This window comes from Rhinolophus ferrumequinum, chromosome 22 (assembly GCF_004115265.2).
Source record: "Rhinolophus ferrumequinum isolate MPI-CBG mRhiFer1 chromosome 22, mRhiFer1_v1.p, whole genome shotgun sequence".
NCBI lineage: Eukaryota > Metazoa > Chordata > Mammalia > Chiroptera > Rhinolophidae > Rhinolophus > Rhinolophus ferrumequinum.
Window position 1 is genome coordinate 41,205,846 of NC_046305.1, and position 288,358 is coordinate 41,494,203.

Here is a 288,358-nt window from a genome sequence, read left to right on the forward strand (position 1 = left end):
CTAAGCCTTTATGAGTTTGATTCTGTTAATCTCTTTTTTCCCTGCTAATTCTTATACAATATGCCTTATTTCCTTGTATGAGTTCTGATTTGATTAAGAGTTCACATTTCTTGGAACTATTTCTGGGGGAATTTTGGGGTCTCGGTTAAGTTGGTGTCTTAGTCAACTTGGGCTGACAAAGTACCATATTGCTCAAACAAAAATTTATTGCTTAAACAAAAATTTATTCCACACAGTTCTGGAAGATGGGAAGTCCAAGATCAAGTTGCCGGCAGATTCAGTGTCTGGTGAGGACGCTTGCTTGTTCATAGAGGGCTGTCATCTTGCTGTGTCCTCACATGACAGAGGGGGTGAGGTTGTTCTCTGGGGTCTTTTTTTTTTAAAGTTTTTTTTTAAATACATTTTTATTGGGGAAGGGGAACAGGACTTTATTGGGGAACAGTGTGTACTTCCAGGACTTCTTCCAAGTCAAGTTGTTGTCTTTTCAATCATAGTTGTGCAGGGCGCAGCTCAGCTCCAGGTCCAGTTGCCATTGTTAGTTGCAGGGCACGCAGCCCACCATCTCTCGCGGGAGTCCAACCGGCAACCTTGTGGTTGAGAGGACACACTCCAACCAACTGAGCCATCTGGAAGCTCAGCGGCAGCTCAGCCCAAAGTGCTGTGTTCAATCTTGGTTGCAGGGGGCGCAACCCACCATCCCTTGGGGTAGTCGAGGAATCGAACCTGCAACCTTGTGGTTGAGAGCCCACTGGCCCACGTGGGAATCCTACCGACAGCCTTCAGTGTTAGGAGCATGGAGCTCCAACCGCCTGAGCCACCAGGCCGGACCTCTGGGGTCTCTTTTATAAGGGCACTAATCTCATTTATGAGGACTCCACCTTTATTAATCACCCCCAAAGGCCCTAACTCCAAATACCATCACATTGGGGTTAGATTTAAACATGAATTTGGAGGGGAGAGGACACAAACATAGTTTATACCATAGTGGTTGGGTTTCTCTAGAGGTGATTTGATTTACCTTTGCCAGTTGCTGGGGGACACCACTTTGAATTAAATGATGTGCTTGAGTTTTTCAGAAAACCCAGGTAGAACAGATTATTGCCCTTGGTTAAAAAAAATCTCAGAGAAGATATTTCCCCTTCCATTATATATGTTAAGACTGATAACAGGCAGTTTTCTCTTGTAATCTTCTGGGAAACAGTTGGAGAAGTCTTTGGGGAATCCTGTCTTTATAAGATTGCTCATCTTGGAAGAAACTGGCCTTTGTCTCTTTTTCCATGCCCCATTAGACCATGACAAAACTCAGATTCATCTAGTTTAGTCAAGATGAATCTTGGCTTCAGTGATCTACTTATCTCTTTTCCTAGTTCTTAGCTTAAGTAATCCTTATTTTATGCTAATTCGTTGATAAATTTTCTATTTTTAAAAAAAATGTTTAAAAGCATTTTAAGTTGTTCTCAGTGGGAGAGTTGGACAGAGTATCTAATTCATGACTGTCAGAAATGGAAATCCACAGAGTGATTTTCTTCACTACTTTTTGTTCTGAAAAAAAAAATCCAAATTTCCATAAAAGGTAAAGGAATAACACATGAATAGTATAGTACAAGAATAGTGCATGTGTGCGCAGGCGTGTGTGTGTGTGTGTGTGTGGGTGGGTCCGCATATATCTTCAACTAGACTCAATTGTTAATATTTGGTTTGTATTTCTCTCTCTGTCTCTTCTGCTGAACCATTTGAATATAAGTTACAGAAATCATGGTGCTTTAAATGAAATATTTCAGCTTGCATCTCCTAAAAATTAAAAAATTCTCCTATATAACCACAATTCCATGTCACATGTAAGAAAATTAACCATAGTTCCATAATATCATCTATTAATAATATATAGTGTATATTCAAATTGCCTCAATTGTTTCTTAAATGTCTTTTGATAGTCTCTTTCTCTCTCTCTCATTCAGGACTCCATCAAGATTCATGTATATTTTTGGTTTCTTTTTCATGACAAAGATGTTTATGAAAAGTCTGGGCTAGTTGTCTTGTGGAGAATCTCAAATTCTGGATTTGTTTCAGAGTGCTCTTTTAAAAATATATACAAATGAATTTATTCCCAAGCTTAAAATCTTTCATGGTCTACTATAACATTTAGAAAATAAAGCCCAAACTCATTACCCTGGCTTAAAAGGCCTGCATGATCTGGTGTGACTTCATCTTGTATGTTCTCCTCCCCCTCACTTCACTAAGCCACAGTGGCCTTCTTCCAATTTCTCAACCCACAAAGCTTGTCCTCACAGGACTTTGCATTAGCTGTTCCCTTTGCCTAATGTGCTCTTCCTTGAGCTTTGCTTGAAAGTTGGCTCCTTGTAATTCAAATCTCAGTTTGAATACCATCTTCTCAGTAACCTTTCTTACCTTGCCTCAATGTAAACTAGTCATTCAGGCACTCACTCTCACACCACCGTGCTTGGACTTCTCTGCATGGTACCTGTCACATCCGCATATTTTTCTTGTTTTTTATTTTTATTGAACTCTGTAAGAGCAGAGGCTGTGTTCTGTCTTGCTCAGGACTATATTCCCAGCACCTAGAACAGTTCCTGACACATAGCAGAAATTTATTGAATAGTTGCTGAGTACTGTAATGAATAAGCTGAAAGCTGAGGGCTGAAAAGAAGCCAGCTATTGGAAGAGCCTGTGGGGGAAATCCAGGCAGAGGGAACTACCAAGGAGAAGGCCTCGAGAGAACCCAGAAATGTTGTATTCTAGGGCTTGAGGAATGTCCTGGAGGACAGTGTGCCAGGAGGAGAAGGAAATGCAGGAGAGTAGAGAGGTGGGTAGGACAAGATGACTTAGGGCTTTGTGGGCCGTGATAGGGAATTGAGATTTTATTTTAAATCAAATGTGAAATCACTAAAAGTTTTCAAAGTAGAAGAGTGACATAATCTGATTTACACCTTTTAAAAGAGAATCGAAAAGATAATTGAACTTGGGTAAGATAGAGATAACTAACGTGAGTGATAGGAAGTCACATGTGTAAGAGATTTGGGAGGGGGAAATAATGATTCATTTGGACACGTTGAACTTGATATATTGTACTTCCTTTGTGGCTTTCGTATCAACACCCCAAAGAAGAATTTATGAGTAAGAAGGAATTATAACACTTACCTCTGAGATAATACAGCTAACTAATTCAGTTGTTATTTATAAGTACCTGATGTTAAAGGTAGTTGTTGATAATGATAATAGGTACCATTTATTGAGCAGTTAGGCATTATGTTAACCACTTAACAAAACTTACCTCACTGAAGCATCACAACCTCCCTTGTGAAAAGGGGATTTATTATCTGTGTCTTACAGTTGAGGAAAATAAGGCTGAAGAGGATAAGTAACTCACTCGTTCAAGATAATTTAACCAGTGAGTGGCAGAGGTGGAGCTCAAATGTAAGTCTAGTTTGATGCCAAATGATGCAATTATTTTAACCAATTTCCCATAATACTTTTCCGTAAGAGAAATGGTGTTTGGATCACTGGTTATGACCATCATTCAGAGGTACTGAAACTGGGGTTTTCTTTAACATATCTTTAAGCCTGTAGAAACATTTAAGTTTCATTTCAGCGGAGCAATGTCTGAGAAATAATCTAATTAAACCAATTAGATTCTTTAGCCCAGAGAGACTAGAGTCTCGTTATTTTTGTGGAGAACAAATTGAGACCTATTTTTTTAGTTAACTTGATAAGGAGAGGAAGTGAATGGAAATAAAGTTTATTCTTCCCAGTGTATTTGGAATGTAGCTGTCTGAAACTAAGTGAAACTGCCACCCAGTTTTCCTGGGAACCAGCGATTCTGCAGTCAACTCAAGTTTGCTTTTTTAACAGCTGGAAACGCCAGAGTTGTGACAGAGCCTCCAGAACTGAGGCTGCCTTGTTCACTTTCACACGGTCCCTCTGTTCCTTTCATAGAGCCCTCTTTTTCTTAGACAACCCGCAAATGCCGCTGGGGATATTCATTCTCTAGGCCTGGACGAGCCTTAAGCGCAGGAGGCACGCGTTTGGGGCTCCCGTCTTTTAAAAGGGTCTAGGCTAGTCCCTCTCTGAAGAACTGTTTCTGGACGATATTTATCGCTCCGCCCTTTAGTGTCTGAGGAAGAAATAAGAGGGCAGGAAAGCAACTTCAATTCGGTGGTCGAGGAGAGGTCCCGGAGGAGCGCAACCCCGAGCACCCCCAGAACCCTCTCAGACTGACACGCAGTGCCCCGCCCTCCCAGGACGGGCCGCCCCGCCCAGCCCCGCCCCCCGGGCGGGCCATTGGTGGGTCCGAAAGACGCGGGGCGTTGTCGGTTTGAATGGGAGCTACCAGCGCTGCAGCGCAGGCGCAGAGGAGGGGAGCGGGAGCGAGAGGGCGGTGCTGCGGGACCCTTGGGTGGTGGTGGGACAACCGGGCAGCGGAGGAGGGACCTGGGAGCTCTGGCTCAAGTAACCGGCCGGGAGTGGGGGCGGGGGGCGCGCGCCTGCCTCCTGCGGTGCCCCTGCCTGGCCAGGCGCCCGCGGCGCGCAGACCCGTCGGGGGGTGGGGACGCGGCCACCCTCCAGTCGCCTGAGGCGGCCGCGGCTTTGCCGCGTCTACCGCGCTCTCTGGACTCGTGGACCCGCGGGAGGTGAGTTCTGAGGGGCGTTTGAGGGCTCCCCGCGGAGGGAGGTGACAGGGAATGTGTGTGCGTGAGGGGGGCGCGTCCTGTGCTCAGGGTCTGAGGCGACCGCCTTTGTTCCGGGAGGGAGGAGGCCGCGGTGGTCGGCGGGGACCCGCGCGGCGGGTGCGCGGCGTCGAGAAACCAGAAACTCGGGGTGAGGAGCAGCTCGCTCCAGGACCACACTCAGCTGCTTTCTTGTTGGAGGTTTTTAAATGCGAGTGAAGCTTAAGCGCTTCGTTCGCTGATAGTTGAAAATTGAAAAGTGTAATAAGGACACAGTGACTTTTCACGTATTCGCAGTGTAACAAACGGTTGATTAAAAACCCGAAACTCCGTGGAATTAAATCCGAGACTGATTGCATCCACCAGTAGTCGTGAGATTACTCTCTCTACCTGGCAGTTCCTGGTTTGGTTAAGCACCTGCGTTTACCACCTTTAAGTTGAGGACCTTTTGGGCACCAACCTGTCGATCTGCCACAGAAATTGATAGTCGCTGCAGAAAAGTTTTAGTAAGATCGAATGTTAAGAAAGCCTTTTCCTAAAATCTGTAGAAAATCTTCGACTAGTAAAAAGTGGAGAATCAGTAACTAATTAGCTCCTTTTAAGTAGTATCATTGGAACTCAAAGAAAACGAGTAAGGATGGAAATTTTATTTGCCTTAATGCATTATTTAACCCTAGCGTAGAATTAAATGAAGTAGGTTCTTGGCTTTCCTTTCTGTCGGCTTGTAGTAGAGTCTCTAGTGGCGTGTGTGGGAAGTAACACATCAACTGAGCTGAATTTTCAAGCTGCCACTTTAGAAGGGTGCAAGGAAGATTTCCGGCCTGATAATAACCAATGTGATCACCTCTGATAAATACCACTCTTGCTTGGGTTGTCACTATTGGAGAAGCAGCTTTGGTTGATTATTTGGAAGTGAGTAAGCAACATGAAAAAGGGAAGATCACTGTTGGTGACACCGGTGTGTGTGAAGAGAGTGGAGCTGGGGTGAGGGACAGTCTCCTACCTACTCTTCTTTACACCTTACAAGGATACGTTCTAGCAAGCTTTCTCTGGCTGTTATTTATAGAATAAGGAGTGGAGCAGATACAAAGTAAAAAATTGTGTGAAGTTGTAGAGGCATTTCCCCTAAATCCTCTGTGGCTGGATAAGCAGTTGTTATTAAATCAGACATTCAGTGTTACAAATATTATATTTTTATATAAATCTCAGACTTGGTGCTAGGCTAATTACAACAAAGCTAGGATATAGTAGTTTTTAAAATGGCCTTGTTCTTAAGCATAAAGTATTTCTGAGATTTACCACAAAGATAGAATTTTGTAATTAGTTCTCTGGAATTAAAAATTGAAAACCTAACATAGATTTAGATTATTCTAAATCTATTCTAATTAAGATGTTCTTTTTTATAACAATAGCAGTAGCTATTATCATTATTGCTACTATAATTTGTGGAGTACTTTTGTTAAGTACCAGAGCCAAGCACTGGGTTAGGTGCTTTATAAATCATCACAATGTTGTTCATTATGCCCAAACCAACTCTGAGAGTTTAACCAGCTCAAGATCATATAACTAATACCATGTTTCCCCGAAAATAAGACCTAGCTGGACAATCAGCTCTAATGCGTCTTTTGGAGCAAAAATTAATATAACACCTGGTCTTATTTTACTATAATATAAAACCGGGTCTTTAATATAATATAATAATATAACATAATATAATATAATAATGTAATATGATATCAGCTCTTATATAATATAAGACCGGGTCTTATATTTTTGCTCCAAAAGACGCATTAGAGCTGATTGTCTGGTTAGGTCTTATTTTCAGGGAAACAGGGTAAGTCACTGTGCTGGTATTCAAACCAGAGCCTGTTCCCAGAGCACGTGCTGTATTGCTTCTACGCGTTTGTTTGAATCTCCTCCAGGTCTCTGGATTCCATTTGGAGGGACATAATCCTACTTTTAAGATGCTGTAGGTTTTGTGTTTTGTTGTTAATTACAAAGAAATATTTCAGTCTTTATTTTAGGACAACTGTCTTCCTTTCAGTACCTTATAAGGCACATAACATTTTCAATATCCTTTTTATTCATCTTTATAAAAACAGTAAAAAATTAAGAGTGAAACTTTCCTGAGTTATTTACGTGAATATGAATGTACTCTTTACTGCGGAGGAGAAATGTACTCAAGTACGGTTTTCTCAACATTATAGGATTCTTTGCTGCTTCATAGCTTTGTTCTTCCCAGGCAAGAAATCAGAAAAGTTTGTTATGTGCAAAGCAATTTGCTCGGTGTTACAAGATGGAGAGAAGGCTTCTTGTCAACTCTAGTTGCTTTTGAAGTTTTTGCAGTGTCTTCTGTCTCCCTGTCCTGTCTGTTGCTGCCAGTGTATTTTCCTGACACAGATCCAACTTTGCTATTCCTTTGTTGAAAAAATTACAAGGTTCTCCATTACGTAAATACAAGGCCAAATATGTGCTTCAGCCACATACAGATTCAGAGTCCCTCATAGTTTAGTACCTTCTTAGACTTCTCTTTCTCTACTCTTACTTAACCCAGTCCTGGCACATGTTCTGTGCGGTCCCAGCTTCTTTTGCTTGAGTGATTTCCTTCATTTGCCTAATAAGGTCTACCTATTTCAAGGTGCAATACAGATTTCCTTGCTTCCAAAAAACTTTTGTTGGCCCTTTTTTTACCTAGAATTATTCTTCTTATATCATCTAGTAACATTATTGAATTGAATAGAATTATTTTTCTACAGAATAATGATAACTTTTGGAGGAAGACATATTTTCTCATGAAGAATTCGAAATTCAAACTCTAGGGATCCTTTTTAGGCATTTATAATCCTTTTGCATTTGGAATTTATTTCTGTTTAAAAATGTATTTGAAACCAATTTTGCCTTTTAAAAGTCTTGTTAAGAGAACTGATTTATTGTCATTTACTAACTCAAGAACAATGCTCAGTAGAAAGGATCACTTCTTTTCTACTTCACTGTTGAGTTTTTCATATATGTATTAATTGATTTAAGCTGATGGCTGATCAACATTGGTAGTTATAAATGGCTGTGGGTCATATTCTCTGGTGAGTTGGTAACCAGTTTTTCTCATTGTTTCCTAATAAGTATTTCTCTATTGTTTTCTACTAAGTATTTCTCTCTTTTTTTGGCGTAATAATATCTTCATAAGACTATATTTTGAATTTACTTCTTTGAGCACCTATTAATTGCATTATGTTGGTCCAATAATTTGCATAATCTCTAAAAAGATAAAAACAAATAAATATATAAATACTTAAATTTATTAACAAACAATTACAGACCAGAAAGGGCAAAGACTAATACATATTTAGGACTATTATTATTATTGTTTTTAAAGAAATTGGGCTTAGTGTGAATGGTCAGTATTTTCTTGTGATCTCCTGGTCTTACAACCTGAGTAGCCGTTTGGAGAGCATTAAAAGTATAATTGGGGTTGGTTAAAATTTAGAATGTCTTTTGTGTGTGTGTGTGTGTGTGTCTTCTATCACCTTGATATATGTAGTATGTCTATGTATTCAGAATTTTGTGTTTATAATACTTAACTAGAAATCATTTTTCTTACGCAAATGTCTAATCGAAACCTTCAAAAGGTTATTAATTTTACTTATGGATTGAAAGGGCCATCTCTATTTAAAATTGCTTTCTAGGAGGGAAAATTAACATTTATGTATTTGTAAATTCTGGGCTTTGGTTTGATGAGGAATAAAACCAACTAACAGGGATAAAAGAGATACATATATATCTAATAAACACACATACATAAGCTTTTCCCTTTAGTTGAGCATATTTATATTCTCAAATGTAAATAAGTAATTTTGTTGGAGCAGGACTTTTGATTCAATAGCTGCTTCCCAGGGAAAAAGGTAACCAAGATTAGGGATTTTACATAAAAATAATCTTCCTTTTGTCCTTGAAATTTTTAAGCAGCTGCTTCATTCTCTGTTGAATTACGCGTATGATCACTGAAGATAGTAATTACAAAACAGCAGTTTTAATGATTGATTCAGATGGACTCAATGTATAGTTTGAAAAATAGAGCCCCTTTCTAGTTTGCCACCCCCAGAAAAGCATTCAATATTCAGCTCATCCCTGACTTATCATGGGCTGCCAAACCCTAAGACACTAAGGCTGCTCATGCAGTAATTGTATCTACAGTGTTTGTGTAGAGCTGTTGGAAAACTACTGTGAACTACAAATATTCAGCATTTCTCATACAGATACTTACACACTTGCCCTTTCTCACTGTTTAATGACAATGCTAAGATGAAGGCTTGAAACACTCTAATCTCTTTCTTCTGGGTTACATTTTGTTTTAGTATTTATCTAATTGAAATTTCCTATGTGGCTTTTATTAGTGTTTTGGTTATCCAGGGAGCATAATTCTTTGGTGTCCTTTTAGCTTTATGTGATGGATAAAAATATAAATATTCCTCACCAAAAAAGGAAGTTTTACGTATACGTTGCCCCCCCACACACACACCTTATTCGTGGCGGATATGTTCCAAGACCCCCAGTGGATGCCTGAAACCATGGATGGTACTGAACCTTGTATATAATATGTTTTTTCCTATATGAACATACCTTTTCACTTAAAAGAAGTACTTTAAAGCTTCTCTTTGGCATATCTGAATTGCTAGCATCACTAACGCTTGCACTTTGGGGCCATTCTTAAGTAAAATAAGAGTCACTTGAATGCAGATACTACTGTCAATCTGATAACAGAAGAGGTTGCTAAGTGACTCAAGAGGTAGGAAGCCTATGCTGGATTAAGGGGATGATTCACACCCCTGGCCGGATGGAGCAGGTTGGCCCAACAGTTCATTACTCTACCCAGAACTGCATGCATTTTAAAACTTATGAATTGTTTATTTCTGGAATTTTCCATTTAATATTTTCATACCATTGTGGACCCACAGGTTAACTGAAACTACAGAAAGCAAAACTGCAGATAAGGGGGACTGCTATAGTTTGACTGCTATAGTTTAGTTGTTTAGAATGGTGAGCTTTTAGGTATAAACATTTGAAAACATGAAAAGGAATTCATATATTACTGAAATTGTTTTTGTATTATACTATGAAACAGTTACATTCATTGTTTCGCATTTTAAATGTCCACAGCTCTGGACCTGATTTATTTTAATCTGCCAAGAATAAAAATGAGTTTGAAATTAATAGTGCCTTTACTTTGCATGTATTTGATATCTTTCAGAATGACCCATGAGAATTTCATATACACTTGGGAATCCTTCCGACTGGTGGTACGCCTCTAAAATACAGATTTATTCGGAATCTAACCATTCTAATCTGTACTTTGAACTTTATTTATTTAGCTGATAGTCATAAACAGCTTATTAGAAAAAGATTATAATAAAATGTGTGTTTAATTAGCAGTGACACCGTTAGTTACCCTAGGCATAACATCTAAACTAACTTGGCCTAACATCTCATGGACTAACATTGATTGCTGTAATCTTAAAGATTAGAAAAAAAAAATTAAGATTTAAACTTAATCGAAATACATACTTTAGGATTATATATTTGCTCAAAGAAAACTTTAGCAATAGTTTTTACAGCGTAAGCTAGTAAATTCTCCTATCTGCAAAATGACAGAGGATAGAATGATCTGTGAACTAAGTACTATGATTGTTTATTACTTTGAGGTTTTAATTTACATTTGATATGTAAGACAATTACCAGTTAACACTAAAATCATGTTCAGCAAGATAGACAAGTATAGACACACACATAATCCTGCGTTATCTTTAGTTCACAGTATCATGCAACTGTTTGATTATATTATTGGCTTACAGATTGAATATGTTGAATAAAGAATCAGGACTGTTATGCTTTGCTTTAATTTGTTTCTCCTATTGCAATTTCTCTTTAATTTTGCAGTATTTTTTTTAAGATTATTATTATTTGTTAATTGGGGAAAGGGAACAGGACTTCATTGGGGAACAGTGTGTACTTCCAGGATATTTTCCAAGTCAAGTTGTTGTCCTTTCAGTCTTACTTGAGGAGGGCACAGTTCAGGTCCAGGTCCAGTTGCCGTTGTTAGTTGCAGGGGGTGCAGCCCACCATCCCTTGCGGGAGTCGAACCGGCAACCTTGTGGTTGAGAGGACGCGCTCCAACTAACTGAGCCATGTGGACACCTGGGAGCTCAGCAGCAGCTCATTGGCTTCATTCTAGTTGCAGAGGGCACAGCTCTCTGGCCCATGTGGGAATCGAACCAGCAGCCCTGTTGCCCAGAGCTCACGCTCTAACCAACTGAGCCACCTTTCTGCCCCTGGTCCAGGACTTTTGTTCAGAGTTTTTTGATTACTGATTCTTTTTCATTAGTAGTTATCAGTCTTTTCAGATTTTTCTGTTTTTTTCCTGATTCAGTCTTGGAAGATTGTATGTTTCTAGGAATTTATCCATTTCTTCCAAGTTGTCCAATTTGTTGATATATAATTGCCTGTAGTATTTTATTACAATTCTTTGTATTTTTGTGGTGTTGGTTGTCATGTCTCTTATTTTTTATTTTATTTATTTGGGCTCTCCCTTTTTCTTGATGAATCTGGCTAAAGATTTGTCAATTTTGTTTATGTTTTCAAAGAACCAGCTCTTGGTTTCATTAGTCTTTTTTTTTATGGATACATTGTTTAATATATAGAAACCACATCACTTCCTTTGTCACAGTGACTAATAAATGGGAGGCAGTCATCCCTGAGGGCCCCAGAAAGCTTTTTCATTGGCCAAGCGGCAGAATAGAGTAGCACCTTCACCACCCAAGCCTTTGGTTAACTTTTTCCTTTGATCTATGTTTTCCCACCCACATCAGCCTGCAGCATCCTGGATGGAACTCTGCCTTCAGATGTTAATCTAGTTGGGAGGCTAGTCTATCAGCTTTCCTTCCTAATGGAAGGGGGGTCCTAACTTAGCTGAGGAACCTGGACAAGTCTTTGATCTCAGCCTCATTCCAAGGCCAATGAATGTTTTCTTTAAAAAGCTGCAGGCTAATGAGGTAGAAAGGGCAGAGAAAGGAGATGGATACCAGCAGAAGGGCAAAGAGGAGGGCGCCCACCAAGTCGATGGACAGCAGTCCTCCCAGGGCTGACAATGCAAAGAACAGTGTGACTCCCGTGTAGCTGCAGGGAGGGTGTGCCTTCAGTTTCTTCTGCAGCGTTTGCCAAAAATCTGGATGGCAAACGTCACCATGATGAAGGCGTGCAGGGACTGGGCAGGCATGAGGCGAGGCAGACAGACGCAAAGATGGCCATGTTCAAGGACAGCATACTGGACACAGTGGCCACATTGGCGCCGTAATCGAAGAAGACGAGGTGGCCTAACAGCATGAAGATGGACATGGCATAGATGGTGTCAGTGCTGACAGACTCTGTCAGGTGAGTCTTCAGGATTGGCGATAGTAACGAAGACCAGTGCGCTCTTCATGTCGGCTTCCTCCGTCCTTCACCTTGTCCTTCACCTCCATCGATAAGATCAAGCAAAATACAGCCAACCAGAGAAGAAGCCAGGTTGGTCCCAAAAAGCCAGTGGGACGCCAGAAGACCCTCGTCCCTATACCGCCAGATGACCACAAAAACACAGACACTGCACAGCTGCTGCACGGCCCCGCTGGACTCAAATACCGCAGCCCAGGACCGGTGCTTGGGGCCTAGATGTTTCTCCTGAGCTCTTCCAGGAACCGCCCGTCCACGGAGTTGTTGGGAGAGGGCTCTCGCTCAGACAAGACCTTCTGCCACCTGATCTCCATGTTAGTTCTAGGTTGGACACTCATTGTCCTTCCCCTGGTACTCAGGCCACTTCCATTTCCTGTGCAGAAATCACGTGGTTGTCGTTCTTTATAGAGTTCTGAAATAAGACCTCTCTGGTCATTCCATGCTGTGTTCTGATTGATAATTGTGCCAGCTTTCCTTTGTTTTCAAAGGCAGCAACCTATAGGCTAGGCTTGCAGTCTATGAGTTTCTTCTCTGAGGTAGGACAACACAGCCAAGGTCCTTGCCTGCCAGTTTGTAAGGGCACAGCTGTGACAGGGCAGTCTTCTGCCTCCTTCCCCATTCTGGGTGCTGGGGGCTCATTAGTCTTTTCTGTTGTTAGTTTAGACTCCGTTTATTTCTGCTCGTTATTATTTCCTTTTTTCTACTCACTTTGGGATTTGTTCTTCCTTTTCTAGTTCCTATAGGTATAAATTTAGATTGTTTACTTGAGATTTTTGTTGTTTCTTGAGGTAGGCTTGTACTACTATAAATTACCCTCTTAGAACTGCTTTGGTTGTGTTCTATTGATTTTGGTCATGGTGTTTTCATTTTCATTTGTCTCACAGTATCTTTTGATTTCGTCCTTGATTTTGTTTTTACCCTTCATTGTTTAGTAGCATGTTATTTAGCCCTATGTGTTTCTGCCTTTTTCAGTGTCTTGTAATTGATTTCTAGTTTCAGATCATTGTGGTCAGAGAAGATGCTTGATATGATTTCAGTCTCCTTAAGTTTATTGAGACTTGTTTTGTGGCCTGTTTTGGAATATGTTCCATGTGTACTTGAAAAGAATGTATATTCTGCTACTTTTGGGTGAAATGTCCTAAAAATATTTTTCAAAAGTTCTAAAAATTAAGGCCATCTGATCTGTGTCATTTAAGGCCACTGACTGTTTCCTTGTTGATTTTCTGTCTGGATGATCTAGCCATTGATGTCAATTGGGTGTTAAAGTCCCCTACTATTACTGTATTACTGTCGCTCTCTTCCTTTATGTCCTCCAATATTTGCTTTATATATTTAGGTGCTCCTTCATTCGTAAGTAGGTGTTTATTATGAGAATTATATCTTCTCGTTGAATTGATCCCTTTATCATTATGAAATGCCCTCTTTGTCTCTTGTTACAGTCCTTGTTTTAAAGTCTGTTTTGTCTGATATAAGTATTGCTACTCCAGCTGTCTGATACAAATATTGATATTCCGATTTGTGTTTCCATTTGCATGAAATATCTTTCCATCCCTTTACTTTTAGTCTGTGCATGTATTTCCATCTGGAGTGGGTCTCTTGCAGGCACTGTATGTACAGGTCTTGTTTTATACACTCAGCCACTCTGTCTTTTGATTGGAGCATTTAGTACATTTACACTTAAAGTAATTATTGGTAAAAATGTAGTTATTGCCATTTTATTGTTTTCTAATTGTTTTTGTAGTTCTTCTCTGTTCTTTGCTATTCTCCTGCTCTCTTCTCTTGTATGTTGACTTTCTACAGTGTTGTGTTTGGAGTCCTTTCTCTTTCTTTCTTGTATATCTTTTGTAGATTTTTGGTTTGTGGTTACCATGTGCTTCATATATACCAAGCTGTTTTTATAGCAGTCTATTTTAAGTTGATGGTTGCTTCAGATTCAATACCGTGTTTCCCCGAAAATAAGATCTAACTGGAAAATAAGCCCTAGCATAATTTTTCAGGATGCTCATAATATAAATTTTTCCCCCCAGAATACTGTATTTCCCCCAGAATAAGACCAGGTCTTATATTTTTGCTCCAAAAGACACATTAGGGATTATTTTATATTACGAGCATCCTGAAAAATCATGCTAGAGCTTATTTTCTGGTTAGGTCTTATTTTCGGGGAAATACGGTACATTCTAAAATCGCTATAATTTTTATTCACCCCCCTCCATGTTTATAGTTTGTCATTATTTTTTACCTCTTTGTGTGTGTTTACCCCTTAATTTATTATTGTATAATAATTACACATGATTTTCCTATTTTTTCCTTTTAACCTTTGTACTAGCATTATAGTTAGTTGATCCATTGCTTTTACTGTTTGCCTTTGTCAGTGAGAATTTTTTTCTCTCTTAATTTTCTTATTAATATTTTGATCATTTCTTCTTAAAGAAGCCACTTTAACATTTCTTGTAATAGTGGTTTAGTGGTGATGAACTCCTTTACCTTTTTCTGGTCTGTGATCAAATTTGGAAATCTTGCAAACATTGTTGCTGCTTGACCTTTGCCTCTCTCATCTAGTCAATGGGCATTGTTTTCATTTTTTCCTAGGTACTCGTAGCCAAATTACGGAGTGAAATACCCAGCCATTTTTGGACTTGTCTTCCTTTGCTTTAGGCACTAATTTCCTGTACATCAGACCTGTATTCTGATGTCAAAACAATTTTTCTTGATTTTAATTGGCTCTTCATCCCCTGCCACGCTAAAATCAAGTTTTAAAATTTGTCTGTTGGACTGTGTTGACTATGCCCTTTGCTTTTTCTTATATTCTTTTAAATAAACTTCCTAATTTTACCTTCATACTCTTGATTTGTATTGTTCCTTCTACTTGCCATCTTTTTTCCACTTTTTTCTTCTTTATTTTTTTTTGTTCCATTTTTTTGCTTTTTGGTTTTTATTTATTTATGTCTTTCCCACTATATCTTTCAGATAAAATGTAATTAGAAATAGAAGTTTGAATTAGGTGTAAGCCATAGTTAGTCAGTTTAAAGTAAATTAGTGTCTACTTACAGGTACATAATTTGACAGAAAATAACCAGTTTACCTAGGGTAGTTACTTGAGTTTATTTTGTGGTGGTTATTTTGGCATCATGTTTTATTACCCCCATTATTACTATGATGTGTATTTGTTACTATAACCTGTACCATGAATTCTAATATAAAAGAACTTCATGTTAAATATGTTCTTGATTCTTCCTCAATGTTTATCCCTATTCACATTGATAAAGGAATATCTGACTGAATCTGACTTGAAAAATTACAACTGAAAGGAATTTGGAGAATTTGAGTATTGTACCTTAGAGGGAATTATTAGAACGAGAAGTTTAAAGAATTTGATTATCTAACATGGAGGCAAGACAGGTAAGTTATATTTGTTGTCTGGAAGGGTGTTACCAGTTTATAGAGATATGTAAGTGAAAGAATAAGACCAAAAGTTATTGGCATTTGAGTTGTGTAGTGTGGAGTAGTTTAGATAAATTGATAGAAGATCGAAAGACATATATATATCTGTCCATCCCCTATTTTTCCCTAAAACCTAGTTTGTAAATACTTTCATTGCCAGTGGAGTAAAGTGGGGCTAGGATTTGTTTCATCTGATTGCATACCTTGGACAGTATGCATAAAGTTCACTTATGATGGGAGTCTGCCTTTTTGACTTCCTAATCAGGTAATTAAACGTGAGGCAATCAGAGTTATGTACTTAGTTCATCTTTCTGTATGCTTCTGTCAGTTTCTAGGATATGGAAATAAATTATTGCTTTCTCTTTATTTTTCTATGGTCAGATAAAAAGATTCTGTGAGCTAAGTTTTGTTAGCAGTGAGGTTTTGGAGCATTGTTTTTTAAAACCTTGGAGATGCTATTAAGGACATATGTGTCCTTTGCAAATTACTAGTTACAAGTCTTAATGGAGGTTGGAGGTTAAACTTGGTGACTTAATAGTTTTTTCAAACCTATAATTTCCATTCCATTTCCTGATCATGTCATTAAATTTTCTTACCCTAATGAACAATTTATAATATATGTGTTGCAAATTTTATTAGTGTTACACTAGCAAGATATAAACTGTGTTAAATATGAAGTGGGTTTATTAACTCCATATAGTTTGGAGCATGAAGGAACACATTGTTACTAAATTGGTGAGAGAGTTCTGTAACATGAATCATTGAATCAAGAATTGCTTATTTGGAGGTTGCCAGTTCAATTCCTCGAGTCCCTCAAGGGATGGTGGGCTCCGCCCCTTGCAATAAGATTGAACACGGCACCTTGAGTTGAGCTGCCTCCTGGATGGCTCAGTTGTTGGTTGGAGCGCGTCCTCTCAATCACAAGGTTGCTGGTTCGACTAACTCAAGGGATGGTGGGCTGCACCCCCTGCAACTAGCAATGGCAACTGGACCTGGAGCTGAGCTGCGCCCTCCACCACTAAGACTGAAAGGACAACAACTTGACTTGGAAAAAAAGTCCTGGAAGTACACAATGTTCCCCAATAAAGTCCTGTTCCCCTCCCCCAATAAAATCTTTAAAAAAATAAAAAAGAATTGCTTGTTTGGGCAGCTGGTTGGCTCAGTTGGTTAGAGCGCAGTGCTCATAACACCAAGGTCACCAGTTTGATTCCCACATGGGCCAGTGAGCTGCGCCGTCCACAACTAGATGGAAAACAACGACTTGACTTGGAGCTGATGGGTCCTAGAAAAACATACTGTTCCCCAATATTCCCCAATAAAAAAATAAAATAAAAGAGAATTGCTTGTTTGTTCAGTAAATAATGGTAAGATAAGAACTGCTGCTTGTTATGGAGATTGTAATGTAAAAGTGACTTTTTTGAGGATACTCTTCTTTAAGAATAGTAAAACCATATTATAAATTGTCCTTAGTAAAATAGTGAATAGTATTTTCTCTGTCTTCTTGCTTGTTTTAATTATTTTAAAAACGGTTCTCTATGCAGTCTTTTAAAAAATTATTTTTATTTTTTTATTCCCATCTTCCCACCCCCCCTTTCTTTGGCAATCATCAGCTTGTTCTCTATGTCTGTTTCTGTTTTGTTTTTTCATTTATTTTGTTTTTTTAGATTCCACAGATATGAGATCATGCAGTATTTGTGTTTCTCTGTCTGACTTATTTCATTTAGCATCATACCCTCTAGTTCCATCCATGTTGTTGCAAATGGCAAGACTTCATTCTTTTTTATTGCTGAATAATATTCCATTGTATGTATATACCAGGGTGCCAAAAAAATGTATACACATAACTTGTATTCATCTTTTGTTATCCGTATATATTTTTACAATTTTAATACAATATTTTCCTTTTTAAAATGTGTATACATTTTTTTGGCACCTTCTGTTATGTGTGTGGGTGTGTGTGTGTGTGTGTGTACCACATCTTTATCCATTCCTCTGTTAATGGACATCTAGGTTGCTTTCATATTTTGGCTGTTACTAGTAATGCTGCGGTGAGCATAGGGGTACATATACCTTTTCAAATTAGTGTTTTGTTTTGTGTTTTTTTTTTCTCTAAATAAATAGAAGTAGATTTGCTGAATCCTATGGCAGCTCTATTTTTAATTTTTTGAGGAATCTCTATACTGTTTTCCATAGTGGGTGCACTAATTTACAATCCCATCAAGAGTGTATGAGGGTTCCTTTTTCTCCACATCCTCGCCAACACTTGTTATTTGTTGATTTATTGATGATAGCTATTCTGACAGGTGTGAGATATCTCATTGTGGTTTTAATTTGCATTCCCTGATGATTAATAATGTTGAGCTTCTTTTCATATGTCTATTGTCCATCTGTTATGTCCTCCTAGGAGAAATGTGTATTCAGGTCCTCTGCCCATTTTGTAATTGGATTGTTTGGGGGTTTTATAATTGTTGTTTTTGGTATAGTTGTCTGGTTTCTTTATATATTTTGGATATTAACCCCTTATCAAAAATATCATTGGCAAATATGTTCTCTCATTCAGTAGGTTGTCTTTTTCTTGTATTGATGGTTTCCTTTGCTGTGTGAAAACTTTTTAGTTTGATGTAGTTTCATTTGTTTATTTTTCTTTTGTTTCCCTTACCTGAGGAGATATATCAGAAAAAAATATTACTAAGAGCAATGTAAGCAAGTTTACTGCCTATGTTTTCCTCTAGGAATTTTATGATTTCGGGTCTTCCATTTAAGTCTTTAATCCATTTTAAGTTTATTCTTGTACGAGGTGTGATCAAAAGATATGGTGAGTGTTTAAATAAAAAAAATTTATTACAGTAAAAGACACATTGCCATTAATCCCCCTCAAAATACTCCCCCACGCTTCAAATACACTTATCCCATTGTTCTTGCCACTTTCTGAAGCAGTTCTGGAAGTCCCCTTTCATTGAGTGTCTTCATCCTCCATTATGACAACGCTCTGTGTTACACATCACTTCTGGAATGGCAATTTCTGTCAAATAAAAACATTACAGTATGTTCTCATCCACCTTATTTACTGGAGCTGGCACCATGCGACTTCTGGCTCTTCATCAAAGTCAAAATGACCATGAAAGGTAAATGTTTTTAATTGATTCAGGACATCGAGTCAGCCACCACAGCAAAACTAAAGACATGAAAGAAAACTTCCGGAGGAGTATTTTGAGGGGGATTAATGGCAATGTATCTTTTACTATAATAAATACTTTTTAATTTAAACATTCACTGTAGTTTTTGATCATACCTTGTATGTGGTGTAAGAAAGCAGTCACTCTCATTCTTTTGCATGTATCTGTCCAGTTTTTTCAACACCATTTATTGAAGAGACTGTTTTTTATCTGAGATTCATCTATGGTTTTTACCCCACTGTATATTTACCTCCTTTGTCATAGATTAACTGATCATATAGGTGTGTGTTTATTTCTGGGTTCTCTGTTCTGTTTCATTGATGTATGTGTCTGCTTCTATGCCGGTACCATGCTGTTTTGATTACTATAGCCTCCAGTAAATATAGTCTGGTATTTGATATCATGATACCTCCAACTTTGTTCTTCTTAAGATTTGTTTGGCTATTTGGGGGTCTGTTGTGGATCCATAAAACTTTTAGCATTATTCTAGTTTTGTGAAAAGTGCCATTCACATTTTGATAGGGATTGTGTGGAATCTGTATATTACTTTCAGAGTACAGGTATTTCATCTCTTTGGTTAAATTTATACCTAGGTATTTTATATTTTTCGATGCAATTATAAATGGGATTGTTTTCTTAATTTCTTATGATCGTTTGTTATTGGTGTATAGAAACAACATATTTCTGTATATTGATTCTGTATCCTGCTACTTGACTGAAGTAAGGTATTTTGCAAATCCATTTATATATGTTTATTAATGTGACCACATATGTACATTTTAATAATTATGAAGTTAACCTATGTTTAAATGGTTAGTAAAATTGGGGTTTCATTGTGATCTCATGGATGAAAAAATATTTCAATTAAATTATGATTTAATTATAATTTAAATTAATTCTAATATTTCACCTTTTGCTCCATTTTATAATTAACAGCCTAAACCTCATAGTGGATAGTGGAAGACAGTTAGGTTGACAGTTTAGCTGTTGTGTAACCTAGATGCACATTGGAGCTATTACTATGAGTACCTACACTAATTCTCTGAAATAGTGTTTTATATTAAGGGAAAAAAAGGAACAATGGAATTCTGAACAAAAGGCAAAGAGATTTGTTGAATTAATAGTGCTACCTATCTTTTCATCCTTTCTAAGATACTTTCTTAAGATAATGCTTCTTTGTTGGCCATGAGAAGGGGTAAGAGAAATACTATTTTGTGTTTCTTATGTGCCAAACTGGTTATTAATGTGAAAACCCGTTTCCTCTAGGAAGCTTGTCAATATTCCCAAGGGTGATCCTTTCCACCTTCTTACGGATCCTTACTATTCTGTGTCCTACTAACCTCGCTCTAACTACTTAATTAACAAAGCAGTGGGTGTATATTATTTACAGTCTAGTTCATGTTATAGCTGCAATACTTAAAAGGATGTTATGTGAAAGAGGAATTGGGCTTTACTGGATGGCAGCAGAAGGAAGAAATGGGTATAAATGGAAAGATTGCTCAAGTATGTAACAATTTCCTAAAAGGACAATTCAAAATTAGAATTAGCTGCTTTCTGACCTTCCTGGAAATGGTGTAGTAAAATGTTGGATGTTGGACTAAGTGACCTGTAGGGTTATTTATAACACTGAAATTTCAGGACTTCATCATTGTATCTATTAATTTATATATTTATTAATAGTGTCTATTAATTTATTTACACACACATATTTTAAGCTTACTTTGCCTCTCTCAACTGTTACCTTAAAGGTTATATCTGATGCTCTGTAGTTTCTCTGTGACATATAGATATGGGTATGGATTCATTTTTATTTATCCTAATTAGATTTCGTGTGCTTCTTCAATCTGCTAATTCATGTCTGCAATTCCGAAAAATTGTCAGTCTTTTATTATTGAAGATTTTGCCTTAACTCCTCTTTCTGTTTTTCCTTCTAGTACTCAAATTAGACCTATGTTAGAGCCTCTCATTTTGTCTTCCTTTTCTCTGAACTGCTCTTTAGTATTTTTCATCTCTTTTTCTGTTTGTGTATGTCTGCATAATTTCTTCACATATTCTTATAGTTCACTTATTCTCTCTTTAGCTTATCTTCCGTTCTGTTTAACCAAGTACATTGAGTTATTAATTTTAGTGTTCATAGCAAATACTTTTGATAGTAGCCAAAAAATAAAAATTCAAAACACTGCAATCCAAATGCACATGAACAACAAAATGAGAAATACATTTGGTATTCAATGGAATATGATACAGCAATAAAAATATGCAGATTGTAGCTATGTGTTACAGTAAGTGAGGTAAATCTCAGAAACATAATGTGGAGCATAAAACCATACAAAACTAAACGATAAATTATTTAGGCCTATACAGATATTTGAGGCAAAGTTACAAAGACAAGGGAATAATGAGCAAAATTCAGTTTAGAGATCACGTTAGAGGGGAAAGAAAGGTTATGGGTTATTGAGGCACGCACCCAGCAGACTTCAAAGGCAGTGATAATGTTTTTTATCTTAAACCTGGGTGGTTTTATATAAATATGTGTTGTCATTCTACCATGCACATATTTTCTAAATGTATTTTGTATCAATTAAGTATTAAGAAAAACATTTTAAAGACCTGAAAGAATTTAAATAGAACATACTTTGAGAGCAAATGAATACAAGTACACAAATATCTTCTTGGAAGAAATGAATATACAGAGTTTAAAATCGACTTGTTCAAATAATTATTGACTTTTCACTTTACTTGTTAGCAGTTTTCAAAAGCTTAGAGTGTCATAATTTTGTTTTTAGATTCTAATATACATATTTTGCATTTGTTTATAATAGAAAATATTACATAAAATTATTTTATTTCAACCCAATTTAAAAAATTAAACTTAAGTGTAGGTCTCAAACAAATCTCATATATTCACATCCTTATTTAGAAGCTTCATGGTGACAGCTAAGCCCTTTGCTGTTTTTCTCCTGTGATTGACATGACAGCAGTCTGTGGATTTAGCTGTGTGATTATGTGCAGCTTTGGGTTACTTTAGGTTATTCTTTGAAAATAGGACTTCAAGCAAAGCATCTTGTATTCCTTTTGCAGAAATGTTGCTGAAGTGCTGCTGAAAGGGCCAGAGATGCCAGGATTTGGGACACATTTTGAACCTTTAAGCTGTCTGACATTGACCTCCTTTCATTATTAATAAAGAAGAAGCAGGAGCTTAGGATGTATTAACACCAACTCATTAATATACTAACCGGACAATGTTCTGCAACAATTCTACATTGTAAAGAACTGAACTGGCACAAAATAAAATAATTTCATATTATACTCAGCTTATAATATGACTCGATGGAGGAAAATTTGATAAGCATGAGGGAAGACCATTCTTTTCATGTTCGTTACAGGTAAGACTGATGCTTTCATCAGTGGGTGATTTTTAATCCTTATTTAAACATGTATTTAACTCTGTATTTACATGATCATTTAACTCTGATCATTTCAGATTTAAACTTGAAAATATTCAAAATACACCAGCCATAGTTAGTGTCTCCTATAAACAAGATTTTCTTTTTGTTGTGGTAGTTCTAAGTTTTTATATCTTTTCTTTAGGAAAATGGTAGTAGAGACCAATTACGTGCTATACTTTGTTTATTACTGTTCTGGGAAGAGTTTATGAATAGTTACCTTTTATTTTGTAACTTTATATAATGCAAATATAAAATTGAAATTTACTTCTAAATCTTTGGGGGTAAAGGATGGATTTTTGTAATGTGGTCAGCTGAATGACCTAATTTTTGTGTTATAATTTGTAAGTGGTAATCTTTCTGTGTGAGCTTTTTAAAAAATTGAGAGAAAAAGATGGGTATTAATATTGGAGTGGGGGGGTATTTTCTAAACATGATAAACTAATAGCCAGTTTAATAGTTACTGATAAAATATTAATGATATTTCTGATACAAAGCAAGGATATCTGCTCATTATTATTTAACATACATTCTGGAAGTTCTGGTTATTGCCCTAACTCCTAAATGAAACACAAATATAAATATTAGAATGGAAGAAATGTAATTTTTAGTAAGGTGATTAGATACTAATTCTTATCAAAATTCTTACAAGTTAATAATAAACATTAGAACTTACAGCAATGAATATTTTAAATTTCTAATGAGTGAACATATTTGTCACCAAATCTTAGATGTCTTAATATGTTTAGGAAATAGTGAGACTTATTGTCCTTTGGAGCAGGTGGTTCATCTTAGGGCATGGTGCCAAGGAAGTTTATATTGGTAAGGTGAGTGCATTTTTATTAAATATAAAAAAGTTTCAAGTGAAAAATTGGAAGACATTCAGCATAATTAAAATGAGTTTGTAATATATGAAATGCCCTCAGTCTACCTTTTTGGGCATGGTTCCAGAAACTTACGTACCTTCTAACCTTTTCACTCTGTTTCCGGTGTGAAGCCTTGCCAGTTTTGCCTCCCAAATGGTGCTTGGATTCATCTACCCACCTGGTTCTGCCCCCCCCGCACTGCCATAGTTCAGGCCCCCATCGTGTTCCCTGTAGACTCCCTCCATTCTCCATTCTTATCCTCCTGGAATTCATCTTTTTAATTTGCCACTAGAGGGCTCAGTCTAAATACACAGAGCTAACCATTCAACCTCTACTTAATCCCTATGGTGGCTGCTGGTCACCTGTAGGCGGAGCCAAGCTTAACATAGTACACGGGAGTTTCCATTATCTGGCCTCTGCCTTTCCCTCTGTCGTTGCTTCCCGTCCTCACCTTTCACTTTGAGCTCTAGTTCCCTGTACCTGTCCCGTTTTCCATGTTACAGTGCCTTTGATCCTGCTACATCCTATGACTGGAATGCCCTTCCCACTTTCTTTGTTTTGCTAATTTTGCTCAATATCTAAGATTCAGCTTGAATTACCTCCTCCTGGAAACCATTTCTAAATGCCATAGTTTGGCTATATGCCCTCCCTGTGCTCACATAACATCCTGTGCATATCTCTTTCTTAGCACCCACTATATTAAAATTCATTTATGTTTGTGCCCTCCTCCCTGGTCATTCCCTTCTGTGACGGTTAGCTCCCTTGGGGCAGCCACAAGCCTAGCATGTTGTCTGGCTCATAGTCCACATTTGATGGAATGTCCATTGACCTTCATCGGATACAACCATAAGATGAACCTAATAAGATGTTTATCTGCCTTGCTAAATGTTTTCAAGAGTGGTGTACTTCATACTGTCAGAGCAGTAGGTAAGGATGAGTGGATTGCACTTCTGCCTGTAGGAAGGTCTTAGATTTGTCCTTTTCCCATGATACAGCACAGGTCAGATGTGGTTATACCTTGGCATAGGACTTCACTGAAAGAAACTTAAACCTCTTTTTATTTTTAGTAAGAATGTACGAAATAAATCTTGGGCTTCATCAGCGCTCTACGATCAGCATTCTGTACATTGATTGGATTGTTGTGTAATTGCAGATAATAGTTTCTATCCCTTATGGTAGGAGTCATGGCCTAGTGTAAGTTGTTATTCTACTGTAATTAACACTTAGCATGTAATCTTTTATCCATCTTTCATTGTGGAGGGTCTCATCTATGCCCGGAGCTTCTGTGGCACAATGAGTTTGCAAGTTTTAAATGTAATAATTCTTTGGAATTATTAGGAATAATCCTAAGGCACCTCCTGAGAGAGAATCAGAATGCTTTATGACATATTTTGCAACATAATGGTGAAGGTAGAGAGAAATGGAGATTGACAGTAAAATGGAATTAGTTTCTAAACTTTAAAAAAGTATCTGGTTTAGTTTAAGTAATTTAATCTTTTTAGTATGATAATAGTATTATGATATATTTTTTGAAAATGACTCCTTTTAGAGATACATACTAAAATATTTAGAAATGAAATCATATGCTGTCTAGAGTGTACTTCAAAAGAATGGGGTTGGAGAGAGGATGGAAGTAGAGATGAAACATATTGATAATATATCAGGTATTGGTAATTGTTGATGTTGAAAGATGGATATATCAGGTTTGTTATACTTGTTTCTCTAGTTTTGTATTTCTTTGAGAAATTTTCTTGTTCGTACTTGTTACTATGAATAATCAACATTTTAATACTTTTTAATATTGTAAAAATTAGATTATTGCACATAAGTTGTAAAGGAATACAATTTGGGTATTGAATTCTTCATAGAGTGTTATTTTGAGAATTAAATTTGATATAGGATAAAATTTTAAAAATTAAGTTACCAATCACTATTTAAGTTTAAATCAAGATAATTTTGTTCTGCTTTCCCTTTAACAAAGGATACTAGAATAACTAGATATATGAGGGAAATCGAATGGATGAAAATTGTTTGTGGGGCTAGGACTGGTAATGGGAAAGGTCGATGCCCAATTAGAACACGCAGAAGGTGGCGCTAAGGTCTATAAAAGATATTTGACAGCCACAGGAGACAGAAAGCCAGATGCAGAAGATGCAGAGCAGTCTTGTTTTGAATCCTGAGTCCCATCATTTATTCTTAAATAGTGTGTAAGCATTTGAAGAGAGAGTCCGATTTGTACATAATCAGTATTAAGTCTTTTAAAATGATGTAGCATCAAGGTTTTAATCCCCTTTTGCTCATTGATACACTCTTGTCACGGAGGCTCACAGGGTTGTCCACGAGAGGACTCAACCCGGAGCAGCGGTGACTGGGTTCTTGTCTCTGCAGAAGAAAGAATTCAACAGTGAGACAGATGCAGGAAAGCAAAAGTGGTTTAATGAAAATGAAAGTACACGCTTGAAAGTGTAAGCAAATTCAGAGAACGAGTCTCTCCGAGGAATTCACGATGGGGGTTTTTATCCCTCCCTGGGTGGGAATTGGTGATGTCCCATTGACGTGATTCATCCATCTTCCCGCACTGGGCAGGACCCTCCGTTTCCCCACCTTTTCTTCCTTATTTGGTTCCTCTGGAACTGTCATGGCATCAGATGCATGATGGGAGTCGTAATAACCGCAATGTAAATGAGATTATAATGACATTATAATTAGCTAAAGGGCCGGTCCCAGTCATAGCGATCAGCCTAACTGGATGAAACAGGTTCTTGTTTTTGTCCAGCTGCAGGTACTGGATGCAGTCACCTGTTTACTTGTGTAACCAGTGAGGTACCTCCCATTGTACCCTGGAGGGGGTTGTCAATTTCCTAGGCCACCTAACCTGCCTCATTGTGAACACAAACCAAAATTAAGGAGGTAAAGAAAACAAATCTAGTGTGGAAAAAAAGTTAAAATTAATAAGAAAATATAAAAAGTTTAAAAAAAAAGTGTTTGCAGAAAATGAGGAATTACAGCCAAGATAGTCAGCAAAAATGAAAACATTTCGGTCAAGGGTAGTAGTAATGTAATTATTTATAGTTATTAGAAATGTACTTTTTTTGATTATACAACTAGATAGGCCATTTAGAAGAATAAAAGAAACTTTTATGTGGGATGTAATTTAATGAAGAAGAATTTCCCTGGTTTGTCTTCTGTTCTGGGTATGTTCTTTGTTTTCAAACCAGCTGGTAAACAAATGAAGTAATTCTATTCTCTCACAGAGACAGAGAGGATATGAAATTACTTTCTCTGTTACTATTTAATGATCTTCTAAAAAATTTATTAACCAACCTGCCTTGACTATTTTGCAGATATATTTGATTGAGGGGTCAGAGATTTTGCCAGAAGATTCACTTCTTTTTAATAAAATATACCCGAGTCATAATATATCTCAGAATTAATCATAAACTAGAGAATTTGGGACTTTATTTCAAGTATCAGTTACTGAAATAATTTTTCTAAGGTATTTTTTCCTGTAGGGCAGTCTCACTTCATGGACTTCAAGGGCAGCTGTATAGCGTTTGCCATCACTGTTAATGAGAATGATGTAAAATACCTTTTAAAAATTTGTAGCACATATGACACCATTCAGCCTCTAGCCAAATTTTGTTAGATGCGACGTCATTTGGATTGATAGTTCCAGTATAATGTTGTATAAGTTTAAATCCTGAAGATCAAATATTTGTGGTGAAGATATTTATTTGAAGAAGACACTTCTCTGTTCTGTATGGACATAGGCAAACATTTGTCAATTTCCATTTTTCATGTGTCTTACACATTAAGCTAGTTCTACCTTATCCATAATTTCCTGGCCCTAAAGTGATGGCGCTGCTCTGTGTGACCATTTCTCTCCCTCCCTTCAGTGAAATCATGTGCCATCACTGATATTCCCTTCTATGGTGGTATGTAATTTTTTTAACCGATATTCTATCGATGGACATTTAAGTTATTTGTGGTCCTTTTGCTGCTGCTAACATCCTTTTATATATATCTTTTTAAATTTGTATACATATAGCTATTATGTATATATTTCCTAGCAGGGAAATGGCTCAGTATATAATTTTTTTTACATAATTGGAATTGTGATTAAATTTAAAATTTTTAATAGAAAAAATGATTTTATATGTAAAAATATCTTTTCCAATTTTTTCCCTATGATAATTCTTAGATGTTCAATGGTTTCAGTATTTAGACAAAGACAACTAGTTAAGGTACCTCATCTAGCAAAAGAACCCTTTAATAAAATCACACTTTTATATATTAATCTTTTGCTGACTCATTTCTCGCCATACACAGAATACTATACCAGTAACCTCATAAAACCCTTAATCAAAAATACTCTAATTTTTTTCTTTTATGAAATCTTTCATTTTCAAAAATATAGTTCTAAAGGACAGTTTTCACTTGTGAAAAACAAAAATTGACTTTTTAAATTTGAAGTGACATAAAGAAATATAAATATAACAATTTAAGGTTTCTGATTTAACTGACTTTTCCATGTGCTTTAGATCTTCCCTCCTATATCTAATTAACTTAGTCTAATGTTGAAGCAAAATGTTAAATAGAGTTTACTTGCATTTTTTAGCCCCGATCCATAAAGTGAGGGTGAAATCACTACTCTGACAGTAGCCTTTGGCGAAATCACTTGAATTATAAAAAAGACACCTGGATATAAAACTTGAAAATTACCTATCAGAGATGACTACATAAATCTGCTATTCTGATCCAGAAGTTGGCTTTGAGCTTTTGTAATTGGCTCTGTTAATCTTAGTCCAGACTTTTCTTTTAGCTTCATCAGATTTATTCATTTTAATGTATGGCTCTAAGGAACCTTGAAGTTTTATAGGCTAAAAAACAGCACCTGAAGAAACATGTTAACCTACTAGAAATATAAAAGTATAATCATATTTAAATGAATTTAGGGTGAGTAGATGGTTGTTTAATTCACATTTCCTGTTGAAGTAGTGATTCTCAACCCTGGCTTATACATTGGAATTACCTGGGGGCTTTTAAAAAATACTGAGGGCCAGACCTCACCCCCAGAGAGTGGGACCCAGCATTGAGAGTTTTAAAAAGCACTCCATATAAACTGCTGTTGGCGCAGCCAGGATTAAGAACCACTGCTTTGTTAGAGTTTGCTCAAAGCTAATTCTAGTAAGTAATTTAATGCTGCTCTGAAAATGAAAATGTTTGATGAGCTAAACCAGAGGTTTCCAAAGGGTGATAGGCATACCACTGGTGGTACATAAGGGGATTTTATTTGCTTTTTATTTTAATGCGTGTTTGTTTTAATGTGCATTAGAAAATTAAAGTATCGCATCAAATTCACAGTTTCACATATACTGCTTTGGATGAAGCTAGACTTTTTTGATGCGTGCCAAATTATAAAAACACATTTAAGTGAATGATTAGGTGGTACGTAGACATGGCAGAAGTCACGAAAATGTCGAAGAAACGCAATGGCAACTTTGGTGAAGGACACCTATTAAAGTTTAAGGTTAGAACCCAAAGGATTGGTGCTTTTTCTCCCTAAATATATTTACAGTAACTTAGTTCTTCTGGCTTTTAGAATTCTGTGACAGACTTTGGAAATTAGATTTTCTGTAAATCTTGAAGTCATTGCTTTCTATCGTAGTTTCTTGACACTTAGTTCTCGTATGGAAGAGTGCCTTGTAGATCAAGATACTTTGTTCCTTTATTTTTCTAAGGTACAGGTGATCATGTGGTGGTAAGAAAAGGAAGGAGAGTGTGTGTGTGAGAGAGAGAGAGATAGAGAGAGTGTGTGTGTGTGTGTGTCTATGAGAAAGAGAGAGATGGATGGTAGGATGGGTTCATAGACAGGTGATAAATTACCTGGATACCTGGATAGAGTATTAAATGATAGGACTTCACCTTTCTCCCCAAACTCTCAGGAAATCCAGTGAGTCTACCACAACTCAGCAGTTTAGGAAACACTATTTTAGGTTCTCTCATTGGTAAAGTGGATTGCTCTGGGTCAGCCAATTAAAATGGGCTCCATATAGAGATATTTAGCTATTGTCTATAAAAGACCTCTGAAACTCAGGAGACATTTGATTAGGCAAATTAGCTCTTGCTATAAATAATGGTTTACTATTTTATCAGTAACGTATACTTGTATATACTTCAATTATAGAGACAGCTGTTCTGAGCCAGGGTAGCCACAGTCCATATTTAAATTACATTACTGGAAGTTAAAAACACTGTGGTGCAATTATAATGTAATGTTGTAAATGTCTGTCCTATATAATTTTATAGAATGGAAGCTTCTTGCCTAGAACTGGCCTTGGAAGGGGAACGTCTGTGTAAATCAGGAGACTGCCGTGCTGGTGTGTCATTCTTTGAAGCTGCAGTTCAAGTTGGAACTGAAGACCTAAAAACACTTAGTGCTATTTACAGCCAGCTGGGCAATGCTTATTTCTATTTGCATGATTATGCTAAAGCATTAGAATATCATCATCATGATTTAACTCTTGCAAGGTAATTAATTTAAGCTTTTTAACATTCTTTAAATTGACTGTCAGTTTTTAAATATTTGTGTTCAATTTAAAAAACTAACACATTTAGTGAGTTCTAATTTAATAGCTTTGCATTTAAAAATCTTTAGGCTGAACAGAGTTTAATTAAGTGAATGAATAATAGTGAAATGACCCTAGAGTTTAATTTAATTAATTAAAATTAATTAAATTTAAATACAGAAATGTAACTTTTAAATTTTTATTTAAAGTAGGTTTCAAGGCTAATGGGTCCTTCTTAAGCATGTCAGCTGTCCAGTAGGGAAAACTGTACTCCGGTCTCATTATATTTTTAACACCACTTGCTTTTTTTTTCTTCCAGGACTATTGGAGACCAGTTGGGGGAAGCCAAAGCTAGTGGTAATCTGGGCAACACCTTAAAAGTTCTTGGAAATTTTGATGAAGCAATAGTTTGTTGTCAGCGACACCTAGGCATTTCTAGAGAGCTTAATGACAAGGTAATAAAGAAACATCAGATAGTAGGCCAGATGTTCTCACTGAAATTGCTTTGTGTTTTAATTCTATTCAATTATTCTGTATCTAAAAGTTAATACCAAAAAAAGAAAATATTCATAGAAGAATCGAAGAAAAAGAGAAACATACAAATTTTTAAATAGAGGAAAAAAGTAAAATAACGAGAGGTCCTTTTTTCATAAGTAATCATTCGTTTGGATTTGTTTGGATGGCCAGTGTAAACCTTTCTTTCTCTTGACCATAATATCAAGGATATTACCAATACGTATATGTGATAGGCATTATAATATCTGACCTCTGATTTCAGAATGTAAACTCTGCTGATATCTTCATCTAGGTGGGAGAAGCAAGAGCACTTTACAATCTTGGAAATGTGTATCACGCCAAAGGGAAAAGTTTTGGCTGCCCTGGTCCTCAGGACACAGGAGAATTTCCAGAAGAAGTGAGAAGCGCTCTGCAGGCAGCTGTGGATTATTATGAGTGAGTAGCACTGAGGCAGTCACGTGGCCCACCTAAGTGGATCCACCATACATTCTTTATCTGGTAGTAAGTTTCTACATTTGGCAAAGATTTTTAAATTTGGGACTAGCAAGTAAAAATAAACCATCAAATTGTTGCTAAAATGTCAGTGTTGTATTAGTAATAATTCCCTCCCTTGGAAAGCTTTCATTTAAACTGCAGACCAGTGCCACTTAGTGGCAAAAACAAATGGTTAGGCTAAGTTATCTGGAGTAAATTTAGTCTTAGATCAATAGAATTTCATAGAACTTCTTATCTATAGAGGTTCCAAGAATAACTCTGTCCTTGACTCTGGGCAGAAACCTACCTGAATGGTTCAGTAAAGTGTTCCCAGCTATTTCCTATAATCACCCTCCATCTTAGACACATCTTTAAAATGTGGCACATTATGGCTGTAGGCTTATTAAGTTTTTTTTTTTTTTTAAAAGATTTGTAAATCAAATCAATAAATTTGTTTTCTCAAACTTATTTTTTCACAACTTTTTGTTATCACTTAGGGAAAACCTATCACTAGTGACTGCTTTGGGAGACCGAGCAGCCCAAGGACGTGCCTTTGGAAATCTCGGAAACACACATTACCTCCTTGGCAACTTCAGGGACGCAGTTATAGCTCATGAGCAGGTACAGCACAAGGCTTTGGAGCCAAGTCATTTTCTCCATTAGTGTTTTGCACAGTGATTATATTATCCTTTTCTTAAGGCTATATCTAATTAAAATTTTCTTTTTCAGCGTCTCCTTATAGCAAAAGAATTTGGAGATAAAGCAGCTGAAAGAAGAGCATATAGCAACCTTGGAAATGCATATATATTTCTTGGTGAATTTGAAACTGCCTCTGAATACTACAAGTTAGTCTGTTATTTCTGTAGATAAATGTAAATTGAGTAGTTATGCTGCCCTATGAAATCATAGGCTTTGGGTTTAAAATCTGCTTTTTGCTACATACTAGCTGCAGGAACTTGGGTTTCTAAGCCTCCTCGGTTTCTCATCTGTAACAGAGGCCATCAAGACCTTGCTTTGGGGATTGTTGTGAGGATTAAATGGAAGAACATGTTAAACACTCAGCATAGTACCTGGTACACAGTGCTCAATAAATATTATTGTACCTAAGACTTAATAGCAGCAGTATGACCCCTTTATATTTTTACGAGTTTTTATCTTCAAAACTGTTTTTAAATGAAATTCTTAACTTTTAAAGTTTTTAAAACCTGGTTAGCATGTGTACTTTGTATATTAATGTACTTTTTTTCACCCAATTATGGGTTTGCAGAAAGACCGCAAGAAAGCCTGGTAACAAAAATATGCCCTCGTTTCCACCAGTCATCACTGAGTTTTTTCCCTTTTTGAGCAGTTCTCCTCCCACTCTCTCTGCCCATCTTTGATTCTCACTACAAGCTGAGGCCCTGCCCCATTCACTGACCTGAGAAGTAGGCAATCCCAGCTTCTTCTGTGGCAAGTCTTTCTAATCTGTCAGTAGGCTTGAAACATAGATGATAGCAGACCTTAGACTGCCTAAGGCTGTCTGGCCTGTGCTTTCCAGATTGTTTGGAGTTTTCCCTGATTAGTGGGGATTGAAGGCTCATGCAGACAGACTTTGGCAGGAGCCAGTTTGAGTGAACCAAGGACACTTGGTTGGTTTGTATTTGTTGTTAAAGAATGTGAGAGGGTTCTGAATATTTTGTCATCTAAAGAAAAAAGGTAAAATTGCTTTAGGTCCATCTAAAAAACTAGAATGTCACCTTACCCTACTTTAAACATTGATTAATGGTATTTGTTGATTAGTTAGATATGAAATATCCTCCCAAATAAAATAGATCACTATATAAGGAGTATATATTCTAATTTAAAAATATGTTTCTTATATTTTAAAGCTAAAAGACACAGAAAAGTTTTAATTAATAAATGATATACTTGTATTAAGTTCTGAAAAGTTCTGTAATAAAGTGGATGTTGGCTATTTAACTTAAAGAAGCATGAGTCTAAAGTAATGAAACTTACCCCCATCCCCTATAAGCGGCTAGAACTCAGAGCTTTACACATATTTTTAACCAATATTTTTGGAAATCTCCTTTGGAATTATTTTCAGGGCCACATAAGAAGACTCTTTTAACATTATAGATCTATATCCTTCAGGAAGAAAGCAGTAGTTTGGTAAGCTTACTTTAGTAATTGAATTTGGTTTCAGAAAGATTTTTGATCATTTACAAACTAACTATACCCTCAAAGAATAATGGTGTGCCAGAAAGGGTCATGCCACAGCATCTGAGGGCAACTGCAGAAATCTTCCAAAAATGTTTGAGAAGATAGACACCGTTAAAGTAAGTGTGTAGCCTCCCAAGGTGACAGCTTTGAAGGTATCATCATTACATATATAATTTAGGTTTGTTTGCTTTTTTAAAAAAAAACCCATTATTATATACTTATTTTCATATAGTTATAATTGACATAAAGTATTATATACTATTTAGCAGAAATTGTAGGAAAGAGTCATATAAATTATTGGATCCAAAAGCGTCTATACGTTTAAGCACTGATGATAACAACAAAACAGAAATAATATTTATTAGCATGTATTGTGAGCAAGATGCTATTCTTAGCACTTTATACTAATTCATTTAATCCTCACAAACCCTGTGAGGTATCTCCCCATTTTACATATGAGGAAACTAGCGCATACAGAGGTTGAGTGACTTCCCCCAATTACAGAGCTAGTACCGTAACTGGCAAAGTTGGGATTTGAACCCAGACAGTCTGGCTCTAGGATCCCTGCTCTTAACTGCCTCCCTAGCTTCTCATTGATGATTTCGTATGTATTGGGTCGAATTTGGTTAATGTTTAAATGTAGTATTTAATATTTTTCATGAATTGGTGACTAAGGGCCTACACATAAGAATTTAAGTATTTTAAGTTTTGACAAAATGTAAAGGCAACAGTATGATTGGAGAGAGAGATTATGTGAACAAAAGTCTCTTTAAGTTATTGCCACTATAACAGGAAAAGGTTTTTCAAAAGTTAAAAATACTATGTTAATATTTAGAGACACTTGATCTCATGTGTCACTACTCCTTTTCTCTGGAAAATTAATAGGGCTCTTATTATAAATGTCTGGATTTGTCTTTTTGTGTTTTAAAGTCATCTTTCCATTTTGTCTAAAAATAGTGCAGAAAATATGGGATATTAGACTCTAAAACAGATTTGCTTTAAAGGCAGGTTGAAAAAAAAGTGAGAGTTTTATGATTATAGCCAAAAATAAAAATGATCATTATGTAAGAATTAATCTCTTTCTTTTAGAAAGACACTACTATTGGCTCGACAGCTTAAAGACAGAGCTGTGGAAGCACAGTCTTGTTACAGTCTTGGAAACACATATACTTTGCTACAAGACTTTGAGAAGGCCATTGATTATCATCTGAAGCACTTAGCAATCGCTCAGGAGCTAAAGGACAGGTATGTTATATCCCTTTTACTATAGTTATAGTAAAACACAAGTGTGCATTGTTCAAACCCTAGAATTTTTCCTTTAAATTTCTTTGTTTCCTTTTAAATTCCTTAAGGAATTTCCTCTATTTCAATAACATTTTCTGCATATTATTGTTTGAAGGGCTAGCTGTGTTAAGAGAATTAGACTGGTTCCTATAGCCTTGAACCAAGATCAGTAAATAGGTTGTCGACTGAAAAATAGTATCGACTAAGTGTTTAGTCACCAGAAAGGATTTATTCAGGAAAAAGAAAGGGTTGCAACCCAGTGCATACAGATATGGCAAGCCACGTGCATGCTCTGGCCTGCGTGCCAAGATGAGGGGTATTTATAGAAGGGAAAGGAAGTTGATGGAAGGGGAAGTTAGAACCATAGAGCTCTATTATAACAGAGTTCTTCCTGTAGGGTTCTCATGGATAGGGTTCTCACGATTAAGTGGAGTGTGAGAACTTCCATAAGCCCTAGCTCCTCCTGTAGATCCTTCCAACTGATTATATTTGCTTGGAGTTCCATTCATCTATCAAGGTCACAAACTCCATTGCCTACAAATGTCCTGACTAGATGAGTGCGTGAATTGTGGTGAACTTGGAGATAGTAAGGCCCAATGTAAAGGGGACAGCTGCTCCGAAGCTCCAACTAATTGTTGCCAGGCAGGAAAGAAAATGGGGTAGTTGAACTAGGAGACCTATCCCTGAGATTTTATAATACATTGCATGTTTTGAAAAGATGCTTCAATACTTTGGGTTCAGTATTATCTGGGTATTCTAGTATGTCTCGAGTATTATGATAGTATGTTCTTTATATGAATGATCAAATACATCCAAAGCATTGTTTATACCTTTAATTACTGGTAGATAGCTTTTATTCTCTGTACAGACCTCCTTTCAGATAACTGCATGTTAGCTTTGAATTATTTTGTAGAATTGGTGAAGGAAGAGCATGTTGGAGCTTAGGAAATGCATATACTGCTCTAGGAAATCACGATCAAGCAATGCATTTTGCTGAAAAGCACTTGGAAATTTCAAGAGAGGTATGAAACTAAAAAATTGCTATCTGTGCTATTGTGATTCACTTATTAGCATGTACTGTGAGCAAGATGCTATTCTTAGCATTTTATACTAATTCATTTAATCCTCACAAACCCTGTGAGGTACCTCCCCATTTTACAGATTAGGAAACTAGTGCGTGGAGAGGTTGAGTGACTTTCCCCAGTCACAGAGCTAGTAACTGGCAAAATTGGGATTTGAACCCCAACGGTCTGGGAAAGTCCTATTCTCTAGATTGTTCCTATATAGCTCAGTAATAAATTTAATTATGTATTCTGTTGGCATCAAAAGTGCAGAAAGCATTTTGATATACAGATCTGAAGTATGTCTGCCCTGTGCTTCATGTAGGAAGACAGGAAGATAAGGCTGGGCACGGGAATAGAATGGTATGGAAGGAAAACGCAGTTTTTTGCATCAGGGACTGGTTCCTGTTACAGCTCTGCCACTTGTTAGCTATTTGAGCTTGGAAACCTTCTCTCAGGCTCATGTCTCTCATCTGTAAAATGGGAATAATACCCACCTTGAAAAGCATTGTAAGGATAGAGATAATGTATATATAATGTGTCAGCTTAACAAATAAATGTTAAATATTACTACATATGGATATAAAATATTCTAAGAAAATTTTATTCATGGGATACCAAGTTAATGTGTCACAAAGTAACCACATTATTATTTAATATGATCACAGAGATTAAGAGCAATCTAATAGTTAGAGAACTAAAGAATTGATAGACTATAATTAGCTGTCCTGTTGTCATATTTTAGAAACTTTCCTTCTTTCTTTATTCTTTAAAAAAGCTATTAATGAAAAAACCCATTTCCTTCATAGCCTCATAATTGTAATACAACTATTTTCATTTCTCTCTATTTTCTTCCAGTTTTAGATTCACAACATTTTCAACTGATTTTCACCGTTCTTTGTCTTTAAGTATTACTCTAAAATGTGAATGCTTGTGGTTGTAGGTTGGGGATAGAAGTGGTGAACTAACAGCACGACTGAATCTCTCAGATCTTCAAATGGTTCTTGGTCTGAGTTACAGCACAAACAATTCAATAATGTCTGAAAATATTGAAATTGATAACAGTTTGGATGGTAAGTAATTGGTCTGCAAAACCTAACTTCTTTATCCTTAAGATTTATATTTATTATATGTTTACCATATCCACAGAGAATATAGAACGTAAGAAGCTCAACTTTTTACTAACAGAAGTTAATGAAATTGAAACAAAATTCAGGAGAGAGAATAATAAAAAAAAATTTGGCTCTTTAAAAAGACTGACAAATCTACAGCAAGGTTACCCAAGAAAAAAAAAGAGAAGGGGGACATAATATAGATGCAGCAGAGGTTAAAAAGATAAAGAGATTATCCTGAATAATTTTATAAAAAGATATTTGAAAACCTAGGAGAAATGGACTCTTTCTAGAAAAACAACTTACCAAAACTGAATCAAGAAAAACATAGAAAAATCTAATTGTAGAATGCAGTGTGAATGGCATTGCTAGTTCCTAAAACCATGAAGAAATGATCAGTAATTTTAAAGCTGCCCACTAAGAAAATACATGGCCAAGATGATTCTACAAGTGAGATCTACCAAACATTCAAGAAAATTGATTCCAACCTTCCACAAAGTTTTGTAGATAACTAGAAAAAGGGGAACACTTTAGCAGCCTTTCTGAAAACAGTATAACGTTGATATCCAAACTAGATACAAGTAAGGTAAATTATTGGTCAGTCTTTACTCGTGAACATAGATGCAAAAATTCTAAACAAAATATTAGCAAATCAAATTCAGCAATGTATTTAAAATAAACAGGAATGTAAGTGGATTGAACACTGTGAAATCGATTAATATAATTCACCAATAAACATAGTAAAGGAGAAAACAGTCCAAATATCCAAATATATCATTAATACTATTAAATGTAAATTTTCCATTTAGACGACAGAAGTATCAGATTAGAAAAAGAGTAAAATCCAAGTTAATGCAAGAGAAATACCTAAATTGTAAGGATATTATAAGCCGGAAAGTAAAAGGACAGGAAAAGATACATTATGGAAAATCAAATCAAAAGAAAGCTCATATAATGTATTAATATCAGATAAAATATGCTTGAGGGCAAAAGATCTTGTTAGAAATGAAGAGGGTCTCTTCACAGTGGTGCTTCATAATGGTTAATAGTTCAATTCACCAGGAAGATAAAAGCCTTAAATTTGTATGTTCCTAATATGCCTAATAACAAATCTTCAGAGTATGTAAAGCAAAACTGACCAAACTGAAAGGAGAAATGGGAAAATCCAGAATCATAATGGGAAATTTTAACACATTTCTTTCTGTAATGGCTCACATCAGAAAACTAAAGATATCAGTTCTCCCCAAATTGATATAAATCAATGCACTGCCAAGCAATTCACAACAAGTCTTTGTGGAACTTGGTGAGGTCATTTTGGTCTGAGAACTCTTAAAGCCAAAACATTCCTGATGAAAACCAAGAAATGAGAAGTGCTTTATCTACAGATACAAAGATTATAAAGCTACAGTAAGTAAGGCAGTGTGCTACTGACACTGAGACAGACAAACCAGTGGAATGGAATATAAAGCCTGTGTTTATATTCATTGCATATATGGAAACTAATATCTCAAAAGAATAAATTCTTGCTATATTAAAGGTTTAATTAGGGAAGACAGATTTAAAGGAATAATGATAATGCTGGCCAACACTTGCTGAATGCTTACTGCTTACCAAGCATTGTACTGACCCCTTTACAGATAATGATGAGTTTATCATCGCACAATGTTATGAGGTAGATATTGTTGTTCTTTACATATGAAGAAACCAAATCACCGAGAGGTAATTGCCCAAGGTCATACCACAAGTGAATAGTCTGCCATTAGAGTCCATCCTCTGAAAATAAAGGAGAATATCTTCATGATATCAGAGAGGGGAAGGACTTCTCAAGACACGAAAACAAAACCATTAAGGAAAAAACTGACATTGAAATTAAGAACTTCATTTCATTAAAAGAAACCATAAAGAGATAACAAAAACTGAGAGGACATTTGCCACCCATATGATTAAAAAGGGATTTGTATACTCAATGTATAACAACTCCTGTGAATTAAAAACAAGACAAATAACCCAACTAAAAAATGGACAGAAGTGAAGAACAGAAGAAACACAAATAGCCCATAAGTATATGAAAAGATATTTAATTTAATTTAATCTGGGAAATCCACAGTGAGGTAATACTGAAAGCCTATGAGGTGGACAAAAATTAAAAAGTCTGATAATAACCAGTGTTGAAATGATGTGGGGAATGGACTCTCTTATGCAGTATTGATGGGAATAGAAACTGGTATATTTTAAAGAACAGTCTGGCAACGTTCTGGTAAAGTTGAAGATGTACCAACCTTATGATCCAGCAAGTCCACTTCCAGTATAAACTAAGATTTCCAAGAATTTCTGGAGTAGTATTGCTTATAACAAAAAATTGGAAGCAACCTAAATATCTGTCACCAGTAGAATGGATAAATAATTTCCTAGTCCTAAAATGGCAATGAAAATTAAACTACATGAATGAACTTGGATGACTCACAAAGGTAAGGTTGCTCAAAGGAAACAAGATAGAAGGATATATATAGTATGAGACCATTTATATAACATTATATAATAAACTTTATTGCTTAGAGATATACACATCCAAAAAAGGAAAAATCATAGGAAGAGAGGGAAGTTATGGGGGGAGTTACACAAGGGGGAATTTAATATGTTGGTGATGGTTTATTTTTTAAGCTGGATATTAGATATGTATTCCTTATGTCTTTCAAAATATTGCTTAATCTTTACAAGATTGGATATGAAAGGTTTTTAATGATAATTTTATTGAAAAAAAAATTTTGAGGACCTTTTTATGTAACGTTTCCTGACTGGCAGTAAATCTGTCATCTAATGAGATCTTTTTTTTTTTTTTTTTTTTAAATCTAATGAGATCTTAAAATGGAAATGGGTAACTCAGAAAAAAATAGCACTGGATATTATTTTGATTCTTATCTCAAAATTGACAGCCTAAAGCCTTTTCCTTTATGTTTTTAACTCACTTAAACCACTATGGTTTGTTTGGTCGTGTTTTTTGTTTTGTTTTGTTTTTTTAAGCTAGATAGTATAAAACCAATTATTATAAAATGCCTTTTCTAAATTAAGGGGTAATGTTAGAACCAAAGTTAGTTTCCAATCAAAATTTAACTTTCTTACATCAGAGCATTTTAGATGGAGTATATGTTCTATTTTTATGCAGTTGGTATGGAAAATTATTCTTAAAAGAATACATTTGTGCATGTTTCATCCTTTCATATGGGTTTGTGTAACAAACTTTAAAATTGAATAATGAATAACATAGTGTTGCTGAATTTGTAGTCTTAAGGGCTCTCTAGTTCATTTTTTTTGTTTTTGTTTTTTTTTTACAAAGGTGCACGCCCCAAGTTTGGACGCCGACACAGTATGGAAAACATGGAACTTATGAAGTTAACACCAGAAAAGGTTGACAGTTTTTATGTTTTAAATTTATTGAACTGTTATAATAAAATATTTTAGTAATGTTTAATTTAAATGAAAGTTTATATTTTTATAAAATTACAAAATTATTTTTTTAATGTATAGTTCATTCACATTATTCATGGATTCCATATTTACGAATTTGGCTACTTGCTAAAATTTTTATTTATTTATTTATTTTATTTTATTTTATTTTATTTTATTTTATTTTATTTTATTTTATTGGGGGAATACTGGGGAGCAGTGTGTTTCTCCAGGGCTCATCAGCTCCAAGTCGTCCTTCAATGTAGTTGTGGAGGGCACAGCTCACTGGCCCATGTGGGAATCGAACCTGTTCAGAGCTCGCACTCTGTTCAGAGCTCGCACTCTAACCAACTGAGCCATCCGACTGCCCCACTAAGATTTATTTGTAATTTCCAAATAAGTATTTGTGGTGTTTCCCCCCCACCATGTAAGATCTCCTGTTTTTTTCTTTTTTAATTGAGGTATAATTGAGGTATCATTGAGGTAAATGTAATGTTATATTAGTTTCAGGTATACAACATAATGATTTGAGGTATAAATGTAATATATTAGTTTCAAGTGTACAGCATAATGATTTGATATTTGTATATATTGAAATGATCACCACAAAAAGTCTACTTAACAGCCATCACCATACATACAGAATATTTTCTTATCATGAAAACTGATTTACTCTTAGCAACTTTCAAATATGCAGTACAGTAAGTATGGTCGCCATGCTGTACATTATATCTTCATAACTTGTTTTATAACTGGAAGTTCATACCTTTTGACTTCCTTCACCCATTTCATCCACCCCCCACCTCCCATCTCTGGCAACCACCAGTCTGTTCCCTTCATCATTGAGCTTGGTTTATTTTTGCTTTGGGTTTTTGTTTTTGATTCCACATATAAATGAGATCATAGGTATTTGACTTTCTCTGACTGAATTATTTCACTTAGCATAATGCCCTGAAGCTCCATCCATGTTGTCACGAATGGCAAGATTTCATTCATTTTATGGCTGCATAATATCCCACTGTGCATATGGTCATGTGCTGCTCAGCAACACGGATGCCTTCTAAGAAATGCATCATTAGGCAATTTTGTCATTGTATGAGCTACATAGAGAGTATTTATACAAAACTAGTTGGTGTAGCCTGCTACATACGTAGGTTATATGGTATAGCCTGTTGTTCCTAACAAGCCTGTACAGCACGTTACTGTATAAACAACATAAGATTAAACCAAGCACAAGAGAAAATGATGAAATCAAGGGATGCAGTAAACAGATGTATAAGGCTGCTGCCGATGTAACACAGCGTAGTGTTTTACAGCAAACAATTTTTGTAAGTAGAAAGAGTACACTCTAAAATAATAAAAGGTATAGTATACTAAATACCTAAACCAGCAACATAGTCATTTATTATCAAGTATTATGTACTGTACATAATTGTACGTGCTGTACTTTTATATGATTGGCAACTCGGTAGTTCTGTTGACACCAGCATCACCTCAGACACGTGAGGATGCATTGCACTATGATGTCACTAAAGCTATGGGAAATTTTTAACGCCGTTATAATCTTAAGGTACCACCATCATATATGCTGTCTGTCATTGACCAAAACATTGTTATTCAGTGCATGACTATATACTGTAATTTCTTTATCCATTCATCCGTCAGTGGACACTTAGGTTGCTTCTAGGCTATTGTAAATAGTGCTACAATGAACAAAGGGGTGCTATGTCTTTGTAAATTAGTGTTTTCATTTTCTTCGGATAAATACCCACAAGTGGAATTTCTGGGTTGTATGGTAGCTCAATTTTTAATTTTTTGAGGAATTTCTATAATGTTTTCCATAGAGGCTGCACCAATTTGCAGTCCCACCAACAGTGCACGAAGGTTCCCTTTTCTCTACATCCTCACTATTACTACTTATTTGTTGATTTATTGATGATAGCCATTCTGACAGGTGTGAATTGGTATCTCATTTTGGTTTTGATTTACATTTACTTGATGATTCATGATGGTGAGCATCTTTTCATATCTGTTGGCCATCTGTATGTCCTATGGGGAGGAATGTCTGTTCAAGTCCTCTGCCTATTTTTTAATTGGACTGGTTTTTTTATTTGGTGTTAAACTGTATGAGTTCCCTGTAAATTTTGGATATTAACCCCTTATTAGATTTGTGAATATCTTCTCCTATTCAGTAGGTTGTCTTTTCGTTGTGTTGAGTTTCCTTGGTTGTATAGAAACTTTTTAGTTTGATGTAGTCCTGTTTGTTTCTTTTTGCTTTTGTGGCCCTTGCCCGAGGAGACACATCCAAAAAGATATTAAGACTGATGTCAACTCAAGAACAAAAAGACAAACAATCCAATTAAAAAATGGGCAGAGGACCTGAAGAGACATTTCTCCAAAGAGGACATACAGATGGCCAAAAGACATATGAAAAGATGCTAAACATCACTAATCATCAGAGAAATGCAAATAAAAACCACAATGAGATATCACCTCACACTAGTTAGAATGGCTATCATCAACAAGACAAATAATAACAAGTGTTGGAGAGGCTGTGGAGAAAAAGGAACTTTCATACACTGTTAGTGGGAATGCAGACTGGTGCAGCTGCTATGGAAGGCAGTGTGGAGGTTCCTCAAAAAATTAAGAATAGAATTATCATATGACCCAGCAATCCCTCTTCAGGGTATATACCCCAAAAATCTGAAAACATTGATCCGTAAAGATATATGTACTCTGATGTTCGCTGCAGCTTTATTTATGGTGGCCAAGACATGGAAACAACCAAAGTATCCTTCAGTAGATAATTGGATAAAGAAGATGTGGTATATATATACAATGGAATACTATTCTGCCATAAGAAAAGATGAAATAGTGCCATTTGGGATATCATGAATGGATCTTGATATTGTTAGGCTAAGCAAAATAAGTCAAAACATAAAAAGTCAAGAATCATCACTTCACTGATATGTGGGATATAAAACTGAAAGCAACAAAGGAACAAGACAAACAAACAGAAACTCATAGACACAACCATTTAGTGGTTAACAGAGGATAAGGGGGAAGGGAGGATAGTAGAAGAGGGTAAAGGGGGTCAAATATATGGTGATGGAAGAACTGACTCTGGGTGGTAAACACACAATATGATATATTAGATGGTGTATTACAGAATTGTATACTTGAAACCTATGCAATTTTACTAACCATTGTCACACCAATAAATTTTAATTGAAAAAAAACCAAAACTGGGCCGGCCCGGTGGCTCAGGTGGTTAGAGCTCCATGCTCCTAACTCCGAAGGCTGCCGGTTTGATTCCCACATGGGCCAGTGGGCTCTCAACCACAAGGTTGCCAGTTTGATTCCTCGAGTCCCACAAAGGATGGTGGGCCCCACCCCCTGCAACTAAGATTGAACACGGCACCTTGAGCTGAGCTGCCACTGAGCTCCCAGATGGCTCAGTTGGTTGGAGCAGTCCTCTCACCCACAAGGTTGCCGGTGGGCTGTGCCCCCTGCAACTAGAAAACAGCAACTGGACCTGGAGCTGAGCTGTATCCTCCACAACTAAGACTGAAAGGACAACTTGAAGCTGAACGGCACCCTCCACAACTAAGATTGACAGGACAACAACTTGACTTGGAAAAAGTCCTGGAAGTACACACTGTTCCCCAATAAAGTCCTGTTCCCCTTCCCCAATAAAATCTTAAAAAAAAAAAAAAAAAAAAAACCCAAAACTGATGTCAAAGAGTTCACTGCCTGTTTTCTTCTAGAATTTTTATGGTTTCAGGTCTTACATTTAAGTCTTTAACCATTTTGAGTTTATTTTTGTATATGATGTAAGAAGGGTCCAGTTTCATTTTTTTACATGTATCTGTCTAGTTTTCCCAGCACCACTTATTGAAGACTGTCTTTACTCCATTGTACTTATATCCTTACCACCTGTCATAAAATTAATTGACCATAAAAATAAGGCTTTATTTTTGGGCTTTCTATTCTATTACATTGATCTATACATAGCTGTTTTTATTCCAGTACCATACTGTTTTGATTATTGTAGCTTTGTAATTTAGTTTTGAAATCAGGGAGTCTGGTACCTTCCACTTTTGTTCTTTCTCAAGGTTTGAAAATGCCTTTTTCCTACTCTCACATTTGATTGGTAATTTTGCTGACTGTGGAATTACTGGTTAGAAATCGTTTTCTAACGATTTCTTCATAATTTTTAAAGACATTGTTCCATTCTGTATTCTTCAGTGTTTTTGTTGAGATGTCCAAATAACTATATAGAAAACATTTAAAATATTTTACATTTCCTCTTGGGATTCAGGTGCAGTTTTATGTTCTAACGTCAAGGGCCATTTATTTTTTCTCTAATCAGTAGATCCTGAAATCCACTCTAGCAAATAATAACCTGTGTGAGAAAAGGAATAAAAAAATGAAGCTCCATTGTGACTGCAGATAGCTGGTGTGGTTCACTTACTAGCTATGTGTCTCACTTAAGTCATTAGCCTTGGCAGGAGCTATTCTAATTTGTGCCCCATGGGGGAATATTCTGGGTTGATGGAAATGTTCTGTCCTGATTAGGGTAGAGGTTATATATCTTTCGACTACACACTTAAAATCTGTGCATTTAACTATATGTGTACCTATGACAAGTGCCCCATCAAATCATCAATTACTGCATAACATGGACATTTATTAGTTACTTGCAAATACTTAAGACTGAATGTTAAAGCTGTAGATGTCACATATATGTACTCTGTATTTGTCCTTTGGATTCAATATTTGTTATTTTTACTTTGTTTAAATACTATTGTGCAAAACAGAAACAAACTCAGATACAGACAACAAATTAATGGTTGTCAGATGGGAGTGGGGTTTGGGGGCTGAGGCGAAAAAGGGAAAGGGAATAAGAAGTACAAATTGGTAGCTGCAAAATAGTCACGGGTATATAAAGTACAGCACAGGGAATATAGTCAATAATGTTGTAATAACTATGTGCAGTGCCAGGTGGGTACTAGTTAGGGGGATCACTTTGTAAAGTCTATAAATATCTAATCACTGCTGTACACCTGAAACTAACATGTCAACTCCAGTTGAAAAATATTTTTTAACTAAATAGTTCAAATCTATGTTACCATTTTAAAAAGTTTGTTATGTATTAGGTTGGTGCAAAAGTAATTGCAGTTCAAAAGGTTAAAAAAAAATGCATCAACCTAATATATTTAAACCAAATCTAGACCTATATAAATTGCTATTTATGCTTTGCCTATTGAGAATTTATGACAAAAGAGAATTTAGTGACAAATAATTTTAGTACTCAAAACTACAATTCTATTGACAAAAAATTACTGCTCTGTATTAGATGTTAAATTTTACAGTTAAAATTCTACATATATCCAAAATTTTCAGTTGTTAACAGATTTTTAAGTAACTTACATCCAGAATAAAAGTTTGGCTCCTCTGACCATTGAGATTTCATTTTTATGGGATTTTGGCAAACTTTGTTTCTTATTCTTAGCTTCTTAAAAAGAATCATTTTAATGTTTTGATAGTAAGAAATCCGCAGTATGTATTTGGTATGAGCTATTGAAAACAGTGAAATATACTGACAAAAAGGAATTGATTAAAAGATCTAAGCTCCCCTTCCTCCAATACTAAATGAGTGCAGATGGTAAGTAAATATTACAGAAAAACAGAGATAGCTTTGGTGTTTTCTTCATGCTTGTTTTATTTATGTTTAAAATTTTGTAGGTACAGAACTGGAACAGTGAAATTCTTGCTAAACAAAAACCTCTTCTTGCCAAACCTTCTGCAAAGCTACTCTTTGTCAACAGATTGAAAGGGAAAAAATACAAAACTGGTTCCTCCACTAAAGTTCTCCAAGATGCCAGTAATTCCATTGATCACCGGATTCTGAATTCTCAGAGGGTATGTTTGAAATAAATTTTAAGTACAGTAGCCCCCTCCCCCCCCTTACCTACGTTTTGCTAAAGTTTCAATTCCCTGTGGTCAGCTGCAGTCCAAAAATATTAAATGGAAAATTCCAGAATAAACAATTCATATGTTTTAAATTTTGCACCATTCTGATGAAATCTTGCACTGTCCTGCCGTGGACATGAACCATCCCTTTGTCCAGCGTGTCCACACTGTGTACGTGCCCACATGTTAGTCATTTAGTAGCTCTTTCAGTTATCAGATCAACTGTCGAGGTATCGCAGTGCTTGTGTTCTGTGACCCTGATTTTACTTAATGGCCCCAAAGCACTAGAATAGTGATGCTGGCAATTCCGATATGACAAAAGAAGCTGTAAACTTTGAGCCTGGGCCTGTATCACTAATATTTGCGTAATTCATTATATGAAGTGTATTTCTTTAGCCTTAGAAATACAGGGATTAAAAACTAAAATAACTAGAAATGCTTTCTGTCAGTTTGATTGAAATAACTTTATTAACAATGTTGTCATCTTGTATTCTTTTTACAAAAAGTCAGTTTTTATTTGTAATCTTCATCTTGACCTTTTGCATTTCATGTATCAAGATACCGTTCCATTCATGATCTAAGGATAATGCTGGCATATTTAGATTTTCTCTCAATATTTCAGAAAATCAGTGCAGATTCTATTGGAGATGAAGGGTTTTTTGACCTATTAAGTCGATTTCAAAGCAATCGGATGGATGATCAGCGGTGCTGCTTACAGGAAAAGAACTGTACAGCAGCTTCAACAGCAGCTACTTCCACTCCCCCTAGAATGATGCTAAAAAGTAAGTTATGCTTCTCCCCTGGTTTTAATAGTTCCCTTTGATATTCTTGTGATTTATTTCTGAGAATTTAGTTCTCATCATAGGAGGAACAATAGATGAGGCTGAATTTAGGTATATCTGAAATGCTGGTATTTGTACAGTTCAAAAAAAGGTTATGTTTCAGTTTCCCTAAGTTTAACTATATCATACTGCGCCACCCCCCCACCACTACTTTCTTTAAGGCTGGGAAAAAAAATCTAAACTTTAACAAGTAAAAATGAGGAAAAAATTATATGTACTTCATAAATTATACGTAAAATGCAAATGCTTCATAGCCAGATTAAGAAAGAAAAGCCAAGACAGACTGAAGAGGAACCTGTGGCAAAGGCTGAGGCTGAGCCTGCCTGAGCCTTAGAAAGGTCTAAAATAGACGACTTAAGTTTTTCTGTTTCAGCTGCCAAATGACTTCATTTGGCTTTGCCAGCAGCACTTAAGTTTAGTTAGCTAAATGGTTCCTATCCAGGGCATGGAATGAAAACAGTCCCATTCTTCGTGGTCTGAGATATTGTGTAAAACAATTTACCTTCCAGAATCTAGCGCTGTATCTTATAAAGAACATGTTGGGTGGGCATTAGATAAGGGAAATGTAGTCGAGTCAGAATAACCAGCAAGTGGGTCATTTGAAGTATTGGGGGGATTCACTCTTGCCCCCATGTAGTGACAGGCCGCAGACGATCAGTGACTCAGTGACAGCTAAGCCAGGGCATGTGCTGGGACTGAACAAAGCAGAAAGGAATTGTATGTGTATAAGAAATATGCTTCAGTGTTTCTGTAATGTTTGGGTTTTTTCCTGTTCATAGCTCCATCTGTTCCCGTGGTGTCCCCCAACACGGATGAGTTTTTAGATCTTCTTGCTAGTTCACAGAGCCGCCGCCTGGACGACCAGAGGGCCAGTTTCAGTAATTTGCCAGGGCTCCGCCTGACACAAAACAACAATCAGTCTGTGCTTGGCCACCTGATGACCAATGACATCAAAGAGCCTGATGAAGACTTCTTTGACATCCTTGTAAAATGTCAGGTGTGTCTGCATGTTTTTATCATTCAGATGCTGTTGAGAGCTTTGGCAGAATTTTCATTCTAATGTGGGAGGCAAGCTATTATTCAGGGCCCATCAGATGCAGCAGATCCGTGTGACAGCTTGTTTGGTATTCCTTTTGGCTGCTGAGGTGAGATGTTGCTGACGTGGAGAGGAGGCTATAAAGGCTGTGGGACAAAACCTGAAGAGAGCCCCACTTTCCCAAATTTTAGGAGAAGCATCAGCAACAACCAGTGATTAGCGTGGGGGTGTACCACTTGGGAGAAATGTACATATTGACGCAGAATTCATACTTTAACAAAACGTAATTAAGGAATATCTCAAATGGCTTGGACAGGCTCATGAGAAAAATAAGCATTATTTTCACTAAAAAGAGATATTTCCTCTGCCTGGCCTTAGTTGAACCTGCGTTTCAAGTTTTCTCATTCATTCATTCAAAAAAATTATTGAACACCTCTTATGTTCTGAGTGCTATTCCACACATTGGAGATACACTTGCTTTTTAAAGGATCCTACATTTTAATTAGAGGGTAAGTGTGTATATATGTAGATAAATAGTATCTATTTATCAGGTACGATAAACTGCTGTAAAGGAAATTAAAGCAAGATAAAGGTTGTGGGTATCCAGGGAGGGTGGTTAGGGAAGACAGTTGAACAGAGACCAGAATGAGGAGGAACAGTCAGCCATGTGAATAGTGAAGCCACGCAGAGACAGAAGTCCCCAAAAGCTTAACAGGTTCAGGGGTGGCCAGTGTGACTGGCATGCAGTACGGCTCGGGGAGAGTGGTACGAGACGAGGATGAAGCAAGCAGGGCCTACGTCATACAGGCCTTGGGGAGGTGTGTTGCCGATGTGGCAGGAGACATTGGAGGCTTCTGTTCTACAAGATCATCCTGGCTATTCTTGAAAGACTCAAGGGGCAAAGGGTAGAGGGTGTTGTTAGTAAGAAAAGCAGCGAGGAAACTAATTTAGACAAGTTCCTGGTGAATTTGACTAGAGTGGTGGGAGTAGTCAGAATAGGGACATATTTTGAAGTTATGATTGATTGGCAAAACCTGTTAATAAATTGGATGGTGGGTATGACAGTCAAGGATGACTCCTATATTTTTTGGTGTGAATGAATGGTGCCCTTTAATGAAATGGAGAAGATTAGAGGAGAAAAAGCAAGAGTTGTACTTTAGAGATGTTGAGACAATTGGATATAAAAATCTGGAGTCCAAGGGAGAAGTAACTTGGGGAGTCACCAGCAGATAGCTGGTATTAACTAAAGCCCTGGGTACTCCATGATCTCACTGGATAGAGGAGATAAGCAAGTGTTTTAAGGAAAGTTCAACTGTGTCATATGCTAAGACACCCAGAATTGGCAACATTGAGAGTAGAGATTTTCAATGATAATAAAGTTTTAGGGAGATGATAGGGACAAAATATTGGGTTGAGTAAATGGGAAATAAACAAAATTTTCAAGGGGTTTTGCTTATAAAGGAAAGCAAATAAATGATTCATTAGTTAGAGGGGGATAGAGGTGGATTTTTTCTTTTTGGAGGAGATAACATAGCATGTCTGCTGATGGAAATGATCTGATCAAGTAGAGAGGGGAACCAGTGATATAGAAGAATATGGAACAATTGAAGAACACAGTTTTTGTATAGAGGAGAAAGGAAAGGAGAGTGTACAGATTTGGAGTCGGGAGCAAGTAGGAATTGTCTCTGATGGCAAAGAAAGAAGTAGGACCATAAGCTGAGATTGGAGGGTTGTAATTTTGAAAAGAGGAAGGGGAACACAGTTGATTTTGAGAACCTGAAAGCATACTGACCAATAAAAGTAATACTCATAGGATTGCTGATCTGTGCTGAGCACTCCCTTGAAGTTCATGGTCACTGAATGAAGGCCATTCAGTACAATTGTGTATTTTTTCCATTCATAACCAGCTACTTAAGGAGAGAGAGAGAGATTTAATCAAGGTTGGTACTTTGCCTGGAGAATAGAGGATGGAGGAGAGAAGCACATGCCAGGGATTGATTTTAGTAATGGAGTTTGGAATCTAAGAAGGGAAGTAAGGAAATGAAAGGTTTGAAAGTGGAAAGTGGCCGTGATCTCAGTGAATTCAAGAAATACTGAAGACACATACCTAGTAACAGACCATCAACATCTATGAAGCAAAAAATTGACAGAATTGAAGGGAGAAATGGACATTTCTAAAGTGCAAATGTGACATTCTCCAGGATAAACCATATGTTAGGCCACAAATTAAGTCTCAACAAACTATTTTATCCAAGCAATAACAAAGTAAACTGGAAAATTCACAAATTTGTGGAAATTATAAACAATACCTACAGAGCAATGAAAACGCTAAAACTCATGGGAGGCCATGCTTGGGGCAATTTATAGCTATAAATGCTTATGTTAAAAAGAAGAAAGACCTCAAAATAAAAACCTAGCTTTACAACTTAAGGAACTATAAAAAGAAAAAAATACAATGGAAGGAAATAAAATAGCAAACAGAAAAAGACTGACAAAACCTTTTAGCTAGACTAAGAAAAAAGACAAGGCTTAAATTAGAAACGAAAATAGGGACATTACTCCTGATTCTACAGAAATAAAAATTATAGGAGAAATCCTATGAATGATTATATGCCAACAAATTGGATAATCTAGTTGAATAATTAGAAACACAAAACCAAGAGTGAATCACAAAGAAATAGAAAATAGACCCACAATTTCTAAGCAGATCCTATCAGTAATCAAAAACCTCCTGACCAAAAAAACACACAAAAAACCTTGGACCTGAATCTTACCAAACATTTAAAGAATACAAATCCTTCTCAAACTCTTCGAAAAAACTGAAGGGACGGGAACAGTTCCTATGACTTAGGAGTCATTCAATGGGGCCAGTATATTGCCGTGATGACACTACAAGAAAACTACAGACCATTATCCTTTTTGAATATGGATGCAGAAATCATCAAAATACTAGCAAACAGAATCTAGCAACAGCATACACGATGACCAGGTAGGATTTATTCCTGGAATGCAAGGATGCGTCAACATATGGAAATCAATCAATGTAATTACATCACATTAAACAGAATGAAAGAAGCAAAACCACATCATCCAGTTGATGCATAAAAAGCACTTGACAAGATGATAAAAAAACACTCAAACGAGGAATAGTAGGAAACTACTAGAAACTACTCAAAAAAATAAAAGTAATTTATGAACTACCTGTAGTTATCATCATACTCAATGGTAAAGGCGGAAAGCTTTTCTCTAACATCAGGAACAAGATAAAGATGTAAAATTATCTTTGTTTCAAGATGACAGGATCTTAAATGTAACAAACACTAAAGAGTTCACACAGAAACCTTTTAGAACTAAAACAAATTCAGCAGAGTAACAGGATATAAAAATCAATATCCAAAAATCAGTTGTTTCTACACACTAACAATGAACAGCCCAAAATGGAAATGAAGAAAATAGTTCTACTTAAAATAGCATCAAAAAGAATAAAATACTTAGGAATTAATCCTGGAGGTAAAGACTTATACAATGTAAACTATAAACTATTTCTCAAAGAAATTAAGAACAACATGAATAAATGGAAAGCATGTTCATGGATTGGAAGACTTAATCTTGTTAAAAATGTTAATACCACCCAGAGTGTGATCTACAGATTCAATACAATCCCTATCAAAATTTCAATGACTTTTTTACAAAAATAGGAAAATCAATCCTAAAATTCATGTGGAATCTCAAGGGAACCCAGACAGGCTAAATAATCGAGTAAGAAGAACAAAAGAAAACTCAAACTTCCTAATTTCAAAATTTACTACAAAGCTCCCATAATAAAAACAGTGCAGAACCAGCATGATAGACATACAGACCAAGGGAATAAAATAAAAATTAAGCCCTCACATATATGGTCAAATGATTTTGACAAAGGTGCCAACCAAGCCCATTCAATGGGGAAAGGAGTCTTATCAACAAATGATGAAAAATTAAAAATCCACATTCAGAAGCTGGACCCTTACCTGACACCATATATAAGTTAACTCAAAATGGATCAAAGAGTTAAAGGGGGGGAAGTTTCCTGACTTTGGATTTGGCAATGATTTCTTGGTCATGACACCAAAGGCACGGGTAACAAAAGAAAAACTTGACAAATTGGACACAAAAATTTAAAACTTATGTACATCAAAGGACAGTATTAACGAAGTAAAAAAGCAACCCACAGTAAATATTTGCAATTAGTATAACTGATAAAGGATTGATCTAGAATATAGAGAGTTCCAAAAACTCAACAAAAAATTTGATTCAAAAATGGGCAAAGAGGGGCCGGCCCGGTGGCTCAGGCGGTTAGAGCTCCATGCTCCTAACTCCGAAGGCTGCCGGTTCGATTCCCACATGGGCCAGTGGGCTCTCAACCACAAGGTTGCCGGTTCAATTCCTCAAGTCCCGCAGGGGATGGTGGGCTGCGCCCCCTGCAACTAAGATTGAACACGGCACCTTGAGCTGAGCTGCCTCCCGGATGGCTCAGTTGGTTGGAGCACGGGCTCTCAACCACAAGGTTGCCGGTTCGATTCCTCGACTCCCTCAAGGGATGGTGGGCTCCGCCCCCTGCAACTAAGATTGAACACGGCACCTTGAGCTGAGCTGCCACTGAGCTCCCGGATGGCTCAGTTGGTTGGAGCATGTCCTCTCAACCACAAAGTTGCCGGTTCAACTCCCGCAAAGGATGGTGGGTTGTGCCCCCTGCAACTAGCAACGGCAACTGGACCTGGAGCTGAGCTGCGCCCGGCACAACTAAGACTGAAAGGACAACAACTTGAAGCTGAACGGCACCCTTCACAACTAAAATTGAAAGGACAACAACTTGACTTGGAAAACAGGCCTGGAAGTACACACTGTTCCCCAATAAAGTCCTGTTCCCCTTCCCCAATTAAAAAAAAAAAAAAATGGGCAAAGAACCCAAATAGACATTTCTCCAAAGATACACAAATGGCCAATAAACGTAGGAAAAGATGCTCAACATCACAAATCATTAAAAAAATACAAATCAAAACCACAACGAGATACCACCCCATACCCAGTAGGATGGCTACTACCAAAAAAAAAAAAAGTGTTGGCAAGGATGTGGAGAAATTGGAATCCTTGTGCACTGCAGGTGGGAATGGTGCAGCTACTATGGAAAACACTGGCAGTTCCTCTAGAAATTAAAAATAAAACTACCACGTGATCCAGCAGTTTCACTTCTGGGCATATCTGGTCATACACCCAAACAAAACAAGTGAAAAGTAGGGACAGAACAGTTACTGGTACCCCCATGTTCATAGCAGCATTATTCACAACAGCCAAAAGGTGAAAGCAACCCACGTTTCCACTGACAGGTGAATGGATAAACAAAATGTGGTATATATACACAATGGAATATTTTTCAGCCTTAAAAATGAAGGAAATTCTGGTATCTGCTACAAGATGGATGGAACTTGAAGACGTTATGTTGAGAAGTAAGCAGTCACACAAAGACAAATACTGTATGGTTCCGCTCATAAGGGGTACCTGGAACAGAAAAATTCAGAGAGACAGAAAGAATGGTGGTCGCAGGGGCTGGAGGGAATGCAGAATGGGAGTCACTATTTAATAGGTTTAGAGTTTCAGTTTTGCAGGATGAAAGCGTTCTGGAGACGATTATGGTGGTGATGACTGCACAATACGAATGTGCTCAATGCCACTGAACTGCACAACATAAAAATGGTTAAAGTGGTAAATTTTATGTCATGCTCATTTATCACAATTTAAAAAAAAGATTTCCTGGAGAAGTACTAGACAGCAGGATCTGGAAAAACAGGGAGGCCATGGTCAGCATGGGATGTTTGTTTTGAAGTAATTTTAAAGATGATGCAGTTATCTTTACCCTGGAGAGGCTGGCCGATGACCATGGGAGCTAATGGATAAGGCAGAAGTAAAGAATGAAAGCCCCAGAGGAGAGCAGTCTAGGAAGTGTAGTGCCCGAGTGTTGGAGGACAGTGAAATTACCAAGACAAATGACAGGTGAGCCGGGTGTATGTGGAGGGCGGGGGTGGCCCTGACTAGGCCAGTCAGCAGACCACCCTCACAGGGTTAAATGTTGAAGGCATTTCCGAGGATTTGTAAGTTGTATTTGTTGATGCCTATTATGGCAAGATTATAACCTTTGACTGTCATGCTTGGACACAGCTGACCATGTGTCTTAATCTTACCAGAAGCTCTAGCTATATTCTACACAACACTTGTTCTACTGTTTAATTTCCGAGAAGAGGCAAAAATAAAATGTTTAAAGCTACATTTTCTTGTTGTGAATGACAGACATGACATAGCTTGGTGCTCTCCTTCCCTGCAGTATTTGTGTTTTAATCTCTTTATTGTAAATTTTTAGGGGTCAAGATTAGATGATCAAAGATGTGCTCCACCACCTGCTGCCACAAAGGGACCGACAGTACCCGATGAGGACTTTTTTAGCCTTATTTTACGGTCTCAGGCGAAAAGAATGGATGAACAGAGAGTTCTTTTACAAAGAGATCAAAACAGAGACACTGAATTTGGTCTAAAGGACTGTTTGCAAAATAATGCTTTGTTGGAATTTAAAAATTCAGGAAAAAAATAAGCAAACCACTAGTTACTATGGATGTATTTTTTTAAAGTGACTATTTCCTTTCACTGCAAGGAAATGCAATCTATTTCTTTTTTCCTTAAAAGGAGAAATTATAGCACTGTAATACAGCTTGAAATGTTTTAGAATGATGTAAATATTTAACCTTTAATAGTATAGCATCAGTTAACATTCCTCTGGACACTCGTTTCAGGGTGGCGGTGTCTTACAGGTACTTCAACTTTTGTGATTTCTGCTTGGGACTCTGTTCTTTGGCATTGTTAGGTTCCTTTACCTATGTTTGTGAAGTAGAAGGTTAAATGAATCCCAGACAATTTTGTTCTTGGCTGAGATCATTTTTTAAAATCTTAATTGACAATGGCTTTTTTTATACATTTAACCATTGATGTAGTGAGAAATTATGCTGTCTAGTAAAAATAATGTACTTGACCAACATGTAAAAGAGTTATATAAAGTAGTCTTATATCTTATAAAAAATTAGTTTTTTCCCCAAGAAAATCTGTTTTCAGTATATTAGGCCAAAGCCATCATAAAAGAAACTCTTAAGAAATAAACTTCTTTTAGCAGGTTTTGGACTCTGTTTAAAAATACAGTCATGCGCTGCTTAATGGACGGGGGTAGGTTCTGAGAAATGCCTTGTTATGAAGTACAAACATCATCGAAGGTATTTAACAAATCTAGACGGTACAGCCTACTACTACAATATAATCGTAGGTGCTGTACTTCTACTATACGACTGGCAGTGCAGTAGGTTACACCAGTGTCACCACACATGAGGAATTGTGCTACAAAGGCTAAGATGTCCCTAGGTGAAGGGAATTTTTTCAGCTCCGTTAGAATCGTATGAGACCACCACTGTGTGTGTTCTGCCGGTTGACCGAAACATTGTTACGTGGTACATGACTATATATATATATGTATCTCCACATATAGATGGTTTTAAAATGTATCCTTTGTTGCAAGATACTGCTGTAAAACTTTTTAGGCCCTAATGTTGAAAAAAAAACTCATGTGGTTAGGTCAAGAATGTAGGCCATGAAAATAGAAAATAGATGAAAAGGCATAAAATTTAAGTATGAAAGACGTAGGTGAGAAGAGAACCTCAGTTATCATTAAGCCTCGGCCTCCTCTTCCCAGAAACTGAAGGTGGTTTACAGGGATACATAATAGGACATGACACAGAGTTCAGCAAAAGCAAGACACGGGAAGAGCAGGGCCGGGACTCTGAGGCTGAACTGCATAATGCAAACCCGCACCAGGAACAAGTTGCAACCTCTGGTTGCTTCTGACTGCACATCTGGGCTGGGATCTGGGGAGCTCTTTCTAAAAATTCTTCAGGTGATTTTGATCAGCAGTGAGAACCACTTCTCCAAATGACCAATGTTTAAAAAAATAAAAAAGAAGAAAGTTACACAATCTGGAGTAACATTAAGGGGTCAGGGGAAAAAAAAAATATATATATATATTCTTGGTTCTAAGATCATACAGAAATTGTCACGATTACTCAACACTTGCATTATATTATGTTTTACATATTATGTATGGGATATAATGTCCTGGAGATAGAATCCTTTAAAAACTGCACATAAGTTTTGCTTTTTCTTATAAGAATATTCAATTAACAAAGACCGCATATCAACCACAGTAATGTAAAAAATAAGTGTTTATTTTGTGTATATGGTAGTTCATGAACCCTGTAAACATTCAATATTATTCCATTTAAAACCTGTCTACCATGTTCTGATTTTCCAAAAAGCTTGTCACTATAAACTTTGATTTTAGTGATAAATATTGGATATACAATAAACAAGCCTATCTCTTCTAGTTATAAACTGGCCTTGATGTGTTCAATTTGCTTTAATTAGTTTTCCCTGAATTGCTGTCATCATTCAACAGTAGCATGTTGCTTTGCTAGCTGACAAAGTAGATTTCATCCCCAAATGGTTATCTGTAATGAAAGAATACAAAGATGAAATTTTACTTCAATTTTTTAAAAAGATTCATTTTTGGACTGACAAAAAGCAGTCAGGAGTGCAAAATGCATTAATTTACTCTTGTAGTTAGAGTCTACCACCTGAGGCATTCATTTCTGTTCAGAATCAGAATCACAGCTCAGATGACAGATGCCACATTGGGAGCAGTCACCAGTGTGACCATGTCTAGCCCCCACAGAAGACTATTTTATATGCATTAATGTTCACAAATCTATTCCAAACTGCAGGCATCCTTTCATTATTAGTTCATTTGTTATATGCCTGTTACAAATCTTTATATAAAATTAATTTTTGTATTTCTTGGAAAAAATTACTACTTCTGATGAAATACTAAAAGATGTTTGCAATATTAAACTAGAAAATAATATTAACATGTAAAATTAAATTGTTACAGGCATCTAAGTGATGCTTTTAGGAGCCCAAAAAAGGGATATTCTACATTTCATGTGAAAAACTTACCAGAAAGCAAATGCTCTGAATATGTTTTTTTTCATACAAGTACCTGAATGAAAAATTTAAGACTATTCCTACTGGTATCATTCTTAGTAAGCAGCTGAACATAATTTTTAGTATGAAGGTTAAAACAAAGAATACTAAACAAAGTATGTGAAACTGCTTTGTAGGTAGGTACCAGCAAAATTAATAAATTACTTAAAAAAAAAAAAGTTTAAAACAGTCTCAACTGCTGGGATTCTGAGTAGCCAGAGAAATAGATCTTATGAAGCCTGTGCACTTCGTCTGGTGGGGGAAGAACAAAGCCATTCTCAAAGTCTATTCACCATATAAAACTGACTTAACAAGCTATGATATGTCTAAATTACCCTGGCACTCTTCAGTTCGTCTTAGCTAAGAATAAAGTAAAAAGGGTGATGTGGAAGCAGGCAAGAATTGAGAGACGAAGGGAGGACGTGAAACTACAAAGCCACTGTGATCTGTGGGCAGCCTACACAGACACAGGTGGATGGGTGCCGACAGTGCAGACCCCCTGGCTGCATTAAGATGCTGAAGTACAGGGAGAGAGTAAATTTGACAACAGTGGACTTTCCTTAAACATAGTTCGTCAGTACGTACCACTTTCGGAATCCAGTGCACAACTAACAAATTATCCTGTTAACTAAAGTAGGTATTACAGGACTTCCAACAGGCAACACACACTTTGGTTAGTTGGTTCCTATATGTGCTTGTAAATAATAAAACTTCTTTTTCAATGTCCTTAATTTAAACCAGCCTCCTTAATTATTCAGTTAGTGATGCGTGCCATATGTTCATCTATGAGATGCTGTTTCAAAGTTAACACTTCAAAACTCTGTAGGATGTATCTTAACATCAGAGAGAAGATAAAATTAAACAGATGAAAAAAGAAATCAAATTAAATAGAAATACATGTTTGTTAATTGTAGTTGTCAGTAAAAATAGTAACGTTTAAGTTGGCACCTGTGTGATAAATATCAGAATACTTGTAGTAAATAGTTGTGAAGGGGATACTTTACAAAACCCGAGCCACGGTCTGAGTCCGTCCTCTAGCCAGAGGGGCCGCCCTCGGGATCCCTTCTGCCGGCCCCCACAGTGCACGCTGGGCTGCCTGCGCCATCAGTCCTGGGCGGGGCCTTTCCTGCCGCAGGAGGACTGTCCACACTCCCTGATGGCTCTTGGCCGGAGACAGGCATCGGAGGCTGGCTGCTTTCAGGCATCGGAGGAGGCTGGCTGCTTTCAGGGCTGCTTTCACCTGGGATTCCACCAGTCTCTCTGGGCTTTGTATCCAAAATAGGTGACTTAGGCTATAAGGCAGACAATTACATTTTGTTTGAATTAAGCAACATAATGTGAAGGTTTAGTAATCAAACATGTTTAACAAGTTTCTATGCAAATCTATTATAACAAACTGAATTCTTTCAAATCCTGGTTCCAGGCTGGACTGTAATTAGATAGTTATTAAGCCTCACAGAACTGTACATGGAGGAGTGGGACACTTGGAACATCCTAGGTGTCAAGTGACCAAGTTCAGGAAGGGTTGAGAGGACTGGTGGCTGGTATTGCCAACTCCTCTTGCCTCCTGAGAACAATTGATTTGATAAACATTTACTGAGCATATATTAAGTTCTAGATGCTGGGGATATAGCAGGAACGAAACACAAAATTCCCGCCCTCAGTGCAACTCACATTTAGTTTGGGGAGAGAATTAGGGAAAAAGCAAATAAATAAAGTATCATGCTGGAAGTGGGTGGGGGTGGCAGGACTGGACTGCTGTTTAAATTAGGGTGGTCTGAAAGGTCATCTATCAGCAAAGGCCTGAAGAGGTGAAAAAATGAACCATATGAATATGTGAGGGAACAGAATTCCAGCTCGTGAACAGCAAGCACAAAGGCACAGTCTGGAGGTCCTTGTGGCTGAAGCAGAAAGAGGGGGGTCAAAACCCTCACTCTAGGTGGGCTGTGGGCAGATCAAGGAAGCAATAGGCCACCCAGGTAACTGTGACTTCAAGTGAGATGGGAAGTCCCGGGAGACTTCTTGAGATGAGTGACAGATAAGCATTAACTAATAAAGCTGAAAGGAACATCTTCAGTTTTCCAGAGGCATGCAGATGTTTCTGCTTGTAAGGAACTCCATGGGAAGAAGGAATTCTGTCATTTCCTCACAGCTATTTTTCAAAGGTTTACAGTTGTAATTTAAACTTTGCAAATGACAATATGAATTCCTCTCTCAAACAGAAATGGAAATGTCCCTTTAAATGACCAATAAAGGTGGAAAGAAGGCCTCACCATTCGCAGGTCAAAACTATAGCGTCGTCAGCCAAAGAGGTACAAGATTTGGGAAGGGGAGGTTCTTGCTCCCCCTGGCCCACTCTCCCAGCTAAGACTCTAGGCTCTCCCGGGGGCTCCCTCAGGACTCCGGGCCTTCAAAGGTAGACACTTCAGTCCTGCTCACCTGTTGGCTTCCTATGCAATTTCACATGAATGACCACCTGTGCTAGCAAACTACTGTTAAAGAGTACTGAACGTAAAAAATCAATCTCATTTCTTCTGAGGAGGCTGGACTAACTTTTGACCGGAAAGGGGAAGAGAGAGAGAGAAAGTGAATAATTATCGACATAATTAACAGCGCAGGGTAGAAGAGTAAAACCACTTAACCAAAAGCTCTACAGGAAGCACTGAGGCCCAGTGAGAAGGGACAGCAAAAGGAACAGGTGCTGACTTACAGTGGGCACCACCTTGGGATGCTCTCGCGCTTCTTTGTCTGGTAAATCAAATGCCCGGAGCACTTCCGGGCTCTTGTTGCCAGTCTGAAGTCTCAAGTCAACATGTCTCTCTCTGAAAACATCTCTTCTACCCTCATACGTTTTGTCATAAGGGCCTTGCTCAGAGGGGCCAGTCTGGCCCCTATAATAAAAATCTGCATCACCTGCTCCAGCCTGGGGTCTATAATCAATTTCCTGCAGCCGCCGCCTGTCACCTGGCTGAAGGGCCGGGGGCTGTTCTCTTCCAGGACCACCTAATGGTCTCAGCATGTGAACAGATTTTCCAGCACCATAGCAGAAGCTCTAGAAGGAAAAGAAATACATACTGCTGAGTACCTAAGGGCTGCCTTACAATGAAATTAGGAGGTTCTTTTTATTCAGTGTGTTAACAAAATTATGTAACATAAACAACTCAACTGCACTCTTTTTTTCATTAGAGATCTCTTCTTTAATACAGGGCCAGAACAGCCAATTAAATTTGAGAAATCACTGAGTATTAAGTAGACATTTTAATCAACTGGACACATTCTAATACTAATTGTCTGATAACTGCTCATACGTTGTCTATATTCACACCCATCATATAAGGTAAATGCTGATTACTCAAAAGTTGTACATCATTATGTAAACATTCTCCTATAGGTTAATTTTTTTACCAATACAAACTTGGCTGTAGCTACAGCTACAATTCAACAGGCTTTGTTTGAGTCACACAGTGCATGGGAAAAACTAGGCAGCATTTCTCCAAGTGTGGCCCCCGGAGCCCAGGAAGGACCCCTGAGACTCGCTCAGGGAATCTGTGAGGTCCAAACTTTTCGTAATGCAAAGACATTAGCCTTTCTCACTCTCCTCTCGTGAGTGTGCAGCAGTCTTCTGGCACTGAAGTGACTGCCTCACTCGCACGGCTCGTGGGCTGTGTGCTCGTCTTTACCGGTATTTTTAAATTTTCTCAGTTTTAGTTCCTAATATGGTAAATATAAAAAAACAAAACTCCCATAAACAAGAACTCTTTGTGGTCTTCACTTCTTAGGAATGCAAAGAGTCCTGAGACCAAAAAGTTTAAAAATCACTGTACCAGAGACACTATTTGAAAACAGAAGCAGCAAAAGGTCTTTCCTTAGGTAAAGCAATGCGAGATGACGGGGTTTTGCTTACAATTTCAGTTTCAGAGATTAAACTACTACTACACAACTAATGTCACCTAACAAAACCAGACCCCTAAACCACTGAATCCTATAATCACAAGCCAAAAAACAAACACAAAACAGGAACAAAGTGATTGGAGAATAGTGAATTTTGTGTTCTTAGGGAGGACAAGCCTTTAATGCTTTCCGTGACACATCTGAGTTCTTTACATTTTCTTTTCATATGACAACTGCTTTATTGGATAGGGCTGAAAACCAACAACAAAAAACCTTACGGGATCATGGATGAATGACAAGTAATATTTCTTGTTAATAAACGTCTGCTCCTGGATTACAAGCTGTTTACACTCACCTTCTTCCACATCCCTTCCTGTTAGAAGGGTCGCTGTTAGACGCAGCAATCTTCCCTTCTCAGTGCTACAAACACTCAGACTGAAACAAGAAGGCCCCCTTTCTCAAAGAGGACGTAAACGACTGATTTCTGATTTCATGTGTATTAACTCACAATTGAGGGACAAATTTTAAAAGAAAGTATTATTGTAAATCACTGCCATGACATCTATAACTCTAGCACCACTTCCTCGCTTAGAGGAATATACATGTAAGTATAAATAAAGCAGCGTCACTTAAAAACCACCTTCATATACTACTAAGCGTGACTTAACCTGATTATTAGGCATCAAAGAAGCCTAATGGCCTTTTTTCTGTAAATCCTGTTAAGTGTTAGCGCAGTGACGCTCTACACGCACCAGGACAGCTAACGCCATAATTATCAGTACTGGGATGTGCAGTAACACGGGAATCTCCTTCAGGAGTGCTCTAATGAATTCACCCGTTCCTTTTCCAATGTACTTCAATGGCTCCGTGACGAAGTTGGTGAACGTAACTGCCAGTGCCTGAAACAAACGGTAAAGCAACTTAATTTTTTTCCTCACAGGATTTTGAGACACAAAGAATGAGCCAAAATTCACTGGGAACTGTGGCTGGAATTATGTTATATAAATTAAAATGCTGTCATGCTTTTCAAAATGTGAAAATCACTGTGTAATGGAAGTATTCTTTTCTAGAACAAAGGTTTACTATTCGTAAAATGACTTAAAAAACACTAAAAATTTTTAATAAATACAAAGAATTTTTGACTTACTTTGTATGAGTAATTTTTACAGAATATCCCGTACCTTTGTTGGTGGGACCAACCAAATAGGGTTGACTAATAAGAGCTCATAGTATTTTTGGCATGGGTCATCCTTGTAGGTCCATGAACTTCTTAACCATTCTATTTAGAGAGAGACAGAACACTGAGTCATTAAAAAAAAAAAGTTGCATTTCATTCCCAAATAAGACAATATTTTGGTTTTACCCCTGCCACCGCCACCACCAATCAATTTTAAATTGTTTTACAAATAGACTTCCTGTAATGCTGATTTAAAATTTTTTCATCTTATATCCAAAATGTTTATTTTAAAAATCCATTCAAAGTTTACAAGTGCTATGCAGATAAAATATTATATATGATCAAGATTTCTAAAAGGTAACTATTTGAAATTTGTTCTGTACACACGTAAATGAATCTAAGTAAAACTGGGGAAACCTGAATAACATTGGTGGGTATGATACCAATCTGTCCCGCTGTGACACTGTACTAGCATAGTTGTGCAAGACGTTACCACAGCGGGAAATGGGTAAAGGGTATGCAGGATCTCTCTGTATTATTTCTTATGACACCCGTGACTCTACAATCATCACAGTAAAATTTCAATTTAAAAAGTCAGTTCTTACCTTATTTTATCAAATAAATTAGAATACTAGCTCTCCCAATATTTCTAAATCAGACTTACATGACACACTAGCCTGAGCTAAAGAGGGCATTTTAGTTGCCCCTAAAGCAGGCTGGGTTGGTTTAGTCGCCATACCTTTATAAGAAGCATTAATTTGGGACACCCTAATGTGTATAATCTGCTGAGATTCTATCCTGATCAGTCATCATGGACTTGCATTTATGTATAAGGTGCTTTGAACACTAAACCATTCCCACTGCTACATAACGAAAGGCGGTCAATGTTAGCGAGAATGTATAAAATCCGTAAGAAAAAAAGTAAAATAATTTTACCTTTAATAAAAAACAAGAGTAAAGCTACAATATATGATTTCATAAATCAATATAAGGAGATTAAATCTAAGGTGGATATGAATGCATACATACATTATTTCACTTCATTAATAAACTTCGGTTGAGGACCTAGATAGAATGTGCTAGACACTGGTAAGGACTAGGTGAACAGTGAGCACAAGATTCCTCCAGTCTAATGGAGGAAGACAGGTAATATCAGAGCCAGCATACACTTGCTATTCCTTCCTGTGACATTACATTAACACGAAAGTCACTAGTCTGAAACCTAAGACTCTTCTTGCATGTTCTTTTGATATTAAAGGGTCAGTCAAGGAAAGCCTCCTTGTGGCATTTTATCATTTCTTTGTAATTATTCATATGTTTTCTCATTCTCAGAAATTCTATTCAAAAATCAGGCCAAGTGAACCAACACCTTACCCCAGAGACTTCCAGTCCAGTCCATCTTCTCAGCACACACCTTGTTAAATGGCTCCATCTTGGCAACTTCGGCCTGATGCTGTGCGAACGCTAACTGACAAACACCAAAAGGGAACCATGAACCACTGCTAACAACAAAGGCTGCACCTCACATCCAAAACACCTTTGTTCAAAGCATGTCTTCACCAGACACCAGATTGTGTACAATTTTTTAATAGAAAAAGTGTATCTATTTTTTCTAAAGAGTAGCTCTTTTGGCAAAGTACAGTCTTAACACAATCAGTAAGGATAAATTACATTCTTTGTAAGTAATTATGATGAGGAAGGAAAACCTTTTCACTACAAAGATTTTTTAAAAATTAGTTCAAAAATACAGTTTATATACCATGCCCCAAAATATACCTATAAGTGACTACTTCTCATTTCATGATGAAATAGTGTTTTGCTTTGTATGGCTTTCACCACAAATGGCCTATATAAAGATAACATATCTTTTATAAATCAAAGGGGAAATCATTGAGATAACAGTATTCACCACGTAACCTCCTTTCCTTCCATTTGTAAATAATTACTAGTTCTATAAGCTATGGAACTTACAGCAAAAGGTTAAAAAAAAAATCACAATGATTTAATCAGATGAATTAATTGAAAATATCTGGCTACTTGACTAAGCTGGCTAAAAAGATCTAAAATGTTTCTTCAATGATCATGCTATTTTGACAGGCACAATAAGTACTTCTTTCAAATATACAGCGTGATCCCAATTTTGAAAGAATTAAAATTTAGAAAAAAGACTGGAAAGAAATATCTCAAAATATTAACAGGGAATAGCTCTTCAATATCTCTAGGTGATAACATTACAGATGATTTTTAAAAATTAAATTTCTCTGTATCTTTCTTTTCTAAATTCTCTACCATGAACGTACCACTTTTATAATAAGAAAATAACCTTAAATTTTAAAAACGAATATTTTGATATCATTTCTAGCAAAGAATAAAAGGATATATTCAAAATCACTTAAATAAGAATTGGAAAAATGTGTCTACCTAGCTCTATTCTGATTTAGCTGTCCTGATGCCACCCATCAGGGACTGGGTTATGAAAATTAGAACCGAGCTTTTTTCAAGGGCCTAAGAAAACCGAGTACAGTCAAGCAGTGGCCAATTGCCTGCCATCTCCAATCACTGCCTCCAACCCTCATGTGAGGCAAGGTTATGAGTATCTACTAGTTCTAAATGGGTTATAGTCTTCCTTTATTATGAAATAACATTTAAAAATGTTTAAACTGCCCACTGACTTAATACCTTATATAAATACATCCAATTCCATCCCAAACTGAAGAGAAAACTGATGACTAAAACACGCCTCAGCTGGGTGTACCAGTGGATATACGTCCACAGCTCGGTGGCCACTAACATCACGATGCACAGCAGACACAGAAGCACCTCAAAAACAAAGAAGCAGAAAGCAGAGTCACTGCCAAGCTGTCCTCCCCACCCCAAACAACAACGGTCAACAGAAACAAAAGAACTGGACTCAAATACACAAACTTATTTGTACTATTTTGCTGTCAAGTTCATCACCACAGTCTGAGTGATTTAACAGAATTATGGTGGAATTTTAAAAGTATTTTAAAAAGAAACTGTTACTCATGTCCCCCGTATCCCAGCTTACCATAAACACATTATATGGATCCACTCCAAAGGAATCTTCAAATCGCCAAACCCACGTTTCAAAATCATGCAACTTAAAATTAATTAAAATATCACTTAATGCATCATCCAAGGCTCCTGGCTTCCAGTCTTCTCCACTGAGAAACTTCTGTATTTCTAACAAGGTTTGTCTTTTAATGATAATCTCGGCATCATAATGCATATCACCATTATTTTCATCAGGCTGAATTAAATTTGCCAAAAAACAAATAGAAAAGAGAATTTCATTATTATATTACTCAGTGAAACATTTCAAGATACATAATTAATTTACAATATTTCACATGTATAAAATAAGAACAACAATATCTACCTGTCTCTCACAGGCCAACATAACCAAAGATAATACATGTGAAAAACATTTCAAAACTTATAAAAGTCTAGGCAAGTAAGCAATGTATATTTTACTAAAATACAGTTAATTCTTGCTATTCGCAGTAGTTATGTTCTATCAGTATTTGCTAATTAGTCACTCATTAATTAGCAAATACTGAACCATGGCTCCTACAAGGAAATACAGGGTTAGGCTCCTGCAAACACATTTTCACGTGCCAGTCAATATACACCCTTTTTATGTGTGTTTCTATTTAAAGACACCTGATTTAATATATACTGTTGATTCATTAACACCGAACTCACAGCCAACAGCCCTGTAGCTCATGCCTGAAGGAAGCTCATCTAACACATGTATTTTCTCTGTTAAGGCACCTCCCAGTCTTCTTGCACTAGGAACACTAGACAGCATTACACTTGGGAACTACTTTAAACAGTGAAATAACCACATACACCAAAAACAGCGTAAAAAATGTAGCCATATATAGACCACAAAAAAGTACGTTTATAGTCGGGGCTGAAACCAGAAGGCAGGACCTCGGCGGGGAATGCGCACAGTAGGTAGCTCATGTCCAAGTGACCACAAAAGGACCCTGGGTATTGACTCTGGGGTTCCAGATAAGCTTTAGTGAGTGGGCAAATGTGCAAATATGGAATCCACAATACCGAGGATCAACGATGCACCTTTATCTGATGATTCGGGTTATGACTTTCCATTTGCTGAGTTTTCAGATAGTTTCAAATTTGCAGTGGCACAAGAAAAATAAGAGAAAAATCTTTTTTCTTTTATAAGAGTAAATACAGATAGTTAAATAATAAAAAAATAAAATGAGAAAAACCAAAGTGCCATGTCAAAGCACAACTCATCAGCAAGCATAAAAAAGCAGTTATTAATATATTTTTTTAAAACCAGGAGCTATGTAAACATTTCCAAGTATCTCCACCTTAAGTATTTTCTGGCTCCGTCTTGTTTCCTCTCCTATAAAACAGACTGTTTTACGTCGCACACAGTTGTAAGACTTGAATTAAAGGGTGCACATAGATAACACCTGCCTTTACACTTCCATTTTCCAAAGTAAAGTGGTGTTATTAAATTATTCATCTAACACTCTTTTTCCTTGATATTCTTATTGCCCAAAGTAAAAAAAAAGACTAAAAAATGAAATCTTAACATTAATTATGAACAATGTGGGCATGATATGCAAGTTTACAAAGCAGCACGTGCCACAGGACAGTTGGGAAAACTGCTTAAAACACATTTTTCTTTTTCTCAATCTATATGATCTTACATCATCTCAGTAAGAAAGCATACAAGTGGTAGAAAACAAGCAAGGGCCAGGACAGAATTTCCTTACCAAGTCAGGAGTTTATTACGTTTCCAATTGTTTAGTAAAGTTCAAATAACAAACTTAAAACAAACCCCCACCCCAAACTCAATTAAATAGTCAGCAGTGCACAGAGCTGAGTAAGTAAGTAAGTAAATCCCTGTGAACTGGAGGCAAAGGAGTGTGGTCTGCACTGCCCGCTTTCTCCCACCACACCACCGCCCAGCAGGTTGCTACCTTTCACCTGCACGAACAGGTTTGGCAAAAGGGGGAGTCAGGTATTCTCTGTTCAAGTATAATGATGCTTTATCACTACTTTATATAATTTGAAAATATCCGCTACACTGACTGGTATCACACCATCCACCACCAATACTCACAAGTCCAAGCTTCCTGGTTTCAATTAAAATTTTATTTAAGTATCTCCTAAAAACGGGATTGCTTTGACTTTCATAGTCTTTCCTCTTTTTCTTTTCACACTGATCAATCTGTAAGCACAAAAATAAAAACAACAGTTAGCATCAAATTTAATGTAAGGGTCAAGTTTCTAACCTATGGACTGATCAAAGTAAAGAGCCATTTTTATCAAGCTTGCTGTCTCTGGGTTCTCTTTGCAAGGGGCAAGGAGGCAACCTTGCCCCAGTGAGGGCCACATGTCCAGCACTGAGCCCTGACTGGCAGTTTTTCTGCTGCCTGTCAGTAATTTTAAAGCTGAAGATCATGAAGCAAGATGAGGGGAGCAGAGCATCTGGACCAATCTGTCTTTTCCTAATTCCAAAGTAATGACAGAAAGGAAGAGTGGGTGGGAAGGAAAGAGGGAGGGAGGGAAGAAGGAAGAATATATAAAGAGACAGAAAGAGACAAAGACAGGATGAAGTCAGAAGAAGAAATGAAGAACATGGCAAAGAATTTCTTGAATGTGCATATTACTTTAGGCCTTTTATGAACTTTTCCTGTCAACAACGGATCATTCCCTACTACATATATGGGACGCTGCTTCTGGAAGGCAGGAACCATGGCTTTTCCAGAGTGTCCTCCACATGGTAACTCCTCTGCCCATAATTCTTCATCAGAACAGACTTCCTCTGACGTAGCTCTACTCTGAACAGCACACGGGCTAAGTCACTGAGTGAGGGCAACACATATCTTACGCACATTAGAACGGTGAGAGCAGCTTTTATTTTTTAATTGCGTGTGGACCACAAGTTGAGTTGAGCCTGAAAATGGGCCTTAGATGATAAACGAGATCATAATGAGCATCGAACACAAATACAGGACAGGAAGACACTTGATATAAGAACACCTGGCAATTTACACAACTACAAAATTTTTTAATTTCTTTAAGAGAAATAATGTTTTTTAAAGCAAGGACTCAAGACTCCATTTTACCAATCATGTTTTTACAAAGTTCGAACCAAAGTCACACACAATGGAATGAAAAATTTCTATAAAAAGGCATTTCTGCATTTTCTACTGTGCAGCCAAAATAGCTCACGACACCACAAAATGCAGTGAAACGGAGGCGAATTTAATGCAAGCATTTCTTTGCTAGCACTCGGATGAGGCCACCTGCACGTTTGATAAGCACCAGCAGGTCTGCGTCTCAGCCTCTCAGTTAACAAGCAGGCTCTCCCAGCCTCCCAGCCGGAAACCTCCTCACTCACCAGCTCTTCCTGCAGTTTGACCTCCTCCCTCAGCTACAAAATTTGCCTCTTCTACCTTGGAAAAGTCAAACACTTTCCTCTTCTCTCTTTAACCCTTGTCACTGCCTGGACCGCTGCCACCCCATCTCCATCCCAGGTCCCCTCCATACTGCCACCAGCTCAGCCTGTCTCCACAACCAACAGAGGGTGGTTCCCAAAGCACAGCATGTGTTCAAACCCCTGAACAATCCTGACTTGTTTCTTTCCTCATAAACTCTACTTCAGCCACATAAAAGGACTGAATAAATGAAGAAGGAACAGCTACCACACATATTATAATAATCCCTTATATTTGTAAGAGTAACTCTTATCCTTATAAGCTGCCCATTTCTTCATTTGCCACATTTTTCATGAGTCTGATGCCCCAACACTGTGACAGGGAATATAGAATCAAGAAATGAATAAAACAGGGGCCGGCCCGGTGGCTCAAGCGGTTGGAGCTCCGTGCTCCTTCCTAACTGCGAAGGCTGCAGGTTTGATTCCCACATGGGCCAGTGGGCTCTCAACCACAAGGTTGCCAGTTCGATTCCTCAAGTCCCACAAGGGATGGTGGGCTCCGCCCCCTGCGACTAGCAACAGCAACTGGACCTGGAGCTGAGCTGCGCCCTCCACAACTAAGACTGAAAGGACAATAACTTGACTTGGAAAAAAGTCCTGGAAGTACACACTGTTCCCCAATAAAGTCCTGTTCCCCTTCCCCAATAAAATCAAAAAAAGAAAAAGAAAAGAATAAAACATATTTCTAGTTCCAAGAAATTTTCAGTCTGGTAAAGATTAATTAAAAATAATTACAACATAGTGAGATAAATGTTATTACAGGAAAATAAAAGTACTATTTAAAAGAAAAACAAAACCAGAATAACTAAAGAAAAAATAATATACAGTTGACCCTTGAATAACACGGGTTTGAACTGCACAGGTCCACTTATACCATTTGTTTCAATAAATACATACAGTACTGTAAATGTATTTTCTCTTCCTTATGATTTTCTTCATAACATTTTCTTTTCTCTAGCTTACTTTATTGTAAAAATATACTACATGATACACAAAATATATGTTAATTGACTGTGTATGTTATCAGTAAGGGCTCTCGTCAACAGTAGGCTATTAGTAGTTAAGTTGTTAGGGAGTCAAAAGTTATAGGTGGATTTTCAACTGTGCAGGAGGCTGGCACCCCTACCTCTCACATTGTTCAAGGGTCAATTGTATATATAAACTGTACAGTACATAGAAACACAAATAATGTTTTCAAATACAGGAAAACAAAGAGCAATTAACATACCATAAATATAAAATTCATGAATGGAAAAATCTAACCTTATGAGTTAAAGAATCAAGTTGGCTGTAACATTCCGACAATTCGTCAGCATCTGGCAAGTCAGGACTGGCCTCTTTTTTATCTGATGTCCCATATTTCCCCTAGAGTAAAGCAGAGAGGTTTTATGTCGTTATAGTTCAGCTGCAAAGATAATCTATGGCTAATTTGACTACTTCATTTTGTGACTTTGCTTGTTATATTCTTCAACTGTATTGAACCATTAAAAAAGTTAAGACTCTCACATTTATATACTAGTTAAGAACTAAAATCAAATTAGTTTGCTACTTGATGAGCTTTACATTCAATTTCGAAATAGAAACAACCAGGTGGGGATGAAATAACCTTAGACTAAAAGAGTCAGGAGAGATATTCAGCATGATTGCTAATCATTAATACATGACTTTCATAGCTCTGTGTAAACAACAACAATAATAAATAGACTATTTCCATCACAAGACTGGGAAGGTCTTACACATACATACACACACACACACACACACACACACACACACACACACGCCTTTTTCTAATACCTGCGATTTTCTCATTGTTCCTGAAGCAGCGTCGTAGTTTAGCATGTCTGTGGGGTCAATCCACTCGTCATCATGCGCGTAACCAGTTATCAGCCACAGACATTCACAGAGGAGCAGAGAACACAGCATCCTGCATGAAGGCTAAAGAACAGTTTTTAATAGATATAATAAAATAGAATTATTTTTAGAAGAAATTGATTTGTAATAAAAACTACTTCCTCCTAGTGCTAAGACATTGCTTTCTTTCTGAATAACAAATGAAACTCAGTAAAATGGCATTCATATATAAATACATATACACACGCGCACATTCTTATTGACACACAAAAAAACAGGTTATTTTCCATATGATTTAGCAACTCCATTCCTAGGTATGTACCCAGGAGAAATGAAAATATGTATATATCCACACTAAAACTTGTACATAAATGTTTATAGCCCAGTTATTCACAATAGTCACAAAGTAGAAACAACTCAAACATCCATCAATTGATGAATGGACAAATAAAATTGTGTGATATATTCACACAATGGAATATTATTAGGTCATAAAAACAAATGAAGTATTATTATATACTACAATACGGATGAAGCTGGAAAATATTATGCTATGTGAAAGAAGCCAGTCACCATAAACCATATATTATATGATACTGTTTATATGAAATGGCCAAAATAGGCAAATCTATAGAGACAAAGTAGATTAGTAGGTGCTTAGGGCTGAGGATATAATAAGGGACAGAAGGGTGGCAGTAAAACTGTACCGGATTTCTTTTTGAGATGATGAAAAAAATGATCTAAAAATTGACTGTGGTAATAATGGTTGCACATACCTGTGAACATATTAAAAACCACTGAATTTAAATGGGTGAATTGTATAGCATGTGAATCATTTCACAGTAAGACTATTTAACAAAAATACAGGTATTTTAAACAAATCGGCCCCCCCCATTTTTTTTTTTTTAACAAATGGGAAATAACAAAGGTGCAAAATTAAGATTCAGACTTCCGGTCAAGATAGCAGAGTAGGTAAACACTGTGCTCTCTTCCACCCACCACATCAAAATTACAACTAAACTGCAGAACCACCACCACTGAGAACCACCTGAAGTCTAGCTGCACAGAAGTCCTGTTAACTAAGGACGCAGAGAAGGAGCCAGGTTGAGACGGGTAGTGAGGGGGCGGAGATGTGGAATCAGCAGGTGCCACACCCACGGTGTGGTTTTTAAGTATGGGGAGGTATCTCAGCTTCGGAGGTTCCCCCCTGAGGAGCAAGAGGTCCCAGTCCCACACCAGCTCCCCAGCCCAAAGCACCAGTGCCAGGAGGAGAAGTCCCCACAACATCTGGCTGGGAAAATCAGTGGGGATTGCGTCCAAGTGAGATGCAGGGCTGCTGGAATCCCAGGCATCCTCTTGAGGGGCTCATGCATGGACTTGTTCGCCCACAGACTCACTTGCTCTGGGCTCTAGTACAGGGGTGGCAGCTCGAAGAGCAACAGGGACATATGGGGAGGAACTGAACTGACTGGCTTGGAGGAGGCAATGGAGGGGCAGGGGTCAAGGCAACTCTCTCTAGGGACTGAAACACTGGCAGCTACCATTGCTCCTTTGTTGAGTCCGCCCTCCTCCCAGCATGCATATCTGAGTCTCCATCAACCAGGCTCACACCATCCTAGGGCCCTGGTGATTTCCTGAGACCACAACCAACTCACACGCCTGCCTGAGCTGCTTCCAGTGGCTTTTCCACACAAGTGGCCTACCTTGGTTCATGCGGCAGACTTTCCTAAAATCTCTCAAAGGTCCACAAACCTCAAACAAGCAGCAGCTGGTCTCAGTGTGTCCTGTACATCTTGCTAAGTGGCCCCAACCTGGCACAAGTAGTGACAGGTCTCAATGTGCATTTTAATTCCCATCAGGTGGCCCCAAGCCTGGCATAAGCAAGTGGCTAATGTTGGCCTGGAACATAACTCCAACTAAGCAGCCACATACCTGGCACAAGTGGCAGATGGCGTCAGCTCACATTGTGGTGCCCATCAAAGGGTACCAAGCCCCGCACTAGTGGTTCACAGCACAGCCTCTCCCAAGGCCTGCAAGCCAAGCACAAGTGGCAACCAACCACAGGTCACTTTGTATTTCCCTCTAGGCAGCCCCCAAGTTGGGCACAAATAATGGCTGACCTTGGCCAGCACCAGAGACCCCTGCAAGAGCCTCAATAACCAAAACACCCAGTGGTGGGCTTCAGACCCCACCTGAGTTCTAACCAGCTCTACAAATGACACACCCGAAGGACAGACTCAGTTGACACCAGAACCCTGCAAAAGCTACTCTACTCTGTAGGGCAAGGAACCACACAACCACTTGTCCACTGTAGTCACGGCCACCCCTCACAGCCTGAGGATCAATCCCACCCACTGACATGTCAACAGCACTCCAGGCTCAACTACAATAGAAGGGCACACACAACCCACACAAGGGACATTCCTGGAGCACCTGTGAACAGGGAGACTGTGCCACTGGGCCTCACAAGACACCTACTATACATAAAGCCACTCTGCAAAGATGGAAGACATAGCAGATCTACCTAATACATAGAAACAAACATAAGGAGTCAGCCAAAATGAGGAGACAAACATGTCCCAAATGAAAGAATAGGACAAAACTCCATAAAATGAACTAAATGAAATGGAGACAAGCAATCTACCAGATACAGAGCTCAAAACACTGGTTATAAGGATGCTCAATGAACTTAGGGGAAGAATAGATGAACTCGGTGAGAACCTCAATAAAGAAATAGAAAACAAAAAAAAGAACCAGTCATAAAAAAAGAATACAATAACTGAAATGAAGACTACAGATTAGATGAAGCAGAGGATTAAATCAGCAATCTGAAAGACAACACAGCAGACAATACCCAATAAACAGCAAAAAGAAAAAAAGAATTTAAAAAGTGAACATAGTTTAAGTGACCTGTGGGAAAACATAAAGTATACCAGCATCACTGGGGTACCAAAGGAGAAGAGAGAGAACAAGAGATTGAAGAAATAATGACTGAAAATTTCCCTAACCTGGTGAAGGAAATACACATACAAGTACAGAAAGCACAGAAAGTCCCAAACAAGATGAACCCAAAGAGGCCCACACCAAGACACATCATTATTAAAATGCCAAACATTAAAGACAAAGAATCTTACGAGTAGCAAGAGAAAAGCAGATAGTTTCCTACAAAGGAGCTCCCATAAAACAGCTGATTTTTCAACAGAAACTTTGCAGGCCAGAAGGGATTGGCATGAAATATTCAAAGTGATAAAAAGCAAAGACCTACAACTAAGATTACTCTCCCCAGCAAGGATGTCATTTAGAATTGAAGGAGATAAAGACTTTCCAAGACAAGGAAAACCACTAAAAGAGTATTGTAAGAAATGTTAAAGGTATTTTTTTAAGTAGAAAATAAAAAATATGAATAAGAAAATATAGGGAAAAAAATCCTTCCTGACAAACAGTAAAAGTAATGCACCAAACTATAAAGCCAGTACAAAGGTTGAAAGGCAAAAGTAGAAAATCCTGTGTCATTACAACAATAAATTAAGGGATGCACACAAAGAAAATAAAAAATCATGACAAAATAAATGTGGAAGGAGTGAATAAAATTTGTAGTGATTTTAGAATGTGTTCAAACTTAAGGAACCATCAACTTTAAAAACTACTATAAACATAGCTTGGTAAACCACATGGTAACTACCTCTACAAAAGACATACAAGAAATAAAGAGACGGAAATTCAAACACAATACTATAGAAAGTAATCAACATACAAGAGAGCAAGAAGACAAAAAAAAACCACAGAACTACAAAAACAATGAGAAAGTAATTAATAAAATGGTAATACCTACATACTTATCAATAATTTTAAACATAAATAGACTAAATGTTCCAATCAAAAGGTATAGGAGAGGCTGAATGGATTTAAAAAATCACGACCTGTACATATGCAAGTCTTGTACAAGACCTGTACAAGAGATCTACTTCAGATCGAAAGACACACAGAGACTGAAAGTAAAGGGATGGAAAAAGGTATTTCATGCAAATGGAAATGAAAACAGAGCTGGGGTAGCAACACTTAGACAAAACAGACTTTAAAACAAGGGCTGTAACAAGGGACAAAGGGCATTTCATAATGATAAAAGGATAGATTCAACAAGAGAGAGAACCTGTAAACACCTATGTACTCACCGTAGGAGGACCTAAATGTATAAAGCAAATGTTGATCGTTATAAAGGAAGAGATCGACAGTAGTACAGAGAAAGTGGGGGACTTTAACACCCTACTGACATCAGTGGATAGATCATCCAGACAGAAAATCAACAAAGAAACAGTGGCCCTAAATGACACATTAGACCAGATGGATTTAATTCATAGGATATTTCAACCAAAAGCAGAACATACATTCTTTTCAAGTTCACATGAAATATTTTCCAAAACAGACCACATGTTAGGCCACAAAACAAATCTCAATAAATTTAAGAAGACTAAAATCGTACAAGTGTCTTCTCTGAGCACAACGGTATGAAACTAGAAATCATTTACAAGAACACGGATAAACATGCAAATCCTGGAGGCTAAATAACATGCTACTAAACAATGAATGGGTTAACAATGAGATCAAGAAGAAATCAAAAGATTCCTTGAGACAAATGAAAATGAAAACACAAAGACCCAAAACCTATGGAACACAGCCAAAGACGTTCTAAGAGGGAAATTTACAGCAATGCAGGCCTACCCCAAAAAACAACAAAAATTTCAAAATAAAAAGCTAACCTACAGAAACTAGAAAAAGAAAGAACATAGGCCAAAGTGAGAAGAAGGAAATAATAATAAAAAAAAGAGCAGAGATAAATTAAATGGAGTCTAAACAAAAATTAGAAAAGACAAATGAAACCAAGAGCTAGTTCTTTGAAAACATAAAACTGACAAACCTTTAGCCAGACTCATCAAGAGAAAAAGAGGGCCCAAATAAATAAAATCAGAAAGGAAATAGAAGTGTCAACCAACACCACAAAGGATTATAAGAAAATAAATACAAGAAATTATATGTCAACAAACTGAACAACTTGGAAGAAATGTATAAATTTCTAGAAAAATACAGTCTTCCAAGACTGAATCAGGAAGAAACAGAATAATCTGAACAGATCAATAATCTCTAATGAAAAAGAATCAGTAATCAAAAAACTCCAAACATATAAAAGTCCTGGAGCAGATCGCTTCACAGGTGAATTTTACCAAACATTCAAAGAATTAATACCTATTCTTTTCAAACTATTCCAAAAAATTGAAGAGGAGGGAACAGTCTCAAACTCATTTTATGAAGCCAGCAGCACTATGATACCAGAACCAAACAAAGACATTACAGAAAAAAAAAAATTATAGGCCAATATCCGTGATGAACATAGAGGCAAAACTCCTCAACAGGGCAGCAGGGTGGCTCAGTTGCTTAGGGTGGCTCAGTTGGTTAGAGCGCGAGCTCTTAACAACAGGGTTGCCGGTTCAATTCCCACATGGGCCAGTGAGCTGCGCCCTCCACAACTAGATTGAAGACAATGAGCTGCCACTGAGCTGCGGGAGGGGCGTCCGGATGGCTCAGCTAGTTAGAGCGCGAGCTCTTAACAACAAGGTCGCCAGTTCAATTCCCACATGGGCTGCGCCCCCTGCAACTAAGATAGAAAACTGCAACTAAACTTGGAGCTGAGCTGGCCCTCCACAACTAGATTGAAGGACAACGACTTGGAGCTGATGGGCACTGGAGAAACACACTGTTCCCCAACATTCCCCAATAAAAAAAAAAACTAAACTAAAAAAAAAAAATCCTCAACAAAATATTAGCAAACCGAATTCAGCAATACATTACAAAAATCATACACCATGATCAAGCAGGATCTATTCTCAGGATACAAGGTTGGTTTAACATCTGCAAATCAATTACCATGATACACCACATAAAAATCATATGATATCAACAGATGCAGAAAAAACATTTGACAAAATCCACCATCCATTTACGATAAAAACTCCCAGCAAGTGGAAAAGAGGAACATACCTCAGTATACTAAAGGTCATATATGACACCCGCAGCTAACATCAGACTCAACGGGGAAAAGCTGAAAGTTATTCCTTTAAGATAGGGGACAAGACAAGGACGTCCTCTTTCACCACTTTATTCAACACATTACTGGAAGTCCTAGACACAGGAATCAGACAAGCAACAGAAATAAAAGGCATCTAATTGGAAAGAACAAAGGAACACTATTATTATTTGCAGATACATGATACTATGTACAGAAAAACCTAAAGATTCCACCAAAAAACTATGAGAACTAATAAATGAATTCAGTAAAATAGCAGGATATGAAATTATTTTTCAGTAATTGGTTACCATTTCATACACCAATAACAAATTATCAGAAAGAGAAATTAAGAAAACAATTCTATTTACAGTTGCATCAAAAAGAATACCTGGGAATAAATTTTAAAAAGGAGGTACAAACCTATACTTGGAAAAGTAAAAGACATTGGAAAAAGTATAAGAAATTGAAGAAGACACGAATAAATGGAAAGGTATGCTATGCTCATGAATAGGAAGAATCGTTAAAATGTCCATACTACCCAAAGCAATCTAGATTCAATGCAATCCCTATCAAAATACGAAAGGCATTTTTCACAGAACTAGAATAATGCTAAAAGTTATATGGAACCACAACAGACCCCAAATAGCCAAACAAATCTTGAGGAAGAAGAACAAAGTTGGAGGTATCATGATACCTGATATCAAGCTATACGACAAGACTATAGTAATCAAAACAGCATGGTACCGGCATAGAAGCAGACACATAGATCAATGGAACAGAACTGAGAACCCAGAAATAAACACACGCCTATAAGATGAATTAATCAATGACAAAGGAGGTAAGAATATACAGTGGGGTAAAAAAAACAGTCTCTTCAATAAATGGTGTTGGGAAAACTGGACAGATACCTGTGAAAGAATGAGAGTAGACCACTTTCTTACCCCATACACAAGAAACTCAAAATGGATTAAAGACTTAAAGTCTTAAGGTAAGACCTGAAGGCATAAAACTCCTAGAGGAAAACACAGGCAGTAAACTCTTTGACATCATCACTATTAGCAATATCTTTTTTGATATATCTCCTTAAGCAAAGGAAACAAAAGAAAAATAAACAAATGGGACTACATCAAACTAAACATTTTTTACACAGCTAAGGAAACCATCAACAAAACAAAAAGGCAACCAATCGAATGGGAGAAGCCTTATTTGCAAACACTACCTCTGATAAGGGGTTAATATCCAAAATACATAAAGAACTCATACAATTCAACAACAAAGAAACAAACCTGATTTTAAAATGGGCAGAGGACCTGAATAGGTCTCCAAAGAGGACATAAGATAGCCAATAGACATACGAAAAAATGCTGAACATCAGGGAAATGCAAATTAAAATCACAATGAAATATCACCTTGCAGCTGTCAGAATGGCCATCAACAATAAAACAAGTGTTGACAAGGACGTGGAGAAAAGGGAATCCTTGTGCACCGTTGGTGGAATTATAAATTGGTGTAGCCACTATGGAAAACAGTATGGCAGTTCCTTGAAAAATTGTAAATAGAACTGCCATTATGACCCATCAATTCCACTTCTGGGTACTTATCTGAAGAAATCCAAACACCAATTTAAAAAGATATATGTTTATTGCAGCATTATTTACAATAGTCGAGATACAGAAGCAACCTAAGTGCCCATCAATAGACAAATGGATAAATAAGATGTGGTGTGTGCGTGTATAAATAAGTAAATAAATAAACAAAATGGACTATTACTCAGCCATAAAAAAATAAGGAAACCTTGTCATTTGTGACAACATGGATAGATCTAGAGGGTATTATGCTACCTGAAGTAAGTCAGAGAAAGACAAATACCATATGATTTCAAGTATATGTGGAATCTACAAAAGAAAACAAACGAACAAACAAAACAGAAACAAATTCCTACAGAGAACAAATTTATGGTTGCCAGATGGGAGTTGGGGGAAATGAGTGACAAAGGGGAAAGGATTAAGAAGCACAAATTGCCAGTTATAAAAACAGTCACAGGGCTATAAAGTACAGCATAGGGAATATAGTCAATAATATTGTAATAACTATGTATGGTGTTAGATGGGTACTAGATTTATCAGCGTGATCGTTTTGTAACTTATATAAATGTCGAATCCCTATGTGGTACAACTGAAACTAATATAATATTGTATGTCAACGGTAACTGAAAAATAAAAAAAATTTTTTTAAGATTCAAATGAGGTGATTAAACTCTCAAACCATTCAGAGAAGACCCGCTGCATCTAAGCCTCTGCATAAATAATGCCATTTCAACACTTAATACCTTTGTTCAACACTGTCCAATACAGTAACCAGCAGCCCCATGTGGCTATTTAAATTTAACTAAATTTAAGTAAAAAACATTCTGTTCCTCATTCACATTAGCAACCTTTCAACTGCGCAACAGCCACAGGTGGCTAGCGGCTGCCATATTGGACAGTGCAGACATAGAAGACTCCATCATTACGGCAAGGCCTGTCTTTTCCCTACTGTGGATAAGGATCAGCTACCGGAATTCGAAGGCAAGAAAGCCCTGGGCCCTGCCCATAAACGGCTTACAGTCTAATTGTAAGAATGAAAGTAATTTCAGGCTAAATAAAACACTCCTTCTCTGCACTCAGTGCATTGTTTATTCTTCTACCACAACACAATGAAATTAGCCACTTACTGGGCTGTGTCTTCCATTAATTAGCACAGTGGCTCTCATGCGTGGCTGTGCATGAATCACCTGGGGAGCTTCTAACACTCCCAACCTTCTGGCCACGCCCCAGGCCAATTACATAAGAATCTTTAGGAGCGGAAATTCAGGCACTGGGATTTTTAAAGCTCCCACATGGTTCCAATATGCAGTGAAGGTAGAAAACTGCTGCCCTGCAGTAAGAACTTTTGCAGGGGAAAGTGACAACTTACTCAAATCTGAATTCATCTTCCTGATGAACTCTCCCTCTTGTCCCCTGCATTCTCTGAGCCCAGCACCTACCCAGTGGCTGGCACATGAAAAACATTCAGTAAATGTTTGTTAAGCAGCAAATGATCAAAGCCATAGCAGGGATTCAAAGGGCTTAAGAGGCTCAAAGGATGAAGGCGGCACAACTCATTGGGAGAAACTGGAAAGATTTCATGGAGAAAGGGACAGGGTAAATGGATTTTGAAGTATGGGTAACATTCTAAGAGCGCAAGATAAGGGAGGCACAGCAATGTGTATGCTTCAGAAATTGGGTGGGTGGACACAACGGAGAAGGGCTGGGATGACACTGCTGAAGTGAAAACCTTATGACTAACTTCATCTGCGTTCAAGAGTGATGGCAGTTAGATTTGGGGAACATGAAACTAGCATTATATGTACAGAATATAAAGCTTGGAAAAAACTTGGATTCACACTGTCCAACAGGCGACTGAAGCAGAAAAAGGGTATTGGTCTGAAAGAGTGGGGGCAGTGAGAACAGAAAGAACACACCTGACACATTTTGAAGATTAATTCTACAGACCTCAGCAACCGAGTGCAGGGAGAAGAAAAGGAAATGAATGATGGCAAACATGACTCCAAGATTTCAAGGCCTCCCGACAAAAAAATGGTGGTATCATTAACTTCAAAAAGCAACTAAGAATGAGAATATGGTTTTGGGGAAAAGTTCAGCACTCATTTGCACAACATTTACTAAACGCCTACTGGATTGGGCACTGTCTTCGTGACAGGGATGCCAGGAAACTAGACCAGCCAGATCTTCTAAGCAGTTAAGATCTAAGTAGGTGACAAAGAGAATATCTGAACTGAGCAGAGGCTCCGAGAAGATAGCAGAGTATGAAATCAAGTCTGCAGGAAACAAGGCATTACACTACTTCATAAACAGAAATGAATGTGGAGGGGTGGAAATCAACCTTCTAAAGCAAAGAAGAGCAGCTGACAGAGTTATTATTATTATTGTATGTCATCAAGAGGATGGTGAAACAGTCCACTAGAAAGCCAGGAGTGTCACTATGTGTGGGTCAGGGGTTGGAGATTTGGAAACAATAGCACTAAGGGCATTATACAAGGGAGGTGACTCAAAAGCCTGTCAAGCAGCTGACTTTTGACTATGACTGCCCCCATCCAAAGTCCTGCTGTTCACAACCATGTTACTATCTCCAATAACGATCACCAGATGAAGAGCTTTATCCAGGGCTAGGGATCAGCATGAAAATGATGGAAGAACAGGAGATAAGTGGATTCAGCTGCAAATTCAAGCCCTCCTGCCAAATTCCCATGGTCACTGATTTAAGGCTGGAACTCCTTAAGAAATCTTACAATTGATTTCATACTTCCTCCAAATAATGTTGCATCCAAACCTGCTAGGGATCTTGTTAAACAAACAGGTTCTGATTAAGTCAGAAGTGGGCCTGCGAATCTGCATTCCTCACAAGCTCCGACTGATGGCAGAGATGTTGGCCCACAGAACAGTAGCAGTGTTAAGGAAAAGTAACCATCACCAGCTGGTTTAGTTTAATGGTGGCACCTGTGATTCTACTTATTAGTGAATAATAGTCTCTCCCCTCCCCAATTCCTATTCTTTATCATTTTTTCATCTGCATCAAGCTTTAACATTACTATCAAAATTATAACATACAATAGCTAGTATTTTTTTATTATTATCTTGTTCCAAACACCGCTACACTGCCAGCTACTGAGTGGAAATCAGCACAAAAGAATACTATCTGATTTCAATTAATTTACACGTTTAATGAGAAAGACAAGGCTAACTTAGAGAGAGTAGAGTCAAATTCCGTATTAACCTAGAAGCAGCATGGCATAAAAGTCAGGGGTTTGCAGGTTAGCTCCCGTGCATGTGTGTAGTAGCCTGAGGACGTGTCTGTCAAACTTGAGGACGTGCATTTCTAAGAAGCTCCGAGGTGATGATGATGAGGCGAATGTGGGGGCCACACTTTCATCACCACGGTCATACAGAAAACCTGAATCACCTCTCACCACCCACTCACATATATGCATCTCTAATTTTTTACATTCAAGTTAGATTTGGAGTTTTTAAAAATGAACTACAACCAAATCCGAGCTCTTCTGCTGACGGTATTTGTTCAAACGATGCTTGAAGTTTTCAGTTAACTGAAACCAACAAAATTCAACGTTTGTTCGCGTCCGCTTCGCACTTGCTTTGCCTCTCTTCCCTAGGCCGCTCTTGGATCCGTGCAACACAACACCCGCGCAGCAAACGGAGACTGGGCAGCCACTGGCCAAGGAGATAAGGGTCGCTCGCCCGCCCATCCGGGTAAACGCTGCGCTCCGAAGTTCCCCGCAGGCCCGGGAGAGAGCGGCCCCCACCCCCGGCAACGTCCGAGGCCTCCCCGCCGCCCAGGGCACCCGCCGGGGCGGACCCAGCAGCCCCGCCTACCGCACAAGCCCACCGACACACGTCCAGGGTGGCCCGCCGGCTTCTACAGGAAGACACACACCTGCCAGGGACCGCGGGAGAAAGTGGAGAGCCGCCACCCACGGCCGCCGCGCGCTTCAGCGGACGCCGAGCCTCTCGCGAGTCCTCATCGATGCGCTCGGCCCGCAGCTGTAAATCCCTCCCGGGCGCGCAGCTGATTGGCCGGCCGAGGGGGCGGGGCCTGCTTCTGTCAGCTGGTTTTAGACCAGGGTGTTTTTTGTGTCGGCAGAACTCTTCTGCAATGAAAACTGAACACGGAAGCCTATGAAGCGTATTTTTTAGTCTTGATTTATAAGTTTGAATGTGTAACATTTTTAATAAAACCCGGAAATCTATTTTTGAGCAAAATATTTTAAATAGGGTATAATGAATGAAAATGATAGTCCTGGGGCGGGGGCAAGAGTTGTTTAGTTTTTGTCTTAAACTGCTGGCCTTGCAATCTCAGCAAACTCTCCAAAGAAAAAATGCTGAGTTTTACACACTAGGAGGAAATGAGAGATGTGCACAAGTTATTGGCAACAAATTTTAAAGTGTTTTAAAATTTGGTAGTATATAATGTACTTGAGTGTGCATGTTGCTTATCACAATTTTAAAAATTGAAATATGCCTGACAAAATTTACCATCTTAACCATTTTTAAGTGTACAGTTCAGTGTCATTTAAGTATATTCACATTATTGTGCAAACTGAAGCTGTACCTATTGATTCATTTCCCCTCTACCTCCAGACCCTTGCAACCACTTTGTATCTATGAATTTGACTACTCTAGGAACCTCATATAAGTGGACTTATACAGTATTTGTCTTTTTGTGGGCTGGCTTATTTTACTCAGCGTAATAGCCTCATGGATCACCCATGTTCTAACATGTCAAAATTTTGTCATGGCTGAATAATACTCCATTGCATTGTATACCAAAGTTTGTCCATTTATTTATTGATGGATTCTTGGGTATCCTGCACCTTTTGTCTATTTTGAGTAATGCTGCTATGCATATGAGTGTACAAATATCTTTTCCAGACCCTGCTTTCAACTCTTTTTGTTATATACCCAGAAGTGGGGCTGCTGGATTTAATTTTTTTGAGTAACCACCATACTGTTTTCCACAGTGGCTGTACCATTTTACATTCCCCCCAACAGTGCACATGAGTTCCAATTTCTCCACATCCTTACAAGCACTTTATTTTTTGGTAATGGCCATCCTAAAGGACGTAAAGTGATATCTCATTGTAGTTTTCATTCGCATTTCCCTAATGATTAGTGCTGTAGAGCATCTTTTCATGTGCTTATTAGCCATTTGCATATTTTCTTTGGAGAAATGTCTATTCAAGTCCTCTGCCATTTTTTAATCAGGTTGTTTGGGGTGAGTTTTTTTGGGGGGATACTGTTGAGTTGTAGGAATTCTTTATATATTCTAGATATTAATCCTTTATCAGATATATGATTTGCAAATGTTTAATCCCATTTCATGGGTTGCCTTTTCAGTTGATTGTATCATTTGGCTTATTACAATTTTTGAAAAATAATTAAAACATTAAAAAAAAATTTTTGGATCAGACCTCTGAAGCTTTTGCCGAGGAGTTAAGAATTTCAGCTGCACCACACTCCCATCCCCGCACCCCTTCCCTGTACCCACAACTGAGAATGCAGGTCCTTCAGTTTACTCATTTTTTTTCTTTCACATGAACTACCCAGAATCTAGTCACCTCCATGAAAAAGGGTGGAGGCACAGGAAAAAGGACATATGTAACCAGATAACTTACTGAAGATCATTTCTAGTGCTTATTACCGTGTTTCCCCGAAAATTAGACCTAGCCGGACCATCAGCTCTAATGCGGTTTATGGAGTAAAAAATTAATATAAGACCCAGTCTTACTTTACTATAAATTAATATAAGACCCGGTCTTATTTTATATATATTTTTGTTCCAAAAGACGCATTAGAGCTGATGGTCTGGCTAGGTCTTATTTTCGGGGAAATGCAGTATCTAATGCATTGCAAAATGAATTCCACATCCCATATGATATAGGAGGGTCTTAAAGTTTACTCCCTGATAGTGATTAAGGTAGAATACAAAATTTTATGAACATTTCTTACCATGAAGTTGAGCTAGTCTGTATCAAGAAATTGTCCTTTTTCCTAGTTTTAAACTTAACACTAATAACCTCCTATCATATCTAAAATGTGTGAAATTAAGCATAAAAGTAAACTACGGAGGAAATTACAGCCTATCTTTATCAAAGTTCCCCTGTTTGCCTGAGAGGTAGGAAAACTGGGTGCCCACGGAATATCCATAACTAATTAGACTTTATTTCTTCCTAAAGCACTCAATTCAACATAGTTTTAGTCTAAGTTAGAATTAATACATTTTGCCAGGCTTTCATTAATCAACTTTCACAATATATTCAAGACAGAAAGTTCTCTAGATCTTGAATAAAAGAAATAGAAGGCACACAAAGTTAGGCAGTTGCCATGGGTTAAAAAGTAAGTCAGTAGCAGAACTTTAAAAAGAAACTTAAGAAATTGATTGCAGGGTTCATCCACTGGACCAACCTACCTCCAAGTAAACTGGAAAAAATATCACTCTAAATTGAAAGCCACAGACACTGAGCAACAAAAATAGTTTTAGATGTCAAGAGGTCTTTATTGAAATAATAGCACAGTTACACTTCTAATAACCCTTTCCACTTGTATACAATAGCTTAAAAATGCTTGCTACATACAGTGCACAGACAGTTCAATAATTAGAACCAACTCAACTGCATTTGAAATAAATAAAATAGCCTATTTAATAATTTAAAGTAAAATTACTGTACAATATGAAAATAAAGATACATGAATGTTAGGATCTACAGTGCTGTAGAAATAAAATCATTATTTTGCATTACACAAAACAGTGCAAGAAAAAAAATCCAAATAAGCTTTTGGAGTGCAAAGTTTAAATTTCTCATGTTAAAATTATCATGCAGACATAGCATTTCAAGCCATGCTATAGTCTATGGCAAAGTTTTCTTTTTTAGAGGAAAAATGCTAGCCAGTAAATTTACTGTACCATCAAGTGTATCACGTAACGCTGCTGCTCTGCTTCTACAGTACAATTTAGAAGGGAGGTATCTTGTTGCATTCAAAAAATTGAAATTAACAAGTTTCTGAAGCAAACACATTTACCTATTAAGCCCGAAACAAAATAATGTGACAAAGTAGTAATTATATCCCTGGATTTAAGAAAAAAGAAAAGGCCTATACCACATAATAAATGAAGAAGCAGTTTCCCACCCATCTTTAAACTCCATAATGATCCTTAATGAAAACAACCACGTAACTTTTGAGAGACCTAAAATTCTGACCTCTAGCTGACAAGTGATACAATATCATGGGATTGTGAGAAAAGCAAACTTTCTGAACACCTATACTTGATCTGTGTAGAACTTGGTTGCGTTACATGTAATAATATGCTTAAAGTATAGTTAAATTTCCATGTGTATATAAAACTGTTATTTAGGCAAAGACCAAGGAATGCATTTAATACTAAACCGTAAACACATCGTCCACCTTGACTTGGAGTGCACAATGACAACGTAAGAGCTCTTCTGCAGACTTTGGCAACAAGACTACATATAGCAGGTCACAGCAGCACGAGCTCACATGGAAGACGGAAAGAACTGCAGAATAACACCACCCTACAGCTCCTACCAAAGGGGTACATGGTATAAGTGGCCTCCTCGTGCTACGCCACTCCTGGTCAGTCTATGTTCTTCACACTTGGAATTTTCACAACTCAGTAGTCTTAAGTCTCCGTGCCTTCACTGCATAGATGACACCAGGTGTACTCTACCCATTGTAAGTCCAGAGGGTTACAGTTCTGTCCGCAGAGGACGACAGGAAGGAAAGATCCTGGGTGTGCCATCTGCACTGAATCACTTTATCCTTGTGCTCTCCCACCACCATGATGGGAAGCTGTTTAGTGAGGTCTCCTAAATCAACAAAGGAAAGAGATATTGATTTACAATACAAAATAAGTATATGAAAAGATTTCACAAATTTTCCCTTACTTTAAAACATGACAGTATAAAAAATCCTAAACTACATTGATACATTGAAAGATTTAAACAGGGATAAGTTTCTGAATACCTAATCATGTCAGTAGTATTTGGTAACATATACACAGCAACACTGACACAGTTGCCACCTGCTCCTTGAAACTCACTAAACGTGATTTCTCCCTGACTTTCATGCCACTACATCTCGGTCTCCTTTGCTGATTTCCTGTCTCTTCCTGACTTCATGTTTGATGAATCCCAGGAGTCAAACCAGATTTCTTGTTCCCTTTACCCTTCACTTCCTAGGAAATTTCACCTAGTATCATGACCATTTATACACTTATGAAACACACACACTTCTTCAACCTTGACTTCTCACCTGAACTCCAGACTAGTATCCAAACAGCTATTCGACATCTCACTTGATTGCCTGACAGCCATCTTAAATTTAACTTGTTTAAAACAAACTCTTGACTTTCTTGCCTAACCCTGTTCCTCCCTTACCTGTCTTCCTCATCTCAGTTAACAGCACCATGCGCTCATGCCAAAAACCTAGGAATCAGCATTGATTCCTTTTTTCCCTCACTTCCCAAATTTAATTAAACAAATTAAAATACCCAAATTCAGACACTTCTTACCACCTCCACCTCTTCCACCCTAGTCCAAGCCACCATCTTCTCTCACTTGAACTTTGCAATAGCCTCCTCACTGATACTTGTCCTTATAATCCATTCTCCCTACAAAACTCAAAATTGTCTTTTAAATGTAATTTAGATCTTATTACATTGTTTTAAATCTTCCAAGGTATTCCCATTATGTTTTTTAAAATGCCTATAAAACCCTGCCTCTGATTTATTCTCCTGCCTCTCCCTCCTTTGGTTCCCCGGCTACCCTGGCTTCTCGCAGGGCCACAAACATGCCGCCAGCACCTTTACACTTGCTGTGGTCGTCTCCTACGGTCCTCGGAGGGCTTGTTCCTTCTAATCACTCAGGTCTCTGTGCAAATGGACGTCTCTGGAGAGATCTACTCTATCCTATCAAAATTAGCCTTCTCCTATCCACCCGTCACTCTCTCCTACCTTATAAATTTTTTTTAGTAGCACTTGCCAACACCTAAAATTACATTATTTACTGATTTACTTTTTACTGACCTCTAAAATGAGAGCTCTATCAAGGTGCATGTTATCCATCTTATTAATCTTTCTGTCTGTCCCTAGTTGGTACACAATAAATATTTACTTAATGAATATTTTAAAATACTAGATACTGAAGATATAATTACACAGATTACACACCAAGATTTTTAAAGTAGAAGCAAATGGGAGCACATAAGTGCATATTTTAACATCCATTGTCACTGAACTCAAAATGATTAAGTGTAATAAATGTTGATTCTTTTAAATTTTTAGAACTATTTCACAATAAAAATAAGACTATTCACTCTACTTATTTAGTAATTTCCTATAATTCACCTCAATACAGTACTAGTAATTTGAGCAGTAAATACCATAAAACTAAAATTTTAAAATGTCATCTACTCAATCTCACCAGCTTAACAAAAAAGAAAGATCCCAGATAGAAAAGGAGAGACTAAAAAAAACAAGAAATAAGTCAATCTCCATCACCTTGTAGGTCTGTCACCTTTATTTTCATATCATAGGATCCTGTTAGCAAGTAGTGAGCTCCAGGAGAGAATCGAACAGAGCGAACGTCACTGGAATGAGGGTGGTAACTTTGTACCATTCTTCCTCCTCTAATGTCATACAACATGCAGCTAGAATCTTCTTGTCCTGTAGCTAAGAGACGGCCGCTGGGATCTACAGCTACAGATGCCACTGCACTGCCTGGAAAGCAGGAGGAACAGAAGTTTCAATGTGGAAAAATCAATATAGAAAACGGCAACAGCTCATTATGCTTACTGAACCATACACTGAAAATTTAATATAGCTTACCAATACTGCTCAGTTATGGAAAAAATCCAAATTAACAGTCAACCAATAAACACTTGTGTTCTTTTTAGGGGCAAAGCATGAAGCAAGAGTCTGTGAAAAATGAGAAAGTCCATTTTTTTGTCATCTGGGAGAACCTCCTGGACACCTACAAGTGCAATAGATGAATCGCTTTTCCTAATGCAGTGTTTTTTTCACTGACAGGTAAGTGTCCAGAAATAGTCCCATACCCAGCTCAGAGTCTAGTTGGAAGAACAGAAATTAAATTTAAAAAAATATGTTTTTGGACGCAGTGTAGAAAATGTCTCTAAGTAACACATGATTAACCACCAATGGGAACTAAACAGAAAAATAAGCTCTAAGGCCACAGGCTGGAGTCCTACCTCTAGACCATGCATCTGTCTTCAGGGGGGGCAACAGTGCTCCCAACGGGGTGCAAAATGGTGCTCAGGGTACAAAAAAATCTTCACCATTAACAATGGTTTGTAGCTCCCCAAAGCTCAACTGCACCCAACAAAATCTTACCTAGTATTTAAGTTCTCTTGTTAGGAAAAAAATTAATTTACCTTTCCCCCTTAGCCGGGCAATAATAAAAACAAGGTTGAAGAACAACTGTTCTAGACCAAAGTGGCCTGGGAGGACTTCACAGAAAAAAGGGACCTAACTCAGATCTCAAAGAATAGCCAACAGCATAAATAAGAGCATGTGTGTGTTTATATGTATTACACACGCACGTAATTAAAATAATCTTTGCGTGAAACTTTGAGAGAGAAGAGGGCTATATGATCAGGAAGAATTACATGAGAAACTGTTTCCAGGGAACGTATAACACTGGGTAAGGACAGGGAGCTTAGTGTGGCTGGAGTCACTAGGTTTAACCAGTTAACATAAAAGGTAGCCTGTAGCTGAGACATAAAAGGCAGGTGAGGCCCGACTGCCGGGCATCTTGAATCCCACACTGCAGAGTGTGCACTCATTCCTGTGCACAGTGAAACGTCACTGCAGGTTTCTGAGGAAGAGAATTACATGATCCAAGCAGTACTTTGGGAAGATTAACTCAGGTGAAAATGGGTCTCAAATTAAAATGCACAGACTATAGAGAAGGGAAGCCACTGGAACACAAGATGGCATGAAGTAGCAAGAGAATAAGGGCTTAAATGATAGACAGATTTCAGACAAAAATATAAATAAAGAATCAACAGTCTTGGCAATTAACTGCCTGGATGGTGGCAAAGAAAGGAGTGAAAAATGAGTCCCAGATTTCACATCTAGTTGCGTGAGGAAATAAGAGAACCATTATCAAAAACAGGGAAAACGGGAAGAAGAGCTGATATGCAGGGGAAACATATTTGTATTAGTTTCACAAATGCAGAGTTCGTGGTACAAACGGAAATCTGGGTTCATTTCTTCAACAGTTATTAGATCACTACTCCCTCGTGCCAGCACTATCAAGATAAGGAGGACCTAACCATTAGAAGACAAGTGGAAGAACGCTGCAGGCCAAGGAGACAGCGTGACTTCACTGCAGGTAGGAGGAGTGAGGCATGTTCCAGGAACTTAAAGGAAAGAAGCAAGTGATCTGAGATGAGACTAGAAGGGCACACCAGGCCAGATCCAGCAGGGTCTCGTAGGCTGTGCCAAGTCTGCACTTTAACCTAAGAGCAATGTGAAGTCATCGAGGTGTTGTAAGCAAGGAGTAATGTGCTCCGGCTGCTGCGTGGCCACAGAATGGAGGGGGCCAGTAGAAGCGCAGAGCAGAGGAAGGAAGCTCTCGTGGTGGCTACGTTGAGAGATGGTGGTTTATCCTATAGTGGTGGCAATGAGATGAAAAGTAGTAGGTGGGTTTAAGATAGATTTTGGAGACGAAAACACAGGATTTGCTTTTAGATTGGATTCTAGAGGAAAGAGATGGGGGAGAGTGGGTCCAGGGAGACTGCAGGATTTCTGGCATGAACAATGGGTGGGTGGGACCACGTAGGTGAGGAGGTCTGGGGCAGTGACATTTGAGGGGAGAGGTCACGATTCAATAGTTTTGTTTGGCACATGGAAAGTAAGAGATGTCCTGTGAGATATCCAAAAGGAGAGGTCAAGTAGATGGGTTACAAACACGAGCCTGGACGCAGCAGTTTGGGCTAGAGATGAAAATTTAAGTATAACTCGTATCAGCATACAAGTTATACTTAAAGCTGGGGGAATCGATGTACTCACCTAGAGAAAGCCGACAAAGATCCTGCGCCCTGGGACTTTAGTCCCTGCCAAAATTTCGAGGTTGAGCAGAGGAGGAAGAGCCAGCAAAGGAGTAGTTCTCCAGAAAGGTAAAAGAAGAGTAGAACGCCCAGAAGAAAAGGGGAAGAGGTCAGCTCTTACACACTGCTGAGTGTTGAAGTCAAATGAGGATTTAAAAATGTTTTGACAACATGAAGGTTAATGGTGATCTTGAAAAGGCAACTCTTGTTAGAGGGGTTGCGGCAGGAGACAGACTGGGGTAGGCTGAAGACTGAGGGTGAGGAAATGAAAACAGTGTATGTAGGCAAGATTTTTGTTGAGACATCTGGATAAGAAAGGGAGCAAACTATTAGGGGCAGAACTCGGAGGGGGATTAGGAGGTCAACAAAGAAACTTTGGGGCATTGTCAATTCTATAAAATGTTTGTATGTATGTCTATATGGGAGAGAAGCACAGAAGGAGAGATCTGGTAGACAAAGAGACGTTAATGTTGCAAGAGAGAGAAGATGACCAAAATATTGAAATCTCTGAAAGGAGAGAAAAGGGGCCAAAAATAATTTGGACAACTAAAGGGACAGATGAGAGATAAATTCAAGATAAGTGCACAGAAACTAAGCAAACAAAACAAAATATAATTATTAACACCAAGGTCTAAATGGCCCTGCTAACAGAATAATTAGGGCATGATATTAATCTCCCTGGGCCTCGGTTTCCTAAGCTGAATATTATTTTTACAAATAAAGTAACAGATAAAAGCATTTTTAGAAGAACTTAAAGTACTCCATGAAAATAACAAGTATTTATTTTACTATTGTTCTTTTTCTTTTTTTAACATATATGTTGCAGGGGAGAAGACGTAGGTGAGTGCAGTTTATAAAGTTTCTTCCTCAACAAAATTCATTTAAATTCAAGAAAAACCTACCAGTTCCATGGAATGTTGTGCCAACAACACGAACACAGCTTGGTACTCGAAGATCCCAGAATCTAACAGTCTTATCTTGGGAACCAGATGCAATCATCCAGCCACTCCAGGTATAAAGTGCTAAAATATGGCCTATTAAAGACAATACTCAGTTATTAATGTGGAATGGTACTTTTCTAAAACACATTCAAAGCTAAGTACTCCTTATTATTGTGCATGCCATGGTCTGGGTAATCAAATGTACTATGTGGTAGAGATTTTCCACACATATACATTGGTGATTCAGTGTTTTAGGACCTCATATTAGTACTTAAAAAACATTTTCATTTGAAATTATGGTAAATTTTCCACAGAGGAAACACAGGACTATGGGGTTAGCTCACCAGCTTTGGACGAGACAGACCTGGGGTTATGTCTCAGTTCTGCCACATTTAGCCATAAGATATTAGCCAAGTCATTTTGCTTTTTCAAGTTTTGCTTTCTTCATGGATAAGATGGAGATAAAACTTTCTGCCTTATAAAGTTGTTGTGAGGATTAAATTAAGGAATTATGTGTATAAATAAAGGACTTAACACAACGAAATGTTACCTATCATTACTGTGTTGTCAACTAAAATTCACAATTTAAATTTCTGACAGAAAATTTCCTGTCTTGAAGAAATCTGGTTTGATGAAATATATCCCATTAATGAAATGCAGAAGGGGAAAAGCACAGGTTGAATCAAAAGGAAAGACAGCCTCTGAGACTGATGGCACATACCTGTATGTCCACTCAGAGCATGCAGGCCCTGTCCTCTCTGACAATCGGTTGTATAAATATTACAGTCCCCTGCGCCAGCGCTTATCAAAATAGCTCCACCACTTTCCGGGCCTTCCATAAATGCCAAGTCTCTAATTGTCCCATCATGCATGCTAAATTCCAGATCCGGTCCTGAAACAGCAGTAAGAATTAAAACAAAAAGATGCTGCTCAACTTAATGTGATAATTTGAGACTGCTAAACTGCCTCAGAATTGACCAAGAATAAGGTAGAGTGGTATGGTGTATATTTTCATTTAGGGAATTCGTATTATAATCAATTTCACTTTACTGAGCAAAGAAAGAACTTCAAGAAATCAAAATACTGATTCAGATATCATCATCTCTAAAACAAAGCTATATGTAGTTGACTTTCTTGTCTTTTACCCGGCAGAAAGTGAAAGAGAAGACAGATACTCTCTAGAAAACATATACTAATAAAATTCTGGTAGTTGTTTAAAAGTTATTTTTCTGGTCACAGTCATTTCCCCAGGATTAGACACAACCTGGCGACCTGTAAGAACTTACTAAAAAACAATAATGCCTCATGAATGCAACTAAGCAATTAGAATGTAAAAAAATTCTTCTTAAGGCTGTATTCTTAGATGTTATTAAAAACAGTACAGACATGTATCAGAAATACAACATGAGGAACCATAAACATACACTGGTGAGCTATTGCTTGCACACTTGGGCCCTACCTGTTGCATTACAAGTCTCTGCATTGAAAGGCAGCACTTTGACGTATTTGTCATTTGATCCTGTTGCTAATAACTGTCCGCAAGGACTCCATGCCACACAGTAAATGGATCCTTTATGATGTTTATTCCTTTTAAAACGCACCACTGGCTGCTTAGGGGTGTCATGTGTACTAAAAAGAAAAATTACAGAAAGACACTTCAATTTTTTGCTTGCTAAAGTTAATGAATATGAAGTTCTCTATGATGGTTGTTCTTGAGGGAGGGAACAAAAAGAACATCAGACAAGATGTTAATAACAATTTTCAACATCTCAGATGAAATAAATTTAAAGTATTTGTAAAGTCCAAAAGTAAAATTATAAATCATTATTATACTAATCTGACTCTTATTTCAGACCACATAGGGAACACAGTATTTTTCTTAAAACCTCCATTTCACATATTTTTCAGGGATTTTAACTCAGAAACACAAAAGAATTTTAAGAGTTAAAAATGCTTGCAGGGGCGGCCGGATGGCTCCTTGGTTAGAGCACAAGCTCTTGGTTGCTGGTTCAATTCTGGCAAGGGATGGTGGGCTGCGCCCCCTGCAATTAAGATTGAAAATGGCAACTGGACTTGGAGCTGAGCTGCGCCCTCCACAACTAGACTAAAGGACAATGACTTGACTTGGAGCTGACGGGTCCTGGAAAAACACACTGTTCCCTAATATTCCCCAATAAAAATTAAAAAAAAAAAGAATGCTTGCAAACTCAAAAAGTTCAATAAACATTATATTAAACATATAATATGAGCAGTTGCCTGGCGTTGAGGGATGGATAAAAAAATAAAGGAGGCAAGAGCTTGATCCAGAGTTTAAAATCTGGCAGGGGCACATATTGTCATGACAACCCACTTAACAGTAAGGTATAATGATAACGTCAAGCCTATGTAAGAAATTGTACTTGTTTTTGAAGATTCATCCTAAAGGGTGAAAGGATTTACCTTAAACTACGTAAGCAAACAAGAAGGACAGAGCAAATATGACAAAACCTTTAGACGACTACTGCATTTTAGTGTTCTAGTCTCTACTTTCGTGTATCCTTTCAATTTTTCATAATTAAGAAATTTTTAAAACCAAGAAAAAAGATTGCTAAGTCTCCAATGCCCAGAAGGTGCTTAACATTGATCTAGAAAATAGACGAGATCGAAAGATTCTCTTTTCAGTTGTATATCCAATTCACCACTAGGCCCACTGATTCTTTCTTTAAATGGATTTTCCCTCCATCCATTGTGCTCCATCTCTATTGCCATTACGCTAGCCGTCAATGACAACAGCCTTCTTCCTTTTCTCCTAACATCCACTCTTACTGCCATCTGACCCACAGCCAGAGTGATCACTTCAAAATATACTTAGTTCACAACACTGCTCTGCTCAAAACTTTCAGTGGCTTCCCACTGCACCCAGGATAAACACAAAATGACTACAAAGCTCTGCATGTCTATCTCTATAGCCTCATCACAATCCAACTCATAATACTCCAGGCAATCTGAACTCATTTTGGTTCCTCAAAAAGCCAAGCTCCTTCTCACTTCATGTGCCCTTTGGTTTACTATCTTCTCCCTTCTCTTCACCTAGTTAGGTTCTCCTCATCCTCAGAACTCAGCTTTAATACATCTTCCTCAGAAAGGCCTTTCTCTGACTCCCCAGTCCTCCAAATCCCCGTTTTACTTAACAGCACCTTGTACTTTTTCTTCACAAGACCTAACACAACATATAATTATATTTGTTTGTATGTTTATTTGCATAATGTTCATCTTCCCCACTAAACCAGAAGTTCCATAAAGTCAAAGAACATGTTCCTTTAATCACAACTGTCCCCAAACCCTAGAATAGTACCTAGCACATAGGAGCTCAAAATCTATTAAATAAATTTATTTTCATAAAAATCACTTGCTTCATGAAGTCTATGAAACATCTGTGCCAGCATAAGAAATACAAAAAGGAGAAACAGTTAACTTAAGGTCAGATTAACCCTAAATATACAAGTCTTTGACTCTGTCTCCATAATTACTGCTACTTTCCACTCCTTGATCTGGAATTCTGCCTATGTTCGCTCATGTATTCCTATTTAACTAACATTAATGAGCACCAATAAATTATATTACTATCATCTATCATGAGCCCTATTCCTTTTCCCAACATTTAAATGCTACTTCAGTGCGAAAGTCTAAATTTCTGCTTTCAGATACAGATATCCAAAAAAATGCAAATAAATATTGTCACCCCTCTGTTCTCCAAACTAGGATTATAATAAAAATGACTTAAGAGTTGTAAAACATTTCCAAAACATAGATAACATGTATTTCTTTTTATACTTAATTTTTTAAAATTTGTGGCTTGTTTTGTTTGGGTATTTTTGTCTAATGGTATGAAAACTATTCCATTTGAGCAATTCATTTCTCTAATCACAAAACCTACCAAATAGCTCATGGTCTTTATTATGCTGATTTATTCTGACAGTAAAAGCCTTAACAAATAAATTGACAAAAAGAGTACCTAATCAAAGAGTAAGGAGTTCAAATTCAGTTTTCTGTGAGGTTATATACATAAACTATATGCTTTCTTAGAAACTTTAAAGAATTAGTCATATGCCTAATAAGGTCATATGCCCATTTTTAGTGACATATGCCCTTAAATACATATGCTTTATTTTCAAATCCCATACTCTGTTAAAAAAGGGGTAAAATCAAGGTTGACCAACTGAAAATGGAATTTTTGTATGTCAAAATGGTCAAATATCAGCAATTTCATATAATGCAACCTAATACTTCTTTGAAGCTATTATTATAAGAAATTTTTTTATTTTCTCAAAGTATATAACTAGCATTACTTTATCTTATGTAATTTAACCGGAATATAGGAATTTTTAAGATTGAAAAAACAAAATACAAAAGCCAAGGAAATAAGGAAAATTAGAGCTAAATAAACAATGGCCTAACTGAAAGTATTTTAATCAATAATTCTTATGTATATTCCTAAGCACTGAAAATAAAAATTAAAAAGCTTAATAAACAGACATAAAAATTAAACACTGCTGAATGGCAATTCTGAAAAAGCAACAAAGATAACTAAATTAAAAACTAAAGCAAGAATGGCAGTACAAGCCATTTATCCTTACCTTGGATCAATTACTTCTGGATAGGCACATACTCTCAGTGTTTTTGAATTTGAACCGACAGCATATAAACCACCACTTGGATGAAAAGCCACTGCTCTAACAGCCTGTGTGTCTTCTAGGGTATTAATACAAACAAACTGCTTTTTTAATTTGTCATCCTATGGAAAGAATGAACATGAAAGTCATCCGATGCAAAACATGAACTTGAAAGAATTCATCTTTACCCCATTTTAAATTAATTTGAACCTGTATTATTCACTTTATCACTTTATGTTTGTTACCTACAATCATATATTCTTTTAAATGGCAAACCCAATTAACTCTGATTTTTTCCATTTTTTACTCCTCATTGTTAAACTAAGCTCAGACAGGTTACAGAAATTCAAGTTTTTCTTCACTATGACAAAGTATAATACATATTCCCATATCAAGTTCTCTTTAACTGTCAATGAAAAAGAAATAGCCCACATATATAGTTCTTACAAAAACAACATTATTTGTGTTTCTAAAAGTAGGAAGTATAAAGGACTGTTCTTTAGTACACTTAGAGTAAAAAAAAAAAATTGATATTATCTCCAGCAATCAATACTTTAATATTTCAAACTGAAATTGTAAAATACCCTTTTTAAAATTGTAAAAATTATTTTAATCAGAACATTTAATTTGAACCTCATTTTTATTTTAAACTGTCAACCTGTCTGTCTGCCCACAGCCCTCTTCTGAGGAAGGCAAGTTGAAGCAGTTCTGCATAAAAGCTTTGGTGTCTCCTGCTACGGGTGTCATTTGAACCCATTCTGCTATCCTGACCAGGAATAACTGGCCCTGGAAGAAGGACATCCAGACTGAGAGTAGTCAACAGACCCAACCAAACCCTGTCTTTGTGAAGTATGAATGTCAAGTGCATACACAAAGGTAAGCCGCTTTACCTCTGGTTGTATCCTGAGAGCTCTAGGACCCATAGTATTATAACTATGTATCAATGAAGAGATTATGCCTCTCCCTACCCAAACTTTTATGTATTCATGCAATACATCCTTAAGGGGGAGGAGGGAGTCAACCTGATATGCCACATCATGTTTGTCTGGTATAATTGAATTAAATTATTATATTATTCGTATGAATTTATATGACTAGAAATGCTACATTTTTCTAATAATCCATATAAAGATATATGACCGTTTGCCAAACAAATAGCGTGGGTAGGTAAGAGTGGGCTACAGCATATCAATAATAATTACTACTAATAATTGCTTTATAGCAAAAGTAGCAGAGCACCAAATAAACTTTATTGCTCTTCTCCAGTGTGTTTAAAATTTTTTTAATTTGTTGTCATTTTAAAAATAGAGTTCACATAAAAATCTACAGTTCCAGCTTCTCTTAGAAATCAAAAGAACTGGAAACACTAGGCAACCATGTTTCTTTGTGCAAGGGACAAATATTCCTATGTGCTTATCACAAAAATAGTCAATTTATTCATTTATGTTAGCTGGTTGACCCCATAAGCCTCTGAAATAATAACTACATCTATGGGGTTAAAATTGAAACTAGAGAAAATAAGAGTGAAGCTGTATACTAGTTAGGGAAGGATGTGTGATTCCAAAGCAAAAAGCAGGCACACTGATGAGAAGCCCACAGGAGACATCAATAATAACTGAACAGTCAATCACAGGGTTCAGAGAGTAGTGCACAGCCCCTAGTCACGCACCAAGACCTCCACTGGGTCACTGATATGAATTCTCTTAAATGTGCTTTCTGAGGCAACCTCTTCATGTAGCCTAGTGAAAGCTCAACTACCTTGAGATAAATACCGGCATTAACAATAATGACTATTTCCAACATTGGTCCTTTCTTTGAATTAAGAATTCCTTAGCAAACTTTGCAAGTATATATAAAAACATTGAAACCTTCTTCCCCAAAGTATTACCTCTTCCCCTCTTGACCTTGATAGATTGCCTGGAGAATCTCCAAAAGGTGGCTTAATGACCAAATGTTCTGATGAGCTGTGTGAGTAGAAATTCAAATAAAGTTTATTCTGAATATCAAAACAGAAACTCAATTAATTCATCCTTTCAATCGCTAATATTTTTTTTTTGGCAAATGACCTTATTTCCAGTCAAAGTTACTCTCTGGAGCCATTTACTAAGAGGCTCTGGATTCAGTAACACCAAGCATAGTTGTAAGGAAGGAGTGAGAAGCCATTCTGGAAAGGAAAATAAGTCAAAGTCCAGAAGTTTTACAGTGAGATGTCAAGTACCACAATCCTGGTTGCTACGCTTAAATGCCACTCCAGCCATGAATTTAGATTGGTGTTCAGGAAAATTATCTGGCCCAAGAGAAAAGGTTAACAGAAACTGACAGTTGAGGGCCCCACAATAAAACAATGTTTCTACTTTATCACTTTTTTGAGAGACCAACAGGTAGACAGATCCATCCATATATATAGTACTTCCTTCCAGTCAGCATTTTTTTAATGCCTGACTCTTCACAGATAGTAGATTTCCAGATACTTGAAGAAAGCCTCCTAGATAAAACTCAGAGACTAAAACAAACAAAAAAAAAGAATTTGCAAGAAGACAGGCAATTCAGGAAACAAATGCTACAATGATATAATTAAAATTCTTAGAGATATAAGAGAAATAATACAGGAAACAAGAAAAAGATCTATAAAAAAACTTCAAGGGAAATTAGAGAAAAAGAAAAATATGGTAGCAGAAAAAAATTAATCAATAGAAAATGGAGGTGAGGAAATTGCTAAATAACATTTTTTTTCAATTTCCCAGAACTTAAGTTTCCAGTTTAAAAGGGCCCCAAAAGTACCCAGTAAAAAGAAGGAAAATAGACACACTCTGATGTATATCATAGTGAAGTTCTGGAACATCAGGGAAAAAAAATCTAAAAAATTCCAAAGTTGAAAAATTATCCCGCCTTATATAAAGGACCAGAAGAAAATGGCATCAGACTTCTTAACAAGAACACTGAAACACATAGCAATGCCTTTGAAACTCTCCTCAGAGTTTATGATTTCCATCATAGAATTCTATACTCAGCTATGCTAACAAATCAAATGTGAAATATTTAGACATGCAAAATCTCAGAAACCTCACTTCTGTCGTACCCCTTTTCAGAAAACTACATGAGACCCTGAAAACAGGGATCCAACAGAGGGAAGAGGCAAAGGAAATTCCCAAGAGAATGGTGAAATAAAGTCCCAGGATTCTCTAGGCCTGAACAAAATGGCCTAGAAACAATGGATATAAATTGAAGCAGGAGTGATACTGGAGAGATGTCTCCCGAGGGGAAAAAAAATGGAAAAGAGCAAGTACCTGATGTTTTTTACTAACTAGGTTGAAAATGGCAGCCTACTAGAAGCAGAAATCATGGACAAAGAGGGGTAAGATGAGGGATTCCATGTTATTTTGTTTTGTTATTTTGTCAACAATGCATAATAATATATTGGAATGCTTCCTACTCTACCATCTTGACCGGAAATCAGGGGATTCTGTTTTATATTAAGCCTTGAAGTGCTATTTGTCTTTTTAAACCAGGTGTGTATATTATTTTGATAAAGATAAAAATTTAATTTTAAAATTTGAGTTCTTTTGGGGGTACACAAAACAAATGTTATAGGAACTGTAATAAATAAGCAAATATTAGATAAAATTATGCCCTTAAGTATAAAACTAGTCTTTGATACTAAATTTATAAAGCTGATTTCCTATAGGCATCCCAAATGCCAAAAGCAAGTTATGCATTTTCAAATGAACCACTCTCAAAGGTGTTTAATGTGAAAAGCAGATGAAGAAAATGCTCCTTCGCTATTCCAACACTGCATAAATTAACACTTGTTTACTAATGATAGCAAGACAAAAAATTTTTCCCTGACTAGTGAAAACATAAATATGCAAGAAGTCTCCAACTGCTGTAACTGCCAGCACTGCCAAGACTATCTTGCTGCAATCATTCCACCCTGTGCCCTGGAAGTCTGTGAATGAAAAGATTATTTGTTGAAAGATACCAATGGCAATAAAAAAGAAAATCAGAGAGAAGATAAACCCTAAAACTGTATGATCTCTGAGTAAGATGGCTTATTAAAAACTAGATTGTCTTGGTGGTGGTAAGAAAACAAAAAGAAAAATAGGGGAGTAAAGACTATGAAAAGACTTACAAGCTAGTAGAATATAATATAGATAAACGAAGGCAGATTAGAAAAAAAAAATTTGGTAGGTAAAGAGCTCCAAACTATTTGTAAGGCTCCAAAGCGAAGTTCGTATGTCTATACTTCTATTCATTAATAGGAAGTTACTATTTCCAAGTTTTACAAAGTGAAGCACTTACATTTGGTTTCCACTAGAAGGTGATTCCTCAAGAAAAGGTATGTGGTTTGTTGCTCCAGAATTACGAGGAGTGCTTGTGTGGATATTTGAAGCATCATGTGTTAATCTCTGACTAGAATCTTGGGGTGGTGTAGCAAAGCTAATTGCAGAACAATTATTAGATCCATTGCCTTTGCTCCCATTACATTGCTGGTTGAGCACTGAGACCTCATTGCCAAGGCTATCCATTCCAATATTTAATTCACCAAGCTTTTGAATGGACCTAAAAACAATGCAATTATATTAAAATAAAAACTGAATCACATTCCTAACGTATATAAGATTAAAAGTTTTAGAAGCTAAATAAATAAATGCACATATAATATAGAATCTCTGGCCAGTTTAGTACTAAAACATTACCATCTTCAGCTTAAGACATAACCAAGATACTGAAAGAAGATCCACATTTTCCTACAGTATACCACTGTACAGGAAATAGGCATAATGGGTATCACCAACTTTTTAAATACCTTTTACCTTAAAAATAGAAAAAAAATCTGTTTCTTCTCTGATATAACTTTGGTTTAATTTTTATTTTAAAACTTAATTTCCCAAAATAGTCAATAAAAATATCACCACTACCAAAATTTCTCACCAATAAAACAAAACAAGCCTTTTTCATTTCATCTGTCTAGTAATACCATGTCAAGTAGGAAATAAATGACTAGAGCGGGCCATGATGGGACAAAGTCAAGGGGCATCCCTATGATTCACACATTCATTCATTCTACAAAGACTATTTGCCAGACTGATCCAGACACTAGGGAGATAACACAGGGAGCAAAACAAGTTAGTCTCATGGCCCTTCCCTCTATATCACAGTAGCCTGATTCCTTCTGTTGGATTCAGGGCTCCAAAAGACACAAAGAGGAAGCTGCCAGGCTTTCTTAAAATTTAGACCCCGAACGGGCCCAGCATCACTCTCTCCAACCTGGATTCAATACTATGAGAGAGGACTACACAAGGGGTATGATTACCAAGAGGTGTTGTGTTTCACTCTATTTTCTAACATTATTTTGTGTGTGTGTGTGTGTGTGCTTAAGGCTTTAAAAAGACTTTAAAAGAGTAGTTGAATAGTATTAAAGAAATTCGCAGCCATTACTAAATATCAGTTAAAAATTTTAAATAGGCAGCATTTCCAAAATATTGTTCTATGAAACACTAACCGTGTGAAATGCTCCCTATAAAAAAAAGTATGAGGTCAAATAAATTTGGTAGATGCTAAACATAAATAGTCTAAACATATCATTTTGACATATCATTTTGACTCTCTAAAAGGGGAAGAGGATGAGGGAGGGGCAGAATACACCTATAATAGGTGCCAAATCAGTGGTGCCAATTAGTAGTACTAATAGAAACAAAATATCAAGAGGTATAAAGTAGTGATACAGTACTGTTAATAAAAATCCTATCATGCTTTAGTTGATTTTTTTTCAATAAGATCTATATAACACAACTCTGATTTCTCTTCCTCTTGGAAGGAGAAGCAGAATTTAAATCTGGAAAGTACCTCTGCTGCTAGAACGATTTGGAAGAATAAAACAATAAGGGCAAAAAGCATATTTTAATTTATAGATTCTATCTCTATTCAGTTGGCCCTTGGTATTAGTCAAGTACGTTAAGTCCCCATACAGGCTCAGGTATATAAAACTTAAGGGTCTAGAAAAAAAATTGAATAAAAGTATATTAAATGGTTAAAAAACAAAATACAGTAGAAAAAGTTAAGAGAACAACAGAGAATTTATGTGAAACTAACTTACAAAAGTTTAGGATAAACATCCATTCATACTTATAATAGGCCTGGTTATCCCATGGATTTTTATAACATACTTACCTTTTAATGTAATTTTAAATCCTGATCTCTAATGAAATGGAGAATAGCTGTTAAACAATAACTATGCTCTAAACAGCACCTAAATTCCAAGAAATAATTTTAATCCTATTTATAATTGTCTTTAAAGGAAGAAAAAACAGCTTAATTTGTTTTCTGAGGAGTACATCCCCACCACTAGTGGCATCACAGAACCTTTCCACTTCATCTTCTGACTTCATGCTAGATATCCCCTTTCACTTAAAAATGGTCAGGGAGTCAACTGCAACTATGACTTTAATGGATAAGAAGAAGAGATCCAAGGACTAGAAGTGGCAATTCATCAAATTAGGAAATTCTGATAAGCCACTGATTTAATCAGAGGTGATAAGAAAACCATCTTCAAATTGAATACTCAGAGGCCTACTTAGACTCTTTAGATTATCATTATAAACATTCCTTGTGACGGTTAATAGGCAGGATAAACTTCAGGAGCACTGACTTGCACAAGCCTCAGTGTCAAGCAGATTACTTCCAAGTAAAGAACTGACAGCTACCACTGCATTGCCTAATCATAATTGTGATGATAGCCAACAATTATGGCATACTTCCTCTATGTCGAGAATTATTCTAAGTAATTTTATATGTATTAACTCATTTAATCTTCCAACCCTTGTGCATTTAAATACACATATTCCAGTTTACTAATTTAAAAACCATGATATATATACCATATTATATATATATTATATACACAAACACACACACACACACACACACACACACACACCCCTCCTGTAATTCAAAACAATATAAGTTCACACTGTTTTGACAGTGTGAGTTTTGACAGAGATTATAAGAAAGAATCATTTTAGGGCCGGCCCGGTGGCTCAGGTGGTTGGAGCACCGTGCTCCTAATGCCAAGGTCGCTAGTTCAATTCCTACATGGGCCAATGAGCTGCGCCCTCTACAGCTAAGACTGTAAACAACAGCTCTCCCTGGAGCTGGCTGCCATAAGCAGCCGAGTTTGGCGTGAGCAGCTGAGTGCTGCCACGGGCTGCTGTGTGCTGCCGTGGGCTACCGTGTGCTGTCATGAGTGGCCGGTGGCCAGTGTGAGCGGCTGGCAGCCAGCGTGAGTGGCCGGCAGCCGGCAAGAGCTGCCATGAGCTACTGTGAGCGGCCAACTGATGACTGGTGACTGACTGCCTCAGCCGGGGGGGGGGGGGGGGGGGGGGGGGGGGGGGGGGGGGGGGGGGGGGGGAGCGCAAGGCTCATAATACCAGCATGGGCCAGGGAGCTGTGTCCTACACAACTAGACTGAGAAACAACAGCTTGAACCGGAATTGGGGTGGGGGAGGTGGAAGAAGCGGAAAGAAAAACACAGAATCATTTGAATACACTGAATTAAAAAGAATGTTGAAGTATAAGCACTCAAAATAATAAAAAAAAAAAAACAGCTAACACTTAATATAGTGCTTACTATATGCCAGGTACTGTTCTTGGCACTTTACTTCTAGTAACTCATTTAATCTTCATGGCAACCCTGTGAAGTAGATGAGAACAAACAAAAGGAAGCTAAGTAACTTCCCACAGGTTCTCAGCTACCCTGGCACAGGGCTGGGTCCACCTGGCAGTCTGCTTCCACCACACTTCTGCTCTCCTTGCTTAGATGTGAAAGGACAAAACGAGATGAGGTCTCAGAATGCTGTGACTGGAAGATACTATGTACTTCCACATTTTTTGAAACACAAAGCCTTAAAATGTCAAACTATACATGGAAAGTAGTAGTTATTACATGCTTCTAAATAGCTTTTAAATAATTCTTTACATATTAAAAAGTGACTAAAAGACTGACCTACTAAGGAATTGTTCAGTAAGATTCTGCTGCTGATCAGGGCCGTCCTCCTGATTCACACCTCCTTCAAGCAGCATCTGTTGGTATATCTGTCGCTGTTGCTCCTTCTGTTCTAAATGCTGCTGATAACGTAATCTTTGCCTATAATATTCTTGAAATTGTTCTGTTGAATCTCGAAGCTTAAAAAGATTAGAAAAATATATTTGAACAGACAATTTGAATATATCCCCACTCAACAGTAACTTGTGTAAATGCTGAATAAAATATACACATAGCTATATTTAACAATTAGAAAATATATAATATATTGCTCTTTGAAAAATAACATAGTATCCATGAGTCTTAATAGTCAAGTAGATCAGTTAATTTGCTTTATTCCATAGCAAGAGATTGGCCAAAATGAATGGTCATCCTGGATGCTTGACTTATCCCAAATAAAAATACAAATTATAGTGGTTACAAGGGGGACATGGTTAAAGAAAATAATGTAGATAAAGACTAATACAAATCTTATCTATATTACTTGAAAAAAATACTGAAGGACTGTACTAATATATAATAAGCACAATATTAACCTTATCCAACACACTTAACAGGGTAGGTTATGCTAGAGAGAAACTTACAAAATTTTCCTCAAAAACAAAACTTTAATTCGGGTTTTCAATGGCCTTTCATAATAAAGTGGAATAAATGGCTGTTAAACTTAGCAGTCTCAACATTCCTACTTAACGCTTCTAAAAGAATCTATAGCACCCAAACTTATAGGACTTAAATATTTAAGTGAATTCCAATATTGGTAAAGAAACAGTCCTCTGCCAGGCCGGAGTCTCGTTATATTACATGGATCATGAGAACCAGGGCTACCCTGGAAGAACAAAATAATCATCTCTAAATTTGGCCAACACAACAAGCTTAATCAAGACCTTCATACAGCTAGCTAAAGCTAAAACTGTCTTCCTTTTCCAGGAAAATAGTAACGATCCTCTCTATTTCATAATGTATAGTAATGATGGAGACAAAATTATATGTCCTTTTAAAAAAACTTCATTGTCGTAAAATATAAATTTGTCATTGTAACCATTTCTAAGTGTACAATTCAGGGCCATTAATTATATTCACAATGTTGTGCAACCATCATCACTATTTATTTACAAACATTTTCATAACCCCAAACAGAAATCTGTAACCATTAAGCAATAACGCCCCATTTCCCCCTCCCCCAAGCCCCATTCTACTTTGGTCTCTGAATTTGCCTATTTTAGCTTTTTCATATAAATAACATACAATACTTGTCCTTTTGTGTCTGGCTTATTGCACTTAATATGTTTTCAAGGTTTATCTGTGGTGTAGCATATGTCAGAATTTCAGTCCCTTTTATGGCTGCATAAGAGTCCAACGTATGGATAGACCACTTTTGCTTCTCCATTCATCTGTGGGTGGATACTTGGGTTATTTCTACCTTTTGGCGACTGTGAATAATGCTACTATGAACACGGATGAACAGCTATCTCTTGAGTCCTTGCTTTCAATGCTTTGGGGTATATACCTAGGAGTAGAATTTCTGGGTCATATGGTAATTCGTTGTTTAGCTTTCTGAGGTACCACCACATCACAGTGACTGCACCATTTTACATTCCAACCAGCAATGTTTGAAGGTTCAAATTTCTCCACTTCCTCACTAACACTTATTATGTTCCAGTGCTTTGATTTTAGTCATCCCAGTAGTTGCGAAGTTACATTTCATTGTGGTTTTGATTTGCATTTCCCTAATGACTACTGATGTTCAGCATCTGTTCATGTGGTTATTGGTCATTTGTACACATTCTTTGGAGAAATGTCTATTCAATTCCTTTTTTAAATTGGATTTTTTGTCTTTTTGTTGTTGGGTTGTAATACAGGCAGACCTTGGAGATATCATGGGTTTGGTACCAGACCACTGAAATAAAGCAAATATTGCAATAAAACGAAGTACTGAAATTTTGCTTTCTCAATGCCTGTTTACACTATACTGTAGTCTATTAAGTGTGCAATAGCAGTATGTCTAAAAAAATGTATATACCTTAATTAAAAAATACTTTATTGCTAAAAAATGCTAACCATCATCTGAGCCTTCAGCAAGTTATAATCTTTTTGGTGCTGATGGACTTGCTTGCCACAGAGTTGCCATAAACCTTTAATTTGTAAAAAAACACAGTATCTGTGAAGCGCCATAAAGTGAAGTGCAATAAAACAAGGTATGCCTGTAGTTCTTTATATAGTCTAGATATTAAACCCTTACCAGATATATGATTTGCAAATATTTTTCCCATTTTGTAGGCTGTTTTTTTCACTATTTTGATAATATCCTTTGGTGTACAAAATTTAAAATTTTGATGAAATGCAATTTATTAATTTTTATGTTTGTTGCTCATGCTCTTGGTATCATATCTAAGAACACACTACAAAATCCAATGTTATAAAGATTTTCGCCTATATTTTCTTCTAAGAGTTTTATACTTTTTGGAAGATTTTGAGAAGGATTAGTATTACCCTTCCTCAAATGTTTGGTAGAATTCACCAGCAAAGTTATCTTATCCTGGACTTTTCTTTATTCAGAGGCTTTTGATTACTGATTCAAACTCTTTACTTATTATAGGTCTATTGAGATTTTCTACTTATTCTTGAGTCCGTTTAGGTAATTTGTGTGTTTCTAGAAATTTATCCATTTCGTCTAGGTTATCAATTGGTCATAGTATTCTCTTATAATCCTGATTATTGTAAGGTTGATAGTAATGTCCCCAGTTTCATTTCTGATTTTAGTTACTTGTGCCTTTTTTCTTTTCTTTTTTTTTTTTGTCAGTCTAACTAAGGGCTTGGCAACTTTGATCTTTTCAAAAACAAACTTTTGGTTTTATTGATTCTATTGCTTTCCTGTTCTCTACTTTGTCTCCCTTCTAATCTTTCTTATGTCCTTCCTTCCTTCTGCTAGCTTTGGGTTAGTTTGCTCTTCTTTTTATAGTTCCTCAAGGCATAAAGTTAGGTTACTGATTTGAGATCTTTCTTTTTTTTAATGTAGGAATTTCAGCTATGAATTTCCCCCTGAATACTACTATTTTTGCTGCATCCCATAGGTTTGGAATGTTGCATGTTTTGGTATGTTCTTTTCATTTTCATTAGTCTCTAAGGATTTTCTAATTTCTCTTGATTTCTTCCTTGACCCATTAGTTAAGACTGTGTTATTAAATTTGTGAATTTTCCAATTTTCCTTGTTATTAATTCCCAGTTTCATTCCACTGTAATCAGAGAAGATATGATGCATGATTTCAATCTTTTAAAATTTACTGAGATTTGTTTTATGTCCTAACATATGCTCTATCCTGAAGAACACTGCATGTGCACTTGAGAAGAATGGGTATTCTGCTATTGTTGGAGTGTTTCATAGATGTCTGTTAGGTCTAGTGGTTTTACAGCGTTGGCCAAGTTCTCTATACCCTACTGATCTTTTGATTAGATGTTCTATCCATTTTGTAAGTGGGGTATTGAAATCTCCAACTATTATTGCATAACTATCTATTTCTCCCTTCAATTCTGTCAATGTTTGCTTCATATACAGAGGGTGCCAAAAAAATGTTTTAAGAAAGGAAAAGTGTACTAAAATTGTAATACTCCATATATACCAATAACAAAAGATGAATACAAGTCACATTTGACTTCTGCCAATTACAGGAGGTGCTCAAAGTGGTTACCATCAGCATCCAGACACTTCTGATTATGGCGAACTACTGCTTGAGCAATAATGACCAAAGTGTCCACTTGTATATATTTTTGTAGCACCGCTGGTGTGTTGGGGTTCTGTTCTCTTCGGTACAAATATACATTTGTATTTTTAATAGTAATTTTTCTACTTCATTCTTAATATTTAATTGAAAACAAACAAAATTTATTCAATTTATTAAACTACCTTCTAATCACCCTTTCTCAGTAGCATATATATATGTGATGAAATTTACATCCTACTTCACAATTTTCTTTCCAAAACACCACAGAAAAATATACTCTAAAAGCTTAGATAAAAGTAGTTTATATTTAAAATGCCATAATTTCTTGTTCATTAAACCTAATCAATAAAATATAAAGCATATATCTTTAAAATACAAGCTATCCATGTTTAATGTGAGTTCAATTACTTGAATACTGAAATATGTCAGATTAATATCAACTGTGGTATTTTAGATTGCTAATAAATTCACCTGTTAAAAATATACCAAAGTACACAATGACAACTAAAAATACCATATATTTCTTAAGGGAGAGGGGAGAAAATGAGCAAATTAATAAGAAAACCTAGATATTCTCTCTCCTACTCCCAAATACCAGAAAATTCTTTTTAAATTCTATCCAAGCAAATACTATTACTTCTTACAAAGAGAATAACTCTAAAAGACACTGGGCGTAGTAAATATTACCTCATTTTTTTCTTGCTTAGGTGGTCCTGGATTCTGTGCTCCATTTGCCGGCTCTTTTTCAGAAACTGAATTCTGGCCCAGGATTTCACTGTTGATAGGTCGCTGTGCCTCAATAGGTGTATCACTTCTTCCAAAAAGGTGTAAAAAAACCAAAAAGGAAGAGGTGAGGGTGAAGGAAAATATATTTCAGTTAGAGAAATTTTAATTTAAAACAATTAACATTTAGCTTACATGTTTATCAAATGCACAAAAACAGATTTTCCTTACTTCTCTTAAGTACACTACGTAAGGAGTTTTTAAAAATAGAATGTATGTATAATGGATGAGCACTGGATTAATAAACAAGGACGGTAGGGGCTCCCATCTAAAATAAGATGTGTGGCCTTGGGGAAATCACTGACATTCTCTGTGGCTCAGCTTCATCTATATATTGAATAATAGGTTGGATGTCCTAATGCCTAAATCTCTTTATGAACTCAATCTCTGATTTTGTTATCCAAACATTATTTATTTTTTGTCTCCAATATGTTTGAACAAAATTTTAAGAATTGTTGAGATTTTATTGGTTTCCTTGCATTTAATGTAAAAGCTAAGCATACATCTTTCCAATATTTTTAATGTATACTAATTAGTAAGTTTGACATTTTACATCAGATTGTTCCTAATATCTTTTAAACACTAACAATTTCTACTTTTCATAGTTGTACACTGTTCAAAAAGTTTAATACCATCCAAAGATGAATACTACAGACATTTACACACATTACCTATATAGTACAAGGCACCATGGGAACAAATACAAAAGTAAAATGATCTTTGTCTTCAAGGAATTTAATTATGAGGTGGCCTCATAATGGCCTCTCTAGGCAGAAGTATGTAAAACATATCAAAATATAGCTCTGGGGTCAAGGAAAGCAGAGCTAGAGTCATCTTCACACAGGCACCATTAGTTAGGAGTCTTGCACTCTATATGTGTAAGTACCTAAACACACATACACAAACGCACCCAGAAGAGGAAGCAGAAAGACGTGGGAGGAGTTTTCAGCTATCAGACTGTGCTGTAAGCAGCTAATGTCCGTAAGAAGACCCCATTTAGGTCCATAAAGAATTTGTAAGGGTTATTAACTGTATAGGGATAGAATAAAATGACCTTCATAAAGTAACATTTGATTTAATTTTGCAACTTGATTTAATTTTGCTGTCACTTCCATATGCATTCTCATTTAACTTGCATAATAAACCTGTGAAATAGATTATAACTCCCATTTCACAGATGAGGAAACATTCAAAAAACAAGTGATTTTCTAAAATTACATGGCTAGCAAATAAATAAAGCTTGGACCTGAATCCAGATCTTTAGAGTCCAAATCCAATGCTGGCCCATGCCTAAAGATATTTGGGGGTTTTGTTTGTTTGTTTGTTTTCCCATTTAATTTCGAGATCATTACACTGAACAGCCAAAGCTTACATATTTCAACTGATTTTTCTGACTTTCTATTTTGAGTTTGTTTCTGTTTGAGTGAAAAGGTATCTTTCAAAATACCATACATTCCCTTATAAACCTTTCTTTCGTGTTTTATTTTCTTGTTCACCATAGTAACTCAATCATTGTATCTCGGGGATGCAGCATGGTGCTGACACATAGTAGACAAATATTTTTAACTGAGCACTGACTTCAAACACATATTACTACAAGTAGGAGTCCCTTCATGTGGCATCTTTAACATAATTGATCTAATAGAGCTTCCCAATATTTTTTTTCTATTCAGCCACCTTGACCTTTTTTCCGAATATTTTTTTAATTACATCTAAAAAGTTTTTTTAAAACAAGGTAAGCTTTTTCCAAACTGAATGTTTATACTTTTTCCACAGCACAGTAGCCCTCCCATAGCATGTTATAAGCAGCCCTTTTGATGCACTGTCCTTACCAAGGGTATGTACTCCAAAGGGGAGAAACTGGTACTTATTAAGTACCAATCACATGCTTGCCACGCTGCTAGGAGCTTTCACTTTGCAAGTCAACACACTATTTTACAGAGAAGGTCATGAGGTTCAGAGAGAGTAACTGTCCCAAGGTCACACAGCTAGTAAATGGCAAAGGTATTGCTCAAATCCAAGTCTGACTCTAAAGACCACTTCTCCTCATTATTCTACACTGCTTTGCCTCATAAGTTCCAATTTCAGAGGCATAACAGATGTCTTCTGGGTTATTGCTACTGCTCAGCTAGTGACACACGCATTACTTTTTGACATGTCACATTTTACCTCTCTGCTTTCCCTATAATCGTCTAATAACTTATACTCCACTTCTTTCCACCTTTATCCAGTCATCCCTCAATTTCTACTGTCTTTACAAAGGCAACAGCACCTGCAGAGTCATATTAGGCTGGATTTTTGTGCATCTTTTTTCTTTATAAAGACAGTCTCACTGGTGCACAAGTCCTAACACGCTGTTCAGTATACTGACCAAGAAGCTCCTGTCACCTTAGTCCCTCAGAAGATTATCAGCAGTTCCTGCATAGCTGAAGCCCAGCATCCCACCTGATGAGAATTTTCTCTAAAGGGATTGGAAAGTCCAAGAAAAGTTTAAGATGGTCTCTACCAATGCTCAAGACTCTCTATTCCGTTGAGATTTAGATAATAGGATGCTCCTATATTAATTATACCCATCCGTTTTCATCACTAGATATCATCTCTATCTGAGATACAGAACAATAAGATGCCTTAAGAAGTCACCCTAAGCTTTAGGAAGCCCCCTCACTTAACTGATGCTAGGATTCCTCCTCTTTAAGGAACTTTAAAGAAAGTATCACACACACACCCAATACACAAACTCACAGCAACTTAACAGAAAACGCTTCTGTATATATTTATTCTGTATTTTTGTGCCTGGACTAAAGATCTCCTGCTTTAATCAGAAACAAAAACTTGAGTCCAGTGCTTCTTCCCCAATAAAGAATGCCTCCCACTATCCTCTGTGAACAGGAAAAGGTTGTTTTTGTGTTCTTTCAATAAACTTATTACAGGGGCAGACGGGTGGCTCAGTTGGTTAGAGCGCGAGCTCTGGGCAACAGGGCTGCCGATTGGATTCCCACATGGGCCAGTGAGCTGTGCCCTCTACAACTAGAATGAAGTCAACGAGCTGCCGGGTGGCCTGATGGCTCAGTTGGTTGGAGCGTGTGCTCTCAACCACAAGGTTGCCGGTTTGACTCCCACAAGGGATGGTGGGCTGCGCCCCCTGCAACTAAGAACATGGCACCTTGAGCTGAGCTCCCAGATGGCTCAGATGGTTGGAGCGCGTGCTCTCAACCACAAGGTTGCCGGGTTCGACTCCCACAAGAGATAGTGGGCTGCGCCCTCTGCAACTAACAAAGGTGACTAGACCTGAAGCTGAGCTGCGCCCTCCACAACTAAGACTGAAAGGTCAACAACCTGACTTGGATGGAGCTGATTGAGTCCTAGAAAAAAAACACTACTGTTCCCCAATAAAAAAGTCCTGGAAATACACACTGTTCCCCAATAAAGTCCTGTTCCTCTTCCCCAATAAAATCTTTTAATAAATAAATAAACAAACAAATAAATTTATCGCAGTCAATAGTAATACTTCATAGTATCAACTCTGAGTATACGAAACCAGCCCTATGTCCCAATGAGTTTCCTGGAAAAGCAAGGCAGGAAGTTTCCTAACTATTGAAATACGTAACTGCTAATCATGAAATTATTATTTCATGCCAGTGTCGAAGGAAACACTGAATGGTGGTTTTAACACTCATTTCCTTCATATATATAAGGAATTACTGAAAAAAAGATGAGTGGAAACAATCAGATTTTTATATACACATGTTCAATACAGTACTATCTACAGGAGAAAAAGTGTAAACTATCTGCTGTTCTACAATAAGGAATTAGGTAAAATTATGATAGTCATTAAATTATGATACAGTCATTAAATTGTTACAGTCACTATATCTCAAAAAATGTTCATCATTAATCACTGATCTCAAAAAATGTTTAAGAATATGGGAAAGTATTCATAACCTATCAAGTGAAAAAAGCAAATTATATGAAAACATATATGGTACATTCACAATTAAAAAAAAGGCTGGTCATCTAAGTGTGAGATTGTGTGGGATTTTAATTATCATATTTATACTCTTCTGTTTCCAGAATTTCTTCAATGCGCACGTATTGCCTTTACAGCCAGCAAAAGAATAAGGAATATAAAAATAAAGATTTTACCTCAGAATTTTAATTATCAAAATTAAAAAGAAACCTTTGTAAAGTTTTAAGGAATAACTTTCAACTAAAGGGACTTAAACATTAAGACAGATACACACACACACACACACACACACACACACACAGAGACACCAATTAGATTATCTCACACTTGTGGAAATTTCCTAATATTTTATGAGCAAATATTTACCGTTCAGGGGATTCTTCATAGATACTGTGACATTCTGTATTCTCAAGCATGAGACTTCTACTGAGGTTTTGTACCCCTGGATAATGGAAGTTAGCAAAGGAGTGTGACATTGGAGAAGTTTTGTTCCCAAGGTCGGAGATTCTCTTATCATGACTGGTTAGTCCACAAGTGAGGCCATCTAAAGCAGGATTCAGAGAGCGAGTCATATAGGCATCAGCTGATTGAGGCCTTCTCATTGGAGATGACGGATAAGGAGAAAGTTTGCTGATAAGAGGAGTCAAAAGATCAGCGTATGCAGCTTTTGTGGGTTTCAGAAGTTTGTCAACATGAATATTAAGCATTTTCTGTTCAAAAGCACAAGAGAAGACAGAAGATGGGAGATTCTGAAGCCATGACAATAAACTCAGATCCAAATCATCACAACCATTACCACATAAAAGGTCGATGCCAAGAAGTACTTCACTTTCTGTAATTTCTTCTCCAGTTGCTTTGCTTTGACAAAATTCTACACAGCATTCATAAAGTAGACCCTTCATTACAAGCTGAAATAAACGATTGTTACTTGCTTTAAAACCAGCCTCACTTAACTTCCTATCAGCAGGGATGAATTCTGCAACCATGACACAAGCCTCTTCAAAACAGTGAACTCGTGCAGTGCTGGGATTCCAGTCCTTAAATTCGGCATGATTGGTCAGACGAGGCAAAGTCAAAAGCAAACAGAGCTTGCTGTAATCATCTTTAGAAGGACAGTACTCTTCCAGGGCATGTAAACACTGCACAGCTTCTTGCATTGTAAATTCCAGCTGTAAGAAAAACATTAAGTGATCACCATAAAGAGAGATGCTGTGAGGTACGAAAACGATGAGAGTGGTTCATTCAAAAACAAAGATACTTTACAAACTTTCATCAACTATTCAATTAATTGCAAAAGGATAAACTAGTGTCACAGAATACCCATATAATTTGTAGGATATTAAACCACCTTCAAGTCAGAAACAAAAATGTTTTTCACTACTAAAATAAAAAGATTAAATAATTCCATTAAGTAACACATTAAACTTTTATCTATGAAAACAGTGTTCTAATTCAGGCTTAACACCAGCATTTCCAAATGTATAATTTCTTTTGGGTTTATTTTTTATCAAATGTATAACTGTTAAGAGTAAGAATAACTGAGTTTTCTGAAATGAAAACTGAAGCATACCTATATTCAATTGTTTATATAGATTGCTATCACTCCAACTTACCCCAAAATCAAAAGCCATTCACAAACTTGCAAGAGGAAAATTTGTGTGGGGAAAGAAAGTAAATCAAAAAAAAGAACATCTACAGTTTGTTTACTACAAAAACAGTGCTGAGACAGAACAAAAGGAGGCTCAGCTGAGAGATTAATTACAAGAATTTGTATAGTGAATACCATCCTAGATTCATAAGCTTTTAATGATGTAAGGAACCACAGAGTTTATGTAGTCTAGCTTCTATATCTTACAAAAGTCTAGCTTCTTATCTTATGAAAAGTTAGGGTGCAGATTAAACCGAAGTAATTCAGTTAGTGACAAAGACAGAATAAAAATTAGGTCTGTTAACTTACATTCCAGTGTTCTTTCCACTTACAAACATCATTATCTGGCAAATATTTCTCTGTTATATATGAAAGTTCCCATTGTAATATCCTTTTGGTTTATTTCAATGAACATTTACTGGCACTTACTAAAAGTTTCATTGGTTTTAGCTATAACAATACTAATAGTAAAACTTTAAAAGTAACTCTCAAATCAAAAAGAGTTGAATATCGTTAAATTTAAACTGTCATAAAGACAAATGTTTTATAAAAAAACCACCTGTGGATCAAAGGAAATAGACAGAAGGAGGAGGTAAACATAATTCACTTCTGGGATGAGGAAAGAAGCAATGATGTAAAGTCATCAAGTCAAACATGTATTGCTACCTAAATCACCTTAAACAAGTGAGAAGCACACACTCTCCAACCAACCAGCCGTTCATTTATCATCTTTGCCTAAATCACGGAACAAATTTAGACTCACTACAGACTGAAAACACTATGTCTACAAAAGAGCAGATCTTGCCCCATCCTGGCTCAAAAACTTCAAAAGTCATGATACTAATCTTTTGTTTTAGTGAATAAAATACTTATGACTGAAACAAGACTATGGCGCAAACCTTCAGGAATAAAAATCTTACATGCTGGGGCTCATCTTCTGCTGACATTGCATTGTTAACACATAGAGCTTCTAAAAACTTCTGCTTCAGGATAATATAACGAAACCTGTGAAAAATAAAATATGAAAACATTAAAATGATTAAAAAGCTGAATTATAGCAATGTCAAAGACTGGAAATGAAACTCAAGTTCCTGAAGCAAAACAGGCCAAGTGTGTCTTAAAGAGGTAATTATTTCTTTTAAAAAAGACTTAACAAAATTAATTTTCCAATGTCTCTTAAATCAAATGTACTTATAAGTTACCATAAGTATCTTTGCTTTCAGGAAATTCTTAAAATATTTTATAAGGCTTATCACATTGAAGTCATTATCAAAATCATTTCAGTAGTAAGTAATCCCAATTTAATACTCAAAGGAAGGATTTCTATTTCCAATATTAATTCTAAACAAAAATCAAGTTTTTATGGAAGATGTCAAATGTCACCTAATATGAAATCAAAATCCTTTATATTCAACAAATGTTTTGTTTTCTCAAAATATGACCTTTTTTATTTTCATACATGAGAAAGGTCTAATAAAAATAGGGCTGAAAGGGTAAGGAGAAATGCACATTTCTAAAAAGTCATAAAATAACTATAAACTTAAAACTTTTTAATAGGGATTTTTCAGGGAGAATAAAGAACAACAAAGAATCTACTTGACTTGTTTAAGAATCAAAAAATGTTGGATGCCTCAAGCACTTTAAAGAAAAAGTGTTTCTAAGAACTTAAAGAAAATAATAATGAACCCTCAGTCATTCTTTGAACCATTGTTGTAGTAGCGAATATGTGTCCAACAAAACAAAATCCCTGCTTTCAAAAAGAGGACCATCTAATAAATTGCATGAAACATGTCTAGGGTTCAGTAGGGTGCCAAGGGTGTGTGAAACCAATACTACCAGGAGGGGTGGGAAGTAAAAGGAAAGCCTTATAAGAACTGACTCTTGGCAGACGATCAGGAGTGTGGTATGTAAAGGCAAGAGATGGTGAAAAGAGTAGTATTCCAATAAATGAAGAATGTACAAAAGCAAACATATCAATAACATGGTATGAATGGAGAATCAAAAAACAATATGAGGTTCCAGCTCTGTTAATGGTAGAGTACTGGGCTAACCTTTCTGCAGATAAATATGATAAACCCCAGATAAAGTACAAAAAAATTACTAGCTGAAAGCACCAAAGAACAACAAAAAACTAGCACAACTACCCTGTTTCCCCAAAAATAAGACCTTCCTGGACCATCAGCTCTAATGCGTCTTTTGGAGCAAAAATTAATATAAGGCCCGGTCTTATTTTAATATAAGACCAGATATAATATCATAATATAATATAATATAATGTGATGTAATGTAATATAATATAATATCTTATTTTAATATAAATTTTAAATTAATATAAGACCCAGTCTTATTTTAATGTAAGACCAGGTATAATATAATATTAATATAATAACAGGTATAATATAATACCAGGTCTTATATTAATTTTTGCTCCAAAAGACACATTAGAACTGATGGCCTGGCTATGTCTTATTTTCGGGGACACACGGTAGAGGGACATCAATCTTCGACAACAGGGAACTTTAGGGGGTGATATTCAAAGGTATAAGGCCTTCTAGCTGAAGGCACTCCCAGGTCCATACAGTGTGAGCCATAACTGAAGCAGAAAGCTGCAGTTTTACCAGCTTAAGATTTGAGCACAAAGTTGGTTCTGCCAAAGCATCTAAAAAGCTGGAGAGAGGGGAGGGAATCCAAGAAAGGAAGAAGCCACAATGAGAAATACACCAAAATCTACAGTGTAATCTCTGCCCAAGTCCTTGGCTGTCTCTATCCCTGCTGAAAACCAATGATAAAAAGAAAATCTTGTGGTTGCCAAAGACAGGGGTTGTCGTAGGGGAGAGAGGGGCTGGATGACATGAATGAAGGGGGTCCAAAGATACCAACTTCCAGTTATAAAATGAGTAAGTCATGGGCAGGTAATGTACAGTATGTAAACCCTAGATAAAATACAAAAAATAACTATTTGACTGCATGGTGACTATAGTTAATACTGTATTGCATATTTGAAAGTTGCTAAGTCTTCATCACAAAGAAAAAAAAGTTTTGTAACTACGTATGTATGGGGATGGATGTTAACTAGACTTATTATGGTGATCATTTTGCAATATATACAAATATCGAATCACTATTCGATATTTGTACACCTGAAACTAATATAATGCTATATACCTCAATCAAAAATAATCTTGAAGGCAGCCAGAAAAAAAAGAAACATTACACACAAGAGAATAAGGATACAAATACAGCCAATTTTTTGTCAGAAATAATGGAGGCCAGGAGACAATGGAATGACATCTTTAAAATCTTCATACTATTGTGAAGAAACAACTGCTTCAGATATGCCCCTGTGACATTTTGTATATTCTGGACATTGTTGACCAAGCAGGTTAGTATATCAGATTTTCAAATGATTGAAGTACATGCAACTTGTTCTCTGCAAGTGTTCAAAATCAATGGGATTGAGTGTACTATTTACCAGGAAAATTAATGGTCTTTTAAAAAAATTTTGTTTATTGTTTTCTTTTGCTACACTTCTACCAACGATAAGACACTAAAAACTGCAAATGAGATCTCACCTTTTTTTGTCAAATTTTTCCATACATTCTAGAGGCTGAATGAACTGAAGAACTTCATCCCATTGACCATCAAGGATTAGCTGCCTATATAAAGAAAAGCCCATGTATGTTATCAAATTTGGGTTACACTAATTAAAAACAGAATAAATGACAAGACAGCATTAAAGCTTCCGACTGAAGTTTGTAATAAGATTAACATTTTACTTGGTTTCTCAACCACTATAATAAATTTTTTCACAACTTATTTGTACAACATATGCTCTGAGAAGAATATGCGAATCTTCAGCCACTCCTCATTCTTATATGTGTTTTTTTTCACCTATGTACAAACAATGGACTAAGTCTAAAAATTCCTTTATTTCCCCAGTCATCTTACAGTGTTAAAGCTATTCTGTGTTATTTATGGGCTTGTGTGTGTGAATGTTTCAGTCTCACTAAATCAGTGGTCCTCAACTGGGGGCAATTTGGCAATGTCTGGAAACATTTTTGGTTCTCACAGGTAGGGTGCTGCTGGCATCTACTGAGTATAGGTCAGAGATGCTGCTAAACATCCTACAATGCACAGGACAACCCCCACGCCCTCAAATACACACACTACCATGAATTATCTGGCCCAAAATATTAATAACGCTGTGGTTGACTGCTCTAAACTGTGTATTCTTTATCTTTCAGGCATTTGACACTAAAGTTTACACTCTGAGATTGAAAACAGGAAGAAATAAGATCAGGTTTCATCCTACTTTGGTGGTTTATGGGAACTTCCAATGGAAGTGACAAGGCATTCTTATTGCTGCTCTTCTTTTATAACAGTAATTTCCCTACTTTGGGATTGTTAGAACAAGAGGATCTACATAGAATTGCCAACTTTTGATTCTGCAAAAAAGGAATATTAATAAAAAAAATCATAATATATATAATAATCATTTTATAAAGGGATATAGTAATACTTAAAAAGGTAGGAAGGACACAATTTCAAAGGCCAGCCTTTTAAGATGAATACATTTAGTTTAATGAAAAACTTACTATTTTATAATTCTTTGCATTTCACCTCAGACCAGCAAAACGTACTTCATCAGAAACCAACAGGTTCCTGGAGGGGCTATACGACAGCCATTGCTGAATTCCAGGCTAGCAATGCTTGAAAGGCCCAGAAGAATACTGCCTCAGTACTGGCTCCTGACTACATCATTGACTAAGCTCCCTGGGCTCAGTGACATCTGTAACACCACATACAGGGAAGTCCAATGAGTTTAAATAAATTCCCCTCCTATAATAAAACTTTAAAAGAAAAGTTTCTTTTTCATGAGTTAGGAACACTTCATTTCTTAAAGCTTTCCAAGTCACAAAATGCTACATGTCCAAGAAGCTGTACTCTTTGTCAATGATATTTGGCATCACATAAGCATAAAATACATTTCTGTCTAGAAATTTGGGGGGGGGGGAGTTCTGTCCAGTTCAAGTTAGGATACATTTAGCTTTCCATTTTGGCAAACATGCTAATTCCCTTTTGCCCTGCAACTCCACCTCAAAGAATTTCATTCTAAGGAAATAATCCAAGATACAGAAAAAGACATATGTACAAAGGATGCTCAGTAGAGCATTTATTTAAGAAAAACTGAAAACAATTTAATTGTCTAGAAATAGGGGAACCATTAGGAAATTAAGGAAACTGAAAAATTTTTAAGCATAAATTTGTAATCACACAGAGAATCCTTATGATGTTAATGGATAAAGCAAGATACTAAATTATAAACAACAGAATTGCTGTTATTTTTTAAATATGCATAGAAAATTTAATATGCATAGAAAATACTGTGTCTGGGTGATGGGGTGATTTTTCTTCTTTATTTTTCTATGTTTTCTATAATGAATATGTTTATATAATGAGTATGTTTTATTTCTATGGGCCAAAAAAAAGGTATTTCAGAAATATTTTATCTTTCTGGAGTCTCCGCTTTCTTAATCAAATATTTTTTTATGATGGTACCACACCACAATGTATTAAGTTGGTGCAAAAGTAATTGCAGTTTTTGCAATTATTTTTAACCTTTTAAACCGCAATTACTTTTGCACCTATCTAATAGTTGTAACTCCTGTTTTTTTAACAGACCTCTAGATCTTACTACTGAGAACATTCTACATACAGAAGACACTATTTTGTAAATGTTCCATTATAATACAACATTTTTAAAAATCATACTTACATAGCCTTTTCTTAAGTATAAAGATCTACCTGTATTGTACATATTACCTTATTAATACTTAACATTTCTTTATAGGAGCTACAAACCTCATAGTACTAATGAAATCATACCTCAGGAAAAGCATATCATCTGAAAACAGGCCATTTATAACTCCACTTTCTTTCTCAAGAGCCAACATACTAATGTGAAGCTTCTTTGAATTCAAGAAGTCTAAAATTAGCTTAATGATTTCGACCTCTTTTACATTCACTGTTTCTTCAGCCGTCATGTTGATAGCCTAAATATCAAACAGAACAAAACAAAAATTAGTCCTATCGTTTTGTTTCTAAGTGTTTTTATTAACTGTGCTGAAGTTCCACATAACAGGTTTCTTGGAATTATTCAGTAAAGTCATTTCAAAGTGTGATTAATTTAATACTTATCAAAGCCAAGTCATTCTTTAAGGAGTGATAAAGGTATGGCTGTGATTTTTTAAGGTCCTTATCTTTGAGAGATACACGTTGGAATAATTCAGATTAAAAGACATAAAGTCTGTGATTTGCTTCAAAATAATACAAGAATTGGGGAGTGACACAAAGATGAAAGAAGACACAAAGATGAAACATGAATAATCATGACTATTGAAGCAGGGTGATGGGTAAATGGAGGTTCATTGTATTTGCTATGCTCTGAAAGTGTGTGTCCTCCCAAAATTCGTATGTTGAAATCCTAACTCCAGTGATGAAAGTGATGGTTTTAGGAAGTGGGGTCTATGGGAGGTGATTAGGTAATGAGGGCAGGGCTCTCATGATTGTGATTGGTGCCCTTACAAAAGGGACCCCAGAAAGCTAGCTCACTTTTCCACCTTGTAAGGAGACAATGAGAAGTCAGCAGTCAGCAACCAGAAAGAGGGCCTTCACCACAATCTGAACATGCTGGTACCCTGATCTTGGACCTCCAGCCTCCACAATTGTGAGCAATACATTTCTGGTATTTATAAGCCACTAGTCTGACATTGTTACAGCATAACAATGGACTAAGACAATATTATTCTGTTTGCTCTAACACGTTTAAAATTTGCCATAATAAAGAATATTTTAAAAAGTCACTAATAAACAAACCATGTTTAGCTATGTCATACCCTGCCCTAGGTATGGCCTAGTACCTGCATTCCATAAGCACTGTTGCTTTTACTCTGTGACAGGCACGGTCCTGCACTCAGGAGGCACCGGCCCTGTCCTTAAGCAGCTTATAGTGGAGCAGCAGCACATAAAGTGGTGTACACCGTACTTTAGAGCCAAGCAAAACCAAGCTGATCAAAAGGTGCAACTTTAAATCACACTGGTACTATCAACCTGAACATCAATGATATTGCAATGTATACAATCCCTTCTAACTCTCACCTGTAAGACTGCAGTGATACAAGTGAGCACACTGCTTATGAATTCATAAAGATTTACAACTGGGAGGAATTCTGAAGATCATTAAGTCAACATTCTCATCTGACAGATGAAGCCACACAAGTTAAACAGCCTAAGTTGTTACAGTTTTCAAATGTTAAGGCTCAGAGCAATACGAAAGACTACCATGCCAAGGGGACGACCTGCAAAGAAACATCAGATGAGAAAGACTGTAAGCATATCTTTCTCACAAGGTATTACTTCAACCAAGCTCACAGAAACATAAACACCTATGTGTATGCACAGGTTAATTTTTTCAATTTGTTAACTATTTTGTCAATTTATTTCTTCATAATGAGAAGTGCAAACGTCTAGCAACTGAAATGCTCACATCAGATGAGTACCTTTTCTTAGGAAGAGAAGATGGTAGGGTAAACGAGGGATAGTGCATGGGAAGGTAATTATATGACTAAAATATTTAATGATATCAGACTAAGCTAACCTTACACATCCATCTCCACTATGCAGACATGCCTGCCTCAGGAAACAGAGAAATCGCAAATCTCTCCCAACAGGCCAGCCGCCCAATTGCTCATGCTTTGGGTTTTCCTTTACTGTCTTCTGAGCTTACAACCCTCCTGTTCATAGACTTTATCCAAAAGAGGATACAGTAAAATTAATGCTATTTCCACTCACTAAATTCTAATCACTTTTCAGAATTGTCTCCCTGAGATTACTCCTGGAGCACAATGATTAGCGATTTTAGTATTCCCCAAATCTTCAGATAATTCCTACTAGCAACGGAATGGCTTTTACTAATTAAACTCACAGAATAATGATTGTGTTCCCCACTCCAGCTCTAAATTCTTTAGAGGGCACTTCACTTACACCACTACGCACCAACCACACAGCTTAGTGCAGAAGTGAGACTACAATTTTCTGATATTGCTCAATACACCCAATGAGATGAAATCTTTTATAGGCTTCATATCATTCAACAGTCAGTGTAAATATGCAGTAACTCTGGAGTTACTATGAATCTACAGCAATAGTCCCACTTTAAATCATAACTACAAGTTGAATGCTGCCATCACTCCTGGTCAATAAAGCCTAAGATATACATTCTTACAAATACACATTTTACATTGACTTTATGTTTAAATTTTGAATAGATACAGAAAATGTATCCAGTTAACCTAGAATTGGTCAGGGTTTTGTTTAAATTAATCTTAAAAAGACAGTTTTAGTTCTATATTGTGAAATTCCCAGTATTTTAATCACCCAACCCAGACTTTTAATTCTTATTAAGCTTCACTATTACTACATACAATATAAAACATAGGCACATGCTTATGAGACCATATCTCAGAACTATTTTCTAACCACGCTGTGAAACATCTTTAGAGGCTCCAAAATCCTAGCTGTAAAATTTAGAAGTTAGATACATCATATACAGCAATCCCCCCTTATCCACAGGGGATACGCTCCAACACCCCCAATTGATGCCTGAAACCTCAAATAGTAGCGAACCCTATATATACTAGGTTTTTTATCCATACATACATACCTTTTCTCTTAAAGGAAGCACTTTACAGCTTCTATTTGCCATATCCGAATTGCCAGCATCACCACTCTTGCACTCTGGGGCCATTATTAGGTAAAATAAGGGTTCCCTGAACACAAGCACTGCCATATCAGGACGGTGCTGATAACCAAGACAGCTACCAGTGACTAAGGGGCAAGTAGGGAAGAGTGTGCAGCATGGATATGATGGAAAAAAGATGATTCATGTCTGGGTGGGATACAGGGGCACCATGAGAGATTTCATCACGCTACTCGGAATAATGCACCATGTAGCACTTATGAATGGTTTATTTCTAGAAATTTCCACTTAATATTTTTAGACTGTGATTGACTATGGGTAAGTGAAACCACAGAAAGCGAAACCACAGATAAGTAGGGCACTGTTGTACATATTTTTAAAGACAGCATTTAATTCATAAACATTTTTTAATCTCTTCAAAATATTATTCACTACAAAGCTAGAAATTTTTTCTAATTTAGAGAAGTAGAATTCAATAATAAATGCTTTTCCCTCCCTCCTCAAGGAGACTAAAAATCAGTAAGAGTTAACTAGCTTAGGAACAACTAAAATTATCTTTTAAAATGAGATGGATAATACAAAATGCCTCCTAGTTGAATTAACTTAAGGTGTGAAAATCAATGAAGAAATGTCTCTAAAAAAGTACAGATAATTTTGTTTCTAACTGTTCTAAATGCTAGTCAAAAGAATGGAGCTCTGGCCCTTCAATCTGACTCGTTTAGCCAAAGTCAGCTCTGACAGCATCTTAAGTGGACCTGCCAGCCACCCATCGTACATATAAACAAACAATTACTCACCCGAAGAATTTATGTAGGGCCAAAAATAAAGTGTATTCCACTGAAAATAGAAAACAAAATGGGGAAAAAATCAGAATTTTTCAGTATTTCCCTATTAAATGACAGATGTATCCGTTAAAAAAAAAATCACAAAAACATCTCTAAATTTTCCTTTAAGAAATAAAATTTTATTTATAGCAAATATCTGGACTAGGTGAGATAAGGAAACAAGAGTTTTCTTTAATAATAAGTACATCTGGAAACCAACTGGAAGGTGGTTAGTATTTTAGTACTTAGATAGCAATTACTACCCACAGAAACTAAATTTCAGATGCGGTATCTATGTGAACTTGTATTGATTCCTATCTTAGTGAAACAAGATTAGAAGAATGTATTAAGGGGCAAGAAATAAAATTTTTCGAAATCGAAGACTAAAGGTAAAATGTTAACGATAAGAAATAAGAAATAATGGCAACAGAAATATATTGACTTCTATGTATATTTCCATACATAGATATGAAAAAGTTTCATGAAAAAAAAATACCAGTGGTAGCTTTCTAACCAAATATAAATAGATATGATTTAAATGTTCCTTTGCAATGAGGTTACTTTACTTACTTATAATATAGATTAGGAAGGAAGAAAACTGCACAAGGCTAGAATGATTCAGAAGTATAAGGTTAAGGGAATTGGGGTCCAAGTCATAAATTTTATAGCCAAGAAAAAAGTGCTTAAGAACAGCTCCATTAATCCCCAGCTCCGTCCTACACAATAAAAGCCACTCTCTTTAATCTTCCAAGTGCCTAATGCTGACTAAAGCGCTCTACAATTCCAGTTTACAGGCAAAAATGCAGATAAAGAAATGAAGTACTGTGAAGACACTAAAGAAACTATCTGCAACACAGGACTACTACTGCACCTTTTCCTTTTAAAAAGAAGAAGAAAGAAATTTGCTAGCTATCTTTTTAATAAAACAGCATTCTAAAACCTTATGCTGCCTCCAGGCCATTTAACTGTAAATGCCTGGTCCTTCATGAATTATGAACGTGATGATAAATGCAAGTCACTTAATCTGTATGGGCCTCGATTTCTTCATACATAAAATAAGAGGGTTAGTTTGGGTAACTGCTATGATTTCCCTTCAAATTTTATAATTTGGTTTAACTCACATTTCAATAACATGAAGTATATGTTCTGCAGGGAATGGGGTGGGGAATGTCAAGTCTGGGATAATCAGAAATGCACAATCTATAAGTCAGTTTAATGAGAGAAAAAAATAGATTTGTTTCAGATCATTAAAGGAAACAAAAGAAAAGCCCTTCTAATCGCAAAGCTCTGTCATGTCTGCTAATCAGCTTATGTGTCTGTAACACGGATGCAGCACCCATGTGTCCTTCTCACTACTGACAGCTGTTCTCTATTCATCAATTATTTTAATTTACCTTCTGGAACTGTGAATGATTTGGGACCTAAAGAACAAATTAACGTTTAAAGCAGGTGCAGCTTCATATGGCTATAAAAAGAAAAAATTCAATTAACATAAACTATATGTTGTGTATATGGATAAAATAGCTCTGGAAAAAGACACAAGAAATTGATTAAAAATGTGTCTCCAAGAAGGAAAACTAGATAATTAAAGAATAGGAATGGGAAGAAGACTTTTCACTATATATGCCCTTTTATACTTTTTGAATTTTGTATCATGTACAAACATTACCTATTCAAATTTTTTAAATGATAAATATAAAACATAAGTAATAAATCTCTAATTGCAAATAACTGAAAGGAATTAGTGATACAATGAATATAATGTATTCATTATGTGTATAATGAATACTATGTTAGAGTGATTTGTATCTTTTTCAACCCAAGACCTCTTCTCAGATTTGATTCAAAAATTATTGCAATCTTTCTTTATAAGACTAAAGTATTTGTGTTCTTTCCATATTCAAACCCACAAATAAAATTAAACATATTTAATTACTTAAATACTAAAAATTTATAAGATAAGCAAAAACTATTTTTGACTCACACTGTGTGATTAAGTCACATAACCCAGAAAAGGTAAAGAAAATAAATTGTCAAATTTGGCAACTAAAAATGTAAAATGCAAATCTACCATTTAGCAGAAGTTGCCATAAACAAAGTTAAAAGACAGGGACAAACTAGGACTAAATGCAACACATAACATAAACAGTTAAAATGGTTACATCTAGAACATATAAATAGCATCTTCAAGTCAATGCTCCCTAAAAAATCTAGTAGAACAACGAGCAAAGAATACAAACAGACAAGTCCCAGAGCTACAAATGACCAATAAATTTATGAAAAGATGTTTAACCTCACCAGTGACATTAAGATACCATTTATGGCCTACCCCTTGTGCAAAAATTAAAAAGACTTGAAAATATCTAGTGTTGGAAAGAGTGTGGTAAGTGCCTTTTCATGCACTGTATTAATGTAAATTGGGACAGACTTTTTAAGAGAGTCTGACAGTATGAAATTTTTATCTATGAAAATTTAAATGTATATACTCTACCAATTCCAGTTCTACTCCTAGGAACCTATCTTGCATAAATACTTGCAAATATACACAGATACATATACAAAGATGTTCCTTGAAGATCTGCTTGTAATACCTAGAGAAACAAGAGTAATAAACTGAGCTCCCATCAGTAGCAAATTGTTAAAATTATGGTAAATTGATAGTGCAGAACACTAATGCAGTGACGTGTGTTTACACCATCTTAACAATGGAAAAGGCACAGAACAATACAGCTATCAAATGTTTGCCAAATAGATGAATATACATAGGCCCATTTATTTTTTTAAAAGGAGGGCATAATATCTGTCTAAATAAATAACAAAGAAAGGCCTGGAGAGATACATATTAAACTGTTCAGAGTGGTTACCTCTGAAGAAAGGTATAGAATTGGATGGAGAGCAGGAAACTAGGAAGGGGAAAAGGGCTTGAAGGGGCTTTTTCACTCTTTGCCATTGGTATTATCTGAATGATTCACAATTAACATGTATTCATGCATTACTTGTATATTTATACATGCATTTCTTACACGAATACAATTTTTCATTTTAAAAAGAAAAAAACTCTGAAAATGGGAAAAAATTATAGGATTATATCTCAAAGGTTTTCTTCTATATCAAGGTACCAACTAGAGTAGAATCTCAAAGATAGAATTAACCGCTATGTTTACAATTCAAAAACTATTAGGTACTGTTCTAGGATCTTGTATTGTTTAATTGATCCTTATAACAATCCAATGATTAGGCAATTTCATCCCACTTTATAGATGAAGGCACTCAGCTTTGTAAGGTTAAGAAATTAGCCCAGCATTTACATTAAGGCTAAACATATCTCACTAGCAGCTGAATACCTTTCAGAAGTGTGTCAGGACCTAAGTCCTGATATCAGCAGCATCCATGTGAACCCCAACCAGGATATCTTTAAAAAACACAAGAGGGAACCTATTTAACAGGGAAGCAAAACAAAGGGCAAGAGGTAAATATATATATATATACACACACATATATATATATATAATTTAATTTAAATTATATATATATATATATATAATTTAATTTTGGATCAATTTTTCATTAGTTCCTTGTACATCTTGGCTGCCTTATCTTGGTAACCAGACAAGAAATTGTCTCCTCCTCCCCAATTCATATCTTAAGCTTTGTAGCAATGAAAATTAGGATTTCTGATTGTAAAAGAGATACAGAAATGCAAAAAGAGAACAAGCAAAGAGAGACAGAAAGATAAGATAAAAAGAGGAAGAAAAGGAGGAAAGGAAGGAAATACAGTAGCTGAAGATTATAACCCTAGGGCAAAATTGGAACCATAAGTCTGCCAGATTTTAAAGCTCTTTCTACTGTGTCACACTGATTCCCAAGAAAGGAAGGGCAAAGATGCCTCACAAAAACAAGAAAAAACATATAATGGTTACAATCACCTAAATATGCCAAAATGAAAAGGCTTCATAATACTGAAATATTTTTTTTAATTATTCTAACAGAATTTCCTAGTTCTATGATCTTCTACATTATTTTTCTATTAAACGATGTTAATAGGATAGGTAAATAACCTACAAGACTGAATTAATAACAATCTAACCAGACTTTTATACATGCATTTTTAGCTAAAGAGACAAAAAACACTAGCTCAACTGTGTAAGAAACTAAAATTAAAGATTACTTTTAATTTTAAACGATCTCTCCAAGTCTAATAAAATATACTTCCTAACCCTTACTTGATAAACCTGACTAAATTTTTAAATTATGTTATCTAAATGAATATTGCCATCTAAACATCAAAAATAAGCAGTGTTAAAACTGGTAGGAGGGAAGGGAACCTCCAAAAAAAGAACAGAAAAATTTAGATCTAAGAACTCTAGGGTATAACAAGTTTAAAATGAACTTTAGTTTTTAAAGTATCTATGAAAAACCATATTAAATATGGGGAAATATAAATATAGATTAAATTTTAACAATGTGGTGCTACAATGCTTTACTACTAAACATAATTTAGTTTTTGGAGCACTACTAAAAGCAAAATTAGGGTATTAAGGCACAAGAATTTTAGATCTAAAAACAAAATGTGTAGAAATTTTTACTTTATTCTTAAATAGTACATTCTTTCAGCTCACTTGCTTAGCGCATGGTCCATTGGGTCTGTTTAAGACCTATCAGACCTCTGCTGTGTTTCAGACCTCAGACTGAAATGAACACTTTTTCGAGTCAGAAAGCTCACAAATTATGTCACTTATCCCAAGAGAAAGCCAGGAGGTAAGGATGGACAGACCAAAGCAAGTCCATTCTTTAAAACAATTCAAAATGTGAATCTGACTTACTACTAAGCAACAGTACACCACTTAATTACACAATTATTATAAGATATCAGGTGGAGCTAAGAACTCAAGGTCTCCTGACTCTGAGCCAAAAGAGGTATTTTAGGTATTAATCATGCAAAGAATTAAAAGAGTTTTAAACAGTTACTTAAATCATTACAGCAACTCATGGTGAAAATTCAAACATTTATTAAACAGAGTTTCAACTTACAAACACATGTAAATAAGAAATATAGAAAATTTTTAATCTTAATATTTGTAAAATTAAATTTAAACTAATCACAAATTAATGGTATATCAAATTAATACTAGATCAAAGAAAATATACAAATTCATATAGTATTCCTTATTTATTTGTTTGTATGTTTTTATCTTATTTATTTGTGATAAAAGGATGCTTTCTCAAAAAACACAGTTTCACCTTTTATTAATTATATGATGAGACCTCCAGTATAGTTTTCTGTCACACCTAAAGCTAAGGTACCAAAGGCATGGTTTGTAAAATAGAGCAAAACTGTCCTTCATGTTCTTTTTTTATTCACACTTACTTTTTGTTTTCAAAGAGAAAAGCAAAACTTAAGGTATTTCTGTATGCTTCAAAAACTGAACTACACAAAAAAATTGATTTTTTAAGACAGTAGGTCAACATTCAGAAACATATAAGGAAATGTATTAAACCAAGTCACTAAAACTTGAAAATGTACTGAAAAGGCCAAAATTATACAAGCATTAGCCATTGAAATAAGTACAACAGAGTGTATACTATACAATTACCTCCTGAAGTTTTTCGTCCTTAGCTTTTGTACTTCCTTGCATTTACACATTTATCACAGAATTGAGTTGGAAGGTACCTTACTCCACGCTCCTACTTAGAACAGACTATCCAAATCCTTATCTCTGACAGATTGTCTGCCAACCTCTACATAAATGCCTCCAATGACTATACCCCCAATGCACCTGTGAAAGGCAGTCTTGATGAGCCTCGATGCATAAAATAGTCAAAATATCAACTTTTTGTTTTTTTGTGGATTTCCAACACATTTTGGAAAACAAATCTTGAAAGGGTTTTGTAGTCCCTGGCCCCTGAGTGTGGGCTAGATTTAATGACCCACTTCTACCCATGAGTACAATAGAAATGTGGCTGTCACTTCCAAGATTTACAGACTGCAGTATCCATCCTGAGCCCAGGCATGTGCCCTCTCTGACTACTCACTCATGCCACGTCATGAGGCAACCTTGTGGAAAGATCCAAGTGACACAACTAAGGGAAGACTCTAGTCAGCAGCCAGTGAAGAATGGAAGCCCTCAGTCCCACAGCCCACGTCACTGAGACTGGAAGGAGACCATGCCCGAGTCAAGCTTTCAGGTGAGACCACAGCCTCTGTGGCAGCTTGACTGCAACCTTGAGACCTTAACCATTTTGTCATGATAGCTGGATATATCCGAATGAATATTTCCATCTGCAGTCAGTTTCTGCAGAAGTTTCCTTTCTGGAAACTTCCAGAAAGGACGTTTAGGAAAGCAGATGTACATTTTTCCATATGCTTGTGTTTTGCAAGAATGAGTAACAATAGGAAATTTTTATACATAAAAATAATGTCATTTATATACAAAGCAGCTCAAATTGTTATTATTAAATGCATAAAATAGTCAAAATATCAACTTTTTGTTTTTTTGTGGATTTCTGACACATTTTGAAAAAAAATCTTGAAATCCATAAACACAGCAAAAGAGTTCAATCAGAGACACCTAGCTGGGCCGTTCCCAGATGCCCGACCCTTATAAATAGTGCGATTTCTTCTTTTAGATCACTAATTCTGGGGGTAATTTGTTACACAGAAACAGATAATATGGAACTTCAATTTTCTCATGTGTATAAAAAGGTTGTTTTTTCTAATATTGAATGGAAATCTACTTTCTTGTGACTTTCATCTAGTTATGTTTTCAGGGTCAGCATAATACAAGTCTGTTATGTTAAAAACTTTCACACATTTGAATCTGACAATAACCATGTCTATTCCTATACTTGCTTCAACCATTCTTCACATAGCTTTCAGATCCTCTATCATTCTGATCATTCCCCTCTTAAATTTGTTCATCTGCCTCTTAAAACATCCAAGATTTAACATAATATACCACATGTGGTCTGGTCAATACCATGTTTCCCTGAAAATAAGTCCGGGTCTTATATTCATTTTTTGCTCCAAAAGATGCACTAGGGCTTATGTTCAGGGGATGTCATCCTGAAAAATCATGCTAGGGCTTATTTTCCAGTTAGGTCTTATTTTCGGGGAAACACGGTAACTGTATAACACTTCCCATGATGGAAGCACTATACAATGAATACACCTAAACACCTAAAATATAAAGTGCCATAAAAGAAGTATAAATAAAATGCCATGGAACTTCAGAGGAGTAATGTGGTTTCCTGCTAATAATGGGTTTGAAGAATTGTTAATATCATAATATGCAGAGATGGGAAGGGAAAAGGCACTAACATTTATTGTGCGTCTACTATGTCAGGCTCTGTGCTAAATACTCCCGTATATTATCTATGTAATTCTTACAACTCTAGAATTTCATTTTACAGATGATTATACTAAGGCTCAGAGACATTTGGTACTTGTCTCAGGTCACATAGCAAAAACTGCAGGAGCAAGAATGGGATAACAGTATCTATCGGACTAAAATCCTGTGACCCTGCCACAATAACATTCTGACACTTACATGGGTAAAACCAAGAGGGGATAATTAGGATTCAAGTAATCTTGAGCTTAATGTCAGTCGAAGTTTTAGCAATTGGAATTCAACTTATTTCTTGTGCTGTGTAGTGATTTCACCATTCATTGGCTGAGTCGAAGGCAATGCTTCTTAAACTTTTTTCTTCATCAAGGCCGAAGAAACTGAATACGTCCCCAGAGAGCCCTTAAGCATGAGATTTCTTTGAAGTCTTTGAATTTTACCATAGAAATTACTGTGAGTATTACATTGCCTATATTATCTTTTTAATATAAAAACAGTATTTTTATCCAAGTCTTCATGTAAATTGATAGCATCTCCATAAGTGTGTGCCATGTTATGAGACCAGATTTACCCCCTGGCACATAGCAGCTTATCTCTAACACTGCAAATACTCCTATTTGAAAAGCACAGGTCAAAGAGGACAAAGTAAGCAATTTCTTTATAATTCAAGAACCAATGATCCACACTGAGGATTAATACCAAATGAAACTCAAGTCAGAGTTATTGGCTGTTAGCCTTATTTTCTAAATATGACAACATCCTACTGAAAGCAAGAAAGCAACTCTGACCCACATATAGAGAGGAAACACCCTTTTCTCCATGTCACCACAGTAATAAAGAACCTCTCCCAAGGAGTGAAGACGCACCTTAATAGTTCCCACGAACCTTTTAAGGCCATTGTAAGAAATAAGGTACTGGACCTGAAAATGCTAAATAGATCATGCAGAAAATTTTAATTATCCTTGCCAATGCTCCACTTTATTAAAAGGTAATCAATAAATGCCTTAAATTTTTTCCAGAGTGCTTTCAAGTACATTATTTTATTCAACTTCAGAGCTCATTCCCAGACTAAAACAATGACAGGTATTATCCCCATTCTACAGATCTAGAAATCAGAGTCAATAGTAGGGTAAGTAGCTCTTCCAAGATTGTAATCAGTAGCAAAGGGAAACTTAAATCCAGGCAATCTGACTTCCAGCTTCCTGATCTAGTAAGGAAAATTGCATCTTTTCACACTTATTTTGAAGTGTTTTTCAAACTGTAGCATATATCAAGCATACACATGCTGTCCATTCAGCAAGTAACTGATAAACTCGATTTCACAAACCAGAAGAGGCTGAATACAATTATGTAACTAGGAACATAAGATAGTACCCCTGGTCTCTTACAATACATTCCTATTACTGGCTTTTTTTAAAAAAAGAGAGAGCGAGAGAGAGAGAGAGAGAGAGAGAGAGACAGAGAGAGAAAGGAAGTCAGAGGGTGGGCAATAAACAGGTCAAAATCACTTCACAAAAACAATTACATATTTAGTATACTTGAACCTACTGTAATAATATGTCAACTGTAATTGAAAATTTTTTTAAATATATATTTATAATGGCATCTAAATTCAAGTTTTTTCTAACCTAACAATATACTGTTATGGCTTAATTGCTTGTTTTTTCCATCACTGTATAATAATTTTTCTTCCCTGTGTGGCAGCAATCTATCCCCCAAAACCTAACGTAAAATTGTTCATTACATCTTCCTCCCAAATGAGTCCTCAAGATTACACCATATAAAGGAAAATGGGCTCTTAGGCGTTTCTCCTTTCCTTGTAAAATTTCAATGCAACACATACCAACACTGAAGACAAAAAAAAAATCTACTTCAATTTACTGTGAAAACAGGTTTCCAGCATATTAAAAACCTACGTGTTAATTTCCGTGCCATTAACTTCTTGAAGTCTACAACAAAGGGAGGGGAATAAGTGGTAGGATCACAACCTATGAATCTGGGTGGAACAAAGACTTCTCCTTTCATTATGCAGAGAAAACCAAGTTGCCAAAATCGCCCCGCTCAGATACCGTGCGTGCTTAGTGACTGCAAGTCTGAGTACAGAGAAGAAAACCACAACTGCCTACCCCTGCCCCTTTTGCCCAAGGCCTGGCCTCAGAGCTAGAGCCCCAATCTCTTTCTCCCCAATATAAGGAACCAGCTTAAACCTATGAGCTCTACAATCTCCCGCGCCTCCTATGCAGGCGCCCCCCGCGCGGGACCAACCCGCCTTCCCAATCCAGTCACCGCCCTTCCCCCGGACCTCCCCGCCCCAGACCCCCAAAGGCTGCTTCTAATGACCACAGACGTAAGAAAGGCCAAACCCGGCCCCGAGGGGCTACCCCTCGCCGCTCGCTCCCGATCTAGCAGCTCCCTCCCCTCCTCCGGCCAACGCGTGCCCACTTCTTGCACGGGCTCGGCGGAGGAGCGAGGAAGGAAGAATCAAAGCCGTTTGCCCCTCTCCGCCCCTCGGCAGCAGCGCGATGGGCACGACCCCTGCGGCCGCTTACTGCTCAGGGACGAGCAATGCCCGATCGCGGGGCGTCGCTCTGCCCCCAAGAGCCGGGCTGGCAGTGAGGGGAAGGTGTGGTACAGGGACCGGGGCCTCACATCGGGACGGGCAGTTCCCAAGTCCTCCTCCGGCGGAGCTGGGGCCTCACCCACGACCCAGTCCCACCTAAGCCTACTTAAGATCCGTCTCCAAGGGCCGCGAGCGCCGCCCTTGGGGTCGCCCGGGTCGGAGCCCCGTCTGGTGGTGACAGGTGGCGACGGGTGACCATGGCAACACGAGGTGTGCAGCGCGGCGCGGCCCGACCCCGCCTCCGCCGCCTGGAGTCACGCACCTGAGGGCGAGCCCGGAGAAGCGGCGGAGAAAGCAGGAGGGAGGCCAGCGGCCGGGGTCCCGAAGCGACCGGTTCCGGGTGGGGTGGGTGCTCGAGGGCGGCGGTCTGGGCTTGGCGTCGGTCCTCCGGCCGCCCGTGCGTCAGTCCATCAGTTCGTCAATCCGTCCTTCCTCCCGTGTGCCCCTCCCGGGTCGGCGGCCGCCCAGCCCAGCCTCTTGCAGACTGCAGTTGTCAAGCGGTGCCGGAGCCGAGCTCCAGCCCCAAGCCCAGCCAATCGCCGCGCTTCCCCAAGGCGCCTCAGGACCCCGCCGAGCGGGGCGGCCAGGCAGGTGCCTGCGCGGAAAGGAGAACAGGCTGGGCGGGCCCAGGCCTGGCGAGGTGGGGAGACGCCTGCAATGACCCGCTCCAGCCCAGCGCTGCAAAGATCGACTGGACCGGGAGGAAGAGCTCACGGCGGCGACTGTGTGAGAGACTGCAGCCGGGACGCAAACCCCTTACGGGCGGTGACCATGCGTCCCGAAATAGCGCGGAGGGGATTGTCGCCTCCCAATCCAGAGTCCTCTGCGCATTAGAATTGACTCTTAATACTCCTCGATAATTTATTAATAAAGGCTAAGGAAATAAATCTTGCCTCCTTCCTCTTCTCTCTCCAGTTTTGCAAGCAAACCCCAATTCCTTCCTGAAAGCACCAGCAGCTTATTTGCCCCCTTCTTGAGTTCTCATTTTGTGATGCTGATCTGCCTAGAAGTATTTGTCAGTTACTTAATATTAAACGTGTTCACAGCTTTTTACTACCCCTTTGGATATACTAAGCAGCAAAACCTACTTCCCACCTCTTTGGTGCAGTATGACATCCAATATCCAGACCACCCACCTCTGGAAGATCATCATCTCTATCAATCCAGAAGTGAAGAATGCAGAACTTATTCTTCTCAAGAATGAACTTTTTATTATAAGAACTCTTAGCGTGTTCTTCTTCAGAACACGCTGGGAATTGCCTAGTTGTGTTTCCGGTTTGCAAACCCTAAGACCCCTGAATAAGTCTGTATCATTTATTTCTAGCCAAAGCCGCCTGATTCATTTACCCTCAGGAGTATAAATAGTATTCATAAGGGCTAATTGAGTATCTTAGCTCCCTAGTTCTTGATTTTAATCACCTTTCAAGTCAGCTTTTTAAATCTTAGAAGATTGTTCCTAGCTTGAATCATAGGAAGTCCCCTGCCCCCTGTTCCAGGCCATTCCAGGCCCAGCTCCAGGGTGAACACCGCCACCTGAATGACCGGATTAACCAGAGGAAAAGACCACAGACTCCACGAAGCTAAACAGAATTTCTATCACACAGCCACCTTGCGTCGATGGCTTTGGGTCCTGCTTCTTGGGCCAACACTTTTAACTGTTTAACCAAAATCTATTTTTTTTCCTCATGCAGAGGCCTTGGAGATACAGGTGATACCCCAGCAAGATTACCAGTCCCAACCAAAGAAGCCAACAGTCTTCCAGGCAGATCTCAAGACCCTTTCCTCTCATACAAGATCTGATAGGGCGACATTTTTGTGAATCCCCCAATAGGTAGGGACAGCTCTACGCCCCTGCCCAACAGGAATCAGCTACAGAAAAAAAGAGCTCCTGTCCCTCAACTTCCCATCGAGATTTTATGGGGATCACATCTCTCAAGGGGAAAACAAGGCAGGCAGTTAGAGATAGGCATCAGGTCTCTGCATTTCTGCACATCCAACACAACCCATAGAATGCGACCACCCAAAAGACCTCCCCTCTCTGCCCAAAACTTACCCTTCTCACTATAATTATCTACCTCTATGAGGAAACAAATGGGTATAAAATACCTAACTAGATTAAACCAGTCACTCACACCTTCATTTCGCCTGGGCCTCATTATACCATCATTATAATATCATACATATGCCCGGAAGTTCATTAATATTATAACAGACTGAATTCTGGGAAGGAACATGCAGCAGTCTGAAGAGATGAGGTACTAGCCTATTGTCAATCACAGGCGTCAATCAAGTGGTCCCATGCCTGGATAGGAACCGCCCATTCTACAGAAAAAAAGGGTAAAAATTCCAAGTCCTCGCCAGTCAGTGCCTTTGAGCCTTTTGAGCCCATTCTTCTGCTCAGGCCCACTCCAATCCCTTTGGAGTGTACTTTCTCTTCTAATAATGGCCTTGAGCCACTGCTTTCGGCTCGGGCCTCTTCTACCTCTTCGAGGTGTACTTTTTTTCCTAATAAAATGCTTTTTCACTACTTTACCTTGGTATCTTGTTCAATTCTTTGCTCGAGATGCCAAGTACCTGGACATTACGCCGAGAAGGGCCCACTCTCCGGTAACAGTATCCTACAAATATACAGGGCGCTCATCTGGGCTGAATTAAGCATTTGAGGTCTAACCACATAGAACTAAGGAAGAATACAGTGACACCAGCCATTAAGAGCCTCGTCCTCAACAAAGGCTAAAAGCCAAGAGTGAGCTGGGCCTCCCAAGTTGAGGAAATGTGGTAAAAAGAGATTGGTAATAAACCAAAAACATTTTTGGAAAGGAAAAATCTGACCCAATTTAAGATAAAAGAGGTGATAGCTTGAGGAAAAGGTTTTAAGAAAAATATTTACAAATTCAGGGAAATCAATTTGAGCACAAAAGTTGAACTGCAAAACTTCAACTGCCTAGTCCTGATTAACTTCTGGAAGAATGTCTTCATTAAGTACCCTCTTAGTGATAAGTGACAAATAAATAAAAACAACTTACTATTACCCTGGGTCTTGATATTTTTTTAAAAAAACCCTTTACATGTTTAAATTGAAAAAGTGCAGGTATATCCCAGAAATAGTATGTCAATTATTTGGCCCATATAGTTCACCTGAAAATCTGCTTTTCAATGTTGATTCTCAAACAACAGCAGTTCCAAGAACCAGAACCATTTAAATATTTAGAATATTCAATTGGACCTAGAAAGAGTTACTAATTAGGGACAATCTGACAAACATTTGACCACATATAAAAAGCAGAGTGCTATAAAAAATAAAGAACCTTACTGCTGGTACTACATTGGTTTTGGCATTCATTTAAGCACAAAATGAAGTGTTTGCCTATGTTCTCATTTAAACCTCATTATCTCCCTTAAGATGCCTGTTAATTATTCCCATTTAGAGGTTAAGGGAATAAGTTGCCCAAGGTCAAACGGCTGATATGTAGCACAGCCAAAATTCTAACTATTCTGACTCATACAACCTTCTTTTCCATTCTACCTCACTGTGTAACTGGAAATTTTAGCTGAAAGAAAATGGACTTTATCCTGACAAGAGAATAAAAGGTCTTATTCATGTTTATATCCCCCATGTCACTTGCATCTCAATTTTCAATAAATAGTAATCAGAATTGTTAGAAGCAAATACATAACCATTATAGTTCCAGAAAAGGCGGAGGGGATGAGAAAAGAACCAGGCACTGAAATACAAAACATCTGGTCCATCTTACCACTTATACACTGACAAATGCATTGATTGTGTATTTGCTTCCTAATGTAACATCAGGTTTTACACTACAACCTTAATAGCTGTTAGCCTAAGGTATCACCTTTCCTTCTGTACTCAACCACACTGGTTAAGATTAGATCTTCTTGTCTTTCACTCTAGTTGCAGCAAAGCAGCGAATTGTTCAGGAAGGACAAGGCTTTCTTAGATGAAGGACTGTCCTTAGATCCCGAGGTACTGCCTCAATCATTCACCAAATATTTATTAAGTGTCTGTCTACTGTGGATCAGGAACTAGGTTGGGCATCATTTGAAAATGCAGGTTCTAACTTGACAGAATGACTCATGATGCCTTGTGACATAAATGCCTACCAGCTAAGGTGGACCCCTTTTAATATGATTCTCAAATGTCACTTTTAAATAGGGGAATAGTAGTTTTTGGTTGTCTCCAAATAGTAGAAAGGAGTCTGAGTACAAACCTAAGTTAGGAAATCTTGCCCCAACCTGTTCAGGGGAAGTTCAGGGGGGATAAGGGAACTTGTTTTAAAAGCTCCACTTATTATTAGAACACACACTCATAAATACACACACCAAAGAGCTGCATGCTTCAGAACCAGCAGTGCCCTGGCTCTGGGAGAACAAAGTACCACCACCAGTGCTTCTCTTTCAAACAGGTTCAAGGATTATGTAGATAGAATACCAGCGCTCCTGTCTAGACCCTAAAAAAAGCTTAAATTATAAGTAGATGGGTAGACCTAGCAAAGAAAAATACCTTCTTTTTCAATGTAAAAGAGATGTGCTTTTATTTATATTAAATTTGGATGTTATATTAAAAACAAAAATAAATTTTTAAAATATTTTGTTTTAAAAAAAATAGCCCATTTTAATTAAGTCATTGAAATACTTTAACACCCACCCCCAAGAGGAAACTATGTTAGGAAATGTTAAAAATACATAAAGCACATTAATCATCATAATTTTGGATGGGTGTTAGGATAAGGTTAGTAAGTTTCTAGTAATAAGCTTGAGGCCATTTATTAGAACTTGCTATAAAGATGGAAGAAAATCACAAAAAGTCAGGTAGGTATCTTATTGTAAGTTCATGTGCCCCAAAAAAACTTACAAAAATCCTATTTCAGAAAAATTAAGTATAGTATTAGCATTTCTTTTGAGTTTTGTCAGTAACTAAGTAGGCTCTTTCCTAATAAATTTTCAGTTATTTATCTAAAATGGTCACGCAAACGACAAAATGATTTATATTTTAGCAACTGTTCTTATCCTAAAAAAATACACCCAAGGACTTCAAGGCAGTTTAACAGGCTTTCGGTGTTAGTATAATAAAGTGAATATGTGCACAGAAGTCTCAGTACTACAAATAATATATGAATTGAGATTTTGTACAAAAGTTCAAATTGAAACACTTATCAGTCTACTGGTAACATACAAGAAATTTGCTCCTTACTTTATAACTTTAGAATTCCATTTATCCAGATACCATGCAGCAAAATGGTATCTCTGCTATGCCTCAAATACAATAGGTGCTTAATAAATACTTGACTGATATATCAAAATGTTGTCCTTGATCCTATTCCATAATATAACAGTCTGACCAGCACATGTAGTATTCCCCAGTACCAACAACACATTTAACACCTTGTTCACTGGTCATCCACCCCTCAGCCTCTATTTCGTAAGAAGGGAAGTATAGGGACCCTAAGAAAATCAGGCCTAGAGAATTGGGAATGTTCTGGGATGCAGGTAGAGATCTTTAAAAGTTCTTGATTTTCAGACACAATGCGTAGTGTTGTCAGCTCTTAGGAGCAACTGAGGCTTTTTAGAAGAACATGGAAGTAAAATTGTCCTCTTTGAATTACCTCCGAGATCAACATTTAAATAAATTAGAGTAGAAATATGCAGTCACCTTAAAGCCCACAAACAGATGAGGCTTGGGCGGGTCAGTGGAATTGAAAACTCCAGCCAACTTTCCAGTGTCGGTAAAAATCTTGAAGGTAGCTCCCCAGGCAACTCGCCCCGCTGCATTGCTTCAGGCTCTGGAAGCCATTTTTCCTGTTTCTGCATTAACTCTATCCGTATCTTACACGAGGCTCAAAGGCAATTAATTTATCTAATTCCCCTCATTGTGATTCACCCTCAAAATTATGTTTGTTTCCCACACGTGTCTGGGAAGAATTTGCAGGCCACACAGATGTTTTACATCTGTAAATTGGCATCCATTTTCATACACTGGTTTTATGAGCTTGGTTTCAGTGACCCACCCGAGATGGAGGTGCTCTCCAATTGCTGATGAAATCGATTTCTGAGCCTGCAATACTAGGAATCACACTCTGGACTCTAGTACATTCTCCAGAGTAATGTAACTTCTTGAGGCCTCTTGGGAAGCGGCCAAATGACTCTCCAGGCAACACCTCTCTCCATTGATGAGACCAGTTGAACTATTTTCCCTGTTTTAAAATTTCTACACTTAGAATATCACAGTTTTTACTTAAAACCAGTTTAAATACAGCAAAACAACTATGAATCATAGATATATATTAGACACTCGGCTTGAGCATCTAACAAACATACTAGCTAAAAAAATTAACGGTATGATTTATTTTAGAGAGCTTCACTTAAAACAAAGTAGGGGAGGGGAGCCATTAAAGATCTTTTTAAACATTTGGACATACCAACCAAATGGAATAGGTGACACCTTGTTTCGATCCTTTTGCAAACAAACTGTGCTAGGCAAAATAACAGCCCCCCCAAAGATGTCCATGTCCTAAACCCCAGAACCTATATTACTTTACATGGTAAAAAAGACTTTGCTAGTGCGATTAAGTTAAGGGCTTGAAATGGGGAGATTAGCCTGGGTTACCCAGGTGGGTCCATTATAATCACATAGGTCCTTAAAAGCACAGAACTTTTCCCAGCTGGGGTCAGAGAGACGCAACCTGACTATCTTTGAGGATAGAAGGGGACCATGAGCCGATGAATCAACCCCTAGAAGCTAGAAAAGGCAAGTAAACAGATTTCTCCTAGAACATCCAAAAAGGGACGTAGCCCTATCGGTACCTAGATTTTTGCCCAGTGTGGCCTGTGTCAGACTTCTGACCTAGAGAACTGGTAAGATAATGAATTTGTGTTGTTTTAAGTCAGTAAATTTGCAGTAACTTGTTGCAGCAGCAATACTGTATTTCCCTGAAAATAAGACCTAGCTGGACCATCAGCTCTAATGCGTCTTTTGGAGCAAAAATTAATATAAGACCCAGTATTATTTTACATTATAAGACCGGGTCTTATATTAAAATAAGACCGGGTCTTGTATTTAATTTTTGCTCCAAAAGATGCATTAGAGCTGATGGTCCAGCTAGGTCTTACTTTCAGGGAAACACGGTGATACACAAACTCAAAAATGATACTTTGAGACAAATCAGAAGATATTTTTAAACAGAGATTGGGTATTAAATGGAATGTTAAGGAATTAGTGTTAATTTTTGTTAAGGTATAATATTATTTGTGCTACCTTTTTAAACTTTTTATTTGTTAAAGATACATACTGAAGTATTTATACATGATATAGTGGGTATTTGCTTTAAAATATACTGAAAAAGGTGGAATAGGTAAGATATTAAATTAGCAAAAAGATGGTTAATTGTTGAAGCTATGAGCTCATGATACTGTTCTATTATTGTGTATACTTGGGATTTTCCACAGTAAGGTTAAAATAAAAAAGTGAATTAACTTAAAAGAGAGCACCTGAACACTCTGTATCAGCACTGTCCAAAAGAATTTTGTGATAATGGAAATGTTATATATCAGCACTGAAGCCACTAGTCATGAGGCTGTTGAGCACCTGAAATATAACTAGTGCAGCTGAAAATGTTTCCTTTTATTTCCTTTTAATTAAATAGCCGGATGTGGCTAGTGGCTACCATATTACACAGTGCAGCTCTAGATATTGGAAAAGAGCCACGCTGCCTGCATATTAGAATACAGTTCATAAGTAAGCTCATGAAGCGAGTCAGTGCACATCAGTTCTGTTCATCGGCCCAGCCTCTTTCCCTTTCCTGCCAATAGTCCTACCGGCTCCCACCCCACTCCACGCCCTTCACCACAGAGGCAGGGCTTGAGAGCCAGGCTATGGTACTTCTTCCTGGCCACAGGGATTGGTCCCAGAAGAATGACCAGAGCCAGGGAAATCATCATCCTTGCTTGGAATGCGAAGTAGCTCCATCAATTAGGAGGTCTATGGATGGAACCCTACAACTCGTGGCCATCATGTTCCCTTGATACACTGAGGTTCCTGAGAGAGTAAATCCAAAATTAGGATAAAGATGGACAGTCTTGATTCTCCCCAAGTTCTCAAACCCAGTCAACCCTGGAGTCCACTCTAGCCCTTCTTTCCCTTGTTTCAGTTAGATAAGCAAATAAATTCCTCCTGTTTGTTTGTTATTTTTGAATTAAGTTCTATCACTTACATCCTGGAACAGTCTTAATACAAAATCCCACAATTTCTTACGTGCCAGGGTCGTTAGCAAAATAGTAAGACTAATGGCACTGCTATCGACTGAACTGTTCCCCTAAAATTCTTATGTTGAAGCCCTAACCCCTTTCCATCCCACTGTACTGGAAATAAGAGCCTTTAAGGTGATTATGGTTAAATGAGGTCATAAGGGTGGAACCCTGATGTGACACGACAGAAGTGGTGCCCTTTTAAGAAGAGACCACAGAGTTCTCTCTCAGGTATGTGAGGACACAGGGAGAAGGTGGCCATCTGCAATCCAGGGAAGTCCTCAGCAGACCTGACCATGCTGGCTGGCTGACACCATCATCTCGGACTTCCAGCCTACAGAACTATGAGAAAACCAATCCGTTATTTAAGCTGCCCGGTCTGTTTTGTTATGGAAGCCCGAGCAGACTAACATAGGCACTCAGTATAACTCCCCGAGTACCAGTTACTACTAGTTCCTTCTTCAGGGTGAAGCAGACCCTGATTAACAAAAATAATGATAGATTACTCTTTTATTATTCTGTTCCCATTCCTGATTTCAGCTTAGACTGAAGTAGCTTTTCAACTGGTTTTTACTTCTTTAAAAATAACAAAAAGATAAGCCCAGCTATCTTCAATTTTACTATCAATCCAGGAGCATTATAATATAGAAAAAAAGTTTTTAGTGAGATTAAGCAGCTTGAATTATATTATCAGTAACGGGGGGAGCTGATAAATCACACAAATTCAAGTATTAATCTTTTTAATTTTTCATATTTTACTCTGTGTATCAATAGGTTAAGAAAGTAAATTTTCCTAAGTACTGATTTTATAGATAATGTTTAGAAGTGACACACAAGACATTCAGTTTCACAAAGAGTAATAGTCAGTGATGACTTTAAATGTAATTTTAATCCTTATTTGAGGCTAAGTACAATAATAATTTAATACTATAAGCTAAATACATGCAAAACCTGTATACCCTGAATTACAAAAGTGGTTTCCCTAGCCAAATATGGTTTCAGTCAAGTACACATTTCCACAATGAACAAGTACTAACAAATACGTTAATAAAACACTACCACAAAAGCTTATCCTGCCATCAGCTTTTTAAGTAATGCCCTTCTTGCTACTGAAAGCATTTATTTTTAGAAGCTTTAATCTGACCCTGGGGAAATGAGTTCTCTTAAAACTTGACAAATAGTATATGTTAAGTTCAAAAGGTTTTAAATCAAAAAAAGCCTTCCCACACAGAAGCATTCACATGAAATTTTCAGTTTCTCTTACCCCAATCACTCTGTATCTAAAGAAAAACTATTAAAACAAATTACCTTAAGATAGATAAACACTTACAAAAGACTGTATTTTCTTATAACATCTTCTCCTTAAAAGAAACAAACCAGTTTACTATCGTTTCATAACCTCTGAGACACTGTAGTCTAAAAACTTCAGAGTACATGAAACACATGGGCTTAGCTGTCATAAAGTCAAAGGTGCCATTAGGTTTCATGTATTAAACAGCTACAATATAGCTTACAACGGCACAAATACACCCGATACATAAATAATACTTCATCATTTAGACAGTCACAAGTCAGAAGGTACTATGTGGTTCGCAAGGTCCTTCAACTTACATGTGGCCATTAAAACCCACTAAGTAATTTAGGTATGGTACTATAATGGCAGGCAATTAAAGGCTCAAATTATCATTCTAAAATCGAAGAACATGAAAACAAAGGTGGGAAACGATGTTACTCCATCTTTCACTTACATGGCTAGACATTAGGACCTTACTGTGGAAAATATAGTTATTATGTATGGTTTCCCCAGAAGATGAATGAAGCTTCAGAAAGTATGAAGGTGTCAAGATCCATAGTTTGCTTCATCAAATGCTTTTCTAGCTCGTTTCAATTCTTCATTCATAGTAAGCAAGTCTTTAACCCTAGCAAACTTCCTTGGGTCCTTTCGAATCAAGAAGACGATATCTTCAACTTGTACCCGCCCTTGTCTTCCAATTGACATTGCTTTGTGAGTCTATAAAGAAACATATTAAATTCAATTAATTTTTTAAAAATCTAATATTTTACTCATTTAATTTGCATTTATTCAATGCTGGTGAGTTTGAAGATTTTATCTTCTAATTATTATAGCTATTCATTTGTGAATTTTCTTTCTGTTCATGCCCTCTATCCACTTTCTACTGTTATTAGCAATGTTTCCCTTAATGCTTTATAGACTTTAATATTAAGAACATGAAAACTATCAAATTTATTGATTTTTTTTTGACATACGTAGTTTTTGCCTTCATTGGTATAAAATAATTCTGTAATTTCTTTGTAACCACCCATTTCATTTAAGCTTTGTGTCCACCTCAATAACCAATAAATATTTGTGGATTTTCTTAAAATTAAATCTCATCCTCTATCTCATCCTTTATCATTATATATTCATCCTGTGCAAAAACAAAGGTCCGTGATAGACTATTTCTAATGACTAAAAAAAGGGAAACTAAATATTAGGTAATGAAATAAACAAACTTGAACACATCCATTCAATTCTTATGAAACCATTAAAAATATTAAGAGTATTACACAATGACATGGGGAAAATGTTCTAGACCAGGGGTGTCCTAACTTTTTTCAACGTTTTTCACCAAGGGCCCTATGCGGTAAAATACACAAACAGCCGGGCCACTCACTTGAGGTGAAGTACGTATATTAAGTAAACTAAATATATTTTTGCAATTTGCTGTGGGCCAATTAAAAATGGATTGCGGGCTGCAGTTGGCCCGCGGGCCGCAGTTTGGACACCCCTGTTCTAGACTTAACTAAATGAAACAGGTTAAAAGACTGTATATACTGTATGATTTCAATTTTATAAAGTTTAAAAATACATGCAAAAAGTCAAAAGAATATTCACCAAAATCTTAGCATGATTTCTCTATATTGTGTGTATACACACATATATATACATGTGTATATATGTATATATGTTTATATATACATATACAGAGGGTGCCAAAAAAAATATACACACATTTTAAGAAAGAAACTGTATTAAAATTGTAATACTCAATATATACCGGTAACAAAAGATGAATACAAGTCATATTTGACTTCTACAATTACAAGAGGTGCTCAAAGTGGTTACCATCAGCATAATTTTAACAGTTTTTTCCTTTCTTAACATGTGTATACATTTTTTTGGCACCCTCTGTATAATATATACATATACCGTATATATAATCTCCATCCTTAATGATAAGTAATAACCAGTATCCTCCATAAAACAGGCCCTCAAATGGACTGCTAATTTCAAAAGGATGCCATAGTTCTCGTCTTATCTAAAAGTTAGAATTTCAAATCTATTGCTCAATTAACTAAGACCAACTACAAAAAAAAAGCTTACCATTTCAGTGATGAACTCTATAACAAGGTCTTCAAGAATATCCACTGACTCAGTGTAAGGATTCTGGTCATCCCCAAACCCATACATCATACATCGTACTGTAAAAAAAAACAATCATTTTTGTTTACTTAAACAAATTTAACAATTTGAGCAATACTTTTTTCAAATTAGAACTGAACCAAGTTATAGAAGATACTGGTATAAAAATATATTTACATTGTATTTGTTGTCTCCAAGTATGACTTCTGGTGTAAGAGGTTTTAAAAACAATCTCATAACCAACTGTCCCTACCTAATAGATAGGAACTGCCCTTCCCTCCCAGCTACTGAACCCTGACATTGATATTTTTTCCCTAACCTCTATCATCTACTCACCAACAGCCCCAGAATACGTTTAAATAGGCAGGGACAGGATGAGTAGCAATGGCTTAGCTGAGAGAGAGAGAGACAGAGAGAGAGAGAGAGAGAGAGAGAGAAAAAGAGAGAGGTAGTGGGGCATTAGAAAACAGAAGGCAAAAACATTCTGCCATTAACACAGGGAAAAGGACAGGAGAGAAAGTGTTCTAATTACCTTCTTATAGGAAGAACAAGGTAATCAAAAGGAGACAACAAAGGGCTTACTATACAGAATCTTGACATTTCATTCCCTAGATCAATGAATGCAACTGCTGGCAAAGCCCTTTCAGGCTTCATCTGAAGGAACCAAAAAAATACAAAAGAGAAGTCTAAAACAGAGTTAATAAAAATAACTGCTAAGAGCTAAAATATATATATAGCCTTTACTATATGCCAGGCACTGTTTTAAGCCCTTCATGTATAAAACTCATTTAATCCTCACAACAATCCTTTGAAGTAGATACTATTATTATCCCCGTTCTACATAGATGAAAAAAATTGAGGCACCAACTTAAGTGACTTACCCAAAGTCACACAGATAGTAAGAGATTGAACCAGAATTTAGACCCTCTGATATGGCTTCAGAGTCTATACCCCTACCCACAACTTGGTCGTTTAGGGCAGATGGAATCCACATGGATTCTTATCCTATAAACTCCCAGTTAGTCCATGAACAAGCTTCAAGAAGTCCTTGAACCCTCCTGAAATTACATGCAAAAATTTTATACATTATTTGTGTGCATTTTTCTGGGAAGAATCAACTCTTACTAGATTCTCAAATGGGTATATAAATGTTAAGAAACTCTGTCATACATTGGAAATGTTTTGTATCTTGATCTGAGTGGTGGTTATAAATATACGTATATGTGTAAAATTCATCAAGCTGTTCACATAAAACTACAATTTATTGTAAGTTTCACATTTTTTGAAAAAGAAAGGAACTAGACTACATCTAAAGGCAGGAATGAGTCCATTAAGAATAATTCCTACGATCCTTTTGTAGTTCATAAGTGTGATGATTGGGTGTTCACGCTTTTGTGTGAGATGTGCCTCCTACAAACCTTGTTACGACAACGGCACATTACCCGTCTGACGTGAAAAAAAAAAAAAAAGAATAATTCCTATTTAGGAGAAGCAAAAGCTGGTAGAACTAAAAAGAGAAGAAAGTAGATCAGGCCTAGGGAAGAAAATAAAGGGGTGACTTGGAAGCCAGCCTGGGATAGAGGTATCCCTAGGGTTTACACTGGCAAGAACCTTTAGGTCCAGATAAGGAGGGAGAACACAAAAGACAGGAGCCAATATTCTCTCTCTCATTCCTTTGGATTCTGAAAACTTTCTTGCCCCCCGCCTCCCCTTTTTAAGATAATTTCAGTCTTATAGATGACTTACAAAAATAGCAGTTCCCAAATACCCTATATCCAGTTTCCCCTTATGTTAACATCTTATAAAACCATCAACATTTATCAAAACTAAGAAATTGACATTGGTACAAGTACAGAACTTACTCAGATTGCACCAGTTTTTCCACTAATGTCCTTTTTTTGTTCCAGGATCCTACACTATTTAATTGTCATGTCTCCTTAGTTTCCTCTGATTTGTGACAGTTTGTCACACTCATCTTTTATGACCTTGACACTTCTGAAGAATACTGGTCAGTTATCTTATAGAACGTCTCTCGATGTGGGTTTGTCTGATGTTTTCTCATGATTATATTGTGGTTATACATTACTAGGAAAGGTACCAAAGAGGTGATGTGACCTCTTAATGCATCACATCAGGGGTGCATGATGTCAATATATGTCACTGGTGATGTTAACTTTAATGATTTGACTGAAGTAATGTCTACCAGGATTCTCCCCTGTATACTTATTATTTTTCCTTAAATATTTTGAGGAAGAGACTGTCATTAATATTTTGATGGGTAGAATTCACTAATGGGGAAATATATTTCACTGGAAAAGGAAAATGTATATTACATAGTAAATATGTACACTGTATTTGGTTATAGGGTCTGTGAAGACATAAACAAATACCAGTGAATGCTTTGCAACTTTGTTATATTAGCAAAAATAATTTTTTTAAGTTTTAGGAGAACAGCTCTTGGTCAGCAATATATATCAAGATTGAAGTAAGACAAGGAGAAGGCTGTGAAGATTCCAAATTCTTGTCATCACAAAAATAAAGCAATCCAAGTAGAACAGAGATTTCTGCTAAGAACCGACTTTGGGGTACTCTGGTATAGAAACCCCCTTCATATGCTGACATAAGTAAAACCACGTACAAATGGAGTAAATGGCATCAGAGATGGAATAAGGTAAGGAAATGAGATATGAAGAAGAATCTGAGTGATTACAAAATAAAAAAACATACTGATTTTGCAGCTTCAAGAACCTTTAGGAACTGCTTACATCTGACCCAGCATAAATAAACCAGTTGCCCCATCCTGTGTTGCCCCATCTGTCAATACTCAGCCATAACTACATGTAAGGGACCCAGGATTGGGAGATTTTCAGGTGCCTCTCAGGGTGGCCTGGGCCATCAGTAGTAGCAGTAGTATTCCCTCTTGCTGACAAAAAGAGTTAAACCTGTCTATTAAGGGAATAGAACAGATGACCAATACACTATACTCTCTATGCCCCTGTAATGCCTCACACTGTTCACCACCTTCCTGCCTTGTCCACTGCCATAGTCGGAAGCTCCAACTTAAGTCCTACCCTCCGTACCTGTTCAAGGATCCATCCTAACCCTTGGCTTACAGCCAAAGAAGTCCCTGCTCCTACTGCTAGAAAAGTATAGGACAGGAAAAGTACAAGTATGTTCTTAGGCCCTGCATTGAAACACTGATCACATTTCCTCACTTTAAAAAAATGTGTGTGTATATAATTATACATACATATATAAAACTTGGGGTTAGGATCATTACTAGCTCTGATTCACAAGTTAAACAGAATTGTATAGGCAAATCCAAGAATAATGACCCTATAGGGAAAACACATTGAGAACAATAAATTTTTGAATGCACATGTCCAAAACATTTATTTTATCATCTATAATAAAATCGCTGTGTATATACTTACATTCTTTAGAAAAAAGTCTCTTTCTTTTTCCCTGTCCACCTTCTGCACCTCCTCCAATTTCTTCATTTTCTTCCTCAAACTAGAAGTTAAAATGTATATATAGAAATGTCAAGTAATTGCATTGCATTTGATTTTTTAATTTATTAATTTTTTTTTCCTATTTCAACATTGATACCATGCCAGAAAGCCTAAAGCAACAAATTAAGGCCCTAAAGACTGTATTAGTCCAACCTCCGATTCATGCAGGAATGGCTTCTAAAATGTCCCCAACAAGTCATTCTACTGCCTTTCCTGGAAGAGTTCCAGTGACCGTACTTTTTAAAAAAGACCAAGTTAGCCTATTGCTAGACAGTTTACTATTAGAAGAGTTGATACCGAATCAAAGCAAGCAAAACTAGTATTTACTAAGCGCTGCTTATACAGTGCTAGGCACTTACTTTAAGTAAGCCTTAACCCCATTTTGTGACAAGAAAACCGAGCCGCAAAGTTAAATAACTAGCTCACGCAGAATAAAGATTTTGAAATGCAGGCTCCCTGACTTTCGGTCCATACTTTACAAGTATATAGTTTTGTTAGCAATTGAACTGTTGGTTCATAATGAGCGCTAACATTAGCTTTGACCTCTAATAATTCCCTCGGCGTTATGAAGGTGTCTGGCATATATGGACCAAAAGCAAAGGGCAAGGGGCCACCTTCTTACTCTTCCTTCAAGTCCTGCTCGCTCCGAGAAAAATGGAAGAGAAAGGCTAGCGTCGCGTTAAGTCCCCGACTCTCTCGGCTGAATTCACTAAGGAAAATAGACCCGATTCCGAACTCGGCCTCCGCTACTGTACCCGAGAGAGTGAAGAAAAGAGCGGGTTGGAACAGAGGTGGTCACTCACAGTGGGGTCCTCTTCCTCATCTGCCATCCCACCAGCCAGCCTACAGAACCCGACCCGCCTCGCCCCGGGCGGGTTTTACTACTTCCGCCGCCTCACTTCCGGTGACGCGCGGGGCGGGGCGGGGCCTAACCAGGACGGACTCGCCGGAGAGGGGCGGAGCGTCCCGCCTAGGGGCCGACCTGGGCGCTGTTCTGGGAGAGGGGGAAGAGGTCTTGGCTCTGTCGTACCGAAGACGGACTTCAACATTAGCAAAGCAAAGCAAAATCATGGGTTAGGAGGCGTGTGTCTCGCTGTCACCCTAAATTTGCTTCTGCACAGCGAATCACTGTTTCCTGATTCGGTACTGCCAAGTCGTGGATCATTGTGGGGCTAGCCGGCGGTCTGGGGCTACCCCAGGCGTGTATTTAAACGGTTTCAACAATTTCGAGTTCCACTGTTATTGCCAAACACTGTATTGGTTTTGCGGGATATTGTTCTTCCTACTAGTTCTCAAGCCGGCGATTCTACCCCTTAGATTGGGGACTTACATTTTTGTGGGGAGTTTTTTGGTCAAAAGGATGACTGGGAAAACCGCAGGCATTAGAAGGGCTAAAACTAAGGACGTAAGATGTTCTCAGCGCAAGAGGTGATGCCACGTAAGGAAAAACCGCCCCACAATACACTATTTCTGAATGTTGTGCTGAACATTCATGTGAGTGAAAACTGTTTATAGTTATCTGACCTAACTTTGTTTACATATGTCCATTTATACATACACATCCCTGACCCTGATTCCTGGCACAGAGCTCCTAAAACCCGTGTAATTTCCTAAGTGATAAAAGCTCTAGGAGCATCTGTTCTATACTGGTGTCTGGCCTTTGACCTCATGCCTGACACAGGGTTCCTAAAACCCTTGTAAATTCCTAAGCGATAGCAGCCCTGACTCTGGGTGGGCTCTGGGATGGCTCCTGGAGGGGGGTTGGTCACCGGAAAGACAAAGCCATGATTAGAAACTTGGAATTTTCAGCCCCACCGGCCCATTCTTCAGAGAGGGGAGAGGGCTAGAAATGGAGTTAATTGATCATGCCTACATGATACATAAATCCCAATAGTAGGAGATTCAGAGAGCCACCAGGTGGGGGAACACATCCTCATACAGGGAGAGTGCCATATCCCAACTCCATAGGGACAGAAGCTCTTCACTCAGGACCCTTGCATATTTCGCCTTATGTATGTATCTCTTCATCTGGCTGTTCATCTGTATCCTTTATCATATCCTTTAATAAACTGGTAAACATAAGTGTTTTCCTGAGTTCTGTGAGCTGTTCTAGCAAAGAATCAAATACAAGAGGAGGAGCTCATTGGAATCTTCGATTTGCAGCCAAATCAGACAGATGTTGTGGGTATTCTGGGGACCTAGTGGGATCTAGTGTGACGATTGGCAGTTCAGTGGGCGAGAGAGGCAGTCTCATGGGACTGAGACCCTAACCTGTGGGTCTGACGCTATCTCCAGGTAGATAGTGTCAGAATTGAGTTAAATTGTAGGACACCTAGCTGGTGTTACAGAATTGCTTGGTGTAGGGGAAAAGAAAAACATACTTGGTAAACAAAAGAATCAGAAGTAAAATATTCTGTATGAACGGAGAAAGGCATACAGGAAGGAAAGAACTTGGAATTTTTCCCCAAACAGCAACTACACTGAAATGGGGCAGATTATACTTTGTTTTGTTTGGAACTTATCAAGAGCTATGAACCATTTCAGGAAATAATATCACCAAAGGCCACATCACTTGTAGTAATTTGAGTAGCCAGTACTCACTGGAATCAGTCTGCATTTGTAGCTCCTGCATTCATGATGATTCTATACATAGGTGCAAGCATCTAAAATCATTATACCCTCTAGTATAGTCATTCCTAGGCATTTACATATTGAAACATATTATTATAGCTTACTATCTTTATTTTACCTTTATAATTGTTAGGATAGTACATATTATTTTTAAATTATATGGGTAGTTAGGTGTATTCATTATTTACTGCTGTGTAACAAATCATCCCAAAACTTACTGGCAAAGACAATAAACATTTATCACTCCATTTCTGTGGACCAGGATTCTGGGTGCAGTTCATCTGGGTGCCTCTGGCTAAAGGTCCCTTACGTTGCAGTCAGGGTGTTTGCTGGGGCTACAAGTCTCATCTGAAGTGTCGATGGGGAAGGATCCACTTCCAAAATTACTCACATGGTTGTCAACAGGATTCAGCTCCTTCAGGTTGTTAGACCAAGGGCCTCAGTTCTTTACTAGCTATTGCCAAAGGCCTCCCTCAGTTACTTGCCACATGGTTCTCTCCACAGGGCAGCTTACAACATGGCAGCTGGCTTCTCTCAGAGCAGATGAGAGAGAGAACCAGGAAGAACACCCAAGACAGAAGCCACTGTTTTGTTTTGTTTTGTTTTGTTTTGTTTTGTTTTGTTTGTGACCTAACCTTGCAAGTCACATCCCTTCACTTCTATTCACCAGAAGTCAGTAAATGCAGCCCACTCTCAAGGAGAGGGGACTACACAGGATGAGAACACCAGGAGGCAGACATCATTGGAGGTTATCTGAGAGGCTACCTACGGCAGAAGGTTATGTCATCTGTGAATTTCATTTCAGAATTAAAAAGGAGACATTATATTTGTTATTTAAAGTAGACTATTGAGTAAACTAGGGTTGAGAACTGCTGTGTTAGGTAGTTCTAACAGAAGGAAATGCTCACCTTGTCCAGGAGATCAGGTATAACACATTCACGGTGTCCATTATCAGGGGAGTGGCTCGATAAAATGTACTGGAGGCACACCAACGAGTACTATGCAGCAATCAGAAGCAATCGACTAGCGACATGGACAGAGCTTAGAAACATAGTACCAAACTTAAAAAGTAGAGACACAGTAAAATCTGTAAGACAGTACCATTTATGTAAATTAAATATACATAGACACAAAAAATACATATTTTATAGGAATATACAAAAATGCATAGACATTAACTACATTAGAAATGTTGCGACATAAGAGAAATGGGAATAGGTATAAAGGGAATGCATAGATAAATAACAAATGAAGGACTTGGAAAAGAGCTCATTACGATAATATGTCACGAACTGAGGAGTGTGACTAATTCAACCTTTGGAACCAGAGATCCAAAACATAAAGGGAAAAAAATTGCAGTGTTATGAGCAAAGCAGAAATGAAGCACAGAAAGTGAAAAGTCATGGTATGCTTCTAGGAGATGTTTTAGGTAGATTGCCAGAGCCCAGATTGTTGGGTGGGGTGCAGGAAATGAGGGTGGAATGAAGCTAGAGTTAAGAGTGTAAAAGGCCTTATATGTTCTCTTCAGAGACTGCACTTCAAACTGCCAGGGTTTGGGGGCGATCTTTAAGCAGAAGAGTGACATGTCCCTATCTTTTTTAAAAAGATCACTTTAGCAGGGAGAGTTCCTAGGATGAGAGACAATTAGAACCTGAATTAAGAAGAAGAAGGAACTTTAGAAGAATTTACAGGACTTTGTGTCTGAATGAATTGGAGCGCTATGGAGAGAGACATTCCCATCCAGATTAATATGATGCTATTAATATAAACTGGAAAGTAAAAGGGGAAAGCAATTCGGAAAGGAAAAAAATGAGTTCAGTCTGAGTTTGAGAGTCTACAGATGTTCTAAAGACAGATGGAAGTGCAGGCCTGGAAATCCACAGACATTAGGACTAGAGAAAATGGGATTGGAGACATAAACACCAAGGTGATAGTTTAAAGACACAGGAAGGAGAGAAGGGAGGCAAAGGGCAGAGCCTTAGAAAAGGTACATCAAGAGAAAGAAAAGACAGAAGGAATGGCTCGAAAGATAGCAAAAGATAAAAGAAAAAAGACAGAGAGAAGAGAGAGAAGAGGAAGAGGAGAAGAATATGTTTTGAAAGCCAAAACAGAAAAAATTTCAAAAAGAAGCAAGTGGTCAGGTGTGCTCAGTACCACAGAAATTAAGAGACTTAAGAAAAGGCCTTGGATTTGACAATTAGGAGGTGGGAGAATAATCTGGACAAAATAGTTTGAGGGCAATGGTGAAGATGGAAGCCAGATTATAAGAGGTGAAGGAATGAGTGTATAGTCGGATAGTGAAAGATAGAAAAGCAAAGAGAGGAACCTAGCCTCAGAGGGCGGTAGGATCAAGGGAAGTGGACTTTGAATAAATAATTACTGAATGAAGAAGGCTGTGAATTTGTGTCACCTAGCAAACTGCTAGGAAAAGCCAGGTTTTCATTATAGAAAAAAAATGGAATGAGTTTTTAAAGATTAATGACAAAGGGTATTTGTTCACATAAAAATGAGGTCAGCAGAGAGAGACGTAGAGCTGAGTTCTGTGAGAATAATTTGCAAGGAACGGCAGGGGTGGGACTATCAGAAAAGAAAAACACAGGAGGCTGGGTGGTGGGCTTTAGGAATGATGGGAGAGTACCAACCAGACCCCAAATTTAGGCAGAAACTGTACAGTCTCACCCTCACCCTGCATCCCCTTCACCCCAGGGTATAGACCTCTGCAATGCTATTCCGTTTGGGGCTTAGGGAGGTAGTCATTGTTTAAATGGCTTTCAGAATTTCCACAATGCAGTCTTGACCATCTGCTTGTTCACCAAATAATGTCCATACTCTTTGGTTAAACATGCAGGCTCTGAGATCAAATGAGTTGAGTTTGAAGTCCTAGCTGTGCTACCTATCAGCTATTACTTTGAGACAAGTTACTTGACTGCTCCATATATCCATTTCCTCATCTGTGAGATGGGGATAATAATAGTTACTAACCTCATAAAGTTATTATGAGGCTTAGATGTGTTAATACCATAAGGTGCTCTGGGTAGTACCTGGCATGTAATAAACATTCCCTAAGTGTCAGCCATTTTCATTCAAGAACCTACCTTTCAGCATGATCTGCTGTTCCTCTTCATGAACTTTACATTCCATAAAGCCATGTTCAATTATTCATTCAACAAATATTTATCAAGCACCTGTAAAATGTTCAGCACCTGCTATGGGACTGTGAATAAAATGACAGACAATGCAAACGCACAGTCCAGGGCTTATGAACCTTACAATGTAGCAGAGGGGGTGGGCATGAATTAAATAGACATTGTGTGCTCTGGAAATTTATGATGGGGGAAGGGGACCCAAGATCAGAGAAGCATCCCTTGAGCAAGTGGGGTTTGAGCAGAGACGTGAGTGATGAATGGAGTTAGCCAGTGAAGGAGGAAGGAAAGTGTGCTGTGCTCCAAATTTATCCAGTACTTTCCCATTTCCACGCCTTTGATCACTCTACTCCTTTCTCACTAGAATACCTTTCCTTTCTATTGAAATGCTACATGCCTTTCAGGCGCAACTAAAATGTCTGCTCTTTCCTAAAGCCTTCCCTAGCTTTCCAGCCGAAAGCACTTTGTCCTTTACTCGCTGACAGCACTTAGTTTTCATTTTCCTGTGACACTTCTCACTTTCTACTGTATCTTCTGGTTATTCACACACACACACACACACACAGCTTATCTTGTCTACTAAATCTTAAACTTACTAAGAACAGAGTCTGTTTCATCTTTCAGCTCCCCAAAGGCTAGCACATTCCTTACACTTAAGAAGTCCTGGAACAAATATTTGCAGCATAAATTAATGCCTATTTGACATCCCTTTTCAAATATGTTGTAAATTCAAATAAAGCTATTGTTGTAAGCTGTGCCTTTGGGACTGAACCTACTCTTTGGTTCAACCAGAATGCCATCGTCATGATCCCCAGGACTGATTAGTGTTTGCCACAGTCACTGCAACAACTCCAACAAACAGGCCCCTGTTCTTGACTGACAGGCATTTGGCAATAACTGCCCATCTTCCCGTGGAGGCTAAAATGAACTGAGGAAGGACTGTGTGAATTGAGTCCCCAGCCAGTGGGACTCTATTTATTCCCTGTAGTTGGGCTGAAAGAGCTAGTGACCCACGCTTTGGCCTGATGTGAGGCAATGGGCATTTCCAGGGCGACAGAAACACTAATGCTTGAAACAAAATCATCAAAGATCAGTATCAGTGGACAGCATCCTAATTTGAGGCAGTGTGAACACAAGGGGAAGGGAGCTTTGAAGTCAGACAGACCTGGGTTTGGATCCTAACTAGCCTTGTGATCTCCCTCAATATGTCTTTTTTGGGCCTCAGATTTCTCCTTGAAGAAATATTCTGCAAAACAGTTGTGGAGATCAAACATAATGTCTTTATACAGTGCCTGTGCTCTACTAAAATATGTGTATTCATCTATTTTCCCCAGTACACTTTGTTCCCTGAGGGCAGGGACCCTTTTTTGGCTCTAGGCCTGCAAATCTAGCAAAGTGCCCAGCACATAGCAGACATTGGTAAATATTTTTTAAACAAATGAACCACAGCAGTAATAGCTAACAGTTATGGAGCACTTACTTCATTCCAGGTATTACTGTAAATAGTAATTCATTTAATCCCTCAACAACCCTAGAAAGGAACAACCATTATAACTCAATTTTACAAAGAGAAACAATATAATTTTTTAAAATACAAAATTCTTGGTATAATTAATTTTGAAACAAAAATCTGGTGAGATTCCCTTTACATAAAAAAGGTAAAATACTTTATAAAGACTGGAAAAGAAAAAAATATGGTGGAGGGAGAAATAAGGAAGACAATAAATATGAATGAGTGGGAAGAAACAGTAGGGAGGAGAATAAAGAGAGGAACACATGAAAAAAAGGAGAAACAGAATAGGGTACTGTTTTTTAGGTTTTAAAACTTTTTATTTCCATTATTTAAAAAATTGTGCATTCCAATAATTAAAATCATTTTAACAACAACAAAATGGCACTCTGATTAAACTGCATTTTACAGCCTGCAGGACACCTTGGACCAGCTTGGTTTTTACTCTAGATTTCACTATCATCCCACCCAGCTTCTGCCTTCATCAACATGCAAGTTCTTTTCCTTCCCTGCCAGCCAGACCGGCAGAGGGAGAGGCAGGAGCGGCCTTTGTTGTCAGTAGTTCTGATGTGAAAAGGGGCAGCACAGTCATTTTAAACTTGATCCAACCTCTTTGCATCTTACAAAGTTAAACAGTTAAAAGAAGTAAAATAAGAAGGCAATGCTTGTGGAACGTACAGTGCATACTGGCCCAGCGGGCCTCATTACGATTCGCCTGCTCGCTTCTTCCGTTCAGTCGTTTCTTTGGAAGGCAGTGGATTTTTCTCTTGCATTTCTGTCTTCTTCAATTCCAATTTATCAAATTTCTCAATCTCAGCCCTATCGGGTTGTCAGACATGATTGCAGAGGAAACGGAATGAGGTGCGCGAACAAGTGGAATCCGATCTGCTCAGTATCGGTCGCCGAGTGCCCGAAAAAGGGTAAATTTGGAGCAGAGTGAAAAAGAACCACTTAAAAAATCGGAGTCATATATTGTGGTCTACCATTGTTTTTTGAAATAGTAATTAGACAGGTAATCACTCTTCCCAGCTCTTCAACTGTGATTTCTTTGTCCTTAAACTTTATTCTTAAACTCTCTGAGAGTGACAGGGGAGCAAAGACTTACCTTTCACAGCATGACAAAAATTGGAGAGGTTTCCATCTAGTGAAAAATGATAAGGTAAAGTGATCTCCAACAGAGTAAATGGCATGAGTAAAATGTGAAAGCAAAGGGTACATTTGAAGAACACAGAATAGTCTTTTCACAGCTGAAACGTAAAGTCCTCATAGGGGGAAGTGGAAAATACTCCTGGAAGGCCTTAAACACCCTGTTTCCCCAAAAATAAGACCTAGCCGGACAATCAGCTCTACTGCGTCTTTTGGAGCAAAAATTAACATAAGAGCCGGTATTATATTATATCAGTCTTTATTATATTATATAAGACCAGGTCTTATAGTAAAATAAGATTGGGTCTTATATTAATTTTTGCTCCAAAGGACACATTAGAGCTGATTGTCTGGTTAGGTCTTATTTCCAGGGAAACACAGTAGCAGGATAAGGAATCAGACATATTCAGCAGGCAGTGGTTGCTGTTAAAGGAAACAACAGTTGTGGTTTGGAGCAAAATTTTCTAGTCCTGAGTTCAGAAGACCAGAATTATTGTTTGAGTATGATACTGGGAGTCTTTACCCTAAACCTGTTTAGCTCTAAAATGAGGGCAATAAGGCAGTTGTGTGGATTAAATAAGACCATATGACAAGGTGTGTTTGCTTTGAAAATGTCAAAATATTATGCGACTGTAAGTTTTCATTGTTGTGAGGATATAATTGATGCTTCCAAAGGATTGAAATGGTAAGATCACTAAAATTATGTCTGTAGGATTGTAAAGGGGCAATTTGAACGCCATTTTTTTTAAAGAGTTCATTGATTCAAAGATTATTTACAAATTGTTAATTTAGTGATTAGGGAAAAGAAATTTAATCATAGAAACGGGGAATTAATTTGGCTTTAAACATTTCAAATGTCAGACGAGCATCTATTAGAAACGTAGGACTGGAGCATGGGTAGGACATCAACTTAAGAACTCTGCATAGAGGTTGTAGTGGAAACCATGGAACAGAATAGGTCACCAAGTGAGAGTTAATAAGAAAAAGAAGGTGTGGGTATCCTAGGAGCATCTATATTTAGGTGGAAGAAGAACCTGAGTAAAGAAAACAGTGAGGTACAGGTCAGGGAGGCTAGTGCAGTTTCATGGTATCCAAACAGGAGGACAGTGTTTTTAGATGTAGATGAGCTACATGATTCAGGCTAAATTAGTGAAAAAGAATTTGTTTAGGACCTGGTTAGAGGGGCTTGGGGCCTTTATCCAAGCAGGAAATTAAGAGTCAGTTGCTAGTGACCATGCCAGTGCTGATGCTGTTTTAGATCATGATTGGTGACAGGTTCAAAGGCTAAGACAATTAGGGATTTTTGTTTAGTTTTGGTTTTGAGTGGTACTGAGCAATTCTTTCCGGCAGGGGGATTCGTGTGTGTGCGTGTGTGTGTGTGTGTGTGTGTGTATGTGTGGGCATATCTCTGGCTTTCTCTTAGGTTTTGTCTCGTAATATTCTATTTGTTTTTTTGATTCTACATTTATGTATATTATCGCAAGGAGTCTGTCCTGCATCAATCACACTTTTGTGTTTTGACTCTCCATACTCCAGCTCCTAGAAGGCTTTGGTAGGTTTTCTTCTGCGTGACCAAGCAGGCCGTAGCCAGCAGATGGCACTGCAGCAAGAGGGGCATAGAGTCAGTCCCTTTAGGACCGTGACAAGCACTGCAGACTGGTAACCTTGTAATTTCAGCCTCAGAGGACTCAGAGTTGCTCTCTGGCCCGGACTCAAATAAGGCAGGTCGAGTTATGTGCAATTAAGGATTTCAGTTTATAAAATGGAATCTGTGGCTCTGTCTCCTCCAGCCCATCCCCACCACAAACACCTGACGATACTTCTCATCAGCTTGTGAAAGTGTGAGAAGCGTTAACCAGATATCGCCAATTCTCAGTGAAAGTGGCCGAGGAGACCCCAGCATTAACGAAGTACAGGAGATAATCGAGACTCTCCTGAAAGTTTAAATAAAAAATCCATGCAAACAAACAGGCAATTATATGAATGTATCCTGACAACATGGAGCTTTAGGATCTGAAATACGCGACTTGTTTTTGTTATAATGTTCCTTATTTCATTTCGAAAGTTCAGATGCAGCCTGAGTATCCAGATTTCCTTACGGAGTAAGAGCCGCACAGCAAGGGCAGTTCTGGAGGCCGCAGGAGCTGCCTCTTGACCCCTAGTATCAGGGTTATCTTAAGTGAAAGTCCGGGACCGAGACTTCTCCGTTGCAGGTGGGCTGCTGCTTTTACACACTCACACACACACACACACCAGCTGCTAAGGCACAAAGTAAATTGCAAAGCTGCAAGTCCTTACCTTTTCACCAACAACGACACGAACGGGTCAGGTTACACCCCAGCACTAATTCCGTAGAGGCCCCCAAAAGAGACTTGATTACCATGGCCACGTAGGAAGCCTCCGGGATAGCGCGCTTCTTACCTCTACGACGGCACGCAAGCCCCACTCCCAAAGGTCCCCTAGCTCGGCAATCTGCTAGCCACTCCTGATTGTGTTCGGTGCTCGCCACTCTGCTCTTGCGCCTGCGTAATACGCCTCCTACCCGTCGCTGCGGACGAGATCGGGAAGTGTCAAGCGGGAGCTGGGTTCCCCCGCCTTCGCCACTACCACCGCTGATCCCGGACCCCCTAGCCAGGCCGGGGCCCAGCCGCGATGACGAACGGTGAATGCCAATGCCCCGAGCGGAGGATGGGAGGGAAGGACGAAGGAAACGTAGCGGGCGGGGCCGGGACTGACGTGGCGGTTCTCCCCGCCCCCTCCCCGCGCAGCCCCCCTTGGCTTCTGGGTGCCCCTGTACCTTACACCCCTCTGCGGTTCCCTGGTCCCGTGCCCATCTAGAAGCCCCAGTGCCTCTCGTGCCCACACCCTGAGTCCTCGGTCCCTAGCCTGTGCTTTCCCTTCTTCCCTTCCTAGAAGTTCGTTCTGACCCTTACAAGCTTCTTGGAGAGGCCAGTCCCGGTTGAACTGTTGCTTTAGCACCAGCGAAAAGAGGATCCTTCTCCCAGCCCCTTACATTCTCATACTTTAGGCTCGTTGGGAGGACCAAGAAACCACAGAGGTTCTCAAGCCCCACACTTTTGGGGGGTGAATGTAGATCCTACAAAAGTTCTCCTTGTTTTGAAAAAATGCCGAAAAGCTTTCTCTTGTTTGATTCTAAAGTTGTCTCGGTGATCCCATCTGGAGATCCTGGCTAGTGTTGTAAAGGGTAGGATTTAGACGTTGCCTTTTCTAAATGTGGCAGTTGCCACCTTGTTTATCTGACCTAATTTTTCAGGCGTCTTCACTTGATAGGCATGATTTCCGAATTCCAGGGAAGGGCAGGAAGCAGGGCTTTTATGGTCTTTAGAGTCAGACCTACAGGGAAGAAGAAGAAAAAGCCTCTTAGCCAGTATGATTTGAGGAAGACACTTCTCAGAGTACCTTCTCTATAAGCCTGGCGCTGAAGACTCAAATTTCACCTCCCTGTGACTTTTGGCATTGTCCGCAAAAACTTAAGGGGTTGAAAAGACCAGCACATAAAGGCATTGTTCGTCATAAAAACTTACTGTATGTGTTAATTTACTGGACTCTTTTGTGACCCCCTAGCTGTGGGAAAGAGAGAGCTAGAGTGGTCTAGGACTGGCAGATACTGCTTATGTCAATTATCCTTTCGGAGCTTCCTGGACAGCTAGAGGTCTGAGGTTACTCGGCACAATAGGAAAAGGGACATCACCCAGAGCAAGGAATCATCTGAACCAGGAAATAAGAGAGCAATAATTACTGAATAAGTTTTAGCCACTCTTTTGTGGTTCTACATTTTTTTTTTTTTTTGGCAATTAGGTGATTAATTGTGCTTACATGGGCAAGAAATAGCTCAATTTACATATGTAAGAAATATAATTGTTCAAAGCTTTTTATTTCCACAATTGTTCCACTATGTTGAAGCCTCAGATTTTTTTTTTTTTTTACAAGAATCTGTTGTTATTCTGGCAGAAATTTGGTTTGTAAGTAGAATATCATGCATGAAGTGTAAGATAAGCTTAGGAAAATTGTAGTCACATGGATTCTAACTCTTGTCATTTCCCTTAAGCTTCACTGTTTGCCTTAACATTTTCTTCAACAGATACAGATCTGAGAGACTTGGCTAAATATCTAGCTCTCCTTTATCACATGAGTGATTTATAATAAGAACATATTTAATTCGCTCAGTTGAGGCTCTAAGGATTCTTATGCTTCTCTCAACCTATTGCCAGCACTGGCCATTCCTGACAGGCTGATTCCACAAGAACTGATACACTCTTCTCAGGATTTATAGTTTGTGAAAGGGGAGGAGTGCATCGGGCACAGTGAAATTGTTTTAAGGGGGATGCCTATTTTGGGAATAAGGTAACCTTGTTAGTCCCAGGACCTTGGCTTCCTCTTGTCAAGGGTTGGCACTGTAGTGGAGGTTATCTTGATGGTATATCACACTCTGCTTCTTGGCGTTCTCTGATGGGATTACCTGTCCCAAATTCAATTAGCACCAAAGGTTTTCTTTTCTTCCTGTAACAGTGTACTCCTTGGATGGGATTCTGGTGTTTGGTTTGCTCTTTGTTTGTACCTGTGCCTACTTCAAGAAAGTTCCTCGTCTCAAAACCTGGCTGCTATCAGAGAAGAAGGGAGTTTGGGGTGTGTTTTACAAAGGTAAGATTATATCTGCACAGGAAGAGGAGATTGCCATCTCTGGACAGTGAGGTGCTACAAAGTGGAGGATGAGATAGACTAGGATTGTATTTGGTTCCACTTTTACGTAATTGTTTATTTTAGCATCAAGGTAATTTTAATATTCTCCATGGAGTAAAAGTTTATAAACTAAACATTTTAGACGTGACTGGAATTGTTGGGAGGAATATTTTCCCAATGAGGTTTTTCTGAATTTCTGGAAAGAATGTTTTGGAATGTCTTTTTTTTATATTTCATTAACACAGATGCTTTCTAACTTTTCATTTTGGGCACCTTTAGCTGGAATCCTACCTACCTAAATCTGTTTTCAAAATAGGACAAAATATAAACAGTATATTCACCTAGGACCTAGAACTTAAGGGTAGTATTTAACACATTCCTGGGGGGGTTCTTGAGACTCTTGATAGGTCTCTACATCTGTGACTAGTGGTTTCAAAGTATCACCTTGAAAGTGACATATATGAAGGGGAGGCTGTGATTTCTTTTCTCTTTTTACTTTTGCCTGCTAGCTGCTGTGATTGGAACCAGGCTGCACGCTCCTGTGGCAATCGCCTGCGTCGTCATGGCCTTTTACGTCCTGTTTATAAAATGAATTCCAAAGCATCCATCTCATCAACTGCCAACCTAGGGGACGAAGGTGAAGAACCTGTCAGAGGCCTGGGCCCAGCGTAGGAGAATTCAGCTAAAATCATGGAAGTCCCCAGTATGACACCACAGCACCTGTCCCTACCATATGCAGGGAAAACTCTTCATGGTTGCAAACATTATTTATGCTTCAGGAGACTCCAGAAAGCCAACTTCCTTTGACCTGTGTGTAAATCAGTCTTCGGCAGAGAGCACATAATGACCAGATAAATTACGCCCTTCGGTAACATTTCATACCTCCTGCTTAAAAACCTGTCACCTATTTTGTTCCTCAGTCCTCATCAAGATCTTTTCAAACTGAGGCTCATTAGGGAAGGACATAAGCTATATTCAAATCTCTTGGAAGGAGATCATTTTCAGAACTTGACTTTTTTTTTCCCCGCTGTTTGTTTTGCATTTGGCAAATTGGCAGGGGGTGGGGGACTGGGTGGGAAACAGGAGTTGTGTACGATGCCAAGAAATTTTTTGGCTTTGGAAATTTATCTTTCATATACCCATCTGGGAACATAAGAGAGAGGCATGGTCCTCACTGCAAAAAGAGAACAGATGAAATAGCTGTGCTGTGTGCAGGGAGCTGGAGAGTTTTGCCAAGAGAATCTGGGCCTACATAAGATTTGGGAGTTATCTGTCTATGATGAGACCAGAAAGCAGTAACTCAGACAAGAAAAAATGTTCTGTTCCCCAGTATTCCCCAAAAGGAGACTTCACTCCATCAAATGGTATATGAAAAATGAATCCACTTGTTATTTTCCTAAAGCCTTTTTATATTTTGTAAATTACCGAGTGCTAAATACTGTTACTCAGTTTTAAATGCCACCACTAGGGGAAAGAGATGATTGAAGAAATAATTGTTTAATATATTTGCAGTCAGGGTAGAAGAAATAAATCTAGTATATTAATTCATATACTAGTAAAGTCATTTAGTATGAGAATTTATTGTGTTAGATGGAAGTTTTTTCATGTTATCCAAGATACAAACTTATTCTTTGTTTAAACCTGGGTTATTATGGCAATATTTAGTTATTTGTTTTTTTTGGCCAGCTCTTCATTTTCTTCATATTGCAGTACTCTTTGGCTGTCTCTTGAAAATATGGTAAGAACATGAGAAATTTAAATGAGTGAAAGAAGTTGCTGATATTCATAGCCATGATTGGACAGTTCATGGAATCCATGAATAAAATGAGGGTGTTTTCTAAAGTAAAGGAAAACAAAGGTTTGCAGCTGAGATTGATGGTTTTTCCATGGAGTATGGTAACTCCTGAGCTAATCATTTTAGATGACTCAACATTTGAAGGGAAGACTTCATTCCCTCTTCCTTATATCTGCAAAAGAATCAACTTGCATTTATGAAGCCTAAAACTTCTTTATTAAAAAAAAAAAGTTGGTCTAAAATTAAATTATTGTAAAAAGCAAGCATGGGCATAGGTCTACCAGTTGAATTGTCCATTAAAGTAAAACTAGACTGTGGACAAGTTAGGTGTGGTTGACCCCTGTATATCGGTGAGTTGTCTTGGTCTTCAAAAGAACAAAGGCTGCTAGGAAGTTTAGGTTCTGAAATAGGCAGTTTGGTGCTTTGAAGGTTTCTAGAAGTATAGAAAGTCATCAAGTAAACACTACATGTCTAATCATCTCAGAGTTGTGGCTGTTCTCTCTTCAGGAATTGGTCCACAGGGTAACTTTCAATGATTCATATGTTTTCCATGGTCATTTCTGAGGAGCTTTCACATGAGAGAAAGGAAAGCTATTGGAACGGGAAAGAAGAGTTACACCTCATGGGTGTGAGTTTGGGACCTGTTGACCAACCAGAATGTCACTCCCTGGAAATACAGGTTCAGCATGTTTGCACTTGTTATTTTGTAGCTTTAATGACTTTTGTTTTCTAATAGGGCTAATGTCTCTAAGTTTGGTGCTTAGTGTTGCTTCATATTTTAAACTAGTTCCATTTCATAGTTCTAGTTTTTCAAACCAATTTTTGCAGCCTCTTGGGTGGGTCATCTTGACTAAACTCTTGAATTGTTGTATTTTGAGATGTTTTCATACCAGAATGTACCAAAAAGTGCACAGAATGAAGGTAATTTACAGCAAGAAACAAATACACACCTTATTTCATTTGACTTTACGTAAGCAGATAAGCAGAAACCTGTTTGCTTGATGTGTCATATATTTTTGACTGAAAAGTATAGAAGTTGTTCCCCTAAAAGAGTCTTTTAGAGTAGAAGAATGGGGATAGCAATATCACCTCAGATTCAAACTGGCATCACTATAAACCCTATATGCCAGGGTGGAAGGAAGTCAGCATTTTATAGTTGAAATACAATTTTTTATTCACCATTGTCTGCACAAATCCTTGAAAATAAAAACTTTCCCTACCGTTTTTGTCCATTTTATGTGTCACTTGCTGAATTTCTTGAACTTTGTTCAATACTCCCTTGGGTTATGCCCATAGTATACCTTTGTAGTTTACAATTGTTCCTGTTAACCCCTTGTGATGGTCTGAATATATAATATAGTTCAGAATCTATGAGTGTAGCTTTCTCCTTTGGGAAGCTGATATATATATACAGATGTGTGTGTGTGTGTGTGTGTGTGTGTATCAGCTTATGTATTTCAGCATGTATGTACATATATAAATAAATTTTGAGGTATATTAAGTAGGGTAGGTGGTATTCCCAAATACATTTTACCTACTACTGCTATTAAAATCCAAGTATCATCTGCCATTACTAGCCATAAACCTCATTCAGGTGACGTTATCAGGTTAACCAGCCATGCACCTAGAAAATCTGACCCCATGAGATTCTGACACATACACTGGATACTTTTGCCTTATGTGTTTATTCCAACTGCATGGTGACATTGGCACAAGTACAAATATAACTCCACAAATCATTTTCTACTAATCCCCCAAAATTCTAATTTTTCTTCCCCTACACATACCTATATCACTGAAAAAGGAGAAAGAAGGAACTGAGACATTAAAATTGTGCCCTCTAATGTAAAAGGAGCTAATTCTACTTATATAATCAGTACCGTGTTTCATTTTACTCATTCTGGAGTTTGAAAGTGATGTTTTAATGGATCTGAAAGTAAATGAAGATTCAGCAATAGGACTCCCACAGCATCAAGTTCAGGGAGCAAGCAGGCTCTCTCTGTACATGGCGAGAGATATGCCTTCTACCTTTACTCGTTCCATAGATATCTTGACTACCTAGTCCTTGATTGAAATAATCTATTCTCATCTTTCCCTTTGGTAAAATGTTTGCCTTCTCCCTGTTGAGAAGCTGATGTTCGTAATGACCAGAATTGGCCTCCGTGGGAAAGGAATCATTCACCTATAAATCCCCTGAAATTGAATCATCTTATATCCAGAACGTGGATCAAAGAAAAACTATAGATATGGATAGAAATATGTAATTGCATAAAGATCAAAAGACAACCACGATTCAGTATTGTGGCATTTGTCCCCTTTCCTTGGGACCTGAGTTCCCCTCCGAGCCACGCGAGGGCAGCAAAGCGCGCACTCGAGGCCTGGACACGGTTGTTCCTCCCAGAATCCTCCGCGGCGGGGAGGGATTTAAAAGGCGGTGCGGACTTCCGTCCCTTTAGCGGAGGGAGCGGCCTGGGGTGAGGGCAGAAAGTAGTGTGCGGCTGTGTCGCGTGGAAGGCGTGTGCGAGCCGAGTGTAAGTGGACGTGTGAGTGTGTGAGCGCGCGTGGGTCGTGCAAGACGAGTGCGTGCGCCCCCCCTTGCGCTCCTTCTCCCGCCTACACATTGATCTTATTTGATCGGTTTGGGACCCCAGCCCCGCCGGGCCGACCCGAAATGAAAAGCTCCCTCCTGCGAAGCCCCCTCCTCGGAGGCGCTGTGCAGCGAGGCCCCTAAGGCGGAGGCAACGCCGCGGTCCCGGAGGTCCGGGAGCTGGTCCTACCGGGCCCGGCGCTCAGAAGTGATGAATTGATCAGATAGACGAGGCCGGGCTTGTCCTGGGCCGCTGATTATCGAGGCGATTCTGATCTGAGCCCGGCCCCAGGGCACGGCTGCCCGTGGCGTGGGGCTAATGTGTTTGCGGTGGGCGGAGGGCGAGGACGGGAGATGAATGAGCTGTCACCTTGCGCGTGGGAGCGGGAGCTGGAAGGGCACGGAGGCCTCGCTCCTCCCTAGCGTCCTCCTTTTCTTTAGGTCTGCCTTGTCACGATGACTGTAAGGTACCCACACTGGTGCCCCCTAAAGGCTCTATACAGCATCTGCCGCTAAGGCATGTGTGTATTTATCTACGTGAGAGAAGTTGGAGAGCGTGTAAGAATTCGGATTCCAAGGACCCGCCCCAGATTTACTGAATTAGAATTATCAGGAATCTATATTTTTAAAAGCCTCAATGCATGAATCACAGTAATACATTTTTTCATGTTCAGTATCAAATAACCTGCGCGAAGTGACTATCCAGAAAGACCCCTCTCTGCCATTTTCAGCCATTCTAAACGAGAACAAACGTCCACAGTGCCACTTGGCAGCAGACACCATCTGAATAGATTGGAGTGTCTCTGTGGAAGAAGGGCTGTGATAGTTTGGCGGTATGTAAGGACCCTGCACCTGAGTACCAGGAAGAAGGCTTTTCCTTTCTGAATTATTCAACAATACACATGCTGTTGAAACTTAGAAAAGGAAGTTTAGCGTACAGTATTCTAGAAAGTCTGCCCTTCCGTGTCCAGTCTAACAGCAGGTTCCTATCAGTGACTTGTTATTTTAGAACCCACGTTAATGCATCATTTTTAGGTACTTTCAAACCCAAGCACCAGATTGCTGAGCCATGTTTATGAGAATGGGAGGCTATATATCACAGCACAAACTAATGCAAAGAAAAGGAATTGATTTCCGGCAAGGAGACAGTAGCAAAGTTAGAGAATCAACAATGGCAAAGAGGTAAGACCAGGGAGATGAGGCTTTCATGGGATAGTTAGAGCCCAGCAGGTGACTTATCCAGGTCAGAAATCTGTTAAGTGTGACATCAGCATAAATATTAATGCTACGTAGAGCTACTAAGATTACAGTAATTGTAAGCACATTAAGACAATGGGCTATGTCTGTTTTTGTTTCCCCAACATTTAGCTCAGTGCCTGACAAATGTTGAATGGATGTATCTGTATGGTTGGAATGACTCCAGTTTACAAAACAGGAATACCTGCCTGCTGCCAAAAACTGCTGTTCTCTCCTAAATCCTTATCTTTTAGGCAAGATGACTTTCCAAGTTGCCAATGTGTCCTACAGGACTGATTTCTAGAAGTTGGGAAACTTCCCTTGCAGATTTTAAGAGTAGTGGAGTGGCAACTCATAGTCCATGGGTCACAGGCACTTCAGGCTTCGTCTTGCGCAGATCTATTTAATGGAGATGGGCAGCAGGATGTTCCACTCTGATTAATTAGTCCAGGAGCATGTCAACACTAAGTGGAGAAGAAGCCACCGTCCGTCTTTCGAGAGTAGCCTCCATTGGTAGCAGCAGTGTGAGGGGCCACTGTGGAGAAAAGAGGGAGTGGGCTGTAAATTTCAGATCCTTTGCCTTTTCTGGGAACCTGTAATCACCCATACTTTTATGGGTACTATGGAAAAGGTTCTTGTAACAGCTGGAAAACTGGCATGTAGAGGACAGATGGGATGTAGCTAAAGGTCTACTACCAGGCTTTTGCCCTTTGCTGAAAATTTTTGTCCCTGAGACCGAAGCCTGAGTTAGAGGCTCTGAAAAATTGAATGCATTCCACAGTCAGCATATCCCCTGATATTAGTCTATGACTATCCTATTTTAATCACTGCTGTTCCAAGACCCTCAGTTATCCCCCGTATTCCCTAATAGCCAATCACTTCAACTTCCTGATTCCTGGGTCCATTTAGAAAAACTCTTGCACCACCAATCTGCCCTTCTAACCCTTACCTATGGCTCCCTGGATGCTGTGGATGGAGTCCTTCTTCGGGTTGATCCAGTGTCTGATGTTAGCTCGGGAATTGATGGGGGGGAGTAGGGGAGGGGGTAAAAATCCTCCAGGGAATTGAATCTTGAGGATTCTAGAAGATGGTATGGAGAAGAACAGGGAAGAAGGAAACCAATCAAAAGGAGAAAAATGAGGGAACGATAGTTGCATGCAACCTCCAAAATGAAGTAACCAAAGGCCCTTTTTTACCCTCTGGAATTAATGGAAGATTTTGTTTGTTTATACAGACAAGCATAATCTTGGAGGATCTTTGTTCATTTTAGACAATAAAAAATACAAATTATTTACAGGTACAGATGTAAAACAAATCTGAACAGAAATATTAATAAGTACCTATTCATTGTTATTTTCCAGGTGACACTTTACCATATATGATTAGGTGGCATTGTCCTTAGTGGGGGGAGGCTGCACCTCCACCACGTACCCTTGGGTATCCTGGATGGTCTCCAGGTGTGTCAGGATCTCACTTTTGTTCTTGAATGCCTCCATGTGGTGGTTGTACAAGGCTGCTAGGCGGAAATCCAGGTCGTCCTTCGGTATCTACAGAGGAAGTCAACTCCTCCAGGGTTAACTCGCCACCTCCACCCCACATCCACGTGCTCTAGTCAGGTTCTGTTGGGCTCTTATTTTTCCCCTAAAGCAGACTGAACACCTTTTGGGCCTGAGATCCACCAACTCTACACACTAAATAGCACATGATGACTCCTGTCAATAGTTCTCTCATGTTTGGGTCTACGGAGTAGTGAACTCTCCCTGTAGACATGGGAATCACTATCCTGCCCCTGACTGGGCCTTACTTCATTCGTGGTTATATTCAGCCTTTGTTTTCATCAGAAGAGTGCGAAGTTTGATGAGAAAATGATTTGCTCCAGATAATTGACTGGAGCAAACCCCCAAGCTTTCTGACTTCCCAGAGTCCAGATAAATTGGTATTTGTTGTTAGATTTGGTAGGATCTTGGATTGGGAACCAAAGGAAAGATACTAAAGCAGTTAGGGACAAACTACCTTTCAAAGAGGATAGGAACGAGTCCAAAGTGGATGTAAAGAGAAATAGCATTTCAACGTTAGTTACCTCAGGTACAAAGAAATGGGCATCCCGCCTCATGGAGGTGATCGTGGGCGTTAAGCTGAGCCGAATCCAGGGTTGCTGTAGTTGAGCAAGGTGAGTAGGGTTCTTATATGGTAATTCCTGTAAAAGAGAAATCACACCCAGGACATGGTTACATGGTTATAGGTCCTGGCTGCTGTGGTAGCTTCAGTGACATCCATCCCTTAGTCCATCCTATTTTTTGTTGTTTATTGTTTTCAATTATTTTTTGAGTATAGTTGGCATACAATATTAGATTAGTTATATTAGTTTCAAGTGTACAATATAGTGATCCAACGTTTTTATACCTTACAATGTGGTCACCTCCTAATTCTAGTCATCATCTGTCACTGTGCAAACTCATCACAATATTATTGACTATATTCCCTTTCACCCTTTTCACCCATCTTTCCATTCCCCTCCCCTCTGGCAACCATCCTTTGGGTCTCTGTTTCTATGAGTGTTTTTGTTTTGTTAATTTTTTTTGTTTTTAGATTCCACATATAAGGGAAACCATATAGTATTTGGCTTTCTGTGTCTGACTTATTTCACTTAACATAATCTCTAGGTCTATCCATGGTGTCGCAAATGGTAAGATTTCATTCTTTTTTATTGCTGTGTAATATTCCATTATATATGTACCACATCTTTATCCAATCGTCGGATGGACACCTAGGTTCCATATCTTGGCTATTATAAATAATGCTGCAGTGAACACATAGGTGCATATATCTTTTCAAATTAGTGTTTTCATTTTCTTCGGATAAATACCCAAAGTGGAATTGCTGGGTCATACGGTAGATCTGTTTTTAGTTTTTTGAAGAACATCCTATTTTAATTGAATCTCAGAGGAACATCGGCAAAGAGAAGAATGATGTGGGGCAAGACTCCGCAGGCTTTTGATCCTTCTAAGTCTTCAATCTTAGAATTGACAGAAATGGGCCAGGAATACAGACAAAGGGGTGAAGTGGGATGAGGAGGGGGGCAAAAGGGAGGAGCAAGTAAGAAAAATGATGAGTTCAGGTTTAGATGTCCTGGATTTGAGGACAAGATAAGACACCCTAAGGCAATTAAGTAGAAAACTGAAGTGTGCAACTTATCGGAGAGCTCGGGACAAGTAATAGAAATGCGGGGGCCGTCCCCATGAAGTAGTGGTTGAAGCCTGCAAAAAGGAGTGTGGCCCAAAGGAAGAAGTGGTTCATGACTGCACAATATTATAACTGGGGGGAGGAGAGGGAAGGAAGGAAAAGGATACTAAGAGGCAACCAGAGGCGGGAGAATCAGGAAAGTGCAGTGTCTAAGCAGGTAAGGAGATTTCAGTAAGCAGGGAAGGGTCATTGTGACTGCAGGAACACCAGAGAAAAGGTCCATTGGACATTCAATCTTCTAAACAAAATTTCACAAGCATGGATGTGAAAAGCACATGACTGGTTTCTTCATTACATGTAAAATGTCATATTCACCACTGTGACCCCAGTACCTAGCCCAGCGACCTAACATATGCTGTTCAGAAATGAAGCATTGGTTGAATCAATGACTGAATTCCAGTGAGTACGACTACAACCTAGTAGAAATGTCATTCAACCTATCTGATGTTGGGGCTGTGTCCCTCCCCCATATATGGCAAAGTGCTGTGTGATTCAGCTCAATTAGATATTAATTGAACAGTGTGTACCAAGCATTGGGTTATCATCAAGAAAGATGCAAAATGAAACAAGAAAACTACAAATATACATGATGCAAGCATAGGCAGCTCTCCCATTCCTCGAAGACTACATAAGCCTCATCATCTCTACCAGCAAAAGGATGAGATTGTCTTCCACCAAGAAAGTCAAGCGCAGATGCTGTCTTCACATCCAGTTTCCATATCAGAGAAAAGGAAGTCCCTTTTATTCAAGAATAAGCCTTCTTCCCTGCACCCAGCCCTTCCCTGTGCCTCAGAGACCTGCAGCATCCTGGTATCCCGTACTCAGCTTCTCTCTCATTCTTTATCACCGTCTAGCTACTACTGTCTACTCTGCTAAAGAGCCAGACTCTTCTTCGAGAGTCATCGTTTACTATCTCCACTTCCTCCCACTTCCTATCCCCTCTTCAGTCTGGCCTCTGCCCCAAGCACCCACTGAAACTGCTCTTGCTGGTGACCAGTGATCTTTGTGGCTAGGTCAGGAGGATCCTTTCCAGACCAGATCTTATTTGACCTCTGCAGTTTCTGGCACCATGATTCTGATTCTCTCAAATGTTCTCTCCACCTCCTGTGGGTCCAGCGCCTCTTGGTTTTCCTTCTGCTTTTAGCTGTTATTTCTCAGCTCTTTCCTTCTCTGCCCCTTAGACAGTGGCATTCCCCAGGGGTTTAGTTTCTGCTTTTCTTAGGCTCACATTCATTGGATGAGCTCATTTCCTCCTATGGATTCACCTATCTTGTGAACACTGTGGCTTCCATGTAAACATCCTCAACCCAGAGCTCTCAACCATGCTGCCTACTACTCAAACGTCCCACAGGCATCATACAAGCAACATCTGCATAACTGATCTGAACATCTTTCTCCCCAACCCTGCTTCCCCTGGATGCCTCATTCGGTTAATGGTATCAATTAAGCCCTCAGAAACCTACGAGTTACCCTAGACACGTCTGCTCTCTCGGGCTCATTTCCAGTCAGCCACAGAGTCCCAGCAGTTCTGCCCTTTGCATCTCTCACATTTGCACGTTATCACCATCCCCTGGATCCCTCCTGCGGCTCCTGCCTCCTGGCTGATCCCTTTTGTGTCCCTCCATCTTATCCACCGTCACTTGTGCTTTCTAACACCCATCTATTGTGTCTCTCTAGAGCTTAAAATCCTGACATGATTCCCCAGAACCTGTAGGATGAAATCGTAGCTCACTAGCATAGTGTGTACACAGCACACCAGCTCAACAAGGCCACTTCTTCAGCTCCTGCTCTCTCCATTCCTCCACCTCACACTGACACTCCAGCCATTCTGGACTCTTTGGCCCCTAAACAAATCACCCTCCCTGTCCTTTCCAGGTGTATGTATATCTGCAGTTTCCTTTGCCTTGAATGTCTGTTTCCTGTTTCCTGCTTCCTAACTCACATTCCATCTCCTTCCTCACGTGGCCCAGCTACTCATATTTCACTGTCAAAACTCACCTGCTGGGAAGCTTTCCTTTAAGTGCTTGGTTCTCCTGACACTACATATAATAACTGTCACAACACGTGCTATTGTGCGAGCATTTTTGCTACTGAGATTATTGGTCTGGCTTTTCTACTGGAGTTTCTTTAGAGCAGGAGCTATACCTAATTTATCTATATATCCTCAGTGTTTAGCAGAGTACTTGGCATCTAGTAAATAATAAATGTTGAATAAAAAAAGGAAAGTCTTTGATTTTGTTAAGCCACAATTACTGTTTAATTCACCTTATTTTGCACCACTTCAAACATCCCAAACACTTCTACCAGATAAAAAGATCATCTAAATTCCAAAATCTCACACACACACACACACACACACACACACACACATTCCAGCATTAACCAGAAGACAGACGTATAAAGCATGACCTGGTGGCTTTCGGAGGATTCTCTCTCATCCATTATCTCATATATCTTCAGAGAACAGTTTTCCAAACAGGGCAAAGGGTGGCTTGGTAGAGCCTGGGCCTGTTTAAGCCCCATTATACCAAGCATTGCTTTGGGCGGCGAGACCCCCTTATTCCTCTGCTTAAAAGCACCTCTAAAACGTTAGTAGACGTGAATACCGGGACGTGGAGGCGGGCAGAAAGCAGACTTCTGCGGTACCTGACTCAGTGTCCTCACCAGAGCCCTTTAAGTTACTATCTCTGCCCCTCACGCTGACAGAAAGAGTGCCATCGACCCTGCTGGGACTCTGGGACCACAGTACCTTGGAAGTCCGCAGTTTTCCCACATAGGAACTATCATTATCCAACGTAGGGTACTGGAAAGGGTCTCGGGTGGGTGGCATCGTAAAATGCTCAGCGAGACACTCTTAGGAGGGATGGGAGGCCCGCAGAGCTTCCTATAACCTTGCACGCGGAGGATCCGGGACCCAATTGTTTGGAACGCCCCCTTTCGGTTGCCAGGCAACTGTCCTACCGTCTATGACTGAGGTGAATTCCCTTCGAGAAGAGCGTCACCTGGCGGTTCAACGCGGGAGGCCCCTCGGGAGGAAGCTACTACACGGAAAACGGGGAAAGCGCCGCTGAGCGTACCCAGGAGCCCTGGATTTGCACTCGTGAGCACGAGGAGAAAAACGCCGGCCTCTCGGCGTGCAGGACTTCTGCAAGAGATTTCAGTTGACGAAAGAAGTGCTCAACGATGACCCAGCAATTTCCTTCTCTCTCGCATCTAACAAAAGGATTTTTCAAAGCAATGACAGAATGGGGATGTCCAAAGACTAAGAGCCCACGTGTAGTACTTGGAAAATTGCCTGCGAAGCAAACTCTCCTTGCTTAAACCCGGCTTAACTATCCGAGTCTCAAGGCTTAGCATCGAGCCGGTTGTAAAGGCACGGATGGAGTTGGCGGGACGGAAGTAAGAGCTCCAGAAATGGCTGCCTTTGCAGTAGGTAATACCTACTGGGACCGATTTTCTATAACTTCTAGAAGAGAGACGACATCTGTCAATCTTCCTATCGCTTCACACACAGGAGGTGCTTAGTACGTATTTGTCCAACACCACATCTGCAAAATTAGAGATGCTCAAAATAGGCAATCGCCGAAAAGGGCAGTGGAAAACATGAATTTGGTGGCGATGGCTTGGAGGATGCTTCCACCGCGTTCCTTAAAAGAGCTCTGTGCCCGCCTGTTGGGCGGGTTGCAGACCCCGGGCGCGCGCACTCCCATGCGGCGCGAGCCAGCGGCGGCGGCTGCCATGGAGACCCGCAGGTGAGCGGCAGAGCATCGCGTGGTCCCTGCCCCACCCGCGCGGAGGCAAAGAGGAGGCGGTTGCCAAGGCGACGTGGGTAGGAGGAGGACAAGAGGAAGGAGGAAGGATGGGCGGCCTTGGCGTAGCCGCAGGGAGGTGACTGAAGCGAGCCCAGCCCCTTGCATCCTCCCCCTGTGAATCTCCCTCCCCTTTTTTCCTGCCTTCTGCCCGCGGTAGCAGCAGCCGCAGCACCTGAGCCGCTGCTGCGGCCGGTTCTGGACAACGCTATGGCTGAGCCTGGGCGCAGCCACCAGCCCTCTGCCCGAGGCAGGGGAAGAACTGAGCGGCGCACACTCCGGCTTCTGCGGCTCCTGCTCTGGGTTGGGACCGCCTTCCAGGTGACTCAGGGAGCGGGACCGGAGCTTCATGCCTGCAAAGAGGTACTGTCCTCCCGGACCCGACCCCCCGTCAGTCAGAAAAATCTTGGATCCCAGCGGAGACCTTGGGGACCTAGGCACAGACAGTTTAGTTTCAGAGGCCACGGAGTTTAGGTTTCTTTGGGGACGGGGGTGGTGGGGGAGCAGATTGGCGTCATGGAGAGGTCAGCTCACTATAACACTCATGAAACAGATCATCCTTACAGTTTGGGCTGCTGGGTTCGGGGAGACAGGTCCTAGCTCTAAGGAGCCCAGGAGGCATCTGGGTCTCTGGACCCGGGAATAAGGGAAGGAGAAGACATGGGTTGTTTTCCAGCTGGAGTGAAATTACCTCAAAAGTGGTTAAAAACAAAAGATTATCAACAGAGGGGCAAAATAGAAAGTGGGAAAGGGTAAGTGGGGTAAGAAAAGAGTTAGGAAGGCCAGAGGAAAGTAGTGGAGTGAAAGGGGAATCCTTGTGGTTTTATCATGGCTTCAGAAAAGGAGTGTAAAGGTAGGAAATGTGCAGGAGGGACTGAAAGATCCCATCACCTGTCTCCCCATGTGCTTTGCTTAGTATACCTGACAGCACATGAACCAGCTTTGACCAGACTTTTGAGTTCTGTAATATCTCACTTTCTGCCAATCTCTATTTTTCTTCTCTGGACCTCTGTTGACATATGTCATAAGTCCTTTTCAAGATGTTTCTAAAATGTTCATCATTCAAACAATAAGTAATGAATGTCTCCCAGACAAAAAATGCCTTCTGAACGTTCTTTCTGAGGGATACAAAAAGGTATTAAGAAGTAACAAAACTCAGTAGTCTTTATAGTATTGAAATAGTAATATTTGGTTGTGTTCTGAGTAACTTTTTTTAACCATATGGCACAGGCAGCAACAAATATTTACAAGAACTGCACGGGGTAAGGCAAAATAAAAGTTGTTCTGCTTATCTCTGTGAGATGTAAAAAACTTAGTAATGCATCAAGACTCCAGTCCTGTAAAAGTAGTCCCAAATGTTATACTTGGCTCAGGTTTTGAGAGGTTGAAATATTTTTTATAATTGTCAGTGTTAACTGGTTACCCTGTTTCCCCAAAAATAAGACCTAGCCGGACAATCAGCTCTAATGCGTCTTTTGAAGCAAAAATTAATATAAGACCCAGTTTTTTTTTCTATAAGACTGGGTATAATATAATATAATAATATAATATAATGTAATATAAAATATACCGGGTCTTATATTAATTTTACTCCGAAAGATGCATTAGAGCTGATTGTCCAGCTAGGTCTTATTTTAGGGGAAACACGGTAGCAACAACAACTCCATCCCATATGGGAAAATATTATTATGAAGATGTTCCAACCATTAGACTATCTACGACATAACAGATCATAAAGCAGTAGGAAGGGGGAGAGCTGAGGATTTTTGTGTGAATAAAGATGTTTGCATTGATGAATATGACACAATTAAGTGACTCTCGTCAGTGGGACTTTTGGTAACTTTTATCAGTCCCAGTGACTGCCTGCCCTGAGCCATCTACACTTCCACCCAGCGGCTTTATGACCTCTTTAGAGGTGGCTGGGAACAGGATGATTTTGTCAGTGACTGACTTACTTGCCTTGGTGGCTTGTGGTCTCTAACCAACCAAGATAACCAGTTCAAAGAAGCCCACTTGCCTAAGAATCCAACCTGGGAGTCTCCTGAGTGGAAGATAAGAATCTTACAGTTCATCTCCCACTTCTTGTTGAGAACTTCGTTAACAATGGGAAATGTGAGACATTTCAGAAATTTAACACGTTGTATCATCTTCGTTTGGAGGGAGGGAAGAATATGGACACTTGAGAACTCTAGCTTGGGTATAAATATTGCCTTTAGTCCTTTTTAAATGACTGACATTTGCCTGAGCACAAGGTCTTGCCGCAGAGCATGCGCTTAGGCCGCGATAGAAAGCTGTGGGTCTCAACACAGCAGGGTTCCAATCCCTGACTGTTACTTACCACCCAGTTTTTGGAACTATAGAATAGGTATTTCAATAACACCTACCTCAAAGGAATTGTTTTGAGGATTGAAAGAAAACAATACAGACAAAACACAAATTTGAGTTACCTAACCCCCTTTCCCGTTCAGTTTCTTTACCAGGAGATCCACACCCCTTGCCAGAGTGCAAGTGTCTTCGGACTCATGCTCATTGGCCATGGGCGTCAGCAAATCCTGTTTACACTCTCCTTGAGCAAACAGTGGCCGCTGAACACCCTTGACTTTAAAATAGTAAGGAAGAGAATAAACCCATTATTATAATATTCTTCATTTGGCAATATGAACTGACCCAACAAGTTTCAGGGCTTCCAACCCTACATGATAAAAATCCAATTCAGAGTAGGGTAACCCTCCTCTGTTCTTAATCTTCCTGTGACTTTCTTGTGACTCTACACTGGGTGTTAAAGGCAGGGATCCTTATCCGTGCAAGGCTGACCTTTATGACAACAATGCTGTTCCAGCCTTGTTTCTGAAATCTGAGGCATCCCTCTGGTCTAATCAGGGAACAGATAAGTTTAGCATGTGGCATCAACTTGTGGCAGAGAATAGCAAGTTCTAGATCGCTAACCGTGAGCGGGGCTTCGCATTCCTTCAACAGTTTTCCAATCATCAGGGTCACCAGTGGAATTAAACATCCTGTAGAGTGTTTGTCTTCATGAATCATTTCTTTAGCCCTCCCTGTGCTAGCCCAGGCTAAGTGCTGAGAGCCAAAGAGCATTTCCTATAGCACAATGAATCTAACTAAATCAAATGAGAGAGGAGCAGAAAACTGCCTTTAACAGATCTGCCTCATCCTCAGGCTTCAGTGCTAATTGCCCCCAAAGGGACTTCCCAGTCTATATGGAAAAGCCTGTAGGGCTGAGGAATCTGGCAGACATGGACTGTAATAAAATTTGTTGAATTGAATGATAACTCTGCCACTTAGGAAGGATGCTGCTTCGAGCAAGTTTATTAACTTCTGACAGCCTCAGATTCCTGATCTGTAAAATAGGGATGGTCATACCGACCTCATAGGCTGTTGTGAGGATTACATTAAATTAGGTAACGCAGGTGCCTGGTACATATCTTCGACATTCATAGGTGCTTAAGAAATATTGGTAGGCAGAAAAGGTAAGTACACAAATCGTGATAAATGATGACGTAAGGTGAACATGTGGTAATCAGTGCAGGAGTGGCAATATAGAGGTTGACAGGAAAGGAAGAAAACGGATTTAAGCAGTTGGCACTTGACCTGCTTCTGGAATAATCAGTAGAATTTCAATGAGCAGAGATGGGGGCGGGTGCTTTCTAGATAGAGAGAGGAGCCTGAGGAAAGGTCAACAGGTAGAAAATGTAAAAGATCCTGGGAATTTCAGACCTGCTGGCTGAAATGTAGAATAAGTGTGGTTACACTAGAAATCAAGGTTGGAAAATCAGAGACTAAGTGGAGAATCCCTGAAGGCTTTCTGGCACGGACAGCAGCCTGCTCAGAGTGGATTAGCATGAGTGTGAAATAAGCCTGGTTGTGGTAGGCCAGAGCTGAGAACAGAGAGATGGGAGCAAGGAGACCAGTTCAGAAGATTTTACTGAGGTCAAGGAGAAGGTTAACAAAGGGACTGCACTGGGATGGTGGCAGTGGGATAAGGGGAAAAGGATAGATGGGAAAAATGTGCTGAAGGTAGGGGTGAGAGGATTTGGCAATTGATTGAAAGTGTAAGCTACAAATATATGGTGATGGAAGGAGAACTGACTCTGGGTGGTGAACACACAATGGGATTTATAGATGATGTAATACAGAATTGTACACCTGAAATCTATGTAATTTCACTAACAATTGTCACCCCAATAAATTAAAAAAAAAGAAGAAGAAAGTGTAAGGTGATGGAGAGGGGCAGGCGGAGGATTTCTGTCAGGATTTCAGAGTGGGAGAACGGGAGGAGCTGCTCGCCACGATGCAGAAAGAACAGCTTTGGGGAAAGAGTTACCACCTTTCATAGTTCTGACTTCTCTGGGATCAGCCCCTGTACGAGGTGGGACAAGTCCTGAGATTTTGGCACACTCCCTCACAGTATGATCATGGCTTCTAGACTTTTACAGTTCTTTCTGTATTTGTTCTAACACATTATTCAAGGTTTGAACTCCACAGAGAAATGATCTAGAAAACAGTCAGGATCCCTGAGCTTTCAGGAAATATTTCACCAAAAACACAAGATTTAAAATGACTCCTTTGGTTGGGAACCATCAAAGTTGGATGTTTAAAACATCCTGCCATATTTGGTGAAGAGAGAAAATTAAAATTCTCCATTTATCAAGACATACTTATAGAGTAGCAAGATGGACTGTTTTTGTTCACTATCAGAGGGGGTTAAAGAATAATAGATTCTTGAGATCTGAAGACATCTAAGGAGTCATTTTGTCTATTCTCCTGTCTCAAGGTAAGAGTAACAGTAAAACTGAATCAGTCTGATAATCACCTGACTTTACTTAAAACAAAAAAAAACTTTAAAAATTACAAAAGTGATACATTTCATTTGCAGAAAAATTGGAAAATATAGGTAAAGAAAAAGATGGTAAAAATCAACTATCACCCTATCACTCAAATTATCATTTTAATGTATATATTTGTGAGAGTGAAACACGGTAGTTGCATAGCATGATATCTGGCTAAAACTGGACAGGCTGGGTTCAGTTTCCAGCTTGTCCATTCAAGCAACTGTATAAGCTCAGGAGACTTATTTAATCACCTCGTGCCTCGATTTCTTCATCTTTAAGATGGGAATATTAATAGAGTACATGCAAATTGTTTAGAACAGTTCCTGGTGCATAGTAAGTACTCAATAAATGTTAGCTGCAACAGTGAGATTTTCAGGGCAGCAGGATGGCTCAGTTGGTTAGAGCGCGAGCTGTTAACAACAAGGTTGCTGGTTCAATTCATGCAGGGGATGGTGGGCTACGCCCCCTGCAACTAGACTGAAGGACAACAACTTGGAGCTGATGGGCCCTGGAGAAACACACCGTTCCCTAATATTCCCCAATTTAAAAAAAAAATAGTGAGATTTTTAGTGAAAGTATAATTAACATGGTTTTATAGCAGTACAAAATTAAGAATTTAATGGTGGTAAAAGTCGATTGAATTGAAAAGGAAAAAAGAGTCGATGTGAAAGATATTCTGAGGAAAAAATTGATAGAACTTGTGAAAGAGTAGCAGGAGAGTATAGCAGTTAAGAGTCTGAATTTGTGCTGTCTGTGCGCGGTTGCCACCCAGTCACATGTGGGTTTTGAGCACCTGAGATGTGGCTAGTGGTACATGTCAGATTTGGAAGACAGTGCAGTAAGTACAGTACGCGTAACATCATCACTAGGTTCTTAGAAACTGCGACTTGAAGCAAAACGCTGGATAACAAACCCGTTTTACCACAGGCTAATTGATATAAACAAGAGTTAAGTTCCGAGGGCATATTTCTGGTTACAAAAGTATCACTGAACTTCTAAACAAAGACCCAAAACACTTCTAATATTAAACATTGAAACAAACATGAGCTATACATACATTTAAGAAAAACTACTAGAAACCACTAAGATAATGATTTTTCAACCTGCTTATTCTAGTTCAGGGTCGAGGGTGGCTGGAGCCCATTCTGGCAGCTCAGGGCCCCAGGTGGGCACCCACGCTGGACAGGACGCCCTTCCATGTCAGGGCCACTCACACCCACACCCACACTCACTCAGATTGGGACAGTGTAGATGTGCCAGTTCACGTCATGCATATCTCTGGAATGTGGGAGGAAAACGGAAAACCCAAGCACAACCCATGCAGACGTGAGGAAAACATACAAACTCCACACAGAATCAATTTCTTTTTTCTCATCATTAAGAACCAAATGATGTTGAACGGAATAACATTATTTGAGGACCAGCTATACAGAAAAAAGAATGTAAACTATCTCAATATTTTATACCGATTCCCTGTGGAAATGATAATGTTTTAGATATTATCCAAATAAAATGTGTTAAAATTAATGTCACCTGTGTCTTTTTACTTTTTTAAATGTGCCTACTGGAAATTTTTAAATCTTGTATGTGACTCGTGTTGTGTTTCCATGAGACAGTGTTAGCCTGGGGTAATGGCCATGCAAGTCTGGCACCTGCACTCGAATACTAGTCACCATTCCAGCTACATTATGTGGGGCAAGATATTCACCTCTCTTCCCCTCAATTTTTCATCTGGAAAACAGAGATAATTTAGTTCTTTTATGGTCTTTTATGGTGTGGTGGAAGGATTAAGCAAAGCACTTTTGCATTGAATTAAGCATAGTGCTTCATAAATATGGTGCTTGTTACTGTTTTATGATCTGTTTTTTAAAAACTAAACAGGAAATCATTCTAAGTCATTAAATGGTTTTGTTTGACATCATTTTAATGGGGAACTGGATGAACTACCCTGGCTAATCTCTACTGCCAACACTTTCGCTTTGACCACCTGCTTTAGACTCAGCCACTCTCACCTTTTTAATGTAGGTTCAGCAAGTCTTCCTTCTTTCTCACCTCATCCATTTTCCCCCTTTGCTGAACCATTCCTATCAATCTTCACTCGTGCTATTATTTCTCCTACCTTAAAAAATAGGGGGAAAAACCCCCGACAACTTCTCTTGAGTGTCCCTTCCCCCTCCAGTTGCCACCCTATTTTACTGCTCCCCTTTATAGCAAAAGCCCTTGGACATCTTGTCTATAACTATTCTCTAAATCCACTTTCCCTTCTCTCGTGAATCCTCTCCAAGCCGACTTTCAGCTCCACAACTCTGCCAGAACTGCTCTTACTCAATCCAACGGTAATTTCTCCATCCAAATTGAACTTCACCTCCAGCACGTGGTAGAGCTATGATCACCTTCCCCTCCTAGGAACATTTTCTTCTATTGGCTTCCAGGACACCAACTCTCCTGGGTATTTTTTTTCCTATCCTCTTGGTGGCTCCTTCTCTGTCCCCTTGATTGATTTTCCCTCTCATGTCCTTGAGCTCTAAACCTGGCAGTTCCCCAAGATTCAGTCAACCTTTTCCCCTCCTTCCTTCCCTCCATCTTTTCTTCTTCTTCTTCTCTCTTCTTCTTCTTCTTCTTCTTCTTCTTCTTCTCTTCTTCTTCTTCTTCTTCTTCTCTTCTTCTTCTTCTTTCTTCTCTTCTTCTTCTTCTTCTTCTTCTTCTTCTTCTTCTTCTTCTTCTTGCTGCTTCTTCTCTTCGTCGTCTTCTTCTTCTTCTTCTTCTTCTTCTTCTCTCTCTCTCTCTCTCTCTCTCTCTCTCTCTCTCTCTCTCTCTCTCTCTCTCTCTCTCTCTCTCTCTCTCTCTCTCTCTCTCTCTCTCTCTCTTCCCAACCTCTTCTATTTTCATTCCCTTCATTATCTCATCCAGCATCATGTCTTTACATAGCATCTGTACATCAGTGACTTCCAAATTCATACTTCCAGTCTAGACCTCATCCCTGAACTCTAGACTTGTACATCCAGCTGCATAAATGACCTCTCTATGTACATATTTGATTGGCAGCTCAGATTTACCATGTCCAAAATACCTGCTTTCCCCACCACCATCCAACATGTGCCTCCAGAATCTTCCTCATCTCAGGTAATGGCAATCCCATCCTTCTAGTTGCTCAGGCCCCAAGTCCTGACTTTTCTCTCTCATACTCCCTATATCCAGTTCATAAGAAAATCTTGTAAGCTCGATCCTCAAAGTATATCCAGAATTTGAGCTCTTGTTACACCTCCACTGCCACTCATCCTGTTCCAGGACACCACCGCCTCTCACCTAGAAGATTACAAAAGCCTCCTTGCTGGTTTCTTTGCTTCAACTCTGCCTGTTTACTGTCTAGTGTTCAGCCAGAGTAAACGTATTGAAAATAAGACAGATTTTGTCTCTCCTCTGCTCAAAACCTTCCAAAATTCCCCATTGCAGAGTAGAAACCAGTTCCTTATGGCCTACAAGGCCACAAGTAGTGGCCTACAAGGCCCTAGACACAACGTGCTTCTCCTCTCCGGCCACATCAGCCTCCTTGCTATTTCTCAGACCTGCAGGCAAACTGCCATCTCAGGGTCTTGGCAACTGCTGTTTTCTCTGCTTGCAAGGCTGTTCCCCAGGATGTCCAGCTGATTTTCTAGTCCCCTTCAGGTTTTCTTGAAATGTCATCCTACTCCCTATCCCATTTTCTGTTTTATTTTCTCCAGAACACCTACCACTCCCTTACATACTCTATGTTTTATTTATTTTACTATTTCTGTCCTTCTCCAGGAGCACTCCATGAAGGCAGGGAGTTCTGTGTTTTGTTTAATGCTGTATCTCCAGCACCTCAAATAGTATTTGGCACATTGGGTGCCCTCAATAAATGAATATAATAAGTGAATCATTACATGAGCTCCACTGATAGAATTTATTTAACCAATCCCCTGTTGTTGAACACATAGTTTATTTCTAACTTTCGGCTATTATGAACATTGCAAAGATGAGTCTCTTTTTACATACACCTTTCAGCACATCTGTCATTATTTTCTGGGAATAAATTCCTAGAAATAAAATTGCTGGATGAGAGATCATTTTTAGGCTTCTCATTGTATTTCTAAATTGCTTTCCAAAAGTTTTTGTAATCAGTTACTAGTAGTGCATGAGATTTTTTTCTCCCTACCATCATCACAACACAGTTTTTTCTCATCTTTCCCAACTTTATAGCATAAAAAAAACCTCACTGTTATTTTAATATTCATTTCTTTTATTTCATTACTTTTGAGCATATTCCTTTTCTCTACTTATTTCCATTCACTGTTTAAATTTATTTACTTATGTACTAATACATACCAAATATACATACACATATGTAAGCTATTAACTCACCACCCAATTTAGGAACTAGACCATAATCCATGCTCACAAAGCTTCTTGAGGCTTATCCCCAGCTCCAGCCCCAGAGGTAACTGCTGTCCCAAATTTTGGTTTATGTTCCCTTATCTTTTCTCTCTCTCTCTCTCTCTCCATATACATATATATATATATATATATATATATATATATATATATATCCCTAAACAAAAACTTTAGTTTTGTTTATTTTTGACCTTTATAAAAAATATATTCATACTATATGTAGTCTTATAAGATTTGGTTTTGTTTGTTTGTTTGTTTTTCCCCTCTTTCTTCTGCCTCTCCCCCCCACTCCGGTTCAAGCCATTGTTTCTCAGTCTAGTTGTGTAGGACACAGCTCCCTGGCCTACGCTGGTATTATGAGCCTTGCGCCCCTGTAGGCTGACTGGGTGGTCCTTCTGGTCTGGAGCAGGTTGGCTGATCACTGTTAGGCCTTATGTGACTGTGGTTAGTTGGTGGGTTGACTGCAAGTTAGATGATGGAGGATGGCCTTGCTCAGATGTCTGACAGTTGATAGGCTGTTGACTGGGGTCCCCAGGTTCTCTTCCAGGTGGCTTCTCATTCTCCAGCAGGCTAGTTTAGACTCATTTATGCGCTCGTCTCAGAGTTCCAAGTGCAGTAAGAGAGCAAGCCCCAATGTGCAAGCTCTTTTCAAGCCTCTGCTTGTGTCATGTTTGCTAATGTCCTATTGGCTAAATTAAGTCACATGCCATAAAACAGACTTCACCTCTTGATAGGAGGCCCTGCAAAGTCACATTCGAAGAGGTGAACATAGAGGGATGGAAGGAATTTGTTGCCATGTATACAGTATAGCACTGTAAAAAAGCAGAGTTGATACAAATAACCACTCCAATTGACTTAGAGTTATAAATTTGGTTAAATGATGTGACAGAAAAGTGAAAGATATGATGAGAGGTTATAAGGAGAACTAATTTACAGTATATCACAGGATGTTTTATATACTTTCAGCATCTTGCTGGAAAGATGACAGCTGAGAACTTTTTATCACTGTATCTGTTGGTATAGATCACTGCTTCAGGAACACAGCAAGAAAACTACAGCACAGTAGAGAAATATCACAGTCAAGGAAAGCATACAAGTATTGATTTGGGAATGGGACTGACCTCCAGACTGCCTTCTTCCCTTTTGACCTACTGAATAATATTTTAGATAGTTTTATTAGTTTTGTAACAATGATACTTTCTTATTCTAAAAATTCAAGAAATATAGAATGCAAAAAAAAAAGACATAAAACTTACCAAAATTTCATAACTGGTTAATATCACTATAATATTACATGTGTTAATATCACATGTAAACATTTTGTTACATCTTTCCAGACTTTTTTCTATACTTGTAGATCTTCTGGGAATTTGCGGGTGGGAGGGGAACTTTTACTTTTCAACTTACACCCTTTGCACAATTTGGACTGTTAGCATGGACATGCAGAAAATAGCGTGGTGGTTACAAGCCCAGATGCAGGAGCTCCTGCTTTTTTACCAGCCAAGTAACCTCAGACAGGCTAATCAATCTGTATCTTAGTTTCATCATCTACAAAGTGGAGATTCACTTAGGAAGCTGTGAGCATCTACTATGTGGCAGGCACTGGAAATACAGAAATGAATAAAACATACAAGAATACCAGCCCTCAAAGTGTTTACAGTCTAGACAGAAGAGGTGGGCAATTTTTAAAAACTATATATACAGAGGGTGCCAAAAAATGTATACACATTTTAAGAAAAAAAAATGTATCAAAATTGTAATATTCAATATATACCGATAACAAAAGATGAATACAAGTCACATTTGATTTCTGCAATTACAAGAGGTGCTCAAAGTGGTTACCATCAGCGTAATTTTAATACAGTTTTTTCCTTTCTTAAAATGTGTATACATTTTTTGGCACCCTCTGTATATGCACACATATGTGTATATGTAAAAATATGTATCAGATAGTAAAGATGCTATGGAGAAAAATAAAGAAGGAAAGAGGAGAGGAAATGGTGTGGGGTAGCAGCACCCACTTCATAATTGTTGTCGGGACTAAATGAGCTAACATACAGAACACTCAATAAATGTGAACTGTTATTATTATGAGCCTATGTTACTTTAAAATGTAAAAGTAAATGACAACTTTTAAACAAACACGTCCCAGGGACCTTAGATTAAAATCTCCCGTCTTCCTTTAGTAGTTTTTGAAACTTCAAAATGGGGATATACATTTTTCCACTTTACAAGTGGAAAATTATGTTGCCCAGCCACATTAGCTTTCTTCCCATTGCTTAAGCACCAGACTCTCTTGTGCCTGCAAGACTGTCTGTTCATTTTCACCTGTCGAACTCCTCCAATCCTCAGCTCGCCACTTAAACCCACTCCTCAGAGAGGCGTGCTCTAACCTTCCCAGTCTAAATTAGGTCTCCTTGTCATAATCTCTCAGCATAGTTTTCACTTTTCTTTACTAGCACTTAACCACATTTATAAGTCAATTGGAGTGGCTGTGTGTGAGTATCAGCCCTACTTTTCAAGCCAAAGTCCTCCCCGAGGACCACCGAGGCGGGGAGATGTAAGAGAGGAGAGAGGGCTGGCAGAGCATGTAAAGGGAATATCTAAAGGGTAAATGAATCCACCAAATCTGCATATGGGGTTAGATGTGCCCAGAGCGCATTTCCCCAAGAGCCATTTCTATAACCTAGTCTCCTCTCAGGTAGAGCGGAGAGCAGTGGCCATCTCCTAGCTACTGACTCTTCTATTTTATTCTAAGAGGATCTCTTCAGACCTTAAGATACTACCAATTACCAGCAGCCCACCCCTGGAGTAGCTTTCACCCAGACTCCATAGCATGCGCGAAGAGTGGAGAGTTTTTACTCCTGGCTAGGTGGAAGGGAAGGCAGCTTAGAAGGGATTTAGAACATGAATGATGTATAGGGATTTTTAATATTGTTTGCTATATAGACAATAGAATGAGCAAGCATTCTACCTATTATTTGTAGTAATAACTTCCAGAAACTCTCTGAGGTCACTTGGGAGCTCTAGATGGGGTCTTTCGACACTTGATGAAATATATTCTTGAAATGTTTTATGTCTATACAAGCACATCTGTCTGCTATTTTTACTTTCTGTACAAATCAGATCAGAATATTTGTCCTAGGCTGTGTTTTACTGTTTTCATTACTATAGCTCTACATCGTTATTCTTAACTAAAGTGTGATGCATTATATGCGTGTGCCATCATTTGTTGAAACAGAAACTTGACAAAAGGTCCATTCCAGTCATTATATGGTAACCGCGCTTCAGTGCACACCCTCTTATGTGTACTGACACATTCTTGTTTGAGTCTATTTGTAGGATGAATTCTTAGAAGTAGAAATTGCGGGTCAAAGACTCTAAGTGTTTCATATTTCGATAGATGTATGTCAAGTTGGCACATGGAATTTAAAAGACAGCAATAGTCTTTTCCATCTGCAGTCAGAAGGATTCGGCTGTGAGCGCTGCCGCCTAGTTCATTCTCACTTGGGAATTGCTGAGACACGGAGGGCCCAGCTGGAGAGCCTGTCACCGTTATCAAGCTGCCAGCTGGTCCCAGTCAGGGTAGACGGACCTGATGGCTGATTTTGCCAAATGTTCTGAAAATAATTTGTTGGTCAAACTCATAGCTTTTCCTCAGTCTGTATTGTCCCTCTGCTAAGTGATAAAAATTGTACCATTTGTCACATTTCTCCTTAAGCTCTCCTCCTATGTCAAATCAGATAAAGCACAGAACAGATCATTATAGTTAGTGCATGACAGCTGCTGAAAAAATATTTTTTTCATGTTTCCTAGGCTCTCCCCTGTTCAAATTCCTTTAAGTCTGAGAAGTCCAACATGAGGTTTTCAATTATTTTTCTTCTTTATTTTGTCATGTATTATTAAAGGCATTTTCAAAAGGCCCCCAGAACAATGCAGTGTGAAAAATAGATGGAATTTCATAGACTTTGAATGTGATTTTCTAAATCTGAATCTTACTGATGATACAATATAAAAGGTAATAATAATAATAACAATTAGACTTTAATGTAATAAGCCTGCATACTAATTGAAGTATCCCTCTTCCTACCCCATGCAAGATGAGAAAGGAAAACTGTTTCTGAATTAGAAAGGAAACTGAAATTGGCTCATTTTTCTGCTTGAAATTGATTACTTCACACTCCAATCCCAATCATATAAAAATAAAAGAGTGGCTAGTAAGCCACCAAGAAAAAAAGATAAAGGAAGCATCAAATATATCTGGCTTTGTTCCAATTCTCCTAAGGATGGCTCTGGCTCAGAATAGCAGTGGGAAAAATCAGGCACATCAAGCCCTGTGCTATACACAGACTAGATGCTTCATAAATTTTGAATTAATGGGTCAACTTATTTTCCTTGTAAAAAATATTTAAAAGATTTGTGCTAGAGCCTCCATTTATAAATATTATTCAGATATGTAAAGCATCTGTAAAAGAAAAGAAGTAAGGGGCTGTACCTAAATACAAAGTAAGTAACAGGTTAGCAGGAAGTCAGAAGATGCAAAGAGCCTTGGGGTGCGGGGGAGGCAGATTTTTAAAAGAACATATAGAGATTTTAGTCCTGGGTTATCTAAAAGACTACTCCTGATTCTTTTAGTCACCAGCTCGTTTTTCCCATGTGGAGATGGGTTGGGGGAAGATGTCAGAGGAACGTGTGACCGTGATCAGTGAGCTTGATCGTCTTTAATGCAGGCAATCGCTAACTGACTCTCATTTTAGTCAGATGATGAATAACTGAAGAGAGTGGGCACGAATGAGTATGAGCAGATAAAGGTGACACCGCTGGGAGCGTGCAAATAGATCTCGGGAACTTCTCTGCAAGAGGAGACATCCTTTTAAGTTTGAGATAACCTAAAAACTAAGGTTTTTAAAGAAAAGTAATTGACATCCCATCTCTATGAAAATCTTAACTTTATAGTTGGAGCAACTGAAGATCAAGTTGATCGACAGGTTGGTTCCCTCTGGGGAGTGTCATTTAGATAATAAAATTGTGACCTCATAGGTCGGTGTGAGCTGCTGCGGGCTGCTGTGTGCTGCCAGGAGCGGCCAGTGGCCAGCATGAGTGGCCGGCAGCCAGCATGAGCTGTTGTGTGCTGCCGTGGGCTACCGCATGCTGCCATGAGTGGCTGGTGGCCAGCGTGAGTGGCCGGCAGCCAGCGTGAGTGGCCGGCAGCCGGTGAGAGCTGCCATTGGCTGCTGTGAGCAGCCCACCTACCGACTGCGTCAGCCCGGGGGCACGCAAGGTTCATAACACCAGCATGGTCCAGGGAGCTGTATCCTACACAACTAGACTGAAAAACAACAGCTTGAACTGGAGTGGGAGTGGGGGGAGGTGGAAGAAGGGGAAAAAAAATTGTGACCTCATAAACGCTGGTTTTAGGTGGTCTTAATGGTCATCCAGACCAAAGGCATCTCACCAGCGCCCTAAAATAACTGAGTGGGTGCTTCTCCTTAGGTGGTTATGTTGCTTAACAATTACAAATGTTTAAAAGAGAATACTTTTTACCCTGGATAATGAGAAGCTCGTTATTTCTAGAGAGTGAATCCCTATCGCTGGGATAAGAAGTACTCTTTTGATCACCTGCTGGCTCATTATTTCTGACATTCATTTCCTCCACCCCGTACCCTTTCTGTGTTTTATGCCTCCTGGGAATATTGACAGATACTGTCCATACTGGTACCTGGAGCAGGTATTATCAGAGAGTATCAGTCTGAAAACATCAGTGACAGATTTCCTATAGAGATCATGGACCATCGTCCTGTTTACTCCATTAAACACTTAATTTTTCTCTTATATTTTAAATTCTTAATCCTCTCGACTTTAAAATAATTCATTCACCTAGTGCCTATGGAACATAATGGAGCAAAAGAGACAGAGAGGAGTTATTATATGATATGAAGCCAACACTGATGGCACATACAGCCTTTAAAGGAACAAGTGCTTACAAATAGAGATCAAGTGCATTATGGAATGAAGCCAGAGAGGAAGGCGCAGGGGGCAGAGCACAGCCTCTGGCGTCTATCCCAGGTGGAACTTCACTGGTTGTGAGACTCATTTATCAAAGGAGCTAATCATCATACTCAATTTGAAGGAAATTAGAAATGAGAAATAATAAGATACGCCCATTGATTAATTGTGTTAGTTCGCTAGGGCTGCAGTAACAAAGCACCACAAGGAACGTGAGAAACAACAGAAATGTATCCTCTCACAGTTATGGAGGTTAGTAGAAGTTCAAAATCAAAATCTTTCCTTGCCTCTTTCTAGGTTCTCTAATGGTTGTCAGCAATCCTTGGTGTTCCCTGACTTTACAGTTGCCTCCCTCCAATCTCTGCCTCCAATGTCACATGGTTTCACCCGTGTGTGTCTCCCTGTGTCTTCACATGGCCAGCGTCATTTCCTCTGGTCTCAAATTGAAATACCAGTAGATATGATGTTTAATTACTATCTATTAACCATTACAGGAGTTGGCACTGCTAGGAGTGGGAGGGAAAGGCGAGATGGCTTGTTTATCGGTAGATACAAAAATACGGAGGTGGGAGATTTGTCCTGCTTCCTCCTGTGACGGCTCAAAAGTAGAGGGATCATCTGAGGCTTTCCTGAAAATTAGGGAGCATGGCTTCCTGCCTTAATTTCTTCCACCAAATTTCACTCTTCGACCCAGGCCATTTCTGCTTTTGCAAAGCGAGCGGTGCTGACGCGGATGGACTCAGTTCCCAGTCATGGTGCTACAGGCTGGCCCAGGGGAGCCTTTGGAAATCTGTGTGTGGTGGCTGCCAGAGCCTCCAGCACTGTCAGGTGCCTGGTCGTGGGGGGGCAGGGGGGCTGTGGGAGGGAGCAGAGGAACGTGGACACCAACTTTAGTCCGGCAAAAAGGAGCATTTCAGTTCCTACCTTGTGGCAGCTATGTGGGAAAGTGACCTTAGGCAGATGGCTTGAAGTTGAGCATTCCGGTTTAGATCCTTTTCTTTCTTCCAGTTCCTCTTCCCCCAAGCCCAGCTACCCTTTCCACAATGGGCAATATTATAGTTTCCCAAAGGAAAACACTGCAGGTGAGTCAGTGGCACGATTCCCCTCCTCTGGCTTTAGCTTCCGATGCTTTGCAGATTTTAAGCTGCAAAGCCTCACAACCTTCTCCAGGCGGAGCCCAAGCGGGGAACCCTGGTTTGGGCCTTGCACAGGCCTTCTCAGCCTCACAGGGCTCTGGATTGCTCCCATGTGGCTGGCGTCTGGTTCCCACCCTCTTCTGTCACTAAAACCCTCAGGATGAACAGCTGGCTATTATGACTGTCTCCTGTTGGTTTCCTGATAAGAAATGGATATCTGTTCAGTCGGCAACTGTACCTGTGTTTCTAGTCTCTTCTTTCATGACTGTGCAGGGGAATTTCTGTGGGGCTGAGTCAGTTCCACCTTCATCATTACTTCATACAACTTTGAAGCCCTTTGGCAGCTTTCAAAGCATCTTGACAATCTTATCCTAGAGAGAACTGTCAGTTCTCTTTTCTGGGTGGAGAAGCTGAAACTGAATTTGGGAGTTCTCAGTGGTGTTTTCATCAGAGCTCCAGGATGTCTTATTTCCAGCAGAGGGGGAAAAAAAAGATTTCCTATTTAAACAATTATCTATGGGCACTCCTCTCTCTCTCCCTCCTTTTAAAAAAACAGTGGGTAACGTAACTTTTCAGCATATAAAACAGCAACAATGGTTGGAGTAGAAGGTGAGGTTTTTGGAAATCTTGCAATTGCACAGGCAACTCAGAAAAAACAGTGACCAAGCCAATCTCGAACTCCACACCCACTCTTGACTCCTTCCAGCCAGCTTCCTGTTTGCTGCGGGGGCTCCTACACCGACCAGCTGTCACATCACCTGCAGGGCTTGCTAAAACCCAGGTTGCTGGCCCCACCCACCCTAGAGGTACTGATTCAGTGGGTCAGTGCAAAGGCTGCCGGTCCTGAGGCCACACTTGGAGAACCACTGGTTTCAGTTTAATGGAAAGGACAAGAGCTTAGAAGACAGGCGGGCTTGAGTTTGGGTCCCAGTCCTGCAGCTGACTTACCCGCTGTGTGACTTTGGGGCACGTACGTGCCTGAGCATCTCTGAACCAGTTTCATCCTCAAAATGGGGGAAATAATATCTACCCCACAGAGTTTGTTGACTCAACAAATATTTGTTGTACGACTATTGCAGCACCAGGTTCTACGCTAGGCAGTGGGGACGTGACAGTGGATAAGACAGACTTTGATGTCAAGGAATTTTGGTGATTGTAAAGATAAAGAGGTAAAATTTGCAAAGTTCAAGGACTATGAGAGATGCCTGATAAACATTAATTTCATTTCCTTCCCTTACAGGCGGTAATGTGATTCTGCTTTTGCTTTTACTTTTTTATGTGTGCAAAAAGTTATTCTCAAATTTTATGGCATGGGACCAATAGCTATGATTTCCTCTTTGGCTAGATGGAAAATTGGAGGCATGGGCAATATTATGGGTTGAATTATGTCTTCCAAAAATTCCTATGTACCTTAGAGTACCCCCTGGGGATCCTAGCACCTCAAAATGGGACCATATTTAGGAACAGAGTCTTTTCAGATACAGTCAAATTAAGATGGGGTCATTTGGGTGGGCTCTAATCCAATGACTAGTGTTTTTATAAAAAGGGGAAATTGGGACACACACACACACACACACACACACACACACACACACACACACACCATGTCATGTTACCATTGGAGTTCTGCTGCCACAAACCAAGGAACTCTAAGAATCGCTGTTTATCACCAGAAGCTAGGAGAGAGGCATGGAACAGATTCTCTCTCACAGCTTCAAAAGGAAGCAACCCTGCCAACACCTTGATTTCAGACTTTTTGCCTCCAGAACTGTGAGACAATAAATTTCTGGACAGGCCTATAAGACCGCTATAGGTACTGTGAAGTATTACCTCACATCGTTCACAGGGTGCATTGAGGAAAGGTGAAGGAGAACTGTTCTTTTTATCCCATCCATCCCTTTATTATTTGAATTCTTTTATAAACATGCTTGTAATTTTCAGTGTAGGTAATTATTACTAAATGCTCCGACAAGAGTAAACTCCTCTGCCTCTAGATCTTTCTAATCGCTCAGCTAACCAACAGCTCTCACCACCTATCAGGTCTCTATCAGGATTTCTGCATGAGGTCGCAGTGTGGATTAGAAGACCTCGAATTCCAAAACAATATAATTTCTCCTAAATACCTGTGGAGTGTCTGTTGCAGGCAAAGCACAGTTAGACATGTAAGGGGTGTCACACAGAAGTATGAGTCAGAGACTTTACCATCTAGTAGGGACCAGGACTGAGAAGTAACCACAGAGCAAGGCAGTTTATGATCATCGGTCCATGAGTGGTGTGGAGGGCAGAGCTCTCACCTCCCAGAAGGACCAGGGACCGTTTCCCGAAGGACCGGGAAAGAATGCTTCAGCTGGGACTGGTGGGACCTGAGGGGTGAGGAGGGCTGGGCAGGGCCTTCTGCGGGGTGGGAGGAGAGGGTGCAATGCTCTCTTCTGGCCCTTTTACTTAGAGGCTCAGTCGTAAACCTGTGCCACTCTGGAGAGGGTAAGTGAATATGTAATACAGCCACATGGTAAGCAATTCAAAATACGTATAGGGCACCCCAGAAAGATCTGCATTCTTCCCTCCTTCACAAGTGTACAGATTTTCTGATTTCTTAGCTATTTTTAGAATGAAGGTGAAATTAACTGAGGCCCAGAGTGACGAGCTTCCGGCTTTGTGGGACAGTGACTGGACTTTGCTGGTGCAGAACCTTGGTCAACTGCTGGGAATCTTTTCTAAAACCACCTGCCCGAAAACACCTCCACCCAACCCCGCCCCAGATCTTCGTCCTGGGCTGCAGCTGAGCCTGGGCTAAGCAGAGCTGGGCTTCTGACTGCCTTTAGGATCAGGCTGGCCAGAGGGGCCTGGTGTCCTAGACTTGGTTCTCTACTCACCCATCTCCAGTCTCCCAGTGATGGCAGAAGGCTGGGCCAGAATTTCAGTTGGTGACATTTGGCAATGGCCTAGGGGGAGACTGTCTCAGAGAATGGCCTGGGATTTTTATTCAGAACTTTTTCAAACATCACAGACGTCCAAAGCTACACCAGTACAGTTGTCATTTTACAGGACAAGAGGCGCCCGCACCAGGTGTGTACTCAGCCTCTCTGGTTCCCAGCACTCACACATCACATTTATGAGTGCCCATAGCTTATCAGATCCCTTTGTGAGGCACAGATAAGACTTCAAACGTAGTAGAGAAACCATTTCCATCACCTTCCCTCCACCAGCAGGCTAAGACTTCCTGATTCCCTAATATTTCCTCTAAAGAACATTTTCTCATGGGTCTCAGTCACCTGAGAAACACAATGGCAGTGTCAGCTCCTGCGCAGAACGGTGAATGCTGCTGCAGGCTTCCCCCAGCTGGTACTCTCCACACCCCAGCTGCAAGAATCCTGCTAAAAAAAGCTCCTCTCTAAGGGAGGCACTAAACTAATATAAAATAATACTGAATGTCAACTATAATTAAATGTATACAAATACAGAGGGTGCCCAAAAAATGTATACACATTTTAAGAAAGGAAAACACTATATTAAAGTTGCAATACTCAATATATACCGATAACAAAAGATGAATTCAAGTCACTTTTGACTTCTCCAATTACAAGAGGTGCTCAAAGTGGTTACCATCAGTGTAATTTTAATACAGTTTTTTCCTTTCTTAAAATGGGTATACGTTTTTTGGGCACCGTGTGTATGTGTGTGTGTGTGTGTGTGTGTGTGTATCTATATGTAGAGATAGATAGATAGATAGATAGATAGATAGATAGATAGATAGATAGTCACGGGATGTGAAGTACAGCATAGGGAATATAGTCAATGGTGTTGTAATAACTACGTACTGTGTCAGATGGGCAGTAGACTTGGTGGGGTTATCACTTTGTGGGGGGTGTAAATGTCTAATATTATGTTGTTTCGTACACCTGAAACTAATCAAATAAATAAATAAGGCATTAACTTAAAAAATACTTCATTAAAAAATTGTTTGAACAAGTAATTCATCTACATGATAATTCAAAAAGTATAAGGGGGTAAATACAGAATAAAAAGTAAGGGCTCTTCCCACCTCTGTCCCCTGCCACCCACCTAGTTCTCCTGCAGGAAGCAGCCCTGCTGCCTTTGGACTTCCTACTGAGGTAGGTTTCCTCCCTCTAGATCCTGGGGGTACACAGAAGACACGATGCAACCCTGACCAGAGGCTTCTCTCTCTGGGAGAACAAAATCCGAGGCAGGAGAATGCTCAGACAACAATGAGCATTGTCACAAAATCAAAGTATAAAACACAAGTTACGAAGGGTTCCTTTCAATTAATTTTAATTATTCAGATTGGGATTGGAGAAGTTGGATTTTAAGCCAGAGATTATAGATATAGACTGGGGGTAAAAAGAAAACTAGGAGGCATTAAAGAAATCGCTCTTTTAAAAAAATTCTTAAAGCATGTTATTTCTCATATGTTACTTTCTACACGGTCTTATGTTTATGTATATATTTATAGCATTATTATTTTAGGGTATGTATTTTGTACAATAGTAGCTGACATTCTGTTATGTGAATAGCATGCCCTGGGATTGTGCAGTACACAACCTCTACAACTGTACACAGTGGTCCCTGTATATGCCAGACTGCTTTGATCAAATTTGTATCCCCTCACCATATACTTAGTGAATATTTTTAGCTGACTTACTTCGAGGTAAAGTAGGCAACATTTCAAAGTGTGCTGTGGCGGGATATAGGGTTGGAATAAAGAGAAAGATGGTTGGAGAAGTAAGCAGGGCCTGGGGAGTGAAGGCCCTTGTAAACCTTGCAAGGAGTCGGATGCTTACTCTGAGGGCAACAGTGGGGCAGTGATACATTGTTCTGCAGTTCCGATGGGTCACTCTGGCTATAGCCTGGAGAGTGGCTTGGAGGAGAGAAGGGAGCAAAGCCTGGGAGTCCATCCTCCACGTTCTCCATCATAAACAGCTAACACATCCAAACAACAAGCTGTCCTTGGAGAGTTTTGCGTAGGCCAGGACCTAGCTGGCTTATTTCTTTCATGTATGATTAAAAGCTCAGGTTAAAAAAAATTAATGGAACATTTTGATCTCATTAAAAAGCCAAGAAACGCACACCTTTGAAATATAATCTCATAAAGCCCTGCCTTGTAGACGGATGTGTGTACCAAACTCTCACCTATCAGAAAGGGATTGGAATTTATAAAGGAACATTTCGTTTCCTGGCGACAAAGCCATTTCGATTTTAGGGATATATAAAAAGCAATACTGAAAATCCCTCGGTCCCTGACAGAGCGGCCACAGTTACCAAGTGTCATAAATGTCAGCGGCCAGCCTGTTTCTCTTGGAGAGATTAGCTCTGGGGGATTTGCTAAAGGAGAAAAAGTGGAAAAGGGACAGATGTTGTTTCATATGTATGAGAAGGCACATCAGAGAAGAGGGTGAGTCAGGGCATGCAGTAAACAGTAGGGGGAAGTGGGAAAGGTCTCTGCTGCTGTCCTCATCACTGTTAGGCCAAAAATGTCACCGGGTTCCTTTCTCCAGCCCTATGCCAGAAAGAGGAGAGAAAGGCTTGGGCACCCTCTCCGAGAGCCTCTCCAGGCAGAGTCATAGCAGTAGCTGGCTGCTGCTGCTGCTGCTGCTGCTTTTTTTTTTTTTTTTAAACCAGTTTACAAAGAGCTTTCCTGAACAGAATCTCCTAATTGTCCTGAAAGGCTGATGTTACTCAGTTTTGGGGGGGGATTTTTAATCATCTTAGCAGAGTGTTATCGTCCCCGTTTTATGAGCAAGGGAACTGAGGCATGGGGCTATTTAATAATGGTCCACAATCATGCTGTTTGGGGTGGCAGGAAGACAGGAGAGGCTAGATCTCTGGGCTCTAATCCAGAGCACTTTGCACAGCTCCAGGGCTGCTCTGGAGACATGTCATTGTCCCAACATTCAGTGGCTCAACAAATAACTCATCCACAGTTACTATATGTCAGGCAGTGTTCTGGGCACTTGGGCTACAGTGGTGAATAAAAACAACGATCCTTGTCCTCATGGGGCTTACACATGGTCTGGAGGGGGCAGAAATAGACAATATACATAATGAATAACTAAGTTATAAAGTGTGTTTGAAAGTGGTAAGCGCTATGGAAAAAAGAAGTCATTCAGGATTTGAGGCTCAGTGAGAGGAAGGGGGACAGATTACAATTATAAACAAGGAGGTCACAGCAGTAGGGGTATCGGGGGTCTGTGGGGGCGATGAGGGAAAATGCCAGTGAACTGCCCAGCTCAGAGCCCAGTGCTTTGGTGCTCACATGTGCTCACTAATGGTGGCCATCATCACCCAGGGCCACCTCCCTCATTAGCCTGTCAGTGTCTCCCAGCCCCCCAAGTCCCCCCGCCCCGGCCCAAAGCTGTGCCTAACATGGACAGGTAGCTCAAGATACGCACAGGTTGGACGTTACCGTCCTGCGTGGCCCAGAGCATGGTGACCCAAACTGCCCCAGCTGGATGCAGAGACCCGGGATCTGCTTAGTGAGATGTGTCCATGGCCAAACCAGCAAGGCAGGCCCTGCCGGGGCGACTGAGCAGTGTCCCTGCTGTGTTTGATCAAAATGGAAGCTGGACATCCAAAGCAGAATAGAAAATGCTGAAAGATGGGGCAACGTAAGGCCAGGCCCCCCCATACTGCTTCAACTGGGAGCCCCAGGGCTCCCTGCACCTTGTTGCTAGGCAACAGCCCACAGATCGAGGACAGCCAGCAGGGGACAGCCTGCTTGGGGTCTGTTTGCTTTGGCTGCTGCTGGGAGTGGGGCCGGCTCTGGGGAAGAGGTAGCATTGCTCATAGGTAAAGAAAAGAAGGAAGTGAGGTGAAGGCCAAAGGGCGTCCTTGACCTCCCGAGTCTGCCTCAGTGCCTACAAATGCACCTCTAGCGCCGTGCTGTTAAGGCTGTGGTGTTAAACTTTTTGTGTGTGAAAATTGTGGTTCAAACAAAATCTTAACTGAGAAGAACAAACATGTAAAATAGATTTAAAAAATAACACTGCTCCATGAAGGGGGGGAAATCCGGAATCCCCACTCCCCTTCAAAGGGACTGGCTTTCAAAAACCCTAGACTCCACCGCATAATTTGAAAATTTCTGGCTTAAAGTATTTCAGCCCCCTGTTAAAAAGGAAACAGCTTACACCTGAAACTAATATAAAATAATATTGAATGTCTAATTAAAAAAATAATAATAATAAAAGTGAACAGCTTTTGTGTGGTAAAATATTAAGCTGTTTTTAAATTACATTACATTAAAATACATTATGGCAGAGTTTAATGTTTTTTCTGTGTGGAGGAAGGTCTAACAGGCTCCTTAGAGGATCTGTTGAAAACTGCAGACATTTTGCCTGGTTGTATGGAGGAAAAGGTCCAAGGACGGTAGATTAAGGACCCCTGTCTTGTGGGAGATTGGTTTATCTGATTTGCTTCCAAGTGGGATAAATACTGAACTCTCGAGGCCTCAAAGAGTGAATTTTGCAGAAAGGGAGGAAGGAGAAAAAGATCTGGAGGGGAACTAGAATCTCAGTGGGCAGAGCCCAGGACTCTCTTTTAAACCTGATCTCCAGGCCGTTGTGATAATCAGACAGAAGTAGGTTTAGGCCTGAGAGCTCCAGAGCTGGGATGTCCCAGCCCTAAGGCCCAGGAGACACGGCTGCTGAGTGGGCGGCCTGGCCCTAAGAGGGTGGGAAGGGGGAGGGAGAGAGGGAGAAGTCCTGCGGCCACCTCCAGCCTGATAGGCTGGAGGACCGCAGGAAAGGTGTGTGCCTTCCACTCCACCCTTCACAATAGGTCAAAGCCAGGTCACTATACCAGAAGCGTCAGCCAGATCGTCCACCCAAAACCTACTCAGGGCACTCCAAAGTAACAAAAGAAAAGAGTCCAGGAAACCCTCAATCTAGGGCTGGACCTAAGAGAAAGTCTCATTTGGGACCCCGAAAGTTCAAATTCTGACATTTCTGTATGGTCTTCCTGGTTCTGTGGTAAGTGGATGAGCTCATTCTTCCCGCGCAGCAAAGAGCTAGTCTCTCCTTGATGGTGAGACTGTTGAATAGGACCTGCTCCTGTCTGAGTGAGGTGCTTTCCAAGCAAAGAGGTGTTTGCGACTAAGTCAACAAACACCTACTGACCCCACTGTACCAAGCTGGGGTGTTTGCCTTGCTCACCCGGCCTCCATCTTGACATTCTCTCCAAAGGATCTACTTTTCAAGAACGGTGAGAGGAGAAGGGGAGGAGCCTGCGGCTGTGGGAGGAGCCGGAGGCAGCCTCTAATCAATATCCGGATTTACTTAAGAACCTGTTTTTTGACACAGGCCCTGTCCCAGCCAGGAAAAACCCAAGTCGGGTTGATACCCTGCCTCCTTGGATGGTTGTGACTTTTTGCAGCAGTGGCTCCGTGATGCTAAGACTCAGGATGTGAGACACCTGCTGGCTCAGTCTGTTCTGTCTGTGGGGCACAGGTGGCAGGGGACTTGTCCCCTTCTCCCCAGAAGTCTCTGGGTAGTGATCCTTAGCCCTGTCAGTGTTTTACTCAAGTGTATCCATTTACCCAAATTTCACAGTTAAGATTTGTGGATTTCAATGTATACAAATTTTACCTAAAAAGAAAAGAAAAAAAGTGAAAAAAATAACTTCAACTAGAGAGGAGTAGATGGAGGTAAATGGCAAGAACGGTAGTCATGGACAAGTACTGACGATGGGTGATGGGTACGTGGCGGGGGTGTCATTCTATTCTGATTTTTAAAAAATATATATTTGAAATTTACCATAATAAAAAGTAAAAACAAACAAACAAAAACTTAGAAATGTTTGTTTTCTCTTAGAAATCTCTCTTCTTGATCAAGAATCTTAAAGAAATTCATATTCTTTTGGGACTCTATCCAAAGGAAATAACCTGTGATACACAGAAAGTTTCATTGTAGTGAAATTTAAAATAAGGAAAAACTGGACAAAGGTCAATATCCAACCATAGTTTAAAGAAACTGTGGTGCAACCATTAAAGATAGATAGTGCTTGTGACCTAAAATGTAAAAACACACACACAAAAAAAGGTCAGAATACAAAAGCACATACCACATGCTCTTCATTTTGTGTTTTAAAACGCATGCACGTGTATAGTAAAAGAATCTGGAAAGAAATACAATAAAATGTTACAGGAAGTAATCTCTGCCTGGTGGACTTATGGCAGATATTTTTAAAAATTCTGGTCTGTATTTTCATCTTTTCTAGAATGTGTATTAGTTTGATAATTATTTTAAAAGCTGAGATGTGCCATTTTGAAGGAAGGGCAACAAAAGGTGGAAGAAAGAACAGATTTCCATGCAAGGACCAGCCGTAAAATAAGATATTAGAACTGGAAGGAACCTTAGAAATTAGAAATTGCCTAAGTCCAACTTTCTCATTTTACAGATGAGAAGACTGAGACTCAGAAGAGTCAAATGACCAAATGTTCCTACTGAGCCCTCACTTCCGGGAGGAGCTTTTCCTGCCCCATCCTTCCCTTACTTCCCAGTCGTGGCTAAGTGTCCTCACTCCCTCACCACATCTCCCACGTACCCCGGAGAGCATCTGATTGGCTTCACGTGGGCATGTATCCATGCCTTAGCAGAGAGGCGCTGGCCACCTCATTTGTCAGTCCCACCAAAACCGAATATAATCAGGAAGGGATGTATCCTCCCACAGAGGCTCTGTTGCCAGAGCAATGGGTGCTGGGCAGGCAAAAACAACAGATGTCAACGACAGGGGAGGTCCTCCAACGAGATTTACAATACCTGTCAGCCTTCCTATTCCACATGTCTCTGAACTTGGCTCTTTCCCCCTTGGGTCCTGTTTGCAAAGTTTTTTATCCCCTTGGCTTTTCTTGCAAAGTTTTCAGCAGCTTCAGAGCCAGTGCGTGGGGGCCCCAGCCACACTCTGTAAGTGTGACTGGTACCTACGCAGGCTGACCTCACCACCGGGAGCCTGGAACACAGGTCCTGGCTGTTGACTCAAATGGCCTTGAGCAAATGACTTCATCCCTCAGTGCCTCAGTTTTTCCATCTATAAAGTGGTACAGTAATAATAGTACCAACTTCATTAGGTTGTTTTGAATATTAAAAACCTACTGTGCTGTGTGCTTGACTATATCATCTTATTTATGCTCACACCTGACCTATTATTGCACACTGGGAAAAAGGGCCCCCTTTAGGAGCAGATCAGCACACTGTCTAGCACGCATCTCTTTGCCACTAGCTCGTCAGCTTACATCTTCTTCGTTTTCCACAGGGAATAGCAACCAAATGCTTCTCTAGCGCCCAATCTACAGAGATCACCACCCATCTCTAATCTCTAATGTTATTTCTTTAATAATTTAAAAAACTGAGACATGTTATTTTGAAAGAACGGGGGAAAGGGGAAGAAAGGACACAGTGCCGTCCGGGTACCATCCTGACTTGGCAATTATTTGATCGCTTCAGCAGTCTGCTCAGTACCTGGACAGCAAGGACTATAAGCATGGTGGGTCTGAGTAAATCCTTTTTCTGGGGCCAAAAGATGAGCTCAATATTGGCAAAGCTCAATATTTGGCAAAGTTTTCCTCTTCTTTCTCATGTTCCCTGGGAGCATAACATGTAGCTGTGTGATTTAAGGGAGGGCACTAGGGTGCCCACCCCTTGTTTCTAAGCCCTTCCCTTCTTTCTCTGATGAATAGGCAGTAGCCACTGTCTGCAGTGCCCCGTTTAAAACTGTGATTTGAATGTGTCATTAGGGGGAACAAGGAACTGTGCCTTGGACATATGTACTGAATATACTTGTGTGTCTCCTTTGTGAATCTGTATATTACACAGACTATATACTTTCAAAGACAGATCACTGGGTAAACTAAGGTACTGTCGGGGAATTGATTTGTTCACAGAATATAATTGAGGAGCTGCCAGCTAGGTCTCTGATTTAACTGTCTAAGCCCATGTCATGAACGGTGAGATCTCAAAGTGTAGTTCAGATATGAAACAGCTGCGGCAGAGCCAGCCATCTTGGATGGTATAAATATCTTCAAGTGACAGGAAGTAAATTAGCACATGCTGAAAGGGAAATTTTCTAAGGCCTGGAACCACCATTTTCCCAGGAAACCTCCCACCTGAGTGGGTCCCAGGGGACACCAAATGAAAAGACCATGAAAAGAAATGGGCATGGCCCATGTGTCTCCAAAAGGCCAAATGCAGTCAGAGTGAGCTAAAATTATCTGCTTGAACAGATTAGATACTTTAACACCCATTCTCAGGCCTCAGAAGTGAGCCTGGATGCTGGCAGACAACCAACACTGTCTTATTTAATTTTTAGATTTGGCTGGTACATTTGGCCTAGTGCGAGTTTGTGTTTGATTCGACATCGGAGGGTGGAGCATTCCTGTTTGGAAGGCCTGGGGTCTCACTCAGTGACTTGCCAGCTGTACAACCTTGGACAAGACATTTCACCTCATTGAGAGTGTTTTCTCATCTGTACAATGAAGGGAACAACCCCTGCTTTGCTTGTCTTATGGAGAGATTGAAGGTCAAATGAGACAGTGTTTGGGAACTGTGAAAGCACTATGCAAATGACTGGCATAATTATTTTCACAGGCAGAACACTGATCCTCTCTGCCTGGTTCCCTCAATTCTCCGTTAAATTTACATATTGTGGATTTTATCCCTCATTCTTGCAGAAAAACCCTTTGGAGAATATCATTTTTAGACCTGGAATAGATATATGTGCCGTTGCCCTATTTATCTCAGAGTCTTCTGAGATAAGGAAAAGACTGGAATTATGAGGAAAAATAGACCTAGAAAGATGTTAGCTCCAGGGCACAATGCATTCCCATCCTGATGTTCTTTCTTTCCTAGATGACACTGAGATCTAAATGCAAAGCCAGAGATTCTCATCAAAAGTTAGGCTCACAGTTCCCCAAATTGTCCCCTTTTCCTCTGTATCTTCTCCCTCTGGATGAACGTTCTGGGTTATGTGTTTCTGTCCTGAGCCACACCAGGCACGATATCTAGTACCACGAAGCGCTGGGCATATAGTATATATCTGGTAAATATTTATAATAAAGGAAAATAAAAAAGGAGCTCTAAAATTGTTCTCTTGCCAGCCTAAGTGTCTGAACCTGGAGAAACTTAGGAGAACATGTGTATCGTATTTCCACAAATCCGAGATGCCATTGCTTCTAAGACACGTCATTTTTTTATGTACCACAAAAAAAAGGCTCTATCAGTTAAAATATGACACAATCCTTCCTCATTGTGTCAATTATAAGCCAAACATCTTGATTTCACAAATGTTAAAATGTGAAAGAAATCGGCATCTTAGAATAGATGAAATGCAGTAAGTAGGTTTAACTCTTCCAAAAGGTAAAGCTTTCTCCTTTTAGTTCTGATGCATTCTTAGATTAACTGTCTCATTTTTAGTCTCAGTCTTGCATGTATATATGTTATGCAATCATGCTTTCATATGGGTTGAAAAGGGGACATTAAATCTATTGTTCGTATGGATACAGTAATACAAAGTAGTTCTGCACTTGAATATAGTTTTATGCAAATTGTAAAATTCTTGTCAGAGCCAAAAATCACGTTACTTCTGTGGTCTATTGTTTATTACAAGATTTAAAAGTGTAAGAAATATTTAGTAGGAGTGTTTGGCATGTCTATTGTGTTTTCTTTCCCCAAGTAGTGCTTTTTTATCTTTTTGTTGTTCTATTTAATGCTTGCTTGATTGGGCTGTTACTGTCTGATCACTGCTAATGCACGTTTTGCTCATTGTTCTCTCCCCTGCAGTCTGAGTACCACTACGAGTACACCGCGTGTGACAGCACAGGCTCCAGGTGGAGGGTCGCCGTGCCACACACCCCAGGCCTGTGCACCAGCCTCCCGGACCCCATCAAGGGCACCGAGTGCTGTAAGCAGCCACCCTGCTCCAGGGCCACCCTGCTGCTCAGCTTTGGCTTCTGCCCCAAGCCTCCTGCCATCCAAGCTAGGCCCTTCCTGACAGTGCAGCCAACTTAAGGAATCAGATGTCTCTCCCAGTTAGTCTCCATCCCCACCCCTTTTGAAATGTTATTTCATGGACGCAAACTGGGTATCTGAATTGCTTTTTTTTTTAATTTAAATCCCATCGGTATAAAGTATAAGTAATTCCAGCTGTGTGCCACTCAGATATTTTTTTCAGTTCGCATACATTTTCCTTTTCTTTTTTTCCTTTTTGCCTATGCATTTCTCTCCAGTCTTCACTCACCAGACACAATCAGTCATTAGGAAAGATTGCAATTTGCTTTCGTTCTTGAAAAGGAAGCCAGAGAGGATGAATTTCTGCTGAGACAGGCCTTTAAAATGCACTGGGCATCTCTTCAGGGAAGAGCATCTTCCCCAACGGTGGAGCTGACTGTGCAATCAGCAAGGCGATGACCTGCCTGCAACTCCTGTTCCCACCTCTGTGACTCAGTAGTCAGACCTGTCCTACAACTGGCAGTTCATTCCCCCTGCACTGTCCTTTTTAGAAATACAGTGGGGATAACAATAAAAATCAGGGACTAGAATCAAGGAATATTTGAAGATCTAGAAAGGGGATGGAGGGCGTTTAAACTCTAAAATAAGCTTAGCACAGTACCTGGTTCAGTAGGTGAGTAAATATTTGTTAAATTAATGAATGGATATTGCTAAGACCTGAGGAGACCCGAGGTGTGAAACAAATGAACCATCTTCAGTTAACTCGGCCAACCTTCCTGGGCTCCTCTGACGTGGCCGTACTGTGCGAACCACGAAGCTAAGGGAGGCACAGTCTCTGCCTTCAGAAGCTGACAGGCTGGTGGAAGGAGCACACTTTCATTCATCCCTTTGTTTTTTCAGCAAAGCCTTTATGGGAGCTCCCGCTATGTCTGTGTCAGTCACTGAGCCACCATCTCTGGAGGAGCTCAGAGCCTAGTGGGAGGCACACGTCAATATGTTAATACAAAGTGGAAAAGAATGGGAGTTATAGATGCTGAGGGATAAGGAACAGCTAGGAGAACCACTTGAGTGAAAGTTCAGAAGGGAAAGAACACCAGACACATTCAAGGAAGAACACGTGGTCTGGGGTGGAGGCCCCAGGGAAGGGGACAGATGGGGCTGGGGTGGAGAAAGGCCTGCGGTAGGAGATGAAGCTGGAAAGTTAGGTTGGGGGAAGACTGAATGCAGGGCTGAGAGCTTCATTCTATAATCAAAGGGGAGTGCCAGATGATTTTTTAAATAACAGGAATAATAGTACGTCTCAGTGTCTTAGAATGATACTTCTGAGCAGAGAATGAGCAAAAACAAGAAAACAAAGAACCAGTTAGGAGGACACTGCAGAGGTTGAGCTAACAGATCGTGAGAATCCCAACCAGAATGGTGGCAATGGAACCAGAAAGGAAGAGACAGTGGCCAGAGACTGAAAGGAGGGGGGATTCAAGGCTGAAGGGCCAGGCCCCATTCAGAGGGGTCGGCACGAGAGACCATGTATCCTTTCCACTGGAAAGCTCTCAGCATGGTGGAATCTTCTCCTTTAAGAAACGAAACTCACAGGGACGAGCCTTAGTCCCGCAACAGGGCTTAAAATCCACGGCCCTAAATCTTTTTTTAATAACAGCTTTATTGAGATATAATTTTCATGTCACAAAATTCCGCCTTTTAAGGGGTAGAATTCACTGGTTTTTAGAATAGTCATAGTTGCATAACCATCATCAGTGTCTAACCTCAGGACATTTTCACCACCCCCAAAAGAAACGTCCAATCCATTAGCAATCTGTCCCTATGCCCCCTCGCCCAAGTCCCTGGCACCACGAACCCACTGTCTGGCTCTGTGGCTTTGCCTAGCTGGACATTCCACAGTTGTGCCGTGACTCTAAGCCTTAGTGGGCCAAACGCTTAGCTCTCCATCCTCAGCTCCTCCCTTTAGGACGCCCACAATCCAGCCCCTGCTCCTGGGGCGGCAGTGGCCTCACCAGGGCGCCCTTGTCCCTGCTCTGTGTTCCAGCCTTCTCTTGCAAAGCCGGGGAGTTTCTGGACATGAAGGACCAGTCATGTAAGCCGTGCGCTGAGGGCCGCTACTCCCTCGGCACAGGCATCCGGTTCGACGAGTGGGATGAGCTGCCCCACGGCTTTGCCAGCCTCTCAACCAACATGGAGATTGATGACAGCACCACCGAGTCCACCGAGAACTGCACTTCGTGAGTCATCCCTCTTCCCTTCCTCTCCCACCCCCTAAGCTCTCTCCACCCCATACTGGGGAGGGGGCTGCAGGGAGCACTGGACAGCCTCCTCTCCTGCTCCTCAGGCCTGGCAGGGAGGACGGAGGAGGGAGCCAAGCTGCCAGGATGAGGGCTGGAGCAGGTCCCCACAGGACTGTTGGATGTGATGTCCACCTGAGCTTAGTGATGACCAGGCATTTGTGAGAGGTGAAAAACATGAGGAAATGGAGAGAGGTGGGTAAGATAGGCAAGGGTTAAATGGCCCAGATCCAATTGGGTTGCCTCCATGGAATCCTGGATCAGCTAATAAACATCCTCAACTTGATTGCAATACAATATGTAAAGCACTGGCTATCTTCTGGCTTTGGTGCCGACTTCAAAAACTGGTCTGCCAAACCTGAGTTCACAGGTTTAGGGGGGATAGAGTAGGACCAGAGCTGTGGTCAGTGGTGGTTGGTATCTTTCAAACCCTTTGAGACCCCAGTGACCAGAAAATTTTCCAACCCAGAAGATCTGTTCAGTAATTGAAAAGCTCAGCCCAGGGTGCATGGACAGCTGGTAAGCTCTGTATCAAATCTTTCGATGCATAATCCCAGGGATAGGAACTAAATGATGCACCTTCTATCGTTCAGACACTATTCTGGATGCTTTGCCTGTATTCTTTTCTATGATCCTCATAAGAACCCTGTGAAATAAGTATGATTGTTCCCGTTACACAAATGAAGAACTGGTCAGCGACAGTAAGTGCATTGTCCTTTGTCACCCAGCTTACAACTGGTGAAACTGGAATGCACACCCAGTCCCAAGCCTTCTACTGCCCCAAGCTGCTACCTTCAAATAATTGAGTGCAAGGCAAGGCTGGGTCCTAGGGAGGAAAAGGGGGAGGGGAGCATGGATATAAAAGACAATCTGTCCACCAATCTTCATAAATATTGACAAAGAAGGTGGGAGAAAAGTACATACATGAAAGCTTCTCTTGTACCCAAACAATCAAAAGGATAAAAAGGAGTTAATAAACTGTATTACATTTGGATTTCTAATACTTATTTGTTATAGGTAAATCTCCCAGAAGTGCCATTGTCAGAACCAGGCAGCAGGCATTCCATAGTCCAATTTTAATATTATTTTAGAGTTCAGTAGTATGTGTCAAAATCATTAGCATGACAATGGTGGCGGATTAAAGCTAGAGAGGATTAAAGCTGGAAGGAGAGGGAACAGGTACGTTAAGACCACCAACTCCCACTTGTGTTCTAACAGAGAATATGATTGACTGAGCCAAGGTGCAGGCCTGGCTCACTCAATCCTTCTTCCCCGGGGAAAGAAAAGGCTTCTCTCCCTGTGGGGGCTGACTGCTCTGAAAGTCCAGAAATCACTACCTCTCGGCAAGGCAGGATGTGCACCGGTTAATAACGACTTGCGTGTCCACGGGCCGATCCTGAAGGGCCTGGATCTCAAAGTGTCCGTGACATCCCTGGGAGGGGGAAGGAGGTTTCTCTTTTGTAGAAATGAGAGGAGATGGCCACCTAGAGAGGGTCTGTGATTCCCCCACTGCCGCTCAGAAAGGCAATCATTGACCGGTACCAAGATACCAAGTGTCTGGTATTTACCCACTGCCTCCAACCTCACCGGAGCCAGCGTCACCTCCTGCCTGTTCTGACTCTAGTGCTTCCCAGCTGGTCCCTGCTTCCATTCCAGCCTCCTCCAGGCCACTGACCACCCAGCAGCCAGACTGAACTACTTAAAACACAAATCCAACCACAGTACTTTCCTACTGAAAATCCTGGATTCTATGGATTCCTATTGCTCTTGGAGTTAAATCCAATACCTTGCCATGGTCTGCAGGGTCCTGCCTGGTCTGGCCTCTGCCCTCTGTCCATTCTCTAGCTTCTCTCAAGTACCTCCCGTCTTGCTTACTGCGCTCCAGCCATGCTGGCCACTAGGCTCCTTACTTCCTGGGGCCTTAGAACATGTCCTACCTCTTCTTCTAGCTGACTCCTATTGCACCCCCAGGCCTCTACCTCAATACCACTTCCTCACAGAAGCCACCCGACCCCCTTACATTCTGCATCATCTTGTATTTTCCCGTATGGCACTTATCATAGTTATTACTCCATGATTAACTGTGTGATTAGTTAAGTTTCTGTCTCCTCAACTAGAAATCAATTCAGGTTCCAAGAGGGAGGGGAGCAGGTCTGTTTTGTCTTTTGCTGTGACTCCAGCATCTAACATCTGGGAAAAAGTCGACATGAAATAAATACTTGGGAACAAAACAAGCCAACCCAATGGAGTTTCCATGGCAAATCCCAAGCCTTTAGGGGCTCAGTCATTTTTAGTTCCTGCATAAATGTCCCAGGAACTAAGATGCTGGAAACAGTTCTCAGATCTGAGACTGGGATAAGCAAGAGGGAACAGAAATTAAGAGGAGTAATGTAGAAAGGGTATTGTATGTTAGTGGAGAAGAAAGGACAGAAGGCCAGGCCCTGTGAAGGTGAAATAAGAATGAGAGAAAGACAGATGTACACATGAAAAAGGGTCTCAAACATTGGAAGCTTCTAGGTTTTCCTGTAGAGTTTCTTCTTTCTAACCTGAACTTACGGAACAGTGCCACGCAGTGTGAGCCAGGCAGGGTGAGAATTCCTCGCTTTCTCACCTCGTCCTCGCTTTCCACAAGGCCATGGTAAAGCAAAGCAGGCATAAGCAGACCACAGCTAAATGACCATGAACACGTTTCCTAATCACTTCCACGCCACAGTTTCCTTATAGTAAAAAATAGTACTCTCCTTATAGGTTCTGGTAAGGATTAAATGAGATGATACATGTAAGAAATTTGGAGTCATGGCTGGCACTAGAGATCCATCAAGATGTGTTATCATTGAAATTGAGATGATCTTCACCAGGGACAGCTCTGACAAACATCAGCATTGGAATGCATTTTGCAAATGTAATCCATTTATGGCACCCTTTTCATTATTCATCCAACTTCGGGACTTATTGATAGCTGATATCAGGGAACATACCAGCATTGAGTGTTGTCTCCTTTAACAGGAGAAATCGATACCATTAGGTTAGCTGGGGTGTCTTGGATGAGCTCAGAATAGGTATTCTGGATGCTTCCATTTGAAAATAACACTACCTGTTGAAGAGCTGGAAGTACCATGTTATCCTGACAAACACGGGGAAACTAGTGGACTAGTTTGAGTTGCCTTAACTGGCCACTACCAACAACTGGAGACCTGGGCTGGTTTCAGGTGAAACAGAGGGACTGTCTTTGATCACCCATTTCCTACCTTCTTCTGTTTAATCCTCTGAGTCCCTCTTACCGGCCAGACCCAGGGCTTGGTGCTGGGGATACAACCGTGAGCAAGATAAATCTGGTCTCTGCCCTCACCATGTCTGCAAACCAGTCAGGAAGACAGACAATTAAAGAATTAAAGTACGATCAGAAGAGGAAACCAAATTGCAAACAAACTCTGAAAAGATGTGCAACCTCACTAATAATCAAGGAAAGGAGATTTATAGCCCAATGAGACTCTATCTCCTACCCCATCATATCAGCAACAATTTTCAAGTCTGACCATTCCAAGTTGGAGGAGGATGTGGAACTCTCTTCCACTGCCTGTGGGTGTGAAATTGAAGCAACCACTTTGGAGAACAACGTAGCAGTAGCTGGTAAAGCTGGAGGTTCACACGCCCTCTAAACCTGCAGTTCTACTCAGGCATTGCATTCAGACGTGTGTAGAAAGAGACAGGGGGAGAATGTTCCTAACAGGGTGTGTACAGTAGCAAAAAATTGGAAACAATAAAATGTCCACCAACAAGCAATGTGTAAATAAATATAGTAGAGCCATACGAAGCAGTATTATATAGTAGTAAAAATGAAAGAAGAGCTACCTGTGTGAATATGGGTGAATCTCACAAGCATTATAGTGAAGCAAAAAAAAAAAAAGGCAATTTCCGAACACATACTTATGATACCATTTACCTGAACCTTAAAAATATGCAAAGTACTCGTATGTTGTTTACAGATACATACATAATTACTAAAGGGTAGAGAACTATATGGGGATATTAAACACCAAATTCAGGGGAAAGTGGCTGGTTACTTGGCAGCGCGGGAGTGCGTGATAGGAAGAGGCTTAAATTAGTTAGGGGTCCACCTGGGCTTTTGCTGTATCTCTTAAGCAGGGTGGTGGGTCTTAAATATTTCATACTATATTTAAATGAAATGGAGTAGGATCATGCTTATGAGAAAGGAAGCGGTGAGAGCTAAGGGCACACACAGCAGAGTCAGGTAAAGAGTCAAGAACTTCTCAGATTAGGCAGCAATTAGACACGGGTAAGAATTAAACAGAGGGGGGTGGAGGAAGTTTGTTCCAGGAAGAGGGAATAGCATGTGCGAAGAGCCGGGGTGAGAGAAAGAAATTCTCTAGGGCTGGCGTGTAGAGAACGGGTGAGGAATTTGTGCCCTATCCTAGGGGAAATGGGTTTTCAGCAGGGAAGTGGCACGGTCAGATTTTTGTCCTGGAGGGTCTCTCCAGCCAGTGTGAAGAAAGGTTTGGAGGAAGAAGGACTGGATGCCGTCAGGAGAGTTAGGGGGTCCGTTCAGAGCTGAGGGTGGGGGGAGGAGGAAGAGGGAGAGCCTTTGGGCGGGGTGGACGGAGTTGAGAGATATTTAGAAAATAAAATCAACATGGCTCCCCCCATCCCATAAAAACTAGTTACTTGGTGGACATTTCCAGAAAAACAGGTGAAGTGGCCTGGATGGCCTTCTGAGTTCTGAAGAACAGCTGTATCTACTGACTTCTTTGACAGCTTTGAGTTAGGCAGACCTGGGTTAGCCTCTCAGCCCTGCCATGTGCTGGCTGCGTAATACTGGGCAAGACACTTGGCAAGCCTCAGTTTCATTACCCATCAAGTGGGGAAAAACCTGCACTTCCTCTTACTGATGAAAAGAAATGATTAGGTTGGTGCAAAAGTAATTGCGGTTTAAAAGGTTAAATAATTGCAAGAAACGCCATTACTTTTGCACCAGCCTAATATAAAGCAGTTTACTACTTGAGAGATAGTAAGCAATCAATAAATGCTATCCACTCCCCCAGCTTCACCTGCCGTCTCTCTTCCAGGTAGCTGTACATGGTGTGGGGGCACACCTCTTGATGGCTGTACCCCCAGGCTCCTTAATCTGGAGGTCATTCTTCACTGAGCATTTTCAGGTCTTCGCTTCCACTTGTGAATCACAAATCTGGAATCCCCCCACAGACCTAGCAGGACAGGAGACCTGCATATCACACAGCGCCTGGTGGCTCATGCCCTTGACAGTGAATTTGGCTCCCGTTCCAACCCACAGGTCCAAGTGGGTCCCCCTGGGCGACTACATCTCCTCCAACACAGACGAGTGCACGGCCACGCTGATGTACGCTGTCAACTTGAAGCAGTCGGGCACTGTCAACTTCGAATACTACTACCCAGACTCCAGCATCATCTTTGAGTTTTTTGTAAGCCCCTGGCCAAGGGGGAGGATGGGAGGGAAAGACACTCCAGGGCTCAGATTCATTTGCGGGAATCACAAGCTGGTCATGCTTGGGAAATTTCCACAATTGTTTTCCCTCTGGAGAGAACTGTGGACAAAAATGAGCTGAAGCTTCAAGAGGTGAGGGACTCTTAGGGAAAAGAACAGAATCTGGGAGATCCTAGAGGTTTTTTCTTTGCTCAGACATGAAACAGCATGAAACCCTTCTGAGTTATTTCTTTGGTGTCAATGCCCTGACGTTCTGTGTGTGTGACTAGCTCCTACCCTACTTCAAGGCTCATGTGTTCTGAGACCCATTCCTAAAGGAAATTGGCAACGCTTGTCCCGTAAGAAGGGGCCTCTGGAAGGGTGCTGCGGCATGGGGTGAGGGACCCTTTTCCTTAGAAGGCCGAGACTCTGACCCCAAAGTCCTGCCGCCTCAGGTTCAGAATGACCAGTGCCAGCCCAATACAGATGACTCCCGGTGGATGAAAACCACAGAGAAAGGATGGGAATTCCACAGTGTGAGTATCAGCCTTCCTAGAGCCTTTCCTGGACATACCAGCATTCCCTAGAAATCCCAGAAAAGGGACCAAGGGCCTTTCCTCTAAGGAGTACTTCCTCCCACCCTGGGCTTCCACTCCTCTCTCCCTAGAGTGCAGAGGTCTGCCAGGATGAGGAGGCTATGATTTCTCTCCTCTTGAGTTGACAGAACATGGGTATGGGCTGACTTGTTCCTCTGACTTGTCTCCAAGGACCAGCAGCTATCCAGCATTAAGGGCCAGTTCTTCCGGGGATGGGGCATGGGTAAATAGAAGCAAAGAATAAGGGAATTCCAGCCACCCGAGGTCCTTTCAGGTCCCTTCCTCAGTCTCACCATAGAGATGCTCATAGTATATGTGACTGAGGGAGAAGCAGGACAAGGCGGGAGAGGGTCACCGAGGAGGCTTAGAAGGAGAGAGGAGCTAAGCCAAGATGGGAGGAAGGGCAAAACCGAGGAAGTTGAGGGGGAGGCTTGGAATAGGTACTGCCATGCAGCCTGTAAGAGGAGAGGTCCGAACAAGAGGCTAATCCAGTGCATTAGGGAGATCTGTTTCTGAGACTGAACTAACTCTTCCTGTTGGTGCTTTTTAGGTCGAGCTAAATCGAGGCAATAACGTCCTCTATTGGAGAACCACAGCCTTCTCAGTGTGGTCCAAAGGTTCCAAGCCAGTACTGGTGAGAAACATCGCCATAACAGGTACAGTGAACAGGGCTGGGGCTGGGCTCTGCTGCCGAATTTCTGGCCTTGTGACTCTGCGGGGCTCAGTCCCCAGGCACTCAGGCTCTAGGCTCAATTTTTGCTTTTCTGTGTTGTTCTTCTTCCCTAGGGGTGGCCTATACTTCAGAATGCTTCCCCTGCAAACCCGGCACATACGCAGACAAGCAGGGCTCCTCTTTCTGCAAACTTTGTCCAGTCAACTCTTATTCCAATAAGGGAGAAACTTCTTGCCACCAGTGTGACCCAGACAAATACTCAGGTGATGTTTCTGAGGGTGGGAAGAGTTTGGTGGGTGTTATCAAAAAACACAGGGAGAAACAGGAAGCAGAGTGGTCCTTCTGGTCAAACTCAAGACTGATCATTTTTTAAAAACTATTTATATTCAGAATATATAAAGAGTTTGAGTCTCAATGTAGCTTCTTCTTCACATCCTTAGTTATAGGGCTTCTGTTCAGCTAGTATTTAGATGGTTCTCCTGGTTGACTGTTCTGTAATTTAGTTGTAATTTTAATGTGGTCATGGAAGGAGGCAAGCACAGCGTTTACCTACTCTGCCATCTTGCCCCAGGCCCGAGACTAATAACTCTTAAACCCTTGCTTTCTACACCCTGGAAGAGCCTTACCAATCCACACTCCACCAATCTCTTTGGAAATAAAAATGAAATCATTCAATACGTATTTATTGAGCCTCTACAATCTGCCAGGCTCTATTCTAGGTGCTTGGAATACATCAGTAAACAAAATAGACAAAGATGCTATCGTCATGGAATTTATATTCTGGAAGGAAAAAGACAGACAATAAACAATAGCTATAATAATAAATATAGAAAAGTTTATGTAGTATGTTAGACAGTAAAAATTGCATGGTGCCATGGCAAAAAGAAAAAAACAACTCGGGGTCAGAAGGCTTAGGAGAGCTAGGGAAAGGGGTTACAATCGTGTTTTTTTTAAGCAGTAAAAATTTTTAAATGAAATCTTATACAGTATAAGATTATAATTATAAATAACAGATAGAGTGGAGTAAAGGTATACATTTATATATTTTTATTTATAACAATTATTATCAAAGTTAATTCAGAAGAGCCATAAGGCTACGTTAATGAGCAAAATATTTTGATAACAATCGCTAAAGACAGAACTTACAATCTATTATCAGCCTGAGCATCCATTGAATCCAATGATTTCCTTTTTAGGAAATCCAGGTTCCTTGGAACACAGTTTGAAAACCACTGTTCTAAGGGAAAATAAAAGGACAGCAGGAAGCAGCCTATTTCTACAGTCTCTGTATAGCTTCCCAAAGCATCCCAACTTGAAAAATAAGACCTGGTCATTTGGGGGGGCCCAGGGGCAGCAGGGCTCTGGTGTAAGATTGGCAGTGCTCCCAGAGGGTCCTCTGCTCAGGCAGGCCAGTTGTTGGCAAGGGGACCAATCACCAAGACAGGTTCTGAGCAAACTAGTAGGGAGAGAGAAAAAGTCCCTTCTCTTCCCCAGCAAACACTCATAACTATTCCATTTTCCTTTCTTACACAACCAAATACAAACCCAGATCAAGGCCCCCTCTCAAGCAGACCCCCATATCCCTACACTGACACCCCCACCCTTCACACAGGTGTTACAGTATGTGTTTGCTCAGCCCAGACCAGCCACTGACCTTGTGAACTGCTTATTTTTACACTATTCCTAAAACAAAAATCCTATTTATCTACACAGATCTTGCCAAATGAGTATAGTTTTCAGCAAGAACAGGAATGTTCAGATCTTGAGGGAAATTCTTATCTATGTCTAAATTCCTGTTTTCCACTTGAATTTCTTATTTCTCTTCCCTGCCCTATCAATGGTAGCCTTTGTTATTTGTTAGTCTAAGTCTCCAGCTCCCTTTCCAGCCCAGCTGTTGTACAAGGGTTTGAATGGCAAGGTGTTTCTAGGAAAACTGCCTAGAGTATTTTGATCAACTCTGTGTAAACCGATTTTTATCCAGAGAGCTGTTACAAAAGTGTTCGGTTGGGAGTCTGAATTCTTGGAATCTATGCCACTGATTTCCCAACCTACCCCTTTGACTGGGGAGTAAGTTTTTACTATGAAGAGCATGGTCAGCTTGTCCACCATCTCACCAGCCAGGGGTACAAAGAGAGTCACGTTTCTTTGGGACTTGACTCTTCTAGAACACAGTGTCAGTGGGAAGCTGGGAAAATGCAGAGTCTGATGAGGGCCTATGATGGAAGGTGCATGAAGGGAGTGACAGAAGGCCCTGTGGCCAGTCCATCTTCATTTACAAATCAGTTGAGTGACTGCTAGATGCCAGGGCTTGAGCTTGGTGCTAGGATTAGAGCTGGTGCCTGCCTTCCAGCTTATGTTGAAAAGTGGAAATGTGGTTATAGAAACACCTAAGTATAGTAGCTCCATGGCGCAGGAGGTGCTGGGACAGGAGCGCTGGGTGTCGCGTGCAGTAGAGGCAGAGAAGTGAAGTGGTCCGTCCTGTCTGGGGACGGACGAAAGGCTTCCCGAGCGGTGGTCTTAGAGATGAGCTGAGTCTTGAAAGAGAAGTTGAAGATTTGGTGGGGGCTGGATGTTCTGGAAGTGTGAGCCAAGGCCAGAAGGCTCAGGGAACTTCCAGTAACTAGCATGGCTGGAGCTCGTTGGGAGAAGTCACATCCAAGGCTGAGAGGTGGGCAGGGAGCAGATTATGGACCAGTCCTTCTGTGCCATTGCTCAAAAACTGGGATTCGATCTTTTCAGCAGTGGAGGCCATTAAAGAATTTTACGCTGGGGAGTGACCTGATCTGGCTTGTGCTTTGCAAAGATCACTCTGGCTGCCATATGGAAAATGGATGAGGAAGGGAATGGCTGGCTGGAGCCAGAGGGCCCAGCTGGGAGGTTGTGCAACAGGCTCCACTGCTGGTATCCAGGACCTAGGCTGAGGCAGAGCCAATGGGGGTGGACATGATAAGGTAAAAGGCTTCACTGAAAGCATCTTTCTCATTAACACCTAAAATTTGATCAGTAGGATTAATTCCTTGGTGTTACATTTAATATTAGGGATTCATTTCCTAACAGAGTAGCACGGGATTTAAGAGCATGGACTCCAGAACAAAATTACTATGGTTCAACTCCCTGCTCCATCATTTACTAGCTGTTCCACCCTGGGCAAGTGGCATGTCTGGGCCTCAGTTTCGTCATCCATAAAATGGAAATGACAATAGTCATATCTACCTCACAGTGTTATTGTGTGGATTAAATAATACAGGCAAAGGATTTAGCACAGAGCTTGGCATGAAGTAATTTTATTAATTCATTTATCTTAAGGCCTGTCCCAGCAGCCCTCTTCTAATATAAAAATATTCTTGGCATATATAGCAATCATAATATGTCACTTGTATAGAACTTTACAATTTACAAAACATTATCTCATTTATTACTCACAGCATCGTACAGGAGTGACTTCCCCATCTACAAATGAATCGGGAACAGCTCAGAGAGGTTAAGGGATTTGCTCAGTCTCAGACAGTATCTGAGCTGGGCCATGTGTTCACTGGGTACTTCAATCCTCAGGGGAAATGTTTTCCTTTGATAAAATGGATCAGCATGAGAACACTGTCATCCTGGAGGCAAGAGAGGACACTGAAATGAGGAAGAAGGTGCAGAAACAGGAGTTGGAGCCCCCAACATAAACTTTATATGCTTACAGTTTCGCCAAAGTCCAATCCTACAGGAATCACTTTTCACATTCTCACCAAACATCTAGGCTGATCTTTCAAACTTGACTAGTACCCAACTTACATACCGTGATGAAACCTGAGCTAGGAAAATAAGGTCTATCTCAGGCTTTGGGTTAATCATTTATTAAAACCAACTTAGCCGTTGTCAATGTGTAAACAGCTGGACCGTTTTTGCTGAAACCTGGAGCTAGGGTGTCAGGTTGAGCAAATATTGACAAGCAGAAAAAGGTTCTGGTGTGGAATGCACTTTCTAGCACGTAACTTGCAATTTGCTAGATCCAATATGCAAAGTCCTGGGAACCGGAGTGTTTTCAGCAGTTTCCCCCAAATTTCTCCTAGACAAGCCAATCAAAAGCAGAAGTCCCTGTATCCCCCATGCTGAATTAGGCCTTCTGCTTGTTAACCACGTAAATGAGCTGAGAAGACCCCAGCTGTTTCTCAGCCAGTAGTTCCCTCTTGCCCAAGCTAATAAGGAGGCGACAGAAGAGGTGTGGAAATGGGTGGTTGTGGGAACTCGGCAGTGCAGGCCAACACAGCAATAATTAGGAGATTTTCTGATCTAGGAACTCATTTGGTCCCTTGGGAAGAAGAAGGGATCAGGTGAGAAATAAACCCTAAACTGGAAGGGAAAGAAAGAGACTTTTAATTCTTATTTAAAATTCCATAAAAGTTACCAAATAAAAATAATTCCTAAAAACCCAGGTAATAATAATTACCAGCATTTCGGGAGTCCCTACTTACAACATGCCAAGTATGTGCTGGCTCCAGCAAGGTAGATATTAACATTCCTTCTCTGCAGATGCGAACACTGGCTCAAAGAGGTAAGTAACTTGCCTAAAGTGACACAGCTACTAAATGATCTGCCTAACTTAAAATCTCATTCCACTCTGCTATACTGCCTGTCAAGTTATACAGAAAGAGAGGGAGTCTCACCATTATCAAATGCTTACCTGCAGGGGACACAGTAGTCATATTAGAAATAGTGGTGACAGTAGTATTAGTAGCAGTACTAGTAACAGTAGTAGCAGTAGTCGTAGTAGTATTCTATTGGCACGTGTAAAACAGTGGTTTTTATTCTGGGGAAAGTAAATTTCTTGGAAATTTTACAAATTTACTTGCATGCATCATGTATATTTTTCTGGGTAGAAGAAACAGTCTTTCTTTTCAAATTCGCAAAAGGGTTCGTAATTCAAAAAGGTGAAAACCATTGCTTTAAAGAGGGAGGCACTGAAATAGTTCTTGCTATCCAGGGGTTTAAAGGATTAAAACAGAACGAACACAGACATGAGGAGAACTTACAGAGAGCAAAATACATAAAATGAATAGTTAATATTTTTTTTATCAGGTGCAGGTCAAGGGTTAGAGAGAGTGCTGAGATGCTTGCAGGGGTGGTGGGTGGAAAAAGTGGAAAGAAAATATTAAGAGAAAATTCAAAGAATCTGAAGAAGAGTATGAAGGCGCTGTCCTAAACTTTCCTGCATTTCGGCTCAATCCTTCAGGAGCAGGAACCGCACACACAGTTAGGATTCCGAGGCACCTGGAAGGTGGTGGTTTCAGGGAACTTGGGTTCGCGGTGGTTGACCTGCAAGATGCCCTTTCTAGCTACCTGCCCTGGGGGCTGGTCCTTTGGCCGTCCGCTTGTCCACGCCCTGCCCCCCAGTGCAGGCCCAGTGGTTTCTCATCAGCACCATGGAGAGGTACAAAGGGGCTGTCTGCACAGGGCTCTAGGGACCAGAAATGCTGCCACTGAGGCAACTCACTGTCGGGCTGTCCCTCAGCGTCCCGAGGGTCACAGGTCACGGGAGAGTGGTTGAGAGCTCTGCTTTCTTAAATAACTTCATGTATTTGTCCTTGCTTCTGTCCTTCAGAAAAAGGATCCTCTTCCTGCAAACTGCGCCCAGCCTGCACAGACAAAGACTACTTCTACACGCACACGGCCTGTGATGCCAACGGAGAGGTGGGTAGCGCGGGCCTGCGGCCCCTTTGCCCGTTCCCTTGGCTTTCCACCTTTGGAGTTGGAGCAGTCCCTGAAGCTGGCACCAGAGAAAACCCCACAAACCTCCACAGTGACCCCAGGGCCAGTGGGGAGGCAAAATGAGATGGCCTCATTCGTGTGCAGGTCAGAAACTGGTTTTTGCCACCTTTGTTCAACCGCTTACCCACATAGGCTCTGTTTCAAAAAGGCCTTTCCCTTTCTTTTGATGTCTTTCCTTTGCTCAGCCCTTCGGGCAATGACTGCCTATCCTTGCACACTTACTGCCGCGTGGCTTTCCGCCTCCGAAAGCCTTTCCTGGAGGCCACAGCATCACTGAGTCAGCAGTCTTTTTGTTTTTTTTCCTTTCGGTACTAATCGCTGTGCCAGGCATTGTGCGGCAGTGGGGCAATCAGATTCTAAGCCAGGTTCCTGCCCTCAGGGAGCTCACTGTCCTATGTGGGAGCATGGAGATGAGAGAAAGAGGGCCGGACCAAGGCAGCAAGACGTGCAGGGCACTGGGCGGGGCGGCCCTGTTAGAGGAGTGACCAGGACTGGGGGGGAGACAGCAGATGAATAGCAAATGGGTGTATGAGGTATCGGATGGTAGTCATAGTGGTAGGAAGAACAACTGAAACAAGACTAGGAGAGAGACGACGACGACGGAGTGTGGAGAAGCTATTTTAGAGAGGCTGAGGAGGACCTCGCTGAGGGGTAACAGCTGAGCAGAGACCTGACTGAAAGTGAAGAGGGAGCCACAGCCCTCGCCAGGCAGACGGCCCCGCAGGTGTAGAGGAGGCAAGCGAGTGCTTGGTGAGTTCGAGGAACAGCAGTCAGTGAGCAGGGATGGTTCGAGGGTACAAGCGGAGGTTGTCTGTCTTAGATTAGATACTCTGGATGAACTGTCTGTATCTCTAACACAGAAGATAGAATTAGAAGTGGGGAAATCTGCACTAAGCATATGCTTGGCTATTGAGATGCATAAATGTTTGCTGGCCGGACAGCTGGCTGAATTCTCCTCTTGCTAATTAAGCATGGGAGAAAGTCTGGTCCTTAACAGTGATTGTTTTTCATCAGCATCTCTTACTCCCCTCCTTCTCCCTCCCCCCAGCCCTCATTCTTGAAGCATCCAGTAGCCAAGCAAGAATGGCTACGTATCTTACCAATTGCAGCTTAGACTCACTCCTATAGAGTCTGGTGTCCTGTATGACCTTGTAAAAATGGTCCTTTTCTTGGCCTCAGTTGACTCACTAATTAAATGAGGACAGTCCTGCTCCTTTCTGTCTGCGCTTCCCTCTGCCCCACTCTCTCCCCTCGCAGCTTAGGCCAAAGCCCTCTGGCTTTGTGGTGTGCTCTGCTGCATGCGAGCCTGGGTGTCTGCCCTCACCTGCCCCCCTCAGGGATTTCAGATGCTGAGTCGGGCCAGAGCCAGCGCTCCCACCTTGCAGGCAGCCACGGCTCAGGGAGGACGCCCTGGAGATGTACAGTGAAGGCGTGCACATCCACCTGCCGTCACCAGGGACACCTGAGCGAAGTCTCATGCCTCACGCCCACACTTGCTCTGCTCGGTCTCATGATTTCCGTTTGTCTGTCTTCTACACTGTATTTTAAAATCCAGGGACACACCTCAGGCCAACTCCTATGATTGTCCCTGTGGCCTCTGCAATGCCTCAGTGATGTTTCAGTGGCCAATCCATGGGGGCTGCTAACTGCTGCTCCGAGAGATGGCCCACGTCAGTCTTCCTGCTCCATAGGCCTGTCTCTCCATGAGACTCAAGGAGACAGCCGGGTGGGATAAATTAGCACGAGCCTGGGGCCCTGGCCATTGGCTGCTCTTCACAGGGAGGCAGGCTGAGCCGGCAGGGGGAAGAGGGGCCCCAGGTCTCACCAGCAATGAGGCAGCTCGGGCTTCTTTGAAGACCGTGTCATTTCTTCTCCTCAATAAAATGGACAGATGCCTTAGTCATCCACCCTTTTACAAGCATAGTATGCCGCACAGACCCTTTTCACCGTCACCTCAATGCAATCCACACAAGCACCTTTTGCCTCTGACTTGACCCCAGGGCCACACAGGAAGCTCAGAGCTGCCCAACCTCACCCCTGACTCAGCAGGGGCCTCTGCAGGGCATCCCCTCTTCTGTACCCAATGCCTCCATCGAAAGACTAGGGATGGCCCTGGTGAGTGACAGACACAACACTTCTCTTGTCTACTGACCGGATGGCTGACCGTTTCACCTGCCTCCACGCCCCCAGTTTCACTGAGATATAACTGACATATAACACTGTGTGGGTTTAAGGTGTACAAGGTGTTCATTTGATACACTTCTGTCTCACAAAATGATGACTGCCATCGTGTCAGCTAACACCTCCATCACGTCACATAATTACCATTTCTTTTTTGTTGTGAGAACATTTAAGATGTACTCTCTCATCAACTCTCAAGGATATAATACGGGACTATTAACTGTAATTGCCATGCTGTGCATTCCATCCTCAGAATTTACTGGTCTTGTAACTGGAAGTTTGTACGCTTTGACCAACATTCCCCTTCTTGCCTTGATGTCCCAGGACAGTGTCCAAACCCCCCTGTGGATTGTTATCACGTGACTGTTGCCCTTGCTCGGTGACGAGCTCCTGGAGGGCAAGGGCCCCGTCTCAGTCATCTCTGAGCCACCAGGTCTGGCATAGATATACTAGGCTTTCTCTAACTGCCTCCTGAATAAATGAAAAAGTGAAGAACACACCTGGAAGACAAATTGGGACACCTCAGCCACCCTCTTTCCCCCGGGGTTATGTAGGCCACCTCCATGCCATGCTGTTCTGTGTTCTGTGATTTTCACCAGTTGCTTTTCCTGTGACTTGGAGTATTAATAAGATTCTGCACTGGAATCCAAGCTTTCTCTGGAGACAACTGGTCCCCCCGGGCCCTGTCACACAGCCCTCGTGAGGCATAGCCCTCTTCATCTCATCAGCAGCCCCCCGCAGATGGACACTCACTGAGCACAGCCATGTGCCAGGAGCGGGGCCAAGGGCTTGTGCTACATCAGTGACCACAGCAAAGTTTCCCCTCGCCCCTGTGGAGCTTTCATGACAGCCCAGAATCCCCCCAGCCCCAAGGTAAATTTTCCGAAAGATGTGCCAAATCCCACACAGGCTGAGCCGTTCTCAATCCATTTCTGCAGACACAGCTCATGTACAAATGGGCCCAGCCGAAAATCTGTAGCGAGGATCTCGAGGGGGCGGTGAGGCTGCCGGCCTCTGGCGTGAAGACCCGCTGCCCGCCCTGCAACCCAGGCTTCTTCAAAACCGACAACAGCACCTGCAAGCCCTGCCCCTACGGCTCTTATTCCAATGGCTCCGGTAACCCCTTACCACCCAGTCCCCACGTCACACACAGGAGAGGGCCATGTGGGTGGGTGCTCTGGGCAGTCAGCTGAGCACGGACTCTCCTCCTAAGGGAGGCAGTCAGGGCCAGGCCACCGCTGGGGACCTGAGAGAGGTCCGGGTGGGCTCTGTGTGGAGGTCAGAGTCACCTTTGAGAACTGCCTGCCCTCCTCCTCCTCCAACTGCGAGTGTGGCTCAGGCCTGAAGGTACCCAGTCCTCACCACAGAGGCTGCCAGATGTGGCAGGGACGCTGACCAGAAGGTCTGGGGAGCTGGGATGGCCAGCTGGATACAATCAGAACCTGTCAGCCACGCTGCAAGAGGGAGGTGGGGGGTGGGTGTACATATGTGAATCCATTTACTGACCATAATGTGACACTATGAACTATATGGATCAGACTAGAAGATACATTTAAGTGTGAAAATGAACATTTTGGTGGGCAAGCAGGTTAGCTGAAATATTGGAATGAAGAGTCAGTGTTTACGTCTTGAGTTTGTTAACTACATTGTCAGAGTGTTTTCGAGTCGATTTGATACAACGGTGCAGCAGTGCTCAGCACCACCCTGTTCGGCTGACCGCGACTGTTGCTGCGACTGTTGCCACTTGTCTGTGTGACAGCAGCTCCAGTCAGGTGGCTGCAGCCTTCTTACTGACGACCTTCTTACTCCCCCAGATTGCAGCCACTGCCCAGCTGGGACTGAACCTGTTGTGGGATTTGAATACAAATGGTGGAATACACTGCCGACGAACATGGAAACGACCGTTCTCAGTGGGATCAACTTTGAGTACAAGGGCATGGCAGGTGAGGCATGGCGGGTGAGGGCATGGGGGGTGAGGGCATGGGGGGTGAGGGCATGGCGGGTGAGGGCATGGGGGGTGAGGGCATGGCAGGTGAGGGCATGGGGGGTGAGGGCATGGGGGGTGAGGGCATGGCGGGTGAGGGCATGGGGGGTGAGGGCATGGCAGGTGAGGGCATGGGGGGTGAGGGCATGGCGGGTGAGGGCATGGGGGGTGAGGGCATGGCAGGTGAGGGCATGGCGGGTGAGGGCATGGGGGGTGAGGGCATGGCGGGTGAGGGCATGGGGGGTGAGGGCATGGCGGGTGAGGGCATGGCAGGTGAGGCATGGCGGGTGAGGGCATGGGGGGTGAGGGCATGGCGGGTGAGGGCATGGGGGGTGAGGGCATGGCAGGTGAGGGCATGGCGGGTGAGGGCATGGCGGGTGAGGGCATGGGGGGTGAGGGCATGGCGGGTGAGGGCATGGGGGGTGAGGGCATGGCGGGTGAGGGCATGGCGGGTGAGGGCATGGGGGGTGAGGGCATGGGGGGTGAGGGTACGGGGGGTGAGGGCATGGCAGGTGAGGCATGGCGGGTGAGGGCATGGCGGGTGAGGGCATGGCAGGTGAGGGCATGGCGGGTGAGGGCATGGCGGGTGAGGGCATGGCGGGTGAGGGCATGGGGGGTGAGGGCATGGCGGGTGAGGGCATGGGGGGTGAGGGCATGGGGGGTGAGGGCATGGCGGGTGAGGGCATGGCGGGTGAGGGCATGGCGGTTGAGGGCATGGCGGTTGAGGGCATGGCGGTTGAGGGCATGGCGGGTGAGGGCATGGGGGGTGAGGGCATGGCGGGTGAGGGCATGGCGGGTGAGGGCATGGCGGGTGAGGGCATGGCGGGTGAGGGCATGGCGGGTGAGGGCATGGCGGGTGAGGGCATGGGGGGTGAGGGCATGGCGGGTGAGGGCATGGGGGGTGAGGGCATGGCGGGTGAGGGCATGGCGGGTGAGGGCATGGCGGGTGAGGGCATGGCGGGTGAGGGCATGGGGGGTGAGGGCATGGCGGGTGAGGGCATGGGGGGTGAGGGCATGGCGGGTGAGGGCATGGCGGGTGAGGGCATAGGGGGTGAGGGTACGGGGGGTGAGGGCATGGCAGGTGAGGCATGGCGGGTGAGGGCATGGCGGGTGAGGGCATGGCGGGTGAGGGCATGGCGGGTGAGGGCATGGCGGGTGAGGGCATGGCGGGTGAGGGCATGGCGGGTGAGGGCATGGGGGGTGAGGGCATGGCGGGTGAGGGCATGGCGGGTGAGGGCACGGGGGGTGAGGGCACGGGGGGTGAGGCATGGCGGGTGAGGGCATGGCGGGTGAGGGCATGGCGGGTGAGGGCATGGCGGGTGAGGGCATGGCGGGTGAGGGCATGGCGGGTGAGGGCATGGCGGGTGAGGGCATGGGGGGTGAGGGCATGGGGGGTGAGGGTACGGGGGGTGAGGGCATGGCAGGTGAGGCATGGCGGGTGAGGGCATGGCGGGTGAGGGCATGGCAGGTGAGGGCATGGCAGGTGAGGGCACGGCAGGTGAGGGCACGGCGGGTGAGGGCACGGGGGGTGAGGGCACGGGGGGTGAGGGCACGGGGGGTGAGGGCACGGGGGGTGAGGGCATGGCGGGTGAGGCATGGCGGGTGAGGGCATGGCGGGTGAGGGCATGGCGGGTGAGGGCATGGCGGGTGAGGGCATGGCGGGTGAGGGCATGGGGGGTGAGGGCATGGCAGGTGAGGCATGGCGGGTGAGGGCATGGCGGGTGAGGGCATGGCGGGTGAGGGCATGGCGGGTGAGGGCATGGCGGGTGAAGGCATGGCAGGTGAGGCATGGCGGGTGAGGGCATGGCGGGTGAGGGCATGGCGGGTGAGGGCATGGGGGGTGAGGGCATGGGGGGTGAGGGCATGGCGGGTGAGGCATGGCAGGTGAGGCATGGCAGGTGAGGCATGGCGGGTGAGGGCATGGCGGGTGAGGGCATGGCGGGTGAGGGCATGGCGGGTGAGGGCACGGCGGGTGAGGGCACGGGGGGTGAGGGCACGGCGGGTGAGGGCACGGGGGGTGAGGGCACGGGGGGTGAGGGCACGGCGGGTGAGGGCACGGCGGGTGAGGGCATGAAGGGTGAGGCATGAAGGGTGAGGCATGAAGGGTGAGGGCACGGCGGGTGAGGGCACGGCGGGTGAGGGCACGGGGGGTGAGGGCACGGGGGGTGAGGGCACGGGGGGTGAGGGTACGGGGCGTGAGGGTACGGGGGGTGAGGGTACGGGGGGTGAGGGTACGGGGGGTGAGGGTACGGGGGGTGAGGCATGGCGGGTGAGGGCATGGGGGGTGAGGGCATGGGGGGTGAGGGCATGGCGGGTGAGGCATGGTGGGTGAGGGTACGGGGGGTGAGGGCATGGCAGGTGAGGCATGGCGGGTGAGGGCACGGGGGGTGAGGGTATGGGGGGTGAGGCATGAAGGGTGAGGCATGGCGGGTGAGGGCACGGCGGGTGAGGCATGGCGGGTGAAGGCACGGGGGGTGAGGGCACGGCGGGTGAGGGCATGGGGGTGAGGGCACGGCGGGTGAGGGCATGGCAGGTGAGGGCATGAAGGGTGAGGGCATGGCGGGTGAGGGCACGGGGGGTGAGGCATGGCGTGTGAAGGCACGGGGGGTGAGGGCACGGCGGGTGAGGGCATGGGGGTGAGGGCACGGCGGGTGAGGGCATGGCAGGTGAGGGCATGAAGGGTGAAGGCATGGCGGGTGAGCGCCTCTCCCCTACCACGAGCTCTCAGCTCCCTGCACTCCCGCAGGGACTCTTTGCATTTCTTCATAATAGTGAGAACTGGAAAAATATGAGCGAGTCAAGCTACACATTCCCTTGCAAGTTCCGCTCATCATGGGCATATATTCTGCCAAATCTGAGTTTCAGAGGCCGAAACATAACTAGAAACAGTACGCACATACCCCAGACATCTTGGTCTGAGAGCTCCAGAGTCTCTGACCAAAGCAGTGAGATGAGTAACATGGTTAGTTTGGCGGAGGTTCTGGACACCTCCAAGGACGGTGCTCTCTCTCTGCCAGAGGGCCGTCTAGGCATACGTTTGTTTGCCCAGGCCATGGAGGCATTAACTCACCGCATTCCTTTTCCAGGCTGGGAGGTGGCCGGTGATCACATTTACACAGCTGCTGGAGCCTCAGACAACGACTTCATGATTCTCACTCTGGTTGTGCCAGGATTTAGGTGAGGAATCCAGAGCTGCAGGAAGCCCAGGCCTCCTCGGCCACATCCAAGTCCCACACACCTCGGAATTTGCAGAGGAGAGGGCTTTAGTGTGCTGAAGTGTCAGCTCAGAGCTGAGGGAGCGCGGTGATGCTCTGACAAAGGGAAGCTGAACGCTGACATAGGCTCTTAGCTGCTGCCTGTGCTGACTCCCCTACGGCTCTCCCATCCCATCCAGCTTCTCCTGTCATTTGCCCGCATGCTTTTTGAATGTTTCCTCCTCACAGCATAAGATTTTTTAAAAAAAATTTTAAATAGGGCCAGGAGTGCCCATAGACAGTTCATCTTTATTTGGGGCAAGAACATTGGGAGGAATTGTTCTTATTGTCATATTTATCCCCATATCCCAAGGATACTTAGCACAATAGCAATTTGTTTGCCATTAAAAAAAAAATACTACAGACAGTGTGGTACTGTCTGGAAAGAGCACTGGCCTGGAAGGCAGTGCACTTGAACTTTGCCACCTACGGGCTGTGTGAACTTGGGAACACTGTGCCCCTATAGGATCCTGGTATGCAACACAAGGGAGACTGACAGACAGATTTTGGACTAACTGAGGTTGAGATGATTCTTCTAGCACATTCATTAGCACAACTATGTAGACAGGACCGGAAGGTCCTCAGAATTCAAGTAAATGGCCAAAGCCAGAGAAAAGCCATAAATGGATTTCCAAAGCCAAAGTGAACCTCCTGCCCACATGTGCTTTCAAGATGCAGGGGAACCACTGAATGGGCTCCCCGATTGCTAATTTGGCTTCTCTGTTCCCTCCTTCAGACTCCCTCCTTTCCACCCCTGGCATGGTGCTCAGGCCATGCGAATTGTTCAAAGGCTATTAGTCTCCTTTTCCTTAATGTACATTACTCAGAGCTGAGCAGATATATCCCGTGTGTGCGAAATGAGCAAACTTTTTAGGCTTTTTGGGGGTGTAACATTCCCGAAAGTACTTTTCAATTTGCAAATCTGATTGCCATAGTCAAAGCTTCTGTACCTCACCCACCCACGCTGCCACCCACCACCCTCCCCTGCCCCTCTGGGTATGGCTCTGTCTTCCCCAAAAGAAGGACCAGCCTGAGAACGAGGCTGAAGAGATTGCAAGTTGAAGTATCTGCTCATGCAAACCAGGGGCTGAGCTGCTAAGTCATCACAGACAATTCACCTCTTAAGATAGTGGCGCTTCTCAACTTGAATGTCCATACGCATCACCTGGGGGTTATGTCCACATGCCGATTCTCATTCAGGGGGTCTGGGGAGGGGCCTGAGGTTGGGCATGTGCCATAAGCTGAGTCTGGGGCCACACTCTGCTCGTGAGGCTATAGAGCATTTTACACAGCATTTCTCCATCTGCGATGCCTTTGGATCTCACCACAATGATGACAGGTAAGTAAGAAAGATACTAATAATATCACCTCCATTTTACAGATGAGAAAACTGCACTTTGGCTACGTCAAGGCCATACAGCTGGGGAGGCAGGACTGGACTTAGTCCCTGCTCTTTCCAACATATTCAGAACTAAATCCCACCCCCCTTGGCACTGCCGGGCCCCTGGGACTGACTTAAGATCTGTGCCCACAGAGTTCCACAATCGGTGACGGCGGACACAGAGAACAAAGAGGTGGCCAGGATCACGTTTGTTTTCGAGACCATCTGTTCTGTGAACTGCGAGCTCTACTTCATGGTGGTACGCTTTCCTTGCTTTGCCCGCTATGGGGCTGCAGGGCTAGTGGGAGGGTTGGCCCCCTCAGCCCTCTGGTGCATCCACATAACTGACACCCTGCTTATATGTAGTGATTTCACAGAGGAAGGGCCCAGACTGTCCATCAGGGACTTCACAGATTAACATGGGTCTAGCCAACTGTGAGTGGCCCCTAGGACGGCAGCGTTATGGGCACCCCCTTCCTTAGCAGCCACACAGACATCCTGCCTTCTTCACTTGTCTGTCTTGGGTGCAGGGTGTGAATTCTAAGACCAACACTCCGGTGGAGACGTGGAAAGGTCCCAAAGGCAAGCAGTCCTACACCTACATCATCGAGGAGAACGCAACCATGAGCTTCACCTGGGCCTTCCAGAGGACCACCTTCCATGCGATAGTAAGCTCCTCCCCTTCCTCAGACCCAGCTCCCATGAGAGACCTCTGAACCCAGGAGGACTCCTAGCATTAGCCGAAGTAGGAGTGTGAGGCTCAGCACCCACGGGTTAGAAGGACCTTACGGCGTCCCACAGAGAGCTACCTGTCCCAGCCCCAGCCTGTATATTTCACTGATCACAACCACACGGACATACATCTGCAAGGCATTAAGTACCCATACAGCCCAGAAGCGTTGCTCAGTCCAGCTGTGCAGTAGAGAAGCACTTAGCCTTGTCCAAATGACTTCCAGGTGAGCTCCTTAAATGACCCGTCTCTCCTCAGCAGCCGCTGCCTTGAGGACATGTGTGTGCCTGACCTGGTATACTCTGTTCATCCCTGTTGGTGGTGGTTTGTGTTATTTTTTTAAGATTTTTACTGGGGAGGAGGAACAGGGAAGGGGAACAGGACTTTACTGGGGAACAGTGTGTTTTCCCCAGGACCCATCAGCTCCAAGTCAAGTTGCTGTCCTTTCAGTCTTAGTTGTGGAGGGCGCAGCTCAGCTCCAGGTCCAGTTGCCCTTGCTAGTTGCAGGGGGCGCAGCCCACCATCCCTTGCGGGAGTCGAACCGGCAACCTTGTGGTTGAGAGCACACACTCCAAACAACTGAGCCATCTGGGAGCTCAGCGGCAGCTCAGCAGCAGTTCGTTGTCTTCATTCTAGTTGTGGAGGGCACAGCTCACTGGCCCATGTGGGAATCGAACCGGCAGCCCTGTTGCCCAGAGCTCGCGCTCCAACCAACTGAGCCACCCGTCTGCCCTCCTGTTGTTGTTTTTACTAATAATAACTCTGGTTTTATTTTCTTAACTCAAAGTAGTGCAAGTTCACTACAGAAAACTCAGAAAGAAGCAAAAAGAAGAAATAAAATCACTCGTAATCCCACTACCTAGTTAACATCTAAGTATGATCTACACAGGAGATACTCTACATTTTTTCCCCTCTCACAGGGACAAGACCTGCTTTTTTCATACAATACTATCTACTGCATATTTCCTGATGGCACTTAATATTTGTATACATCATTTAAAATGGTCCAGTCTTGTTTTAAAATTACACAAAAAGTCTTGTTTTAAAATTACACAAAATGTACACAAAGAGCTACTGTTAAGTGAGTAAAAAGAATCGGATGCTTCTAAGATTGTTCTCAAGTATTACAGGATAAAAAAGATGAAGTAGTAATTTACTGTTTCCAGAGAACTCCGTTGCTGCTGGTATCCCACATCTCCATCCTCTCTTGTTTCCTTGTTTCCAGGGCAGAAAGTACACCAGTGATGTCGCTAAGATCTACTCCATCAATGTCACCAACGTCATGGATGGGGTGGCCTCCTACTGCCGTCCCTGTGCCCTGGAAGCCTCTGACATGGGCTCCTCCTGTACCTCTTGTCCTGCTGGCCACTACATTGATCGGGATTCAGGGACCTGCCACTCCTGCCCCCCTAACACGATTCTGAAAGCCCACCAGCCCTATGGAGTCCAGGCCTGCACGCCCTGCGGTCCAGGGACCAAGAGCAACAAGGTGCCAGCAATGTGTTGTGCATGCTAACCTTGGTCTTGTGGATGGACCACCTCAGAGGGTGCCAGGCCCGAGATGGGATTCCTGAGGGCCTGATCCCCACACGCTCTCTGGAGCACACTCCCAGGTGTCCCGGAGGACAGCCATGCAGGCTGTGACCGTGGATGGCAAATTCTTACCTGTAGCAGTTGGTTCCCAGGGTCTAGGCCTCAGCCATGGACAGGTGTCATCTTCAAGAGATGAGTAAGGGAGATCTGGGACCCTCTGGTCCTGAGGGTTACTTGGCATCTGTGCAGAGACCTGAAGGGAAGAAAGAGTAGGACCTGTGGCTCAAATTCAGCCTACTTCCATCCAGCTTATTGTCGTGGGAATTCGCTCCCTCTTCTTTGGGAAGGTCACCCACCTTTGTTGGGACATACAGTTAATTGGCATCGCTGTCTTCTGTCCCAGCGGTTTCTTCTAAAGTGGAAAGCAGTGCTGTTGGCCCATGTACTCTTGGCCCATGTACTGTCTGAATCTAAGGAAGTACTACGACTAAAAGCTCTTAAGTATTCATTAATGCTTTTAGGGGCACTTGCATTTGACTGATCACAACCACATGGACGTACATCTGTAAGGCAGTCTTTATACAATCTGCAAACTTGGCTCGGTTTTGCTGTGCAGGGAGAGCAGCAGTGTTACAGACCCCTGGCAACCTCTCTTGGGCACCCTGGACTTTTGCCACAAACTTCTTCCCTTGGGGCTCCCTCTGCTGCTCTGGGAGGGAATGACGGTTGTGTAAGACTGCTGCGCAATGGAGAATACCCCCAAAACAGAGCAAGGAAGAGGAATAAAGCCCCTTTTGAAGTTCAATTTCCTACAGAGAACCTAGGAAAGAGGAAGCAGGGCTCAGTGAGCTTGACATGGGGGAGGGGGCAAAGTTTGTAGTTCTCTGTCCTGCTCCCCTGGACAGCCTTCCAGTGAGCTCCTCGTTGTCTTCTGCTTGAAGACAAGAAGAGCTACCTTGTGTCTTGAGAGAATTCTATAATTTAAGCTTAAGGACGAGGCTATAGAATCTGGCCCAACTACTTGCTGAAAAGTGGGTTTCGGTTTGTGCATCATACATGTGCTAATAATTGAACGGAAAGATGTACATAAACCCCACTAGCCCGTTTTACTCCTTTTAATGCCCAGCCACAGTCCTTACTTCCTCCTCCTTTCACCTCACTTGGGCTGGACCAGGCTGGTCTCCACTGGGGTCTCCTCCAGGGCCCCGCCCGAGCAGCCGGCCTCATGGACCACTTTCCCCTTAGATCCACTCTCTGTGCTACAACGATTGCACCTTCTCAGTCAGCACTCCAAGCAGAACCTTCGACTACAACTTCTTGGCCCTGGCAGACACCATCTCTCTGGCTGGAGGGCCAAGCTTCACTTCCAAAGGGCTGAAATATTTCCATCACTTTACCCTAAGTCTCTGTGGAAACCAGGTAAGGTGTGCAAGTGCTGACAATGTGGGAATTGCAAGAGGATGTCAGTGGATCAGAGACCAGAGATGGACGTAGGAGAAAAGCTAGAAAAACCTTCTGGTAGGAGGAGATGGAGAAGATGAAAGGTTTTTAAATGGTTATTCTTCTCCCTGAGGACTCTCCCTAAAATTAAATCGCTTGGATTATAAAAATTTAGGAAAATAAAAGTGTTTAAAATAAGACGTTCATTTATTCCTCCCTGACCTTTATTCCCTCAAATGAGTATATAAACATGATGCAGGAGGAAGATTTCTTTCCCTTAAAAAGCAGTTTTCAGTAATCATTTGTTTTCTAGAAGCTAAAGTAAATTATTCTTAGATCAACTGCATGTATCTTTGCTGACAGTACAAAAGAAAGTAACATGAAAGGCTTTATAAGGAAAGAATGTTACCACCAGCCATTTCATGCTGCTGCAAATATTCTGGATCCAACATTTAAAGGCAGAAATGTAAAGGGTAGTCAAATGTAAAGGGTAGTCATACCGCTCGTGCACTTGACTAAATTATAAACAAGCCAAGATTAGCAGTTGCAGAGCTAGCTTCGTATGGTACAAACTACAGAGCGTCCTGAGCATTTCGTCTGTGACTCTGTGTGGAGATAAGGCCTGAGCACCACACAGCTTCTACCCATCTTCTGCAGAATGCAAAAACTGTTGGTTTGTGTTTGGGTAGAGAACATGTCAAGAAATAAACTAACTGATGAAAGATTAAGATAGATGTCTCTATCTTGTTTTTTAACAGTCTTTGCAGAAGTTAAAATAAAACCTCAGAAGTGACAGTGATAACTCAGAAATCGAGACTGATTAAAGCCCCATGTAGCAATAGTTTCATTCAGTGAATTGAGAGAGAGGTGAAGATGGGGAATTTGGAGAGTTTGTGTCTTTTTTTTTGGTTTGCTCCTTTATTCTTTTCAAAAATGTTTACTGTGTGCTGTAGTCATACTATAGACCCTCAGTTCAAAAACAAAGTAACTCTTTTATTATAATGTAAAGGTTTCTTTCTGTTCTCATGTTCTTTCTTACAATCTAGAAAATAAACAGATATCAGATTTAGCAACTTAGCTCAATTTGTAATAAAATATATAATATTGAAAACCCTACATTCTAAATGCTTAGTCCACTTAAATTTAACATCTTGAACAAATGATTTTATATTAGCAAACAAGTTACATATTGATATTCCATAAATTTAATATTTTTAAAGGAATAATACCTCATATTTCCTCTATTACAAAATCACGAGGAAGGAGTTTCAGTTCCTACCATCGTCTTCCAGATTTCTTATACAGTGAGGGTTGCTAAAAACTGGAGAGGCAAACTGTCTTCTCTTGAGAAAAAAATTTTAATGGCATACTTGTAGGTTCCAATTGGTCCTAAGATGTCCTATCCCAAGGCAGGGAAGGGGCTAGTTATGGGGTCTGTTTTAACCTCTGGAAGTCTCTGTCTGGAAAGTGCTTCTGAGACAAACATGGGGGAAATCACAGAACCAAGGGAGACGCAGAAGAGAATGTGGACCAGACCGGTGTTCCAAAAATTTCATGGGATCAGTTACGTATTTCAGTAACTGTCTAGAAAAATGACAAGGGTAAGAAAGGCCCTTAACTGGTAGCTGGTAGACCAGGTCTCCAAATCAGTTACCACCATTATAGTCCTGCTCATATGGGGCTCCCACATGACTCCAAGGAAACAAAAAGACCGGGGGACCCCTGAGCCAGAGTTCCAGAAACTAGGACACCGAGGCCTTATTTTTAGCTTTTTAAAAAAACCTGTCTTGTAATTAGATCTGGGATGAATCCTTCCACTGCAACATACCATCAGAAGGCTGAAATTTTAGATGTGAGAAAAACTGTCCCCGGTTTCCTTCTAGGAGTTCTGTGAGTATTCACTCCTCCCCACACCCTCCTGCCCAGGGTAAGAAAATGTCCGTGTGTAGCGACAATGTCACTGACTTCCGGATTCCTGAGGGCGAATCAAGTTTCTCCAAATCCATCACAGCCTACGTCTGCCAGGCGGTCATCATTCCCCCCGAGATGACAGGCTACAAGGCTGGAGTGTCCTCACAGCCTGTCAGCCTCGCTGATCGACTTATTGGTGAGTAACCTCACTGCTCTAGCTTGCCTGAGTGTGTACACATGTAAGAGAAAGGGCGGCTACCAGGCTCTGAGGTAAGAGGCCCCAGGTGAGGAGACCAACCTCCAGACCTGTTTTCTATTCCATCCTGGGGCACCAAGTGCCACGGGGGCTTCTGACCAACCTTTGGTTCACCCTTTCATGAGCCACTCAGGGATGTGATGAGATGAAGGAAGGTTACATAATGCCAGGTATTGAAAGAATTGAAGTGGTCGCCAGCTAATGCTACTATTGAGCTCTGATTTGGCAGGGGTGACAACAGATCTGACCCTGGATGGAATCACCGCCCCAGCTGAACTTTTCCACCCGGAGTCCTTGGGAATACCAGATGTGATCTTCTTTTACAGGTGATGTGAGGCCAGGCTAATACAAGTGAATCCTTGGGCTACCCCACAATTTTGGTTACATCCCTCTCTTCCTAGCCACCCATTACTTATCAGGCCAAAACATGTCCAAGGTCTCGCCGATCCCCCCAGCAATGACAGCTGAAGGCTGGGAGCTCCCTGATGCCCGCTTCTTGGGTATTACTGGGACAAGTCTGTCTTGGAGGCAGGGAGAAATCCTGGATGACCTGTAGCAGACTTCCCTTCCTGCCTAAGGACACTCGCTCCAGTGTTACACACGCTAATCTTTCCTAAACCATTGTATTCCCCCTTGAGCACGTCCCTGATCCCTCCTCTCTCCTCGTACAAACCAAGGCCTGTGCACTCCGTGTGTGCACTGTCTGTGTGACCCCCACTCCAGACTGCCCCGCGAGGGCCCTGTTCCGTGCTCACCTCACTCAGTGACTCTCCAGTGGCACAGATCGGTGACTCACTTCCCCACGGGGCTGGCTTTCACTACAGATCCAATGATGTGACTCAGTCCTGCAGTTCTGGGAGGTCAACTACCATCCGCATCAGATGCAGTCCACTGAAACCTGCCCCTGGAAGTCTGTCCCTTCCAAGGTAAAGGGATAACAAAGCCTCCCTTCCTTGGGATCATTCCATCCCAAGAGCCAAAGATGACCAAAAAAGAGCACACAAGAAAACAGTCTGACACCCATGAATGGGTTCTTGGGGACAGAGTCATGCTCCAAACCCACAATCTGCGGATGTCAACAAAGTGGCCGGAGGAAGCGTCCAAGCTCCCTTCACTTTCCCCGCCGTCATGGGCGCAGGTGCACGGCAGACTGGCCAAGGGCTGGGGCTGACAGCCACACTTGACTCGTCTTGTCCACTTGTTATTGTGCATACATTTCTCGGCTTCTCTAAGGACTCTTTTTTCATTATCTGTAACATGGGGATAATAGCAAGTTCCCTCAGGGGCTTGTTGTGCAGACATGAAGTCTCATGGTGCCTGGCTGTGTATTTGCTGTGATTACAATTAATAAAGGTTTGGGGAACCCTAGAAACTCTCCACGACTAAAAGATCTAATTCCGAGTTTAATAGCTTGGCGCACTATATCAGGAATTCCCAAACTGATTGCAGTACCTTCCACCTCACCTCGTTCGTCCTCCCTCGCCCCCGCCACATAACCCCAACTAACATCTTGAGGGGCACTAGTATCTTGAGAAAGATGGTTTGGAAAATGCTGCTCCAAAACAACTGATCGGGGAGATGGGGAAGCAGGGTATTTGGACCCAGCAGTGGCATCAAAATGTAAGATCACTGCTGTTGTCAACGCCACAGGAAAGCACGTAATAGATATCCGTGACCCAAAGTCCATTCCTGAACCCCACCCCCGGAAGCTGCACCGAAGTGGCTTCTGCATAACGTCAGAAGTCTATGGGGAGAACAGGAGCCCCTGAGGGGCTGGCGGGGGCAAGCACGCTAGAGCTCAAGACACCTTACATTGGCTCTCACCTGCTGTCAGCAGAAACCAACACAGGGTGGGGAGCCCAACAGAGGCTGGGGAGGCTGCTCACCTCCAGGAAATCAGAGAGCAAAACCGGGGTTAAGGGTTAGTTGGAAGGATCCTGGCGGGGCTAACAGTTTGGCACGGGGAGGATGGATCAGGCCAGCTGAGAGGACAGGACTCCAACCCGTTCTTCCCCACTGACCCAGCAACTGAGCGCTCGTCTCCTTCTCGCTTTCTAGCACATGCTCTGATGGGACCTGTGATGGCTGCACCTTCCACTTCCTGTGGGAAAGCGTGGCCGCTTGTCCCCTCTGTTCAGCTGCCGACTACCACGCTATCGTCAGCAGCTGTGTGGCTGGGATCCAGGTAGGTTTCTCGGCTTAGGGACTTCCCAGGAGAGAAGGGAACGTAGTATCTGAGTTGCTTGTTTTTCTCCCCAACAGAAGACGACTTATGTGTGGCGAGAACCAAAGCGATGCATGAGTGGCATCTCCCTGCCTGAGCAGAGAGTCACCATCTGCAAGACGATAGATTTCTGGCTGAAAGTGGGCATCTCAGCAGGCACCTGTACTGCCATCCTGCTCACCGTCCTGACCTGTTACTTTTGGAAAAAGAATCAAAAGTACGTGATGATGGGGGTATCGGAGATTGGGGATGGGCTGGGTGGGATCATTGAGCCGGGAGGACATGTGACGGGATAAAGTCCTGGGGCTTTTTTCTGGACGTGGCCACAGACCCTGTGACTCTGACCGGAGACATGCGGAGACTACACTTCATCCAGTGTATGCCTTGGTTCTCCCGACTCCTGAACAGGGACGGTACCACATGGCAGTCTATAAACAGCTATTAGATTCTCGAAAGAAAAGCAAAGAGCATCTTTGTTATTAATAATAAAAATAATGACTTTATGATTCCAATAGTTCTATTAAACTTTGAGATCGAAGAAACAGCCCGGTTTATGAAGGGAAAGCGATCACTGACCTAGGAGCCAAGACCGCGGCGCTGTGCGCAGCCCAACCCTACGTTGCTATACGTCAGTTTCCTCACATGGTTTGGGGAGATCTGCCGACAGCCCAGCCTCTCCCCACATTTCGTGTCTTGTCTCTCGCACCCCACTTCACAGACTAGAGTACAAGTACTCCAGGCTGGTGATGAACGCCACCCTTAAGGACTGTGACCTGCCAGCAGCCGACAGCTGTGCCATCATGGAAGGCGAGGACGTGGAGGACGACCTCATCTTCACCAGCAAGAAGTCACTGTTTGGGAAGATCAAATCATTTACCTCCAAGGTACAGAGGCTGGCCAGGGCTCTGAGGGCGGCCTGAGGGCTGGAGGACACACACTGAACGGCCCCACTGCTCAGGGACCACTGCACTACTCCCCGCTCCATACTATTCTATCCCTCACCCTGAAAACCCAGGCTTCTGCCTTCTGTATTTTCTCACCGAGATTCTTTTCCCTGGGGCCCAAGGCTGCTCTTGACCAGGCTCCTTCTCTCCCAACATGCACTCCAGTTGGTGAACTGTTTGGGCCTTTTAACTTCCAGAAGGAGTACTGAACCATCCACGTTGTAAGAACCATTCCCACCCCACCCCACCCCATCCACACCCTCCCCGCCCCCTTTTCTTTTTTGGAGGGAGGGGAAGAGGTGATCTCTAGGATAAATTCTGATCACAGTGAGGCTGTCCTCTGGCCAGTGGAGGGTGCTGTCCCCTAAATGTCTGGGCCCGGCTCTCTGGACGCTGACTCACAGCTCAGCCTAAGCTGTTCAGCCCTGAGCGATTCAGAGCTGGCTTTGCATGCGTGGGTGGGTGGCCGGGGGGGTGGGTTTGAAGCTCATAAATGCAAGACAGACAACACTGTGGCTGGGCACAGGGCCAGCGGAGAGCATCCGAGCAACTACTGCAGGGCCACAGCCCTCTGCAGCCCCTCCGCCAGCACCTACACCTCAGCGCGGCCCTGAACCAGTTCATCCAGACAGGTGTGGGCAGGGAGGATGCTGAGACAGGAGCAGAGGACAGGGAGGGACAGCGAGGGAAGCAAGGAGGGGGCTGTTCAGGTTGCTGAATCCCTTTGTCCTGACCTACCAGGGGGATCCCTGCGCTTCCTGAGACCTTGATTTTTATTTTATTTTTTAAACTGGTGGGAGAACAATTCACCCTGGGACCCTTGAGTCTTTCTGACACTTCTAGAATTCAGCAAATCAGAGGCTTTTAAAGATTTTTCTTATTCTCTGACTGAAGGGAGCAAGAAGAATAGAGGGTAGCTTATGTCTACGTTTCCAAAAGCCACTGAAAGCACGAATTCCACAAGGGTTCCTTCTGTCACCTCTCTTCCATTTCTTTCCTTTGTTCCCCAAACTTGCCCCAGCGCAGCAGCCAGCTCCTGTCACCATCTCTCTTTCAGAGGACGCCTGATGGATTTGACTCAGTGCCACTGAAGACCTCCTCCGGAGGCCCGGACATGGACCTGTGAGGCACTGCCCTGCCTCCCCTGCCTCCTCACGTTGGCACCTCACCTTGCAAGCCTGTGGCAATTTGGGTGCCAGCTTCCTGCAACACCCACTGCTGAAAAATCTCTTCATTGTGGCCTTATCAGAAGAAGTTTGAATTTCAGATTTTTGGGGTTTTTTATATAGAGTACCCAAACACTCCTTCCTGCTTGCCTCACACCTGCCAAATATACCCACATTTCGTTTGTATATTACTCCCTTGCTTGCATCTTGTTTCCCAAAATGGTCCAGCCGCGGAGCCATAGCTACATCTGCTCATAATTCTTATAGCTCTGGAATGAAAAGATTTCTCTATCCTTAGGAACAGAAACTACTTCCTCTGTCCTCTTATTTAAGGGCAGACGCAGCTGGGAGTTTCCCTGATCATGTGCCCTGGGCTCAGGAGCTCTTCAGGCAGACGCTGGGGGAGGAGGGTATTCCCTGACCGACGTCTTCACGGTTGCCTGCATTAGCAGCTCACACTGTGTAATGGATACAGGCGGAGGGCCAGCTGAGTAAGGCCTGGGCAAGAAAAGGTTTGATAAGCACAGAGAGGCAGTAAGGAAGGTTTTGTTTTGTTCTTTAAACGAGGTACTTCATTCCCTTCCCTTAAGTACGTGATCAATATTCTTACTGGAGCCAAAAGAAGAGTTCATTGAGAAAATACACAAAGGCCTGGTGGATTTATTTCCTCCATTTTTTAAATCTCCCCCTAGACTATCTCCCAATGACACTAAGGAGAACCAAGTAAGCCCCAAACTCGGATGTTCTAGCCTCATTATCTATTTTGTCTTTACCCACAGAGATGACAAACCCTGCCAGTGAGGAAAATTCTCCTCCTTGAGGGCCCCATTCCTAGAGGCTTGGGTTATGCCATGAAACGGGTAACATATTTCGAAAGAACACAGGAGGCTGAGGTTTTAATGGGGCCACACTGGGTGGACCTGCGGTGGCAATGTCTGCTTCTGAGCTTTTCGTCTACTCAGCCACGTCGAATCAACAACTCTAGGCTAGCCGAAAAAGGACTTGACTCCCAGGACCATATGCCAGCAGCTGAACCACATCAGTCTTCGGGGAGGAAAGACTAAGGGAGTTAGTTAACGAAGGCGCTCACCAAACGGGCACATCACACTTTCACGCCTGTCCTCCTCTTTGCCCTGTTCTTTTCTCTGTGTGCTCAAAAACTAAAAAGACTTCTGGCCCCAATTTCTGGCAGCATTCTTTTGAAAGGTGAGTAAATGTAGTGTTCTCTGTGCCCCTTTTCTCCACTTTTACACCAAATATAATTAATGAAGTTTACCTAGGATGGTAAAACCGGAGCAAGAGTTTAAATTTCCTTTTTCTTTTGACTACTGGCCATTCTTCCTCCCTGTCAGGCTAGAATGACCACCCCTTGGTCAAGGACGCAAGTGCCCATGGTTTGTGCCTCTTCTCAAGTGGCCATTTGGTGATCAGATGGTAGGTATAGAATGGAGGTAGCATTTCTAAGTGGTTTGTCTGCCACAAAATGGCTTGCTGGTCTTATTAGCCATGCTGCCCCAACAGTGGTCTTATAAAAGGGTCAGTGAGAACGGGAGCCCAGCTGTGACTTCTGGCCAACCACATCACTGAAAGCTGGCAGTCCCTTTCATTCAATATATCTAGAAATTTTTCTTAGTGTATTCAAATCCCCCCTCCTCTCAGAAGCTGTGGCCACGTTGGGATTTTCTCCTAATGGATGCAAATAGCGAGCTCCTTCGCTCCAGCCTGAGGTTTTTCTGCAGCCTCAGCAAGACCCTGGGCATCTGCTTCCCCACTAAATAACTTGCTTTTGTGACAAAGCCCACAGAACATCCTTAGACTATTCTAGAAACAGTAGGACAAAGTACGTACCCGGGTGACTTCTTCATCCTGACATCTTGAAACGGGGTGCTCCCAGAGCAGCCTCAAACTCCACTGATTTATTCATAATACTTTACGGACCTTTTTACTGTTCCTTAGTGTACCAACTTCTGTGGCTCTTCTGTGTCCTTCCAGGAACCCCTTCATTATGCTATCAGGGTCATCTATTGTTCCCCGAGCAACTTAAAGACACGTTAGATATTTTTTAACAGCTCTTTTGAGATGTAGTTCAAATCGCTATACAACTCATTTAAAATGTCCAAGTCAGTGGATTTCAGCATACTCACACAACTGGGCATCCATCACCACAATCACTTTTACAACAGACACATTAGAGCAGGGGTGTCCAAACTGCGGCCCGCAATCCATTTTTAATTGGCCCGCAGCAAATTCCAAAAATATATTTAGTTTACTTAAATAAACCAGGTGAGGCAATACGTACTTCACCTCGAGTGAGTGGCCCGGCTGTTTGTGTATTTTACCACATAAGGCCCTTGGTAAAAAACGTTGAAAAAAATTTGGACACCCCTGCATTAGATGGTACATAGGAAGAACCTTTTAGCCCTTAAACTAAGGCTCTAGGCGTTTGCATAAGCTACTGGGGGAAGGAGTATGGGCTCAGGAGATAAGATATTTAAACCCTATTTGGTTACCTAAAGTACTAGAACACACAAGTAACTCTCCTCATGTAAGAGTCTCCTCTATTTGGCTGGGAACACAAATGAAGACTGTGGTGCATTCAAGGACCAGGAGATTTCTTATGTCAACAAAACGTTTTTTGTTTTTTGTCTGACTCAACATTAACGATAAGACTGACTATATTTATATAACAGAGACTTTGTAACAGATTTTTCAGCTTTGTGAAACCAAATTTTCCTCTCATTCAGACTGGTTGGATTTCCTTTTTACTCTGTAGTCCAAGAGTGTGTAGTTTGTTAGGGGATGGGTATTGGATGTCACTTGAGTGTGTGTGTGTGTGTGTGTGTGTGTGCATGTGTGAAATTAAAACATATCTTTCAAGTTGTTTTTCTTGAACATGGGTTGGATGGCTGGATAGGTGAGTGAGAAATGGTAAATGTTCTTAAAGCTTAAACTGAAGAGGAAGATTCTGGATCCCCAGAGTGACAGAGAAAAGAGCATACTTTGGAGCAACAATGGACCTCAGCTTGGCGCCTCTCATCACTAACAATCAAAGCCTCAGTTTCCACAATAATAAAATTCATCTAACGACGCCTCACCTCTCAAGATTGGGTAAGGTTCAAAACAGGGAACACATAAAACACTTAACATGTTAGGTGTTTCCCTTCCAGATCAGTTTTCACTCAGGTGGTACTGAGGCCAGCCACATAACAATGTGTCCACAAACAAAAGTAAAATTAGCTCATTTGGTTCTGAGGTGGATTATTACAGACTAGATTATGGATAAAGTCCTAGAGGACATCGCGGACCTACCATTTCCCAGGGTATCGGACTTTTCCGTCACTCTAGTTGAGGGCACTTAATCCCCTAGAAAGAATTCCCTCAGCTGGTTGGTTTTCACCCACATCTGTTTTGACTGGGTGGTACTGGTGGTTCAGTATTTTAAATACCACCCCTGCTTATAGACTTTATCCTATAAGCAGGGGTGATATTTACCTTCTTCTTAAGAAGGGAAGTAGGTCAGGAAACTCGCATTAATGTGTCATCTCTACGTATCAAGCCTGGACTAAGAGCTTTCATAGTATTGCCCACTAAGTTCTTAGAACAGCCCCAGAGGTAGGTCCTATGCCCATTGTAACAGGTAAAGAAAGTGTACGTCCAACAGATTTAGTCACGTGGGGTGTAAGGTCCCTAACGGTCCACCCTGATACTCTAACCACACTGAACTTCTGACTGTGCCTCAGTCATAAGCTCTTTCACGCCTCCCAGCCTGAGCATATGCCTCCGCCCCTCCCCTTCCTTTTCACTTGACAGACCGCCCCCCCACACCCCATCTTCAGTCACCCACTGCGAAACCCTTCTGGCTCACCCACTGGGGATACAACAGGGAAGAAACAATTAAGTTACGTGAGTTCAACCATATACTGTGCAGTGTCCCAAAGCATCAAACAGGCAGCAGACATGACTAAGCTTGAAACCGGGGGGAGGGAGGTGGGGATGTGAGTGGAATGTGTGAATGATTTTAAGGGCTTCCCAATTACCAAAGAACAAAGAAGCGAAACACCTGTCAGGTGACCAGGCAAGAAGATACCAATGACCTGGACGAAAACTTAAAGAAGATGTTTAATTGACTGAGAACCACAGACCAACAATGGCCCTTGCAGACAGAGAAAGTGACGTGCCTATACAAAACATTACAGATAACGAAAGAGCTATTCGAGGAGCGTTTCGAATATAAATAATTCCATTTTAGCCCTGAAGTTAACAATCCTACATAAAATGCAGTTCCCTGAACCATACAGTGTGGTAGGAGAATTGACGCCTCGTTCCAATTCTAAGAGGGAGAGGCAGCAAGCATCAAAGCCAACCGGGGCCTGGCAGCTTTCCCTGACCCGCGCTATTTTTAAACGGTTCCTCCTTGGTGGCCCAAGGACAGCAACATCAACTGCCTTTTGTGACTGTCCCTCGGATAGAAGGGAGTGGGCAGCTGAGGACTGGAGCTTGGACTGTCAGTTCCTCCTGAAACAGTATGACTGACGCTACTGCGCAGTGGGAACCTAGAAGGGTGGCAAACCAATCTGGGGGAAGGAGTGAAGAGGCTTTCAGAGAAGATTTCCTGGAGGAAGAAGAAACTAGCCGGAGGAAACATGGAGGGAAAAGGCATTCTAGGTAGAAGGAGCTAGTACCAGGGCTCAGAGGTAAGGAAGGGGAGCCACCAATGGCTGGGTATGGGGGAGTGCGAGGGAGGAACGCCAAGAGAGAAAGCGGGAACATGTTCGAGGGGCAGAGGATGACGGGCTCTGCGAGCTCCATTTGGACATTCTCTTGAGAACAGGCAGTCACTGAAGGCTTCCAGCAGAGTGAGAGGACAGGGCTTGCTTGTGAAACACCGAGAAATCCTACTCTAAATCCAGAACAAAAAGAGGAACAGAGTGAAGAGGGGCGAAAGTGAAGCCCACGAGAGCCCTCCCACACAAGCCAGCTCTGAACTGAGGATGGCATCTCTGGCGGGTGCCCCACCCTCTTTTCTTGCTCCCTCCCTGCACGTACTCATTCCCCCTGGGCTGCCCACTGGCCGCCCAGGACCCCCGAGGCAGTATCTCACCTAGGATTCTGCTCCCTGAACCTGCACCAAGCTTCTACCACTCAGCCTACTCCCTGCGACCCTCATCCAAGGGGGTTGTGACGAGCACCTACCATATGCAAGGCGCTGGGCTAGGTCCTGCGGAGATAAAGATGCAACTATCCATTGGTTTTTGCCCTATAAGAAAAGGCCACATGTTCTAGACAAGTTCCTCCGGCCGTTTTCTGCTACGGAATGCGAACAGAGGGACAAGCCCAAACACAGACTATCTCTGACATTTACCAGATTCAGGTTTTGGGTCCATTACGTAACTTCCCTGGGCCTCAGTTTCCTCATACAGGCGATACAGGGGTTAACCTAGCTGTCTCCAGTTGGCAGTCCTTGAACCCTTGAGGGCTCAGATGCAGCATCCAAGAGCTCTTCCCAGCATTAAAAGCTAAAAGACACCACCCATCCCAAAGACGGCTTCACACCATCACTCCGTAACTGCAGCATTGTATTGATCTGCTTTTGTGTTAGCTTCTGGCAGGAATTACTCAGTGTAGTAACACTGGTTATTTCTTGCTAATCAGAAATTCCAGTTGGCAGCTGTGTGTGTCTAATTAATAAGGGAATACAAATTATTGTGCTTTAAATCATACGTTAGACAAAAATATTTCAACACATGAGGGACAAGGTGATAAAAAGATTAGCTAAGAGATTCCCCTCTGGCCCTAAAAATCCTACGATTCTAAGCTGATAAATGAAGTACGTGATTATGTTCATTTGTTAGGTTAACAGGAGCATTTTAACAGGTAACAGGAGCATTTTAAAGAGTTTGTAATCGAATGATAAGACTAATGGTGAAAAATCCTAAGGAAATTTGGAGAGGCCAGAATTTGTAAATCACCCTTCCTACGATACTAATGACCTGGTTGAAGGACTGGTGCAGTGGCCCTCCTCGCCCAGGCCTGGGCCCCAGGGCAGCCTCAGGAAGATCCATCAGTGTTTTGAAATTTAGCAGACAATACACTGGGCAGTGCCTTTGACATGGAAACAGTCCGCCCCCTTGCCCTTAGAAGAATTCAGAGAACCCAACACTTTGAGGACAATCTTCTTACATGTTTTCTTCAGGGACTGCAGCTCCCTACACTTCCTTTCCACTGGTTTTAAATCGAACGTCCTAGGCAAGCGGAACCTGGGGGGCGGGGCGCGCAAACCTAGACAACCCCAGTTCCTAAGTTTCCCTCTAGATCGCTACTTGTCAGTTCCACCACTGCCAATAGCCTTGTTCTACATCTCAGAGTTGGCGTAGCAGAGAATCTTGGGGCACATCCTCATCACATGAGCCCAGGCATGTGGCACAAGACCAAGGAAATCTCAGCACAGCTAGCTCTGGGATTTGGGAGTGGACTCGACAGTCTCTGCAAGATGGACGGATGGGGAGAACAGAACGCCTGTGCCCAACTCCTCCAAATAATCTCATCATCAGGGAGATTCTTTGATAATTTTGGCTCGACCAGCAACCAGAATATTTTACTGGAAAGGCCCGAATGTTCTAAAATAGAGTGATGTAATGTTTGGTCAAGTTTTCACGCAGACCTAAGACAGGACCTCGACACCTTGTACTGCCTTCAAATCTACTAAATATTTTCCCCTTGGAAGTCCCCTCATGTCTCTCTCTAAAAGATTTCAATTGCACTTTCCAGGCCCTATGCTCTTAAGCCTTGGTAAGGGGACAATCTGCTTTACCCAACAGTCGGATTAAGAAATGTGTCCGAGCTCTAAGGCAGGAAAGTGGGACTCTTGAGTTGAGGTAACCCGGGGACTAAAAAAATGTAGCCATACGCATGTCTCAAGATGAAGAAGAGAGCAGAGGTCCAGGGACAGGGTCCAGTCTGAGGATCCAAGCTTGCAAAACGGAAACTGGCATCTTTTGGGCTCCAGCTTCCAAGATAGCTATCATACTGGCAGGCGTCTGCCTAGCCTGAGTCGTGTCCTTTACCATGAGTAGGAAACTGAGGCACTCACCTTTAAGGGGCAATGAGAACGCCTAGAGGGGTGCAGCGCTGGGGAGAAAGCTCAAGAGGGAGCAAAGCTGCCCGCCAGGTCACACCCCAGCGCGGCCCGAGAAGCCCACGCCGGGCTCCCCCACCTTCCTCTCGCGGCCCCGCCTCCAACACAGTCGCTTCCGGTGGAGAGGGGGCGCCCGCGCGCCCGTGCCGCGCCTGCGCGGGGAGGGACAGGTCAGCGCGCCAGCGCAGTGCGTCGGTCACAGGCTGACTGCCGTGGTACCAACCTCATTTCCCTCAGTGTTGACCCGGGAGGAGGGAAGATGGTGCTGGATCTGGATTTGTTTCGGGTGGATAAAGGAGGGGACCCGGCCCTCATCCGAGAGACCCAGGAGAAGCGCTTCAAGGACCCGAGACTAGTGGATCAGCTGGTAAAGGCAGACGGCGAGTGGCGAAGATGTAAGTACCGGGAGGCGCCGGGTGTCCCCCGATCCTAATCCCAATTTCGGCTCTCGGATCTCGGGCCACAGCTTCCACCCTTCGTCGGATCCCCCTCCCACGTCGCGGTGGCTCCGATGCTCTCTAGCCCCCAAAACGTACCCGGGCAACCGAGACCATCCCACTTTTCCTTCTGCCAGGTTGGTGCACGCTCCCTTCCACGCGTGCTCAGTGCGGATGGCTGATCTCAGGCTGGCAACGAGCATGACGCATGCGCATCAAGAGCTGTCAAGCCCTCCTGCCCCAAGGGTAGCTAGAAGAAAGCCAGGGCAGGAGGTTTGGGGGGTTTCCCCTTTCCTAACACTATTCTTTGGTCGCCTCCAGTCCTTTTCTCATCTTCGGCAAGGCCAAAGTGGTCACCTATTTTGATAGGATGAAAGGCTCCAGCCTGCGACGGAGTCACATCTGCCGCGTAGTAGGTTCACTCCACCCATATTGGAAGTATTTGGGGTCTTTGGAGGCTGCTCCTGTCTAAAAGCAGTGGGCCTGGAGTTTTTGGAAAAGCCATTCCCCTGATTTGTGGTTCTACCTTTCAGAACGGATAAGTCTTTGTAGTGGTAGGTCAGACATAGGGAGAGGGATGCGGCGAGGCAAGAGAAAGCTTTTAACTGTTGAGGCTGTTTAATTGTGATTTATGAAAGTTTTCCGGAAAAGATATTGGCAGGGTTGGACTAAAACCTGGAACTGACCCGGGCATCTTTCATGAACCTAAATAAAACCATAAAACCCTCTGCCTGCATTAATTGGAGTGATCACTGATTGGCTGGATGCACACGTGATTAATTTTGTCTGATGCAATAAGCCGGCAACCAGCTGAGAGCCAGGTTTATGACAGCACACTGCAAAGGCAATCGCTGTCCGAGAGTGGGGTGTGTTTCTATTAGGAAAATTAATTTTCCTAAATTTATAAGGGTATTAAGTACCAAGAGAATATTTGTTTAACTCGGTTTGTCTGATGCTTCAGTATGTCTCGGTCACTCTAATGTGGAACTTTGTGGCTGAGATCCCACCACCTGAATTTGAAGTTTTGAGTTGCTATGGAATTAAACTAAATGGAAGGAAAAAACTAGACCGGATATTTAACTGAATCAGAAGTATCATATATTTGTATCAGCCTAGCCATTGTCCAGCACTAAATGTATTTGAATGTGTATAATGTACATATATACATTATATATGTGTGTAATGTGTATATAGATGTGTATAATGTACACATCTATAGGAAGTTTTATCCTTTTCCTGATGAATGGATATATGGTGAGGGGATAAGTTCTTCAGAGACTTGGCTGTGTTTTATTTATCTGTATGTCCCGGTACCTAGGGTATACATATACATACAGGATATACATATACCTATGTATACATATATTCCAAGTGCCTAGCACTGCATCTGCTCCTTGGTAAGAGCTTGACAAAGGTTTGTTGAATTCATGAATATCTTCTGTATTCAGGGCACTTTGCCTGTCTGCATGAAAAGCAGTTTATGTAATTTATTTTCAACACACTTACTCTTTTCTACCTGATATCCCTTAGCAATTGTCTCTTTGCAGCCAAAGGGAGTTAATGATTTTTCCCAATTTACTGGCTGCTCAAGTAGGACATTGACAGATCTTGTATCAAGGTTCTTCTGTATCTGAACCTCAGATCAGAGATTGGGGTTCTTCTGTCATTGGCTGCAACAAGGACTTGTAACCCAGTTGGTCTGCCTGTAGACCTCCAAGCTGCCCCTAGGGCTCTCAAAGGAATCTGATAAAACTTGGAGTCATAGCTCCACAGAGTTTACCACGCTTCATCTAACTCCAAGGATTCGAATCGTGATTTTTTCTTTTTAATTTCAGAATAATATAATGAGGACACACTTGGGCACATGATAAGCATTTGCCTCGACTACTTCAAAGCCACTAGATTTCCACCTATCTTAAAATCGGCTGCTAACTACAGGAATTCTGTCTTCCCCCCCAAAAGTGCTTTCCTGAATGAGAGTTCTGTTTACTATAAATTGAAGTTATTTCCTGCTAACCCTTACTGCAGATGTCGTCAGCCAGGCTCTCAGCATTGAAATAACTTTTTAACTGCTTTTAGTTTCACCTCAGTCTCACCCAGTCCTGGGCCACACCCAGGACATGTGATCTATTTGGAATGCAAATCTAATCCTTTTACTTCCAGGCATAAGTCTAGCAATGACATTCATACCTTAAAGCAGTACTGTCTGATAGAAACATAATGTGAGCCACAGGTATAATTGTAAGTTTTCTTATAGTCACTTAAATAATGAAAAGAATAGATGAAGTTAATTTTAGTAATATATTTTATTTAACCCAATATATCAAAAAAATATTATTTTCAACATGTAATCAATATAAAAAATTACTGAGATATTTTACATTCTTTTTCTTTTTTATAAGTCTTCGAAATCTAGTGTATACTTTACACTTATAGTACATCTCAATTCAAGCTAGCCATGTTTCAAGTGCTCTGTAGCAACATGTAACTAGGGACTACAGATTGGACAGTAGAGTCTTAAAGCATAAAAATCCAAATTTCCTAACCCAATTTACAAAGTCCCACATTCCTTCCTAGACTCATCTTCTGCCATTCTCCCACATATGCCCCTCGCTGTTTGTTATGCTACTCCTGAACTCTGTCACATGTGTGTGACTGGTGCCTCTTCTTGATGCCCCACTCCCATCAGCCCTCCTTGCCACCCAGTTCTGCTCCGATAGCACTACTTCATGTGTTAAGTGCTCTCCATATATTATCTCATATATCTCTGTTGTGGCATTTATACTATTTTTATATACAGCTTTTTAAAACTTGCTTTTATTGCGACGTAATGTATGTAGTGAAGTGCACAAATCTTAATGTGCAGTTTGAATTTTACCAATCTCTACGCCCATGTAACCACCACACAGACGAAGATCTAAGGTATTTGCAGTACCCCAGCAGGCTCCCCTCACCGTCACTTCTCACCTCCAAAAATCACAGTATTCTGCCCTCTACTGTCAGGGACCCCAAAATAAGGTCCTTTTGCCCGGTATCACTCACGCCAATATAACAGAGACTGTATTTGGTAAAGCAAAGCAGAAACTTGATTTCTTTGATCAAAGAATGCAGAAGGATGAGCTTACATTAGAGATACCATCTCCCCATATGGGGAAATTAGGAGAATCTTAAAGGATTGGTGGGAGATGGACAGGTTCAGGAGTAGAGATTTCTGAGAAAATGGTGGAGAATTCTCTGAATTGCCAGGGAGTATGAGCAGTTTCTATACATAATTGGAACATGGCTGGACAGACAACATGTCTCATTTTAATGTTACGTCTCCAGCCCTGGGCATGATTTTTAGCATTCCAAAGAGGGAAAATTCATCAAAAGGTCACTTGGGAAGGGGTTTTGGCACCATCTTGGATTCTTCTGGGCAAACCAGTTTTTTAGCTGTGTCCTTGGGTCTCTTATCTAGTCTTTACTGGAAGTCTTAGCTTGCTCCGGAATTTCTGCCCTTTCCTTAGGAGTTCATGCAGGTTCATCAAGGGATGCACTGGAGAATGAGAGCAGACAAGAAAGTTAATAAGGATTAACTAATACTGTGGTGGCACAACCCCGTGACACTATCGCCATAAATTACCTTTGCCTGATTTTGAACTTCACATAAATGGTCTTATATAGTATGTACTTTTGTATGTGACTTCTTTCTCTCAAAATGATGTCTGTAAGATTTTTCCATGTTGTGATGTGTAGCAGTGGTTGGTTCTTTTTCATTGCTATACAGTACTCCATTATGTAAACGTACCAAACAATTGTATTGATGGACTTTTGGGTTGTTACCAGTTCGACGGTATTAAGAGTAAGGTGTTATGAACATTGTTGTGTGTCTTTGGGTAGACATAAGCACTCATTTCTGTTGGATATGTACCCAGGAGTGGAATTGCTGTGTCATAGGGTAGGGACATGCTTAGATTCACTAGTTGCTATGAGATAGTTTTCCAAAGTGGTTGTAGCAGTTGGTACTCCCACCAGCAATAGAAGAGTTTCAGTTGCTGTACATTCTTTCCCTTCATATTGGCAGTCCTTTCAATTTTAGCCATTCTGGTGGAGAGATAGTGGTCTCTCATTGTGGGTTTTATTTACATTTTCCTGATGACTAAAGATATTGAACACTTTTTCATGTACTTGTTAGCATTTGGACAGCCTGTTTTGAGAGGGTCTGTTCAATCCTGTTGACCAGTTTTTATTTTGATTGTCTTTTTCTCATTGATTTTTCGGAATTCTTTATCTATTTTGCATACAAAACCTTGTCTCATAGTATATGTATTGCAGATCTTTTCTCCCATCTGTGACTTGCCTTTTCACTCTTTGTCTTTTAATGAGTAGGGTTCTTATTTTAATGAAGTCTAATTTATTGGACTTTTGTAATCTGTGCTTCTTCTATTCTTTTTAGGAAATCTCCATATCCAAAGTTCTGAAGATATTCTCCATTTTTTTCCTACAAGTTATATTACTTTACCCTTCATATTTAGATACATGATTTATCTCACATTGATTTTAGTGTATGATGTGAGATAGGAATCAAAGTTCTTTTTTTTTAAATGTGGAATCCAATTGCTTATGATAAAATGTGGCAAACTAGGAATAGAGAGAAACTTTCTTAATTTGATTAGTGGTATTTATCAAAAAAAAAACCCATGGTTAACATTATTTTTTTTTTTTAATTTATTGGGGTGACAATTGTTAGTAAAATTACATAGATTTCAGGTGTACAATTCTGTATTACATCATCTATAAATCCCATTGTGTGTTCACCACCCAGAGTCAGTTCTCCTTCCATCACTATATATTTGATCCCTCTTACCCTCATCTCCCACCCTCCTCCCACATTATTCTTAATGATGAAATATTGAACACTCTCTCCCTGAGCTTGGAAACAAGGCAAGGATGTCTACTATCACCGCGTCTAATCCACATCATGTTGGAGGTTCCAGACAGTGTGGTATAAGGCAAGAAAAAGAAATAAAAGATTGGAACAGAAGTACAGCTGTCATTATTTACAAATGACTTTGATTGTCTATGCAGAATCTCAGCTATTAAAATTAAATAAATTTAACAAGATCACTGTATACAATATACAGAATCAATGATGCGTCTATATATAAGTAACAATTAAAAAGCATCTGATACCTAAAAATATATTTTAAAAGTGACATTCAAGATCCCTATACTGAAAACTACAAGACATTGCTGAGAGAAAAATAATAAAGGAATATACTATATTTATTGATTAAAACATTCAGCATTGTTAGAATATGTAGTTTTTAAATTATCTTATTTTCTTTTATTTCCCAGCGCGTAGCACGGTGTTTTATATTCCCAATCCTTAGCATAGGGCCTTGGAAATAGAAGGGACTAAGTAAAAAATGTTTAACTTTTTATTTCAAAATATTTATAGAATTAGAGAAAATTACAAAAAGTAGTACTAAGTGGTCCTGTGTACCGTTCACCAAGTTTCCCCCAGTGATAACATCTAACATAACTTGTACAATATAAAAACCAAGAAATTGACATTTCACAATTCACAAACCTTATTCAGATCACCAGTTTTTCATGTACCTGTGTGTGTGTGTGATTTTATCACATGTAGATTTGTGTCACTACTGCCACACTCAAGATAAAGAACTATTCCACCACCAGAGATCCCTTTTGCTATCCCTTTGTAGTCCAGTCCCTTTCCCCTCCCCCACCTACCCCTGGCAACCATGAATCTGTTCTCCTTCTCTGTGATCAATGTGAATAAGTGAATGAGAAGTTAGTTATATATCATTTTCTGCTGAAATCTAGTTTAGTTAAAGTTTGGCAAAGGCTTAGAGAGTAGCTATGTCTAGGTGCTGTCTCATTTCTAGTCATCATTTTATCTGTTAAAAGCCTGATTTTCACTATATTGCTCCTAAAGTTTACATTTAAGAGGTCCAATTTTTGCTTATCAGTTAGACTAATGAAACACAATACCAATATATTAATTTGGGCCAGAATATATATGTAGGTTGAGTTAGTAGTACACTGTCTTCCCCAAAAGAAACCAAATTATGAGAAACTAAATTATTATAATTTGAAGGTTGTCAGATGAGCATTATGTCAAAGCAAAGAGAATAACACTTAACCATTTCTAGCATACAGATGTAGCAACCAAATTCCTGGGAATAGAAACATGAATGCCCTCTTTCTAGATTCTCCTGCGTCACACATAGTTTCTTAACTGAATTTTAAGATGACTAAGTATGTTATAGTTACTTGAGTATTTTTAGTCTCAGAATGGCCTTTTCCTTGTCACCAAATGCTAGAGAACCCTATTGTAGTTACCAATATATGCCAACTAAATTTGGGACTCTAAAGCCACAAGATTTCACAACTTCATGAGGCAGACCTTGCACTCTGGCCTTGGCTGAGATCAGTCCTAAGAGGCCAGGATTAGGAGAAGGAGGAATCTTAATTATGTGCATATCTTTGGTATATTCTTGGGTTCTTTATTCTTCAGGCAGATTTCGGGCAGACAACTTGAACAAGCTGAAGAACCTGTGCAGCAAGACAATTGGAGAGAAAATGAAGGTAAGCAGCAACCTTGAAAGCTTGAGCAGAGGAAGTCAGTCTTATTCTTAGTTAACATTCATATAATTTCTAATTTAGTATCTAATTCTATGGATACCGAATTTCTTACCAAAGTGGGGGAATTATTTTAAAAAGAAAGGAAGGAAGTGGGGAGGAAACGAAGAGATACTTTAAAGCATCAGTTAGTCCGTCTTCTGTCTTCAGGTGTGTCTTAGTCTGTTTGGCGGCTACTATAACAGAACACCATAGACTGAGTGGCTTATAAACAACAGAAACTTACTTCTCACCGTTCTAGGGGTGGGGAAGTCCAACATCGAGGCACAGGCAGATTTGGCGTTTGGTGAGGGCTCCTTCCTGGTTCATAGACAGTCTCCTTGCTGGTTCCTCACATGGCGGAAGGAGAGAGGGAGCTCTCTGGAGTCTCTTATGAGGTTGCCCTCATGACCTAATCACCTCGAAAAGACCCTCTCTCCAGATACCATCACATTGGGGATTAGTTTCAACTTTGAATTTGGGGGGACACAAACATTCAGTCTGTAGCAAGATTAGGATTCTTGCCACGCTTGTCATTCATTGTCTATTCTGTTCTTGTAATAAGAATATAAATTCCACCAGTAATCCTTTCCAATTATTTCTTAAGTTCAACCTACAGTGCCACAAACAATTTCTTATGGCAGACTTCAGGTCGTTTGTCCCAGTGCAGTGTGCTCTTTAATGAAAAGAGCACACATAGGGACTCCAAATCCTGGACTGGTGGCTATGTGACTGGAGGCAAGTTCACTCCTGAGCCTCATTTTTCTTGTCTGTGAAATGACAATAATAACTTTTACCTATAGAATAAAATTGTGAGAACTACGTTTTTTAAATGTAGAGAACCTGGCACAATGTCTAGAACGTTGTAGTTACTCAGCAATTGGGAGTAACAATAGCTGGCAAGTAGTCACGACCTTCGTCCATGAAACCCTTCCATGCTTTAAGAATGTTACGTTTCGGGGCCAGCCCAGTGACTCAGGCGGTTGGAGCTCTGTGCTCCTAATGCTGAAGGCTGCCGGTTCGATTCCCACATGGGCCAATGGGCTCTCAACCACAAGGTTGCCGGTTCGACTCCCACAAGGGATGGTGGGCTGCGCCCCCTGCAACTAACAACAGCAACTGGACCTGGAGCTGAGCTGCGCGCTCCACAACTAAGACTGAAAGGACAACAACTTGACTTGGAAAAAGTCCTGGAAGTACGCACTGTTCCCCAATTAAGTCCTGTTGCCCTTCTCCAATAAAATCTTTGGGAAAAAAAGAAGAATGTTAAGTTTCAGCCGGGCCTTGCCTTGGTTTCCAGAATAGTACATGTTTCTAATCTTTCTTCCGAAATACCCTTTTTTGCCTCTCAATCACTTTTTACAAAGTATATTAATTTCACCCTACCCTCTGTCTCATTTTTAAGTTGTAAACCTCTAAACTAAACCAAAAAATTAAAAATTTGGAAACTGGACCAGTAAAAAGCATAACAAAAAATTTCCTCGGGATTCTAACACCTTACGCTTCCTGATAGTCCGAATCCTTCCTTTAACAGAATTTTGTTCCACTTTCAGCTTGTGACGGCTATAGAAACTGATATCAATAATCGTATTGTTTTCTTCCTATGGGACTCATGATGCTTAATCATTTGCATGCCAGAGGTCCTGTAATTATGTTAATTGCCGTGTATGCTCCTGCCTGTGTGCTCTGTGAAACACACATACAGGTAGTGCCAGCCAAGTGTTTTTCATAGCAAGAAGATGGGAGTGTTTGTTTTCCATTTGCAATAACAATAAGGAGTGTTCTCCTTTGCGGTCCATTGGAATGGTACTCACAGTGCTTTAACTTGCATAGCACTTGAAAGTATTTAAAACCCTTTTATATATATATATATATACACATCTCATTTTGGGTTTTGATTTTTGCTGCAAGCATGGCGTGTAGGTAGTACAATTATCAGCCTTATTTAAAGGTTAAGGATATAAGCTTAGGAAATTCAACTATGGCCTAAAATCATGCTGTAAGTTACTTACAGAGCCAGAACTTGAACTTAGAACTTGAATTTGCTGCCCTGACGGATAAGTGGATAGCAGGATAGCCTCAGCTATCTTGTTACCATATAGGAAATATTGAGATTTAGGCCAATTTTTTCCTCAGAAGTCTTTGCTTGTTCTCATCAAGACCCATTTTGGTATTTTCAGACTTTTCCAACTTTTTAAGATGATTTGTTTGAGTCACCGAAGGGTATGAGTTGGGTTATGGTTACAATCTTGACTTTTTACTTCAATGTATGAGAATGTATAATAAACCTAAGGGATTTCTTTGCTTTACCCTCAGAAGATTTAGTCCTTTCTCATGATTCAATTTTGTGCAGTGGGTTATGAGTTTGTATAAATTGCCTACTATTATTGGATTGGATTTAAAAAAATCCTTAGGGCATTGAACATGATTTCTACACATCATTTTATTTATATTTGCAAAGCAGATCCAAAATCTTCTCAACTTATTTTTATAAGAGTTTTGCTGAGATCTTCTATAGCTTGTTATAATGGCCTTTGATAATTTTCCTTAATTTAATAAAGTTATCTTGCCCATGGCTTTGGGCAAGGATTAGAAGTGAATTGGCAAATTATCATAAAGAAGGGAGAGGCAAGAAACTGGAGAGGGAAAATATCTAGTGCTGTGTACACCTCTGCTGTACAACTTGCATTGACTGCTCTAAACTTAGTTTCAGATTTTGTGACTTTTTCCTCAAAAATGTTGTGTTCCTTGCCTCCTTAATATTTCATCATCCCATCATTTTGTCCTCTTTCCCTTTAGCATTGGGACTGTTCCTAGCAGGTAGCCAAGGATTCAGCCCCATTGCTGGCTCCTGAGCAGCCAGCTCATGAAGGGTGCCCATAACTATTCTATGTCCAAGGCAGACATTCTTCCTGTGTGCCTGATGATGTCAGCCCTCTGACCCTGATTGGTTAATCCACCTGTCCGGGATCAAAAAGCTAGAAAGTGGCAGAACAGGGACTTGAAACTTCTCACTTCCGATTTAGCAATTTTTCTCCCACATGTTACGTCTTTTAGAGACAGTTATGTAGAAAGTTCTGTGCGTGCTCCCTGTGGCAGCACATATCTAAAATTGGAACGATACCTTGCTTATGGCTCCTGCGCAAGGATGACACACAAATCGTGAAGCGTTTCATATTTTGTACAGTGCTCCAGCCTCCTCATACCCTTTGCTGATTAGCTCAGAAGAAACAGTGAGTCAAAACACAATGTAAGGCACTCGGTAGCAAAAGTGTGGCTTTTCTCTATAAAAAGATAAAGAAATAAAAAACAAAGTTCTGTGATTAGTTTACATGCTATTAATTGGGTGTGCACTTATAAAATGTCAGAATTTTTTTTTTTTTTTTTTACTTAGTAGTGCTGCTTGTTTGTATTTTTTTTCTTGCAGAAGAAAGAGCCAGTGGGAGATGATGAGTGTATTCCGCAGAATGTGGTGAATCTTGATGACCTCACCGCAGACACTTTAGCTGTAAGTTATTGTCCTTTTCTAGGTTGGAATTTCTGTTCTTTTATCTAAACTTATTCCTAAACAAGCGAATGCTGATACTCTGCTCCACCCAGCGTTGTGGCATCCTGGGACATGTCCCCATCTGCTCTTATTATATACTCTGTACTTGAGTGTCTATTAAACAGCAGAGATGGAGTCATGGAGTGGAAGAGCAAGGGTAGGAAGAAGAGAAAACAGGATTCGAACTATGTTTGGTTTATATTACTCCATTTTGACATAGTCAAGGAATCTTTTCAATATACTGTAATTCAGTACATGTTCACTCCAGTGGACCTAGAGCAGTAATTTTCAAGGTTTTAGTCACTGAACCCTTTCTTAAAACCCACAGCACAAAAGCATAGCAAGAGCATAAACACAAAAAAAGCAAAGTTGCTGTGCTTGAAGGGCTAGTTTGGGGGAGTTATTCCTGTCCAGCCCTACCTGGTAAGGGCTCCCCCTAAGAAATCAGTACATTTTGTGACCCCTGCAGTAAGGAACACAAAATTAGCTTAAGGCAAAGTCTCTTGCTCCTAATAAATGTGTAATCTTCCTGGAGAACTGTTGAATGTTGTACATAACAGAATGTTGAATTGATTTAACCAGGAATATCAGAAAGTGCAAGTTAAGGGAAAGAGCTCTTAAAAGAGCTACATATTAAAACTCCTGACATATATAGGAACAAGAAGAGTGGCCAGAATCGATCCATCTCTGCCTCGGGCACCCCAAAAGAAAATGCCAAGGGATTTGTAGGGCAAGACCATATATATCCCTGTGTGAAATAAATCTCGGTTCTTTGAAAGCCTTCCTTGTCAATTTTTAAAATGCTATGACAATGGTTTTCATTAGAGCATAACAGGGGTAGGGCAACAGAATCATATTGCTGCTACTCAGTGCTTGACTCGCTGTGGCCTGGCTGCGGCCTGACCTGTTCGTCTACAGAACCTGAAAGTGTCACAGATCAAAAAACTCCGACTCCTCATCGATGAAGCGATCCTGAAGTGTGACGCTGAGCGGATAAAACTGGAGGCAGAGCGGTTTGAGAACCTGCGAGAGATCGGGAATCTTCTGCATCCCTCCGTGCCCATCAGCAATGATGAGGTAGGCGTCAGTGCCACAGCAGGCAGCTGCCTTACATCCTCCTCTGTTAGGAAGGGGCGCGGTGGGAGGAGGAGAGCGAAACACTGGCACTTTCTGTATAATAGGCCTTGTGTCAGTAGCAGGCTCTTTGTACATTCAGTCTGTCCACCAATTGAGAATTGAAAGATTCAGATCCTTGCCTGATTGGGAAGGAGCAGAGACAGCAGGTAGGGGACTTCTGGCATAGAAATCTCTTCTAAATCGGGCTACTGTCCTTCACTGTTGCCCATGGTAGCAGTGAGTCTCGTGGGAGGGATCTGCTAAATCAACCTCACCCCTCACCCATACCCTGCTGAGAAGCTGCAGGTTGAAGGGAAATCTGCATGATAAAAGTTTCCTGCTGAGTGGAGCTTCCCCGGCACAAAGCTGCTCAGAGCCCAGCCTTTGTTCCCTGACACCCCAGCCATTGCTGGGCCCATCTGTGCCTCTTTCATTCATTCCCTGGTGAACAGAACCTTAAACTCAGGGAGGTCAGGGCCCTGAGCCCGCCCTCATGTGGCCCGGGACCAATAAGAGCCTGGAAAAAAAATAATCTACATTCTCCTCTGCACCCCAGGCAATGCTGATTGTCCAGGGGAGGGGTGTCCTTGTGCAGGATTTTCAAGGAGTCATTTAAAAGGGTAAAAAAAGAATGCAACAGATCTTTTGGAAAAATCAAGATTTCAGTTTCATGGCTAGAATCGCTTCTAGGAATTTATAAATGATTATTTCTCTATTGAGCACAAATTCTCTAGCAAATTCCTCCTCTAATCTCTGTACACAGTGACCAAAACCTCATGTTTGAGTTAAGCAATGGCTTCACTAAGCTCAAAGTTGTTGGAACAAGATTTGGAAAGATGGAGGTTGTAGAATTCAGAGGTTATGTATCTTTGTCTCCTGGTCTTGTTTCCTTAGGATGCAGACAACAAAGTAGAGAGGATTTGGGGTGATTGTACGGTCAGAAAGAAGTACTCTCATGTGGACCTGGTGGTGATGGTTGATGGTTTTGAAGGCGAAAAAGGGGCCATTGTGGCTGGGAGTCGAGGGTACTTCCTGAAGGTAAGAGGAGGGAACCATTGGGGATCGGATTATAAAGAAGGAACTAAATGTGCAGAAAACATAACCTAGTTAAAGAGGCCAACACATCAAATCTACCATTTGTACTCGCCTTTCTACTGCAAATTAAATCAGAACAGCCTCTGCCTAAGGAGCTCAGTGTAACTGGACAGTGAGACAAGTAACAGAGTCAAAACCCACTGTGATAAGTGCTGTGGTATGAGCAGGCCCAGGATGCTACGAGAACAGTTGGCATAGGCCAACCCGCATTAGCTGAATTCAGAGAAAGCTTTCAGAAGGACATGGTAAAATAATTTTGGAATCACAGTTGACCCTTGAACAACACGACTTGAACTGCGTGGGTCCACTTACATGCAGATTTGTTTCCAATAAATACTGTAAGTGAATTTTTTCTTATGATTTTCATAATAACATTTTCTTTTCTCTAGCTTACTTTACTGTAAGAACATAGTATATAATACATATAACATGTAAAATATTTGTTTATCGTGTTTATGTTATTGGTAAGCTTTCCAGTCAACAGGAGGCTATAAGTAGCTAAGTTTTGGGGGAGTCTAAAGTTACACAGGGGTTTTTGACTGTGAGGGAGGGGCACTGGCAGCCCTAACCTCCACGTTGTTCAAGGATCAACTGTACATATATACACATGCATTGGTAAGCTCTACATTATATAAATGAATCCAGTGTTGTAAGAATTAGCACAAGAAAACTTTCCTGCGCACCCAGAGCCAATAATCCTTTTCTCTTGCTTTGGTATCTGAAAGAGAATTCAATGTTCCTGGATGATATGCTGGGCATTTGTATTAAGGAAGAATCTCTTGAATTAATATTGGGGTACACGGTCTTTGCTGGCCTCCTGTGTACCCCTAGTAGTCATATCCACGGCCCCAGTTGCCTCTGAATGTGAATTCTAGCAGGTGGACATGTTGGTGACAGAAGCCAATCACACAGCGCTGTGTCTCTGCTTCTTTAGGGAGTCCTGGTGTTCCTAGAACAGGCACTCATCCAGTATGCCCTTCGCACCTTGGGAAGTCGGGGCTACACTCCCATTTATACCCCCTTCTTCATGAGGAAGGAGGTCATGCAGGAGGTGGCACAGCTCAGCCAGTTTGATGAAGAACTTTATAAGGTGAGTAGCCTGAGGCATTGGGGCAGAGGACTTCTTAAGTTAAGAAGTTTAACTTCAGTGGCAGCCAGTTAGCTCAGTTGGTTAGAGCGCAATGTTTGTAACACCAGGGTTGCCGGTTCGATCCCTGCTGAGGCCAGTGTGAGCTGTGCCCTCCACAACTAGATTGAAACAACTACTTGACTTAGAGCTGATTGGTCCTGGAAAAACGCACTTAAAATAAATAAAAGTTAAAAGAAAAAAAAAAAGGCACGTTTAACTTCAAAGATACAGAGCAGCACTGTCCAGGAGAACTTCCTGTGAAGATGGATATGTTCTATATCTGTGGCTATTGCTCACTTAAAATGTGGCTAATGCAACTGAAAAAGTAAAATACTGACTTTTACTAATTTTAATGCAAATAGCCACACAGGCTAGTGGCTGCCGTATTGGACAGAGCAGACATAGAGCCTGTTTGATCTTTTCCCGAGACAATCGGTATGATGTATCTAGATGAGCGTACTTTAACATTATGAGTTTAGAAAAGCACATCTGTTGAGTGGTGGGACAAAAGGAAATCATAGAAGTGGCTGGTCTTATCGTGTCCTTCCCGTTTGTAGCTCCTTCTCAGCCAGGGACCGTCTCACAGAGCCAGAGGACGCAAGTCAAGGTTCAGAGGATCCTTCTAATTGACTGAACGCCAAAGTGATTTTTTGAGGCTTATAATCGGTAGACTAACCCATAAGCACCAAGAAAGCAGAGACCATGTCTCCTTCTGCCTAGCATTGGCAAAAAGGACTTGACACTTAGTAAATGCTTCACAAGCACTTGTTGACTGGATTGATTTATATTGCTGCCAGCTCAGGTTTTATCGTACGCCTGCTGTCATGGGCCCTTATACGTCGTTTATAAATGTTTCATGTATGAAATAAGTAAAAACTATTATCAGAATATTTTCTCTCCTTTTGATTTTCTTTGATCTAGTACGAACCCCATTTGGGACTGACCCAATCCCTCCCCTGTCTTTAGTGTCCCTTGCTCACTCCCAGGCAGAGATTAAGGAAAATTCTCCCTGCCCCATCACTCTTATCTTCTCTTTGGTTTCTTGCTCTAGCTAAGGTCCTCCTCCCTCACTTTTAACTAATAAAGGTCCCTCCTCCATCAGGTGATTGGCAAAGGCAGTGAAAAGTCTGATGACAACTCCTATGATGAGAAATACCTGATTGCTACCTCAGAGCAGCCCATTGCTGCGCTCCATCGGGATGAGTGGCTGCGGCCAGAGGATTTGCCCATCAAGTACGCGGGCCTGTCCACCTGTTTTCGCCAGGAGGTGGGCTCCCATGGCCGTGACACCCGTGGCATCTTTCGAGTCCATCAGTTTGAGAAGGTGAGTACGCGAGTCGGGGTGAAGCGTAGGACCCTTCTACCTTTCTGTCCAGCGTGGTTAGAGGAGAGACAGGCTCTGTGTTGCTCAGGCCTGCCCTGGCCTGGTCTTTCCTCCTTTTGCCTACATCTGTGTTTCTAGGAAAGAGCCTGAGAACATGTGGAGTGGCTATGAGCACAGACTCTGGAACCAAGCTGCCTGAGGCCAAATGCCAGCTCCACCCCTTACCAGCTGTGTAACCCTTGAACAAGTTGCTTAACCTCTCTGTGCTCAGGTTTCTCCCTGTAAAAGGAGGATAGTAATAGTACCTACTTCATTAGGCCTATTGTGAGGATTAAACTAGTTAATAGATGTAAAGCACTTGGAACAGTACCTGGCACATAATGTGGTAAGCTATCTATAGAAGCATTTGTTCTTGTTGCATTCCCAGTCCCGTACACCAACCCCTTGCTGGGGGCCCCCACCCTCACCTGATTCCCAGTGGTGTAGGCACAGGTCTTCATTGCAAGAATATCACCCACTTCAGTCCTTTAGTTTATTCACCTTGTCCCACTGTTGCTGTCTCCTTGGGTCCCTCTTTGCAGATTGAACAGTTTGTCTACTCGTCACCACATGACAACAAGTCGTGGGAGATGTTTGAAGAGATGATTACTACCGCAGAGGAATTCTACCAGTCTTTGGGGATCCCTTATCACATTGTGAATATTGTCTCAGGTATCGGCCTCCCTTTCCTGCATCCTACAAATACCACCCTCACCACACAAAGAAATAGCCCACAGTCCGATTAGTTGCCCTTATTAATTAAAATATCACACTCTTCTCACTTGGGAGTGTTTGGTGATAAGAATATCTGGGCATGATTTCACTTCTGGGGATAGGATATGAATTAAAGAATTCTTCAGGTTTGCTAAAGGTTAGTCTTCTGAAATACCATCCCTCCTTCATGAATTCTTGGGGTTTTTCCTTACAGGTTCTTTGAATCATGCTGCCAGCAAGAAGCTTGACCTGGAGGCCTGGTTTCCGGGCTCGGGAGCCTTCCGTGAGTTAGTCTCCTGTTCTAACTGCACGGACTATCAGGCTCGCCGGCTCCGAATCCGATACGGGCAAACCAAGAAGATGATGGACAAGGTAGATGGCCCCTGGGGAGGCAGGCAGCAGGGCCTTCAGTGCAGAGTAAATCCATCTTACTTCTCAGCCCTTGGAATACATTATTTCCCAGCATCATGGGAAAAGCTGAGCTTTTCAATCAAGACCAAAAAGGGAATCTGAAAATGACTTGTACTAGATCGGGACTGAGTCCTTTTAGATCGAACCCTGAATCTAGCTCCATTCTACAGGGCAATTCTAGCTTTTCTCATTGGGCTTTGTTTTCTGTAACTCCAAATAAAGAATAATTCCCCTTTGTCTACACCGAACAAGTCGGAGGCAAAGTTTTCCCTTATCATCCAAGGAGGTCTGGGTTGTAAGCTTCTTTCTTCAGATCCAATTTGCAGGTCTTACTTTTCCAAGTTAGGGTCTTGAAAGGGATTAAAAGGAGAGGCCACTGTAGTAGTTTCTTCTTTTTCCCTCAAAGGGCCCAACTCTCCTCAAAAATGCTGGAACCCACCACTTGTGACTCATAGAGACATGAGGAATCTTCCTGGAGTTACCTGATAGGCAATACATATAAGTTTAGAAAAAGCTTGATAATGGGTACAACCCATGATTTTGATTTGGGTAGTTGCAGTAGGGGAGTTATCCATTAAACTAGCTAAGGGCTGAGTTTAACTGCTCCCTCTGGGGCCCTGTCTTCGCAGGTGGAGTTTGTCCACATGCTCAATGCTACAATGTGTGCCACTACTCGCACCATCTGTGCCATCCTGGAGAACTACCAGACAGAGAAGGGCATCATTGTGCCCGAGAAGTTGAAGGAGTTCATGCCACCAGGTAAGACTCCAGCCCAGCCCATCTTCCTCCTGTTCTCTGTCTTCACACTCTTCTGAGTAGCAGGCCCCTTGCAGAATGGACCAGATTTTCTTGTTGAGACACAGTCTCCAAAACTCTGCCTGTCCTCTGGTGCTGGGCATTGCAGAGGCAAAGCTGCGAAAGTAGCCAGTACAGGTATGATATTCTATTGAAATGCAGCTAAAATTCAGACTGGGGAAGAAAAGAATGAATGAAACCAGTGCCCATTGTGGGTACACTTTTGTTCAAAGAGATCGTTGTCTTGTGAAACTCACCCCAGAAGTCCCTGGACTTTGACTCCTGAGAAACGATAGGTTACTTGGTTGGCTCTTCCCTTCCAGGTCTCCAAGAGCTGATTCCCTTCGTGAAGCCAGCACCCATAGACCAGGAGCCATCAAAGAAGCAGAAGAAGCAACATGAGGGCAGCAAAAAGAAAGGGGCAGTGAGAGATGTCGCCCTGGAAAATCAGCTGCAGAACATGGAGGTCACCGATTCCTAAACATTCATTCCTCCCAGTTCCTTCGGCTGGGATCTCAGAGCCTGCCCATGAGCAGGGGAGCTAAGCACTCACTCATCGCCCGCCCCATCTGACTGCATCGTCACAAGGGGAACCATCTGCCTTGCACTACACAATGTTCCTGTCTCTTCCCATGGGCCTAGGATCCAATCATTGCTGACTGATGAAACCATGTAATAAAGCATCTCTGGGGAAGGCTACGACTCTTCCTCAGCCTGGGGCTGAGCCATCTCTGGCAGTTCTTCCTGGAACCATACTCACTTTTTCTTTTCCTTCTAGATTGTCTTTTCCTGACTTGTTGCATTTCCCAAGTCAGCCTTTGAGAAGGTAGGTGAAGGCAGAGGTAGATTTAGTAAAGACTCAAGGGCAAAGTGAAAACCTTGCAGGACAAGGGCCAGAATCCTCTTTTGTAAATCTGCTTCTGTCTAAAAGCAGGTAAGACTAGCTTAGAGACCAGAGTTGATCTACACAGAAGCTTCATAGCACTTCTGTTCCCTAGGAAGGGATCCTTGGAAAGAGAGGGAGGCTGTGAGCCCTTGGGGGAGAGGTAACCATATTTAATCCAAAACTGCCCCTAGATTCAAGAACATGAGGCCTTATTAACAACTTCTCTCTTTCCACTCATTTCAAAATGGGAGACCAACTGCATAGCAGCTTGTTGGTACGATTCCAAAGGATGGAGATAGCCAGCAGGACAGAGGAGAGGGAGGAAGAACGTTTTAATCCCTTCTCTGGAGCTCACACTATTGCCCTAATAGCCAGTTCACCCTTTTTCTCTGGGGAGGGTAATGTTTAGGCTCTTGATTTACCTGCTGCCTTTCATCTGCAATCTACAAACACTTTATTTTAATAATACCTCTTGTTCGTTTAGTGCTTCTCTCCTAGGAGCCTAAAATACTTCCTGTAGGTGATCTCTTTTATCTTTGTGACAGTCCCAAAAGGGAGGGTGGGGACATGATTATACCTCTTCCATCACATGGAAGACAGAGTACAAGGTGAGTGAGGGAGATGAGACAACCTGGCCAGGTGGAAGCCAGGAGTCCTAATTCCTCAGCAGTACTTGATGTTATGTTTCTTTGGGAGAATGAGCAGGACTCTGAACTGGCCTGTCAGTTAGACGCCTTTATGTCATCTCAGCTTCCTTAGTCCCTAAGCAGCGACTTCCCCGGGACTGCTGGAACTTGGTACCCAGGAAAGAGGCTATGTGCTTGGTTTTCTGCTGGAGGCTTAGGGCTGATCCTATCCATCTTGCCGGAGAGCCTGTCAAAACTGGGATACCTGAAAGGGTGACTGCAGTGCCTCTTGCCATAGGCAGGCTCCGCCAGCCCACCTCTACTGTAGCCCATTGCCCTCAGGTCTGGGATAACAAAACCAGAGCCAACAGACTCTGCTCCCATTCACTCAGAAGACCAGAAATTCACATTCCTGTAGCCTCAGCTTTTTGGGATGAAGGGAGTTTACACAGTGAGCAGGAGGCTGGATTTGCTCACAACACAGCCCTTCTCCCATTTGAAAAGCCCATTGGGCTTTGGGGTTAGAAACTTTCAGATGTCCTTGAACACCCCTGTCTAGCCATAGAGGTCACTACACTGCTCCCTTTGCTCTCCACACTCCTACCCTCTTCAGCTCCTTGTGCCGGGATTTTCCTTCCACCAGGAGGTACTGCTTTTCTCCATGGCCCTGAATCCCAGGAGGGCCGAAGCTGGGGCTCTGAGCTGCAGAGGGCCCAGGCTGGCTCTGGGCTTCCCTGCACTGCCTGACTTACCTATTTTGTACCTGAATAGTTTTCTGGAACTGGTTGCACCTGGAACCCGGACTGGACTCCCTGCTGCTTTATGCAGAGAGCGCCTCCTAACTGTTGCTGGCAGCCCAACTCCCCATGCCAACCTCCCCCTACCTGCCCTGCAGCTGGGTAAGGGTGTGGACTGACCTGCCTAGTGAAAAGGAATGCGTGAGGTCCAGAATATGGCTGCTGTATGCCAACTAGTCTGTTAGAAAGTCTATATCCTCTTCTTACTGGAGACAGGAGAGAAAAATGGAGGAAAGGATGACCCTGTGCCTGAGGTCCCTCCCTGCCGACCATACAGTAGAATACGAGTAGGTGAGCATGTGGGCATAACACCCGTTTACTGAGTGCTAACCCTGGACCAGTCACAATTAGCACAGGGGTTACAGAAAGAATGGGACACAGTCTTTGCTCTCAAAGAACTCGAGAGTCACTGGGAAAGGTGTGGCCTGCCTTCCCCCACAGTGAGCTTAAAACCAGACTGCCCTCCCTGGAGCAGTGGGATGGGGCTGATGCAAGCCTTGTTTGATGGGCCGGCTAGCCTGGAAGCGGAGCACTTGGGAACCTGCCCAGAGAACCTTGACTCCACCCACGGCCGATGCCCTCATCCCAGGCACCTTGACCTGCCCCATCTCCAACCTCAGCTCCCAAGTTTCCTCAGCAAACTACCCCCACAGGCTGGTGGAATGAGTCAGAGTCCTGGGTTCTCCACCAACCCTGGGTTCCCACACCCAGGGATCCAGAGCCCAAGATGCAGGTCCAGGTGCTTCAGGCAAGAGAGGAGACATCCAGCCTCTCGACCAAGAGACGGAGACAGACAACTAGGAGCCAGACTTCCAGAGACAAATTCTAAAGTCAGGCAACTGTGTGGGGACTCAGTGTAAGACCAAGGGGCCTACCTGTGCTCACAGTCTGCTGGGAAGCTCCGTTTATCTGCCACCAAGGAGCCAACCGAACTGCGCGCGCGCGCGCGCGCGCGCGCGCACACACACACACACACACGTGAAATCACTCGGGGAACTGACACTTTGCCTGTGATTTCCGGTTTCCACAAGGTCCCAAGACTGCCTCCTCTCCACCCACCCCCCAAACCTTTCTGGCCTCTGTCCCAGGATGAGTCTGACAGGCAGAGCTGGGATGGGCCCCAGAGAAATGTGTTGCATGTCAGAGCCTGTGCCAGGATGAGGGGCCTGCTCCACTCCCCCACTCACCTCACAGCGTGGGGCTCCCCAAAAACTCCTCCCAGATACACATAAAAGGAGGAGCGCAACCCTGCATCTCCAACCAGGGAAGGTCTGGTGAGACTGACATCGCCGCCTCTAACGTTGCCCTTTTAAGAGGCCCCCCCACACAGGGGCGGGGGTGCTGCAGGCAGGTTCTGGTTGCAGACACCCAGCAACTGGGCTCCCCATCAACCTAGAGGAAAGGAGACCCAGACACCAACCTCGCCAGCTCTCAACCTCTAGGTCCCCGGACCTACAGGACAGGTAGGGGGTCCCAGTGACCTCTGATTCTGAGAAAGCCCCTTTTTCTAGAAGGGGAAATTCCTCTTCGCTGCTCTGATTGGTTGGCTGACAAGCCCTGCATTTTGGAGAGCTGTCCCGGTCCCTCCCTAAGACTGGGGTTTCCCTCCCCCACGTAGACCTGCTGTCAGAAATAGTCTGGAAAATTATTTTCCTGGGGGTATAAATTGCTGATAAGATGGCGTGACCCTTCAGGGAGACTGTTTTTTAATTTTTAACCCCAAAGAAAAGGACAATTTAGCTCCTATTTAGAATAGTGTTCAATCCTTGCCTCCTTCCATCTTGTCTCAAAAAAATATTTTTTTTCCTACTCTTTCTCCCAAACCAGCCCTTTACTTTTGCCCTGAATCTCACGTCCCTGGGTCCCTGAGCTTCAGCGAGCTCTCCCCTGAACCTGCCCTCTCACCCTCCCCACCCATTCCCTTCAACATACCAACCTGTTTACATTTCCCCATCTTAAAACAGCCTTCCTGCCTCTGCGGTCAATTCTGATCAAACAGAAACAGTGGGCACTAATACGCTCTGGTACCTCGTCGACATTCCAGACGCTCCTGGGGCCAACCCCTCAGAGGGAAAATGGAACGTTCCAGACCAGGAACAGCATGAGGGAGCAGGAAAAAGGCCTGAATAACTGGAGTGCAAAGAGTGACGGGGCAGTTCAGCAGAGGCCAGAGAAGTGGACCGCATTAGGAGTTAGTGCCTGCCCCTGAATGCTGGTTCCCCAGGGCTCTGGCCTCTCCCTGCTCCTTCTCCACGTGCTCTCCTAGCTCTTATCCCAAATCCATGATCTCTCATCACATATCTCCAGCTCCTGCCCCCCACCCTGCAACATACACATTGAGCATCTCCACCCAAAAGTCCAAGTCGCACTTCGGATCAGATTCTCTACCTCTGCCCTCCTCTGGGTATTCAGGCGCCCAAAACAAACACCCAGGAGTCACCCTGGACCATCCCCTCCTCATGCCCAGTGGCCAGCCTCACACAGCCCCACTGAGTCCCTTCATCACAGATCTGGCCCTTGGCCACAGCACAGGCTCTCCTCCTGGACCGTACAACCGCCTCCTGCTGGCCTGCCAGACTCAGTCTCTCCTCCACTGGGACTAGGCACTGGGTGGGAGTAGTCTGTGGATGGTATAGCTGGGCCCATGCCCTCCCCTGCCAATATCGGATGGCTCCCTCAGCTTATTAAATAAAATCCAGACTTCTCAGCCAGAGTCCAGATTCATCCAACCGTGGCCACAGTTCAGATGAACAGGCCCTTCTGCTCTGATGGCACCCACCCCAAGCTCTGAGCTCCAGCCTGCCTGACTGCTCACCTCTCCCAGCAGTGACCATGCTTTGCAACCCTCCATATTTGCTCATGCTGTTCCCTCCACCTGGATGCCATTGCTGCTGCCTGTCTGTAGAATTCCTCCTTCCTTTTCAAAGTAGTTGAAATGCCACCTCCGTTACAAAGCCTTCCCTAACCCCTCCCACCCCACAAGGAAATACAGCGAAAACCCTGCATTTGTCTCTGTCGCGTTAGACTGGTTGCTCCTTGAGACCAGAGCTGGAGTCTTGTTCATCGGTGTACCTTTCATGCCTTGCCTGGTGCCCGGAGCACGGCTAGGGCTCTCCCCTTGGCCTGCTCTGATAAACTTAACAACTAAGTTGTTGAAGGTGTTGCTTTGGGATTGGTTGCTCCACCTCAGCTCCAGGCGCCGTCTCTCCCTCTCTGTGCTCAGGAGCCGAAAACATCTCAGTGGGATCTTAGACGGACTGTGCATCCGTATGGAATGCTGGCCTGCTGAGCCACCCTCAGCAAACAGTGCTGGCACTGTGCGTTGACCCTATCACTGGGTTAAGGCATCCAACACCATCTTTTAATGAGCCTCAGAGAAAGTCTATGTAACTTGGCTGAGACATCAGGACTGCAACTCCTGGCTGCAGCTGGCACTAGGAATAAAATTTTATGGTTAAAGTGAATGAATTCAGAGCTGTCCACAGAGGAGCCTAGATACCCAACTGGCCTCCCAGATAGTGGCTTCAGGAATGGAGGGACACCTGGTCACCCCTCTATGCCATCCATCCATCCATCCATTTGATCAATATTTACTGAGTACCTACTATGTGTCAGGTACCATGCCAGGTGCTAGGTATTCAAGGCACACATGTTGTCCCTGCTCCTGGACCTTACTGCTAGTGGGCAAGACAGCTGTTAACCAGTAAATTTACAAATAAATACTTGATGTAATTACAAATTGCTATATGTGCCATGAAGAAGGGGACATTTAAGACTGCCATAGTCAACAGTTGGAAGGAAGCCAAGGTGCCCAGAATAGAATAAAGGAGGAGGAAGAAGAGTCTGGGCCCCTCCACACCAGGCTTTGTGGACCAGCTATTCAAAGAACAACAGAAAAGCCTAGTGCAAGGTTTTTAGGGAGGGAGCAAGATGCTTAGATTTGGGACCAGTACTGCTCTGTGAAAAACACCGTGGGGGTCCTTCAATCAGATAAATCCAGATGTGGCACATTCAACAAGAAAACTAGCCTAGACTCTTCAAACAGTCAATATCCAGAGAGAGAGAAGAAAGGAAGGCAGGGAGGAAGGAGCAAGAAAAAGAAGGGCGGGAGGGATGAAACTAAAGTGACATAACCAAATGTAATGCATAAGCTTCTGGTCTGAAAGTAGCAGTTATCAGAGACCTTTGAGAGACAGTAAGAAATTGAATCGGACTGGATATTAGATGGTAGCAGGAATCATCTTTCGTGTTCCCCGGCGTGGCAGCAGTCCTGTGGGATGTGGGAGAAGGCTCTGACTCAGGAGCTGCACGCTGAGGGGCAGAGGGTTGAGGTGCTGTGATGTTTGCACCTCACTTTCACTTCGTCCTCCAAAATTCATGTGAGAAAGCACAGTGGCAAAAATTAATGAATCGAGGTGGACAGTTGCTGAGGATGCATTGTCCAATTTTGGCAATTTTTCTGAATCTTGACATTTTCCAAAATAAAAAATTGTAAGAGATTTTTAAAATCTAAAACAAAAATGTTTATTAATTAAAAAAAAAAAGAAAGGATTCCTTCGGCCACTGAGTGGAGACTGGTTTGGAGGGGAAGCAGCCACACAACTTTGTATGAGTGCCCCTCTGTGCCAGGCAGGGAGTGGGTGGCCAAGAAACAACAGTGCCCACCCTCAAAGAGCACCCGTTTAGCCACAGAAAAAAGTGGGGGAAAGCAGACTGGGCACGAAAGGCAAGTGTGGAAAAGAGAGCACTCAGGTCCTGGCCTGCCAGGTCTGCTGGCTGTTAGTCACCTGCCATCTCACCCCACCCCACTAACCCAGAGCACCAGTGTCTGGAGTGCCACATGGTCAGGCTCTCGCCTCCCCATGTCTGTGCCTTCTATAAAGCAACACTGAGCCCAGAACTAGGATCAGGCATCAGAGCCTCTACCCACCTCTCTCTCTTGCCAGAGAAACTGCCCTGCCCACCCACCAAAGGTCACTATGACCGTTCCCCATCAACAGCCACCCTCCACACCCCTCCTTCTAAGCAGGTAATTGGTCCCAATCCAATCTTGGCTTCAACCAATTCAATACTCACATTTTATTCATTCATAGTAACTACCTAAGAAGAGCACGAACTCTGGAACCAGATTGCCTGGTTTCAAATCCCAGGTCTGCCATTTACTAGCTGTGTAACCTTGGATAAGACTTAACCTATAGGTTAAATGAGTTTGATGATCCATTCCCCTTGCCAGAAATGCACATGCTGATTCTTCAAGAGACAACCCAAGTCCCACCTCCTCCTGGAAGCCCTGTAGGATTTCCTCAACCTTCACGCCTCTCTTCTCTGAATTCTTTTAGCCTTTTCTCTCTCATTTGCTCCTAGAGCACTTCACCCATGCTACCCCGTTGAGAGCCATGCCTTGTGGAATCTGTAGTCTCCATATGCCTGGAAGATTCTAGAGGAAATCCCATATGAACTGAGGGAGAGCCCTGGTCTCTCCCTGCAGGTTACTTTTCTTCCAGAGCCTCCACTGTCAAGTGGAAGGTTTGGCCTAGAAAAACAGTAAATTCCCTTTGAACAGACTCCAGAATCTTGCTGCACCTTGGGTTTTTCCCATGTAGGAGGGAGGTCTAAATGTTCCTTACAGCTGGAAAGTTCCTTCCTGCTTTTGGGAGGTGGAAGTAGCTGAGGAAGTGAGAGTGGATTGGGGGGTGGGGGGGATGGCGGAGGCAGCTCTGTCCTGTGCCCTGGGGTCCAGGTGGGGAGAAGATAAGGACTATTTGCCAAACAGGCTTGGAGATGAAGGGAGAGATTCCTTGCCTCCCCCAACCTGTCTGCCCTTGGGCTGGAAGGCCAATCACCCGGAGGGGCCCTTCCTGACCAAGCTTTTCATGGCAACCCTGTCCTCAGTGCTAGGTTCCCGAGCCACGGTCCAGGATCCAGAGCCAAGGCTGCTGCTCTCTCCCACCCAGCAGCTCGTTTTAGTACAAAGGGAGAGAGATGAACGGAGAGCTGCAATTTCTCCATGTGTTGGCTTGGCCCTTCCACAGAAATGAGAGTCTCATTACCCAACCCTGATTCAAAGGATAATTAACACATGGTATAATTTCCGAACATTCCCCATGCCACATGGCTATTAGGTGAAGAGCAAAATGCCCACACAACCCCTAGATCCCCAAAGGAAGTCCTGAGAGGAAGAGCCCAGAGGAGGCTGCTTACGCCACTGGAGCTGCCCTTGGCCTTGACCACAGGGAAAGAGCTCATCTTCTATCAAAGGGGAGAGAGTTCCCCTGAGCCGTGGGTTCTTCACCCACTTTCTCCTCCTCATCCCATCCACCACAATGCCAGGAATGTAGTCTAACCCTAATCCCTCTTGGGGTCCCCGAGGCCCATCTCCTTTCCTTTCCCCTGGGGAGAAAGAGAAAAGCTGATTTCTCATTCTCGGCATCACTATGTGGTCGCACAGAAGTTCCTTGGGCCTGGAGCCCCTGAGAAGGGATCCATGGTTCTTCAGCTGTGACCCACTGAGAGTGACACTGCTGTGACCAGAGCACAGTGTTGGAAGGGAGCATCTGGTCCAACGCCTTTTCAAATTGTGTCCCTCTAGACCCTCAGGCTGCACAGGATGGCCCAGGGATTTCTTGGTTGCGGGGAGCAGTGGGGCAAGACCCTGACCTCCACTTCAATCCCGCGGCACAACCTTTATTATCTGTTTTATACGTTAGGCCTGTACTTTAGATTTTATTTGAAAAAAGGATTCTACTGCTAAATAAACTTTTGAAAACCATTGACTTTATTCACCCCCCCTCATTTTTGGAAGGTGAAGTTGAGACACAGGAATTTGGCCAAGGTCACAGCTAGAAGGTGGTGGACCTGGGACTAACGCCCCGGCTTTCTCCCCAGCCCAGCCCTTGTACTACTTGAACAGGTCTCTTGCTGCTCACCCAGTTGACCCTGCAGACCTTAGATGGGGACTCCTGGTTGGGGTATGAAAGAGGGGATCCCCTTTTGGATCACTCTTGCCTGGCTTTTCTTTATAGTCAGCTTTCAAGAGGGGACCTCCCCCAGGACTCCTGGAATCCCCACACCCCTTTCAGGTGGAAGGTCCAGCGTGTGGGCCTGCATGTGAAGAGGCTCAGGAGCCCTGTGCACTGGGGCCGGGCTGTTTGCTGGTCACAAAGCTGCGGGTGGAAGGAGGAGAGTGGTAGTTGGACATTGACGGGGAAGAAGCGAAGGGGCAAGAGGTCATCTCTCCAGATGGGAGGCCCTGTTGGGCAGTGAAACCACTGGTCTAGGACCCAGGAAGCCTATGTTGAAGTTTGGCTCCATCCCTAGCCATCTTTGTGAGTTTGTACAGGTTTCACCCTCTCTGGGCCTTCGAACCTGGCCACATCAGACTGTTTATACCAGCTGGCTTCTGCCCTGATGCTCCCAGTTTACCTCCCCCTGAAAAGCCCAGGTGGTTCCAACTGCGGCTGGGATCATTCTGCCCAGCAGCAGGACCCCCAGGGGGCAACCTGGTTAGACAACACCCTCTCCGAGGGGTGGAGCTCAGGACTGCACTGTGCATTCCCAGGAGGTGGGGTGTCTGTGGGAGATGAGGAAGCTTTATACTGTGGAGAAAGGCCAGTTTAGCTCAGTCTGACCAGAGACCTGTGGGAGAGGCAGGAGTGAGGGCTCTTATCTGCAGTCAGCAGCAGCCAGCCGGCATAGATGCTGTAAGGTGGGCACTTGGCTGCTGAGAGCCCTTCAAAATGTTTTGAAAACCTCTAAGCATGCTTAGGATAGTACCATCATATAATCATTGTCCGTCTGGCTTCTGATTCTTAATTCCTCTAGGAGGTGGTAGGGATCTGGGACAGAGGGCCGAGGGGTGGTTTCAGACTAGCAGAATCCTAGAGCTTCTGTGGGGAGGGCGCTGGGTGGGGCCCACCTCCTTCGGTGCGGCTGGCGTCGCCACTTTAAGGCGGCGGCGGCGCGAGCAGGTCTATGGTAATCAGCCGCCGCTGCCGCCGCGGCGGCTCTGCAGAGCTCGCCCGCCCGCCGGGGAGGCGAGGGAGCTTGGGGCTGGGCCCGCGGCCGCGGCGACAGCAGCAGCCGCGGCGGGGACGCGGGGCGTGAGAGGGCGGCGCGGGGCCGTCGGGGGCGGAAGGGTCCGGGCCGGGGTCCGGGTGTGCAGCTCCGCGGGCGCAGGTGGGAGATTTCGCGGGGGCGGAGGGGACACCCGGGGGATCGGGGGGCCGGCGAGGCCTGGGCGCGCGGGGCCTGAGGGCGCAGGTGGCGAGAGCCGGGTGCGCAAGTGGAGACGCGGCGGAAGCCCGCAGTGGTCGGGGTGACCCGGGTGCAGGCCCGGCTCGGCGAACGGTGGGAGCCCCGGCGCATGAGAGCGCTGCGCCGGCCCCGCCGAGCCATCAACGCACAGGCCCTAAGGGGCGCACGAGTGGCCCCCGGGGACCGGCACCCCGGCCCGGGCATGAGGCGCAGCAAGGCCGGCAGGAGCCGGAGGAGGAGCCGCAGACGCCGTTGACCCGCCCGGCCGGGAGCTGGGAGAGATGCGGAGCCGGGCGGCCCGCACCCCCCTTCCCACGCCGCTGCCGCTGCTGCTACTACTGCTGCTGCTGTCGCCACTACTGGGAGACGAAGTGGGGCCCTGTCGTTCCCTGGGGACCGGGGGACGCGGCTCCTCGGGGGCCTGTGCCCCCGTGGGCTGGCTCTGTCCGGCCTCATCCTCGAACCTCTGGCTCTACACCAGCCGCTGCAGGGAAGCTGGGACCGAGCTGACTGGCCATCTGGTGCCCCACCACGATGGGTTGAGGGTCTGGTGTCCAGAATCCGGGGCTCACATCCCCCTGCCACCAGCTCCAGAAGGCTGCCCCTGGAGCTGTCGCCTTCTGGGCATTGGAGGCCACCTTTCCCCTCAGGGCAAGCTCACCCTGCCTGACAAGCACCCGTGCTTGAAGGCCCCACGGTTGAGATGCCAGTCCTGCAAGCTGGTGCAGAACCCAGGACTCAGGGCAGGGGAAAGATCAGCAGAAGAATCCACCGGCGGGCGCCGGAAAAGGAATGTGAATACAGCCCCCCAGTTCCAGCCCCCCAGCTACCAGGCCACAGTGCCTGAGAACCAGCCAGCCGGTACCCCTGTGGCATCCCTGCGAGCCATCGACCCAGATGAGGGTGAGGCAGGTCGGCTTGAGTACACCATGGATGCCCTCTTTGATAGCCGCTCCAACCATTTCTTCTCCCTGGACCCCATAACTGGCGCTGTAACCACAGCTGAGGAGCTGGATCGTGAGACCAAGAGCACCCATGTGTTCAGGGTCACGGCGCAGGACCATGGCATGCCCCGACGCAGCGCCCTGGCCACACTCACCATCTTGGTGACTGACACCAATGATCACGACCCTGTTTTTGAGCAGCAGGAGTACAAGGAGAGTCTCAGGGAGAACCTGGAAGTTGGCTATGAGGTGCTGACTGTCAGAGCCACAGATGGTGACGCCCCTCCCAATGCTAATATCCTGTACCGCCTGCTGGAGGGGCCTGGGGGCAGCCCCTCAGAAATCTTTGAGATTGATCCTCGCTCTGGGGTGATCCGAACCCGTGGCCCTGTGGATCGGGAAGAGGTGGAATCCTACCAGTTGACAGTGGAGGCAAGTGACCAGGGTCGGGACCCCGGTCCACGGAGGGCCACAGCCTCTGTTTTCCTGTCTGTGGAGGATGACAATGACAATGCCCCCCAGTTCAGTGAGAAGCGCTATGTGGTCCAGGTGCGGGAGGACGTGACTCCGGGGGCCCCAGTGCTCCGAGTCACCGCCTCAGATAGAGACAAGGGCAGCAATGCCCTGGTGCATTATAGCATCATGAGTGGCAATGCTCGGGGACAGTTTTACCTGGATGCCCAGACTGGGGCCCTGGATGTGGTCAGCCCTCTTGACTATGAGACGACTAAAGAGTATACTCTTCGGGTTCGGGCACAGGATGGCGGCCGGCCTCCGCTCTCCAATGTCTCTGGCCTGGTAACAGTGCAGGTCCTGGACATCAACGACAATGCTCCCATCTTCGTCAGCACCCCCTTCCAGGCTACTGTCCTGGAGAGTGTCCCCTTAGGCTACCTGGTTCTCCACGTTCAGGCCATCGATGCTGATGCTGGTGACAATGCCCGCCTGGAATACCGTCTTGAGGGGGTCGGTCACGACTTCCCCTTCACCATCAACAATGGCACAGGTTGGATCTCTGTGGCTGCTGAGCTGGACCGGGAGGAAGTTGATTTTTACAGCTTTGGGGTGGAAGCCCGAGACCATGGCACCCCGGCGCTCACTGCCTCGGCCAGTGTCAGCGTGACCATCCTGGATGTCAACGACAACAACCCGACCTTTACCCAACCAGAGTACACAGTGCGGCTCAATGAGGATGCAGCTGTGGGCACCAGTGTGGTGACCGTGTCGGCCGTGGACCGGGACGCCCACAGCGTCATCACCTACCAGATCACCAGCGGCAACACCCGGAACCGCTTCTCCATCACCAGTCAGAGTGGTGGCGGGCTGGTGTCCCTCGCTCTGCCGTTGGACTACAAACTTGAGCGGCAGTATGTTCTGGCTGTCACTGCCTCTGACGGCACGCGGCAGGACACCGCACAGGTGGTGGTGAATGTCACCGACGCCAACACCCATCGTCCCGTCTTTCAGAGTTCCCACTATACAGTGAATGTGAATGAGGACCGGCCAGCAGGCACCACGGTGGTGCTAATCAGTGCCACAGACGAGGACACGGGTGAGAATGCCCGCATCACCTACTTTATGGAGGATAGCATCCCCCAGTTCCGCATTGATGCAGACACGGGGGCCGTCACTACCCAGGCGGAGCTGGACTATGAGGACCAGGTGTCCTACACCCTGGCCATCACCGCCCGGGACAATGGCATTCCCCAGAAGTCGGACACGACCTATCTGGAGATCCTGGTGAATGACGTAAACGACAATGCCCCTCAATTCGTACGGGACTCTTACCAGGGTAGTGTCTACGAGGATGTGCCCCCCTTCACCAGCGTCTTGCAGATCTCAGCCACTGACCGTGACTCGGGCCTTAACGGCAGGGTCTTCTACACCTTCCAAGGGGGCGATGATGGAGATGGTGACTTTATCATAGAGTCTACATCTGGCATTGTGCGCACGCTGCGGAGGCTGGATCGTGAGAATGTGGCCCAGTACAGCTTGCGGGCATATGCAGTGGACAAGGGGATGCCTCCAGCCCGCACGCCCATGGAAGTGACAGTCACTGTGTTGGACGTGAACGACAATCCACCTGTCTTTGAGCAGGATGAGTTTGATGTATTTGTAGAAGAGAACAGCCCCATTGGGTTGGCTGTGGCCCGAGTCACAGCCACGGACCCTGACGAAGGCACCAATGCCCAGATTATGTACCAGATCGTGGAGGGAAACATCCCCGAGGTCTTCCAGCTGGACATCTTCTCCGGGGAGCTGACGGCGCTGGTGGACTTGGATTACGAGGACCGGCCTGAGTACATCCTGGTCATCCAGGCCACGTCGGCCCCCCTGGTGAGCCGTGCCACAGTCCACGTCCGCCTGCTTGACCGCAATGACAACCCACCGGTGCTGGGCAACTTTGAGATCCTTTTCAACAACTATGTCACCAACCGCTCGAGCAGCTTCCCTGGGGGTGCCATTGGCCGTGTGCCTGCCCACGACCCTGACATCTCAGACAGCCTGACTTACAGCTTTGAGCGGGGAAATGAACTCAGCCTCGTCCTACTCAATGCCTCCACGGGCGAGCTGAGGCTGAGCCGGGCCCTGGACAACAACCGGCCTTTGGAGGCCATCATGAGCGTGCTGGTATCAGGTAAGGAAGGGCCCAGGTGATGTTGGGGTGGGGTTGGCCCCTGGGGGAGGGCCTGGGCAGCTGACCAAGGAGGAACTGCCGACCTGCCACTCGCTCTGGTGCCTGGCATAGAGGTTGAGGGGCAGAAGCAGGTTGGGAAGAAGCCCCTGGAGTCCTGGCAGCAATTGAAGAACCCACTCGTCTGCAGCCCCAGGCTGAGCTGGGCTAGTCTGCAGCTCCGGCTGAGCTGGGCTCCTTCGATTGGCTGCCCCCTGCCTACCAGCCTGTGACATGCTGGAGGAAGTTTTGTGAGACTGCCCTGGCTATGGCTGCCAAGAATTGTGAAAAAAGGCGCGTGGAAGACTGAGAGGCCAGGGGAGCTGGGGGAGGGGAGGGAGAGGACTGTGACAGGGAGAGGCAAGAGGGTCCCCTCAGCACCCCTTCCCGCCAGCAGGATATTCCTGTGATCTCATACAGAGCTGAGGGCTATGGGGGCACAGGGTTGCCGCTGCTGTGGGGTCAGGACCCTGCTGTCTCGCTTCTTTGGGCCCCTCTGGCTCCCAGCTGAGGGGGACTTTGTCTCGAGCATTCTTTTCCCTCCAGGCAGAAAGAGCCTGGCCTGGCTCCCCGTTCTGAGATCTCGCAGGAAGTGAGGCTAAAGCTCATTTTCTCTGTCCAAACAGACCCCACTGTCACAGGCTGTGGTTCGGTCCGGCTTGGGGGAGGGGCTGCAGTGAAGCCAGGAGCAGGCTAAGGGCTCCTGGGCCCGCTTGCCACCCCATGAGGTGTTCTTAGAACCCCAGGCCTTTCCTGCTGGTTGTAACAGCCTGGGCTTGGGAAATGCGGTGTGGGACCAGGGTGAGCCAGGGGACCAGCGACCTTTGAGGGCAGAACCCCCTGATCTGGTGGGGAAAGAACAGAGCCCCGGGGCGTGGGAGCCTGGCCAGGACCCAGGCTGGGCATTCCTGCTGCTTGGCCAAGCGCTCAGCCTGCAGACTCCCTGGACAGAAGGGTTAGAGGAGGAGAGTTGGGATGGGGGCGGCATTGTGTCTTTTCTGTCAGCTATGGGCAGTGAGCAGCAGCAGCAAGGAGGGGCTGGCCCTAGGTTGCTGAGCCCCTTTCCCAAGCCTGGGAACGACTGGGATACTTGTGAGGATCCATTGTTAACTGTACCCTGGGGATGGATAGGTCATGTACCCCCACTCCAGACACACCAGGGAGGGAAGGCCTGGCAGGCTTCTACTTCCACCCCAGGGAGTAAGAGGCATGAGAGGCAGAGTATGGCTTCAGCCTCCTTCCGACTCATGGTCCTTCCTGCCCCACTCCTCTGGTGCCCATGAGAGCCAGAGTGTGGGAGCTTTTAGAGGTCATCGCTCTGTGGCTCTCAAAGCTTAAGTTTCCCCTCTAGGAGGAGGAAGGCGGAGGCTGAAAGAGGCTGGAGTTCCTGTATCCCTGTCCTTCCCTGTGCTGGGAGGTGAGGCCCTGGGAAGGAGCAGGAAGGACAGCCTGTCCCTCTCGTCCTCTCCTCAGCTTGCCCTAGATGAGTGAGGCAGGGCACTGACAATGGGGGCAGAGGAGGCGCCACCCAGAGTTTGAGTCCTACCAGACCTCAGTTCCTCTGGGATAGAGAGGAAGGTCTCACTGGCCCTCCACCCCTAGCCGCACCCTCTCCCTCCAGCCCTGACCCTTGGAGGCAGTCACCAAGGCAACCCCAAAGTTCAGGGAGGCTGGGGTGAGGGGGAATTGACTCCCACTGCCCCTTTGTTTTCCTTCTCTTGTTCTCTGTCTCTTCTTTCTTTCCTACCCCTGCCCAGGGGGGCCCTCCTGCAACTGCCCCTCTTCATTACCCTCTTGCCATCTTCTGTGAGGTTCTTTCCTCCTATCCCACTTCTTCCATTGCTGGCTGTTTTCCTGGGCCTTTGTCTTACCATTTGGTCTCTTCTGTATTTCTGCCTTTCTGATTTCCCCTTCTCTTGTGCCCTGTGGCTGCAGCTGCCCTAGCCTGGGCTGGATGTCTCTCCTCAAGCCTGAATTCTCCCTGCCTCTTTCTTACTCTGCTGAAACACACAGGAGCTCCTGTCCATGGCCTACTGACGCCAAGAGTGGCAGACCTCCTCCAGTCCTGCAACCTCCACTGGCACATCTGCCAGGGGAAGAGAGATTTAGCGTCTGACTCTGCCACAGTCTGGGACCTGGCACTTTTCCAGGTGTGGCTGGTTGGGCTCTGTGCACAGGTGGTATTTCCTGGGGTCAGAACCCATCCAAACCATTTTGTGTCCAGGAGGATGGCTCAGGCAATGCACCTCCATCCCTGTTCCCACCACTGCCTTTGCACCTGAGGGGCGACTCGGGTCAAGGCAAGGGAGAGGAACAAAAGGAAAGAGAGAGCAATAGGTTAACTGCTGGGGATGGGGGACAATAGCAGAGGGGGCAGGTGGCCACAGATGGCGGACCAGATGGGGAGCAACAGAGATACAGTGGGCGAGGAGCATAGTAGGCGGGGCCTGGGATGGCAGAGGGGGATGTAGGGAGCAGTGCTTGTTCCCAGGGCTGAATGGGAGTGAGGTGCTCTTGTTCCTTGGCCTGGACTGCCTCCTCCCCTCCCTAAGCAGTTAGGAGCACTCTGTGTGGACTCCTCGGCTGCTTTCTGCCTGGAGGGACTCTCCCCTCATGGAACAGTTGGTCAGAGCCACCAGGTACGCGAGAGCCCTCTGCCAGCTCCGTACCTGAGTACACGGGGGTCCAAAAGAGGGAGGAAAGTAAAGCTGAAGGTCATAAATCTGGACAGGCTTCCCGGAGTAGGTGAGCTGAGGGCAGGTTAGAAAACTCAGAGGACTGTGGGCTGGCAGCTGGCTAGGGTGGGTGGAAAGGAGTAGCCGGTTCAGTAGCTGCGAGCTGAGTGGGAGGAGCAGAAGTGGATAATGACAAGCAGTCTTGCTGATGAGAGCAGGCCAGCCTTAGCAGTCTCAAGCCATGAGGCTGGGTGGGGGGCAGGTGGGCAGTGAGCTGAAGATATGGCGGAGGTGGCTTCCCAGCCTCAACTGAGCTGCCCAGTACAGTCAGCCACCTCAAGTAGGTGTGACATGGAAGCAGGATCTATTTCCAGACCCCTCTTCTATTCTCACCTCACCCCAGAAACATTACCTCCTGCTCCGTTCCTACTAGGATGTATTTCCTTCTATCTGCTCAGGGCCCCTCCTGCTATATTTTAAAGACCATCTCTTCACTATGGATACTGAATAGATTCTCATCAACATCTTAGTATTTACTGAACACCTACTATGTGCAGGACGTTGTAGTAAATGAAAATATGATATCCTTGCCAGGCCTTTTCCCCCTCCCCTTGGCCTACAGCTTTTATTTTTGACCTAAACAAAATCCATTCCCATGTGATTGTGTTTTCAGGTGTGTGTGGTATTTCTGGGCTTAGGGTGTGTGGGTGGCGTGAGGTAGCAGAGTGTTAGTACTGAACTGTTTATAAGTGAGTGTGCGGCCTGGGGGTGTGGCAGGAACTCCGTGTAATGTACTGAGCTAAGTGGCTGAAGAGTAGCTAGAGGCCCTAGGGCCAGAGGAGAGATCAGCCCCGTGGGGCTCTGTCTGGGGTCTCCGGGAGGAGAGCTACCCAGGCCTTTCCATCTCTGGCCCCCAACCCTGCCACAACATCAGGACAGTGGGTGGTGCTGCCACTGGTAAGGTAGCTCAGCTGAATTTCCTGGGGTGGGGCCCCCCAGGCTACCCTCAGCAGCCCAGAGAGTTGGGCGGGAAAAATGCTTTGTGTGGGGTGTTGCCATGGAGATAGCGGGCTTGCGCCCAAGCAGCTATTGCGCTCAGTGGGAGGAGGACCGGGTGGCCCACTGACCCAGTTCATCCCCCACTCTCTGCGGTTGTGGGGGAGGGGAGAGCACAGCCAGGGTAAGGGTTATGGTAGCGTTGAGATACAGGGCTGAGGGGGCAAGAGGATTACATTTTTGGGTCTCTCATGGTGCTCTGGCCCTGTAGAGAGGTAAGAAAAAGGCGAAATAGGGTTTGTGTGCAGGGAATACCCGAGTTTGGTATAAGGAAACAGGACCCATGGTTTAAGGGAGCAGAACCCATGGCTTGGGCAGGAAAAGCTACACAAACATTAAAAGACGTGCCATGCTTCACAACAGAGGGTTTGGGGAAAGAATGCAAAGAGAACTGAAAATCGAATCTCTATGCATCTGTGGGGCTGATCCTCAAGGAGCGATTTGCCCACAGGTGACATACACAGACCTCCTTGGGCACCTTTATGCCAATTGAAAAAGGGAGCCCCTTCTTGGCAACTGAACAAGGCAGGAGTGTTCTGGCTGGATGTCAGTCCCCTTTCACGGCTCCCTCACGTGCTGCTACCCAGGGACAGGTCTATGGCTTGGCACCCCTGCCCTCCCCAGCCTGACCCATGGGCAGGGTCCTGACCCGTGTCGCCTCTCTGCAGATGGTGTGCACAGTGTGACCGCCCAGTGCGCACTGCGCGTCACCATCATCACCGACGAGATGCTCACGCACAGCATTACACTGCGCCTGGAGGATATGTCGCCGGAACGCTTTTTGTCGCCACTGCTGGGCCTCTTCATCCAGGCGGTGGCGGCCACGCTGGCCACGCCCCCAGACCACGTGGTGGTCTTCAACGTGCAGCGGGACACCGACGCCCCTGGCGGCCACATCCTCAACGTGAGCCTGTCGGTGGGCCAGCCGCCGGGGCCCGGGGGCGGGCCGCCCTTCCTGCCGTCGGAAGACCTTCAGGAGCGCCTGTACCTCAACCGCAGCCTGCTGACAGCCATCTCGGCGCAGCGCGTGCTGCCCTTCGACGACAACATCTGCCTGCGTGAGCCCTGCGAGAACTACATGCGCTGCGTGTCGGTGTTGCGCTTCGACTCCTCGGCGCCCTTTATCGCCTCCTCCTCGGTGCTCTTCCGGCCCATCCACCCGGTTGGGGGGCTGCGCTGCCGCTGCCCACCCGGCTTCACGGGCGACTACTGCGAGACCGAGGTAGACCTCTGCTACTCGCGGCCCTGTGGCCCCCACGGGCGCTGTCGCAGCCGTGAGGGTGGCTACACCTGCCTCTGCCGCGACGGCTACACGGGTGAGCCAAGGGAGGGGGACCCCAGGGTGTCCCTGGAGGGAGACGGGGGGGGGGGGGGGGGGGGGGCAGGGGGAGGGGGGTTTGGGGAGTGGAAGGGGAGGTGGAGCAGCGCGCAGGGCTAAGTGTACGGTGCAAGCACAAACCAAGCTAAGAACAGGGTTCATTTAGGGAGTAAGGTACAGGTTGCATGGGCCATTCACAAATCCCACTTGCTCTCTTACAACAACCTATTGAGGAAGGCAGAGAGGGGAGTCCTTCCCCACCACCCTTCTCCCCCAGGCGGTGTAACTGAGGTCAGCACTAGCTCTAGAGCAAACCTGCTCGGGTGTGTAACCCAGCTTTGCCACTAGGAGCCATGTGACCCTGAGCAAATTACTTAACCTCTCAGTACCTCCTTAATTTTAAAAAGGAGATAATGAGTCTACTTACATCATAAGGCAGTTGTGAGGATTAATTTAATTAATTTAATACATGGAAAGAGCTGGTCTGTAGACAGTGTTGGCTGTGATTTAAGGGACCTCTGAGATCAGGTGACTTACTCCAGGTCTTACCTCACAGCTTGATTAGAAGTGACACTGGGCCTAGACCCTGGTCCCCCCTCCCCACCCCCTACTACTGAGTGAGTTACCTTTCTGAGCTGCAGCAAGTGCTTTTCTCCTAGGCATTGAGGGGACACTGGAGAGGTTTGGGTGCGGGGGGTAGGCGTGTTTTGGAAGATCGTTATACCTGGGTGACCCTGAGCAGACTAGCCACCCTGTGCCCAGGTGCATGACGGGGTCTTGACCAGGAGGCCTTCCTGTTGGCCTACGACCTGGGGTTGCTCGCTGCCTCTGCTCTGTGTTCCCTGCAGGCTCCCATTTTTCCTCAGGACACCCATTCTGCTCCCCACCCCCCTGGGCCCTTCCTCCGCAGTGCCTTAGGCCTCACTCCGTCTTCTCCAGAGCCATGCCCACAGCTCTGCCAGCAGTGCCAGGCAGGCGCCACCGCCTTCCCTGCTGCATCTTCCTGCCCAGAACTTGCCAGACTTGACTCCTCTCAGCTGCTGCTGTGGGGGGGGGGGGAGGGGAGGGTGGGCTTGTAGGAGGGGAGGAGAGTCTTTGTCCAGGAGGATGGGAAGGGGGGGCTTGGAGTAGGCGAACAACAGTTTCCATGGAAACAAGAGCCAGTCACTAGGCACAGGAGCTGAGAACCTATCTCTAGAATCTGGGAATGGTGAGGGAGAGAAAGGGATAGATTTTCCCATTGGAACTTTCAGCTCCTCCATTGAATCCTGGTCTGCTCCCAGGGCTCAGTTCCCTACTCTCTCAGCATCTCCTAAATGCGCAGAGTTTCCTCAGTCTGGACCCCAGGACTCAGAGTCAGAGTTCCCTGCCCCGTTCCTGCAGAGTTCCCAGCTTCCCCCCGCCCATACACACACCCCATAACTCTGACAAATCTAAGTGGAAGCCTGGTCTCATCCCCAGGGAGGGAAAGTGATCTTGGCGCCTGACGGGGACAAAAGCACCAGCGGGAGGGAGGGAGGAAGAGGGGGTTGGCACCAGCCTTCATGCTGTCCTGCAGGCCCTTCTTCCATGCCCATTCACCCCTGCAGGGGCCAGAACACCTGCATTCACCCCTGCAGGGGCCAGAAAGTTTGCTTGGTAGCCTTGACACCAAAGGCTACTGGGACCTGAGCCTTATGATCAGGGACCTCACAGGCCTGTTCTCTAGGCTCCAAAACAGGAACTGAGGTTGGGAGCTTCAAGGAACTTGTGGGAGACCGATATATGGGATTGTGGTGAGAATGGCCCAATGGGCCAAGCACAGCACCAGGAAGGGCTGGGCTTTCTCAGAGAAGATGGGCCTGTGAGACGAAGTGGATGCCTGGGACAGTCTGGGAATGTTGTGGGGCCCACAGGAGACCATGGGAGGTATTGCTGGGTGGGGAGGAGTCCCAGGCCCCCCCTGCTTTCAGGGACTTGGTCCTCACCCTGCCTTTCCTCTTGCCCAGGTGAGCACTGCGAGGTGAGTGCCCGCTCAGGCCGCTGCACCCCTGGTGTCTGCAAGAATGGGGGCACTTGCGTCAACCTGCTGGTGGGCGGCTTCAAGTGTGACTGTCCATCGGGAGACTTCGAGAAGCCCTACTGTCAGGTGACCACGCGCAGCTTCCCTGCTCGCTCCTTCATCACCTTTCGTGGCCTGCGCCAGCGCTTCCACTTCACCCTGGCCCTCTCGTGAGTGGCTGGGCACGGTTGGGGAGGGAGCGTGGTGGGAGCCTGGGGTGCCTCCTGTTCCCCCGACAAGGTGAGAGGTCAGGTAGCAAAAGTGCTTGGAGCAGGTTGTTGCCAGAGCCAGGTCTGCACTTGGAGTTGTCTGTGCACTTTGCCAGCAAATCTTCCTCGCCCACCAGGCTCCACCTGTCCCACCTATCCACCCTGGATGCTAGGGTTCTGGTTCTGCTTCTGGTTTGGGCTCATCTTCCACTCTCTAACCCCATGGCCCATGGCCGTGGCCAGGGTGTCAGCCCTCTGGATGATACTGTGTAAGACCAAGGGCTAGTGAGGTGGCTGGGCTGCTGGCATCCAGGTGGGTGCCCCATTCCCTGCCCCTATCCCCAACTCCCGCTCAGGTTTGCCACCAAGGAGCGTGACGGACTGCTGCTGTACAACGGGCGTTTCAACGAAAAGCATGACTTTGTGGCCCTCGAGGTGATCCAGGAGCAGGTCCAGCTTACCTTCTCTGCAGGTGACCCGCTTACCCCGTGTCCTCGCCCGTCTCCCAAAGGCCCCATGTCTCTTGGCCCCTGACTCCGACTCACACACTCTCCTAGCCATACCTGGGCCCAGTGCCACGCACGAGCGCACCCTCCCCATTCCCAGTCCTCGTCTGGTGTCCCAGCTCACCTGGTCCTTTCCCCAGGGGAATCAACCACCACTGTGTCCCCATTTGTGCCTGGAGGGGTCAGTGACGGCCAGTGGCACACAGTACAGCTGAAATACTACAATAAGGTGAGTGTGGGAGGGGTTGAGGAGTTGGAGGGTTCTGTCCTTGGCTCAGGTGCTCTCCCAGACATGGGTGGCACTGCCTCAGGGGGGCTGGTCGTGGCACTTCTGGCTGAACGGGGGGGGGAGGTGGGCACTTGCCACCTTGCCGGGCCGTTTCCTTTCCACTGGGTAGTGCTCGATGCTCCCCGTTCCATCAGGCCAGCCAAACTTGAATGGACATTGAGGAAGGACGTTGACTTAAGCTCATAAGTCCTGTCAGCACACATATGTATGTGTATGCACAAAGGGGTGTCAGTGTACACTGGTGTCTTTGAGCCTGGTCCACGAACCTCGTGGGCTCCTTGCCCACTGTTTCCCTTCTCTGCCCTTCCCTATCCACAGCCACTGTTGGGCCAGACAGGGCTCCCCCAGGGCCCATCCGAGCAGAAGGTGGCTGTGGTGACCGTGGATGGCTGTGACACAGGGGTGGCCCTGCGCTTTGGAGCTGTGCTGGGCAACTACTCCTGTGCTGCCCAGGGCACCCAGGGTGGCAGCAAGAAGTAAGCAGGAGAGAGGGCAGGGGGACGGGGTGTGGTGCAGGGCCAGGCAGGGACTGATGGTTGAGAGATGGGCCTCAGGGGGCACTAAAATGGGAACCAATGCACATGGGGCCTGCCCTTACCTTGCTTCCCTCAGCCCCCGCTCAGCCTTCTGCAGGCGGCTGGGGTGGTGCGTGGTAGCTGGCAAGATTGGGGCACTAGAGCAGGGCCTTCTGGAGCTGTCTGGGGAGGGGGTGGGTATAAAAGGAGAGCAAGTCCAGGCCGGGGGTGCCTCCCCTCCGTGTGGTGCTGCTCTACAGGGCCCCTTGGACTCTGAGGCCCTTCCTGTCTCTGGCCTGGCCGCAGGATATGGGAAGAAGGAAGAGCCACGAGCGGCCCACTCTGCTTCATGTCGCCACTGTTGTTTCTCTCCAGGTCTCTGGACCTGACAGGGCCCCTACTGCTGGGTGGGGTGCCTGACCTGCCCGAGAGCTTTCCTGTCCGGACACGGCACTTTGTGGGCTGCATGAGGAACCTGCAAGTGGACAGCCAGCACGTGGACATGGCCAACTTCATCGCCAACAATGGCACTGTGCCTGGTATGGGAGCCTGGGGCTGGAGCAAGGCCAGGAGCCACCTGCAAAAAAGGAGGGGACACCTGTTATGGGACATCTGCATGCAGGGTATTGAAGCCCCTTTTAGCCACTGCCACAGAACCCCTGCCTGAGCCCTCTTCTCTCCATTCTAGGCTGCCCTGCCAAGAAGAATGTGTGTGACAGCAACACTTGCCAAAATGGGGGCACCTGTGTGAATCAGTGGGACGCGTTCAGCTGCGAGTGCCCTCTGGGCTTCGGGGGCAAAAGCTGTGCCCAGGGTAGGAGGAGCTGGTGTCAGAGGCCGAGGCCAGGGAGCTGTCAACAGTGCTGGGAACACTGGCAGGGTCGGGGCAGGCACTGGGCAGGGCCCAGCCGAGCCCGCTGTGGGTGGAAAAGCTTGTCTGGGCAGAGCTCTGAGAGGGTAGCACAGGAGACAAAGGGCCCAGTCAGAGGCAGGCCTGGGCACAGTGTGGGGCGGGTCCAGGGCAGGTAAATTCTCTGGAGGGCGTGGCTGACAAGGGAGGGGGCACTAGGAGAGGCAGTGCCCTGCCTCCCACAGAGCCACCATCACTGGGCACCATATCTCCTGGGGCACTGGGCTGCACCCTCTCCTCAGTTTGCCTTTATCTGTCTCTCCAGAAATGGCCAACCCTCAGCGCTTCCTGGGCAGCAGCCTGGTGGCCTGGCACGGCCTCTCGCTGCCCATCTCCCAGCCCTGGCACCTCAGCCTCATGTTCCGCACACGCCAGGCCAACGGTGTCCTGCTGCAGGCCGTCACCAGGGGGCGCAGCACTATCACCCTGCAGGTGATGCAGGGAGGGGTGGGGACAGGTGGGCCCTGGCCAAGGCTGCTGGAGACTCCGAAGGGCTGGTCAGAGATGGCTGGGCGGGGTCTTTTCTTTGCTGGAAATTAAGAGGCAGCTGGATGGGTTCAGTGGATCACTGCTTCCATCTATTGGGCCTGGAGGAAATAACACCTTGTCCTCTGGCCTCAGCACAGCAGAATGGGTTTGGTGGTCCTGCAAACGGGGACGGTAGGCTGGAAGCAGAGCCAGTTAAGGCGGTCTGATGACACTCCTTTCTTTCCTCCTGGCGCCAGCTGCGGGAGGGCCACGTGGTGCTGAGTGTGGAGGGCACAGGGCTACAGGCCTCATCTCTCCAGCTGGAGCCAGGCCGGGCCAATGATGGCGACTGGCACCATGCACAGCTGGCACTTGGAGCCAGCGGGGGCCCCGGCCATGCAATCCTGTCTTTCGACTATGGGCAGCAGCAAGCAGAGGGCAACCTGGGCCCCCGGCTGCATGGGCTGCACCTGAGCAACATTACGGTGGGAGGAGTGCCGGGGCCAGCCAGTGGTGTGGCCCGTGGTTTCCGGGGCTGTTTGCAGGTGAGCATCTTGCCCGGCCTCCCCAGCCCCACCACCACCTGGAAGCCCACTCCGTGGAGGACCGACACTGCCCCTATTCCTCCCAGGGTGTGCGGGTGAGCGAGACACCCGAGGGTGTGAGCAGCCTGGATCCCAGCCGTGGGGAAAGCATCAATGTGGAGCCAGGCTGTAGCCTGCCAGACCCTTGTGACTCGAACCCGTGTCCTGCTAACAGCTATTGCAGCGATGACTGGGATAGCTATTCCTGCAGCTGTGATCCAGGTGTGTCAGGGACCCAGGGAAATGGGGCATGTTAGCGGGTGCCCGGGATCTTACTCGGGCTCTGCTGTGTGACCTGGGGCCAATCATCACATCGCTCAGATCCAGTCTCCTTCAGTACAAAGTTAGTTAGTATGGTCAGAGTGGAAGGAGCGGATGAAGGCCGGTTTGAAGAAAGTGCCGAGGGAGGGTGGGGATTGAGTGTCTCCTGTGCTTCTGGCCCTAGGTTACTATGGTGACAACTGTACTAATGTATGTGACCTGAACCCATGTGAGCACCAGTCCACGTGTACCCGAAAGCCCAGTGCCCCCCATGGCTACACCTGCGAGTGTCCCCAAAATTACCTTGGGCCATACTGTGAGACCAGGTAAGTGGACTAGGCATGCAGCAGCAGGTCTTAGTGGCCAGCTTATCTCTCGTGTGTCCCTCAGAGAACTGAGAACCTGGCTGAGCTATAGCCAGTGTCAGAAGGGCCACATATAGCCATACCAGGTGGGGGTGGCAGAGGGAGCTCATGCCTGCCTTGGCTTTTCTCTACAGGATTGACCAGCCTTGCCCCCGAGGCTGGTGGGGACACCCCACGTGCGGCCCGTGCAACTGTGATGTCAGCAAAGGCTTTGACCCAGACTGCAACAAAACAAGTGGCGAGTGCCACTGCAAGGTGACAGCCCCTCCCTAGGCCTCCACAGTGGCTGCCTCAGCCTCCGTTCTACACCTCCTGGACCCTTGACAGGGGACAGTGGGGAAAGCCTGCCTGCAGAGAGCTGAGGGCTTTGTGCCTTTGCTCTAACAGGGTGGGCAAGTGACTATTTGTCCTCACGTGTCTGGGATTGGGGGGACCCGAGACCGATACCTAAGCAGTGAGCTCTGGGCCAGGTGGACTTGTTGTTTGACATTTGTTCTGACTGGTTGGTGTCTCACTAATGGGTCAAACTCCCGATCGTTACCAGTTGTTAAATATTTTGAACCACTCTCAGGGGGACCTGAGGTCAGAGAGGCTCTGTCCAGAGGGGCCATACCTGAAAGGATCCATGAGAGTCCAGGGAAGAGAGCCTGAGCCAGTGACCCCATCCCCCTCCTCCTCCCTCCCAGGAGAACCACTACCGGCCCCCTGGCAGCCTCACCTGCCTCCTATGTGACTGCTACCCCACGGGCTCCTTGTCTCGAGTCTGTGATCCTGAGGACGGCCAGTGTCCATGCAAGCCAGGGGTCATTGGGCGCCAGTGCGACCGCTGTGACAACCCTTTTGCTGAGGTCACCACCAATGGCTGTGAAGGTGGGGCTCCCACGATGGGTGGGTGGCCCTCCCCAATGTGTGCCAGGTCCTGGTGTCCCAGGGAGGCCAGAAGCAGGGCTTGGTGGCAGGCCTGAAGATGGTGAGGGAGGGCTGGGGAGCCTGCGCAGAGCTGCAGGGGGACAGCTTCTCCTGAGTGACTGTGTGTGCTTCCTGGCAGTGAATTACGACAGCTGCCCACGGGCCATCGAGGCTGGGATCTGGTGGCCCCGTACCCGCTTCGGGTTGCCTGCTGCTGCCCCCTGCCCCAAAGGCTCCTTTGGTAGGTGCTGGATGCGTAGGGTATGATATGGGGGACTTAGCCTCTCATGGGTGGAGTGAGGGTGGGAAGCCCCTGGCTACAGATCCTGGGACCCTCTTTCTGGCCTCCAGGTCCTAGAGATTCCACAT

General features: G+C 42.1%; 9 protein-coding genes, 1 long non-coding RNA gene, 2 other non-coding genes and 2 pseudogenes across 31 annotated transcripts in view; 8 read left to right on the top strand and 6 right to left on the bottom strand.

Annotated features, from left to right (window-relative positions):
- Positions 1-4,409: 4,409 nt before the first annotated feature.
- Positions 4,410-55,433, top strand: GPSM2 (G protein signaling modulator 2). Of its 3 annotated transcripts, none has more exons than XM_033092546.1 (15): positions 4,410-4,649; positions 21,863-22,167; positions 29,403-29,624; positions 29,982-30,117; positions 30,471-30,613; positions 31,150-31,273; positions 31,382-31,497; positions 33,941-34,096; positions 35,049-35,157; positions 36,140-36,269; positions 39,643-39,713; positions 45,501-45,677; positions 46,351-46,510; positions 47,350-47,567; positions 53,998-55,433. In XM_033092546.1, the coding sequence occupies exons 2-15, from the start codon at positions 22,112-22,114 to the stop codon at positions 54,223-54,225; spliced, it is 2,046 nt and encodes a 681-aa protein (XP_032948437.1). In that variant the 5' UTR covers positions 4,410-4,649; positions 21,863-22,111; the 3' UTR covers positions 54,226-55,433. The 3 variants fall into 3 exon arrangements, with proteins under 3 accessions (XP_032948437.1, XP_032948440.1, XP_032948439.1); XM_033092548.1 differs by lacking the exon at positions 4,410-4,649 and adding an exon at positions 9,960-9,979; XM_033092549.1 differs by lacking the exon at positions 21,863-22,167.
- LOC117014531 (phosphatidylinositol N-acetylglucosaminyltransferase subunit C-like) lies at positions 11,642-12,502 on the bottom strand (annotated as a pseudogene).
- A 148-nt stretch (positions 55,434-55,581) lies between the features above and the next one.
- CLCC1 (chloride channel CLIC like 1) lies at positions 55,582-81,807 on the bottom strand. Of its 4 annotated transcripts, none has more exons than XM_033092553.1 (12): positions 81,690-81,807; positions 70,082-70,222; positions 69,548-69,649; positions 66,905-67,012; positions 64,829-65,050; positions 64,459-64,599; positions 63,154-63,247; positions 61,784-61,881; positions 61,355-61,501; positions 59,422-59,763; positions 57,716-58,003; positions 55,582-56,179 (listed from the first exon to the last, which is right to left on the bottom strand). In XM_033092553.1, the coding sequence occupies exons 2-11, from the start codon at positions 70,208-70,210 to the stop codon at positions 57,746-57,748; spliced, it is 1,641 nt and encodes a 546-aa protein (XP_032948444.1). In that variant the 5' UTR covers positions 70,211-70,222; positions 81,690-81,807; the 3' UTR covers positions 55,582-56,179; positions 57,716-57,745. The 4 variants fall into 4 exon arrangements, with proteins under 4 accessions (XP_032948444.1, XP_032948442.1, XP_032948441.1 ...); XM_033092551.1 differs by adding an exon at positions 72,071-72,168 and having other exon boundaries at positions 55,582-58,003; positions 81,690-81,750; XM_033092550.1 differs by having other exon boundaries at positions 55,582-58,003.
- A 2,486-nt stretch (positions 81,808-84,293) lies between these two features.
- WDR47 (WD repeat domain 47) lies at positions 84,294-133,801 on the bottom strand. 8 transcript variants are annotated; one of them, XM_033093549.1, is made up of 16 exons: positions 133,458-133,673; positions 123,206-123,245; positions 119,537-119,703; positions 117,223-117,306; positions 114,550-114,655; positions 112,369-113,171; positions 107,940-108,066; positions 103,495-103,673; positions 99,792-100,052; positions 97,381-97,456; positions 95,457-95,614; positions 92,300-92,469; positions 91,562-91,738; positions 90,802-90,933; positions 87,330-87,548; positions 84,297-85,638 (listed from the first exon to the last, which is right to left on the bottom strand). In XM_033093549.1, the coding sequence occupies exons 3-16, from the start codon at positions 119,692-119,694 to the stop codon at positions 85,496-85,498; spliced, it is 2,793 nt and encodes a 930-aa protein (XP_032949440.1). In that variant the 5' UTR covers positions 119,695-119,703; positions 123,206-123,245; positions 133,458-133,673; the 3' UTR covers positions 84,297-85,495. The 8 variants fall into 8 exon arrangements, with proteins under 8 accessions (XP_032949446.1, XP_032949445.1, XP_032949442.1 ...); XM_033093555.1 differs by lacking the exon at positions 123,206-123,245 and having other exon boundaries at positions 84,294-85,638; positions 91,562-91,732; positions 107,940-108,063; positions 114,571-114,655; positions 133,458-133,801; XM_033093554.1 differs by lacking the exon at positions 123,206-123,245 and having other exon boundaries at positions 84,294-85,638; positions 91,562-91,732; positions 114,571-114,655; positions 133,458-133,801.
- An 8,413-nt stretch (positions 133,802-142,214) lies between these two features.
- Positions 142,215-149,269, bottom strand: TAF13 (TATA-box binding protein associated factor 13). 2 transcript variants are annotated; one of them, XM_033091975.1, is made up of 4 exons: positions 149,149-149,269; positions 148,316-148,394; positions 144,843-144,940; positions 142,215-143,468 (listed from the first exon to the last, which is right to left on the bottom strand). In XM_033091975.1, exons 1-4 carry the CDS (start codon positions 149,221-149,223, stop codon positions 143,298-143,300), a joined length of 423 nt encoding a protein of 140 aa, XP_032947866.1. In that variant the 5' UTR covers positions 149,224-149,269; the 3' UTR covers positions 142,215-143,297. The 2 variants fall into 2 exon arrangements, with proteins under 2 accessions (XP_032947866.1, XP_032947867.1); XM_033091976.1 differs by having other exon boundaries at positions 142,216-143,468; positions 149,197-149,252.
- Positions 146,230-146,333, top strand: LOC117015469 (small nucleolar RNA U13). Its single transcript, XR_004421712.1, has one exon. It is a non-coding gene; the product is annotated as a small nucleolar RNA U13 (small nucleolar RNA).
- A 10,070-nt stretch (positions 149,270-159,339) lies between the features above and the next one.
- TMEM167B (transmembrane protein 167B) lies at positions 159,340-164,551 on the top strand. Its single transcript, XM_033093025.1, has 3 exons — positions 159,340-159,485; positions 161,354-161,485; positions 162,034-164,551. Exons 1-3 carry the CDS (start codon positions 159,476-159,478, stop codon positions 162,114-162,116), a joined length of 225 nt encoding a protein of 74 aa, XP_032948916.1. The 5' UTR covers positions 159,340-159,475; the 3' UTR covers positions 162,117-164,551.
- CFAP276 (cilia and flagella associated protein 276) lies at positions 163,648-173,297 on the bottom strand. The gene is made up of 5 exons (XM_033093024.1): positions 173,135-173,297; positions 169,223-169,339; positions 168,574-168,689; positions 168,092-168,222; positions 163,648-167,677 (listed from the first exon to the last, which is right to left on the bottom strand). The coding sequence occupies exons 1-5, from the start codon at positions 173,213-173,215 to the stop codon at positions 167,607-167,609; spliced, it is 516 nt and encodes a 171-aa protein (XP_032948915.1). The 5' UTR covers positions 173,216-173,297; the 3' UTR covers positions 163,648-167,606.
- LOC117015471 (small Cajal body-specific RNA 2) lies at positions 165,770-166,186 on the top strand. Its single transcript, XR_004421714.1, has one exon. It is a non-coding gene; the product is annotated as a small Cajal body-specific RNA 2 (non-coding RNA).
- Positions 173,298-173,457: 160 nt separating the features above from the next.
- Positions 173,458-239,580, top strand: ELAPOR1 (endosome-lysosome associated apoptosis and autophagy regulator 1). Of its 5 annotated transcripts, none has more exons than XM_033093019.1 (23): positions 173,458-174,557; positions 203,385-203,505; positions 205,597-205,789; positions 211,158-211,305; positions 211,763-211,843; positions 212,454-212,559; positions 212,690-212,839; positions 218,164-218,252; positions 221,450-221,627; positions 222,326-222,454; positions 225,582-225,672; positions 227,284-227,389; positions 227,661-227,798; positions 229,086-229,349; positions 230,639-230,812; positions 232,760-232,940; positions 233,230-233,326; positions 233,825-233,926; positions 235,059-235,185; positions 235,263-235,441; positions 235,943-236,108; positions 236,334-236,389; positions 237,190-239,580. In XM_033093019.1, exons 1-23 carry the CDS (start codon positions 174,405-174,407, stop codon positions 237,257-237,259), a joined length of 3,099 nt encoding a protein of 1,032 aa, XP_032948910.1. In that variant the 5' UTR covers positions 173,458-174,404; the 3' UTR covers positions 237,260-239,580. The 5 variants fall into 5 exon arrangements, with proteins under 5 accessions (XP_032948910.1, XP_032948909.1, XP_032948911.1 ...); XM_033093018.1 differs by having other exon boundaries at positions 237,195-239,580; XM_033093020.1 differs by having other exon boundaries at positions 173,459-174,557; positions 237,226-239,580.
- On the bottom strand, positions 183,725-244,723 carry LOC117014797 (uncharacterized). Of its 2 annotated transcripts, none has more exons than XR_004421612.1 (3): positions 244,425-244,723; positions 229,526-229,646; positions 183,725-184,269 (listed from the first exon to the last, which is right to left on the bottom strand). It is a non-coding gene; the product is annotated as an uncharacterized LOC117014797 (long non-coding RNA). The 2 variants fall into 2 exon arrangements; XR_004421611.1 differs by lacking the exon at positions 183,725-184,269 and adding an exon at positions 214,185-216,178.
- SARS1 (seryl-tRNA synthetase 1) lies at positions 244,660-262,433 on the top strand. The gene is made up of 11 exons (XM_033093023.1): positions 244,660-244,864; positions 251,430-251,500; positions 254,961-255,041; positions 255,999-256,157; positions 257,091-257,234; positions 258,226-258,381; positions 259,523-259,744; positions 260,326-260,455; positions 260,712-260,869; positions 261,538-261,667; positions 262,027-262,433. Exons 1-11 carry the CDS (start codon positions 244,729-244,731, stop codon positions 262,182-262,184), a joined length of 1,545 nt encoding a protein of 514 aa, XP_032948914.1. The 5' UTR covers positions 244,660-244,728; the 3' UTR covers positions 262,185-262,433.
- LOC117015499 (uncharacterized) lies at positions 254,617-254,715 on the top strand (annotated as a pseudogene).
- A 9,586-nt stretch (positions 262,434-272,019) lies between the features above and the next one.
- Positions 272,020-288,358, top strand: part of CELSR2 (cadherin EGF LAG seven-pass G-type receptor 2) — a 25,013-nt gene continuing 8,674 nt past the window's right edge. The window contains exons 1-15 of one of the 2 annotated variants that reach the window (XM_033092447.1): positions 272,020-275,847; positions 280,283-280,930; positions 282,921-283,143; positions 283,539-283,654; positions 283,829-283,917; positions 284,296-284,453; positions 284,868-285,031; positions 285,181-285,306; positions 285,668-285,834; positions 286,128-286,415; positions 286,502-286,676; positions 286,900-287,041; positions 287,215-287,335; positions 287,767-287,950; positions 288,129-288,230. In XM_033092447.1, the coding sequence (XP_032948338.1) occupies positions 272,547-275,847; positions 280,283-280,930; positions 282,921-283,143; positions 283,539-283,654; positions 283,829-283,917; positions 284,296-284,453; positions 284,868-285,031; positions 285,181-285,306; positions 285,668-285,834; positions 286,128-286,415; positions 286,502-286,676; positions 286,900-287,041; positions 287,215-287,335; positions 287,767-287,950; positions 288,129-288,230 (6,004 nt within the window). In that variant the 5' untranslated portion in view covers positions 272,020-272,546. The remainder of the gene's footprint in view (positions 275,848-280,282; positions 280,931-282,920; positions 283,144-283,538; positions 283,655-283,828; positions 283,918-284,295; positions 284,454-284,867; positions 285,032-285,180; positions 285,307-285,667; positions 285,835-286,127; positions 286,416-286,501; positions 286,677-286,899; positions 287,042-287,214; positions 287,336-287,766; positions 287,951-288,128; positions 288,231-288,358) is intronic. The other variant, XM_033092448.1, reaches the window with a different exon arrangement.

Coding starts and splice junctions, on each gene's coding strand:
- GPSM2 (XM_033092546.1), top strand. CDS start 22,112: ATGGAGGAAAATTTGATAAGCATGAGGGAAGACCATTCTTTTCATGTT. Junction 34,097..35,048: donor GCTCAGGAGCTAAAGGACAG/GTATGTTATATC, acceptor ATTATTTTGTAG/AATTGGTGAAGGAAGAGCAT. Junction 39,714..45,500: donor TGAAGTTAACACCAGAAAAG/GTTGACAGTTTT, acceptor AAAATTTTGTAG/GTACAGAACTGGAACAGTGA.
- CLCC1 (XM_033092553.1), bottom strand. CDS start 70,210: ATGCTGTGTTCTCTGCTCCTCTGTGAATGTCTGTGGCTGATAACTGGT. Junction 63,248..64,458: donor ATTGGATGTATTTATATAAG/GTATTAAGTCAG, acceptor GGTGTTTGTCAG/TTAGCGTTCGCACAGCATCA. Junction 59,764..61,354: donor TTATGGCGTTAGCTGTCCTG/GTGCGTGTAGAG, acceptor TTTTCCTTCTAG/AGCTTCTGCTATGGTGCTGG.
- WDR47 (XM_033093549.1), bottom strand. CDS start 119,694: ATGACGGCTGAAGAAACAGTGAATGTAAAAGAGGTCGAAATCATTAAG. Junction 114,656..117,222: donor GAAAAATTTGACAAAAAAAG/GTGAGATCTCAT, acceptor TATTTTTCACAG/GTTTCGTTATATTATCCTGA. Junction 92,470..95,456: donor CCAGAAGTAATTGATCCAAG/GTAAGGATAAAT, acceptor TTTTCTTTTTAG/TACACATGACACCCCTAAGC.
- TAF13 (XM_033091975.1), bottom strand. CDS start 149,223: ATGGCAGATGAGGAAGAGGACCCCACTGTGAGTGACCACCTCTGTTCC. Junction 144,941..148,315: donor GAGACTTTTTTCTAAAGAAT/GTAAGTATATAC, acceptor TTTTTTTTACAG/TACGATGTATGATGTATGGG. Junction 143,469..144,842: donor TAGAGTTCATCACTGAAATG/GTAAGCTTTTTT, acceptor GTTTCTTTATAG/ACTCACAAAGCAATGTCAAT.
- TMEM167B (XM_033093025.1), top strand. Junction 161,486..162,033: donor TTGGGGTGTGTTTTACAAAG/GTAAGATTATAT, acceptor TTTGCCTGCTAG/CTGCTGTGATTGGAACCAGG.
- CFAP276 (XM_033093024.1), bottom strand. CDS start 173,215: ATGCCACCCACCCGAGACCCTTTCCAGTACCCTACGTTGGATAATGAT. Junction 168,690..169,222: donor CCCATTTCTTTGTACCTGAG/GTAACTAACGTT, acceptor CTTCCTCTGTAG/ATACCGAAGGACGACCTGGA. Junction 167,678..168,091: donor CAGCATCCAGGGAGCCATAG/GTAAGGGTTAGA, acceptor TTTTCTCCACAG/TGGCCCCTCACACTGCTGCT.
- ELAPOR1 (XM_033093018.1), top strand. CDS start 174,405: ATGGCTGAGCCTGGGCGCAGCCACCAGCCCTCTGCCCGAGGCAGGGGA. Junction 212,560..212,689: donor GAGAAACATCGCCATAACAG/GTACAGTGAACA, acceptor CTTCTTCCCTAG/GGGTGGCCTATACTTCAGAA. Junction 235,442..235,942: donor TTTTGGAAAAAGAATCAAAA/GTACGTGATGAT, acceptor CCCACTTCACAG/ACTAGAGTACAAGTACTCCA.
- SARS1 (XM_033093023.1), top strand. CDS start 244,729: ATGGTGCTGGATCTGGATTTGTTTCGGGTGGATAAAGGAGGGGACCCG. Junction 244,865..251,429: donor AGACGGCGAGTGGCGAAGAT/GTAAGTACCGGG, acceptor TTTATTCTTCAG/GCAGATTTCGGGCAGACAAC. Junction 256,158..257,090: donor TGCCCATCAGCAATGATGAG/GTAGGCGTCAGT, acceptor TTGTTTCCTTAG/GATGCAGACAACAAAGTAGA.